Consider the following 285,656-nt stretch of genomic DNA (forward strand, 5'->3'; position numbering starts at 1 on the left):
ACCGCTGGACCACCAGGGAAATCCCGATATTTTATTATTTTTGATGATATTATAAATGGAATTGTTTTCTTTATTTCACTTTAAGTATTGTTTGTTGCTGGTATGCAGAAATACAGTCCATTTTGTATATTTATCTTGTATCTGGCAACCTTGCTAAACTTACATAGTATTTCTGGTAGTTTTCTGGGGAGTTTCCATAGGATTTTCTACATACAAAATCATGCCATCTCTGAATAAGGACAGTTGTTCTTTCTTTCCAAACTCTACACCTTTAATTTCTTTTCATTGCTTACTGCACTGGCTAGAACCTTCAATACGGTGTTGACTAGAAATAGAGTGGACATCATTGCCTTATTCCTGTTGTTAGCAGGAAAACATTCAGTCTTTCGTCGTTAAGTGTAATGTTAGCTGTATGTTTATGGTAGATATTTTTAAGAGGAAGTTCCCTTTGTTCCTAGTTTTTTGAAAGTTTTTTTTTTTTTAAATCATGATTGGGTGTGGAATTTTGTAAATGCTTTTTCTGCATCAATTGATCATGTGGTTTATTCTACATTATTGAACAAATAGTTCAATATGGTATATTACATTAATAGATTTTTTTGGATGTTAAACCATTTTTGTATTCCTGGGACCCATGGTTTATAATTCCTTTTATATATTGCTGGATTTTGTTTGCTAATATTTTCTTAATAATTTTTGTCACATAAGTGTTAGAACTACCATCCAAACAAGGTGCCCAGCTGCATTCAATCTCTATGTCTCTTAAGTCTCTCTTATGGATTCCATTTCTCTTTTTCCCCTCTTTTAATTTATTTGTTGAAGAAACTAGGTCATTTCCCCCCAAATTCTGAATTTTGTTGATTGCATTTTCATGGTGTTATTTATTTATTTATTATTTTTTAAAAAAAATTTATTTATTTTTTGGTTGTATTGGGTCTTCGTTGCTGCGTGCGGGCTTTCTCTAGTTGCGGCGAGCGGGGGCTCCTCTTTGTTGCAGTGCGCGGGCTTCTCATTGCGGTGGCTTCTCTTGTTGTGGAGCATGGGCTCTAGGCATGTGGGCTTCAGTAGTTGCAGCATGTGGGCTCAGTAGTTGTGGCTCATGGGCTCTAGAGCGCAGGCTAAGTAGTTGTGGTGCATGGGCTTAGTTGCTCCACGGCATGTGGGAGCTTCCAGGACCAGGGATCAAACCCGTGTCCCCTGCATTGGCAGGTGGATTCCTAACCACTGTGCCACCCAGGAAGTCCCTCCCATGGTGTTATTTGAAGTTCTCTAACTCCTGTATTTTCTGTAAATTGGTAGTGAGCTCTAGAGGTGTGATGAGATTCCATGTTGATTTTTTGTCCATCTTAGGTAGTGTTTGCACTTCCTATTTCATCATATTAGTTTGTCCATAATAACTGATTGTCTTTTATGGTGATATTAAAGTGTTCTTAGCCTGATTCATCCATTTAAAAATTCCTCTTCAGCTTTTCACTTAATGGTTTTAATAGCTATAGATAGATAGATAGATAGATAGATAAAGATATATTACAGGAATTGGCTCATGAGATTAAGGAGGCCAAGAAGTTCCATGATCTGCCATCTGCAAGCTAGAGAACCAGGAAGCTGGTGGTGTAATTCAGTCTGATTCTAAAGGCCTGAAAACCAGGGAGCCAGGGGTTTTAGTCCCAGTCCAAAGGCTCAAGAATCGGGGGGCCAATGATGCAAGTCCCGCTCCAAGTCCAAAGACCTGAAAACCAGGAGCGCCAATGTCTGAGGACAAGAAAAAATGGATGTCCCAGCTCAAGTTAAAAAGAAAATTTGCCCTATTTCTACCACTTTCTTCTATTCAAATCCTCAACAGACTGGACGATGCCCACCTGCACTGGTGAGGGTGATCTTTTCTCAGTCTACCTAGTCAAATGCTAATCTCTTCCAGAGACACCCTTGCAGCCACACCCAGAAATAATGTTTTACCTGCTCTCTGGGCATCCCTTAGCCCAGGCAAGTTGACACGGAAAATTAACCATCATAGTAGCCTTTGATGATGGCCTAGCTTCATTATTTCATTAGGGGCTGCTAAATGGCAATTTAAAATTCTATTGTTTCTTTAATTGGCTCAAATATTTCTATACAAATAAGCTTCCCCTTGTCAAATATTTGGTTACCCTGAAATAAACTTTGTGTGGGAAGGACACATAAACACCTAATTCTTTCCTTTTACCTATCAGTTTTCAGAATAATGAGTTAGTTCTCTAGCATCTTCCAAAGGTGATTAGGTGGTTAAAATTTCTTTTTTATCAGTGGGGAGAGGGAAGGCGGGAGAGGCAAATAAGGGTATAGGGTTAAGAGATACAAACTACTATGTATAAAATAAATAAACAAGGGTATATTGTATAGCACATGGAAATATAGCCATTATTTTGTAATAACTTTATTTTTTAAAAATTTTTATTGGAGTATATTTCATTTACAATGTTGTGTTAGTTTCAGGTGTACAGCAAGGTGAATCAGTTATACATATACATATATCCACTCTTTTTTTTTTTTTTTTTTTAGATTCTTTTCCCATATAGGCCATTACAGAGTATTGAATAGAGTTCCCTGTGCTATACAGCAGGTTCTTATTAGTTACCCGTTTTACATATAGTAGTGTGTATGTGTCAATCCCAGTCTCCCAATTTATCCTCCCCGCCATCCCTCCCCTTATCCCCTGGTAACCATAAGTTTGTTTTCTACATCCGTGACTCTACTTCTGTTTTGTAAATAAGTTCAGTTGTACCCTTTTTTTTAGATTCCACATATAAGCGATATCATGTGATATTTGTCTTTCTGTGTCTGACTTACTTCACTCAGTATGACAATCTCTAAGTCCATCCACATTGCTGCAAATGGCATTATTTTGTTCTCTTTATGACTGAGTAATATTCCACTGTATATACGTACCACATCTTCTTTATCCATTCCTCAGTTGATGGACATTTAGGTTGCTTCCATATCCTGGCTATTGTAAATAGTTCTGCAATGAACATTGGTGTGCATGTATTTTTTCGAATTATGGTTTTCTCTAGGTATATGCCCAGGAGTGGGATTGCTGGGTCATATGGTAGTTCTACTTTTAGTCTTTTAAGGAACCTCCATACTGTTCTCCATAGTGGCTGTATCAATTTACATTCCCACCAACAGTGTAGAAGGGTTCCCTTTTCTCCACACCCTCTCCAGCATTTATTGTTTGTAGATTTTTTGATGATGGCCATTGTGACTGGTGTGAGGTGATACCTCATTGCAGTTTTTATTTGCATTTCTCTAGTAATTAGTGACGTTGAGCATCTTTTCATGTGCTTTTTGCCCATCTGTCTCTCTTCTTTAGAGAAATGTCTATTTAGATCCTCTGCCAATTTTTGGATTGGGTTGTTTGTTTTTTTTTTATATTGAGCTGCATGAGCTGTTTGTATATTTTGGAAATTAATCCCTTGTCGGTCACTTCATTTGCAAATATTTTCTCCCATTCTGTGGGTTGTCTTTTTGTTTTGTTTATGGTTTCCTTTGCTGTGCAAAAGCTTTTACATTTAATTAGGTCCCATTTGTTTATTTTTATTTTCATTACTCCAGTAGGTGGATCAAAAAAGATCTTGCTGTGATTTACGTCAGAGTGTTCTGCCTTTGTTTGTAATAACTTTATTTTATTTTATTTTAATTTTTTGGCTGCACTGTGTAGCATGTGGGATTTTAGTTCCCTGACCAGGGATCGAATCCGTGCCCCCTGCAGTGGAAGCATGGAGCCGTAACCACTGGACCGCCAGGGAAGTCCTGTAACAACTTTAAATGGAGTATAATCTATAAAATATTGAATCCCTATGTTATACACCTTAAACTAACATATATTGTAAATCAACTACACTTCAATTAAAAACAAAAAAAACAAAAACAAACCAAAAAACCATACTCATTTGCAGATCAGTATTGAAATGTGAGCTCTGGTCCAGGCATGGATACAGGTGTTTCTCTTTAAAGGAGTTATTAAATCCTAAAAGTTCCTTCATTCCATTTTCAGCAACAGAGAGTGAGCATGCTGTCTTCACTGGTCACTAGCTGAGGGTGCTGGAGACTTCTGAGCCCCACATTCTCAGTATAGGTTGGCTGCTTTCACCTAAATGAGCCTCACTTAAGAGACAGCAGGACTTAACCTGGCTGATAGTGTAGGTGAGAACACCTAGTTCATGAAATGATAGGGAAACCAGTCAAATAATCATTATTTCTCTACTTTCAAACAGAAACTGAGAATCACTGACATAATTTTGGTTCATTAAAGGTTTAAAAATATGTTTCAATATGAACTCATGGATTCTAACATATATGATATATCTCCTTCTATTGAAATTATTCATTTTTATGCTCAAATTGTTCCATCTTTGGCTTGTAGGAGCCAGTTTGGCTCCTCAATCATTTTGGCATAGCCCTAGTATTCTTTGTCTGCTTCCTTGCATTTTTGTATAAGATGTCCCAGACTCACAAAAAAGCGTCTTTTGACTTAGCAAGGCAGTTTAGGGAAGCAATGTGCTCTACTTTGAATTTTAGGGTGTACGGGTTTTAGAAGAATTTTCTTTATTTTCTAGAATTGCTATTTTACAAAATATTTAAACTGTTTGAAAGAATCCTTACAATGACACTATTATCTTTAAAAAGATTTTTATAAACAGAGGATATTTAAAGAAAGGTGGGATGAGGAAGGAAAGCAAAGAGAAAAAAAAGGCACTAGTTTGAAGTACAACATCTGGCCTGAGATCTGTTCCAAGTAAACTTCAGATTCTTGGGTATCCCTTTGAGCAGACTTTAGAAGTGTGAATGAAATATGGCTAAACATATTACCTTTGTTTTCAAATTATAGTCCTCCTCTGCACACGGATGTCTTACCAATGGCCAGTTTCCTGCTCTTGTAAAGCATCCTCTAAACCTTTTTCTCTCTCCCCTTCACCCCTGCCATAGCACCCCACACAGCAGCTTCCCAATGAGAGCAGAGGTATTTGAATAAAGATTTGTTCTCTTCATGGCATTTGACAAAGTAATACTTTTGTTGCAGTTAGCTTATATGAAGTTAGATATTATTGATCTGGCGTTTGTGAAAAGTTTGAACCCTGATTTGGAATAGATATATTGACTACTGGTAAAATGTTGTTCTAGGGCACTCACTGCCTATTTCAGTAAATTATTTGTTTCATATTCCTAATTTGATATTTATAATATGTGTTACTTTTAATTTCTATGTTTATAGCAAAACACATTGGATTTAGAGATGGACCTGGATTTGAGTCCCTGCACAGCGACTCAGTAGCTTATGACCTTTCTCAGGTTGTTGCTTAATCTTTCTAAGCCTCAGAGATGGGTTTGTAGTAAGAATTAAATGAGAATACAGTAAGTCCCCTACATACGAACCTTCAAGTTGCGAACTTTCAACGAAGCAAACGTCGGTTCACATGTTGAATCACTTAATTAGTACACATGTCTGGTGTACACTGTCACACGCGTGCGTCCTCTACAAGTGGTTGTGTTTTCATATACTGTACAGTACTGTATAGAGTACAGTAGTACAGTATCTTTATTTCAAGCCCGGGATGTCCGGAAGCAAGCGTAAAAGCAGCGGTGATGTAGCTGGTACAGTACTAACCAGACATCGCTGGATCGGTTTTTCAAGAGGGTAGATAGAATTGAATCTAGCAAGGAACCAGAACCTGTGCCATCAGCGTCAGGTGTGAGTGAAATTGCAGCTGGCCCTCCGTCTCCTATTGCTGACGATCCTTCAGCTCTACCATCTCCCACCTTCTCTCCCTCTTCCAGTCAGTAACTCTTCTTGCCTGTTCCCTCGATGCCAGGCCAGGTATGCCAGCTGTTGTACTGTACTACTGTACTTGTCAAGGTACTGTACTGTAAGATTAAAAATGTTTTCTGTATTTTTTGTGTTTGTTTTTTGTGTATTATTTGTGTGAAAATTATTATAAACCTATTACAGTGCAGTACTACATAGCCGATTGTGTTAGTTGAGTACCTAGGCTAATTTGTTGGACTTAGGAACAAATTGGACTTACGAACGTGCTCTCGGAATGGAACTCCTTCATATGTAGGGGACTTGCTAATGCATTTGGGCAATTTGGCATACTGACAGAGTTTAGTTTTGGGTTCAAATTCAAGCTCTGCCATTTAACGTGGGACCTGAGGCAAATTATTTACTCTTTTATTTTCTTCATTTAAAAAAATGTATATAATGTCTATGCCAGAGATATTGCAAGAATTATATGGGATATATAACCAAACTAAAATACTTAACCCGTCACCTGACATATTTTAGTATGATAATTCTAACTTTTGCTATACATTCTAAAAGGTCTTTTAACATGAAAGTATCTTAATAAAATGAAAGCAGATGTTGAATTTTCAAATTTGTAAAACATGCCCATTGATTTGGGCATTTTGTTATCTGTATTAGCAGAACATCAGGCAATATCACAAGATATTCCTTTAACTTTCACATTATCTGAAGGTTATCTGGAGTGGGGAATGGACAAGAGAAAGAAGAGGAACATCAATTGATGCACAGTTGTTCTTTTTTTTTTCCTTTGGCTGCGACTTGCAGCTTGTGGGATCTTAGTTCCCCAACCAGTGATCGAACCCGCGCCCTCAGCAGTGAAAGCGCCGAGTCCCAACCACTGGACCACCAGGGGATTCTCTGCACAGTTATTATTATATTTTTTAATATTTATTTATTTGGCAGTGCCGGGTCTTAGTTGCGGCATGAGGGATCATTTTTAGTTGCGGCACCTGGGATCTTTTTTTTTTTTTAAATAAATTTTTTTATTTTATTTTATTTATTTCTTTTTGGCTGTGTTGGGTCTTCATTGCTGCATGCGGTCTTTCTCTAGTTGTAGTGAGTGGGGACTACTCTTCATTGTGGTGCGCGGGCTTCTTATTGCAGTGGCTTCTCTTGTTGCGGAGCACGGGCTCGAGGCACGCAGGCTCAGTAGTTGTGGCATGTGGGCTCAGTAGTTGTGGCTTGCGGGCTCTAGAGTGCAGGCTCAGTAGTTGTGGCTCATGGGCTTAGTTGCACTGCAGCATGTGGGATCTTCCCGGACCAGGGCTCGAACCCATGCCCCCTGCATTGGCAGGCGGATTCTTAACCACTGTGCCACCAGGGAAGTCTCTGGGATCTTTTTTAGTTGCGGTATGTGGGATCTTTAGTTGTGGCATGCTGGATCTTAGTTGTGGCATGTGGGATCTAATTCCCTGACCAGGGATTGAACCTGGGCCCCCTGCATTGGGAGCTCGGAGTCCTAGCCACTGGACCACCAGGGTAGTCCCTGCACAGTTATTCTTGCTTGGAAGACTTGACTGTAAGGATACTTCCAAGACTTGAATGATTTTATTTTCCTTCTTAAGAATTGCATGTACTGTTTTTTTTTGTTTACTTGTTAAAAGATTGAGCTATAGTTGATGTACAGTATTATATAAGTTACAGGTGTACAACACAGTAATTCACAATTTTTAAAGGTTATATTCCATTTATAGTTATAAAGTATTGGCTATCTTCCCTGTATTGTACAATATATCCTTGTAGCTTGTTTATTTTATACATAATATTTTGTATTATGCCCTCTTAATGCCCTACCCCTGTCGTGCCCCTCCCCCTTCCCTCTCCCCACTGATAACCACTAGTTTGTTCTCTATATCTGTGAATCTGTTTCCTTTTTGTTATATTCACTAGTTTGTATTATTTTTTAGATTCCACTTATAAGTGATATTATACAGTATTTGTCTTTCTCTGTATGACATATTTCACTTACCATAATACCCTCCAAGTCCATCCATGTTGTTGCAAATGGCAAAAATTCTTTTTTATGGCTAAGTAATATTCCATTGTACATATATACACCACATCTTCTTTATCCATTCGTCTGCTGATGGACACTTAGGTTGCTTCCATATCTTGGCAACTGTAAATAATGCTGCTGTAAACATTGAGGTGCATGTATCTTTTCAAATTAGTGTTTTTGTTTTTTTCCAGATATATACCCAGGAGTGGAAGTGCTGGGTCATATGGTAATTCTGTTTTTAGTTTTTTGGGAAACATACTGTTTTCCACAGCAGTTGCTCCAGTTTACGTTCCCACCAACAGTGTATGAGAGTTCTCTTTTCTCCATATCCTTGCCAACATTTGTTATTTGTGGTCTTTTTGATGACAGCCATCCTGTCAGGTGTGAGGTGATATCTCATTGTAGTTTTAATTTGCAATTCTTTGATGATTAATGATGTTGAGCATCTTTTCATGTGCCTGTTGGTCATCAGTATGTCTTCTCTGAAATGTCTATTCATGTCTTCTGCTCATTTTTTAATTGGGTTGTTTGTTTCTTGATGTTGAGTTCTATGAGCTGTTTATATATTTTGGATATTAATCCCTTATCAGTCATATCATACGCAAATATTTTCTCCCATTCAGTAGGTTGTTGATGATTTCCTTTGCTCTGCAAAAGCTTTTAAGTCTGATTAGCCCCACTTGTTTATTTTGCTTTTATTTCCTTTGCTTTAAGAGATAGACCCAAAAAAATATTGCTATAATTTATGTCAAAGAGTATTCTAGCATGTGCGAGAAAGCATGTGTTAGTTTTTAAGACAAAAGATAGCCTATTGTCCTTTTGGTTATTTTTGGCCATGCCGTGGGGCTTGTGGAATCTTAGTTCCCCGACCAGGGATTGAACCCCAGGCCATGGTAGTGAAAGTCCTGAGTCCTAACCCCTGGACCACCAGGGAACTCCCTGTCCTTTTTTATAGTCACCATTTTTATGTCAGTTTTAATATTTTGAAGGTGGGATTAGTGAATCAGTATCTCCAAATGCTATGTTGGGTATACTATCAAACACAGTAAGTTGAATCATAATTTATGGATTTTTTTATTGCTTGAGGATTTGGCATTTCCTAAACAGAACTTCTCAAATCTGTTGTAAGCTCAAGTACATCTCAAAAAAATCAGATTCAATGAATTGAAAAGGGGAGGAAGAACATATTAGGTAAGTAGGTAATTGACCATTAGGTAATGGCTTGGATAAGTATTTTTTATGTAATTTTCTTATTACTATAACATCATCAAGTATTAATACTATAGGTATTCACATCTTATTACTCAGTTGTGGTAAGCCAGCCTCCCATATGGCTCCTAGTGATCCTCACCTCCCGGTATTTATGTCCTTGTGTTGTCCCCTCCTACATTGTACATGGTAAAATGTATAGCCAATAGGATATTGCAGAAATGATGATGTGTGATTTCTTTTTTAAAATTTATTTTATTTATTTATTTATTTATTTTTGGCTGCATTGGGTCTTTGTTGCTGTGTGCAGGCTTTCTCTAGTTGTGGCGCACGGGCTTTTCATTGCGGTGGCTTCTCTCATTGCAGAGAACAGGCTCTAGGCGCATGGGCTTCAGTAGTTGTGGCATGCGGGCTCAGTAGTTGTGGCACACGGGATTAGTTGCTCTGTGGCATGTGGGATCTTCCTGGACCAGGGATCGAACCCATGTTCCCTGCATTGGCAGGCAGATTCTTAACCACTGCACCACCAGGGAAGTCCCGATGTGTGATTTTTGAGTCTAGGACATAATAGACTGCATTTAGCATTGCTCCCTTGGATCACTTGGTCTGGGGGAAGCCATCTGTCATATCATTAGAACATAGAAACTCTCCTATGGAGAGATCCACATGGTTAAGAACTGAGCCATCCTACCAACAGTCAGTGTCAACTTGCCATCTTGGAAGCAGATCTTCCAGCCCCAGTCAAGCCTACAAGTAACTGCAGCCCAAGCCAACATCTTGACTGCAATCGCATGAGAGATCCTGAGCTAGCACCACCCAAGTAAGACATTTCTGAATTCCTTACCCACATAAATGGTGTGAGGTAATAAATGATTATTACTATTTTAAGACAAAGTTTTGGGCAATTTGTTATGCAACACTAGATAATCAATACACTGATTGTACATGATTGTTAGGTTATACTAAGTACTCATGTACCTAAGGAATAACCAACTCATACGATTTCCCTTTCAAAATGATGTTAAGACACAACTATACCGATAAGGACATTAGCAACTATCATTATCTTCAACTAACTCCCCCCTAACCCCCGCCGCGGACTTTCCATCATGCAAGCCTGGCAAAACACTAACTCTGGGCTAATTCTGGCTCCCTTTTACTCCAGGGCTGCTAAATGCTATTGGAGAAAAATGCTTAACTGCCATTTGCCACTATAAATTCCTGCTTTGCAACCACAGCTGGATCCCCAGCACTATCTTAGCAGTATCCTTAGTCAGCTCTCATGCCATTCTTTATTTAGGTTATTTCAGGTTTCCACTCTCCACTCTCCTTAGATACTTAGATTACCACATGCTCTCTCTCAGCAGACCACCTTTCTTCTTGACAGAGAAAATAGCTTATCTGCATTCATCCTTTCCTCCTATTACAATGGAGGAAATATTCCTCTTACTGTCTCTAGTTTATCCCTCTTTGGATCCCACCGTACTTTTTCCTCAGAAATTATCCTCTCTCCTGTATCTGAAACCTCTCTCAGTAGGATCCTTCTCATTAGCTTTTAAACACAATCAATTTAGTTAAATCTAATATTTATTACACAAGCTATTATGAAGTATTGGTTAACAGTGTGATAACATTTGAAATGGGTTACTGGTTGTATATCAGTGTAAAAAGTTTTGAATTCAGATTGATTTTCTAGCTTCAGCTCTGTCAGAAACTCCCTATGTGACACTGACCCATTTTCTCTGGCTTTAGTTTCCTAATGAGTCAAATAAGAATGATATCTCTGGGAGAAAGCCATCTGAGTGAAATCATAAATGCCAAGGGCTTAATACCCAGATCAGAAATGCAGAGGTCGGGGCTTCCCTGGTGGAGCAGTGGTTAAGAATCTGCCTGCCAATGCAGGGGACAGGGGTTCGAGCCCTGGTCCAGGAAGATCCCACATGCTGCGGAGCAACTAAGCCCGTGCACCACAACTACTGAGCCTGTGCTCTAGAGGCCGTGCTCCGCAACAAGAGAAGCCACCGCAATGAGAAGCCCGTGCACCGCAATGAAGAGTAGCCCCCGCTCTCTGCAGCTAGAGAAAGCCCGCGCAAAGCAACGAAGACCCAATGCAGCCAAAAATAAATAAATAAAATAAATAAATTAAAAAAAAAAAGAAAACATTAAAAAAAAAAAAAAGAAATGCAGAGGTCTCCTTTTTTTACAGTTGAGGTTTATACTTGTGATTATGCCAGGTAGCATCTCATGTACATCAAAGTAAAGCATGGTTTTGATTAGGAATGAAACTTAGGGTATGGCCTGTGATTATTTTTTTTTTTTTAGAGTTTTCTTAACTACTATACATTGCCTGATCTACCTTGTGCTTCAGGACACAAGTCTCTTAAATATCTTGGGAGGCTACTTAATTATTGAAGGAGCTTAGTTTAATCTGCTTTTGTTATAACTACAAAGCATATCCAGTATTGATGAAATAATAATGAGTACATTGGGTCATCTTAAGTCCATCAAAATACAAAATTAAAATGATAAAGACAGGAAAGGAGCTTGGAAGAATAACTATGTGAATACATGCCCAAAGTATTGATTTATTAAATTAATTAAATAGCCTCTTCAGATTAAAGGTATTACATTACAAAATAACACAATCCAGTTATCTATTCTATTTAAAAAATCACCAAAAACTTAGTGACTTAAAGTAACAATTTTTTTTCAACATCTTTATTGGAGTATAATTGCTCTACAATGGTGCATTAGCTTCTGCTTTATAACAAAGTGAATCAGCCATCCGTATACACATATCCCCGTATCCCCTTCTCTCCTGCGTCTCCCTCCCACCCTCCCTATCCCACCCCTCTAGGTGGACACAAATCACCAAGCTGATCTCCCTGTGCTATGTGGCTGCTTCCCACTAGCTATCTGTTTTACATTTGGTAGTGTATATATAAGTCCATGCCACTCTCTCACTTCGTCCCAGCTTACCCTTCCCCCTCCCTTTGTCCTCAAGTCCATTCTCTACGTCTGCATCTTTATTCCTGTCCTGCCCCTAGGTTCTTCAGAACCATTTTTAAAATGACATTTTTAAAATTTCTGTTTCTGTAGGTCAGGGATTTGGAAAGAGCTCAAGCTGTGCATCTCTGGCTATGGTCTCTCAGGCAGTAGTAGTCCAATGGTTGCCAAAGCTGCAACAGAATGGGGCCAGGCTCAGCTGGTGATGGTGGGCATCTCTCTTCTTGAAGTGTCACGGCTTCCCTATGCAAGCTAGTTTGAACTTCCTCAGAGCATACAGCCTCAGGACAGTCCATCTACTTACTTAGTGGCTCAGGACTCCTGTGCAAACCTTCCAGCAAAAAAGGATAAAGCTGTGTAGCCTCAGAAGTCATACAGGATCATTTCATACACTGCCACATTCTCTTGGTTATATGTGAATCACAGGACCACCCAGATTCAAGGGGAGGGGAATTAGATTCTACCTATTGATGGGGCAGTGGCAAAATTACATTGCACAGCAGCATGGGGGATGGGGAATATTTTTGTGGCAAGCTTTGGAGAATACACTTTGCCACAGTGATCTAAATGAAAGTAAATACTTGTCTGTTGATGAGAGAGAGGGAGGGAGAGAGACAGAGGTCCTCATGACTCAATAGATTAAAAAAATTTAGGCAAACCTATCAAGGGGGACAAAACACCAGGAGTGCAGGTGTGTAGCTGTGAAGAGCAATTCCAATTATTATCAGATTCTTGTATGAACAATCCCCAGGCTGTATGGTGTTGGTGTATAGAGTTCATCTCAGCCAAAGGAAGAGGATGATGTCAACTTTTTTACCCCCTAGAAACGAAAGTAAAATCAAAGTTTCAAACCTGAATGCAATTTTCTCACTACAAATAAGTGCATGTGCCACCTGGTGGCGAGACAGTCAAATTCGCATTCTATCCTGTTGGCTGTATTTATTGAGTTTCCATCAGAGATTGTATATATAGTATTTATCGAAAGGCAACAAGTCTAACATCTGTAAGTGCATCTGTCCAAACAAACAACTAAAACACAGAGAGGGAAAAGGACATAACAACAAGGAAGGAGTTGTAACCACAGAGCATCCACGTTGGAGTGTCCAGATGAGTCAAATCAGCCTCCTTTTCATTAAGCCTAAACCCGCTTAATCCTCTGTCCCATTGGCTTTATCATGACCTTCAAAACCAGTATGGAGGGTATGGGAGAGAATAATTTAAAGAAGAAAATATTTGCTACTACACTTTTGGGGGAGAGGGAGGTTGTTGGCCAAAAGATGAATGTAGTGATCAAGAATGTGGGCTCTTCCACCCATGTTGTCCACTGTGTCAGATCCTCCTGGGACCACTAGAAAACTTACTATAGCAAAACTACCGCAGCCTAGCCTCGGTCGGTCTCTTATAGTAAAAATTATTCGTTGTTTATGTGAAATTCAAATTTAACTGGGCATCCTGTGTTTTATCTGGCAACCTGGTAAGGATAATATGGGTGAGGAAAGGGATCTGACCCTGGATGGGGCACTCCAGGAGGACGCTTCCAGGCCTTTCTGGCCCAGGAACGAAGCGCTGGGCGGGCGCAGGGTGTGCTGCCGGCCGCCCGGCCCCGATTGCAGGGTGAAGAAAGACAGCAACGGGCCTCTGCCGGAACCCCGCCCAGGACCTGAGGGTCAGGAAACTTCGAAAAGACCTGAGATGGCGGGCGCGTGGCTCCCAAACAGCCCCGAGCCCCACGGCACAGGCCACAGACCAGAGGCGGCCGCCCGGCTCCAAGATGGTGCCCACGGCAGCTGCCAGCTGCTAAGATGGCGGCGCGGGGCCGCGCCCGCGCTCCCGGGCTCTTCGCCCCAAGCCTTCCGCCGGCAAGGAGCGCGACTCGCGTCGCTGTGCGCCGGTTGCCCTTCGGCCTGGGTGGTGGGGTCGCTGCCCGTCGTGCACCATGCGGCTCCTTGGCTGGTGGCAGGTACTGCTGTGGGTGCTGGGGCCTCCCGCCCGCGGCCAGGAGGGTGAGTGCGGGCTGGGGCCGTGGGCGACGGCGCGGGCGGCTGTGCGTGAAATGACCGGCGAGGTGGCTGTCTCCCCGGGCGACGCTCTTCTACCTGCGCGAAGGCCCGCGCTGCGCGCCTCGCCTCTTCTTGGCGCCCCCTAGAGCGCCTCTCCCCGGGTTATCCCGACCTCCTTCCCCCGGTGGTCCCCGCTCGCGGTCCGGGGTAGGGGACGGCGGGGCGGGATGCCCGGGCCATGTTCAGGCCCCTGAGCAGGTGACTCAGTCGGGAGGAACCGTGTATTAGCGCTTACTGAGGCGTACCCCCATGTCCTGAGCACTTTATTATCAATGATAATCATCATAACGAATAGCCGACCTCTATGGTGCCCTTATTAGGAGCCAGGAACTGTGCATAGTGCTTTCTATCATTATCTTATTTAGCCCTCCCACCGACCCTATGAGATAGATTCCGTGAGTATCCGTGTTTTACAGATGAAGATGCTGAGCTCAGAGAGGCTAAGTAGTCTGCCTACGTTTGCGAGTCTGGTAATTGGCAGAGCCTGTATCTCTGACTGCAAAGCCCATGCTTTACTTTGCAGCCTGCTGGACCACTTTCCTAAGAAGGTCACTTTTGCTCAGGTGCCTGTGAAGGACAGATGAGAAAAACACAGCAGACTCCCAGGGTAACTTGCTGCTTGCCAGAGCATGCTCTCAGGGTCCCTCCGTGGGGAAGGCAGCCACCTGGAGGCATGGCTGGGCCCAGGAGTGGAGGCCTTACTCCCATTGCTTCTTTGCCCCACTCCGCAGAGCCCTATTAAAGTCCAGACCCTTTGGCCTTTTTTGTCATTCAAAACTTAACAGGAATACACAGATCTTTCCTTTCCCTGCCGTGTCCTGGAAAGAGGCAGGGGAGCCGGCTTGCTGAGTAATGAAAAGTAATGAAAACACTCATTATGTGCCAGGCAGTGTGCTTAGTGCTTTTTGAGCATCATCTTATTTAGTCTTTAAATGCTTATGAAATGTATGTTGTTATTGTCCCCATTTGATGGATGAGTAAACTGAGACTCAGCATCCCCTAAGTCTTTTACCAATGTCCAACAGCAGAAGTTGAGAAGCTACAATTCAAGCCTCTGTCTGCCTGACCTCACAGTCAAACCTCTGTACTACATTTCTCTGTCGCTACACTTAACCACCAGCCTCAGAGAGGGGACAGCATGTGCTGGATATCTTCTGTTTGTCTCTCAGATCATTCTTCAGCCTTCTCCACCCTGCTCTGTGCCCTGAGTAGCTGTCCGGTATGGAATAAACAACTGGCTCTTCTGTCTTCTGGCTTCTGTTGTGTTGGCATGAAGGGAGAGTGAGGTCAGGGTGTTGATTCTCTCAGCTCCCTCCCTTGGGGATATCACAGGTTGGCTGTGTCCCTCCACTGAAAGTTAGGGCTTCTAGAAGGCTGTCCTCTCTGTTTCAAGGCTTCTGCCTCTGGACTCTTAAGGTCTATGAGTGGTAACTGGCTCCCCCTCTGCTGTTATTGACCTTGGGATTCCTTACCATTGCTTTTGGTTTCTCTACACCCAGCTCACATGTTGGAGGTACCTTTATTAAGTTCTCCTCCAATTGTCCAAGTTGCATGTGCTGTTTCCTGGCAGAACCCTGGCTGATTCGGCAGTCAGTGAGCCTACCTGGCAGGGAGGGTCACGTCATACAGACCTGAGGATAACACCAGCCGTGGGGTGGGTCACTGGTCATCATGGCCAGGCCATGAATGGGGTGAGGACTGAGGAAGCTTCACCAGCTGGTTCCTTTTGGGGGTGGCTGAAAATCCAAGGCTTTTTTTCTGCAGAGGATACCACTGGCAAATTAGCAACTGGAGGTGGCAGTGCTGTCCAGGTGTCAAGGAATGGGTGCCAACTCCGGACTTCAACACCCCACACCTGTCTTCACTAGACAGTCAACTAGCAGATTCTGACTGAGCACCCGTCATATTCCATATGTTCTGTTAGCCACTCTGGGTGCAGTGGAGAGCAAGCAGAGAAATACGTCCACCCTCCTGTCTGATGGGGAAGGCAGGCATTAAATGACCACAAATAATTAAGTAAATTTTCCACAAGAGTGGAAAATGCTTCAAGGAGAGCCCCAGGGCATTATGGAATGCTGTAATGGGAGACCCTTCTGGTATGAGGGTCTAGGAGGGTGAAGTTCACAGAAGTGAAGTTTAGGGTGAGATCTGAAGGATGTGTCAGATTAGCCAGAAGAAGAGAGGGAGTGGAGGGAGGGCTCCTGGCAGAGAAACAGCCCTCAGGACAGTTCTGAGGTATGGGGAGGAGGGTGTGAGTGATCAGGGACCAGAAATGTCTAGTGGCACCTGTTGGGAGTATGGACAGAGGCCTTATCACCTGGGGCCTGGTAGTCATGCTACAGAGCATGGATTCATTCACAGGGTAGGGGGAAGCCATTGAAAGGATTTTAGCAGGGGAGTGACATGATCACATTTGCCTTTAACTTTCAGTTTCACTTGGATGCTGTGGGGAGAAGGGTTTGGAGAGGGGGTAGAGGGCCAACCAGGAAGACCATTTTGGTAGTTGCAGCAGTTGTCCAAGTGAGAGATGACTGTGGCCTGGGCTGAGGGGTGTGAGTGGGTTGGGAGAAGTGGGTGGATCCAGAGTGTATTTAGCAGAGGAATTAATAGGACCTGGTTGTGGTTCCCGTCCATCTCTTTGAATTGTAAACATCAGTCATAACCATTATCATCATCATCATCATCACCATCACTGTAGCCATTTATGGAGTGCTTACCATGTGCCAGGGACCATATATGTCTTTTCTCATTTAATCTGCATGGTAGCCCTATGAATGTCTGCATTTCAGTGGTATTTTCTCCATTTGTTAGATGCACACACTGAAAATTTCCTATGGAAAGTACGGGTTGCTGCCCCTCTAACCCCCAGCTGTTTTTGGTCCTCCCCAGTTGGCTCCCCTGCCACAGAAGCCATTATGGAAAAAAACCTGTGGCTGGTAGAGAGTCTTTTGAGAACAACTGGAAGGGTACGAAGGAGCTGACCCAGGCTAGGGCTCCTTGGCAGAGTTGGAGTGGTGCCCTCGCCCCTGTTCTCCAAACATATTCCTTGCTGCCAGTAGTGCAATAATTTCCACTTTATGCATGGCTCAAACTATAATCAGATTATTGACATTGCAAAGCAATCTCTTTTAAAAGGCGCATTACCATGGGAGGGTTCAATGGCTCTCACACGGTAGGTCATTTCTTAGAGTGGAATAATTCAATGTTTCCTTTCTTCCCAATGCTTAAATGAAAAAAATGGTACCTGAGGGTGTGAGAATTTTTTTTTGTTCCTAATTTGTCCTCTCTACTTAAGTATCTTCACAGGAGGGAAAAACAACACTCCTGACTCAAAATTCTAGCTCTCTGCATCACTCAGACTTCCTTTTGATTTTCTGTAAGGGACATCTATCCAGTTTTACATGAAGGTGATCAGAAGGACCAGATTCTATTTTGTGCCCTCATTTTTTTCTCTTGAGATTCTTTTAGGATATTGGCATTCTCCATTTACTTTAGAGGACCTAGAATGTTGATTAGGTTCAGAGAGAGAAGATCTCTGCAGAGCTGGTGCATTTGGGAGTAGAGTTGTTCCCAAATCTGGCACCCTTTGTTCTTCTCCAGACTTTTAGCCTCTCTGGCTTCATTTCCTGCTCTGACTTAAGGACGATCTAGTAAACATGTTTGTTTGTTTTTACTTATGATTATACAAGCAGTATATGTTTATCAACCAAAGGCTACAGAAAGACTGCCATCTGCACCCCATTGACAGAGCTCCTTGCCCAGGCACCCAGCCCCTTCTCTAGGTCATAGGCAAAGAAGTGCTTGACCCTCTTCTGTCAAGGACCTACCTTGCTTCTCAAGCCCTGTACTCTGCCCTCTCTAACCTGTATTGTCACCAACCCCTGCTTACTAACTTTCCCATGAGCTTTATGTATCCTTAAATTTCTCCCGTGTCCTAAAAACCAAAACGAAAATTTCCCTTAGTCCCCTGCCTGCCCATAACAACTACTGGGTCTTTCTTTTCCCCTTCAGAGCTAGACTTTCAGAAAGAATTGTATATATTTATTTATGTAGTTACCATTTCTGATGCTATTCATTCTTTTGTGTGGATCCACATTTCCATCTGGTATCATTTTTCTATTGCCTGAATAAGTTCATTTCAGATTCTTGTCATGTAGGTCTGCTGGTTATGAATTGTTTCAGCTTTTGTATGTCTGAAAACGTATTTATTTTGCCTTTGTTTTTGAAAGATATTTTTGCTGGGTATAGAATTCTAGGTCTATAGTTTTTTTCCTTTCAGTACTTTAAAGATGCTGCTCTTCTTGCTTGCAGTTTCCAATGAGAAATCTGCTGTCATCCTTGTCTTTGTTCCTCTATACATAGCATGTCTTTTTTCTCTGGCTGCTTTTAAGATTTTTTCTTTGTCACTGGTTTTGATCAGTTTGATTATGATGTATCTTGGTGTAGTTTGTTGAGTTTCTTGGATCTATGGATTTATAGTTTTCATCAGGTTTGTAAAGGTTTTGGTTATTGTTTCTTCAATTACTTTTTCTGTTTTCCCCCATTTACTTCTCTCTTTTGGGTACTCCAATTATCTGTACATGAGACCACTTGAAATTGTCCCACAGCTCACTGTCACTCTTAATTTGGGGGGAGATTCTTTTTTTCATTGTGTGTTTCATTTTGTATTGGTTCTATTGCTATGCCTTAAGTTAACTACTCTTTTCTTCTGTAATGTCTAATCTGCTATGAATCCCATCCAGTGCAGTTTTCATCTCAGACCTTGTAATTTTCATTGCTAGAAGTATAATTTGGGTCTTTTAAAAAATTATTATTGAGATATAGTTGATATATAACATTATAGTAGTTTCAGTTGTACAACATAATCATTCGATATATATATATATTGTAAAATGATCACCACAATAAGTCTGGTTAAAATCCACCATCACACACAGTTATACAATTTTTTTCTTTGGATGAGACCTTTTAAGGTTTACTACTCTCTTAGCAACTTTCAAATATACAGTATAGTATAATTAACTATAGTTACCATGCTGTGCATTCTATCCCCATGACTTACTTGTTTTATAACTGGAAGTTTGTACTTTTTGACCATCTTCACCCATTTTGCCTACCCCCTACCCACCACCTCTGTCAACCACCAAACTGTTTTCTGTATGAGCTTGTGGGTTTTTTGTTGTTGTTTGTTTGTTTTTAGATTCTACATTTAAGTGAGATAATACAGTATTTGTCTTTCTCTGATTTATTTCACTTAGCATAATGCCCTCAAGGTCTGTACATCTTGTCGCAAATGGCAAGATTTCTTGTTTTTAAATGGCTGAATAATATTCTTTTTATATATACATATACATATATATACACATAATACATATACATATATATATACACACACATATACATATACAAATATATGTATATATATCTCACATTTTCTTTATCTATGCATCTATCAATTGCTTCCATGTCTTGGCTTTTGTAAATAATGCTGCAGTGAACATGGGGGTGCATGTACCTTTTCAGGTGAGTGTTTTCATTTTCTTTGGATAAATGCCCAGAAGTGGAATTGCTGGATCATATGGTAGTTCTGTTTTTTATTTTTTGAGGAACTTCCATACTGTTTTCCTTAGTGGCTGCACCAATTTACGTTCTCACTGATAGTGCACAAGGGTTCCCCTTTGTCCGCATGCATACCAACATTTGTCATTTCTTGTCTTTTTGATAATAGCCATTCTAACATGTGTGAGGTGATATCTCATTGTGGTTTTGATATGCATTTTGATTTGGGTCTTTTTTTGTATGTTATGTTCTCTATATCTACTTAACTTTTTAAACATATGTAATGCAGTTATTGCTGTTTTGATAGCCTCATCTAATAATTCTGACATCTGTACAAGTTCTGGGTCAGGTTTGGTTGACTATTCTCATTATAGATAATGAGAATTTCCCTGCTTCTTTGCATGCCTGGTAATCTTTGATTGGATGCCAGAAGTAAATTTTACCTGGTTGAGTGCTAGATATTTTAGTATTCCTATAAATATTCTTGAGCTTTGTTCTGGGATACAGTTAAGTTACTTGAACACAGTTTGATTCTCACTTTTAAGGTTTGCTAGATGGAAGCAGAGCTGTATTTACTTTAGGGTTAATTGGGCCCCACTGCTGAGGCAAGTCCCTTTCGCGTACTCTCCCCAGTGCCCTGTGACTTAGGAGGTTTCCCAGGCTAGTGGGTGGGGACAGGTACTATTCCCAGCTTTCTGTGGCTGTTGGGTACTGTTACCTCTAATCCCTTTGAGTGGTTCTTTGCCTGGCTTGGGGTAGTTCACTTACAGGCATGTGTGGACCAGTATACTCAAGGCGGGGCCCCCTCCACGGATCTCCAGAGTCCTCTTTCTGCAGCTCTTCCATCCCCAGTATTCTGTCCTGCAAACTCTAGCTTCTTGGTCTTTCTGGACCCTCAGTTCCATCTCAACTCGAGAAGTCAGCTGGGCCCTCCCTGAGACAGGGCAGGAACTCTCTCAGGCAGTAAGCTAGAGCATTTGTAGGGCTCTTCTCATTTGCTTCCTGTTCACTGTCCTTCCTTGTCTCATTGCTAGTCTCCTGAAACTGTTGTTTCACATATTTGGCTGTTTTTTGGGTCGTTTCAGGAGGGAGAGTAAATCTGGTTCCTGTTATTCCACTTAGCCTGAAGCAAATTCCCAGAGAGTGTTTTTGAATTGCTGAATGAACCTGCAAACATCTATGGAGATATTCTTTGAGATGTTATACAAATGTGCATACCTTAGGAAGTTCCCAGATCCCTCCCCAGCTTTGAAGCCAGTTGGTCATTCACACTCTGCTAGACATGCTGTTTGCAGGCAGAGCTCATTATACAGCTGGTGGCTCCCCAGCCATATGGTGGGCTTGTCTGAGTGCAGCTGGGCTCATTCGTTTCCCCTGGTCAGTGCCTGGCTTGGAGTCTGGCGGCTGTCATTGAGATCATGAGAGGTGGAGGGCAGGAGTCATTGTACAGAGGTGAGTGGAGCTTGCTGGATGGATGTATGAGACTGCCCAGGACTCTCCCCTTACCTGAACCTTTGGCCCAAGCCGCATCTAGTGGCTCCAAAGTGAGAGGAAAATCCTCCTCCTCTTCTCCCTGCTGCTGCCCCTGCTCTGCTTGGTGCACCTTTAGCACTCCTGAGGGCAGTAGCCCAAGGGCAGCAGGCAGGAGAGCAGAGGTCAGCTGTAGAGGCCACCTCGGGAAGGAGCTGGCTCTAGTAGCATTCTTCGGGCAGTGTGGCCCAGCAGCCCTCCGAGGTATCATGTGGGGAGGGTAAGGCCCGCTCTGGAGTAGCAGTCAGAAGACTTCACTCTTAGACCTGGCTCTGCTGCTTACTGGCTGTGTGCCGTTGGGCATTACACTGAACCTCTCTGTACCTCATCTATTAAGTCGGGATGATAACCCTTGTGCTGCCCATCTCACAGAGCTGTTATAATGGGTGCAAAGATGCTTTGCCATGGTAGAGTCTTCCATAAAGCCATCATTATTTTCTTGGATAGTCTCATCAAAGAAACTAAATTGTTACAAGTGTTTGTATTATATTTTCCTAATTGGATGTCTGCAGTGGAATGTTTTTGCTTGTAATCCGCATGGCAAGCAGCAGGTTTTGCATGAAGCTATGTGTTTGTCCACTTCTTGGCATTCATTAATCTAGTATCTCCTTGTGATCTTCTTCATGACCTGGAGAATGATGGGTGGCTCTGTGATAGTTTAATGGGAAGGTAACTTTTTACTCTGGAGGGGAAAATTTCATATTTGAGAACTGTAATTCTTTGGGATTCATTTATTTTGAAGTTAGATGTGACTGTGAACATAGTGGCATGTTTTAGTTGCAGAGAAAAGAGGTCACTTATGGTCAGAGGAGCAGCCTGCTTACCCATTCCAGGTGGGGGCTGGGTACACGAGTGAGGAGGTGCCTTCCCGTGACCCAGTGGGCCAGGACCTGTCTGCAGAAGAGGCCGAGGCAGTGCTGGGGCTGGACGCTGATGGTGAACACATGGTAATGTTGTCTGTGATTCCTGGGGAAGCCGAGGACAAACTGAGCCCAGAGCCCAGCGGCGGCACCTGCAGGGCTGGAGGGGAGGAGGACTCGAGGTGCAACCCCCGGGAGAGCCTCTTCTCTCTGGACAGCGCTGGAGCCAGCTTCCCGGAGAGAGAAGAGGAGTACTACGCAGAGCCCGAAGTGGTGGAATCTGACCCGCCCCCGACAGAGGACGCCAACACCACCGAAAGTCTGAAATCCCCGAAGGTGAACTGCGAGGAGAGGAATGTGACAGGATTAGAAAATTTCACTCTGAAAATTTTAAATATGTCACAGGTAAGACAAAAGTATGTAGTGCTTTTCTCCTTTTCTGCACATTGATTTTACGATTTAATACTCTATCAGCTTTCAAATGGGGAGTCATAATCTTTATCATATTGTAAGTGGGATAGCATTTAATGGCTGCATCAGTGAAAATTCACCTGGCTTTCTGTGATGTTTGTAGGAAAAGGAGGAGATATAACTAGTGTCGAATATGCTTTTTAGGCGGCCTAAACCTAGTCAGCCTTGGGTTAATCTCACCACCAAGTCTCATGATAAAAATCCCAGTGGACAGATAGGTGCTTGGTATCAGAATCATAGCATTCTTCTTCTTCTAAATGAGGTATTTGTTATGGAGGCATAAAAATAAAATATCTGAATTACTAAAATTGTAATTTAGCATTGTTTAGACTAGTCATCTCCCTGAGAAGTATGTTTTATACATATATATATATATATATTTTTTTTTTTTTAACATCTTTACTGGAGTATAATTGCTTTACAATGTTGTGTTAGTTTCTGCTGTATAACAAAGTGAATCAGCTATACATATACATATATCCCCATGTCCCCTCCCTCTTGTGTCTCCCTCCCTCCCTCTTTCCCTATCCCACCCCTCTAGGTGGTCACAAAGCACCGAGCTGATCTCCCTGTGCTATGCGGCTGCTTCCCACTAGCTATCTGTTATACATTTGGTAGTGTATATATGTCAATGTTACTCTCTCACTTCGTCCCAGCTTACCCTTCCCCCTCCCGTGTCCTCAAGTCCATTCTCTGTGTCTGCATCTTTATTCCTGTCCTGCCCCTAGGTTCTTCAGAACCATTTTTTTTTTTTTTTAGATTCCATATATATGAGTTAGCATATGGTATTTGTTTTTCTCTTTCTGACTTACTTCATTCTGTATGACAGACTCTAGGTCCATCCACCTCACTACAAATAACTCACTTTCATTTCTTTTTATGGCTGAGTAATATTCCATTGTATATATGTGCCACATCTTCTTTATACATTCATCGGTCGATGGACACTTAGGTTGCGAAGTATGGTTTTTTTTTTTTTGTTTTATTTTTTTAATTTTTTTTTATACAGCAGGTTCTTATTAGTCATCAGTTTTATACACATCAGTGTATACATGTCAATCCCAATCGCCCAATTCATCACACCACCACCACCACCCCCGGCCCCCGCCACTTCCCCCCTTGGTGTCCATGCATTTGTTCTCTACATCTGTGTCTCAATTTCTGCCCTGCAAACTGGTTCATCTGTACCATTTTTCTAGGTTCCACATATATGTGTTAATATACAATATTTGTTTTTCTCTTTGTGACTCACTTCACTCTGTATGACAGTCTCTAGATCCATCCACGTCGCAACAAACGACCCAATTTCATTCCTTTTTATGGCTGAGTAATATTCCATTGTATATATGTACCACATCTTTTTTATCCATTCGTCTGTCGATGGGCATTTAGGTTGCTTCCATGACCTGGCTATTGTAAATAGTGCTGCAGTGAACATTGGGGTGCATGTGCCTTTTTGAATTATGGTTTTCTCTGGGTATATGCTCAGTAGTGGGATTGCTGGATCATATGGTAATTCTATCTTTAGTTTTTTAAGGAACCTCCATACTGTTCTCCATACTGGCTGTATCAATTTACATTCCCACCAATAGTGCAAGAGGGTTCCCTTTTCTCCACACCCTCTCCAGCATTTGTTGTTTGTAGATTTTCTGATGGTGCCCATTCTAACTGGTGTGAAGTGATACCTCACTGTAGTTTTGATTTGCATTTCTCTAATAATTAGTGATGTTGAGCAGCTTTTCATGTGCTTGTTGGCCATCTGTCTCTTTTCTTTGGAGAAATGTCTATTTAGGTCTTCTGCCCATTTTTGGATTCGGTTGTTTGTTTTTTTAATATTGAGCTGCATGAGCTGTTTATATATTTTGGAGATTAATCCTTTGTCCGTTGATTCGTTTGCAAATATTTTCCCCCATTCTGAGGGTTGTCTTTTCATCTTGTTTATGGTTTCCTTTGCTGTGCAAAAGCTTTGAAGTTTCATTAGGTCCCATTTGTTTATTTTTGTTTTTATTTCCATTACTCTAGGAGGTGGATCAAAAAAGATCTTGCTGTGATTTATGTCAAAGAGTGTTCTTCCTATGTTTTCCTCTAAGAGTTTTATAGTGTCTGGTCTTACATTTAGGTCTCAAATCCATTTTGAGTTTATTTTTGTGTATGGTGTTAGGGAGTGTTCTAATTTCATTCTTTTACATGTAGCTGTCCAGTTTTCCCAGCACCACTTATTGAAGAGACTGTCTTTTCTCCATTGTATATCCATGCCTCCTTTGTCCTAGATTAGTTGACCATAGGTGTGTGGGTTTATCTCTGGGCTTTCTATCCTGTTCCATTGATCTATATTTCTGTTTTTGTGCCAGTATCATATTGTCTTGATTACTGTAGCTTTGTAGTATAGTCTGAAGTCAGGGAGTCTGATTCCTCCAGCTTGGTTTTTTTCCCTCAAGACTGCTTTGGCTATTCGGGGTCTTTTGTGTCTCCATACAAATTTTAAGATTTTTTTGTTCTAGTTCCGTAAAAAATGCCATTGGTAATTTGATAGGGATTGCATTGAATCTGTAGATTGCTTTGGGTAGTAGAGTCATTTTCACAATATTGATTCTTCCAATCCAAGAACATGGTATATCTCTCCATCTGTAGGTATCATTAATTTCTTTCATTAGTGTCTTGTAGTTTTCTGCATACAGGTCTTTTGTCTCCCTAGGTAGGTTTATTCCTAGGTATTTTATTCTCTTTGTTGCAGTGGTAAATGGGAGTGTTTCCTTAATTTCTCTTTCAGATTTTTCATCATTAGTGTATAGGAATGCAAGAGATTTCTGTGCATTAATTTTGTATCCTGCAACTTTACCAAATTCACTGATTAGCCCTAGTAGTTTTCTGGTGGCATCTTTAGGATTCCCTATGTATAGTATCATGTCATCTGCAAACAGTGACAGTTTTACTTCTTCTTTTCCAATTTGTATTCCTTTTACTTCTTTTTCTTCTCTGATTGCCGTGGCTAGGACTTCCAAAACTATGTTGAATAATAGTGGTGAGAGTGGACATCCTTCTCTTTTCCTCATCTTAGAGGAAATGCTTTCAGTTTTTCACCACTGAGAATGATGTTTGCTGTGGGTTTGTCATATATGGCCTTTATTATGTTGAGGTAGGTTCCCTCTGTGCCCACTTTCTGGAGAGTTTTTATCATAAATGGGTGTTGAATTTTGTCAAAAGCTTTTTCTGCATCTATTGAGATGATCATATGGTTTTTCTTCAATTTGTTAAGATGGTGTATCACATTGATTGATTTGTGTATATTGAAGAATCCTTGCATCCCTGGGATAAATCCCACTTGATCATGGTGTATGATCCTTTTAATGTGTTGTTGGATTCTGTTTGCTAGTATCTTGTTGAGGATTTTTGCATCTATATTCATCAGTGATATTGGTCTGTAATTTTCTTTTTTTGTAGTATCTTTGTCTGGTTTTGGTGTCAGGGTGATGGTGGCCTCATAGAATGAGTTTGGGAGTGTTCCTTCCTCTGCAATTTTTTGGAAGAGTTTGGGAAGGATAGGTGTTAGCTTTTCTCTAAATGTTTGATAGAATTCACCTGTGAAGTCCTGGACTTTTGTTTGTTGGAAGATTTTTAATCAGTTTCAATTTCATTACTTGTGATTGGTCTCTTCATATTTTCTATTTCTTCCTAGTTCAGTCTTGGAAGGTTATACCTTTCTAAGAATTTGTCCATTTCTTCCAGGTTGTCCATTTTATTGGCATAGAGTTGCTTGTAGTAATCTCTTAGGATGCTTTGTATTTCTGCGGTGTCTGTTGTAACGTCTCCTTTTTCATTTCTAATTTTATTGATTTGACTCCTCTCCCTCTTTTTCTTGATGAGTCTGGCTAATGGTTTATCAATTTTGTTTATCTTCTCAAAGAACCAGCTTTTAGTTTTATTGATCTTTGCTATTGTTTTCTTTGTTTCTATTTCATTTATTTCTGCTCTGATCTTTATGATTTCTTTCCTTTTGCTAACTTTGGGTTTTGTTTGTTCTTCTTTCTCTAGTTCCTTTAGGTGTAAGGTTAGATTGTTTATTTGAGATTTTTCTTGTTTCTTGAGGTAGGCTTGTATAGCTATAAACTTCCCTCTTAGAACTGCTTTTGCTGCATCCCATAGGTTTTGGATCGTCATGTTTTCATTGTCATTTGTCGCTAGGTATTTTTTGATTTCCTCTTCGATTTCTTCAGTGATCTCTTGGTTATTTAGTAATGTATTGTTTAGCCTCCATGTGTTTGTGTTTTTTACTTTTTTTTCCATGTAATTCATTTCTAATCTCATAGCATTGTGGTCAGAAAAGATGCTTGATATGATTTCAATTTTCTTAAATTTACTGAGGCTTGATTTGTGACCCAAGATGTGATCTATCCTGGAGAATGTTCCATGCGCACTTGAGAAGAAAGTGTAATCTGCTGTTTTTGGATGGAATGTCCTATAAATATCAATTAAATCTATCTGGTCTATTGTGTCATTTAAAGCTTCTGTTTCCTTATTTATTTTCATTTTGTATGATTTGTCCATTGGTGTAAGTGAGGTGTTAATGTCCCCCACTATTATTGTGTTACTGTCGATTTTCTCTTTTATAGCTGTTAGCAGTTGCCTTATGTATTGGGGTGCTCCTATGTTGGGTGCATATATATTTATAATTGTTATATCTTCTTCTTGGATTGATCCCTTGACCATTATGTAGTGTCCCTCCTTGTCTCTTGTAGCATTCTTTAAAGTCTATTTTATCTGATATGAGTATTGCTACTCCAGCTTTCTTTTGATTTACATTTGCATGGAAGTATCTTTTTCCATCCCCTCACTTTCGGTCTGTATGTGTCCCTAGGTCTGAAGTGGGTCTCTTGTAGACAGCATATATATGGGTCTTGTTTTTGTATCCATTCAGCAAGCGTTTGTCTTTTGGTTGGAGCATTTAATCCATTCACGTTTAAGGTAATTATCGATATGTATGTTCCTATGACCATTTTCTTAATTGTTTTGGGTTTGTTTTTGTAGGTCCTTTTCTTCTCTTGTGTTTCCCACTTAGAGAAGTTCCTTTAGCATTTGTTGTAGAGCTGGTTTGGTGGTGCTGAATTCTCTTAGCTTTTGCTTGTCTGTAAAGCTTTTGATTTCTCCATTGAATCTGAATGAGATCCTTGCTGGGTAGAGTAATCTTGGTTGTAGTTTCTTCCCTTTCATCACTTTGAGTATATCAGGCCACTCCCTTCTGGCTTGTAGAGTTTCTGCTGAGAAATCAGCTGTTAACCTTATGGGAGTTCCCTTGTATGTTAATTTGTCATTTTTCCCTTGCTGCTTTCAGTAATTTTTCTTTGTCTTTAATTTTTGCCAAGTTGATTACTATGTGTCTCGGCATGTTTCTCCTTGGGTTTATCCTGTATGGGGGTCTCTGCGCTTCCTGGACTTGGGTGGCTATTTCCTTTCCCATGTTAGGGAAGTTTTCAACTATAATCTCTTCAAATATTTTCTCGGGTCCTTTCTCTCTCTCTTCTCCTTCTAGGACCCATGTAATGCGAATGTTGTTGCATTTAATGTTGTCCCAGAGGTCTCTTAGGCTGTCTTCATTTCTTTTCATTCTTTTTTCTTTATTCTGTTCCACAGCAGTGAATTCCACCATTCTGTCTTCCAGGTCACTTATCCGTTCTTCTGTCTCAGTTATTCTGCTATTGATTCCTTCTAGTGTAGTTTTCATTTTAGTTATTGTATTGTTCATCTCTGTTTGTTTGTTCTTTAATTCTTCTAGGTCTTTGCTAAACATTTCTTGCATCTTCTCGATCTTTGCTTCCATTCATTTTTCGAGGTCCTGGATCACCTTCACTATCATTATTCTGAATTCTTTTTCTGGAAGGTTGCCTATCTCCACTTCATTTAGTTGTTTTTCTGGGGTTTTATCTTGTTCGTTCATCTGGTACATAGCCCTCTGCCTTTTCATCTTGTCTTTCTGTGAATGTGGTTTTTGTTCCACAAGGTGCAGGATTGTAGTTCTTCTTGCTTCTGCTGTCTGCCCTCTGGTGGATGAGGCTGAGAGGCTTGAGCAAGTTTCCTGATGGGAGGGATTGGTGGTGGGTAGAGCTGGGTGTTGCTCTGCTGGGCACAGCTCAGTAAAACTTTAATCTGCTTGTCTGCTTATGTGTGGGGCTGGGTTCCCTCCCTGTTGGTTGTTTGGCCTGAGGCGACCCAACACTGGAGCCTACCCTGCTCTTTGGTGGGGCTAATGGCAGATTCTGGGAAGGCTCACGCCAAGAAGTACTTCCCAGAACTTCTGCTGCCAGTGTCCTTGTCCCCACGGTGAGCCACAGCCACCCCCCGCCTCTGCCCGAGACCCTCCAACACTAGCAGGTAGGTCTGGTTCACTGGGTCACTGCTCCTTCCCCTGGGTCCCGATGTGCACACTACTTTGTGTGTGCCCTCCAAGAGTGGAGTTTCTGTTTCCCCCAGTCCTGTCAGAGTCCTGTAGTCAAATCCCGCTAGGCTTCAAAGCCTGATTCTCTAGGAATTCCTCCTCCCACTGCTGGACCCCCAGGTTGGGAAGCCTGACGTGGGGCTCAGAGCCTTCACTCCAGGGGGTGGACTTCTGTGGTATAAGTGTTCTCCAGTTTGTGAGTCACCCACCCAGCAGTTATGGGATTTGATTTTACTGTGATTGCGCCCCTCCTACCGTCTCATTGTGGCTTCTCCTTTGTCTTTGGATGTGGGGTATCTTTTTTGGTGAGTTCCAGTGTCTTCCTGTCGATGATTGTTCAGCAGTTAGTTGTGATTCTGGTGTTCTCACAAGAAGGAGTGAGATCACGTCCTTGTACTCCACCATCTTGGTTCTATACCTCCGTGAAGTATGTTATATTGGTGAAAAGTTTTTTTTCCTCCAAAGAGTGTGAATCTAGTGTTTACTCTGGACTGAGAGCTGACCAATTTGTCCAGCCCAGCCATGCTTTTCCAGCTAGTTGGCTAAATGGTGAGTCTAAAGAGAATACTGGGATACTGACTGACATTTTCTGTAAGATTGTTAAAGCCAGAGAGCAGAATGAATTCAGGCTGCTTATGTAAGACAAGAATCCTAGCTCTGAGAGGTGTGATTCCTTATTTTAAATGAGGGTACATATGGTATGTTGAGTGCCCCTCCGAGGCAGGTGTCAGCACTGGCCTTGCACCCTCCCCTCAGTGCCTGGTGAATGCTGTGCCTCAGCTCTGTGGCCTTTTAATGGGTGTCACACACATGACCAGGAGAAAGCAGTTTGAGCAGTCTGAGTTTTGGTGGTGGCATGGATGGTGCACCCTCAAACTGAACTAACCTTTGCTCAAATACATGGATCTGACTGCTTAGTACTGACTTGGAGCTGCTGAGATGATAGTTTGGGCCTGAGACCACAGTGCTTTAATAATGTTGTTAGATTGTATGAGATGCAGAATTCCAAAGTTGGGACCGTGGCCTGTACCCTGTGAGTACTTAGTATATGAGTTGATGAATTATGAAAAATATTAAAATTGCTCTATAGTAATATTAAGAAAGCCTAGAGGAAGACCCCTCCTACACTCTTGGTGGGAATGTAAATTGGTGCAGCCACTATGGAGACAGTATGGAGGTTCCTCAAAAAACTAAAAATAGAACTACCATATGATCCAGCAATCCCACTACTGGGCATATACCCAGACAAAACTATAATTCAAAAAAATACATGCTGGGACTTCCCTGGCAGTCCAGTGGTTAAGACTCCGTGCTTCCACTGCAGGGGGTGCAGGTTCAGTTCATGGTTGGGGAACTAAGATCCTGCATGCCGCACAGTGCAGCCAAAAAAAAAAAAAGAACATACATGCACCCCTACGTTCATAGCAGCACTATTCACAATAGCCAAGACATGGAAACAGCCTAAATGTCCACTGACAGAGGAATGGATAAAGAAGATGTGGTACATATATACAATGGAATATTACTCAGCCATAAAAAAGAATGAAATAATGCCATTTGCAGCAATATAGATGGACCTAGAGATTATTAGACTAAGTGAAGTAAGTCAGAAAGAGAAAGACAAATATCATATGCTATCACTTATATGTGGAATCTAAAATACAATGTAAATGAACCTATCCACGAAACAGAAACAGACTCAGAGACATAGAGGACAGACTTGTGGTTGCCAAGGAAGAAGGGGGTGGGGGAGGGATAGACTGGGAGTTTGTGATTAGTAGACGCAAACTATCACATAGAGAGTAGATAAACAACAATGTCCTGCTGTATAGCACAGGAAACTGTATTTAATATCCTCTGATAAACCATAATGGAAAAGAAATTAACACAACATTGTAAATCAACTATATACTTCAATAAAAAAAAAAAAAAAGAAACCTTGGAGGAAAGTTTATAACATGTCATTTGATAGTACTTTTCTGCTGACCCATGGATCCCTATGGTTCCAATCCAGAAGGTTCTTCGGGAGCTGTACTTCTGTCTCCCTCCCGTCCCTGCCCCTACCTCCTCTCCCTTGACGGCAGCGGTGGTTCCTGTTTCTTGTGTATCCTTCCAGAAAAAGTGCACATCCTGTACTGCTGACTTTAACACTTTGTTTCTTTTGCCACAGGACCTTATGGATTTTCTCAACCCAAACGGTAGTGACTGCACTCTAGTCCTGTTTTACACCCCTTGGTGCCGATTTTCTGCCAGTTTGGCTCCTCATTTTAACTCTCTGCCCCGGGCGTTTCCAGCTCTTCACTTTTTGGCACTGGATGCGTCTCAGCACAGCAGGTATCTTGCCTTAGTATCTTCTCTTAGTGGGGTTTCTGCCTCATCCTGTTGGATGATGGTTGCAGTTACTTGGAGGTCGTAATCAGTTAAGTTAGGAGCAGAGGAAGTAGGTTTGAGCTTGAGCTTTGAAATGGAACCGAGGGAGGGAGAAACAAGTGTGACTAGTGAGGATTGTCACATTCCCGAGGGAGACTTTCTGGAGGCCGCTTGAGAAGAAAGACTGTTCTCTGCGTGGTGGAATTCAGTGATGGCTCTGCCTGATGGCAGGGGTGGGGGCAGAGGATGTTTTAGGGTCTGGGCCAGACTGAATTAGCAAAATTAGCATCCTAAGTAGGGTCTTCCTTTGTGACTTTCATCTGCAGCTTAGGTTCCCACCCTGGCAGCCTAACTCTCGGCACCCGTTTTATGTCTACTAAGGATTTCTTTCTTTCCTTTTTATTTTTTTCTTTCCTTCTTTCCCTCCTTCCTTTTCTTTCTTCATGCTTACATTTATTCTTGCATGCGTGTTCTTAGTAGACATTCAATAAATTTGACGAATTATTTTAGGCCTTTGAAATACATTTACCCTTGCTTTATATTCTTTCATATTGTTCAGTGGGGTTTTGTCTTTTCTGAATGTTCAGTAAGGTAAGTTACAAAGAACTTTGTGCAGATGTTGTATATTTCCCTTGTGACTGTGCCTGGGGTTATAAACTGTGTACTCCCCTCCTCCTCTAAGTCAGATGCTGCTTATTAGCAGGTCACAAGGAGGTTGTGTGTGAATAAATTTGGAAAGTCTGGAAGATAGTCAAGTTGGTGGTGAAAATGAGGCACTGATTTTCAGGGTGGGTAATGGAACTGCCAGTGTTTACCTGAAATTGTTTATGAAGAAAGAAATTGCCCAACAAATTAGTAATTCCCACAAAGCCTTCAGGGAAAGATCTCAGTGGCCAGGCCGAAGGTTACAGACTGATTGGAAGGACATTCAAGGTCATTGTCCAGCTTTGACTGGGCTCTCCACTGCCCCCAAGCCAGCAGGGCTGGCTCCAAGCACCGGCTCAGTACTGTTTGGTTATGGGTCTGATACTAACCCCCATGTCCCCCAATCCCTGCAGGCTTTTATCATCTCCTCTGTTCCTTCTTCATCTCCATGCATCCTTCTCAGTGCCTGGTATGGTGCCTCAATTATGGAGAATAGAGGATACTCGCTCTTACTGTATGGCATGGGACATGTGTTTGCCTCATATGTTAATATTTATGTTACAGCATGTTTACAAAAGAAAAAATCCTGATCATACGATATTACCATTTTACTTCTGGGGGTAACTGAGGCTTAAAAAGGTTAAATAATCTGCCCAAAGGTCACACAGCTGGTTCAGTGGCAGAACTGAGGCTTGAACCCTGAGCATTTTGACTCTGGAGCTTATACCACTACTCTGTATTCTGTAAAAGTGAAACAGTTCTGCTCAGGTCCTATTACTTCTGAATTGTCCTGCCTTAATTGTGAACTTCCTGGTGTGTTTGTTAGGTTGTAGATTCCTTTGCACCAACTCACTAACCTAAATGCTTAAGTTGAATCTTTTATGAGGGTTGGAGATGGGCATTCTGCAGAGTCTGAAATTTCTTCTGTTAGGTAAATTGACATAGTGTGCTTTGTTCATAAATTAGAATTTTCTGGTCTGATCTATTTTGGCTGTTAAAAACAGAGCTAGTGGAATAATTGTGTCATGGGCAGCTCCATGTTGTAATAGAAAGCAACTCAGAACAGAACACGAATGCCCCCAACCATGACCCACGAGGAAGGCTGTCAGGAGAAACTACAAGCCTATTGTTTCAATATCAGAAGCCTCCATAGGCCACAGGAAACTGATCCTTTCTCATTTATTTCCATCCATTCTGATATGGTAATTGTGTGAGGAAGCCCACTGTCAATTCAGGTTTTCTGACTGACTTCTCTCTCTTGTAGCCTTTCTACGAGGTTTGGCACTGTAGCTGTTCCTAACATCTTGTTATTTCAAGGGGCTAAACCAATGGCTAGATTTAATCATACAGACCGAACATTGGAAACGCTGAAAATCTTCATTTTTAACCAGACAGGTATGTAGAACACTGTAGAAGAAGACATTTTATTGCTGGAGGAATGTGCCTTCTGTGGGTTCGGATCTGCTACAGTATTATCCTTAAGTGAAGGATTCAAGATTGGCTTTGGGATATAAAACTTCTTTTCTAATGAAATGTTAAGATCCTGTTAAATGTCTCCCAGTCAGTGGCAAGCTTAACATGAATAGGTAATACTAATATGATTATAGATACCTTTAAAAAATATAACAGCTTTATTGAGATAAAATTCACATACTATATACCTCTAGATACTGTTTTACATACATTATTCATTTAAGTATAATATTTACACAAAAATATGCATCAATCACTAGTGTACGTGGCATTGAATTTTCAGAGTGAACACCCTGAGTAACCAGTACTCAGAAAGAGAACATCACCAGTCCCCTTTCAGCAGTGTCACTCCTGTCCTCCCCAAGGATAACCACCATCTTCACTCCTAACACCATAGTGTAGTGTGCCTTGTTTTTGACCTTTATATTAATGGAGACCTACAGTATGGATCCTTCCACGTCTGGCTGATTTCACTGACCATTATGTTTATGAGATTCATCTGCATTGTTGTGTATGGTTGTGTTTTATTCATGTTTATTGCTGTATAGAGTTCTATTTATTAATTCATTTGTAGATGCTGTTTTAATTCCTTAATATTTGCCAAAACATAGGGCCTTATTTTTATCCTGTAAAAATTTGAGCACTGTACATTGATGAAATTTCCTTTGTTGGAAAATTCATCCCTCAAAAGCTTTAATGCCTCAGTTATGAGCACCCCTCTTCTTCCTGAAATATATTCACTGGAAGTAAATAAAAATTATAACATACCTTCCATATATTCTTAGCTGCATGTAATGACTTATATCTAACACAGAAGAACAAAGAACTGAGTTACCTCATAGGAATAAAAGGCTTCTTACCAGGTAGTTAGTTATTCCAAGTCTTGTCCTGGACCCCTGGTTGTCGTTTAGATTGATATGGACAGGGGGAGCCGTTTTGCTCAGTGCTCTCAGAAAACTTAGAACCAAATGAAATCTAGGAGTCACAGCATCCTTGGTAATCACTGATCCCAGTGGTGGTTAGTTGTTCTAACAATTCTTCTTCTTTTTTTTTTTTTAAATGAGCTCAGCTTAACTCTTTTTTTTTTTTTTTTTTGGCCGTGCCACATGGCATGCGGGATCTTAGTTCCCCGACCAGGGAATGAACCCACATCCTGCAGTGGAAGTGTGCAGTCTTAAGCACTGGACTGCCAGGGAAGTCTCCTAACAATTCTTTCAGTAAATTATTTAAAAGCATTTTGAATTTAGCATTACTTACCCTGTGAAAACATTCTGTAGACTCCTGAGAATAGCTTTACTAGTTGTTGAACATTGGTCTTGAAAGAGAACAAAAGACAACTCATACAGTGCACTAAGACCTTTCTGGTGAGTTCACTGAAATTCTAGTGTTTTAGCTTTGAACAGCTGAATGGATTCCTGCTTCTTTGATGTGGTGGGGTGAAGGGCACTGACAGGCAAGTGAAACCCATCCCAGATATACTAGCTGTGGTGTTTATTTTAAGACTGCATATCATTTTGCATACCATGCAGAATACTTAAGAAAATTCTGTAGCGGGTATGTTCTCTATCTCATTTGAAACAACTGATTTCTCTTCCAGGTATAGAAGCCAAGAAAAATGTGGTGGTAACTCAAGCTGACCAAATAGGTCCTCTTCCCAGCACTTTGATAAAAAATGTAGACTGGTTGCTTGTATTTTCCTTATTCTTTTTAATTAGTTTTATTATGTATGCTACCGTTCGAACTGAGAGTATTCGATGGCTAATTCCAGGACAAGAGCAGGAACATGCGGAGTAGTGATAGACTCAAAGGAGAGTTGGAAAGAAGAATTTCAATCCTTCATTTCAGAAATTAACGCTGCAATTTCATACATTTTCTCCAGTGAAGCACTGACTTACAACTTCAGTCAGATTGAAAGAATCATGTGTTTGTTGAACTGTTGAATGTGTAAAAAAATTATAAACTGGTGTTTCTAACTAGTATTATAATAAGCAAATGCAAAAATATTCCATAACATTCAGTAAAAATTCTTGTTTTTACTACTTGAACATTACCCAGTACTTAAGTGAGTAATCCAGTTTGACATGTGAAGATGTATTCTGGTGGAATAGTGAGTAGAATGACAGTATGCTTACTATATAGAGGCAGAAATAGGACTTTCAGATTATAGTTTTAGAAGACTTGATTTCTTGTATATGTCTAAGAAAGTTGGTTTTCTGTTCGTTTGCCATTTCTCTCCCAGAGTCAGTAAGCAGGAAAGTGTTCTTTTATGGGAAGAATAATTAGGATCGATAAGTGTGCCCTTACAAGTAGCAACCAATGGGAAAATAAAGAGTCAAATACCTTGGTGTTCATGATCTCTGATTTCACTGAAAGCATTTGAAGTGGTTTAAGAAGTTGTTTCTGGGTAAGGCAGATATTAATCAGCATGCACTAATTAAACCTAAAAATGTTCTTGGAATTGTGCTAGGTCTAGTGAGAGTCAAAAGAAATATATAAAGTACTCTTGTTGCCCACAAGTTGATTCTAGTCTAGTTTAGGATACATGTAGAAAAGAGATAACATGTAATTTACATAAACTTTTTGAAAAGCTGTTTCTAAAAGATCCCTTAAATTCAGATATGACAGCTGACTACATAATGATAAACTACTTTTATACTGATCATTTCCAGAGCTTTAGATAGAATAGTTTATAAGGCGTCCTAAACTCTATGAAAATAGAACCTAGATGAGTCTCCTTCTCAGAGTGTAACATTGGTTGAGAGTTTACAATGTTATGTGTCATGCTGTTGACAGCTCTGGCTGGGGTAGTCACTGGCAGGAGGGGACCATAGCTCAGAACAGTACCATTATTACTTCCATTTTACAAATGAGCAAAAAGGCATATTGAGGTTAAATAACTTACCTAGGTTACATACACAGTACATTGATGAAGCTGGGATTTGAACCTTCACGTATATGTTTATCTGTACGTATAAGAAAAGAAACCTCTAGTTATTCCATCTCTTATAATAATAACCAACATTTGAATATTACTGTGTGTGCCAGCTACTGTTTGAGGTGCTTGACATACACCATTTCATTTTTCTGTACAATAGCCCTCTGAGATTGACACCACTCTAAGATGAGTAAATGAGGCCCTAAATAACTTGCTCTTGGTTATACAGCTTCCAGTGGTGGAACCCAGCTTCAAACCTAAGCATTCTGACTCCAGAGACTCTATGTGGGTTGGTACCCAGTCCTGCCTCTCTGCCATGGCTCAGGCAACCATCGTATGCCCATCACTCCAGTCTTTCTCTTATGTGTGTTTCCCATACTTGTAGTCATGATAGTGTCTTTTTTTTTCTTCTTTTGCTTAACAGATGATAAATATTTCACTGTTGGTAATAGTTTTCCTAACCGTGGCTACATAATAGGCCTTTGAATAGATTCAGCATTACTTATCTAACCTGTCCTCTTTTGCTGGATTTATGGTTGTGTATATAGTCTTATTTCCTCGGGGGCAAATTCCAAGAGTGGGAGTTATCCTATCAAGGATACAGGAATTTCCATATTGTTTGATATGTAATGGGGCCCTGTTCTAGTCTGGAGGGTGAGGAAAGGCTCCCAGGATGACCAGCAGATCCATGGCTTTGCTTCCGACACTTAGCTCGGACAAGCTACAGAGTTTCCCCTGGAGGGAAATGTGGAGCAGGGCTGCTCCCTGGAGGGGGGGTTCAAGTGTAGGGGGTCAGCCGGGAAGCACTGGTGTTGAGGGAAAGGGAAGTAGACGGGGGAAGGAAGTGGTCCAAGACCAGCTAAACCACCCCAAGCCAAGCATGTCTGTCGAGAACACCGTGTCCCAGGAACCAATGCCAGGAGGGGACTGCAAGTACATGGAGGACAGCAAGGATCACCACAATGCCAGCCACCAGGGATATAAGTCCAAACACTTCTGTCCATGACTTCTTGGTATCAGAGTTGCCAAGGAAAACCACATGGTCAAGCACTGGGTGGAAGTGTTTTTATTCACTTAGAGACAGCAAGATCAGTCACAGTAGTGTGCAGAGTGGCTCATGGGTGTCCCTCACCCCCAGCCTATGTCTAAAGAGCACCCCTCTAGTGCCATAGCATTGTGTGCCCCAAGGTCATTGACATCCATGCTTAAGCAGAACAAAGGAGCACACATTCAGTCTGAAACAGGGAAGGATACCTTCACAGGCTGATAAGCCTGGCACAGTCTGTGTGGGCTCTTTTTTGGTAAGGAAGTGTTCCAGGTCCAAGGCCTATTCTTACGTGAAAGACTGTGAGCAGGAGACTGCTTTTCTCAACAGTGTCCATTACAGAGGATGTGGCCAGTAAATCTTTGCTAAGGGACTTAAATCCTGCTAAGAGACCTACATGTGAGGGCAGGGCATTCACAGCCCCTACTGGTGGGCATCACTTCCCCTGGGCCCTAACTAGCATCCTGCTGCTGCTTTCATGACTGGAGCTGACATGCCACAGTCTCGTACAGTGGTGTTAGGGAAGGAGAATGATGAAAGCAAACTACTGAAAATGATGAGGGGTCTCCAACTTGTTACCTCACAACTACCAGTTCATTTCTCAGTTCTCACTTTAATGAGCAAGTTTCTATAGCATTTTTCATGATCCTAAAAACCCAAAGTAAATATTGGAAATACAATTTCTAATTCCAACCCTTGTCTCTGTCCACCTAAGGCATCAGGCAAAGGAAACTAGAATGTCTTAGATAAATGCCTTGAGACCAGAGATATCTGATGAAGGTCTACAGCAAGATTGCTGAGTTTTCATCAAGTGGGCAAAAGTGAAGAAGATGGGTTGGGCCTTAAGTCTGAATTTTAGACTATTTTGGGTAAAAAGGCTTTATTTTTTCCAAGTCCACATGAGAAATAAAACCAAATGCTAGCGACTGCTAAGTTGAACTTAAATGGACTCGTTTTAAAACAATATTCTTGAGTGTATTGCTATGTCCTCTGCAAAAGTGCTTATATTATTAATTTGCTTAAACTATTTAGTAAAAAAAGATACAAGTGAATATACTAAAAAGCACTGAATTGTACACTTTAAAGGGTGAATTTTATGGTATGTGAATTACACCTCAAAAAGAAAAAAAGGCAAAAAAAGGAGGAATGATGATAAGAGAATAAAATACTAATACAAATATAAAAAAGAAAGAATACTACTTTTGTCGAAAAATAAATATATAAAAAAAAATTTATCTGAATCTGTCCACATGTATCTCCGAGGTGCCTAACTGTGTACCGTGCGTGTGCTACCTTTTAGAGAGCACTATGAGCTAGGTTTTCCAAATTATTTTATCTAGGCAAAGACAGATGAGCCAGTTTGCCCAGGGCAAATAACAGAGCCGAGCTCACTTTCCAACCGGCGGCTCCCTGCCTTATAAGGCCCTTATGTGGATCAATATGGTTCACTCAACCGCGAGCAGAGGGGAGTGGTCCCCAATCACCCCCCGCCCCTCTGCAGCTCATCTGTTCCTGCCCCTGCCTGCGCAGACTGTTCGCCCCACCGCCCAGAAGGGAGCCCAGCGCGGTCAGACGGTCGGCGACAACCCGAAGCCCGGACACCGGAGAGCGAAGCTGAGGTCCATCCTCATCGCCTCGCCAGGCCGCCTACCGCTCTCGCACAGGCGGGAAACGCGGGGATGACGGGGATGGGCCGCAGAGCCGGGGATGACAGCATCTGGGCCTGCGGAGGCCTGCCGGGGGCCTGCCGCGCGTCCGCCTAGATGCCAGCAGCGTCGCCGGCCACTGAAGCACCTGGGGGCCTTCCGGGGCAGGGCCGCGTCTGGGCCTGCGCGGCGCGGGGCCGGGTTGTGCGGGAAGTCCTGGGCCGTGGCTGGGAGCTGCCCGCTCGGCCCCTGACTCCGGGCAGGGGCGGGCAGGCAGCGCGCCGGGCAGCCCTCGGCCAGAGATTATGGCTGCGGCGCTGGGGGCGCGAGGGGCGACGCGGCGTTGGTTCGCGGCGCTGCGGGGCAGGAGCCAGAGCCTCGCGGCCATGGTGAGTGCCGAGGGCTCGCGGTGCGGGAGGAGGGCGAGGCCCCGGCGTGCCGGCCGAGGGCCGGAGGGACCGGGGCAGGCCCCGAAGTGGGCCGGGCCTTCGGGCTCGGACTTTGGGTAGCCACGTTTGGGCACCTGGCACCTGCCCGACGCGCTGGTCTGAGACAAGGGTGGCCGCAGCATCTGACAGTTTTCCCTTGGCCTAGAATTTCGTCGTAGCCTACGAAATTGCCAACCGGAAAACAAACCAGGACGACTTTCGTTAAAAAAAAAAAAAAGTGAATACGAAAAGTAGTGGTGAAAATATTTCACGGTTAGGTACTCTTCATGTGATTAAGGTGGCGTTGGGTCCTCTAGATTGTGCGCTCGGTGAGAGCAGGCACCGTCTCCGTCTCGGCTCGCTTGCTGTGAACGGGGCACTGAATGTTGAATTAACTCATTTGCCTTGGTGTTAATTTTTTTGAGGAATTACCAATAAATTATTTTTTTGGTTGCACATTGATTCTTTCCTCTTCCGAGGGGCGTCCTGTCCGTTTCCCCGCTTTAGAAGTTAACATATTGGGAGGTAAGTTAACTCCAGGGAAATTTTTAACTTGCAGCACCACCTAGTGGGAAAATACTGCATTAAACTCACCATTTCATTTTCTTAGATTGCTTGCCAGAGCCCATTTGGCAGTTTACGGTGAGAACAAGATGAGTGCTTACTGTCACCTAGGCGTGTACCAAGGCATACCTGTGTCTAGGGAGCTGGTGATCAAGTAAAATTATGGGGTTTGGGTAGGGATGAATGAGCAGCCGCGATTGGAGTGGCTGCCACGTGCCAGGCTCCCTGCTGGGTGCCTTCACACTTAAGATCTCTTTAAGCCTTTAAAAAATCTGCGCAGGTGGATATTGTAACATCCCCACTGTAGAACGCTGCTACTCAGTGAGAGGCTAAGTGATTAATTCAGCACCCACAGCTGAAAGTAACCAAGCTAGGCTTCGAATCAAGGTTGCTCTCCAAATCCTATGCTTTCCCCTGTCTCTCCCCACACCTCCCACAGGAAAAAAAAAAGTCCACCACAAAGGGTTCTGCAGAGGGTATGTCCCCAAGGGGACCATTTGTGTTATGTAGGTGAAGTGACTCCATTTCACAGTCCTGAACACGGTCCCTGTTCCTAGGCAGACATCTGTGGTGAGCACACATTGACCTCACTGGGGATGTGGATGGTGGAGAGGGCGGAGGAAAACAGCTCAGCGTGTGCTCCACAGACTCCGGGTGACTGCGGCATTGCCCACAACATGGTTCATAGTTTTCTTTGCAGCTACTCAGTGATTCCAAAATAGTTTGAGTTGAGTTAAAATATTTATTTAATAAAAATGTTAGCTTATTTCCTGTAGCAGGTCTTCATGTGAAATTTTTCAGAGCTGTCATTGTAAAGCTAATCGATACATTGGTTTTTAATAGTAAATGGTTTTTGATAACAAGCCTTTAAATGTTTTTCTTTAATTAAGAGGTATTCTCACTTTCTCTTTTGTTAGTTGTAGGGAAGGGAAGCTGGCCTAGCAAGGAAGAGAAACTAGAAAATTGGCTCATTAGCATCCTTTTGTCCTCCTTGTAGAATAAGTTGTCTTTAAGGTTACTTACTTTGCCTTCTTAATTGCATTGATGTCCGTGATAAAGGGTTGTAGGATTTCTGAAGTGGGAATGAGTTGAAGTTTCATGGCAGAGGATACAGCTCAGCCCCCGGTTGCCCTTTGATAAGGAGCCCTCACATTAGTTCAGTCTTTCTGGGTGCCAGTCCCTCCCTCATCTGAGACGATAGTAACCCTGCATATAGGGAAGGCAGGAGGTACTGGTGGGCACTTAATGCCAGAGCGAGAGCATAGCTCTTCTGACTTCTCCTGGAGTGTCCTTATCTTCTGTCTGACATGCTGCTTAGAGTTCTTTCAGTTAAAAAACAAATAGCATGGAAAGTGTGGGCCTGTTAACCAATAGAATTCCGGATTTGGGAATATCATCACCAGGATGAGTAGGAACGAGGTGGACAGTTGCGCACAAGTGCTTCCGACTGGGCAGTGCTCTGGCCAGACAGTTGAGGGAGTTTGTCTTACCGGTGTTTCTGAGAAAACTCACTCCACTAAAGCAGGGACTTTTTACCTGTAGTCCAGAGGGTCTGTGGACACCCAGAAGTTATTACACAAAATCCCCTGTAAATGTGCATTTGTTTTTTCCTCTTTGAGGGTTGGTTTTCATTACAATTGAAAGGGGATGGTGAACCCAGATAGTTGAGACTCATGTGAGTAAGGACTGAAGGCTACTAAGGTGCTGTGGGACCATCCAAAGAGCAGCAGACCAGGAGTTTAGAGCCCTGGGTTCCAATCCTGGTTCTGCCGATGGACTTGCAGGGTTTCCTCGGGTGGGTGTGTTTGCCGCAGTTTCCCAAGTCCTGGAGTGCTGGCCATTGGTGATGATCTTTGGTAAGATGGACAAATGGTTGATCTCAGCTGTGTCTGTAATAAACCAGAGAAGCTGAATTGTACAGTTTGAGTCATATGTAAGGGGTGATAAACCCACATACAATGGAGACAGCTTATTCTGTACAGAGCTAGCCTTGTTTTTGTCTGTTTTTTGAGAATTTTGTATTTTGAGAACAAAGGAATCAAAGATGGTTAGAAGTTGTTGCCCTTAAGACTTTTTTTCCACATCTCTACATAAGGTAAAGAGCAGTAAATTTATTTGAATTTAACCAAACCTCTACATTTCAGGTATTAAATGTGTTCTTTTCATAGTCAGCAGATGCTCACTGGTTGACAGCAGAGGAGAGGAACCGAGTTATACTTGACCTTAAAGCAGCAGGATGGTCGGAATTAAGTGAGAGAGATGCCATCTACAAAGAGTTCTCTTTCAAAAATTTTAATCAGGTAATTATTACATATTCCTGCTTGTGCCATGGTCTATTTTTGTCACCTTAGGCTGTAACTCTTTCTAATACTACTGGTTGTCTGGTGCCCTGTGGATCCAAGATCCAAATCCTTTCTTCCTTAAGAATTCAGTGATAGTTACTCCTTCCTTGTTGACAGTTGCTACCACCCAACTGGGTGATTCTCAGCTCTAGGGGAAGAGGGTGATTTGCGTGATTTGGAAAATCAGATTCTGAAACCACTATTGCTCTGATTTGGTGTTGGTTAGGATATTTAATTTCCTTTCAAATTTTGAATAACATTAACAGAGAGTGTGAGCTTTTTATACTGATCAGAAGGGGACATGAGTAGAAACGGTTGAGAAATATACACCTGCTTGACTGATTTCCCCTACTTTTCTTGGATGGTTGTCAAGTTTTCTTTCTCCTTATAGTTGCATTTCTGTCTCTAAATCATCTCCCAAGCTGCACCCTCTTCTCAGATTGGCTCATTTTCTCCAAGCCCAATAGCCAGCCCTTGAAGCTTTTCTTTCTTTCTAATAAATAAATTTATTTATTTATTTATTTATGGCTGTGTTGGGTCTTCGTTGCTGCGCGTGGGCTTTCTCTAGTTGTGGTGAGCGGGGGCTACTCTTCGTTGCGGTGTGCGGGCTTCTCATTGCAGTGGCTTCTCTTGTTGCAGAGCATGGGCTCTAGGCACGTGGGCTTAAGTAGTTGTGGCTCGCAGGCTCTAGAGCGCAGGCTCAGTAGCTGTGGCGCACGGGCTTAGTTACTCCGCAGCCTATGGGATCTTTCCGGAACAGGGCTCGAACCCGTGTCCCCTGCATTGGCAGGCGGATTCTTAACCACTGCGCCACCAGGGAAGTCCTGAAGCTTTTCTTAAAAGCTGGTCCCTGCCTTGGATATTCAGCCTTAACAGGGGAACTGTTCCATTAGGGCCCCACCCTGTTTAGAGAGTCATCTCCCATCAGTTCTTACTCCATTGCATTTATATAAGGTCAGTGCTTTAGACTATTCCATGATTGTTCAGTTAGTTTGATAATCCTCTGGACAGATTTATTGATTTTATTTATATTAGGTGTCAGCATCTAGAAGGCAGAGATCCCGTTGGCTTAAATAACTGTCTGTTGTACATAACACAGTTCTGGGTACAAACAAGCATTTGATAAATGCAGACATTGATTACAGTGTTTGCTCATTTCTGGAAGGGTGTGTGAGGACCAGATTTCCACCAAAGAAACCTTGACATGTTTTCCTAGTAAATGCCGTTGGCTCCACTGTGCTGCATGCCCTATTCTGGTCTCCATCCATCTGGCTACCAGCCTTCTGCTGTGTCTCTAGCTCCTGAGGAAACCTGGACCAAGCCGACTCCTTGTCCCTGCTGCCCCACATGCTCAATGGCTCTTGTCAGGGGCTTAGCACTCTGTGGCTGGTGGCAGGGAATCCTATTGGTACAGTAAGCTTGTGCATAAGCTCTAGGTAGCATTTTCCAAGCTTATTAAAATTCTTTAAGCCTGGGCTAATTTATTGGGCTTGAACATGTGGCTTAAAGTACTTGAGTAGTGTTGCCTTAGACTCTGCCCATGAGCCAGTCATCCAGCCCCACTCTAACCTTGTGCTCAGGGTACTTTCGGAAATGGTGGGGGGAAGGGAAGCTGTGCAGGGTATCCTTGATTAATTGTAACGTTATTCACCAGGACATTTAATTTTCTTGGCTTCCCCCCACCTCCCCACTCACCTTTTAGGAGAAAGAGGCAGACGACAAGGAAATCAGCTGATGTCAGGGAATGTATCCAGAGAACCAGCACTGATATTATATCCTGGGGTTGGTTTTCTAGCCAGGCTCCTATGACTTCTGCATGTAATGGCCTGTAGTGGCAACTGATGTCATGACAAGTGTCAGTGCCCACCAGCCAAAGACCACCAGGAACATACCAATAGCTGAACAAGTTAGGCTTATTGCTTGTTGCGGTGAGGAAGGGTGCACACCATAGGGAACTGTGGGGCATCTCAGGAAGACGGTGTTGGAAAGACTTACTACCGGATTTGAGCTGGTGTTGGTGATTTTGGAGTCTTTAAGGATCAGAGCTTTGCTCTGGGTTGGGTGCTGTCTGCACGTGGGCTCTTCTATGATTCACTATTTTAATAAATCTTACCGAGAGGGAGAATGGACTAAAGTGGGGCCAAAGCTGAAACTGGTAAAGAAGCAACAGTCACTTATTAGCCAGGAGAGGTGGGTGTTTGGTATTTTGTGATTTGGACAATGTTCGTGTTTTGTGTTGAGATATCATTGCAGAGTGATATCTGTGATACTCCGCATTACATTATTGTCATGATTACAATAATCATTACAAGAGTGGTTTTATTTTTGTCCTAATCCTTCATGGTCACAGAGTGGCCTTGTCTGATGTTGCTGTTGCTGTTCAGCACTGAGGCCTAGGTTTGAGTACCCGGCTGGCTCCTAGCAACTTGGAGGCCTAGGTGGTAGTCCAGGCCAGCTCCCAGGTGTCAGGGCTGCTTTTCCCTTTTTCGCAACTAATGTTTAGAGTGATGACCCTCTGGCACTGATGGATCCTCACTTATCTTTCATTTATTTTTCAATACAGAAAAGGTATTTTTTAAAATTATAAAGCAGTGATATAAAACATTAAAATAGGATGGTGTAAATAAAAATTTTCCCATTGCAACTACTTCCATCTTTTTACCTATTCTCTTCTAGTCTTTCTCCATATGTATAGTTTATTCACAATGTGGCAATTGTACAAGCAGTTAAAGTTTTTTAAAGTAGTTTAATTTTTATTGTAAAAGTAATATTCATTAACAGATATTTATTAAGCACCTTCTCTGTGCCAGGCACTATTCTAAGCTCATGTAGCTCCCTTTCTAGCAGAGAAGACAGACAATAAACAAATGAACAAATAATATAACTTCACATAGTGACTAAGTCATGAGGGAGAATAAAGTAGAATATTGGGATGGAGAGTGACAGAGGGGTGAGCACACTATTTAAGATGGGGGGGGCTGGAAAGGCCTCTCTGGGGAGGGAACATCTGAGGCCTGTGTAATGTGAGGGAGCTGAGCGTGTGAAGACCGAAGGAAGAGCATTTCTGGTGGAGAGACAGCAAGTACCAAATTCCTGGAGCAGGAGTGATCTTGGTGTGATTGAGGAAGAGCCAGGGGGCCAGTTTCTGGAGTGGACAGAAAGGAGAAGAGGCCGAAGAGAGGGAGGGGCCAGAGCACTGGAGCCTTGTGCAAGGAGTTGGATTTTATTCTGTGAAGGAAAGCTCTTGGAGGATTTCAGGCAGTGAAGTGCCATTATTCAGTTTTTGTTCTAAAAAGATCACCCTGGCTGTTCTGCTGTGAACAGATGGTAGAAGGGCAAGAGTGGCAGCAGGCAGAATGTATAGGTTGCCATGTGATAGGCTAGGCAAGAGATGGTGAGAGACTATGGGGGAAGCAGTGGAATGTGGAGAGAAACGCAGGATTTCTCATTTATTTTAAAGATAGAACAGTCCAGACTTGCTGTTAGATTGGATGTGGGGGAAGGAGAGGGTCAAGGATGATCCCAAGGTTTTGGTTCAAGCTGTAGGGTAAAGGGTGGTGCCACTGGTACCATTTACTTGGCTGGGGAAAGTGGAGTGGAGAGCAGGGTAGGGAATTAAGAATTCCGTTTTGGACATGTCAGGTTTGAGATACTTACCAGTCACCCAAGTGGCAATATTGGATCGGCAGTTGGTGATATGAGGTCAGAGTTCAGGCTGGGGATAACAGTTTGAGAGCCGTCAGAGGGGATGATTGTCCTGGATCGGCAAAAGGGGGCAGGTGGAGGTGCAGGCACGGTACATCCATTGTGATAGGAAAGAGGCTGAGTGTATGTGTACAGATGCAGGTAGGTTGCCACGTTTGTCTTGGGAAGAAGAGGTAGTTTTCTCTTCTGATTGCTTCTATTTTTTTTAGTGAAGTCATCAGTTGAGAATGAGTCGGGGTGGGAGGGAGGAGTGTTGGAGATCTGGGAAAATAGGAAAAGGCATGAAATAGTCCTCTTAGAGACTAAGACAGTGAAGGAACTGTGAAATGTGGTCGGTTGCTGGGCAGTTCTCAGTGTCACTGGAGATTTATGGGCGAACATTTAAGGTGAAGATCTTGTGTGTTTTGTCCAGCCATGTTCAGCTGCTTGGGCACAGGCTTGGAGTAGGTGCAGGGTTGGGCTTAACAAGGGCTGAACTTTTTTTTGTTTTTTAATTTATTTTATTGAGGTATAGTTGATTTACAATGTTGTGTTAATATCTGCTGTATGGTGATTCAGCTGTATACACGCGTGCACGCGCACACACACACATACATATTCTTTTTCAAATTCTTTTCTATTATGGTTTATCACAGGATATCCCTGTGCTGTACAGTAGGACCTTGTTGTTTATCCACTCTCTATGTAATAGTTTGCGTCTATTAAACACAAACTCCCAGTCTATCCCTCCCCCACCCCCTTCTTCCTTGGCAACCACAAGTCTGTCCTCTATGTCTCTGAGTCTGTTTCTGTTTCGTGGATAGGTTCATTTATGTTGTATTTTAGATTCCACATATAAGTGATAGCATATGATATTTGTCTTTCTCTTTCTGACTTACTTCACTTAGTATAATAATTTCTAGGTCCATCCACGTTGTTGCAAATGGCATTATTTCATTCTTTTTTATGGCTGAGTAATATTCCATTGTAGATATGTACCACATCTTCTTTATCCATTCATCTGTCAGGGGACATTTACGTTGTTTCCATGTCTTGGCTATTGTAAATAGTGCTGCAATGAACATCGGGGGATGCATGTATCCTTTTGAATTATAGTTTTGTCCTGATATATGCTCAGGAGTGGGATTGCTGGATCATATGGCAACTCTATTTTTAGTTTTTTTGAGGAACCTCCAAACTGTTTTCCATAGTGGCTGCACCAATTTACATTCCCACTAACAGTGTAGGAAGGTTTCGTTTTCTCCACACCCTCTCCAGCATTTGTTATTTGTAGACTTTTTCATGGTGGCCATTCTTACTGGTGTGAGGTGGTACCTCATTGTAGTTTTGATTTGCATTTCTCTAATAAGTAACGATGTTGAGCATCTTTTCATGTGCCTGTTGGCCATCTGTATGTCTTCTTTGGAGAAACGTCTATTTAGGTCTTCAGCCCATTTTTCGAATGGGTTGTTTGTTTTCTTTGTTATTGAGTTGTATGAGCTGTTAACAAGGGCTGAACTTTGCCAGATGAGTACAGTGGAGGAACAGGGGGCAAGGAAACTAAGGATGTGTGCAAGGGAGGGTCAAAACATTGGACTTTGGAGTCTAAGCTGGTGAGGAGGGAAGTGCAGTCGTGATGTGGGAGATGGAGAGTGAAGAGGTCGGAGTGTCAAGTAATATAACCTTTTTGGAGAGCAATTGGGTGATGTCTATCAACTTTTAGAATACCCATTGTCCAACAATACCCATTGTACGAATCTAGAAATTTATCTTCTAGGTACCGTCCCCTGTGTATGCCAGATGGGTATGAGAAGATGTCCACTCTAGCCTGTGAACCTGTAACTTTTTATTGTGAGCAGGCATTTCCACATGCGTGTGTATGCCTTGCTAAGACCATGTCTCCCTCACTGCAGCCCTGCCCTTAGCAGGAGTTAGGGGAGGCCCACTGTGCTGCATGTGACAGCACCTCTCCTGGCCTCAGCTTTACACGCTGGAGGGAGCTGTGGTCAGAACTGATGACCCCCATCTCCTCTATGAGACTTCACACTGGGTATTAGCATGTATTTTTTTTTTAGTCTTTGCTGAATATATAGGTAAAAAATGTTCTGTTTTGTTTGCTCAATAGGGTAAGAACATTTTCCAGTTCTTTACATAGTCTTGTCTTTTTACTTACAGTAAACCTTCAGGAGTAAGATTACACTTGTTGGGTGTTACTGTTTTTTTTTTTTTTTGGCCGTGCCTTGCAGCGTGTGGGATGTTAGTTCCCCAACCAGGGATGGAACCCGCGCCCCCTGCAGTGGAAGCACGGAATCTCAACCATTGGACCACCTGGGAAGTCCGGAGTGTTACAGTTTTTAAGTGGTTTGCTTATGTAGCGTGTGTGAAATGGTATTATAAGTTTGCTTTAGAATCCATTTCTTTTATTACTATAGAAATTGAACCATACATTTTAGAAACCTTTTCATTGACCCTGGATGGAAAAGCTACTTCTCAAAGCTTTGGGTTATTCTAGGTTTTACCATAAGAAGTAGCTAGTAAAATATATTTGGACTTTTTTCCTCTTAGAGGTTTTATTCCAAGATATGGTTAGTTCCAAAGAGTCCACATGCATTTGATAGCTCAGATTGGCGCAAATACTTAGCGAATATAAATGTGAAAATTCCCGAGGGATCCTAATGGCGTAGGTGGATGAAGTGGCCCTGGGTTTTGGTTGCTGTTAGCCCACTGTCTTTCCTCGGTGGCGGTGCAAAGGTAATGGTGAGACTCCATGAGTATTCCGAGCATGGCAGTGCCAGGGCCGAGGCAGGAAGTTGCGACACTTGGAGTACTTGGACTTAGGGTGGGGTTGGCATTTGTAAAGGAGTTTTGCTTTTCTTCTGTTCATGTAGACATAAGGAGGGAGAGGTCTCTGAGTGACATGTAAACGTATTCTTAGGTGTTTGGCAACTGCAGGGTGATAGTGTTGAAAGAACAAAATGTCAGTTAGAAATGTGGGTGTGAGCCTTCCATAAAGATACATTTTGTTAGGCATTGTCATGTGGGGACAAGTGGGAAGCTTACAAAATCAGAGGAAATGGGTTTCCCTGGTGACGCAGTGGTTAAGAATCCGCCTGCCAATGCAGGGGACACGGGTTCGAGCCCTGGTCTGGGAAGATCCCACATGCCGTGGAGCAACTAAGCCCTTGTGCCACGACTGCTGAGCCTGCACTCTAGAGCCCGTGAGCCACAACTACTGAGCCTGCAAGCCACAACTACTGAAGCCCACGTGCCTAGAGCCCATGCTCTGCAACAAGAGAAGCCACTGCAGTGAGAAGCCCGCGCACCGCAACAAAGAGTAGCCCCCACTCGCTGCAACTAGAGAAAGCCTGTGGGCAGCAACGAAGACCCAAAGCAGCCAAAAATTTAAAAAAAAAAAAAAAAAAATCAGAGGAAATTTTATGCTTTGGAAGCAGGTTTAGAAGATGAGGCTTTGAACCCAGGCAACAGCTACTTCAGATGCCAGCAGGTGGAGCCCTCCAGGGCAGGAGCCCAGGTGGGCCAGGCGGCATCACAGCCCCCTGGGAAGGCTGTCCCCAGTCTCTCATTCTTGGATACTGGACCACCCCTGTTCAGCGCAGAAACAAACTTAGTATCAGGAATAGGTAAGAGTGGGGGTGGGGCAGCTGACCTAGTTTGGTACCTTCTGGGTGAATGAAGAGTTCTGGGTGGAGGAGATAAGGAGTTTCCACTTGGTAATGGAGAGCAGGTTTGATTCATGAGAGAGGGACTGAGCTTTGTGAGAAAGAACTGTAATTCTCTGCATTCCAGGAGAAGCTCCTGTACCTTGTCTGTGCTTTATTAGGGGTGCCTGCCTGCAGGGTATTCAATTTTGTTAGATGGAATCTTATGAACTGGCTGATATTCAGCCAGATTTGACCTACAAAAATGGCTCTTTTACATGGTTCAGTCTAATAGCTTGTCCAAGTTGAGTATCTCTCACAGGGCAGGGTCCAAGCTCTATTTGTGCTATGTCTTGTTCAGCACATTTTGGTTAATGTAACTGCTGCTGTTAAAAGATTTCTGGCGCTGGAGTAGGGAGAGGGCTTCTGAATGGCCTCGGCGGTGGTGACAATGGTGGAGGAGTGGGGTTCTGTGTGTCTAGGAGCAGTAACACCCACCATATGTGAGTTTGGGGTTTGTAAAATGGTTTCTATTCCTGTGCCTGGAGCTCCTGCTGTAGAGCAGTTGAAAGTTACTGTTGCTGACTTACTTTGTAAAGATGTTTTATTGAGGAATTTGATAATAGGCTTATGGTTAACATTCTGAAACACTTCGTGAAGTCAAAGGCTTGTTGATACCAGAAGACAGACAACTGTTAATGAAAATCTTAACGATCCTCGCAGGACATGGGTGGAGGTCTCAGGCACTCTCCTTGTGAACGAATTAGTTCAGTTTTTATTGTTCATTAAGTTATGAGTCAGTAATTCAGTAATATAAATGTCACATCTGAGCGCTCTTGAAAGTGGATATTCACTGCCTGGTGAGGGTAAAGAAACACTCTCAGTGAGGGTGTTCCTAAGGCTTTGGCATCATATAGGTTAGAAAGTGTCATTTTGCTTTTAAAGTTTAGGCTATTATCTGTGTGTCTGGGAGCCAGGGAAAGTGAAAACTTGTCTGATTATCACACCAGTTGCTTGCTCTTAACATGTGCCCACTGATGGGCTTTTTTAGCCAACTAGAAACCTGAGAAAGTGTTCACAGTTGTCATTGGTGTAGAGAGTAGAGATGCTACCTTTTAGTAAACTTTACCTGAAATTTGGGAAGCTAATAAGAATATCTGCGTGGTGTATTCATGTTGGTTTTCACTCTGAAGTTATTCCTGGAGTCCCGGGGAGCCCCAGGCAGGACACGCTGATGTTGTCAGGTGGTGGCTGGGACGTTGGTTTGGTATCCACCAGGGTAGGGAAATTAGAGCCTAAAATGTTATCCTTTGGAGTCTGGCTTCTGCTGTTTATGTCATAGAAGAGGTTTAGAGCTGATGTGTATTTGTAAAAACACATGTGATAGATAGATGAGGGGAAATGTAAAACAGGTGTAAAAAATGCAAATATGACACCACACCGCAATGTGAAAATGCTGTGGTCATTACACCATCCTTTAATAAAAATGGACTTTTAACTGCATCGTTTTTTCTTAGTAGTATAGTAAACCTTCTGTTTACACAACTTCGCCTGAGTATTTTGTAAAAGTCAAACAGCCAAGAAATATAATTTCCTCAAAAGTCTTTGTCTTGCCCTTTTACAGATGGCGTAAAATCAGGTGTGTAAAAAATGAAAAGCAGTTTGAGCTGACGTGAAAGGTATTTCAGATTTATGCTTTGCAGATGATATTGGTATGATTAATGCATTCATTACTTTTTTTTGTTGCTTTTCACAGATAATGTACATGATGCATGGAAAATGTTGTGGATTTAAATCTTTGCCAGGTTTAGACTGTGACTATCAACAGATGTTATCATATAAGTACTATAATTATAAAATAAAAAATTTGTCATGAAATGCATTGACATAAATTTCATTTATGTAAATTGCTTTCATTAGTATAAAACCTTAGTGTAGCTGTTAGGGTTTGTGAAGCACTTTAGATGAGATTAACTTGGTATAATGTGGTCACAAATGGGCTGCTTTAAATTTAACTGACAAGAAAATAACACTCAAAAGTTAGGAAATTACTGAGGCATTTGTTTTCAGCCTGCGTTGCTGGTACCGCTTAAATAGGCTGAATATGAATTAATAACAATGGACTGCTGGCTCGATAATTACGGAAAATAATTTAAGGAGACCTTAAGTAATCACTTAAAAGTATTTTGGTCTTGTTTTCTGTTCTGTTTCTGTTTTTCTTTGGTATGCCACTCCATTGTTTCAGTACAGCCATTATCAATAGTGTTTAGGTTTGCACAGCAAGAGTTTTGTCAATAGAGTTTTGGTGCATTAGGGCCATGACATAGAAACTTGCATTCAGCTGTTTTGAAATACGGACCTTGGTTGCCTGATGAAGAGGCTTTATCAACTCTTTATCAGCTCTTCCGAGCAGCAGCTACAACGCTGCACTCACGTTTCTGTGGCCAGGTGGTGACCAGTGGCTTTCTCACCTCAGGAGGCAGGTGGCCTACCAGAGCTCACCCTGGCTTTGAGCTCTCTGTGTGTTGCTCTTTTCTCTACATCCTTTTAAACAAAACAAAGCAATGCATCCTCTTCCCTGTTTTGCAGATAATTTACCATCATATTGCCCTTCTGATCCAGGCTGGAATGGGCCATTCTAACTAATTCACTAAAATTAGTCCTCTGAATTTTACAGAAGGACACTGAACCAGACTGTGATCATGGACTTGCTGTGGTCACACGGGGTCATGTCACAGTTAGTGGGCGCCAGACTCATCTCTGGTTCCCACAGCAACATTTTTAGATCCTACTGTGATATAGAAAGGTGTTTTTGTTTATTTTTTGATTTCTTCTGGGAGATATCTTGTTTTCCAAGGACTGCTTGTTGGATTTCTTTTCTGCCTTAGATGGGTTTGACAATACTTCCCTGAGAAAGGGGCTGTTCACCAGCTAGGACAAACAAAGCTGTGCTTGTGCGGGAGCAACCCGGGTATCACTGTTGATCAGACGTCATTTAATTGTATCGTTAAAATCAGTCTTATCAAAACAGCAAACGCCACTAATGAATCAGTTTGCTCCTGTGCTCTCAGCCAGTAAGGCAGGATTGTGGCCTTCTACCATATCATTCATCAAACTGACTTCAAATGCCCTGTCCTCGCCACTGCTGCACTGGCCATGGACATGCACCAGGTGCCTGGAGCAGACCCAGCTGGGGCTGGGCTGGGAGCCACGTGGTCTCCCCACTGAGAGCCAGAGGGCCTGGCTCTGTCAGGATCAGAGAGCGTAGTGAGGTCCTTGAGCCAGCAACCACTGAGGGGCTGGCACTGCTCTGGGCCCAAGGCGTGGAAGGAGGAAGATGCAAAAGAAGCAACTGATTCCGTTCCCGCCCAGAAGAATTCCCAGTTTTGTTGGGGAGGTGGAACATCTGCCTTGTATAAGATATTGATAGTTGATTTTTAAAAATATTTATCTATTTATTTATTTATTTCGGTTGTGCCGGGTCTTAGTTGCGGCATGCGGGATCTTTACTTGTGGCACGCGGACTTCTTAGTTGTGGCATGCATGCGGGATCTAGTTCCCTGACCAGGGATCAAACCCGGGCCCCCTGAACTGAGAGCACGGAGTCTTACCCGCTGGACCACCAGGGAAGTCCTGATAGTTGATTTTTAAAATTGTCATGCTAACTGGGCACTAAAATCTGAAATACTAAGAAGCTGAAAGGTGTAATCCAGGAAGTCTGCCTGGAGAGGGGGAGTTTTGATAGGTCTGATAGGTTTTTTTGAAGGAAGGAGCTACGGGGGAGGGGTCAGCAGGTGGCACAGGTCAGGGACAGGGAGAAAGAGGGCACATCTTATTTGTAATGTGTGGGGGAAGTGAGGGCCCTATGATTGGTTCAGTGAGCTGGGCTAAAGATTGGCATGGAGGGTCCTTGTGGTGCTCTCTCCCTCGTTCAGCATTGCCTCAGCTTTAAGGTATCTGAAAGCAAACGCTTGTCTTTCTGTCTTTCCTACAAGAAAGTTTCCTAAAAGAAACTTGTTTGTTTGTCTCAGCAGGACCACCATTCTCTCAAGCACCCAGACGTGAAACTGAAGAATTATCTTGGTGATCAGTCACCAGGAACTGGTCAGGGACTGTGCTTGGTCTGGGTGCACCTCTCCTCCCCCTAGCGCTCCGGCAGGAGCTTCCTCGTGGCTTTTTACTTCTAGGCCCTCTCTGCCTTCATTGGCCTGCATGCTGTTTTACTGTGACCAAGTTGGTCTCTGCTCAGAAAATCCCAGTTCCTTTCTGTTACGTCTTACAAGACATCATCTTCTCAGAGGTTTTCAAAGCTGCCCACAGTCTCTAACCTTACCTCTCATTACTTCTCTGTAAGAGGCCTCTTTAGTCTGTTAGAGATTAGAACTGTAAGGTACCTGAGAGGTCAGCTAGTCGTCCCTTTCACTGAAGAAGTGGGGAAGCCAAGGACAGGGGGGCAAAAACATTAGTGGCCATACTGGAACTGGAGCTAACACTTATAGTATAGTAGGGGAGGGAGAGCATAAACAAAGAAAATAATGCATATATAATTGCCAGTTATGGTAAGTGCCATGAAGAAACATCCTAATAGCTAATGCTTAATGAACACTCCAACTTTGGGCCAGGCACTATGTTGTAAGGACTTTACATGTATTTATTCATTTAATCCTCACAAAACCGTGTCTTGAAGAGGATATTTACCTCATTTTACAGATAAGGGTACCAAAGTTTAGATTAAGTGACTTTCCCAGGGCCCCACAGTGGAGTTGGGATTTGATCCAGGCAATCCCTTCCATTTGCCAGTGTGGATACTGCCTCTCCAGCAGAAGAGACAGCTGAGAGAGAGAAAATGGGAAAACCAAATTCAGTTGGAGGAGAGCTGTCAGGGAAGACCTCTCTAAGGAACTGATAAGCTGATGCATTTCTTTTTCTTTTATTTCCTTTGTCCATTGAGGCATTTCATTTGCACGTGTGTACTACATCCCTAGGAAAAGAATCCCAGGATTTTCTTTCCTGTGTTTTGTTTTGCTGCTTCTCTGTCCATGATGCCAGCTGAGGTTGTCAGTATAATGAAACCAAATGGGCAATCTGCCATTTTTTTAGATCTTTGAGTTGCACATCAAATCTGGGACTGATCACTCCACACTTGTTTAACCTGCCCATGAGGTTCACAACAGTTTTCCCAGCTCTGTGGTCATCAGTGATTTCAAATTCGCCAGTGTAACCATTCTTCGTTATTACTGTTAGAAACTGGACGATGACTTTGGAGCACAGTCTAGTAAGAAGCTGGTGTTTGCATCTCTTTGGCATCATTGATGTTCTTGAGAGCATCAGCCAGGACATTCACGTGCACCAATATGGCGGGCCAGAAAGGTGACAGGAAGAGGACAGGAGGGGTGAGGCCATGGTGTTATGGGAAGTGGGCAGGCTGTTTGAGGACTTAGAGGATGAAGTGGAGGTGGGAGGGGGCAAAAAATCACATGAGGAGAATAGTAAGGAGGCTGTTGCATTCATCCAGGTGAGACATCATCACTAGGTGGACACAGCAGGAGATTCTGGACTGGATAGTGACAGAGGGGAAGCAGAGAGGTATAGAGGTTGGAGCTGCTTTTAGTAGTTTATATGAGCAGGAACCAATGATGCCACACATAACACTTACAGGGAATAAAAATATCAAGAGAAAACCCAAGTTTCTCTACAAGGGAGGAGTGGTGATGGGTGGTGAGGAAGAAGAGCAGGGAGTGTTAAGTATGACTTCCAGGTTTAGGACCTGAGGAACTGGGTGGTTGGAAGGGACATTTACTGAGCTGGGGAGGTGTGGGAAAGGAACAGGATTGGTGTGCAGGGATCAAGGTTTCTGGTATGGATATTGTTACGTGTGCGTTGCTATGAGACATCCCAGTGTCAACCCTAAGAAGGTAGTTTTGTGTCTGGGTTGTAGATAATTGGGGAGACATAGGTGTGTATGGAACCAAGCCAATGTAATGGATGAGGTTACCCAGGCAGAAATTATAGTGTGAGAAGAGAAGAGGGCTCAGAACTCAGTCCATTTAGGGGTTGGATAGACGAGGAAGTGTTGGCAGAAGACTGAGAAAGACTTTATAGTGAAATAGGAAGAAAATCAGGCCAGTGTTGTACACAGAATCCAGAAGAAGATGATGTTTTAAAAGGGAGAGAGGGGGCTTCCCTGGTGGCGTGGCGGTTAAGAATCTGCCTCCCAATGCAGGGGACACGGGTGCGAGCCCTGGTCTGGGAAGATCCCACATGCCGCGGAACAACTAAGCCCATGTGCCACAACTACTTAGGCTGTGCTCTAGAGCCCATGAGCCACAACTACTGAGCCCGCGTGCCACAACTACTGAAGCCTGCGAGCCTAGAGCCTGTGCTCTGCAACAAGAGAAGCCACTGCAATGAGAAGCCTGCACTCTGCAACGAAAGGGTAGCCCCCGCTCGCTGCAACTAGAGAAAGCCCGTGCACAGCAATGAAAATCCAATGCAGCCAAAAATAAACAAATTAAATAAATAAATTTTTTCAAAAAAGGGAGAGAGGAATCAGTTCTGCTGACACTCCAAGTAAGATGAGTACCAAAAGGTGATCACGCATTAAGCAACATGGAGGTCATCAGTGGCCATAGGAAGGATGGTTTGTGTGGGATGGGGGTGCAGGGCAGACTGGAGAGGAAGTGGAGCTCATGTGCCTTACATAGATCTTTGTAGCCACAGACATTAGTCTCTTGTCTGTTCTGTTTGTAATTCAGCCCTTGCATTATCCTATTTGTTGGTGGTTTTCTTTCAGCCTTGTTTTGATATTAAACCTGTGAACATTAGCGCTAGGACGGATGAGGCTATTGAGGCCCAGTGGTGAAGTTGACAGTGAACCAGTGGCGGGATTAGGATGTAAGTGCAGCTTAAATCATGCAACAGAGGAATGTGACTACTTACTTTTGTCTCTCTGCATCTAACATATAAGTGCCTTGAGGGCGAAGACTTGGGTTGTGCTTGTGTACCTCTCCTACAGTGCCCTCCCAGTGTTACCTAGGTAATTTGAATACACGAAGCCCCTTGATTGGGCTCACATAGGTGATCCTAGTCAGCGCCCTTAGCCCCAGGGGAGCATAGTGCTTTTGTCTCCTACAGGTCACTACCTAAAACCCTTTCTCACCAGGGACTTCTCCTCTCTCTCGTTTCCTTACTCCTTAAACACAGATGTTTCCTAACAGTGACCAACTTACTTGGCTGCTAAGTTGTTATGTATGATGGGATGATCTTTAGGGCCGTGGCACCCTTCCCAGAAGAACAGCATTGATTGTGCCTCTGTTCTGCAGGCAGTTTTGAAGTGTCGGAGAAAGAAATGGGCCACTTGTGGCATCGCTAGTAAATCACCTCCAACAAGGAGAGGCTGAGGTTGGCACTTACTCGGTATTGTGGCTCCACAGCTTCGACCACCCACACCCAGTCTTTTGTAAATCTCGGTGTCCTGAGGGACCGCGGCGGGTTCTGCCAGGACTCCACAGAGCATCACGCTGCTGCAGGCCTTCTACCTGTTACCCATTAGGCACTCATTTTTGTTTCACGACAGTTCTTTTAATGTCAGATTCCTTTCCTTTTCTGGGACCACTGGTCCAGCCCTCTTGGCTGATTTTCTTTTCTTTTTCTGTTCTTTTCAAATCATAACTTGGTGGCGTTCCAGATAGAAAAGTTTTAAAAGTTTATTTGATACATTTTTTAAGGAATTATTTAAAAAGTTTTTGATGTAAAAATGTTGCCTTAAGGTCACTCTGTAATACAGGTTTTTAAGGTCATACCTGTAATACAGGTAACTCTTTAATGTTGCATTATTTACCAGAAATGCAGCCAAGTCAGTTTTCTTTTTGACAGTTTGGAGAGTCACAAAGTATTTTATGAACTAATGAGTGTTTTCCAGGCGTTAGTAGCTCATTGTTGGGTGACCTGGGAAATAATGTAGGTGGTTTCATTGAAGCTTTCCAGCAGCCTTGCAGGGTTGGGTATTAGGAAGCCCAGGTTACTAATGGTAAGAAGGAACCTGCTCAAACGTACAGATGAAGCAGTGAGGCGCCGTCCTTCCAAGACCAGGCTTCCCACTTACTCTAAGGCCACAGCCCTTCTCTAACCCAAGTCTATATTTTGAAGGGTTGTGGGGTAATTCAGGATATGGATTGCTGTTCTATTTAGGAATGTCCTAGACCTTTGAATGAACAACTCTGCTGTTCAAAATTGAGTCTGTTTCTTTGTTCTATTTAGGAAACAGTGTTTATTTTGGAGGGCTTAAAAGAGGCAATGTGTTCTTTGCATATTTTGAAGAAAAGGATAGCCAGCTACTGATAGGAACTTGACCTGTAAATTGCTACATGGTTCCCATGCCCTGCCCTGAAAGCATTAGTTTATAATACTTGATTGATCAGTTATTTGTCCTAAGTCAGTTACAGATTGGAGGTCAACTTCTACCTGGAGGGGGAAGTCTCTTCCAGATAAAAGGTCTGCAAAGAGCAGCTAAAAACTTAACTTGGCAAATTAGAACTCGGTGTAGAGAAGATGAACTTCTGCACTGAGAGACCCCAGCTTTCTGAGCCACTGACCATACAGTTGTGGATACAGGTGTGTAGAAGAGAGGGCCATTGTAATTCTAAATGTCTTAAACTGTGATTCTGTTGTGTAAGCTTGAGAATGAGTCTCTTCCATCTTCCTATTTGTTTAAAACTGCAAGCTTTAAATAGAAGGGTTTAACGTTTATGGATTACTCATACCCCACAGAGATCAGCCAGGCCTCTCTCTCTTACGGGAATGATAGCACCCTGTTTCGTTTGTGTGGTCTGTTTAGCTTGTTAATAAATACATTTTTTTTTCTGACTGCATAGTATGTTTTATAATTAGGAAGACACAGAAAAGTACAAAGAAGAAAAATATACCTTCTGCCCACTTAAAAAGCAGTATGTGTGAATGTGTATTTTGTGAGTATGTATGTATGTACATATGTTTGTATATATATTTGGAGTCATATTGTAGATGCTTTTTTGCTCAGTTGCTTTTTCTCACTTTATGTATGGTGACCATTTTTCCCTGTCAGTGAAGTATTTTACTTCATGATTTTTAATGGTGGGATATATAGAGTATTCCACTGAAAGGAAAGGCCATATTTAATTTAGCCAGTGCCTTTCTATCATAACTAACCACAGATGAGACTCTGTGAGCCTACCTTTTCTAAATGCTCCATATAAATGCCGTCCATTTATCACAAATGTATCAGGGAATCATACCAGGTTCTTCTTGCTAAAGACACTCAGGATCTTGATGCCCATTGAGATCAGGCATAGATCCAATTACTTGTTAAAGTAAATAGAAATCATCATCTAGATTGAATTGATCTGTTGAAGCTAAAAAATCAAGCCCTTCAAGTTACTTGAGAAGGTCAGAAGGAAAATGTTACCTTATAGGGCTTTGTAGCTACCATTCTCATAGCTTAGGGCAATGGTGTAGGGAATATTTTCATAGAAATATTTCTCTTTTAGAGATTTTTTTCAGATAACGAAGGCTTGTTTAATTTGGGAAGAGTTATTTCATAGGAAATTCAATCTTTGTAAATCTTCTATCACATTTCCACACTTGCCAGTTCTCTAGCAAATGATGGGTTTTGAGTGGTTCAGAAAGGGTTTCTTAAAAGGAAACAATCGTATATTTTATACATATTCTTCTTTTTATTTTTGAATTGGGTAGGTAAGAGAAACTTGTGTTTTTCTCTTTGTATTTGTCTGTGGTGATATTGCTGGTTCTCAGACTTAGAATGGTGACTACTTGTAATGATTTTTTAAAAATTTCACCTCATGAGAATGTTTTCTTGGGTGTGATGAATGGCTCCAAAGAACTTTAAAAACCCAACCAGTGATGTTGGCCAGGCGCTGGAGAGTTGCTGCTTAGAGATCAGTAATTGTTACATCTTGGTTTGGTATGCTTGGTGGTATCTAATCATGTTTTGTGCTTGGGAACCATGAAAGAATTTTCTTTTCAAGTCTTAGTGCATCATTTTTCCCGACATTGATCAAAGGATGGAAAACTAGTATTATATACGTAGCCAGGGTATTCATAACTGACTTACATTCTTAATCTTTTGGCTGTTTGGTTGAAGTATATCTACGCCTCTTAAATATTGAAAGCATAATATCTTTTAACCTACAACTGCAGAGTTAAAATGAATTTTATGTGAAATATTTAGTTGTGGACCACATCTTCAGCTTTTTATATGCCACAGTGGTCTTGATTTTTCCCTTCCATTGTCTGATAGTGAGGTCATTTTCAGTCCTCTGAGAAATTCTGTTCCCAGCCAGATGCGGCTCATATATTAAAAGTAGCACCTGTGGCTAATATCACAGCAGCTTACCATAAATTTACATGGTAACTAGGATTATATCTGTCAAGACTGTTAAAAAACATCTAGATTTAATTTGATTTCCAGTATTGTAGAAGCTATCCAACATTTTGCTTCATAACTATATTTTAAAAGTTAAAAATCACTCCATTGTTAAGTTTTATAGCACTCCTAGTGCCCATTAAGTTGATTTGTTCAATAGAGGTCAGAGTAAAGCAACTTGGCTACATTAAGATCGGAAACCAACCCATTTGTGACAAATTTAGTCCTTTCGTGTGAATCTTCTCGACGTCTCTGCACTGATTGGATTCAGGTGTAGCTTATGTCAGTAGCATTTAACCTCAAAAGAATGAGCAGTGTGATTGGGTTGTTGTAAATTATGGAGCATTTTGCCTTTGCTCGTTTAAATGTAACTGTCGACTCTGCTGCCCATGCCTGACTGCTCCACTGCGTCTGCCTCTAAACGAGTAGTTTGGTTTTAAAGACATCTTGGAAAGTTGCGGTACGTGCCCTCGCTCCTTTCCCTTCTTTATGTGACCCTTCCTAAACTGTTTTATTCCCCATTATCCTTTGAGTCATCTCCCACATGTTATGATTTGCACACCTGCAGTTATAAAATTATTTTGGGGTGTCATTATATCATGTTGTTCACCAGCTCTTCAGCATTTATGAATACAATAATGATTCACCGTAAATCAAAATAATTTACAGGTTACAGAGAATCTGCTCCTACAAATAAGAATTCAATGATGAATTTCTTCAGTGTCCTCCCATTAGAACATGGGTCCTTAAAAAGAAACCGGTAACAACATATTTCTTTGTATTTGTGAAAACTTAGCTCACAGTCCAGAACTGAATTAAAGTATAAGTTCAACCTTCTGGACATCTGTTTTTAAGACATGTAAACAAATATAAACCAATTAAGAAATAGCAGCATCTCTTTCGTGATCAGTAGTTGTAATTGCCTTAGCAATAATCTTGCTCCTGAGTGAGAGAATCCTAAGTGTTGGCACTGAGGGTGGGGCACATGCACCTCAGCACAGGGTCCCTAACCCTGAGTGGGCATGTCCATTTTAAGTTGGAGCTCAGTGTGGGGCACTTCCCACTCTGTCGGTAATCTTTCTGGAGGGAAGTTCGTAAGCTTCTTTGAGCCTGAGCCTCACGAAGGAAGTGGAATGGTGGCCAAGAATTATTATGCTGAAAAGGTTGTGGTGATGGAAAAAGCGATTAGGAGTGAAGCTAAAATTATATACACTTAGTGTTACCGGGTGTAATCAGTCACTTAACAGTATAAGAAAATACCTTACTGACCAATTTGGAACCTTCTAAAATATGTTTTTGGTGAATTACACATCTCTTCTTTATTCGTGTACCTAGGGTAAATTTAGCTCCTATGGGAAATTAGGTGCTCTACTGGTGAATCTGGCTTGCTATTGCATCTGTGGAAAAGAGGGGTGAAAATAGAAGATGGATGTGCCCAGCACCACTTGCTCACACAGCCTGTCTTGCTTGCTTCCTCTCTACCTCCTTTACTTCTTGCCAGGTCTTCATGGCTGATTATCTGCCCTCTCCTACCGCGCTGTAAGCTCCTTAAAGGTCAGGGGCTGTGTCCCAGGGCTTAGAGACCAGGAAGGTGGTTGGTAAATGTGTACATTCCATACTTTCAGAAGCAGACTGTTAGGGAGATTCTGAATCTTCCAAATATGCTGAAGGTTTTGTTTTCAGATCCTGTATGGAAAGCAGAAACATAAGAAATTGGTAACTTGTTTTGCCGACCTTGATTCTTTTTTCTCCTCAGCCTTCCATTGCAGTCAGTAGCACATGTGATTTTGTTTCTAAAGGTGTCAGTGGACATTCTGAAGGGGATAGGAATCATGAGATTGCTGGCAATGAGGCTACCCTTGCCATGTAGCCACCTTCAAGATTTCTGTATTTAGTCTGCAAAGGGCCCAGGAGCTGCATCTGTCCAGTGGCCAGAGATACAACCTTAGAAGGCTGATATTGAGAATAGAAGTAAAACTTATTGTAGAAGATCTGCTTATTTTCAGAGAGAAGTATTATTTCCCCTCAACTCAGAAATGAGTTAAATCCTGAAATAATAATGGAAGTGCACAGTGCCAGCTTTTATCACTCATTAATGCCATATTACCTCAAGTGGTTTAGATATGGGAGAAATGACTTATTTAAAGCCAAATGAACCAATTTTATAGCACTAAATTTGTATAAAGCACTTATGCATGCATTGGCTTATAAGGCAGTATTTAGCTTGGTTCTTTCATAAGTTTCATTGAAAAATGAAAGCTGGTATTAACTGCATTTTTATTTAGAATTTTGTTTTAAGCCATGCAAAATAGTATTGTGTAATTAGTTTTTCATATTATAATATGTGAGTAAATTATACATTTCTTGTAATGAAATTCTCATTTGGCAAATTTTGGCTTTTATAATACAGTTGCTATTGGTGAACAAATGTATTCATTTTACATGAAAAATTTTTTCATTCATTATATCAACAAACATTTTAAAAATACATGTAACTTTTCCTTCACTAAATTATTAAAAATAAGTTTTATTTCAAAAACAAGGACTTTCTTATAATGAGGCCGTGTTATAAGCCTAACATTGTAATATTCTGGAACTCTAATTAAGAATGGGTTCTGCTGGTAAATGTTGGGAAGAGGCAAGGAAGAAAGTTACAATACATTGCCTATTTACAAATTAACCATTACCTGCCAAAAGCACATCAGACCCACACAGCGGACATCCGCTAATCCAGTGGTTAGCCGTTCCGGGCTCTAATGCACACTGTTTTACACGTTAACGGTTTTGAAGTTCCAGGCCAAAGCTGACCTTTCACATGTGCTCCGTTCACAGTAGGAATCTCCACTCACTGCTTCCTGTCAAAATGGATTATGGTGACACAGCCCAGGGCTCACTTTGGCTGCAATTAAGTTTTTGATCAGAATTATTTCGTTCACAAACAATCACATTTGTTAAAATGTTACATCTGCCCTGAAAACCACTGGCAGCCTCTCAGTTTATCAGTGTGATGTGAGTGTAATTCTTCATTTGTTTTTCATAAAATGGCAAGCCATCTTATATATGTTATTTAATTTTTTTTTTTTTTTCGTTTGCTGGTTTCTGCCTTTCATTTCATTGGGTTTGGAAGGAAACTATGTCTTGAAATTAGTACGAATCTTCTCATAGACTTTGGGAATTTGAATGGAATTGGTTTTGGTGCAGAACAAAATTATCCAGTTGAGCCAAGATTCAAATATTATTTCCAAAAATTGTTAGTGGTAGTTCTCTTCCTCACATGAGGAAACGTTTTAGCTCTGTGAGTGTGGGGTTCGAGGTTTTGATTCTGGTCTGCAGTTCCTGGAGTCTTCATGCCTACGATGTTGCTACCTTTCAGTGTTGATCGTCACGCATGTTTCGGGATCCATCACTGCTGCCATAGACTCTGGGTGCCAGAAGTGAAACCAGCAGTGGCTCTGTTAGCCTTACCTCTCATGGTTCTTTGACTAGCTTTTAAAAGTCATTTCCTCACAAAGAAATGGCAGTAGAGATATACTGAAGTAGTTTTTTCGCTGACTAACCATTTTATGTCTATAGTATGGTGTGGGTATCTGTGGAATTTTTGAGTTTTATAGCTGATTTTCACTATTTGTCGAGTGTTGTCACCCTTTTACGAACTTCCCACTTTGGAGAAGACTGCATGATAGTTTTGTGTTTTGGGTGGGGTACTTTGGGAGCACAGGATTAGAGTTTGGATTAGAGTTTGACTTAGAATGGAAATTAACCTTTGACTTGCTTCTGTGTGAGAGTGGAGGCTGGGAAGTGGTGCTGAGCTGAGGTAGTGTGGGGTGGAGAGGGGGAAGGAATAGAGTTAGGAGGCTGTCAAGTTAGGAATACTTGAATTCTGTCTGAAATTCAAACATTATGTTTGGAAATTTTAATTACTTTAAAAAATATGTATTTAGAGTGCTGTAAAGGAACTTATTACGAGCTTTTAAAAAATTGCATCAAAACCCAAACCATTTCCCATTTGTTTTGATGTAACCAAAGTCATTTATTACTAACTCATAAAATTATAAGTGGCAAAAGAAAGGTGTTGCACCAAAAAGAAAAAAAACCTCTTTATTTAGCGTTAATTTTTGAAATTTTTAAAATAAAATAGAGCCTACCTCTACTTCTAAAATCAAAAAACTTTATTTAAATGGAATGATATAAATGCTGGATATAATAATTTAACCTTCATTTTCTCTATTGTCAGATTTGTGAGCAGATTTTTCTTAAATCCATTATTATAAGTATCCTTTTAGTCTTTAAAAAAAAATCTTATTTGGAATATACCTGACCATATTTGATGTTTAAAGGAAATATATTGGAAGAAAATACTGAGTAGTATTGAATTTTGAGAGAAAACACCAACCTTGAACCTTCTAAAAAAGGCATATGTGTGTCTTTTAGTTGTCATTATTCAGTATGGCCCTGCCTTCTTAGAAAGTGGTACACAATAACAAGGTGGCCAGATAGAATTTCTAACTTTATTACATGCTTATATTAATGTAGTCATGATTTTCTTATATTCAGGTTTTGGATTTTGTTTCTGTTTGTTTTTTGAGATTCTGGAATTTTTAGAACCTTGTATCCATAACCTGTTAATGCCTGTGTAATATGTAAGGGGCATCTTCTGGGTCGTAGGAACCTTCATCATTTTTGACGGGGGTTTTACCAAAATCTGAGGCAGTCAGGAGAAAGGGTGATGCAGAGTGCCCCAGTCTGTGCCAAAACGCAGAGACCACTTAAATCCTGTGCAGCATCTATCATGTGAAGACACGATCTCTAGGCCTAAAACCTCTGATGCATCTAAAGAAGGAAACAAACACATAAGAAAAACACATAAGGTGGTTCAAAAGTGCTCTCTGTGAAAGGCTGAGACAGACATTTGTGACTTGGGGTCTGCTCTCACAATATATGAAACTGAAAGATAAATTGGACACTTAACTACCTTAAAGTTCTACTGGAGCTTGTAAAAACACTTCTGAGGTCCCAAATAGGTCATTTATGCCAGACAGAGAACTCTAGGTTCTTTCCTAACTACCATGAAGAAACAAACTCTCACTTCCTAAACAATATGGTTGCTGGCTTAGGAAAACCCCAGTCCGTGCAATGAGAAGAATCCTTTTTGGTTTTTTTTATCACCAGGGAACACAGCACTTATCTCCTTATGCTGGTCGTCGTCACACAGTGGGAGGAGCCCTGCCATCACTGGTCTACCCCCTTCCTCCCACGTGAGGAGGCCAGGGCTGAGAGGGAGGAGTAACTATCCAAGGTGGGAGTTCTCACTTTCCCTTCTGGGTCTTTCTGTATCACAGGACTTTTCGGGCACTTTTCCATATCATACTGCATGAGTCCAGAGAGATTTAAAGTTAAAGCAGCACACCTTTTTTTGTAAAGAAAACAAATTCAAACTAAAAATTATAAGGCATGTTTTTCTGAGCCTTGGGGATTTGGGCTACAGTCCCTGCCAGTTCCGACCCTGTTGGTCTCGTGAAACATGGCTCTCTGGATTGTGCCTTTCTTTCAGAACCACCCCCTGTTTATTTCTGACCTCATGCCCACTCCCCATATTTACAGATCAGCATATTTTTTGTTTTATTATAACCCGGGATTTGCAACTGGCCATAACTCTCAAGGTTTCCATGAAGAATACATCTCAGAAACCAGGGTAGGCATGGCCCCAAGTTTTCACTGGGTGCTTGAGGGAGATTAGGCAAACCAAGAGGGTAATGGAGACTTTGACTTCATTATGAAACTCTACCAATATCATAATTTTGAAAACTTAAGATGCAGGTCATTTCAGAGCAGTACTCTGTTCTCTAGGCACTAAAGACGAAAACAGAGCTCTTCTGTATCCTGACTCCTGGGCCTTCTCTCTGCTCCTCAGTGAGTAGTCTTCTCCTGGGCAAATTGGGGAGCTCAGTGTGAAAGTTGGGTGGTGGGAATTTCCCACCAGCAGGTAGTGCTCCGTGCTCTCACTGCCGGGGGCCCGGGTTCGATCCCTGGTTGGGAAACTAAGATCTCATAAGCCGTGTTGCGCGGCCAAAAAAAAAAAAAAAAGGGAAAAAAAGAAAGTTGGGTGGTGTGCCCACAGTCACATGTGGCTGGGAGAAATATTTGAGGATAAGAACTCAGGTCCCAGAGAAGGCTAGTCTGGGGATCTTTCCACAGGGCACACTGCCTGCACACTGGAGGATTTGATGACCCTGCCGTTTCCAGTTTGGTGGGTGGAGTATTTGTTCTAACAGTTTCAGTTGTCATGGTTTTGGCACAGCAGACAGTTAATACCTGAACTAATTGGTTGCTTTAATAAGCGCTCAGTTAAAGAAGACTTTATTATGCAGTCTACTGTTCTCACTGGACTTTGAAAAAAAGGATTTAAAAAAAGGCTTCTCATTTGTTCCATAAACCCCCAGTTATACAGTTGTTCCTCAGTTTTACCTCTGAAATTCCACAATGTGCATTGGTAGAGAATTCAAAGAATCTTTTCAATATCTTGTAATAACCTATAATGGAAAAGAATCTGAAAACAATATATATATATACACACAACTGAATCACTTTGCTGTACACGTGAAACATAAATAAACTGTACTTCACTTAAAAAAAAAGAATCTATGTTCAGAAGGCTTGGCTTAAAAAGACGTATTTGTATACATGTCTCTCTTCTACATGATTGAACTATTTACATGAAATAGTTTCTATAAGAGAAAGTTATCCATTCTACGCAGCTTCTAAAAATAAGTAAAGAAGACCATGGAGCCACATGGAAAATGGGTAGGATGTTTTAATGTAATAAGATGGTTCAGGATCCACAGTATAAAAGAATATTATCATGACAGTTGTGGGAAAAAGGGCACAGGGAAAAAATAAAAACAAAATATATAATAGTTTTTCACTTCTTTCTCTAAACCTTCTATAATGCTTTATTTTTCTCTTGTAATTAAGTTTTTAGAATAAAAATTACAGGAAACTTAGTTTTGCTATAATTAGCTTTTAGGTAAAAGGAAGAAATGGAAAAAGTATAATCTGACATGAGAGATTTGTCCTGAACCCACACGGAGGCTTTGGAGTTGGGCATGCTTGAATTCGAATCCCAGCCTCACTTTTTGTTAGGTGGTTGACTCATCTTGGAGCCTCAGTTCTCTGCTCTGCAAAACAGGAAGGGTCAGCCTGTTTGCGGGGTTGTGTGAATGCCTGGCCTGGAGTGGTTGTTTTTTTAAACGCCCTTTGGGTTTTCCCCTTTCCTTCTTTATCCAGAATGGAACAGTGAGAATCAGTGGTATTTCGGCCCCTGCGATAGACTATGACCCATACACAGTCAGCGAGAATTAATTATGTTCAGAGGGTGCTGCTTAATCAGAAAGGAGTCTCCTCAGGTGTATCCAAGTAAATGATAAAACAGTTTATGGTTAATGCTGAAATAATCAGGAAGTAATCAGAGGTAAATTGTTCCTTGTGGCTATTAGGTGGTGCTATTATTATTATTATTGTTGTCATTTAAACATTTATTGAAGTATAGTTGTTTACATTGTTGTGTTAATTTTGGCTATACAGCAAAGTGATCCAGTTATACATATATGTGTACTCTTTTTCATATTTTTTTCCATTATGGTTTATCACAGGATATTGAATATGGTTCCCTGTGCTATACAGTAGGACCTTGTCGTGTATCCATCCTCTATATAATAGTTTGCCTCTGCTCACCCCAAACTCCCATTCCATCCTTCCCCCACCCCCCTTCCTCCTTGGTGAGCACAAGTCTGTCCTTTATGTCTGTGACTCCGTTTCTGTTTCGTAGATAAGTTCCTTTGTGACATATTTTATTTTATTATTATTTGTGTTATATTTTCGATTCCACATATAAGTGATAGCATACGGTATTTGTTTTTCTCTTTCTGACTTACTTCACTTAGTGTGATAATCTCTAGGTCCATCCATGTTGTTGCTGCGCATGGCATTATTTCATTATTTTTTATGGCTGTGTAGTTATTCCACTGTATGCTGCTGCTATTCTTATTAGCTAATATTCTTTTTCATTGAACTTGACTGTGTGTGTGAGGGCACTGTGCTATGCAGTTGGTACACATCATCTCCCTATGTCCAGATGGGAATCTCAACCTAGCCAAGACATGTAGCTTGCTCAAGGTCTGGGTCTAGAACCCAGGTTTTGGATTCTTGGACTGATAGTCTTTACATCTCATTGTATGCTTCTGTTACAGTAGATGTGTTTTGTTATTTTTAGTTTTTTAAATTTAAAAAAAATTTTTTTAAGTGTTTTTAAAATGTTCTTTTCCTCTGCAAATCAATTTAAAAATTAAATAAGTTACCCACAGTTGATCTATTTCCCTATTGATGGGTATTTGTTCTTTCTGATGTTCATTACTACAGTAAGTTTTGTAACATGCATCCTTATATTTCCTTGTGGACAGGTGTGAGAGTGTCCTTAAGGTATAGATCTAAAAATGGAATTGCTGGGATAACCTTCTGGTATACAGATTAATAAAAAATTAAGGTTCAGGATTGTGCAAAGTTCAGGGCTTGGGGACAGTCACATAGTAGCCCAGTGACAAGGCTCTTTGTCCTTAGAGAACCCCTGTCCATGCATGAAGCCAGTGACATGGTGACCTAAGCCCTTGTGACTTCAGAGCAGCATGAGCTGATTTTGAAGTGGTTCTGGAAATCTGCGAGGGTGTACATAAGGTGCAAAGATGGAGTGCACGTGGGGCCTCAGTCCAGGTAGTGAGTACTTTAGGGCAGAAAAGATCTACTTTTTACCACAATTCACTGTTGATAGCACTTACTTGGAATGTCACCCATGATACTGCAGATTTGTAATTTATTACCTTAAATTTTTATAAATGTGCAATAGTGTTCAAACCTAAGTTATTTTATGTCTATTGCCTGAAAAAGGATATTCCAAAATGGTATTTTCCCTTTAATTTTGCAAATCAAAAAAGCTCCAGATTGTGATAGAAATGTAACTACTTGCTGTCTCCTTTCCTCTGCAGATACGGGTGAGACTGAAAAATGGTGCTAGTCAAGTTGGCTTAGCTTCTGCGCATTCAGGGACTGGTGGACTTGAGTTAGGATGTTGTAGTGTGGACTTCAGTGGAGCTGGGGTTGGGATGCAGTTGCCTAGTATCTGCTAGTTCTGTCTCATCCACTTGTGTTTAAGTAATCTCATTGCTTTCAGTGGAGGAATCCTATTTTACACTGGTCTTCATGGGCAAAGATAATTAAATATATTTGCCTGGCTAAGCAAATCGATAAACTTGTAATAAAGTGTATCAGACCATTTCTTTGGCTGGACCAACCAGAACAGCTTGTGAAGCAGAGCTGTTTCCAATGGAGCATGAAAAGCTTTGAAAATTCTCAGTAATAGCAGAAAGCAATATTTGAAACCACCCTTATACAATTGTTTGTTTTCCTCTTCCCCAACCAAGTTTATAAAAATTTGGTCAGACAGGCGTTTTGTTTTGATTTAAAATATTTTCAGTGAATTGTTATCTGCTGAATGCACATGTGTTCCTGCACTTTTTCTTTCACGATTGAAACTTTAAACCTTCCCTTAAGTCCCTCTGAAAACCTCCCTCTGCCCAGTAAGGTTTGCATATGGGAGGAGGGCGAAGGGATTTGGACCCTGGAGAAACCTCACAATTTGAAATCTGCCTGTGCAGTTGTGTACCAGAAATGGCCATGGTTAGTGCCGTATATGGGTTCTTTGTCTTTCTCTTCTATCAAGATTCCTCATCCCCAAAATACGTTGGTTAATTTGGGCATTTCAGTTTGGTTAATCAGATCATGAGTGCCTGTGAGCATGGCAAGAGGCATGATTGAAGCATTTATAAACATTTGGCTCATAGTAAGCCCCATAATTTGTTTTAAAAAATTACCTCTTCAGTGACATTATTAAAAAAAAAAAAGCCCAAAGATTGTGGTTTATAACACCACACCTGGTCCAGATTGTACTGGATGAATCCATATTTGCTTCACTGTAAATGATTTTGAGGGTGGAATTCTTGGATTGTTTTCTGTCTTGTAAGCCCTTGACATTGTACTGGTACCTGTGTGCGCACAAACCTCCTGACATGGGAAAGGCCAGCTCAGCCTCCCACTGAAATGCAGGTTGGCTGCATTTATTCTGCATGTTCCTAGAATGAGGAAATGATATGACAATAAACAGAAATGCCCTTGCTGAAGAGAGAAGGGAAGCTGGTGTTTATCTGGTCAGGTGGTTTAGATTAGCCATGATGCGGCTCTGTATTATGTTACTTTAAATCATTGTGTCCCAACAGGACATAAATTATGAAGATTGTTACAGTATGTTTCATCCTATGTAAGATCAACAAATTGGAATAATTTTTTTATAGGAAAATCACAGTGCTTTTGGCAAGGCTATTGAAGCCTTTAATTTGACTTGAGTATTTCTCAAATATTATTGCCTAATATATAAAGTATGATTTGCATAGGTATGAAATAATAAACTTATAAAAGCAAAAGGGAAGAATTTCTCTTTCACAGTTGCATCAAATGGCAAAGCACTCTCACTCCATCAGGACCTGTATGCTTTCTTTGTCCTAGTGTTTTGGAGCTAGCTGTGTTCTTTTCCTCTGATGGGATTGTAAGTGAGCTGTGCAGGTCTTGGTGCGGAGATGGAGCTTTGCTGTGTGCTGCCTGCCCGTCAGCCCTCACCTGCACAGAGAAGGCAACTGCTCTGTGGTGGAACCGTATGGGAGCCTGCTCTGAGGAGGAGAAAAACTTTCCCATTTACATACGCCAAGGAAAACAAACCGTTTTTTTTTTCTTTCAGGATTTTGTGAGTTATTTTAAAAAAAGCAAAAAAACAACCCAAACCCCAAAACCCTACTTGATCAACAGCTGAAGTTAAGGTAATTTATGTAAGAATATTACAAAAAGAACTGATTTAAGTAACCATTTATTCTTTTAAATGTTTCCTCTATTCATTACTGTCTTCTCAGTTATTAGAGTTATTTGTGAATTTTAAACACAGAGAGTTTTTCGTTTGTATTCAGGATGCATCTAAATTTATTTGGCTACACAGAGCAAATTTTCTAGATTAAAAAAATGGAGTAAAATTACTTTGTGTAGGATTCAAGCAAATTGGAACCTTTTCAGTGTTCCACAGTAGCACATTTTTTGTGCAAAGCACTCTGCGTGTTCTTATGAGACCTCCGTACACTTACAGTGAACTTAAGAAGTAGTAGAGCCTCCGATTTACAAAGGCTGGGAGAAGTGAGACAGATTTAGGATTTGCTTAAGGCCATAGAATGAGGCAGAGCTGGGATTGGAACTTTTCGGGATACGATGACACCCCCCAGCAGACCTTGTGATCTTTTGATACCAAAAATAGGGTAAGTGCTAAGCTTTTTTTACTCTCTTTGTGCCTCAAGCCCTGATATTTTCCTTTTAATTCTTTAGTAATACTGTTTAGAACACAAAACCAAAAAAGTACCTAGTTTCAATCAGTAAGGGTAGGAAGAGAGCTCTCCTTAAGCCTCATCATAACAGATTGAGGATAAATTCGGAATATATTTGTGGTTTGCTTCAGCTCAGTGTCTGGAGACTGACAGGTTCAGGGACCTTTCCAAGTTCATAGCCTGTGTGTGCACTTTGAAACAAATAAATACAGACGACTTATGGGATGGTGTGTTTCCACAGCGGGCTTCTTCTGCATTGGCATCGTTTTCTGAGAAGTGGGTCTGGCAGGCTGTTTTCTTCCAGTGATGCATTGCAGCCGTCTATCACTGGATGTCCTCTGTGGAATGATCAGGATGTCTGATGGGGCTTGAATATTTGGGTGATGTATTTTTCCTACAGAAAATATTGGCAAATGTTGCTAAAACTGTACCTAAAAACTCTTACAAGGAGACTTGATTCTTGTTTAAAAATAAGTAAAAGAAAGGATAAGTGTGAATTCACCAATGTGCAGACCTTTTTATACCATCGGATATTTTGTGAAGTGGAATGAGACTGTTTTACAAAATGTGTACCACTTGTAGAAAATGTATTTACTGTACCATTAAGCCAGATCAGATACTGCTTTGTTTCTTTAAAATGCTTTTGGAGTGTCCCCACGCCCAGATGGTAGGGGAGTGGGTGTTCTTTTTGCCCTGAGCCCTTGTTTTCTTCCTCCACCCTTTTGGTTATTGTTACCGGATCTTGACTTTCAGTTTAATATAACACATCCCAGTTTGGGCAGAAAGAAACCATTTTGTCTTTTCTCTCTTTCTCTTTTTAAAATTAGGTGCATATACAACCTTATATATATAATAAGGCAAGGCAGTTTCCCGTCAGATATAAACTGGAATTATATAGTTTAAGTACTAGTTGCATCTCTTAAAAGGAACCAGTTGATTATAAAGAAGAAAAGATAGGGAGTAGACTGCCATTTTGCATATTATTCCATTTTTTTATTCCATTAAAAAAAATGTATTTGGCCAGATACTCCATATATTGTAGTGGTTTGGATGCATGAAGTTGAAGCCTAGGGATATTTTTCTATATAAATTTGAATTTTTATAAATTTTATAATGATCACAATATGAAGGAGTGTAAATTGTAATTCTTACAGGGTTGCTAAAACAAAACAAACAAAAAACCTTGGTAGTCTTTGCCATACCTCTCCCCCGTAAGACTCCTGAAAGCTAATAAATATGGATTATCAGCAGATTAGGAAAGAAAACCTCCAACAGGACTTTTCTGAGGCAACTGATTGGCAATAATGAATAGCAGCAGTGAACAGTGAGGCATCAGAAGTTATTTTGACGTTAGGGAAATCAGTGTTAATGGCTTCGCTGGTGGATTCCTCTTGGGTGATTTTGAAACCATTGTTTTGGTCTGCTTTAGGGAGAAAGGATGGATAGAAAGCTGGTGAAATGTGCTGATTCCAAGAGAGCAAAACTAAAGGATTGTGAGAAATTCTAGAAAGAGCTAATCAGATTTAGCTGTTGGTCTGCCCAGTAGCAGCTGATGATGATATGGGGAAATGTAATTTAAATATATGCGCAGAGGAATTCGGAAATGAGTGGTGTCTTTTCAGGGAAGAGGTATTCTCAGCTTGTGGTCATCTTGGTCAGAACGTCTTTTTGGCACAGAAAGCTGTGTGAAACTTATCTAGTTAGAGAAGTTTCACTGAAAATGGAACAAAAACGAAGGACTCTTAAGTAAAATTGTGTGTACAGGTGTTTATGTTGCTTGACTCTGCTGCCTTGAGAAGAGTGGATTCATAGTAGTAGACCTTTATCAAACAGTAGTCTCCCTAGGAATTCAGGAGGAGTTTACTAATGTAATTATAAATCCTGATTCTGCAAAGAAAACTGTTTTGCACCTTGCTTTTTCATTTAACAGTATACATTGAGGGTAGTACCATGTAATTAGCTAAAAGAGCTGCCTTATTTTTCAAAGTGGCCTAATTAGGATATTATGATTATTGCAAAAAAAATGGTGACTTAGGAACTTATTTTAACGGCTCTAAAATATTATGGTTCTGTGAGTACAGCTTTTGAAAGTAATGTTTAGAAGTGAGTGTGCTATCTCACAGGTGGTGTACTTATTGCCACAACTGAGGGGGCACTAATTCAGCCTAAGGCACAGAAGAGCGGGCTGCTCTTTCAGTAGCTTGTGGACATTGTCTCAAGTGCCTGGGGAAGCCAGTTTTAGCTTCAGAGTTGGGTATTCTTGGCCTGAGTTGTTGGAAATGTTGGGCTCTGCAGTAGAGCGCGTAGAAGGCAGGTAGCCTAGGGGCCCTGGATCGGCGGGGGTTGTCTGCCCAGACACACACACACCGGACTGCCTAGGGGATGGTCTGCAGGCAAGGCCTTTAGTTTGGCTTCTCAAGGAGATGTGAGTCACCTGTTTGGCTAAGAAGCTCACTGACAGATTGCCAGTTCCACTGGAAATCTTCTTCTGAGGATACATCGAGAAACCGTTCTAAATATGTTTCTGGTTTTCTCAGCCTTGCAAAGGTGGATTTCTTTGGCCTTCCTATTGTTCTTGTACTGGGTTTGGAAAGGAATTCTTCCTTTCCAGGCCATAGACACTATAATGTTAAAGTGTTGTTGATGATAATAAACACTAGCATTAACTGAGTGCCTAATAGAATGCCTGTCATACTGTAAAGTTTGTTACATGAATTATCCCCTTTAAACATATGAGGAAACTGAGACTCATTTCAAATGTTAAGCAATGTCTCTGAGGTCACATAGCTAGTGAATAGCAGAGCCAGGACTTGAACCTAGGTCTCTGACCCTAAAGCCTCTGCAATTGACCACTGTGTCAAAATACCAGTGACAGTTTGGAGGAAAAAAGCATGATCAAACACATCTTTGGTTGGATCTGCTCCTCACATTTCTCGTGTTACAAGTTGAGAATATTCGTCTGTTGCCTGCAGATTAAGATCTGATGTTCCCTGCAGATTAAGATCTGATGTTCCCTTTGCAGTGGCTAGAACAGTTGAGTGTTTTTCAGAGAAAGTCATCGTGAGACATGTAATCATATTCTGGGGGCAAAGAATGCCTTTCCTTGGTGCACCAAGCAATGTTTATGTGATTGATCAGTCACCAACACCAAGGGAAGGTCCTGTCCTGTGACATGTGCGTGCTTGGCAATGATCTTGCTGTGCATTTTGCTTAATAATTTTCATTATTTTTAATTAAAGTTGAAGAAGTGCAGACTCTAGCTGAAATTAAGGTAGGTTGTGTTGCCGGAATTTGGTAATTACTTTAATTGATCACAAGATAGTTTCCTTGATCACCAATTAGACTAAATTGCCGATCATGTTTCAAGACGTGAAGAAATGCCCAAACTGATTTATGTAATAGTGTTTTCATTTCTAATCAGACATAAATATCGTTTCCTTCCATAGCAATTGTATTTTATAAAAGAAGGGTTATAGGCCTACAAACATAAAGGTGATTCATAAACAATAGAGTTCTAATTCATTGAATTAGTAAAGGAAGTATTTAGAGGCTTAATGGAGATTGTACTGGGGAAATTACTTTGGAGTTGCTGGTGCTCATTTTCTTAGTGGGAGATATGTTCTTTTTTAGTGCATAATTAAAATAGTCTATAATCAAAATATAAAAGGCAGCTGATTTAAAGAACATATCAAAGAGAATTGCTCTGAGTAATGACAGATTCATATTGTAAATATGTGCTAGAAGTTAAGTCTTAGAACTTTAATAAATCATGTTGTTTGGACTGAAGCTGCGTTTTAAATTCAGGGTGCTGTTAAACATTTCACAGATCAATACAGGATTTTTGTTTCGGTTTTGTGCATCTGATAGTCTTTCATATTTTCAAGGAATAAACTGAAACAAAAGGAACTTTAAGAAAAATTAAACTTCCCGAAGAATACTTGATTTGGGGGTTCATGGAAAAATCTTTTAATTGCTGATGGTTTGGAGATTTCCAAATGACAAACTTCATTGGCCCAATTTACTGTGATTGTAATGCTTACATTCCATAAAATGGCAGAGTGACTTAAAAAGTCATACTTCATCATGCATTCATGGACTTGTTCATAAAACGTTTGTAATTTGCAATAGAGGAAAGACTGAAACCATTATCAGCCATTATATGCTATTTGTTGGACATATGTTTGTTTGAAATGGCCGTGGCTCAACAGAACATGGCTCATAGACAAACTATGCTATAAATTGGCACTAAAAACCCACCTAAACAGGTAGGCATATGTTAAGAAGTTAATGTGAGCCAAAATATTTTAATATGAACCAGGTTACATATATACATTGCAGGATCCCAGCTCCCTTTACAGTGAGACCTTCATTTGCATGGCTTCTTCATTTTTTCCCAAGCTGACTAACTTTTAAAGTAGATCATATATATATTGGTTCAAAAGTCAAAAGGTACCAAGGAGTATAGTAAGCTTCTTCCTGTTCCTGATTCTCAACCACCCAGTTCTCCCTCTCCACCCCCCATCATTCACTATTCCCAGATCCTTATATATCATTCCAGAGATATTAATGCAGATACTTTCTTTTCTTTTCTTTTTATACAATTTATAGACTATTGTTATGCATTTTTTCCCATTTAGTAATATATCTCGGAGGTATTTCTAGTCAGAGGATAAAGAGTTTTCTCTTTCTTCTTAATGGCTACATAGTATTCCAGTGAATAAATGTACCATAATACATTTTAATCAGCTCTCTATTGATGGACATTTGGCTCTTTCGAGACTGTCGCTGTACAGGCTGTGCTGCAGTGACCATTCTTGTAATTTACGTGTGAGTATGTCTGCAGGACAAATTCCTAGAAGTGGAATTGCTTGGCCGAAAGACGTAATCATATTTTTTCCTAAGGGCATAGGCATTTTTAATTTTGATAAATGTTGTTGTATTCTATTCCATAGTGATTATTATATCAATTTATTTTCACCAAAAATATGAGAGTGCCTTTTCTCCTGTATCTTCACTAACAGAATATTATCAAACTTTTTGATCTTTGCCAAACTGATAGGTTTAACTTAGTTCCCTCCACCCCGATTTATTGAGATAAAATTGACATATAACTTATTTTAATTTGTACTCCTCTTACGTATGAGATGGAGCAGTTTTTATGTTTAAGAACCATTTGATTTCTTTTCTCTGTTATCTATTATGTCCTTTGCCCACTTAGAAAAAATTGGGTGTTTGGTCTTTTTCTTATTAATTTGTATAAGATCTCTTGATATGCTAAGGAAATGTATACTGCAAATACAGTTTGTTGTCTTTTAATTTGTTGACTTTTATTGTCACACAGAAAAAAATTTAGTGTAGTAAGATTTATCTATTTTTAAAAAATTTATTTATTTATTTTTATTTATTTTTGGCTGTGTTAGGTCTTCGTTGCTGCGCGCGGGCTTTCTCTAGTTGTGGTGAGCGGGGGCTACCCTTCGTTGCGGTGCGCTGGCTTCTCATTGTGGTGGCTTCTTTTGTTGTGGAGCACGGGCTTCAGGCGCACGGGCTTCAGTAGTTGTGGCACGTGGGCTCAGTAGTTGTGGCTCACGGGCTCTAGAGCGCAGGCTCTAGTTGTGGCGCACAGGCTCAGTTGCTCCGTGGCATGTGGGATCTTCCTGGACCAGGGCTCAAACTCGTGTCCCCTGCAATGGCAGGCGGATTCTTAACCACCGCGCCACCACCTATTTTTTAGTAGTGGTTTAAAGTTTTTTGCATGTAGAATTTATGCATTTCTTATTAAGGTTACTCCTAGATAATTTTTGGTGCCATTTTAGATGGGAACTTTTCTTCCAGTGTATTTTCTAATTCATTGTGTTTATAAGAAGGCTGTTGACATTTTTTTGGCTCCTTTTATTCTTGACTTCAATGGGAATTCTTCCAGTGTTTCCCCATTAAGAAAGATGTTGCCTTTTGAACTGCGAATATAGTCTGTCATTTAAGGAGGAGCCCATATATTCTTATTTCATTAAGAACTTTAATACATAATAAATACTGAATTTATCAAATATCTTCTCAGAATTTATGGAAGTCATATATGATTTTTCTCTTTTGATTTATTAATATGGAAAATTATATTAATAATTCCCTAATATTGAACCATCCTTGCATTCTTAAAATATATCCTATTTGGTCATTGTGTTTGTTCTTTCAGTGTACTGCAAAGTTCTGTTTATTAGGATTTCAATTAATATGGGATCAATCTGTAGTTTCATTACTATATGCCATCTCTGTGAGAATTTGGAGACAATGTTATGATAGTTTATAAAAATAATTTGGAAATATCCTTCGTTTTCTTTGCTCTGGAACAGTTTAATCAGTATTAGAGTTAACTGTTCCATATAGGTTTGGTAGAATTCCTCTGTGAAATGATTGGGAACTGTTGCTTTTTGGTGTCACTCTTAGACACATTTCTCTTTTACAGTTATTTAATTATTTAGATTTATTTCTCTTCTAGGGTCAGTTTTGATAATTTTCATTTCTCAGAGAACTGTCTTACCTATGTTTTAAAATTTAATTGTATACACTTTGTATTTGTTCAAAATTCATTTATTGTATGTTTTAAAATTTCTCTTGTAACTGTAGTTTCTTCCCCATTCTCATTTCCTGTTTTGTCTATCTGTACTTTCTCTCCCAATCTTTCTGTTTGTTTGTTTTTATAGGAAGCAACCAATTTTCTATTATATAATTCTTCCAGATACAGCTTCTGGATTCAGTAGTTATACCATTTTTTTCTCTTTCCTAATTAATTTACATTTGCTTTTCCCTTTATTTATATTCATTCCTGCTCTCCTCCCTAAATTTATTTTCTTGTTATTTATCTACTTTCTTGATTGGATAATTAATTAATTTATTTTAATTCTTTAAAGTTCATTAATTTAAGATAATTTAAGTAGTTAAAGAAGTTTACTCTGATTATTGCTTTAGATGTATCCATATGTAATGCTTACATTACTAATTTCTATTAAATAATAGAAATAATAATTAATAATAATTATTTTCTATTTAGTATTGATTTCTTTTTTGACCCGAGTTTTTCTTTTTTTTTGTTTTGTTTTGTTTATCTGATTTTTTTCAGCAACTTTAATTAAAAAAATTATTTTTAATAGATCTTTATTGGAGTATAATTGCTTCACAATACTGTGTTAATTTCTGTTGCACAACAAAGCGAATCAGCCATATGCATACACATGCCCCATATCCCCTCCCTCTTGAGCTTCCCTCCCATCCTCCCTATCCCACCCCTCTAGGTCAACGCAAAGCACGGAGCCGATCTCCCTGTGCTATGCTGCTGCTTCCCACCAGCCAACTATTTTACGTTCGGTAGTGTATATACATCGACGCTACTCTCCCTTCGCCCTCCCACCCCATGTCCTCAAGTCCATTCTCTATGTCTGCCTCTTTTTTCTTCCTTTTTTTTTTTTTTAAATCTAAGCTGTCGAAACTTGATTTTCCTTGAGTTTTCAACAAGTATTTTATTTATTTATTTATTTATGGCTGCGTTGGGTCTTCGTTTCTGTGCGAGGGCTTTCTCCAGTTGCGGCAAGTGGGGGCCACTCTTCATCGTGGTGCGCGGGCCTCTCACCATCGCGGCCTCTCTTGTTGCGGAGCACAGGCTCCAGACGCGCAGGCTCAGCAATTGTGGCTCACGGGCCTGGTTGCTCCGCGGCATGTGGGATCTTCCCAGTATGTCTGCCTCTTTATTCCTGCCTTGCAACTAGGTTCATCAGTACCATTTTTTTTTTTTAAGATTCCATATGTATACGTTAGCATACGGTATATGTTTTTCTCTTTCTGACTTACTTCACTCTGTATGACAGACTCTAGGTCCATCCACCTCACTACAAATAACTCAGTTTTGCTTCTTTTTATGGCTGAGTAATATTCCATTGTATATATATATGTCACATCTTCTTTATCCATTCACCTGTCGATGGATGTTTAGGTTGGTTCCATGTCCTGGCTATTGTAAATAGTGCTGCAATGAGCATTGACCCAAGAGTTTTAAAAGAAGGATTTAAAATTTCTTCAGGTAGTACTTTTTGCTACATTAGTGTCCTAGTTTTGTTTTTAATTTTATTGGAGAATGGTATCAGTACTGTTTCTACTTTTTGATTATTAAGATTTTCTCTGTGGGGTAATATATATTCGGTTTCTGTGCATGTTCGAAATATATTTTAAAAGCTATAGTCTCAAGTTTTAGAGTTTAAAATACATCAATTATATTCTACCTTTTAAATTATGTTTTTAAGTAGTCCGTATCCTTACTTTTATTCACTTAATCTGCCGTGGCTTAAGAGATGTGAATTAAAGTCTCCATCTACAAATATTTCTCTTTGGCCCATGAGCCCTGTCATTTCTGTCTCATTGATTTTGATGCTATGTTATTGCAATATAGATATTCACAGTTATTCAGTCTTCATCCTCATTGTGGATATACTTTATACTTTAAATTACACTTACGATTTCTTAAAAGAAATTACATTTGCCTATGTCCTTTTATTTCTAGTGGTTGAGTTTTGCTTTGTGATCCATTGTAACGTTCTCTCTTCTTTTAACTGGTTGGATTTAGGCTCTTTACATTTATTGATTGGAAAGATGTTTGGTCTTATAAAACATGACAGAACCAATATACTCTTTTCTCCCTTATCTTAAATCATTATATGGATTGTGGGGTTTTTTTTGGTTGCATTTTAATTGTGTTTTCCTTTACTTAATTGTGAATTAAGTTGTTTTGTGCTTGTTTTCTTCTAAATTTTGTTCTTCTTGTGGATACTATTAAACGTATAGTTTTACCTAGCAAATGTAATCGTCCATTTCTTTTTTTTTTTTAAATGTTATTTTATTTATTTATTTATTCATTTGGCCTTACTGCACAGCATGTGGGATCTTAGTTCCCTGACCAGGGATCAAACCTATGCCCCTTGCATTGGAAACGCGGAGCCTTAACCACTGGACCACCAGGGAAGTCCCCCTCCATTTCTTTAGATAGCATTTAGCTAGCCTTTCTTTAGATAGTGGTCTCCCCGCTAAGCAATATCAAAATTACACTTCTACTTTTTCCTACTTTCCGTTTAGGAACTAAAATTTTAGTTCGTATTGTTTTTTAGTTCTAGTGCTTATGTTTTATACTTTTAAATATAAGTATATCTTTAACACTTGATCTTTCAGCTTTTAAAGATTTTTTTTTAACTTTCATCTACCTTCCCTATTTCTATTATCTTTAACCCTTTTAATAGTTTATAACATTTACATTTTATTCCGTAACTATAATCCCCACAGTTGTTTAAAATGCATTTCTAGAGCTGAGTGAATTTATTACTCACTGCCAGTACCTTTGGTATAGTTTACGCATTCATCTCTTAGTTACTTATATTTCATCCTTTAATAAAAATTTCCTCAAGAAGGGTGAATGGAAATTATTCCCTGAGTTACTGCATTTAAAAAACATGTCTCTTGCATTAATTTTGAACAACAGTTTAGCTGGGTATAAAATTCTTTTTTAAAAAAAATTTATTTATTTATTTTTGGCTGCATTGGGTCTTCGTTGCTATGTGCGGGCTTTCTCTAGTTGCGGCAAGCGGGGGCTACTCTTCGTTGCGGTGCGCAGGCTTCTCACTTCAGTGGCTTCTCTTGTTGCAGAGCATTGGCTCTAGGCATGCGGGCTTCAGTAGTTGTGGCACGCAGGCTCAGTAGTTGTGGCTCGCGGGCTCTAGAGCGCAGGCTCAGTAGTTGTGGCGCACGGGCTTAGTTGCTCCGCTGCATGTGGGATCTTCCCGGACCAGGGCTCGAACCCGTGTCCCCTGCATTGGCAGGCGGATTCTTAACCACTGAACCACCAGAGAAGTCTATGGGTATAAAATTCTTCACACTTTCATTTTCTAAAGTCTTTATAGGCATTGCTCTTCTAACTTGTATGTTGAATGTTGATATGTGGAAGTTTAAAGTCAGCCAGATTCTTTTCAACATTATAGGTGAGTTGATTTTATTTGACTAGGTGCCAAAAGAATTTTTTTATCTTCATAGTTCACTGACTTCACTAGAATGTGTAGACATGGCTGAATTCTTACAATCTATAGACTTAAATCTTTTGTTTCTGGAAATTTTTCTTGAGTTACATGTCCAGTTTTTTTCTTTCTTCTTCTGTTTTTTTTTTTTTAAAGTTGTTGTTCTCTTATTGACAACAATTATCTGTATGTTAGAGGTATTTCGTTTTCTGTATTTATTATTTTCTAATTATTTTAAACTCGTGTTGATTTCTACTTCATTTGTCCATTTTCTCAGTCCTGTTCTCTAAGCTTCTTACTGGGTTGCTGGTATCTATTTTGCCTTGGGCTGTTAGCAGATTTCTTTGATGGAATGGTTTAGAAAGCCTGTACTTTTAGCTAGCTCAAGGCTTTTAGATTCCAACTGGCATCCTGGTAGCAAGTAGCTAGGGCTATAAAAATAAATCTTTGAAAGAAGGGACAGATGCTTTTCACTGTCTGCCAAGTTTGCTGTTTAGTCATATTCCTTCTTTATTGTATTCCATATAATCAAAATTCCCCTTTGAGGTTTTGCTTTTTTCCTCTCCTACCTACTCATCTAACTGCCGTGCAGAAATTCTTTTACTTTAATTTGAATGTGTACTGTTACGGATGTTGTTAATTTGTGGATTTAGAAATAAATGTTTGGGGCTTCCCTGGTGGTGCAGTGGTTAAGAATTCGCCTGCCAATGCAGGGGACACAGGTTCGAGCCCTGGTCCGGGAAGATCCCACATGCTGCGGAGCAACTAAGCCTGTGCGCCACAACTACTGAGCCTGTGCTCTAGAGCATGCGAGACACAATTACCGAGCCTGTGTGCCACAACTACTGAAGCCTGCTCACCTAGCCAACTACTGAGCGCGCGTGCCACAACTACTGAAGCCTGCGCACCTAGAGCCTGTGCTCCGCAACAAGAGAAGCCACCTCAATGAGAAGCCCGCACACAACAACAAAGGGTAGCCCCCGCTCGCCGCAACTAGAGAAAGCCTGCGTGCAGCAACGAAGACACAACACAGCCAAAAAATAATAATAATAAAATAAATTAAATAAATAAATTTATTAAAAAAATTAAATGTTTGGAGGATTAATTTGTTCTGTTATATGGAAGAAGGATTTGGAATTATCTTTTTGCTCCCATAACAGATAGAGTATTCTTTCCCTAAGGAAGAATTAGGATCCTGTGTAAATGGTTTATCAGGCTTTTCGATATTTTATTAAGTGTAAATATTAGGTGACAGTTGAAGGGAAATATGCAAAACTGAGGAAAATACAAATTTGGAGGGTGTTTGGATGTACTTTTTATGTTTTAACATTGTATGTAGATAGGGTAGATGCTTTTTCTTTGATCAATGTACCTCTTAGGATATGGATGTTCTCTTTTAAGTCATATTTGTGATGGAATAGATTTTACTACTACACTGATAGCATGCTGGTGGTCAGAGATTTGAGGAGCACTTCTGATCATGTTCAGATCATCCATTCAGTAGATCCATTTGGCTCTTGGGCAATGTTAAAGGATTCTAAGCATCACTTTGGACCTTTTAGGATAGCTTGGTTCAAAGAAATTGTGGCTACAGGGCTTAAGAACTTAGACAGTGCACCTGATTTCTTGTTATTCAGCTGTTTTCCCCAATCAGTCTGCATCAAGGTGTTATTCCACAGTATATTATCTCTTTGTCTAGTATATGTGTGTCAGTCTCTGTTTATGGCACATGGGTAAAGGAGAGAGCCATTCTTCTGAGAGAAAGCAACTGGAATCTTAGATTCTCAAGTCTGTGGGAGGGCTTTTCATTTACCATTGTTTTGTGAGGTTTACGGTATGTAGTTTGGCCAGAAGCAGTAGTGGTAGCAGTATGTGCATTCTGTGCCAGGTGCTGTGCTAAGTGTCCTTATATCCCCATCTCTCTCTTTTTTTTAATAAAAATAATTACATGACCTTTTTATTATTATCACCATTTTATTGATAAGAAAATTGAGGCTCAGAGTTAAATCACATGACAGTTGAGTAGTAGAATTGGGATTTGAATCCCTGGCTCAGAAATCCATGTCCTTGGGACTTCCCTGGTGGTCCAGCGGTTAAAACTCCGCACTCCCAATGCAGGGAGCCTGGGTTCAATCTGTGGTCAGGGAACTAGATCCTGCATGCTGCAACTAAGAGCCCGCATGCTGCAACTAAAGATTCCACATGCTGCAACTAAAAGATCCCGCGTGCTGCAACTAAAGATACTGCATGCCACAACTAAAAGATCCCGCGTGCCACAACTGAAGACCCTGTGCAGCCAAATAAATAAATATTTTTTTAAAAAAAGAAAGAAATCCATGTCTTTAATGTCTCTCAGGGTGGTGATGAAATTGTAAATCTTCTAAAGCTAAACGAGAATAAGGCATTATAGGCAAACAGCGTAAAAATTCTCAAATAATTTAATACAGGTTAACTCTGTGTTTGAATAATTAAAACAAACTTTCTCATTTGACTTGTTCCTTCCCCTCACATAGAGAATCAAATTATGAAATGAGAAGGGGTGGGAGAGTGAATATTGTTTTCCTACTGATAATTCCATACATAGTTAAATGGATTTTTCTTGAACTTCCTTCCTTTTCCTAATAGGGAAGACCTTCAGGCATTAAGTGTCAAAATGGAAATCTTTATCCTGAATAAAATCGATTCTGAGATAGGAACCATTATGAATGACAGAATTGTTTGAAAATGGCATCTTCCATATTTCTGTTAACTTGGAAATGCAGTCTTATGTCATTTGGTGATCCAAAAAACATAGCCCAACTAACATCAGATTGGTTTTTCTGGATAGGGGTAAAGAAGTTAAATATTTATTTATGTGGCTGTAATGGGTAATGCCTGTGAATTCCACTGTAACTTTGTAATTAATGTACCACTTCCTTAGAGTCTTACCAAGTATTTCTGCCTTCTGGACACGAAAGAGACAAACTCTCCTACTGTTTGCAATTACCCTCATAAAAATTTGAAAGCAAGCAAAAAAAATGGTTTTTTTCCTCTCAGGACAAGTTTGCCTTCTGCTTAACAAAATTAGGTTTGCACTTTCCCTGTGGTATGAAGACAGTGCCCTACAGGCCCCCACTTATGCCTGTGGCTGGCTCTGCAGCCCTCTGCCCCGAGGCGGAGTGCTTTCTCCTCGAAATGGCAGCGCTGGGCAGTAGCAAGAAGACCCTGAGTGGGCAAGCCCATCTTTTCTGTTACACTCTGGATGTCAATGAAAACAGTCTCTCATCCCCTTCTGTCCTGCCTGGGGGATGGGAAGGTTGTTCATTTCTACCGGAGCTTTGACTTAAGACACACTCACAAGACATTTTCCCATAGTCTTTGTGGTCGATGCCTTAGTTAGCAACCCAGTCACTAAAAACAAAAGGAGCAGTGCTGCAAGAAAAGTGACTTCTAAGATTTGGGGCCAGGTAGTGAGATCCAGGACACTGAATTAAAGGGAAATTATTCCTTCTTTTGGAGAGTCTCGTCCTGAGGAAAATTAAACAGCCCAGACAGGTCACTGGGTGAGACCAATTTCCCGGTTTGTTCATTTGAGCCTGATTGTTTTTCGCCATCCAGCAGCAGGTCACAGTCTTGCTACACTGCTTCCCCAGCTCTGTGGAGAACATTCGCTTTCATATTTGATTCTCCAGGCTTCCCTAAGGATTCTAGCCATGTCTTTTCTGGTCGGGTTGCTCTGGTATCTCTCTCAGGTCCAGGGCAGGGGGCACTGTCAGTCATCACTTTCGACTTCATCTCATGCAGGCTTTTGGCTTTATGTCCCGAGTTGCCCTACAAGCAGAGAAGATGAATCATCACCCGGAGTGGTTCAATGTGTACAACAAGGTAACTGAATTGCCTGATTTTGGAATCACCATAATTCTGGAGTTCAAGAAACTTCTTTCTTCCTTTCTTGCTTGTCCTCCTGTGCAGCTAAGTGTCATTGTGCTTAGGAAAATATTCTCTTATTCTTTCTCTCAGAATCCCTGTGTATTACTGCAAATTAGTAAAAAAATGTTCAGATCTACTCAAGACAACAGTGACTAAGTTCTTTATCTTCATGCTTACCTTCCACAGACACTAGTATGGAAAAATTGGGCCAAATTAGACTCCTGAATTAAACTTGAATATCTGTCATGTAGATACATTTTTAAACCCTCTTAAGGTAAATTATTGAAAGAGATGGTAGCAAGTAAGAAAGATATGGCCTTATTTAATAAATTCGCTCAAGAACTATTTATTAAATTCTCTATTCTCAGTGGGAACTGACCTTCTTAAGAGAAAGAGCAGACTGAAAAGACTTCATCAAGTAGTTTTAAGGGGGCACAGTGAGAAGAATCACATTTGCCCAAAAAGTGTCCTTGTCTTGGTGATCATGCCATGTGGAATTTCTTATCATCTAGATTTCTGTGAGGTTTCTATTATCTCTTTGAAAGTCCTCTTTGAAAAAAGAAAATTTCACATTTTTGTGATTTAATTGGAATAGTTCAGAGCATACAGGTACCAGCATAAACTTTTATTTCCTAGTTGCCTCTCTTTGACCATAATTTTGTTTTTGCTTTTTAATTGATTTGTCAAGAGGCAACAGTCTGTTCCTCCACCCCACCCCCACTTCCCTAATTTGGAAATGGGCTTTTTTTTAACATGGTTGCTAAGATATTACATTTGATAGCTTAGTTTTTCTCAGTGGCCTGAAAATAGCTGGTGTAATTAAAGTAATGGGAGTTAAAGTGGTACCTCAGTATCTCTCTCTCTCTCTTTTTTTTTTTTCCCCCAAGAGTCAAGATTTGAGATTCTGATAGCTCATTTGCCCTTCTTATGAGAGAACCTTTTTATCCCTAGGAGGCTGCTGGAGTTTACTGGGTTTTGGAAATGCATTGCTTATTCATAATGTAGTATTTTCTAAATCATTTAATCTCCTCAATTCTCAAAGATAAATATTGAGTAATAGATTGATTTCTGAACTACCAAAGGAGAGCATCATGAATTGCAACTCAGGGTTTTTCCAAGCTGCTTCTCTCTTTCTTAGGTTCAGATAACTCTCACATCGCATGACTGCGGAGGACTGACCAAAAGAGATGTGAAACTGGCGAAGTTTATTGAAAAAGCAGCTGCTTCTGTGTGATTTCTTCCAAAACGCATGTAAAATCTTATATACACATCTAGCTCCAATGTATTTTGAAGGCAATTTATCAACACATGAACAAATTAAGCTGTAAATTTAGTTCACCTTTTGAACGATCACATTTTGTAAAATCAGTGCTTAAATAAAAATGATTTAAACTTGAGCCTGAGGTACTTTTCATTATATCTAATCACATATATAAGGTAAATCAACCCGGGTAATTCTATTAATAATATTAAAAAAGAGAAATAACATTTTTAAAGACCAGAAATGGGTATGGGGGAGCATTCACACATTTTTATAACCCAGAAATTCAAGTGATTATGGTGACTTTACAAATGCATTGTGTTGGAGAGCAGTTGTAAGGTAGAAAAAGAATGATGAACTCTATAGGTGAAGGGTTTAACTGTATGTAATGATTCTTATGATGCTGAAGTTGATTTGGATTTTAGCTGTTGTTACTACTTAAGTAGTTACTTAATTTACAGAGATCTCAAAAATTGGGTGAGCTGTCTAGTGTTTTATCCTTCCTTTTCAGACAGGGAGAAAGAAGAAGACAAGTGTCTTGTCCAAGGCTTCCAGTAAGGTGAGACAATAAAAGGATTCACTGTCACAGTGACCAACTTGCCAGGTCATTATTTGACATCCTGAGGGAAGGAGGAACCAAGGGTCATTTTTTCCCGTCATTTGCATGTTGTGACCCCTGAACTGAGGGTATGTAGCCACTGAGCTAGGAGCTACTTGGGTATTATCCAGTAATGAGCTCTGTTTACTCCATGTGTCACTGACATGAGTAAAATAGAATATAAAGTAAGCTATTATTTAAAAATTGCAGTAACTGTTCTTTGAAGGAACTCAGGAAGGTAGTTATCAATGAGATTAAAATGTAGATTAAAAGAATGTGTATGTATCTATCCAAGGAACATGCCTTATAGTAGTAGGATTTAACAAGGATCATCTTTATACCCTGCCTTACATCAGAGGCCAGAAAAATCACTCTATGTTACAACAAGCAAAGCTTCTCATCCTCCCCACTCCCCACCAACCCTGACCCCTAGTCTGAGAAGCCATATGGGAATATGATAAGGAGGCTGAGCTCTCTGAAGCCAGTTTTTGGCTGGTTCTGTTGGCCTGGCAGGTATAGTCATTTTGCCCTGCGGGTGTGGAGTGTACACGGGGGGTGGGGGAAAGAGAGAGAAGAGTCACCCCAGACTCTGTGGCTGCTGGGAGATCCAGAGCCTGGACACTAGAACTTGTACTTCTTTGAAATTTTTAAGAGGAAAAGGCAGGGACTTTCCCTGGTGGCGCAGTGGTTAAGAATCTACCTGCCAATGCAGGGGACACGGGTTCGATCCCTGGTCCTGGAAGATCCCACATGCCGTGGAGCAGCTAAGCCCGTGCACCACAACTACTGAGCCTGTGCTCTAGAGCCCGCGTGCTGCAACTACTGAGCCCACGCACTGCAGCTACTGAAGCCCACGCGACTAGAGCCTGTGCTCTGCAACGGGAAGGCCACCGCAATGAGAAGCCCTTGCATTGCAACGAAGAGTCGCCCCCGCTCACTACAACTAGAGAAAGCCCGCGCACAGCAATGAAGACCCGATGCAGCCAAAAGTAAATAAGTAAGTAAGTAAATAAATTAATTAATTAAATAACATTTTTTAAAACAAGAGGAAAAAGCAAAGCCATGTGTTTTTATAAACTTCTTCCCATATTATAGATTTGGGAGCTTTTATACATTTTATTACCAAAGATTTCTAGCTCAGTGCTTCAAATTTTTCTACATGAATTTTTAAACATGAAAAAAACGTAGACATATTTTAAAATAGAGTAAATAGGGCATTCAACCCTTATGTACTGATCACCCAGATTTAACAGTTACCAAGATCTTGCCAGTTACATCATATAATCTCCCATTTCCTTTTTCTTTGCTAAAGTATTTAAAAGCAAATCCCAGATAGCATGTCATTTTACCCCTACATCCTCCAGTAAACATCTCTAGAAAATATGGTCATTTTCTTATAGAAACCAGAATGCCATTATCACACCAAACAAAATAAACTATGATTTCTTGGTATCACCTAATACCAAATCAAATTGTTCTGAAGGTCAAGAATGTCTTTGGACAGTAATTTTGTTCTAATCAGTGATCCACATGAAGTCCACCCATCACATCTGGTTGTTGTGTCTCTTTAAGCTTTCAATCTAGAGCGAGCAAGCCTCCTGCCCTCAATTCCCTCTTTCTCTCCATATCATTGACTTACTGTAAAAACCGAGTCCTGTAGAATATTCCACCTTCTGGATTTGTTTGTTTGCTCCCTTGTGGTGTCACTTAAATTGTTTCACTGTACCTTGAATGGAAACCTTTCCCCCTATTTTGAATGTAAGTCTGAGAGGCTTAGAAACTATTAACCTGTACTGTGTATGGCACAGTGGAGAGAGCAGGGTACAGCTAATAGTTGCAGTTGTCAGGACCTGAGAATGTAGCTACTAATTAGCATCTATGTGAGGATTTGACATAAGGTCCATGTTAAGGGGTGTTGCATCTGCTGGAACTCATGAACTTTAGAGAATCAAAGATCCCACATCAGAAGTCTGTGGTAATACTCCTTGTGGTAAATTCCAACAGGATAAATCCCCAGACTTGCTCTGAGTACCTGACATTTCAACTTAAAAGAGACATTGCCAAAGTTGGAGGCCCCAACTTTTCTTCTGTTCCAAATCTTTGTGATGACAGTGGTTTCTCTGATGTGGCAAGCTTTGGGTTCCCTCCATTTTCCTTTTAAATGATCACTGGAGTAGAGGAGGTTTAAATAGATATGACCTATGACCCTTTGCATGACCTCCATAGATAATAAATCAGGGCAGCACATTTGACAGTGTCCTTTTCTAAAATGAAGTTAGTGAAAGTTCTGAAAATTGTGGTTACTCTCTGACGTTGATAGAATTTAGGAAATCTTCAGATAAATAGAATAAGCATGATTCTTTATGTTTTTGCTTGAGACAAAAAGCAGCAACATGTATGTTGCATATGGACACACACCTGACCTTTGGTAGTGTGCTGAGGTATTGGACTACTAGTGTTAATGTGGAGCAGTCTGTGTACGTTCTAATCCAGAGTTTAAAAATATACTAGTTGAACTCTATAACTTTCAGTTTTGTAAAATTTCTGCAAAACAGCAAGAGCTGTAATAGGGTTTGGATATAATATGTGAGCTTTGTGTTTCAATTCTAGTTACATGTAACTAGGAATGACTCTTGGTCAGAAGACTTGAGTCACCAAGCTGCCGTGCCTACTGACTGTGTGCGGCTGAGGTGGTGCTGCCCAAGTCAGGGAGAGTGTGAGTTGCCGCTAAAAGGGCAGAAGAGGTGGCCCTTTAGCTTCTCATCCAGGGTGCCTGTCCCGCCCACCTATCCACGAGAAGATACGGGTGATTTCAGTAGGCCTGGATAAGCTGGTTACCTCTGAGTCCACTCATCAGCTGGAGTTCCAGTCTCAGACTAGATTTCTTCATCAGTGACTTCAGAAAACACATTCAGGGGCTTCCCTGGTGGCGCAGTGGTTAAGAATCTGCCTGCCAATGCAGGGGACACGGGTTCGAGCCCTGGTCTGGGAAGATCCCACATGCCACAGAGCAGCTAAGCCCGTGCACCACAACTACTGAGGCTGTGCTCTAGAGCCTGTGAGCCACAACTACTGAGCCTATGAGCTACAACTACTGAGCCCACGTGCCACAACTACTGAACACCTAGAGCCCGTGCTCCACAACAAGAGAAGCCACCGCAATGGGAAGCCTGCGCATTGCAACGAAGAGTAGCCCCCGCTCGCCACAACTAGAGAAAGCCCGCATGCACCCATGAAGACCCAACGCAGCCAAAAATAAATACATAAATTAAGTAATTTAAAAAAAAAGAAAACATTCAGCTGTGGTTGGCTGTGCTGATACTGTACACCAAGAACAACTGGTCTCTTCTTGACTGCTTCCAGCTAGCCATCTTTCCTCACCCCTCCAAGCATCGTGAAAGAATTTTTTAACATTCTTAATCTCTTCTTCATTTCTCCCCAGAAGTGTGCTTTGGAGCTTAAGGAGCGGAAGCATAGTATTGTATCCTTGGGATTCCTGGAAATAGAATCCCACTAGGCTCAGCTACTTGAGTGAGCATAAGGATCCCTGAGGTATATTCACACAGCACACATTTACCGAGGGCCTCCTATATGGCCCGGAGGGATTAGGCACACTGATGAATTGGGGCGGGTGGAAACAGAGATGGAGAACTGATTCAGGCTCTCTCTGAGCAGCTGCTCCAGGAGGCCACTGTCAGGGTGTGGGCAGGAGCCCAGAAGGCATCAGGGGGCATATGACCAAAGGAGGCAGTAGGAGGAGCTTGATCCCTGAGGGAGAGAATATAGAATAAGACGGTGAGGCCAAGGTTTGAAGCCTGGGGACATTAATCAAAGTGTTTCTTAAAGCTTTGCTGTTGATGATTTTAAGTGGAGAGATTGATAAGATGTTATTTCCCAGTTCAGTATACCGCTTGCCTACAAGAGTATTTTTCTGTGTGAGATGGTCATATACACTTGTTTCAGAACACCTTGGGGCAGTGGAGGTGGTGAGGTGGTTACCTCCTTTTATTATGGCCCAAGGGATTAAGTTTCCAGGAATTTGACCAATTTGGCCAACTAAACATTTAATTCAACACAGGGCTACCCAGAAGTCTCTGTCTTGATTTGCCTTGGAAGTCAAAGGGGCTAGGAGAAGGAGAACGAGAGAATATATTAATCCCAAAAATTGAACAGAGCAAAAATCCCTATTGCTCTTGTACCTAAAACATCTCTACCCCAAGGCTCGTCCCTTACACTCTCTTTAGGTGGTTCATATGTGCACATTCTGTGTCCCCAATTAGCCAGTGCTGGGCATGGATAACCTCTGCTCCTCCTGTTTCTTGTGTTCTAGCCCCAAAACCATCAAAATCTTTCCTTGTCCTTCCAGGTGTCTCCAGTGCTGTGCCCTGGCTGTGTGCTCTTGCTCTTAGAAGCCCAGAGAATTTTGCTTTCCCCTCTTCCATGACCCTTAACCTGTCCTAACACATTATTAATGGCCTCTGTCTGTCAGTTGGGAGCACTTCCTGAAGGAGGGGCTTTTGTCTGGCCTGTCTCTCAGCTTTAGCCCGGAGCGTCACAATTGCAGGGTGCTCGTGACTCTTTTGCTGAACAGAGGTGCTCGGTCTCCTTGGCAAGAGAGGATCTGTGGGTAGACCAATGGGGAGCTCTCCCCTCCAGGGGCCTGCCGGCTAGTAACATACCAGAATGTCCAAGAGTGACTTCATAAAGCAACGATGCCCTCTGTGGACCCTTCTCTGAGGCCTCTTGGAATCTAGATGCTGAGGAGATTCCTAAGCAGAGATTTTCTGTTGGATGGTAAAAGCAAGGAATAAAAATTGAAAATTTGGAAAATGTCTCAACACTTTTATCACCAGAACCACACAAGAGTCATTTCTAGCTCACTGTTGGAGAACGTGTCGCTGCTGTTCTATGAGACGTTATGGAAATTTCAGTAAATACTCTTTATTCCTCTTGCTTGTTAAGTGTGCAAATGGCAGTGTTGGGTCTCGTAGCCTCTTCCCACAGGCACTCATCCACTTCCCAGACTGAGGGGCTCGTCCTGGATAATCTGATTTCTCCAACTGATGAGGCTGGTGAAGTCTCAGCCAAACAGTTGTTTCCTCTGCTTTCATATCACAATTGGCTGGTTAATCAAACATTCCGTCACACTCTTATTTGACCTGTAGACTGAATGACTAGTTTGACTCCGTTTTGTCCTTTTTTATTCGCTACTATGTTAGATAATTTGAAGCCTTATTTTGGGGTAATAGACCTGATTTCAAATCAGATAATGAAAATTATATATCTTGTTTTTAATAGGTTATAAAAGTATATAAATCTATATATTTTTTACTGCGTGAGACTGGGTTCATTTGTTACATATAATGGGGAAAAAGCAATACATACTCTCTGAGAAAAATTGGAAAGCACAGATAAATATAAATAAACAGGAAAAAGAATTACCTATATAACCTCACTATCCGTAGGCAGACACTATCAACATTTTGGCATACTTCATGCTGAATTTTTTTCTACCTATTTTGCACAGTTGAGATAATTTTGAGTAGAGAATTTTTATCTTGCTTTGTTTCTGTTTTGCTATCCAGTGGATCATAAACATTTTTCTAAATCATGAAAAATGCATAGACATGTTGTAGTGTCTGTATAATATTCCATGAAATGGATATGCCATGATGTACTTAACCTCTCTTTTTTTGGTTAGACTTTTAAATTGTTTCCAAGTTCTCACAGCAAATATTGCTGGGATAAACATGTTTGGCTAAAGTCACTGTTTGCATTTCAGATTGAGTTCTCTTGGGGTAGATTCCTTGGGTGTGAGGATACAAACAGAACTAAGGCTTTTCAGAAAAGTTGGTCAATTTACATTCCCCTGGCAGTTTATGAGACTGCTCTGTCGCACTACACTCTTGCCAGCACTAAATGTTATCACATTTAAGCCTTTGCTAATTTTATAAGCAAAATTACTGGTTTTACTTAATTTGTACCTCCCCGATTAGTAGTGCTACTGAACATTTTGGAGGGAACTTCATGCCATTATATTTCTTTAATGAGTTGACTGTGTGTTTGCCCATTTTTTCTTAGGGTGGTCAGTTTTTTTATAATTGATTTGTAAGCACTTGTATGGCTGATTATTTGATTAGCAGTTTTCCCTACTAGACTGACAATACTTAATTTTGCTTACCTGTATCCCAAGTGCCTACTGTATTGCCTGGCATGTAGTAGTCATTCAATAAAAACTTGCTGAATGAATAAATGAGTGAGTTGAACAGTAGTCACTTAATAAAAATTTGTTGAATGAGTAAATGAAGATGGTGCTTTGTTTTGCTTGAGATGGAGTGGTAACCATTCTTTTTCACAGGTCTAGAGAGGAGGAACTGAGTAACTGAGTGGGGACAGACCCACCCAGTAATCGTCATACATATTTCAGTGGTCATTTAGTCAGCATTGCATTGCAATTTTAAAGTATATGTAGACTTATATTCACAGAAGGGGGAAAGCAGACCCTAGTCCCTAAAAAAAGTGTGCATTGTGCATTACCTTACAACAGAGCTATAAGATAATCATACCTCTTATTCAAATTTTTGACAGGAGGAAAGATACTCAGTGTCAGGCATTTGTGAAGAGAGTTATAATGAGTCGTCTCTTTAAGATAATTATGATTAGCACCGTCTCAATGAATGCCTTTTTTATGGTCTTGTGGACTGATTATAAAACAAGATACAACTTGTTCAGACTTTTTGAGGTAAGCAGACAAAACGGGTCCATTTTCTTCTGTTTTACCTGTTTTATTTCTGAAAATGTTATAAGATTTTTAAGGCATTTTGTTCAAAAGTTTTTTCTGTAGAAAGATCCTAAGGACTATTAAAATATACTCTAATATCTGGGAAGATGGTGGCAGCAGTAGTAGCAGTGACATGGTTTTTTAATCTCCCTGAATCCCCTCTTAAAAAAACAGAGCAACTAGATAGCAAAACTAAAAACCCATGGACAGGATTTATGTCAAAACTAGTTAACAAGAGATCCTTACCAAGAGCCACACTGCATAGTATTAGCATCTGTAGGAGAGGAAGCAGAGGGAAGTCAGTAAGTAGTCATTGGAAAGTATGATGGGCTGATGTGAGAACAGCAGTTGATATTAGGAAGGGTGTTGCCTAATCAAATACTGGAATAGCACAAGAGGTTCCTGAAATTTATGAAGGGGCTAGAACAGTCCAGACCCTATAAACTTTTAAAACTGACTCTCCACAGCTCTTTTCAAGGACAGTGCTCCACACTTAGGAGAAGTATTGGGAGTGGAATGAAAATTGAACAGGTTAGAGACCCAAAGATGGAGGAAGAGAGGTTCAGATAAAATTGGAAGAGGGGAACAGCACCAGGAAACCTTAAAAATCAAGCTACCACATTTTAAATCAAGGGGGAATATCCGAAGTTAGAATCACATTTTCCCCTAAAAGTCCAAGAAAATTAATTTAACATAAAAAAGTGCAATAGGAAAAGATTGAGGTAAAATCCCGTACAAAATTATTATAAGGACAAAGAGAGTAAAGTGGAAAATAATATCATTGTAGATAATGAAAACCCACCACAAAGACATGTTCACAAAACAGATAAAAACTGTACCGTATTATTTCAGAACAAGGTAAATGTTTAAGAAAATGATGTTAGATAGGAAAGAAAAGAGTGACGTGACAAATCTCAGGAAAGAATTAGAAATAAAAGAAACTCATTTCAAAAATGAAGACTGAATTAGACTAAGAACAATTAGATACAGCAGATAATAGCTTAAGAGAAATATAAGATTAAGTGGGGGAAATTCTTAAAAATCAGTAAGAAATGAAGAGATAAAAAGGATTAAAGAGAAAATGATGAAAATTGAAGATTGGGGAAAAATGATCCAACTTAAGGATAATAGGAGTCCCTGAATTTGAAACAGAAACAGAAACAAAGTAAAGGAACAGAATAAACACTAAAATCTAGGGACTTCCCTGGTGGTCCAGTGGTAAAGAATCCACCTTCCAATGCAGTGGACGCGGGTTTTATCCCTGGTCAGGGAGCTAAGATCCCACATGCCACAGCGCAACTAAGCCTGTGCACCACAACTACTGAGCTCGTGCACCTCAACGAGAGAGCCTGTATGCCGCAAACTACAGAACCCATGTGCCCTGGAGCCCGCATGCCACAACTAGAGAGAAGCCCGCATGCCGCAACTAAGACCAACATAGCCAAAAAAAAAAAAAAAAAAAAAATCTAAAATCTAAGAAAAGTTACCTGAAATAAAAGAATTGAAACTATATTTTGAAAGTTGCATATTGAGAATATGGACTTATACAACAAACACCAGAACATATTCTAATAAAATTATTGGACTTTAAAGGAAAGAGGTGTGGAGGAAATTGTAAGCATCTAGTCAAAGTGGCTTATAAGGAAAAGAAAATTAATTATTATCACACTTTGCTATAGTAATGCTTTATGCTAAAAGAAAATGGAGTAAAACATTTAAGATACTTCAGGAAAGAAAATGTGAACCAAGAATTCTAGATCCAGCAAAACTGACTTTCAAGTATAAAGGACATAGACAAACTATCATCAGTGTTAAAAAGCTTGGCTAATATTGTTCCCATGAGCCCTTCCTTAGGAATCTAGTAAAGAATAATTTCAGCCAACCAAAATGACTAAAGAAGTATCAACATTAGGACTGGCAATGGACATTAAAAAATATGATTATTTATAGAACTAATCATAATTATGGGTGAACAAGGAGATAATGTAACACCTAATGAATATATCCTCTGACAATGAAGATATAGTATTGATTAAAAATGGGTAAGAATGGGGAGAGTCAATGCCAAAAAAATTTTTAACCATTTTCGGAAATCAGCTTTGTGGTGATGCTATTAGTAGTAGTATTCTGAGACTGTTGTGTGTGTAACACAAGGATAAAGCAGATGGGTAATTATGGGACAGTTTAATTCTGTTATCCTCTGTGTTATTGAGAACCAGGTTACTCATGGAAAAAAGGAGATATGGATGTAATACAGACAAAGTTAAGTGAAAGCCCTGTAGTTCTGCATTTAAATTGGAAGTATCAGTATAAACTACTAAAGTATTTTACCTTTATCCATTGAAAAACCTAGAACAATGACCAACTTAACAATTATGCATCCTTAGTGCCCATAATGTGATTGTTTTTAAAATTAATTAATTAATTAATTTTTGGCTGCGTTGGGTCTTCGTTGCTGCGTGTGGGCTTTCTGTAGTTGTGTCGAGTGGAGGCTACACTTCTTTGAGGTACGCGGGCTTCTCATTGTGGTGGCTTCTCTTACTGCAGAGCACGGGCTCTAGGGGCGTGGGCTTCAGTAGTTGCAGAGCATGGGCTCAGTAGTGGCACACGGGCTTAGTTGCTCCGTGGCATGTGGGATCTTTCCGGACCAGGGATCGAACCCGTGTCCCCTGCATTGGCAGGCGGATTCTTAACCACTGCACCACCAGGGAAGTCCCATAATGTGATGTTGAAATACCATTTCTCACTAAAAGAAACTAGGGATTCTTAGAGTAATGGCTGATTGCAGGTCTAGGGCAGAAAATATACCAGATGAGCTAGGAATATCTTGTCGTACACATAGCAAGGAAGCTATCAAAGATTACTGGGGTCATGTCAAAAGGGCTCAGGGGACAACTTGAAGAGGCTCCTACTGGCCAAAGATGGGACACTTTGAGCTCAATAAGGATAATAATTACAGTGGATTTTGAAATTCATCAAATAATCCGTAAGTTTATAATTATACTAAAAAAGCTAACAGGTCACTTTTGGATGGTGACAAGGACCTAATACTTTATCTCAAAAACTGTTAAATTAAGGGAAAAAATCAAGTATTACTGACCTTTCTTATATGAACTGTATTACTGAGTAACCACAGAGTAGGTAAGGGGAAACATGTCTTTATAGAAATATCCCAGTTAATAAATGAAAAAGAAATGATAGAATATCACAATTTTTCAACCCCCAATGAATTATAGGACTTAGGCATTTTGACCATTAGTGACTGCTTCCCTCATAAAAAGAGACAACCAGACATTATATGCCTCCTATGAAAGAACAGAACCTATAATCTTTTTTTTTTTAAATTTATTTTATTTTTGGCTGCGTTGGGTCTTCATTGGTGCACACGGGCTTTCTCTAGTTGCGGCGAGCAGGGCCTACTCTTCGTTGCGGTGCACGGGCTTCTCATTGTGGTGGCTTCTCTTGTTGCGGAGCACAGGCTCTAGGCATGCAGGCTTCAATTGTTGCAGCACATGGGCTCAGTAGTTGTGGCCTGCGGGCTCTAGAGCGCAGCCTCAGTAGTTGGCGCATGGGCTTAGTTACTCTGCGGCATGTGGGATCTTCCCAGACCAGGGCTCAAACCCATGTCCCCTGCATTGGCAGGCGGATTCTTAACCACTGTGCCACCAGGGAAGTCCCGGAACCTATAATCCTGCCAAAAAGATCAAACCTGAATCTGATCAAGGCTTTTCATCCAGCTGCCTATTTTCAGGAAATAGAGGACAGAGGAACATGAGTGTGCAGTCAGCACGATCCAGACTGGGAAATTCTGCAAGTCAAGAAAAGTATCTATTGATAGCTTTTTTTCTTGTGTAAAGACCATGCATTCTTGTTTCTCTGCATGTCTCATGATTTCTTTTTTGGGGGGTTGAAAATTGGACACTTTAAATCATATAAGACTGGAAACTCTGGAAACCAGATACTCCCCCCTCTCTAGGGTTTTATTGTTGTTGCCATTCCATTTTTTTAAAAAATTTATTTATTTTTGGCTGTGTTGGGTCTTCGTTTCTGTGCGAGGGCTTTCTCTAGTTGTGGCAAGTGGGGGCCACTCTTCATCGCGGTGCGCGGGCCTCTCACTATTGCAGCCTCTCTTGTTGCGGAGCACAGGCTCCAGACGTGCAGGCTAAGTAGTTGTGGCTCACGGGCTTAGTTGCTCCGCGGCATGTGGGATCTTCCCAGACCAGGGCTCGAACCCGTGTCCCCTGCATTAGCAGGCAGATTCTCAACCACTGCGCCACCAGGGAAGCCTCTTTTTTTTCTTTTTTAAAGTGACTTTCCTGAACTAATTCGATAAAGTGTATATTCTTTGTCATGTGTGGCCACCAAAGTCTCTGCTCAGTTAGCTTGATGGTCTGCTAATGATTGAACAGAGTATTCCTTAAATGCCTGGAACAAATAAGTCTCCCAGCCTTTGCCAAGGCACGTGTTTAATGCCTCAGCAGTTTACAAGTCTGCCTTAGCCTTCATTCACTGCTTGCAAAGAATCTTAAGATTAGTTAGAGGTGACAGATCAGGGCCTTCTCAGTACTTTCCTGGTACCTTCATTGGGATCCCTAAGAGTCTTAATAACTTCTCAGTTTTATAGTTAGCCAGGGGCTTTCATACATGTTATTTTCAATGATCTCAACAGCCACCCTGGAAGGTGTGTATTAATAACACTATTTTACAAATGTTGTAAGGAAGCCCATCTGTTGGACTTAGGATTTCAAACCAGCTGTTATAAATATGTTCAAAGAACTGAAAAAAAAAAACAAACCCCCAAATCGAAAGAACTAAAGGAAAGTATGAGAGCAGTGTCTCACCAAATAGAGAATATGAGTAAAGAGAAATTATTAAAAAGAGCCAAACAAAAATCCTATAGTTGAAAAGTACAATAATTGAAATGAAGAATTCATGAGAGGACGTCAACAGCAGATTTGAGCTAGTGGAAGAAAGAATTAAAGAACAGAAGGATAGCTCAATTGAGATTTCCAGTGTGAGGAACAGAAAGTAAAATGAATAAATAAAAATGAGCAGAGACCCATGAAACACCATCAAGCATACAAACATGCATGCAATAGGTGTCACAGAAGGAGAGGAGAGAAAGGGTAGAAAGAATATGTGAAGAAATAATGGCCAAAAACTCCCCAAGTTTTATGAAAAACATTAATCTGCACATGCAAGAAGATCAACAAACTCCTAGTAGGATAAACTCAGAGATCCACCTAGACACACTATAAACAATTTGTTGAAAGACAAAGACAAAGGGAGAATTTGAGACCATCAATAGAAAAGTGATTCATTACATAAAAGTGATTCTCAATAAAAGGAATAGCTGATTTCTCATCCGAAACCACAGGGGCCAGAAGGCAAGGGATGTCATATTCAAAGTGCTGAAAGAAAGACTGTCAAATAAGAATTCAATACCTAGAAAAAACTGTCCTTCAAAAATGGAGAGGAAAAAAAGAAAAACTGGAGAGGAGTGATGTCAGTGAAAATGCAGAGTAGGTAGCTCCAAGAGGCCATCTGTCCACAGAAACACCTAAAAAGGGGGCAAAACTGTCAGAACTCTGGAAAATAGCCAAAGGTTTATAGTAACTGAGTGAACACTGAATCAAGAAAGGGGCAACTTAAAAAAGGTAGGAAAACTTTGTATCATTTTTACTTGTCTTTGGCCCACACCCCTCCTCAGCATGGTGATGCTTCTGAAGATGGCAGCCTGTGTTCCCCATGTGGGACCAGAAACAACAGAGAAGATTTTGTTCTTAAACAACTGTTTGTCTGTTTTGACCTATCTGAGGGCTGCCTGAAGGACTGATCCAAAGCTATTCTCTTTGTTTTGGATAATCTGGAACTTTCTCAGGACAGAAAGGTGGCTATGCAGAGGGTATTTCTCAAAACCACTGAAAGGCAAATGAATGACCCACTGCCACCTGGAGCAAAAAAATAACACTCGAGGCGAACAATAGATATGCTGAAAGCCTGAGAGGAAAATCCAGGGAGAGAGATTCTTTGGAAAAAGAGGACATTGAAAAACTCCCATGTATGCCATACATTCACAGGACAAGACACGTGCTTAGGAAATAACTGAGAACATCCCAAGCTTTCACTGTGACTGATCTTTAGGCTCAGCACAAGGCCAAAGTGAATGCTAACGTACAGTTGTAAGTGGCCTGGCTCAGCACTGAAGGAGTTCCTCAACACAGAGCCCATCTGCAAAGACTAGGAGAGTGTTTCTTCTCCCTCCCTTCCTCTCTCCTTTTCTCTTCCTTCCTTCTTTCCTTCCTTACTTTCTTTCTCTCTTTCTTCTTTCTCCTTCCCTCTCTTCCCTCTTTTTGCCTGAGGCATTTAAGAAAATCTCTGTTTACTAGCTGACCAGAAACTACAGAGGAAGAGACTTCAGAGACCATGCATTACAAAGAATACAGTCTTTACAAAAATTGTTTAGACAAGTGACTAAACAAACAGCTACTATCCACAAAAAGCAACAAAAACAAACTCTGAGGAGAGGGAAGAATTTGATTTCCAGAGTTACCACATTGTACAATTTAAAATGTCCAGTTTTCAAAAAAATATTATGAAGCATGCAAAGAAACAAGAAAGGATGGCTTTTACACAGGAGAAATGAACAGAAACTGTCCCTGAGGAACCACAGACATTGGAATTACTAGACAGAGACTTAAAGTCAACTATGTAAAATATGCTCAGAGACCTAAAGGAAACCACAGGCAAAGAGCGAAAGGTAACCAGGAGAACAGTGTTTCAGGAAATAGAGTATGTCAGTAAATAGAAATTATAAAAAGGAATGAAACAAATTATGGAGCTGAAAATATAATAATTAAAAAATTCACTAGAGGGTTCAAGAGCAGATTTGAGTAGCCAGAAGAAATAATCAGTGAAATAATCAGGGAACTTGAAGACAAATCAATTGGACTTATTCAGCCTGAGGAGCAGAAAGAAAAAAGAATGATGAAAAATGAACAGAGTCTAAGAAACTTGAGGGACACCATCAAGCATATCAACATACACATGCATTCCAGAAGGAGAGGAGAGAGAGAAAGAGGAAGAACGAATATTTGATGAAATAATGGCCCAAAGCCTTGCAAATTTGATAAAGAATATATACATCCAAGAATTTCAGTGAATTCCAAGAAGGAGAAACAAAGAGATCCACACTGAGACACATTATAATCAAGCTGTCAAAAGTCAAAGACAAAGACAGAATCCTGAAAGCAGCAAGAGAGAAGCAACTTGTTACATACAAGGAATCCTCCATAAGATTAACAGCTGATTTCTCCTCAGAAACTGTGAGGACAGTCGCAGTGAAATGACATATTTAAAGTACTGAAAGAAAAATACTGTCAACCAAGAATTCTATATCCAGCAAAACTATCCTTCAAAAAATGACGAAGAAATTAAGATATTTCCAGATAAACAAAAGCTGAGGGAGTTTGCTTCTGGTAGACCTGTGCTACAAGAAATGCTAAAGATAGTCCTTTAGGTGGAAATGAAACTAGATAGTAACTTAAGCCCTATGACAAAATAAAGAACACTGATAAATGTAACTATATAGGTGAATATAAAAGCCAGTATTGTATTTTGGGTTCGTAACTCCTTTCTTTGTATGGTTTAAAATATGAATGCATAAAACAATAATTATAGATAGTTAATGGGCACTCAGTGTATTCAGATGTATTTTGTGACAACAGAAACATGAAGAGGGGGATGGAGCTGTGTAGGAACAGAATTGTTAATATACTATTGAAGCTAAGGTTGTATTAGTTAAAAATGGATTATTGTACATTTAAGAAGTTGATTGTAATCTCAAGGATAACCACCTGGAAAATAACTTAAAAAATGCAGAAATAGAAATGAGAAAAGAATCGAAGTGGTACACTACAGAAAAAAAAAAAACCCCAAACACCAAAGAAAGCAGTAATGGAGGAGCTGAGGAACAAAAAAGATGTGGCATATATTAAACAAATAGCAAAATGGCAGAAGTAGTTTCTTCCTTATCAGTAATTTCTTTAAATGTAAATGAATTAAACTGTCCAATTAAGACAGAATTGATTCTTAAACAAATCCAAATATAGTCTGTCTACAAGAGATTCACTTGAGATCCAGATACAAATAGGTTGAAAGTGAAAAATGCAAGAAGGTATTCCATGCAAATAGAAACCAAAAGAGAGCTGGGTTGGGTATACTCATATCAGACAAAATAGACATTAAAGTAAAATGTTACAAGAGACAAAGAAGGACATTATGTATTGACAATAGGGCCAGTTCATCAATAAGATATAATAGTTTTTCTCAAGTACCTATGGAGCATTCTACAGGATAGACCATATGTTAGGCAACAAAACAAGTCTCAGTAAATTAAAAAATATTGAAATCATACAGAGTATTTTTTCTGACAACTATGGAGTAAAACTAAAAATCAGCAACAGCAGGAAAACTGGAAAATTTCCAAATATATGGAAGTTAAACAACACATTCTTAAATAACCAATAGGTCAAAGAAGAAATCACAAAGGAATTTAGAAAATACTTTAAGACAAATGAGCATGAAAATACAACATAATGAAACTTATAGGTTGCAACAGAAGCAGTGCTCAGAGTGATATTTATACCTGTAAATGCCTGCATTAGAAAAGAAGAAAGATCTCAAATTAATAACCTAATTTTACACCTTAAGGAACTAGAAAAAGAGGAGCAAACTATACCCAAAACTAGCAGAAGAAAGGAAACAAAAAAGATTAGAGTGAGAAACAAAATAGAGAAATAATAGAGGAAAGTCAATAAAATAAAAATTCAGTTCTTTGAAAAGATAACAAAATTCATAAGCCTTTAGCTAGATTGACTAAGAAAAAGAAGAATTAAATTACTAATAACAGAAATGAAAGTTGGGACATTAAAAATGACCTTATAGAAAAGAAAAGTTTTATAGCAGAATACTACGAACACTTTGTACACCAACAAATTAGATAACCTAGATGAAATGGACAAAATCCTGGAAACATACCAACTACCAAACTGACTCAAGAAGAAACAGAGAACAGACATACTGAAACAGACCTATAAATAAAGAGATAGAATCACTAATCAAAAAAACCTCCCAACAAAGCAATGCACAGGGCCAGACGTCTTCACTAGTTAATTTTACCCTGCATTTAAAAAAGAATGAACGCCAATCCTTCTCAAACTCTTCCAAAAATAGAAAAGGAGGGAATATTTCTGAATTCATTCCGTGAGGCCAACATTACCCTGAGACCAAAGCCAAAGACATCACAAGAAAACTAGAGACCAACATCCCTTATGAATATAGGTGCAATAATACTTGAGATACTTACATCTGAACCCAGCAGCATGCTTAAAAAGATTATACACCATGACCAAGTGGGATTTATCCCAGGAATGCAAGGGTGGTTCAACATAGAAAAAGTCAACGAATGTAACACATCAATAGAATGAAGGAAACAATTGATATAGTTATCTCAGTAGATGCTGAAAAAGCATTTGGCAAAATCCAACACCCTTTCATGATTAAAAAACCAACCAAACAATTTGAACTAGAAATAGAAGGAAAATTTCTTGACTTGATAATGGGTAATTATGAAGAAATCCATAACTAACATCATACTCAATGGTGAAAGACTGAAAATCTTTCCCCTAAGATCAGGAACAAGACAGATGCCTGCTTTCATCATTATTCAACATTGTACTGGAAGTTCTAGCCAGGGCATTTAGGCAAGAAAAAGAGCTAAAAGTTATCCAAATTGGAAAGGAAGAACCGAAATTATCTTTATTTGTAGATGACTTGATCTTATATATAGAAAATCCTAAAGAATGCACACATATACAAACTCAACTATTAGAGCTATTAAATGAATTCAGCACAGTTGCAGGATACAAGATTAACAACAAAAATTAGTTGTATTTCTGTACACTAATATGAACAATCTGAAAAGGAAATTAAGAAAATTCCATTTATAATAGCATTCAAAATAATAAAATACCTAGGAATAAATTTAGCCAAGGAGATGAGAGATGCATATACTGAAAATTATACAACTTTGCTGAAAGAAATTAAATAAGACCTAAATAAATGGAAAGACATCCTATATTCATGGATTACAAAACTTGTTAAGAGGACTATCCAAAGTGATCTACAAATTCAATTCAATCCCTATCAAAATTTCAACAGCCTTTACAAAAAGAAATTGAAAAGCAGATCCTTAAATTCATATGAATGTGAATAGCCAAGACAACATTGAAAATGAAGAACAAAATTGGAGGACTTGCACTTTCTGACTTCAAAACTTACTACAAAGATACAATAATGAAAAGAGTGTGGTACTCACATAAGGACAGACATAGACCTATGGAATAGAATTGAGATTCTAGAAATAAATCCAAATATCTATGGCCAATTGACTTTTGACAAGGGTGCCAAGACTTTTCAGGGGGAGAAAAATAATCTTTTCATCAAATGGTGGTAGGACAACTTGATATCCACATGCAAAAGAGTAAAGTTAGACCCCTGCCTCACACCATATATAATAATTAACTTGGGGCTTCCCTGGTGGTGCAGTGGTTAAGAATCTGCCTGCCAATGCAGGGGACACAGGTTCGAGCCCTGGTCCAGGAAGATCCCACATGCTGTGGAGCAAGTAAGCCCTTGCACCACAACTACAGAGCCTGCTCTCTAGAGCCCGCAAGCCACAACTACTGAGCCCACATGCCACATCTACTGAAGCCTGCGTGCCTGGAGCCCGTGCTCCACAACAAGAGAAGCCACTGCAATGAGAAGCCCTCACATTGCAATGAAGAGTAGCCCCCACTTGCTGCAACTAGAGAAAGCCCACGTGCAGCAACGAAGACCCAATGCAGCCACACACACACACAAATTAACTGAAAATGGATCAAAATCCAAAATATATAAGCTAGAAGAAACTCTTAGAAGAAAACATAGGGGTAAATCTTTATGACCTTGGATTTGGCAATGGATTCTTAGATATGACATCAAAAGCACAGGAAACAAAAGAAAAAATAGATAAATTGGACTTCATCAAAATTAAAAACATTTGTGAATCTAAGGATACAATCAAGAGAGTGAACATACGACCCACAGAATAGGAGAAAATATTTGCAAATTATATATCTGGTAAGGGATTAATATCTAGAATATATAAAGAATTTCCACAACTCAACAACAACAACAACAAAAACCCAATTCAAAAACAGGCAAAGGACTTGAATAGGCATTTCTCCAAAGCAGATATACAAATGACCAGTAAGCACATGAAAAGATGTTCAACATCACTAGTCATTAGAATGCGAAATGCAAATCAAAACCACAATGAGATACAACTTCACACCCATTAGGACAGCTAGTCTAAAAACAAACAAGACCCCTCCCCCCATAAAATGGAAAATAACAGGTGTTGATGAGGATGTGGAGAAATTAGAACCCTTGTGCATTACTGATTGGAATGTGAAATCATGCAGCCACTATAGAAACTAGTTTGGTATTTCCTCAAAAAGTTAATCATAGAATTACCATATGATCCAGCAATTCCACTTCCAGGTGTATACCCCCAAACATTGAAAACAGGGACTCATACAGATAGTTGCACACCAACGTTCATAGCAGCATTATTCTCAATAGCCAAAAGGTGGGAGCAACCCACGTATCCATCAACCAGTGAATGGATAAAGAAGATGTGGTATATTCATAAAATGGAATATTATTCAGCCCTAAAAAGGAATGCAATTGTGATACATGCTACAATGTGGGTGAACCTTGAAAGCATCATGCTGAGTGATATATAAACCAGACACACAAAGGGCAAAAATTATATGGTTGCACTTATATGAAGTACCTAGAATAGGCAAATTCATACAGAAAGTAGAATAGAGTTTACTATGAGGTGGCTAGAGAGGAGAATGGGAATTATTGTTTATTAGATACAGAGTTTTTGTTTAGGATGGTGAAATAGTTCTTGGAGTGGATAGTGGGGATAATTGCATAATAGTGTGAAAGTACTTAATACCACTGAATTAATTGTATACCTAAAAATGCTTTAAAATGATCAATTTCATGGTATGTATATTTTACCACAATCAAAACCTAAAGATAATAAATACTCAAAATGAACCCCCTCCCCACTGAATTCTACACTTTAAAATGATGAATTTTATGGTACATGAATTATATCTCAATTTTAAAAATTATTGAGCTGACCTGTTGGAAAAGAGCAACAGAATAAAATCCAAAGGGAGAAAAAGGAAGGAAAAGTATTGGAAAAAAAAAGGAAAGTAGAAAAAAGGAAATAGGTAAGAACAAAAATTAATGAAATGGAAAACAAAGATTCAACGCAAACGGATCAACAAAGCCAAAAGTTAGACCTTAGAAAATAATTGTAAAATAACTTTATTGATGAGACGATCATGATAAGTTGTCAGTCAAGCCCTGAATCATGTTAGGGATTAAAAAGAGAAATTGCGTTTACCACTGTTTACAATAGATGTCAGAAATCTAATAATTTTATGGCAATAAATTTGAAAACCTAGCTGAAATAAGATAATTTTCTAGAAAAAAATTATAAAACTCTCAGTAAAAAAGGAAATACTTGAAAAAATATGTGTTCATATATGTCCTTTAGTGTTTATAAAGCATTGGATTAGTAGTGAAAATTTTCCATCTCCTAAAACAAAAATAAACTAACTTGAACCAGATGGTTTTACGTTCATGGAAGATATAATTCCAAACATATAAGATGCTTTTAGTGATTAGATAAATGAGCATATCTGCCCCGCCCACAGACAGTTCATTTCGTGAAGCCAGTACTGTTGGCCCTATGTATCGTGGTTTCCAAATCCGTGGATTCAACCAACCAGGGATCAAAAGTATTCTAAGAAAAAAAGTTACAGAAAATTTCAAAAAGCAAAATTTGAATTTGCCGCTTGCCTGGCAACTATTTACATAGAATTTACATTGTACTTACCACTATTTAGATAGCATTTATGTTGTATTAGTATTAGATTACTATATGTAATCTAGATCGCTTCTCGGCCTTTTGGCTAAGGTCAAGTATAGTACTATAAGTAATCTAGAGATGTTTTAAAGTACGTGGGGAGGATGTGCATAGGTTATATACAAATACTGTGCCTTTTTATATGAGGGACTTGAGCATCCTTGGATTTTGGTATCCATGGGAGGGGGGGTCCTGGAACCAATCCTCTGGGAATACCAAGGGACAACTGTATATCCGTCATGCCAAAACAAAACTAGACAATGACCATATGAAAAAGGAAAATTACACCAAGTGTCATGAGCTTGGGCATAAAAATCCCAAACAGAATATTACGAAACTGAATTTAAAAAAATATATGAGGAAAGTAATATAGCATTGCCAAGTTGGGGTTTTCCAGGAATGTGAATGTTAGAAAAATCTAGAAATTTTATTAACCAGCTTAAAATATTAAAAGAGTAAAAACCCCAATAAAATCACTTTAAGAGATGTAGAAAAAAGTTTATCATGAATATCTTTCATGATAAAAATTTAGCAAACTAGGAGTAGAAAGGATTTGTTTTAAGTGATTAAGAGTACCTATGAAAAACCTACATCAAAATTCACACTCAGGGGTGAAACTGTAACAGTATTCCCTTTAAAGGTGTAGTCCAGTTATTACTGACAAGATTTGTATTAGCGTCTTAGCCAATGTATAATACAAGGAAAAGGAATAAAAAACATTAAGGATTAGAAACAAAGTTTTAAAAGACTGTCATTATTCACAGGTGTTATGATTTCTGTATAGAAATCCCAAAAGAATCTGGAAGAATTATTAATTAATAAAGTTAATACAATTAATAAAGTTAATAAATGATTAATAAATAAAATATATTTAATATGTCAGCAACAAAAATGATAGCACTTCTAATAAAGTACAGAAAGTAGGGCTTCCCTGGTGGCGCAGTGGTTGAGAATCTGCCTGCCAATGCAGGGGACACGGGTTCGAGCCCTGGTCTGGGAAGATCCCACATGCCGCGGAGCAACTAAGCCCGTGAGCCACAACTACTGAGCCTGCGCATCTGGAGCCTGTGCTCCGCAACAAGAGAGGCCGCGACAGTGAGAGGCCCGCGCACCGCGATGAAGAGTGGCCCCCGCTCGCCGCAACTGGAGAAAGCCCTTGCACAGAAACGAAGACCCAACACAGCCAAAAATAAATAAATAAATAAATTTATTTATTTAAAAAAAAATACAGAAAGTACTTAGAGGCAAAGCTAATTAAAGTTTTGTGTGATTTTTAAGGAGGAAAAAATCTATAAAGGTCATTAAAGAAGACAAAGAAATGGAAGGGTATATCAGATCATGCATAGAAAGGCTTAGTTTCTTCAAGATGCAGTCTTCCCTAATTAAGCTATTATATCAATAAAATTCCAATAAGAAGTCTGGCAGGATTTTTTTATGGGTCGCCAAAAGCTGATGCTAAAATTTAGATAAAAGAATGAAATATAAAAAACCAAGATGGTGTTGAAAGTGAAAAGGGGAGAAGTCTTGACTTACCAGGTAATAAGACTTCCTATAATGCTGCAGTAATTAAAGCAGGGTGATGATGCGTGGATAGACAAATAGACCAATGGAACAGGATAGAGTGCTCAGAAACAGACCTGGCTTGTATGAAAACCTGGCCCCTGTCAGATGGCACTGCAAATGAGTGGTGGAAGAGAAATTCTTCATTAAACAGTACATGTGGAGAGAAAAAACACAATTGGATATTTACCTTCCAGCATACACAGCTAAAAGACCTAACTTGAAAAGTGAAACTTTAAAATTTTTAGAAGAAAATATAGATTTATATGATCTCAGGAGGGAAAGGTATCTTAAGGTACGAAATACATAAGCCATGGAGAAAAAGTTTGGTTAATTTGATTCCGTTAAAACTTTAAATTTCTATTCATCAAAAGATCATTAAAGAGGTGAAAAGATAAATCAGTGTAGGAGATGCTATTTGAAGCACATATAACAGGTAAAGGATTAGGATTCAAAGTATGTGATACATTGTCTTCCAAATCAATAAGAAAAAGACAGAACAATCTAGCAGAAAATTTGGCAACAGATTAGGAACAGGCAATTTACAATTTAAACATATAAAAAGATGCCCAACTTCATTAATAATTAGAGAAATGACAAAATGAAAAATAAGATACCATTTCATATTCATCAGATTGACAAAAATTAAGAAGTCCAACTGTAGGAAGTATTGGTAAGGATGTTAAAAAAAAAATAAAGCATTGTTCAGAAGTAAGTCAGAAAGAGAAAAACAAATATTGTATAATATCGCTTACATGTGGAATCTAGAAAAATGGTACAGATGAACTTATTTGCAAAGCAGAAATAGAGACACAGATGTAGAGAACGAACTTATGGATACCAAGGCGGGGAGGGGTGGGGGTGGGATGAATTGGGAGATTGGGATAGACATATATATATATACTACTATGTATAAAATAGATAACTAATGAGAACCTAATGTATAGCACAGGGAACTCTACTCAATGCTCTGTGGTGACCTAAATGGGAAGGAAATCTAAAAAAGAGGGGATATATGTATACGTATAACTGATTCACTTTGCTGTACAGCAGAAACTAACATAACATTGCGAAACAACTATACTCCAATAGAAATTAAAAAAAAAAAAGGAGGGGCTTTCCTGGTGGCGCAGCGGTTGAGAATCTGCCTGCCAATGCAGGGGACACGGGTTCGAGCTGTGGTCTGGGAAGATCCCACATGCCACAGAGCAACTAGGCCCGTGAGCCACAACTACTGAGCCTGCGCATCTGGAGCTTGTGCTCCGCAACAAGAGAGGCCGAGATAGTGAGAGGCCCATGCACCGCGATGAAGAGTGGCCCCTGCTTGCCGCAACTAGAGAAAGCCCTCGCACAGAAACGAAGACCCAACACAGCCAAAAATAAAATAAATATTTTTTTTAAAATGCTAAAAAAAAAAAAAAAAAAAAAGGAGCATTGTTGATATTAAAGTAAGTTAGTACAATAGCTTCAGAAAACAATTTGGCAATATCCAGTGAAGCTGAAGATGCTCATATTCTACAATCAGGTAATTCCACTCCTAGGTATGTAACAGAGAAAAACTACACATGTGTACAGTAAAACATGGGGCTACGAGTTGGTTGGGAGTGTTGTAAGGGCAGGGGGTTATTTCGATGGAGGTGTTATTTGCAGGTTTCAGAGAGAAATGAAGGGAGTTCAACTACAGCTGGCAATCTGCAGGGTTAGTGGGGCAGCTGTGTCTGCTGCCTCAAGGGGAAGGTAACGTGGGCATCATGGCCACGTAGGCACCCAGCGATTAGACGCAGTACTCCTGTGATGATTTTGGAGTGGTTTCTTCTCTCAACAAGGACAACAATTGAGGTGATCAGGTAGCGGATGACCACTATGTGGGTTTGGAAGAAATCACTCCAAGGCCAGTTGATAGCCTATGTCTCGGTGTGCAGGTAACACACATAGATGATAAAGAATATAGCAGCAAAGATCATCTCAATCAGCAATCGAGGCAGATCAGAATCACCAGGCACAATAGAATCTTAGCAAACAGGAGAATTCCATTTTGGGTGCTCCAGAAGTTGGTGCTGGCGGCCCAGCACCTGGGAGCCCAAGGGGCGCTCAGAATCTGCCGTGGCAGGGGCTGGAGTCCCTAGGGGCACAGAGGATCTGCTCATGGGTTCGAGGATGCTGCACACCCAGCCATCTTGCCCACGATCTGGCTGGGAAGAGGGCCCAGGGGCAAAGGACCTTAAGTCCGCTTTTCAAATGGCCCTGCAGCCTGACTCAAACTTTGTGTACTTTTATGCTCTTTGCAGTAGTAAAAAATTACAAAGAAGCGAAATATCACTCAGTGGGTAACTGGATAAAGAAATTATAGTATTTTCATAAGTGGAATTGCTAAATAGTGGTGAAACACTAAACTAGGTTTACATATATCAACATGGATGAATCTTATAATTTTAAATGAAAAAAAATCACCCAAAGAATACTGTAATGTATATGCAATTTATGTAGTGTATAAAAAATGCAAAACCATACTATGTACTTTTAGGGATACGTATGTGGTAAAAGTATAAAATACACTAGCAAGACATACTGAAGATTTAAAATAGGATTACTTTTGTGGGAAGGGAAGGGGATCTGATCAATGCGAGGCTCTGCCTGTAATGGTAATATTTTATTTCTTAAGCTGGGTGGTAGTCTATGGTTGTTCATTATATTATTCTTTATACCTTTTTGTGTATATTAATTGTTTCATTGTAGTTAACAAACATAAAAGTGTATGTAAATGGTTGCCATGTGGAGACCACAAATATAAGTATACAGGACAAATAACACCACCAGCTGCCCTAATGTTTTCCAAATGGACAGTTGTGGCTTTGAGTTACAATTTCCAGTGACAGCATCTGACATATTTAAAAGGTGGTGTATCTCAAAAACTTTTCTATTTCCCTCTAGAAATGGAAATAGAAACTCTCTAGCCCCCCTTCACCCCACCCCAAACTCATCTCAGTTAAAGGTATCGGCGTTTACCCAGTTGCTCTGTGTGAAGCACTAGAGTCTTCCTTGCCTTCTCTCTACCCTGTGCATCCCTGAGTCCATCAGCAAGTCCTGTCATTACTGCCCACAGAATACTTCCGGAATCTGTCCTCTTCTCTTCAGCTCCACACTGTCCCCCACTCCAATACAATCTAACCTCGTCTCTTGCCTGGATGATGATTCTTCTACTATCTATCACCTCCTCCCTAACTTGCCTCCCAGTTGCTATTCCTGCCAGTTCCCCCACGGTCTCTTTTCCACGGAGATCTCTTAAAAATGTAAATCAGTTCACATCACTCCCTTGCTCAAACTCCTCCAAGGCTGAGGTTAAAGTTCACAGCCCTCACCAAGCCTACAAGGCCCTCCCTACATGGCCCGCCCCTCCAACTGCATCTCCTGCTCTGCTCACCCCTTTCTGTTCTGCCACGCTGGCTTTGCTGTTCCTTTCTCCCCTTAGGGTCCTTGTACTCGCCATTGAGGAGTAGTCTCCCAGTTTTTATTATGGCTCCATCCCTGGCTTTAGCAAGGCCTCCACTCAGCACCTTTTCTAAAGTAGCTGCCATGCCTGCCCCTCCCCACCCTGGCCAGCCCCTCTCTCCCCTTTGGCTGTTTCACTTTCCTTCCTGTCTGATGTTATGTATGTATTTGTCTAAACATTCATTTCCGTCTCCCCTACTAGACTGTCAGCTTCCTGGGCGTGCTGTGGTGATCTATCCTGCAGACCCTCATTCTCATAGCCATTGGCGTCGGGCAGATGCGACACCCCAAGAGCTTCTTGGAAGCCAGGAAGCTGGTGTGGCCGTCCCAGGCTTCCCAGGCCATCCTTCCTCCCTGGCTGGGGAAGCAGGGGCCTCCTGGACTCATTTCTCTCTGGCAGGACGCCTGGTCCCCAGCCGTGGGTGTCTGCAGGGGAGAGGGGCCACAGCACAAGCTGAGGGCAGCAGCTTGGCTGGCTAATACTGAACAGGTGGCAGGGTAAATGCCTGCCCCTTCCCCTGGTCCCTTTGCAGTAATCTGGTGAAGCCACTGGGAGCCCTACTGACACCTCAGAATCACAGTGTTACCGATCAGGGATGTGAGCCTGTTGTCTGGGGGGACTGGGGGGAGGGAGTAGGTGGGCAAGCCAGTCTTCCTTTCCTAACTTGGGGTTTTGAGCAGGTTGGGGCGTGATTCCCTGCCACCCAGAAAACCTCACTATTCCCTCCTTGGGCCTAGACCCAGCCTGCTGATCCAGGGTGTGTGTGTCAGTTGAGGGTGGGGTAGAGGGAGTTGCAGTGTGTGCCCTGAGGTTGACCCTGGGTTCTTCACATGGTTGTTCTTTTGGGGACTAGAGAAACTGGGGTTAGGCCAAATAGATGCCTTGGTGCTGGTTGGGGATGGGGCCTGCAGAGTCTTAGTTACTGATTTCATTTTCAATAAGTTTAGGTTTGTTACATTGGTTTCCCAATAAAAAAAAAGTAACTTCTAAAAAAAAAAAAAAAATGAGACTGTCTCATTGACTGTCTCATTTCCCTGTGCTTGAAACAGTGCTTGCTTGGCATGTGGTAGATGCTTAATCAAAGCTTCCTCACTGAATGAATTCACTGATGATAAGGAAAAACTTAGATGACTCAAAAAGTACCTTTTGGTAAAATCAAAGCCACTGGAGTTGTAGATGCATGAGAAGAATTTGAATAAGATTGTTTCATAAAGTATAAAAGTGGGAAAAAAAAGCAGAATGTTCTTCAGAAGCAGATTAATTAACTGATTTTAAGTATGTGTGATAATAGAGTAAATAAAGTAGATGTGTGAGTAGTTCATCTCTTTTCCCAAAAGTCTGGGTATTCAGGTTGGCCAGAAGGCTCTTGGGACCTTCTCTTTGGAAATCCAGGTTGCCTGACATGCACCTCCCACCGGGCCTCAATAGTCATTCTGTCCATCGGTCAGTCAGTCATTCCCAAGCTATCCGAGTCAAACCCAGCCCTAAGCTCGGGACCACAGGATAGGCAAGACACAGAAAGAGAAGGGAATCAGGCACACTGTGTCCACTGTGTGCCAGGGACTCTGCCTGGGTTTCTCTGTCTTGTGGTTGGCTTAGGAGCACCCGCTCCCACCCTCGCCCCACCAACACACACACACCTGATAGGGTGGCCCAGGCAGGGGGAAGGTCTACAGCTTGGTCTGACCCTCTCACCCTTACCACCCCTATAGGTCTCAGAGCTCATCTTTGTGTCCATCTATAGCTCCGAGTTCTGCATGAAGCTCTACGTGGACCCCATCAACTACTGGAAGGATGGCTACAACCTGCTAGATGTGATCATTATCATCATCATCTTCATCCCCTACAGTCTCCGCAAGATCAAGGGCAAGCACTACCCCTACCTCAACATCGCCGATGGCGTACAGTCCCTGCGCATTCTCAAGCTTATCACCTATAGCCGCGGCATCCGGGTGAGTGACATGGGATGCCGTGGTTCTGGGAGTGCAGGTGAGAGGGCCCGTCTGCCCATCAGCCCCTGATGAAATGATAATTCTGCTACTCTCATGCAGTGACTGAGTCCTCTTGTGTGGCAGGTTGATGTTTACCTGTGTTATCTCATTTAATCTTAAAACGATTCTAGGAAAGGTACTAGCTCCATTTTACAGATGAAGAAATTGAGACCCAAGGTCACTCAGCAGCTAGATGCTGGAGCTGAGCTTCGAAAGGTGCGTCTGACTCAAGACCATCTGATCTTTTCCTCTCTCCCATGTTGCAAAGTGACTGATTTTCTTATGGTCCAGACCCTTTGGACTACATGCCCAGGAGTCTCCAGCTTTTTGGTGGCTTCGGCCACTCACTGCTTTCCCCGAACGATTGAAAAATCTGCTGCTTCTCTTGATGGGAATGGTCTCATGACTTGTTCAGGCAGCTCTGGAAGTGCTGATCCTGCTGAGGGCAGAGGGTGGCCAGTCTTTACTTGGCTCAGAGGTTTCAGAACAAACCTCAGAGGTGCCCCAAACATGCCCTCATGTATTCATCCTGGACATGGTGTGTTTGCCCTGGCTCTGGTCAGTACCCGTGCTTCTCCAGGAAGGGGCTGGTTTGGACCAATTCGACAAGTTAGGGTGTGTCAGCCTGTTCTGCTGAGAGGTTGCCCCTAGCCCAGCCTGGTGTCTGTCTGTCTAGGGCTTAGGTCCGACACTCAGGGAGCCCATGGGAGCCCAAGGGAGCCCCAGGCCTGAGTGGAGAATAGGCACATGTTAAAGAGCTCCCCCTCCTGCAGACCCCGTCCATTCAGGTCTTGTTCTCGTGTGGTCACGTACCTGTGTGCGTCCCCTCCCAAACAGCATGGTCCCATCCTCCTGCTCCTCTTCATGGCAAGGCTCCTGGAAGGGGTGTCTGTTCTCCCAGTCCCTCTTCCTTACCTGTCATTTGTGTCCGGGCTTCCTCCCTCCTCTCCCCAGTAACTAGCCCCTCTGAGGTTGCCAGCAACCTCCTGTCACCGCTTTCTCTTGGTTTCCTTCCAGCCTCTTAGGCATAACTTCTCAGGTGCGTGTTTTCTTTGCCTTGCCCATGAGTGTGGTTTTCTCAGGACTGTGTCCTGAGTTCTCTTCTCTTCTCACTCTATATTCTCTTTGGGTGACCTTTTGCACTTTTCAGGGGTCTTCACCTGCCCACGCCTCTTTCTTTGAACTTCAGACCTAACTGCTTCCTGGATAGCTCACATACTCCTCAAACTCAACGTGTCTAAACTGGAAGTCTTCACTCTCCTCCCACCCCCACCCTCAAATCCCAAGACCTGGCTCCTCCTCCTGTATTTTGTCTGTTGGTGATGGGTGCCTCCTGTCAAGTCAACTGCCAAGTCATAAATTTGAGTGTCGGCTTTGAGCTCTCTCTCTCAAAGTCCTATAGCCTGGCCTTCTAGATAGTTCTTGGCTTGTTCACATCTTTTCACTCCAACAGCCATCATTTTTTCTCCATCACCATTCACCTTTCCATGGGTTCCTGCTATGGCTTCCCACACGACTGAGAGCCCTGGAGCAGAAATGCCTCAGCAGCTGGAGGAATCTCTAAAGTGCACCTCGAATCATGGCACCACTCCTTTTACACTTGAGAGTGACTCCCCTTGTTCGTGGGCTAGAGGCAGACCCTATAATGTGTCCTAGAAGTGGAGAAGGGAGTGTTTGAGGTGCTGGGCTATGGAGTCTATGTCAGGGAGGGATGAGAGTAAAGCAGGTGGACAGGAGAGAAGACTGGAGCTCTCTGGGAGGTGAGTGCCATGTGGCGGACACCTCGGAGTGAGGGAGTAATCAGACAGTGGGGGCTGTAGCCATTTTTTCGGGTATTGGGCACCAAGGGAGCAGGGGCCTAAAGTGATTCAAGGGTCGCTGGGGATGAGGAAGTCAAGGGACCAAGAGGCCTGGGGGTTGGTGGGTGTACACAGAGATGCTGAAGGCCCCCAGGATGACAGCAGGGTAGGGTGGAGCCATTCCGAGATGCAACAGGGCGTGGGAAGGTGGAAGGTTGGCCCTGCCCAGAGGCAGGGCCTTTGCCCATGGAGGCTGGGGCTCTGAGGATAAAGTAGGGGATGACCTCCTGATTCAGGTGAGTGGGGGATGGGCAGCCTCCCTCTAGAGGGCTGCTGCGGAGCAATGTCCTCAGGCAAGAGACGCTTTACAGGGAAGGCCAGGAGAGAGATCACTGTGGAATGAAGGTGCCAGAGACCTGCGGGAGTCATGAGAGGAAGGTGGTGATGGTGGTGGGCTGAGGGAAAGGAAGTCCAGGGCTGTGCAGGGAGGAGGAAGCAGAAAGGACTGGTGGCAGGAGGGGCTTCCATCTTGGGGAGTGGGGGGAGGGACAGTGACCCAGATTGTCCCTTGTGAGGCTGAGGGCACGAGCCGCCTGCTGAGTGCATTGTGTGGTGGCAGCCTGGTCAGAGGGGAAGGCCTGTAGGTGTCTCGGTCTTGGCGCCCGGCAGGGACAGCCCAGGGATCCAGTGAAGGGCACACAGCCCTCCCCACTGGCCAAGGCCTATCCCAGAGCTCAGCCTGGCTTGCTTGGTGACCGAAGGCCTCTGCTCGGCCTTTGGTCCATGTGGTCATGCAGACACCCATGGGCACGCAGACACAGCATGTTCATACACATACAGTCCATGTTTGACCTCAAGATCTTTCTGTCATTAAGCAGAGCCTTGTATCCAAAAGTTGTTCCCTGGGGAACCATCAGACCCACTGGTTGTAGCTCTTCTATGGGTTTTGGGATGTCACTGGACCCCAAAAGTGACTCTGGATTACATGCCCTCTGTACACCAGCCTGGCCAGCTGGCCAGGGGAGCTGGAGGTGCCAACGGTGGGGCCTTGCACCTCTGTGCTGATTTATATTCATTGAGGTCTACATGAGGCTCTAACAGAGCTGCAGCTCAGTGCCCAGAGCTGGCACTCTGGCACATTCTTGACTCCTGTTCCCTGATGAATTAAAATGACATTCTGCCTTCCACCTCATGGCAATAAACCTGCACCATGAGGAAATAGTTCCTTGCTGTTTTGCACACAGAGAAGCTCTGTTAGCTGGGCAACCAAGGGCCACACTGTCCTTGTTCATCTGCATTTCAGCCTGAAGAACCACCTTCAGACACTGGGCTGCAGTGAGAGCATCAGCCTCGCCTCCCTCCCTGCCTGCTGCTCTTTGGGGTGCATCACTTGCCACCCATCAGAGCGGCAGGGCCCAAGTACCTGCCCTGACAAGAGGTCCTCTCCATGCCCAGAATGCCCCAAAGCCAGGAGGGCAGCCCTAGCTTGATTCACAGCCCAGGACAGCTGAACTGGGGGTTAGGAGTTGCTTCCCCAAAGAATTTGGGAATTCAGAATCAGGCACCTACAGGGGGCCAGGCTGTAGGCCTAGAAAGTGCAGAACTTGCTCAGGGAAGGAGCTACCAGCCTATGGGGATCTGGGTAAACATCCATGGGACTAGATTTCTTTTTTTTTTTTATACATCTTTATTAGAGTATAACTGCTTTACACTGTTGTGTTAGTTTCTGCTGCACAACAAAGTGAATCACCTATATGTATACATATACCCCCATATCCCCTCCTTCTTGAGTCTCCCTCCCACCCTCCCCATCCCACCCCTCTAGGTGGTCACAGAGCACCAAGCTGATCTCCCTGAGCTATGCAGCATCTTCCCGCTAGCTATCTATTTTACATTTGGTAGTGTATATATGTCAGTGCTACTCTCTCACTTCATCCCAGCTTCCCTTTCCCCCGCTGTGTCCTCAAGTCCATTCTCTACATCTGCGTCTTTATTCCTGCCCTGCCACTAGGTTCATCAATACAGTTTTTTAGTTCCATATATGTGCGTTAGCATACGGTATTTGTTTTTCTCTTTCTGACTTACCTCACTCTGTATGACAGACTCTAGGTCTATCCACCTCATTACAAATAACTCAATTTCATTCCTTTTTATGGCTGAGTAATATTCCATTGTATATATGTGCCACATCTTCTTTATCCATTCATCTGTCGATGGACATTTAGGTTGGTTCCATGTCCTGGCTATTGTAAATAGTGCTGCAATGAACACTGTGGTACATGTATCTTTCATTTTTATTTATTTTTTTAACATCTTTATTGGAGTATAATTGCTTTACAGTGGTGTGTTAGTTTCCGCTTTATAACAAAGTGAATCAGCTCTACATATACATATATCCCCATATCTCCTCCCTCTTGTGTCTCCCTCCCACCCTCCCTATCCCACCCCTCTAGGTGGTCACAAAGCACTGAGCTGATCTCCCTGTGCTATGTGGCTGCTTCCCACTAGCTATCTATTTTACGTTTGGTAGTGTATATATGTCCATGCCACTCCCTCAATTCGTCCCAGCTTACCCATCCCCCACCGTGTCCTCAAGTCCATTCTCTCCGTCTGCGTCTTTATTCCTGTCCTGCCCCTAGGTTCATTAGAACCTTTTTTTTTTTTTTTAGATTCCATATATATGTGTTAGCATACGGTATTTGTTTTTCTCTTTCTGACTTACTTCACTCTGTATGACAGACTCTAGGTCCATCCACCTCACTACAAATAACTCAATTTCGTTTCTTTTTATGGCTGAGTAATATTCCATTGTATATATGTGCCACATCTTTTTTATCCATTCATCTGTTGATGGACACTTAGGTTGCTTCCATGTCCTGGTTATTGTAAATAGAGCTGCAATGAACATTGTGGTACATGACTCTGTTTGAAATATGGTTTTCTCAGGGTATATGCCCAATAGTGGGATTGCTGGGTTATATGGTAGTTCTATTTTTAGTTTTTAAAAAAATTTTGCTTTATTTATTTATTTTTTATACAGCAGGCTCTTATTAGTTATCTGTTTTATACATATTAGTTTATGTATGTCAATCCCAATCTCCCGATTCATCCCACCACCACCGCCCCCCCATTTTCCCCCCTTGGTGTCCATACATTTGTTCTCTACATCTGTGTCTCTATCTGCCTTGCAAACCGGTTCATCTATACCATTTTTCTAGATTCCACATATAGGCATTAATATACAATATTTGTTTTTCTCTTTCTGACTTACTTCACTCTGTATGACAGTCTCTAGGTCCATCCACATCTCTACAAATGACCCAGTTTCGTTCCTTTCTATGACTGAGTAATATTCCATTGTATATTGTATACAATTCCATTGTATACCACATCTTCTTTATCCATTCATCTGTCGATGGGCATTTAGGTGGCTTCCATGACCTGGCTATTGTAAATAGTGCTGCAATGAACATTGGGGTGCATGTGTCTTTTTGAATTATGGTTTTCTCAGGGTATATGCCCAGTAGTGGGATTGCTGGGTCATATGGTAGTTCTATTTTTAGTTTTTTAAGGAACCTCCATACTATTCTCCATAGTGGCTGTACCAATTTACATTCCCACCAATAGTGCAAGAGGGTTCCCTTTTCTCTACAGCCTCTCCAGCATTTGTCGTTTGTAGATTTTACGATGATGCCCATTCTGACTGGTGTGAGGTGATACCTCATTGTAGTTTTGATTTGCATTTCTCTAATAAGTAGTGATGTTGAGCGGCTTTTCATGTGCCTCTTGGCCATCTGTATGTCTTCTTTGGAGAGATGTCTATTTAGGTCCTCTGCCCACTTTTTGATTGGGTTGGTTTTTTTTTAATATTGAGCTGCATGAACTGCTTGTATATTTTGGAGATTAATCTTTTGTCCGTTGATTCATTTGCAAATATTTTCTCCCATTCTGAGTGTTGTCTTTTTGTCTTGTTTATAGTTTCCTTTGCTGTGCAAAAGCTTTTAAGTTTCATTAGGTCCCATTTGTTTACTTTTGTTTTCATTTCCATTGCTCTAGAGGTGGGTCAAAAAAAGATCTTGCTGTGATTTATGTCAAAGAGAGTTCTTCCTATGTTTTCCTCTAAGAGTTTTATAATGCCCAGTCTTACATTTATGTCTTTAATCCATTTTGAGTTTATTTTTGTGCATGGTGTTAGGGAGTGTTCTAATTTCACTCTTTTACATGTAGCTGTCCAGTTTTCCCAGCACCACTTATTGAAGAGACTGTCTTTTCTCCATTGTATATCCTTTCCTCCTTGTCATAGATTAGTTGACCATAGGTATGTGGGTTTATCTCTGGGCTTTCTATCCTATTCCATTGATCTATATTTCTGTTTTTGTGCCAGTACCATATTGTCTTGATTACTGTAGCTTTGTAGTATAGTCTGAAATCAGGGAGTCTGATTCTTCCAGTTCCGTTTTTTTTTCCCCTCAAGATTGCTTTGGCTGTTCAGAATGTTTTGTGTCTCCATACAAATTTTAAGATTTTTTTTCTGGTTCTGTAAAAAATGCCATGGGTGATTTGATAGGGATTGCATTAAATCTGTAGATTGGGTATTATAGTCATTTTCACAATATTGATTCTTCCAATCTAAGAACATGGTATATCTCTCCATCTGTTTGTGTCATTTTTGATTTCTTTCATCAGTGTCTTATAGGTTTCTGAGTACAGGTCTTTTACCTCCTTAGATAGGTTTTTTCCTAGATATTTTATTCTTTTTGTTGCAATGGTGAATGGGTTGTTTCCTTAATTTCTCTTTCTGATCTTTCGTTGTCAGTGTATAACAATGCAAGAGATTTCTGTGCATTAATTTTGTATCCTGCAACTTTACCAAATTCATTGATTAGCTCTAGTAGTTTTCTGGTGTCTTCGTTAGGATTCTCTATGTATAGTATCATGTCATCTGCAAACAGTGACAGTTTTACTTCTTCTTTTCCAATTTGTATTCCTTTTACTTCTTTTTCTTCTCTGATTGCCGTGGCTAGGACTTCCAAAACTATGTTGAATAATAGTGGTGAGAGTGGACATCCTTCTCTTTTCCTGATCTTAGAGGAAATGCTTTCAGTTTTTCACCATTGAGAATGATGTTTCCTGTGGGTTTGTCGTATATGGCCTTTCTTACGTTGAGATAGGTTCCCTCTATGCTCACTTTCTGGGGAGTTTTTATCATAAATGGGTGTTGAATTTTGTCAAAAGCTTTTTCTGCATCTATTGAGATGATCATGTGATTTTTATTCTTCAGTTTGTTAATATGGTGTATCACATTGATTGACTTGCGTATATTGAAGAATCCTTGCATCTCTGGGATAAATCCCACTTGATCATGGTGTATGATCCTTTTAATGTATTGTTGGATTCTGTTTGCTAGTATTTTATTGAGGATTTTTGCATCTATATTCATCAGTGATATTGGTCTTTAATTTTCTTTTTTTGTAGTGTCTCTGTCTGGTTTTGGTATCAGGGTGATGGTGACCTCATAGAATGAGTTTGGGAGTGTTCCTCCCTCTGCTATGTTTTGGAAGAGTTTTAGAAGGATACGTGTTAGCTCGTCTCTAAATGCTTGATAGAATTCACCTGTGAAGCCATCTGGCCCTGGGCTTTTGTTTGTTGGAGGATTTTTAATCACAGTTTCAATTTCAGTGCTCATGACTGGTCTGTTCATATTTTCTGTTTCTTCCTGATTCAGTCTTGGAAGGTTGTACTTTTCTAAGAATTTGTCCATTTCTTCCAGGTTGTCCATTTTACTGGCATATAGTTGCTTATAGTAGTCTCTCATGTTCCTTTGTATTTCTGCAGTGTCAGTTGTTACTTCTTTTTCATTTCTAATTCTTTTGATTTGAGTCTTCTCTCTTTTTTTCCTGATGAGTCTGGCTAATGGTTTATCCATTTTGTTTATCTTCCAAAGAACCAGCTTTTAGTTTTATTAATCTTTACTATTGTTTCCTTCATTTCTTTTTCATTTATTTCTGATCTGATCTTTATGATTTCTTTCCTTCTGCTAGCTTTGGGTTTTTTTTTTTGTTCTTCTTTCTCTAATTGCTTTAGGTGTAAGGTTATGTTGTTTGAGATTTTTCTTGTTTCTTTTTCTTTCCTTTTTTTTTTGGCTCCGTTGGGTCTTCGTTGCTGCACGTGGGCTTTCTCTAGTTGCGGTGAGCAGGGGCTACTCTTCATTGCCGTGCACGGGCTTCTCATGGCAGTGGCTTCTCTTGTTGTGGAGCATGGGCTCTATCTAGGTACACGGGCTTCAGTAGTTGTGGCACGAGGGCTTAGTAGTTGTGGCTTCCATGGCACAGGGGCTTAGTTGCTCCGTGGCATGTGGGATCTTCCCGGACCAGGGGTTGAACTCGTGTCCCCTGCATTGGCAGGCACATTCTTAACCACTGTGCCACCAGGGAAGTCCCTCTTGTTTCTTGAGGTAGGATTGTATTGCTGTCAACTTCCCTCTTAGAACAGCTTTTGCTGCATCCCATAGGTTTTGCATCATTGTGTTTTCATTGTCATTTGTTTCTAGGTAGTTTTTGATTTCCTGTTTGATTTCTTCAGTGATCTCTTGGTTATTTAGTAGCGTGCTGTTTAACCTCCATGTGTTTGTATGTTTTACAGTTTTTTTTCCCTGTAAGTGATATCTAGTCTCATAGCGTTGTGGTTGGAAAAGATGCTTGATACAATTTCAATTTTCTTAAATTTACCGAGGCTTGATTTGTGACCCAAGATGTGATCTATCCTGGAGAACGTTCCATGTGCTCTTGAGAAGAAAGTGTATTCTATTGTTTCTGGATGGAATGTCCTATAAATATCAATTAAGTCCATCTGATCTAATGTGTCATTTAAAGCTTTTGTTTCCTTATTTATTTTCTGTTTGGATGATCTGTCTATTAGTGTAAGTGGGGTGTTGAAGTCCCCTGCTATTATTGTGTTACTGTTGATTTCCACTTTTATGGCTCTTAGCATTTGCCTTATGTATTGAGGTGCTCCTATGTTGGGTGCATAAAGATTTACAATTGTTGTATCTTCTTCTTGGATTGATCCCTTGATCATTATGTAGCGTCCTTCCTTGTCTCTTGTAATAGTGTTTTTTTTTAAAGTCTATTTTGTCTGATATGAGTATTGCTACTCCAGCTTTCTTTTGATTTCCATTTGTATGGAATATCTTTTTCCATCCCCTCACTTTCAGCCTGTATGTGTCCCTTGGTCTGAAGTGGGTCTTTTGTAGACAGCATATAAACGGGTCTCGTTTGTGTATCCGTTCAGCCAGTCTGTGTGTTTTGGTTGGAGCATTTAGTCCATTCACATTTAAGGTAATTATCGGTATGTATGTTCCTATTACCATTTTCTTAACTGTTTCAAGTTTGTTTTTATAGGTCCTTTTCTTCTCTTGTGTTTCCTGCTTAGAGAAGTTCCTTTAGCGTTTGCTGTAGAGCTGGTTTGGTGGTGCTGAATTCTCTTAGCTTTTGCTTGTCTGTAAAGGTTTTAATTTCTCCATCGAATCTGAATGAGATCCTTGCTGGGTAGAGTAATCTTGGTTGTAGGTTTCTCCCCTTCATCATTTTAAATATATCCTGCCATTCCCTTCTGGCCTGCAGAGTTTCTGCTGAAAAATCATCTGATAACCTTATGGGGATTCCCTTGTATGTTATCTGCTGCTTTTCTCTTGCTGCTTTAATATTTTTTCTTTGTATTTAATTTTTGACAGTTTGATTAATATGTGTCTCAGCGTGTTTCTCCTTGGGTTTATCCTGTAAGGGACTCTCTGCGCTTCCTGGATTTGATTGACTCTTTCCTTTCCCATGTTAGGGAAGTTTTCGACTATAATCTCTTCAAATATTTTCTCAGACCCTTTCTTTTTCTCTTCTTCTTCTTGGACCCCTATACTTCGAATGTTGGTGCATTTAATGTTGTCCCAGAGGTCTCTGAGACTGTCCTCAATTCTTTTCATTCTTTTTTCTTTATTCTGCCCCATGGCAGTTATTTCCACCATTTTATCTTCCAGCTCACTTATCCGTTCTTCTGTCTCAGTTATTCTGCTATTGATTCCTTCTAGAGTATTTTTAATTTCAGTTATTGTGTTGTTCATCACTGTTTGTTTGCTCTTTAGTTCTTCTAGCTCCTTGTTAAACGTTTATTGTATTTTCTCCATTCTATTTCCAAGACTTTGGATCATCTTTACTATCATTACTCTGAATTCTTTTTCAGATAGACTGCCTGTCTCCTCTTCATTTGTTTGGTCTTGTGGGTTTTTACCTTGCTCTTCATCTGCTGCATATTTCTCTGTCTTCTCATTTTGTTTAACTTACTGTGTTTGGAGTATCCTTTATGCAGGCTGCAGGATCATAGTTCCTCTTACTTCTGTTGTCTGCCCCCAGTGGGTGAGGTTGGTCCAGTGACTTGTGTAGGCTTCCTGGTGGGGGCGACTGGTGCCTGTGTTCTGGTGGGTGGGGCTGTATCTTGTCCCTCTGATGGGCAGTGCTGCACCTGGTGGTGTGTTTTGGGGTGTCTGTGAGCTTAGTATGACTTTAGGCAGCCTGACTGCTAATGGGTGGGGTTGTGTTCCTGTCTTGCCAGTTGTTTGGCATGAGGCGTCCAGCACTGGAGCTTGCTGGCCCTTGGATGGAGTCGGGTCTTAGTGTTGGGGTGGAGACCTCTTGGAGAGCTCTCACCGATTAATATTCCATGGGGCTGGGAGTTCTCTGGTGGTCCAACATCCTGGACTCGGCTCTCCCACCTTGGAGGCTCATTCCTGGTACTAGATTTCTGAACCTTCTAGACTGCAGAATAATGGGGCCTGTCTGGATGGTGCTTGAAGAACATGGCCAAGACCAGCAGTCAGGAGTCAGTCCCACACAGGCTTCTGGAGAGCGTGACTTTTTCTGCACAGCTGTTCCAGAGGCTGCTTGGCTTTGACCTCAGGTGGCACTGGGCCTGTGCACTAGCCTGGAAGTGGGAGACCCAGCCGGGGCCTCTCCCTCATCCTTCCAAGGTACCTCAGGTTCTTCCACGTGGCCCTGCCCCTCCCCATCCTGAAGACCTCACCTGCAGACTGCGTCCCATTGCAGCATTTTTCATGAGTTCTTACCTCTTCAGTCTCAGCAGTCTTGGGAAAGAAGTTCTGTCTCTCTTGCAGGATTGGAGGCAATTTTTTACAGCTCAGTTCTTTTGGAATTAATCCCTAAACACTGATTTTTCTTCCCCCAAGAAGGGGGGGGGGGCGTCGGGTGTGCATTCACCCCTGCAGGCAGCTGCCAAAGTGGTCCACATACAGGGCAGCCCCAGTGCTCCTGGGTTGTCTCTCTGTTTTGCACTTTACCCCAGACTGTCAAAACTTCACTGTCCTGTGTCCCAGCTCCACCAGTACCTCCTTTCCTACTGCTAAGTCAATAAATAGTATCTTGGCTTTGAAAGAGGGGCTTTTGTGGTTGACTGTGGTGGCACAAGGCAAGGGGCTGGAGAATGTGTTCCAGCTCTGCCGTTCTATCGGAGTGTGACTGTGACCAAGGCATTTTGCTTCTTTGAGCCTCTGATCCTGCATCTTGAAATGGGAACATCTTCCTACCTTGACATGGTATCTGTGACAGTATCAAGGTAGCTGAACATGTGTATACAAGACTCCAGGGCATGGAGAATGAACGATGAGGCATGGGAGATAAGGCAAACACCCATCTCATGGGGGAAGACTGAGGTCACAAGATGGAGACCTGCCTGTGAAATGGGGCCCAGAAAAATTGAGAAGTCCTATTCCTCTCAGCCTTCTTCATTCCCACTCCCAGGGTAGTTCCCGTACTCCTCCTCAGCCTGGAAGAGCATTCAGGGCTGGCCCTCAGCTGAGGAGCAGGACAGGACACCTTAGGATGACCACAAAGGCAGGCTGGGGTTCGAGTGGAGTGCTTAGTGGTGCTGATGGGGAGACTACACGAGACCTGGGGCACCATGGGCGATCCACCCATGGGTAACTGAGCGTGGAGGCCAGGCATGGGTGAACCACTGTTAGGTTGGTCCAGCCCTCAGTCTGGGCACAGTTCCCATTCATTCACTCATTCATTCATCCAACCATTTATGGAGCATCTGCCATGTGCCAGGCAAGGCACTGGATGCTGGGGCAGCTGGTGTTGGGACAGGCTGGACCTCTGTCCTCTGAGTCCAACCCAGCCTTGCAGCCTGGCCTAGCCCCAGTGCCTCTGCCTTGCAGACACTCATCACCGCTGTGGGGCAGACAGCCTACACCGTGGCCTCTGTGCTCATCCTGCTCTTCGTCCTGATGTACATCTTCGCTGTCCTGGGCTTCTGCCTATTTGGAGTTCCAGAGAGGGCTGACCTGAACAACTGGGGGAACCTGGCTCTGGCCTTCTTTACCCTCTTCAGCTTGGCCACGGTACCGTGTTTGGGAACAGTGGTAGGGGCAGGGGACTTGAGAAGGGACTGGCAGCTGGTGTGAGCGTGTGGACATGCTGGGCCTCCCTTGGAGCCTTTCCCATGTTCAGACACTTAGCTGGGCTGAGGAAGCTGGGGGCTGGCCTCCTAGGACTAAGGATAGGCCAGTGCCCTGGCCAGGAGTTCATCACTATCTCTAATCTTGTGACTCCCTAGAGCATTCTTATTTGTCCCACAGGGGTGTAAAACTTTCAAAAAGTTTTCAAAAGATAATTCATTCAGATTAAGTTTAATTTAGAAGGGAAACCCATGTCACATAGCCTTTTTGGGAACAGGCTGTCACAAATCCACCCAGAAGAAGCCTGCAAAGCCCAAGTCTCAAAGTCTAGATTCTGCTGGACTCTGGAAAGGTTGGGGTCTTTCCAAAGGAGGGCCTGGCAGAGAAGCATTGTCTTTTGGGGAAGGATGGAAGGCCTTTTGGAGGAGAGCCCTTAGGGTACCTTGATCAGAAGTGCCCCCACCCAGTGGTGCCATGCAGCTCCAGGCCAGCATGTATGCCCTGGAGTCAGAGGATTAGGGGGTGTTGCAGGGATGATGTGGAAGGAAGCCGGCCTGCTCCTCGGTGGGGCTGGGGCTCCCCACGGTAGGTGAGAGGAGGCCTGCCGCTCTGGGCCTAGGCGCTCAGCATACTCTGCCTTGCCTGAGCAGGTCGATGGCTGGACAGACCTGCAGCAGCAGCTGGATGCCCGGAATTTTATTCTGAGCCGTTCGTTCACCATCATCTTCATCTTGCTTGCCTCCTTCGTCTTCCTTAGCATGTTCGTGGGTGTGATGATCATTCACACTGAGGTGAGGTGGTGCTTGTAAGGATGGGGGAGTGGTAAGTGTGGCAGGTGGATGGGCCAAGTCTCAAGGGAGGACACTGAACTATCTCCCTCCCGAAGTGGAGGGGGGGTGACCAGGTGTGTGCCTCTCTACCCCACCCTGACTCTTTTCCCTGAGCCCTGCATTTTCCCTCCCTCATGATGGTGGCCTGCAGGATAGGTACTTGGGAAGTCACTGCAGCTGCAGTTGGCAGCTTGAGCTGGGGGCTGGCCTGTGAGGGGATCCTCCTGCTGAGGGGTCTGAGCAGCAGCGGGAGACTGGGGAAGAAGGAAGACGGGAGTGGTGCGCACTGAGAGCCCACATCTTACCTCCATCCTCCCACCCTCTAGGACTCTGTCAAAAAGTTTGAGCGGGAGCTGATGCTAGAGAGACACATGACACTCATGGAAGAGAAGCATGTGATTTTGAAGCGGCAACAGGAGGAGGTCAGCAAGCTGATGCAGACACAGGTAGGTGGTCTCCACGGGCCGGCGGACAAGCAGAGGGACAGTCAGGGCTGAAGGAATGGTCAGGAAGATGGGCCTTGGGGCCTGCGTGGAGGGCGGGTGGCCTTAGGCATCTGTGGCATTTGGTAAGTCAGCTACTCAGCCCCCCTGTACTTTTCAGAGTCAGATGTTATTCTCTGCATTTTTGTATTTCTCTGGACCTCTTCAAGTGTTGAGTGTTGTGATTATAATATTTCCCTCCTTCATGGGCAAAACTCCATTGCTGGGCCTTTTGCCTGGAGCTCTCTTGTTCCTGAGGACTCGCTGGGTGCCAGGCAGGCTTGGTCCCCGTCCGCTGAGTGGGCGAAGCCACGGAGGCCCTGACAGGTGTTACTAACCTCAGTTTTTCTAAACTGGAACAAGAATGAGCACGGTGGGCTGGAGATTTTCTGTCAAGCATGATGCAACTGTGAGGGGCTGGAGGAGAGTCCTCTCTTTCCAGCCGAAGTGCTCTGAGCTGCCGGGGTGCTCGGCCGGGTCCTGAACAGCATGCTGCCCCTTTCTCCCCCAAGTGGCCGGTGCCTCCTTCTTCAGCCTCCTCTCTGAGGTGGAGATGCCCGCCTGTCTTGGTGTGCCCCAGGTTTGTCCAGAACAGGGTGAAATGCTGAGCCACGCTCCGGCTCTCACCGATTCCATCCCGTGTCACCTATCCTCACGTCAGGGGTGGTGGCTCACCAGGTGACCTCAGTTGGGGGGCCCAGGCCCAGAAGGTGTTGGGGTGAACTGTGATTGGACTCAGGCCTCTGCCTGGGCCCCACATGGAGGGTCCCCAGGTCCCTGTGCAGCCCGGTCACCACCTCCTCATCCTTGCTCTCTTTATGCTTCCCTCTCCAGAAGAACGTTGACCACAAAAGTTTCACTGAGCTGGTGGAGAAGTTTAAGAAGACCCTGCGGCACACTGACCCCATGGTCTTGGATGATTTTGGCACGAGCCTACCCTTCATTGATGTCTACTTGTCCACTCTGGACAACCAGGATGCTACCATCTACAAGTCAGTCCCGGCCCCGCTGACCCCGGCCCCAGGCCCAGGGGGGCAATGGCTGATGTGCAGGGTGGGTAGGGCGAGGCCCTTCCTGGCGGTGTGCAGGGGCTGGGCTGCTGTGCGGACGGGCCTGTGGCTGGGGGAGACTCTGCCCACTGGCCCTCCCCAGCCCACCCTGACCTGTTTTTAAATACTGGCTCCTCTGACTCTCCAAGACCCTCCTCACCAAGCACTTTTCGGAGGGCTGAGAGAACACCTCTGGCTGGCAAGTCAGAAGCTGCAGCTCCTGGCTTGGTGCTGTGTGACTCTGGCAAAATCTTTGTCCCTTTCCTACCTGGCACAGGAGGGGCTGACTCTATGGAAGCAATGTGTGTGAAGCTCTGAGCTTGGCCTGGTCCAGGGCTGTGCTCAGTGTGAGTTAGCTGGGGTCATTCTGGCCATTACTTGCAGGAAGGGGAGGAGCATGATTAGCCTGGTTTCTCAACAAAAGCTGCCTTGAGGGCTTCGTAGACAGGAGGAACTAAAAGGAGGGCATCTAGGAATGCCCAGTGTTGGCCCAAGCGTGGATCAGGCAGCGTCTGGGCACCTCCACGTGCTCACCTCACTCCGAGCCCAGGAGTCTGTTGCCTCCCACCTGACACATGCGGTGAAATGACTTTACTCCTGGGGCCACAGGTAGGGTGGCACAGCCGGGCTTCCAGCCCAGCCCTATGTGGCTCCAAAGTCCTTGCTCTTCCCTGACCCCACACCTACCAGGAGTGGTGAACGTGCAGGTGCGAGAGTGCCGTGGGCAGGGCCAGGGCGGCATGGAACCCCTTTGTGAGCTCAGGCCTCCTCTCCGCCTCCATTTCCAGGCTTCAGGAGCTGTACTACGAGATCGTGCACGTGCTGAGCCTGATGCTTGAAGACTTGCCCCAGAAGAAGCAGTCCCAGTCCTTGGAGAAGGTCGAGAAGTAGCTGGATGTGGGCACCCAGGCACCGAGGGCCTCGCAGGCTGTGACACCCTGTCCCGCCAATTAAACACAGGTTTTCTGAGTTGGCCTCTTCACGGCTGCTGTGATCATGGCATTTCTCCACCTTTGGGAACTGGGCCTGAGTAGATGCCCATGAAGTCTGATTACCCCCTCACATGACACAGCCAGACCTTGGAAGTAGGGAGTGGGGAGAGGGAGGCTCAAGGCCCACCCTGACCAGAAGACACACCTAGGGTCCACACTGGCTCTCTCCTCCTTTGACCTCAGCATCAAGGACCCACCGGGTTCCTGGGAAGGCCACCTGAGGACCCCGGACCGAGAAGAGCTTCCAGCGGCCCCATAAGAGTGCGTGGCTCCTTTGAGCTGGTGTGGCCCTGTGATCCTGGAAGCTCTGCTGCGCTCATCTTTGTGGGCGTGCCCACACCTGGCAGAGCTACAGCTCTCTCTGTGCACCCAGAGCCCTGGAGGCCCCTCTTTGGAGTTCTACTCTGAGTCTCCCAGGCTCGCAGTGATGGTGGTGCCCCAGGGGTGCAGCCGTGACTGGAAGGATACTGTTGTGTGGCATGCAGCTCAGGGGGGCACCTCATGCAGGGGCCAGAGGAGTGACAGCATCGGGCGCTTTGGGCTGCTCCCTCCCCTTAAGTTAGTTAGAACTCTTTACTCGAAAGGTGCCATTTTCTGTGTCATCCCTGGCCAAATGACTGCCACAGTTGGCAAGGTCCTGGCATCACCCCGGTCCAGCCATCATGGAGCCATCTGAAGGCCCAGGTGGGGCAGGGTGGCTGGCACCCCTTGCTCCCGACTGGCCAGACCAGAGGCCCGGCAGTGCCCCCTCTGCTCCCATTTCTGGGGAGTGTTCTTGAGGCCTGTCACCTTGGCGGTGCCCTATTCTTAGAGGAGAAGTGAGTTCTGGGGTGGGACTCCAGCTGGGGTGGGAAACCAGCATCTGTAGCTGGGTGCCCAGGCCCACCCTGGGGAGTCAGTTCAGTAGAAAACACGTCGAATTGAGAATGGCTGGACAAGGGTCCCATGGGGGGCCCGTGGTCTCCAGGCCTGGATGATGGCACCCCTGAAGCCAGAGGACAAGGGCTGGTGGAAGCTGTTACTCATTCACCGGGTTTCATTCACCCGACTACTATTTCCTGAGCTGTGCAGCGTGCTGGGGGTTCTGTGACGAGAAAGCCACAGTCTCGTCCTGGCCCTCTTGGTGCCCACGGTTATCTAGGGGAGACAGTCATCCGGCCAGAACAGAGGAGAGAAAATTTCCCTGAGGAAGTGACAATAATTGTCTGAATGCAGAGAGCATGTGTCCTGTAAGATACTCAGATCATTTCCATTTGCAGATGATCACACTCAGGACCAAACTGAGAACTGTGTGAAACGGTGCCCAGAAGGATTGCTCTGGAGCGTGAGACCCATCGCCGTGCAGTGGGGGAGCCCTCTGAGGGCAGGGCGTCTGGCCTCGCTCCTTCCTCGGGTGGAGAGAACTTTGTGCCAGTGCCCTGGGAGGTGGCCCTGAAGTAAGCGGGGTGTACACCCAGTAGCTAACTGTGAAGGGGGTGACTCTTGGCTGGGGGCTTCCGGGGGGGCTCTGGTGGGTGCAGCCCAGTCAGCCCAGGATGCAGGCCTCAGGCAGTGGCTCCGATTCAGGGCTGGGATAAAGCAGACGATGCCAACTGCCCACACTGGATGTGCCAGTGTTGCATGGGGGAATGCGGAAACACCTCCGCCTGCTGTCACTAGGAATTGTGGGAATTGCCCTAGGCCTCTGGGAGTGAACAAAAGATTTTAAAATTTCTGCAGGGAGGCAGGTTAGTGAGTACCATGGTTTTAGAGTCAGGAGACTTGGATTCCTTAGTCAGGTGACCACGGGCAAGGTGTCTGGTCTTTTGAAACCTCAGCTATTTCGTCTGAGAAATGGGCTGATAAAACTGATAAAACTGTTCAACTATAAAGATCAAATAAAATACATGTGACAGTGTAAAAAAAAGAAAGACATAGTCAACTATGGTTCGTGCTTTCTGGCTGTCAGCTCTGCCTCTGCTGTGAGGCCAGCTGCAGTGGGCTGTCCTGATCAGGGGCTGAGAGGGTCTGGGCCAGTGACAAGATGGCCGGGGCGGGGGGGCGGGAGAGGTGCAAGCATGGAGCTGAGAGCAGGAAGCAGAGATCAGGAACCTGTGGGTGGGGGGAATGCGTGTCCAGGTGGAGCTGGTACGGGATGGCCGGTTGCACCTGCAGGGCCTGGTCCCAGCAGGGAAGCCCAGGCACGGGCTGTGGGGCTGTGGTGTGGGAGGGCAAGCTTCCTTTAAGGGCACAAGCAGAAGGCTTTCACAGAGCAGGGAGCTGGGAGAGGGTGATGTGCAGAGGGCTGGCTCAGCGCTGCTGGCAGAACAAGCCACTGGATATTTGGTGTAAAGTCCCAGAGCAGCATTTCTGTTTGGCTCTCTTTGCCTGCAGAGCAAACACTGGCAGATTGGAATTCCCACTTGGGCTCTCACCAACTCAAACAGGCTTGGCCAAGGCTTTCAATTGATTTGCTTGGGGCAGAAGTGGCTCTGCTTGCCCAGGCCTGGCTGTGGAAAGCAGGACCCTCCTCCTCCTCCCCCCAGCGCCAGGATCCAGCAGAGCTGTCCCCAAATGGCTCGCCCATCTCCGTCCTGCCAGCTGGGTGGTTTGGGGCGGCAGTGGGATACCCAGGACCTGGGTCTGAGTCTTCTGGTCACACCCAGCCTCTCCCCCAGCTCTTGTAAGAAGGATATGGAATCCAAGGCTAGGGGTGTTTGGAAGGTGGCTGGATTTTTTTTTTTTTTAAACTGCTTGTTGATTCCACCAGCAGGAAGCAGTCTCTATAATATGGAAATCCAGGCAGGACTGAGAATATAAGTGCTCCTCTTCAGTCCAACAGTCCCTAAAAATCCAATACTGAGACGCTGGAAACTGCACATCTTGATGTTTTCCCCAAATGTGGGTGAGACAGGACACCTTGTAAAACGAACCGCCCTTCACCAGGTCAGGAGAAGACGGGTCTGAATTCCTAACTAGGCTACTCAGAAAGGAGAGGTAATTGTTGCTGATTCTAGTCACAGGGGTTGGGAAATTAGGAGAAAGGAGCTCAGTGTGATGGGGTGAGAGTTACCAACACACGAGCACCCCACTCTTCCCCACGCTCTGCACCAAGAATTTCGTCTGTGCTTGGTCAGCCACATGCCTGCCGCACCTTCCCCGAGTTCTAGCTCTGATTTCACTTGAGGCTTGGTGTGATGCAGCCCTAGGGGGATGGGGGAGGCAGGGCTGGAGAGCTGGAAGAAAAGGGGAGCATCTGTGCTTTCTCGGTTGGCTCCTGGCTCCTCCTTCACTGTGGAGAAGCAGGGTAATGGGCAAGGCTCATTGGACCTACACGATAGGAGCCGGGACATGGAGGAGGAAGGAAGTAAAAGCCAAGGCTGGGAGTCAGAGACTTTGGACAGAGGCTCCGACCCAGCTGGAGGGTGAGAATGGAAAGGGGACAAATGGAGACAGCAAGTATCCTTGTAGGGTGACAACTGGATATTCCTTGAGAGAGGCAAATAATGATGGGAATTATTTAGGGATGATTTTTGGTTGCTGAACTGTGTCTTTTATTTATTTGTTTTTATTTTTAAAAATTAATTAATTAATTTATTTTTGGCTGTGTTGGGTCTTTGTTGCTGCGCAAGGGCTCTCTCTAGTTGCAGTGAGCGGGGGCTAATCTTCATTGCGGTGTGCGGGCTTCTCATTGCGGTGGCTTCTCGTTGCGGTGGCTTCTCTTGTTGCCGAGCACAGGCTCTAGGCACGCGGGCTTCAGTTGTTGTGGCACGCGGGCTCAGTAGTTGTGGCACACGGGCTTAGTTGCTCCACGGCATGTGGGATCTTCCCGGACCAGGGCTCGAACCCGTGTCCCCTGCATTGGCAGACGGATTCTTAACCACTGCACCACCAGGGAAGGCCTGAACTGTGTCTTTTAAAAATGGAGCCCTATGAAGAGATTCAACCATGTGGGGTCTGCATCATGTTTGGGTGACGTAAAGATGGCTGTGTGTAATAAGGACCTCTTAGGCTAAAATTGGGATATGTTTAGAGGGCTTTACGAACCACTGACTGAGCCTCCAGCTGTGATCTGAGGCATCTAGGTGAAGTACCCCTGAGGGTGGTGGCACCAAATGTGACTGGCATTTTACAAAATGAAACTGAGGTCTCAAAAGGAAGTGTGGAAGAGGCCAGAAGGGGATGAAGAGTCTGCTCTAAAACTCTGAGGAAACTGGAGGTTGACCCCAACTTTTGTAAACTGGTGATGGGGCAATGACCTTTCACAGCAGAGGCACCCCACTGCCCAGAGCTCAGTGTCCTGAGAGCACAGCTGCTCCTTGACTCCCTCCTTACCCACTGGGGTCTTGATGCCTGGGATTGGGGCATGAGATGAAAAGACTCTTCAAAACATGCTGCTGGGCCAGCGCAGGAGGAGTCCAAGCAGAGGTCAGGCTGAGGCTCCAAAGGTATGGCCTGTTCTCTTTGGCTGTGGAAAATACCACCTTCTGTTTTATCAGTAGTTCTGTTTAAGACACTTTGACATATATGATTTGAATCTCATAACAACACTTAGGTACTTCCATTATCCCCATTAAACAGGTGGCAAAACTGAGGTTCGAAGAGGCAATGTAACCTACCCAAGGCTGTATAACTAAGGGGGAAGAACCAAGCGTGTCTGGCTCTAACTGCCCTGCTATAATACGGTGCAACGTCCTCTAGGGAACTGTTATCCTCATCTTATAGGTGGGCAAGTGGCGCTCAGAGGGATTGTTACTTGGCAAGATCATCACTGGAGGGCAGTTAGTATTTGAACGCAGACCACACATGTCCCCCTCTGCTCTACTGTCTCACAGCAACCTTGTTCCTTCTTATCAAAGCTAGTTTTTGAACCTTAAAAATCAAGCCCTAATTCCCTCCTGAGCAGGGCCTGCCTCTGGGAGGAGGGAAGGTGGTCCCTCAGACGGGTCTCATTTAGCCAGTTTCCTGGCACTTTCTTGCTGCCTGGTGGAAGCTCTGAAGTCTGCTGGTCCAGCGGCTCCTGGCTCAGGAGCCCTGGGAGCCCCGGAGATGGAAAGGGCAGCAGGAAGCAATCAGTGTGTGGCACTTAATCAGGAAATTATAGCCTGGGCAGAAGAGGGGTTTGGCTTAGAAGTCACCCTTCCCTGGGTTTCAGTCAAGCAGGCCCACAGGGAGGCTTGGCCGGCCGATGGGATGTGCTGAGCAGGCGTGAGCTCAGCAGGCAGGATAAGCCAGCCTCGTCATTGCTGCCCAGGAGGCTGGCTTCCTAGGTGGGGATGCTGTATTCCATCCTTTTTGGCCCCCTGCCTGCTCCTGTACCCACTGATACCTCAGCAGCAAGAGGAGAAGCTGTGGGCATCAGAGGGGGTACTTTGGGAGGTTCTTGACCTGAGTCGGTGACTTTTTACCTGATTCTTGAATAAGCAAGTGGAAAAGGTGTGAAAGAAGTGTCAGGTGGAAAAAGCCAGGTGCAGAACTGTACATACGTGACACCATTTGTATTTTAAAAAAAAGAAAGTGAGAAATAAATAAAACCACACACACAGTGGCAGTGAGATATTCTCTTTCAGGTGGCAAGGACGATAGACGAAACCTAGTATTGGCCAGGGTATGGAGATGGCACCACCGTTCACTTTGGCAGTGCAAATAGGTGTGGCTTTTTCAGAAAGCAATATGGATTAGATTTTATGCATGTGTTCCTATGGCCCAACAGTTCTGCTTATGAAATTATCCTGAAGAGCCAAATGACAAATGCACAGAGATGCAGGGATAAGGATGTTTACTGTGGCCTGTTGTGATAGAAACACAGCAAAAGAAATCAAGGAATTACCTAATGCCCACTGGTGAGGCGACTGGTTGAATTAGTATGAGTCCATACATGTGGCCCCTAAAATAGTGATTTGTTGATACGAATAGATGTTCTTGATATTATATGATTGAAAAAGTGGCTTCTAAAGCAACATGTGATCTGACGTCCTTTATGTAACACTGAGTGAGTGTATGTAGCATATGTGTACATGCACGTGTGTGTGCTGAGCGATGTCTGGAAGGATAATCATATTAGTAGTGGCTTGGTGGTCTTGACTTTGTCCTCACACTTTTCTGAACTTTTTGAATTTTAAGAATCAATATGTATTTTATAATCAGGAGAAACAACACAATTTTCATCTTGAAAAAAATGCTGGGAATTCCCTGGTGGGTCAGTGGTTAGGACTCCGCACTTTCACTACCGGGGCCCGCATTCGATCCCTGGTCGGGAACTAAGATCCTGCATGCTGCACGGTGTGGCCAAAAAAAAAAAAAAAAAAAGTTAAGCAGTGTGCGTGGGTGTGTGCGCGTGTGCGTGTGTGTGCATGCATGTGCATGCACAGCTGTGCCAGTGGTAGGTGGAAGGGCATTCCAGGCAGAAGGAACCACAGGCACAAAAGAAAGAGGGTGGGAGCTGCGAAGCTGGTGTGGCCACAGCCTGCAGTATGGGCGAGGTGGGGGGGAGATTGGGGAAGTACATTGAGCATGATGCTGAGTACCGCAGCTTGGCAATTTTGAAGCAGGGCAGTGACCTGGCCAGATTTGATTCTTGCTTCCTCTCTGAGAATGGCCTGCTCCCCCTCACCTGGCATTTAAGGCTTCTCTATTCTGTCTCCCCCTTCCTCTCCCCATGTCTTCCAGGGCTCCCCTTTGCCCAGCTCATTCTCACCTCCACTCCTGCACACCCATTCCCATCTACCTGTCCTTCAAGACTCAGCATTAGGCTCCCTCTAACAGGAAGCCTTCCCAGATTGCTCTGGTTAGCCTTGATATCTCCTTTTTCATACTCTCACCCTTGAACTTTCATACCTGACCTTAAATCAGATCATAATTCCTCTAGAACCAGGAGGAGGGCCGTGGACTGAGAGGCTATGTTGTAACACCTGGATGCCAGTGATGGATGGGCTGACATCTGCCAGCATTAGAGTCCTGATGGGGGAGGAAGAAAGCAGGCAGCAGAGACCCAGGAGTTATTTTGAGCCTATCATGTCACAGGCACAGTGCCAAACATTGCACATAGCTTTTCACATTTATCCCCATTGTACAGATGAGGAAACTGAGGCTTAGAGAGGTTATGTGGCAATAAGTGGTACGGCTCTGAGTAGAACCCAGGCTCTGTCTAACTCCAAAGCCCACACTCTTAACCTCTGTGACCTACTTGTCTCTGGTTCTCATCCCCCCAGAGGTTGGCAGGGCTGGGCCTGTCATGGGGCCTTCTTGTGCCTTGCTGCCCCAGACCCAGTGGAAGTGGATTTCAGGGTGGGAGGGTGACTCCATCTCACTCAAGTGGTAGCTCCTGACCCAGTGGAGGATCTGGGGCAGTGCAGCATCCCTGCTGAGGCCTTGGGAGTGCCACTGTCCCCAGTGACATAAAGCGAGATATTTCCCTGTGGGCCAGCTGGCAGGGGCACTGTGGGGGAATCTGGAGGGGAGGAGGCTGGGCATGTTGACCAAGGAAGAGCTTTCCCACTCAGAGATTCTCTAGCAGCAGGAGGTCAGTGAGATGATAAAGGACAATTTTGTGCCTCTGAAGCAACAGCACACCTGAAAGCCTTACATACTGTTCACGTCCATGGTCTCTTCAAAGCCTGACAGCAAACCCCAAGAGGCAAGCAGGCAGACCCAGTGCCCACTGACAGAAGAGGAAACTCGGGCTCCGGGAAGGGACAGCCAGACCCCAGGGAGGAGCCCAGCCCAGGGGCTAGAATCCAGAGGGGCCCTGGCCTCTCCCGGGCACCTCCCCCAGCCTAGGCTCAGTGGGTATCCTTGCCTTGATGGGCTGGGCCAGTCTCTGTGAGCCTGGGGGGCTGCCCGGGGGTGGCCTCAGCAGAGACTGAGGAAGAAGCAAGAAGCTTTAGAGGCGTGGGCACCAAGCTCAGGAGAAGCCATGAACTGTGTGTGCCTGTACTCAGGACCAGCTTCCGAGACTCAGCAGGAGTGCTAGTTTGGGAGATGGAGGGGGGGGGGTCCTTGGCCACACCGTCTTGTGTGTGTGTGTGTGTGTGTGTGTGTGTTTTGTCCAAATATAGCCTTTATTAGATCATGTCTACCCAGAGGAAGAGAGAGGTGTGTGCATGAAAAGGCTGCAGTAAGGGTGGGGATCAGCATCCATTCTAGTGTGTCCTGGAAAGTTCCCAGCGAGGCCACAGCGGGAACGGTTTGGGGAAACCCTTGCTGGCCCCGCCACCGCCTGGCAAGCGGCAAAGTGGCCGGCTGCTTTGTGGCTGCAGTGTCTTAGAGGGTTTTCCAAGCACTTTCCGTGAAGTCACTGGGGTGTTAAGCTCTTTGTTCAATTAAATGGGTTAATGTGCTTTGTCTGATTCTGATGAATACTAATAATATAATGTGATAATGGCGGTAATGGTGCTCTCAGCTCTGATTATCACATGTGCCGCACTGTCCCAGGCACAGAGGGAGGTGAAGCTCACATTCCCGCACACTCAGGCCTCATTTTCCACTCATAAAACCCCATTCTTCAAAGCTTTTCCAGCCCAACTCCCTATATCCATTTTCGGGACAAATTACCAACACTTAAAAAAATTGGTCCATTTTGCGTAAAAGCCAAGTCCAAATTACTGTTACTTTCCCCTCTATGTTTTGAAATTTCAAAAAGAGAAGGGTGGGGAGCTGAGGGGGACACAGGGGATGGAGAGAGGAGGCAGAAGGGGAAAGAGGGAGAAGAGTGTATGAACAGGGAAGGAAAAATCAAGCTTTCTTGTTTCAGTAAAAACTTATTTCTGGAATGATGTTTCAGTTTACTCAGGCAGAAAAATCAGAAATGGTGTGCTTATTAAACAGGCTAAGTAAGCATGACTATTTTTAGTAGTGCAGTAAAACCTTGGTAATTTGGACCTCTTTAATAAAGATTCCACGATCATGCTGGCTGGCAGGCACACACAGTGTGTGCCGTGCATGCGTGTGGGTGCACGTGTGTGTGTGAAAGCAAGGTAAGAGTGTAAATAGGTTGCTGAGTTGGAGGATTAGGAGGGCGGGGCTGGGGGATGCAGCGAGGGGACAAATGGGACAGGGATGGGCGCCCTTACGGCTTAGGAGAGCCGTTTTTAAACTGAGCTCTCTCTGCTTTGCAATATACAAGATCATTACAAATTCTTCTTCTCTCTGAACACTCCTCTTGGCACCTACTAATTTGGCATCTGTTTAAAGAAGAAAGTATTTGAAAACAAAAATTTCACTTCTATAAAAATCTGTAAAGGTTTACTTGACAACACCTGTCACACTGGCCTGCCCCCAGCGTGAGGCTGAATCCTGGGGGTTGACACATTATCCCAGGGAGGTGATGACTGACCCCTCTGGGGTGAGGACAGGGACCTGTAGGCAGAAGGCCACTCCCTGTCCTACAGATCACAGTTCTTTGCATTTTTAAGATAATATTTGATGTTTCATTCCATCATGACAAAAGTAATACATGCTTAGTGCAAAAAACATGGAAAGGAAAAATGAAAAAAAAAAATCCCTTATTTCCCACCACCCAAAGGTAGCTGGTGTTAACACTTTGTTAACACATCCAGTAATTTCTCTGTACATGTGTAAAAATAAAAATGGTACCGTGCTTATATAATGTTCTGTAGCTTGCCTTGTTTAGTGTTTTGACAAAGAAGCTCAGTTTTTAAAAAGAGGCAATGGCAAACCTATTATTTAATTTTATGCTAAACTTATAGAGGAGTCACCGGCCCCATTTACTTTCTCTTGGCCATATAGTAGACACTTAGTAGGGGACGTGTCCTTAATGGGGTCCCACTGCTATGCTGCACAGAGGGATGGAGGATGGGTGAGGGCCACAAGGGGGTTCAGCTGTAACTGGGGCCTCAAAGGGTACCAGTTGAAGAGGGCGGCAAGGAAAGGTTTTCCAGCAAGCACCACACCAGCTCTGGTAGTGGGTTCAGCCCCCAGGAGTCCTGGGCACCAGTCTCTGAATGCCTCTCTGGATAAGGTAGAGGCATAGACACAGATATACTTTTTTTTTTTTAAAGTGTGATAAAATGCACATAACATGAAATTTACCATTTTAACCTTTTTTAAAGTGCACAGTTCAGTGACATTAAGCACATTCATATTGTTGTGCAACCATCACCACCATCCATCTCCAGAACCTTTTCATCATCCCAAAATGAAGCTCTATACCCATTAAACACTAACTCCCCATTCCCCTCTCCTCCCTGCCCCTGGCAACCACTATCCTACTTTCTGTCTGTATGAGTTTGCCTATTCCAGGTACCTCATATAAGTGCAATCATACAATGTTTGTCCTTTTGTGTCTGGCCTATTTCACTTAGCATAATGTCTTCAAGGTTCATCCATGTAGTAGGGTCTGTCAGAATTTCCTTCTGTTTCAAGGCTGAATAGTACTCCATTGTATGTACATACCACATTTTGTTTATTCATCTGTTGATGGGCATGGGTTGCTCCTACCTTTAGGCTATTGTCAATAATTCTGCTATGAACATGGGTGTACAAATATTGTTTGAGTCCCTGCTTTTGTTTCTTTTCGGTATGTACCCCGAAGTGGAATTTCTGGATCATATACTAATTCTATGTTTATTTTTTTTAGGGAATCACCATACTGTTTTCCACAGTGGCACCATTTTGCATTCCTACCAGCAATGCACAAGGGTTCTAATTTCTCCACATCCTTACCAACACTTGTTATTTTCTGCTTTTTTGGTAAGAGCCGTCGTAATGGACGTGTAGTGGTATCTCATTGTGGTTTTGATTTGCATTTCCCTAACGACTAGTGATGTTGAGCATCTTTTCGTGTGTTTATTGGCCATTTGTCCTCTTTGGGGAAATGTCTGTTCAAAGTCCTTTGCCCATTTTTGAATTTTTGTTGTTGTTATTGTTCAGATACACTTTTAAAAGCAGCGCCAGGAGCTGCCTGTGCTGAGAGGGGGGGAGGGAGGGAGTGAGAGGAGGAGGGAAAGAAGCAAGAGAAGAGAGAAAGGAGTGGGGAGAGGGAGGAAGGCCAGGATATGTCTTGTGGAGTGAGGTATAAAGGAAGGCAGCCCTTCACTTCTTTTATTCAGCAGATCGTTACTGAGCACCGACTATGTGCAGACACTCTCCACACATTGCTGTCCACACCTGTTTGCCGCTACATCCTGGCTCTCGGGGGCTGCAGCAACCCTGCCTGCGGGAGGCCGTGCCCACAGAAGTTAAGCCACAGGCTCTGCCTGCAGTCAGACAGGGTGAGATCCAAGGCTCTAAAGCTGCGTGCCTTTGGACAGGTCACATGACACCCCGAGCCTTAGCTTCCTCATCTAGAAAACGAGGCTCACAAGATAAATAAAACACGTACAGCGCACAGCAGGGGACGGCGCATAGTGAGGTGTGCGACCACGTGACCTATCACCCAGCGAAGCTTTCATGTGCCACGAAGGCCATCCTGCCCTCTGCCTCCACCCTGCTCCAAATGCAGCTTCCTGCACCCTGACCTGCTCCTGGGCAGTGTCCTGATTCACGGGATCGCAGGCTCCCCAACCTGGCTGAGCGCTGGCACTGTGTCTCCTGGGTGCCCTGCAGCCTCTCGATCAGTGGGCACCGGCTCTGGGTTACACAGCCAGTTGGGAGGCAAGGCCCAGGGCCCTGCGAAGGCAACACAGGAGTGTGAAGACTGGGGTTCCTGTGGGGAGAGGGGCAAGGAGGCAGACCGTCAAGGGCTGAGAGGAAGCCTGGGAGGCAGACTGGAAGCGCCCATCTAGGAAACGAGAAGCTCGTAACACTGAACGAGACAGGAGTTTGGATTTCATGGTTGATATTCCAGGGCCCTGCCTTCACCAGGAAGCTTCTCTGTGTCCCCGCCTGCCCACCTCATTCTGCTGCCCACACCGAGGGCTTCCTCAGTCCCAGCTGTCACCTGTGCCCTCCGTTCCTCTCCCACCTAGCCGAATGAGCTTGGCAAAGGCAAATCCTGGGGCCTGCGGCCCTTTTTCTCTCTCCCAGAGCACAGCTGAGTCCAGCCTGGACACGAATTATAATTTTCTCCCTCGCCACCCCCACTCCCTAGCCCAACACCAATGTGATTCCCATCAGGAGAGTTACAGAGGGCCCAAGTCTGGGTTACTGGGGGCCCAAGTCTAGGATGGTTCCAGGGGTGGAATGAAGTGGGGAAGGTAAGGCAGGTGGGGAAATCAGCAGGACTGTCAATCATGACTCACATTCATGGCACCCAGCAAAGCTGGAGGGAAATCCAAGTTGGGCCCCAAATGACATTTTCAGAAATGACCTGTTGAGAATCTTAAGAGATGCCCTATTAATGTGGAAAGTGGGGTACAGGGCCCTCAGGAGGAGAGGCAAGACATCTCACTTTAATAATAATAACATCAACAATAACAATTCCAACATCAATAACAATTTACTGAGCACTTACTATATGCCAGCACTTTATGTGCATTATCTCATTTAATCCTTTAGACAGCTGTGTGAAGTGATTGTCGTTATTCCCTTTTACTGAAGAGGAAACAGGCTCAGAGACCTTAATTAAGCCTCTTGTCCAGGGCAACTCAGAGGTAGCGCCAGAACTCAAACTCTCGCTCTCAAAGACCACAGCAAAAGTTCCTGTGGATGCCCGAGCCAAGTGACTGGCCCAGGAAATGGGGAGGTCCCTGGGCAGAAAACCACCCTCACTCTCATTTCCCAGACTGGCCCTCTTGGCGACTGAGGTCCCACTGCTATTTCATGGGGCAGCAGCAGGCTGAGGCATGTGGAGCTGAAGGGCCACCCAGAGCCACCTCTAGGGCTTGGACTCCCCAGGCAATGCCCCTCTGCAAGGCAGCTTTTCCAGCTGTGATTTCCCCCTCCCCCTCCAGGTGACTCTGGTGGCCCAGAGGGAGGGCCATAAAGCTAGGGGAGGTGACTCGGCTCCTCTCCCTCAATGACCAGGCACTACAGGGGTTGCACACAGTGGCTCACCCCATTCTCCTTTGGTGCCCACAGTGCCTTCAAACCCGTGCTGGGCACCAGCCTCTTGCCCTCTTGTCCCTAATTTATGGCCCCTCTAAATCTGCAGCAGCCCTTTAGGGGTCACTTTGTCAGTACCAAGTAAGAACAAATCTGCTTTTCTATTTCCTGTGGGCCAGTCCTGTGTGGCCAGCAGAAATTATGATCTCTTCAAGGTCAGACACCCTCCCCTGCCATGTTGCCCATGGTGCTTGGCATGGGGCAGCCCAGTGCGGAAGGTAGAGAGTGGGGAGTGACTGGGTTTGAATCCATTCCATCACTTCCTGCTGTGTGGCTTCTTTAAGCCTCAGGGGCCTCATCAGGGAAAGGGGATAATGAGAATCGTTCTCATAGGGCTGCGGTGCAGGTAAAAGGGGCTCATCTATGAGAAGCGTGCCCTTAGCAGAGGGCCCTGGACCCCGAATGGGCTCAGTATATGATACTGCTTGCCACTGAAGACGGAGATGGCGCCACCTCCCCCTGAACAGCCTTGCCTGACTATCCTGTTTGAAGCAGGACTTTCATTTTTTCTTACTCACAACACCATGTTCTTTTTCTTCAAAAGCACTCAGCCCAGTTTGTAATTATATGTGTTTGTTTACTTGTCCATGAGAGCAGGGACTGTGTCTGTTTCCCACTTCTCCATCCCCAGCACCAAGGGCAGGAGCACAGTATATTAAGCCTCCCCAGTCTTCTTTGGGCAGAGCAGGACTAGGACTTTCTGCCTTTTTTCAGAGGACGTGACTTTCAGAACCCCGTGTGTTCCTCATCCCCCCCTCCAGAGATGACCCTGCAGTTGGTGTAGCTAGGGAGGGCTGGGTACTATCTGCAGGCACAGAATAGATGGGGGGGGCCCAAGGCTGGGTCCTACACTCACCTTGTTGGCTGTGGTCCTTGATGGATGATGGGGTCATTCTGCACTGCTTCTGCCTTTCCTCCTGGCTGCACCTGTTTGGCCTGTGGCCCCACCTCCACACTAAGTCTCTACCAGAGCTCCTCTTCGGCCCTCCTCTCACCTGAGACCGGGCCTGACTTTCAGAGAGGCCTCTCTGCCTCCCACTTCTCTCCAGTCCCACCTCCTTCTAGGTCTCCCCTGCCTCCTGCTCTCAGCTGAGACCAGGGCCCCCTGGCCTTGGCAGATGTGTGAGGCTGGGGGAGGCACTCTGAGTCCAGATGTGATTGTGTTTATGTTTCCAGAGAGTGAGGGGTCGGAGCTCTGGACTGCAGCCGTTGGGGGAGGGGTGGTCTGGCTCCAGCCCCCTGCCCCAACCTTCCCTCCCCGCTCCTCCCTCCTCCAGCCTGTGTATCTGGCCCTGTCCTTCTCAGAACCCTTCACTCCAAGTCCTACAGCATCAGGCTGAGCCATCCTCCAGCAAGGACCCCTCACTCCTCATCTGAAGGTGAGAAGACCAGTGGAAAGATGCCTGGTTTTGGAATCCGTGTGACCTTGGCCCAGTGCATGGTGTGATGCAGCCTTGGTTCCATCATCTGTATAATAGGGACAACACTCCTGACCTCAGAGGCAGTGTTGACCCAGTTTAGGAATGTGTGCATAGGGTTCTCCAGCTATTAGCTCATGACTAAGCCCATGGCTGTGCCCCACTCCCATCTAGGGCTTGCCTGGGTCCAGCTCCGGGGCAGTGACAATCACAAGGTGATTCTAAAGCAGAATACCAACCCCTCCTTCCTCCCCCGCTACAGCTGCAGACATTTTGTTTTGCCATTAGAAGTGACTTACTTAAGGGAAGCAGAATTTACAGGCAGTTTACAGGCTGGTCTTGTTCAGTAGTTTCCAAAAGTCGGGGGAGGGTGGCGGCGGCGGCGGCGGAAGCAACCGATAAGTTGGCATGGAAAGTAAGTGAGAAGTGAGTTCTGTGTGATGGACACTTCCACCGGAACAGTCATATGCCTCTGGGTGGGATTTCGATGTGGAGGCCCTGGCTCGACTCTGGCGGATCCAGCACCCTTAGTCCTCCTGGAACAGCCAGAGCAGGGCTCAAGGTGGGGGCACCGGGCCTATAGGAGAACAGGCAACCCCAGGTCTAAAGAGGCTCTCAGCGGCTCCCACCGCCAAGCTCCCAGCAGACAAAGGCCGCGAAGCACCCTAAAAGCCTGGAGGGTCACTGCAGACCCAGTCTGGGAAGAGCCTGCAGAATCCGGCGGTCGGGTAGGGCGGGTAGTCCAGGCTAGAGCGGCCCGCGCGCGGCGCCGGGGGGCTGAGCCGCACCGCCGATGAGTATCGGGCGCGCGCCTGCGCGCGCGCGCGCAAAGGGAGCTCGGAGCGCCGGGCTGCGCCCTCAAGGGAGCCGGGTTGAACTGGTCTGGAATGGTGGTGGGCAAGTGGGGGTAGGGTCCTCTGGCGGGGTCGGCCTCGGCTCTTCTCTCCTACTTGCAGGGCCCACGGGGGTGCAGTTCCCTTTCTACCCGCCTTCCCTCCAAGACCGAATGAAGCAGTCAGGGCTCGGCAGTGGTTAGCACGCTCGTACTATGGTTTTAATAGATGTACATGGACAAGTCGATATAGACAGATTTATAATTCTATACAGTCAGTCCGACATACACAAGGACGCTGTAAACAGGGGCGCGGGCCGGAGAGCGGGTGTGCAAAGTGGGCACGGCGTGGGGCCCTGGCCGCTCCCCGAGCTCTCCCGGCTCGACTCTTGCACGGCGGACGGTGAGGAGGCGGCTCCTCGCCGGACAGGCGGGCCACCTTCTAGCCGGGAGCTGAGGAGAGGGCCTGGGCTTGCGGCGAAGCTTGGGGGCTGGGATGCTCCGAGACGAGCACTCCGCATGCTCCCGCCTCGTCCGCACCGCCAGCTGCGGCTCCTTGGCCTTAAAGTAAGCCTCCGGGGCGCGGGGCAGGCAAGGGCTCTTCGAGGCGCGCCGGGGCCATTAGTACGGCTCCACGGCGAGATCCCGACCCTGGACTGGGTACCGTCATCCCTGGCCCAACGCCCGCTCCAACTTGGATCCGAATCGAGCTAAGGTATGCTCGGCCGGGCCCAGCTCGGAGGGGGCGTCTTGGTTTGCACCTGGCCGGGGCCCAGGCTTGCCGGGGTTCCGCGCTCCAGTTCGCAGGCGGGAACGCGGGCTACGGGGCGTCTCCTCCGGGCCGCCGGCCTCGGCGCTCGCCTCCCGTGCCGCGTCCCCTCCGGAGAGTGGCCCACCGGGCCCCGAGCGAGCGAGCGGGCGAGCGAGCACGCACCACCCGCGTCATCCCGAGGAAAATTGCAACTCATCCGTTTTTTCGTGGCACTTTTCTCCGACGTCTTTTTGCTTTGTCTCGTTTTGGAGGGCAGAGTGGGGTCCAGGAAAGCAAACACAAAACCAAGCCGGAGGTGGGGAGGCGGGGAGCAAGGGGCCGCGCAGGCGCCAGGTCCTCCGCGCCCGCACCCGACCCGGTCCCGGCCCCGGCGCTGTGCCGGCCGCCGGCCCGCGTGGCCCGGCTGGGCGGTCAGCTGTTGTACTGGCACGCATTGAGGCCCGAGGCCGGGCCCTGCAGGCCGCCGTAGCCGAACGACGAGTGCTGCTTTGACTTGAGCCGCAGGCTGGCTAGGCTCGAGTTGCACGTGTCCCGGTAGACGCTGTAGGGCGAGGCGGGTGTGCCGTACGGGCAGGCGCCCGGTGACATGGCCGAGTTAAGCGAGGAGCCGGTGAGGTTGTTGATGTTGTTGAGGCCCGAGTTGGGCATGCCGGGCACAGCGCCCGGGCCCATGCTCGACGGCATGGTCATGGAGGAGATGGAGCTGGGGGCCGAGAACATGGACTGCGACGACAGCGGGCTCATGGAGTTGAAGAAGGTGAAGCTCTTGGTGGAGAGCGGCGCTGGTGCCAGGCTCTTAGCGGCCCAGTTGTTGTAGGAGTAGCCAGCGGCGTACACGTCCTCGTAGGGCTGCACCAAGCCGCTGAACTGCGGCACGTAGCCGCCCTTGCACAGGTCCAGCTGCTGGTTACGCTCGCGCTTCCGCCACTTGGCTCTCCGGTTCTTGAACCAGACCTAGGGGAGGGGGACAGGAGAAGGGTCAGGGCTGCCGAGGGCGGGAAGACGCCTCCACCTCCCCCGCCCCACCCCGAGGCCTCCGCCCGCTTCCTTCTCTTCGAATACCGTTTCTTTTCTTCGATATTTCCACCCCTGCCTTCTCTCCATAATGGTTCCGTTTCTGTCTCCAGAAAATATTAGTCTTTTCCTTTTTCTGATCTTTATCCTCTTCCCCCAATTAAATCCGGTTTCTTCTCCTAATACGGATCCTCTTTTTTATTTTTTTTAACAAATATTTGTTTTCTTTCTTCCTCTCTCAACCAGTTCATCTTCTGCCTTCTCCCGCAAACGGTTCCCCATCTATCTCCTAAATACTCCATCCATTTTCTTCTTCCTCGAATACAAAAGGTAGTTTTCTTTCCTGAAAAATAGGACCTTGCGACTCCTCTCATTCTTCAGTCTATTTTTCATTCCTCAGATAGTCTGTTTCCATCTTTATTGGTAATATTTAATATTATCATTTCTGCCTCAAATGTTTATTTTCGTTCCGTCCACCCCACTATCTGAACCACTTTCTTCTCCCTCAAACAGTCCATTTTTCTTCATTATCCCTTTTTGATCCTTTTGATTCTTCTGCAAATATTTAGTTTTTTTTCTTCTTTCCAGATATCTGACCTTCACTGTTTCTCTTAAATGGTTGATTCTTTAGTTTTCTCAAATACTTGATCCTTTTGCTTCTCCCTTAAATATTTAATTTCTTTCCTGCTACCTAAATATATGCCAAATATGTTTTTCTGCAAATATTTAATTTCCTTTCACTTCTTACTAGTCTCTCTCTACTCTCCTCCTTCACTTTTCCTCACAAAATTCAGTGAGAACCTCTTCTTTCCCAACTTCCAGTGCTTGCTGATCCTCATCTAGTCCCAATCCTTTGCCCTCTGCAGCCCTCCACCAGCCCCGGGCTGTATCCCGACCTCTCTTGCTGGACCCCTGCATCTCAGCCTTCTCCATCCCCAGCACTAACATTGCCTGATTGCACCCCCACCCCACCCGTACCACCGTAAACCCCAGGCAGGATTAGTGAGTTCAGGATTACTGAGTGCTGTCTTCACTCTCTATCCCACTGGGCTGGCCAGCCTGACTGGGGAGGGGTGAGAGCTGGGGTTATAGCAGGGAGTCTGTGGCCCAGGTGGGACTTTGGTTTAGCTTGGAACGTGCTCCCAATATCTGATTAAATATTTGCAGTACCCAGAGAAGAAGTGATTCTCTTGCTGCTCTGGCAGGAAAGCCATGTTTTCACTGGGAACCAAGGGGTGAGAAGAGGGAGGGTGCAGTCCTGTCTTGAGTTGGAGACCTTACATCTCCAAAGGGATTCGGCCTGAGGCTCACTCATCCACCAGAGCTGCCCCCCTCCTCACCTGAACCCAGCCCTACGGGAAAGGGCATTAGGGAAAGGGTTCAGCTACAGACTGGCCGAATGGCTGAGAAAGAGTCAGGTGGAGAATATCCTGAGATTTTGGAGAAGCAGCGTGCGGGTGGGACCACTGCCCTAGGAAGTTTTGAGACCCCCCCCAAGCCTACGCTCTTAAAAGGCCTCTCTCAGGCTGCCAGGCAGGATCTGCCTTTCCCTTTCGTTTTCGCGGGAAGGCGCCAGCCGCTCGGAGGTCCCCAGCGGCGGGGAATCCTCTGCTCAGTTTAGGGGGTAACAGCGGAGCGGGTTCTGGGCTCTGCAGGGCAGGGGAACGTCCCTTGGGGACACAGGTCTTTGGGCGGGGGCTGCGGTAGAGCCCGAGGGTCAGGTAGGATGCGGGTCAGAGGCATCCGAGGCGGCAGCAGCCGAAGGGTGCTAGCACCGAACGGCTCTGCAGCAGCTGGGTAGACCGAGGCCTAAGGTGGAATCGCCTCCGGTGGAGGGAGGGAGCAGGTCTGAGTGTGGGAAAGAGTGATAGTCTGAGCGCAGGTCTAAGCTTTCAAGGGCTGCGCTGGGCCGGCTGGCAGCCTTCTGTGCGGGTCCCCTTAGGCGCGCACCCCGCGCTCACCCTCACGCGTGGCTCGGTGAGGTTGGTCCACACGGCGATCTCCTCCCGCATGCTCATGTCCGGGTAGCGGTTCCTCTGGAACGTGGCCTCCAGCTCTTGCAATTGCTGGCTTGTGAAGTGCGTGCGTTGCCGCCGCTGCTTCTTCTTCTTGGCGGGGTCCTCAACACCGCCGCAGCCTGCGCCGCCCGCACTGCTGTCCTCGGGCCCCTTGGGTTCCCCGCTGCGCTCCTTCTCTGAAGCAGGCAGGACGGGGCGCCGGTCACCTCGGGCTTATGCCCTTTTGCACCCCATCCCGGCTCCACCGAAGCGCCCGTGGTCAGCCCTGGTGGGGCCCGCCCTCCCGCCAGGGGCCCTGGAATTGTACCCATTGGAAAAAGCCCGCCTGTGCCGGGTAGGGTAGGCAGTAGTCACCTCTGAACAGGCTCGTCTGGGAGAAGAGCCCAGGAGTCGGAAACGTGGGCCTAGGTTCCTAGCTGCACAGGGCCTGCTCTCACAGCTCGGCTCATGCTGGAGCTCTGCTGTTGATGTCACCCGAAAATGTACATTTTTTAGGGCTCTTGGGGTTCTAAATCAGAGGGGATCTCTGCTTTTCTGAACTAGGATCAAATCTTTCTAGCCTGAAGCTGGGGGGTGGGTGGAGCAAGAGCCAGGCAGTGGCCTGCAGCCCCTCCAATTTCTTCTCCCCAGGGCCGTGTGGGAGCCCCACCGGGCAGGCACAGCACAGCCGGGTTCTCGGCCTTAGCTCCAGGCCTCAAGTCCCAAGGCACAGAAAATCCCTCTGGCGGCAGCCAGGCAGCCCAGACCCACAGACTCTGTCTAGGTGACCTGGGGGCTCTAGCCTCTCTCTCTTTGAAGCTACACAAACAACATGCAGTTATAGAAACATTGAAACATAAAGAAAAAGAATTTAAAAACAAAACACAGAAGCCCAGAAAAGCTCACAGCTCTATGCCTAAAAACATAGAAAGGGTCACAAATTCTTAAAAATAGGCAGGTAGAAACACAGCAAATGCAAATTAAGAAGCCAGAAACCTCCGTGCAAACACACCCCTAACTAAATACAGTGCTGTTAAGTGTATAAACTCCAGGCAGACACAGGCATTTATTTATCTGGGATTCAAAAAAAATCAATATACTGTTGTAGATAGATTTTTTTTAACCCCTTCCCGATAATGCCCTTCTAGAGATAATTTTTAAATCCCAGGGAAATACAACACTATAGTTAGATAACTTAAATTCCCCAAATAACATCACTGTAAATGGATTTTGAGAAAATCCCGGAGAAAAGCGCCATTTTGGATTGACTTTTTAAAATCTCCCGAAGAATAATGTTGCATGTAGATATTTTAAATTAGAGAGAAATATATCTAGTATAGCAATTCTTTCTATAACGAAAAATACAGTTAATTTAAAAAATTTATTCTCATAGACTTGGGTTTTTAAAGCAATCTATGACTATGTATTTCTCTGGGTTTAAAAAATAAAAAACAACCAAAGGCCACGGTTAAAACTTTTGAAAACAGAAGTACCGTCCAGCGTTGATTGTTTTTTTTAACCAAGCAAACAGAACCTCTCAGAGAAAGTCACTTAGGGATGCAAAACAGAAATAAATAGAGATTAAAAACTCGTAGAGAAACACTCAGCGGTGGATTAAGAAATGAACGCAGAAGAGGCGCCCACGGCCGTGGGAGTGGGGAGCTCGGCGGCGGCGGCGCCGAACTAGGACCGCGAGCGCGGGAGCCGTTCGGAGACTCCGGACCCCGGGCAGGGCCGGGTACTGGCCTCATCACTGCCCGCGCCGCCCACCCGCCGGCCCAGTAGCTGGCGCAGGGAAAAAAGCTTGAGCTCGGGCAAAAAGGCAGCGCGGAAGGAGACTTGGCCGAGCAGAGTCGGAGCCCTGGACCCGCGGCCTGGCGGCTCCGGGCTCCGGCGGAGCACGTGGGGCAGGGATCCTTCTTTTAGGGGGTCCTAACCGGAGCCGGGTCGCCCCTCTTGGCCCACTCGCCCTCGCTGTCCTCTCTTTTCCCTTTACTTAAGGTTGTTTTTCTTCCCCCCAGTTTGCTTTTCCGACTTTTCCCGCCACCTTCTTAGGTCTCTCCCTCTCAGTCAGTCGCCCACAGTCTGTCGGGGTGTCTGTACTCCCTCTCTCTGGGCACTTTCTCTCGCCCGCCGCCCATTCCTTTCTGATCTGCTCCTCTCCTTCGGTCCAAGCGGCCCTTCGACAACCATTTGCCCAAGCCTAACTTTTCTCCCCGTTCTATTTGCTCCCGATCAAGAGGGGCTGTCATTCCGACCCTCCGGTTGTAGGTTCGTGCATCTGCAGGTCACTTGGCGCGTGGGCACCGCGTGGAAGTGCCTTCGAAAAGCACTAAATTTCCGCTTCATAAAGCGCCTACTTGTCCGCGTTCACCGTCAGGTGGAGAATGGGAAAAGGAAAGGTCCTGAGGCTTCCTGGGGCGTAGAGCGAGCGTGACTGTGCGGCGCGGGCGCCAGGCCCTGCTCCCGGCTCCCCGCGCCCTGCACCCGGGTAGGCTCCGTGCGCGCCTCGCGGGGAGCCGCGCTTACCTGGCAGCTCCGTGTCGGACGACTCGCTGGCGGAGTTCTCGAGCGGCTCGCGGGGGTCGGCGGCGCGGGCTAGGTGGAAGGCGGGCCCCATGTCGTGCGGCGGCGGCGGCGGCGGCCGGAGCCCCTCCGGCAGCCGCTCCAGGCTCATGCCCCCCTTGAAGGCGTCCATGGAGGCGGGGACCGCGGCGGGCGCTCCGGCGGCCGGAGCTGGGCGCGCCCGGCTGCCCTGGCTGCGACCTGCGAGGACAAGAGCGCAGCGCCTAAGCGGCCGCCCCCCAGGGCTGCCCGCGCCCGCAACGACGCCGCGCCCGCCCCATGGACCGCCCGGGGCTGCGGGGCCAGGCGGGCGGCAGCGGCAGCGGTTTCCCGCGACCGGGAGCCCGGCTTCGCGCTCCGCGCTGCCCTCCCGCCGCTCGGGCCTCAGCCGCCCGCCCGGCCCCGGTTCCGGCTCCCGATCCGGGGCCGGTTTCTAAGGCTCCGGACGGCGCCGGCAGAGTCTGTCTTAAAGCGACAGCGCGCACGCCAGGTTCCAGCAGTCCCTGCGCCAGGGGTGGTGGGTGGGGTGGGCCTGGGTGGGAGGGGGCTGGGAGGGAAGGAGGGAGCGAACAAGCGAGCGAGGGAGCGCGGGCGGAATCCAGCCCCGAGCCGCCCGCGCCGCCGCGCCCTCTCTGCCGCCCTCCCTCCCTCCCTCCCTCCCTCACTGCCTCGCCCGCGCCCTCCCCCTCTGCAGCCACCTTCCCGCCGCCTCCCCCCTCCCGCGGCCTCGCCGCGCCTCACCCTCCTTCCCCGGTGACACACTGAGTTCTCCCGCGGCCGCACAAAAGAAACGCATCTGGCCTGCAAGTCCCGCGCGGCTCATGCCCACCTCAAGCCCCAAATGACTTGTTTCGCTCAGAATCAACTCCTGTCTGGGCCGCCTCGAAGTCCCGAGCCCCCGGCGAGAACAGCCCAGGATGAGTGAATGTTCACCAAGGAGGATCGCACCGACCGGGCGCCTGCGAGCCAGCGCCAGGGTGGGGGCAGAGCCCGGGGCTCGTTCTGGCAGCTCCCAGCAGCGTCCTCGTCGAGGGGCCGTGGCCCCTCCTTACCCGGCCTCTTCTCCCGGGACCTGAGCCAGGCTGAGTGACAGCAGCCTGCGCTCTAATGGGCCCCCGGATGCTGCCTCCTAATTAGCTTGGACCCTCTCCCCCAAGGCTGCTTCTCAGGCCTCCCCCTCTGCACCGCAGTCAATTTTCTGGGATTGGGATAGAACTGATGGCTTCTAATCAGATGAAGCGTTTCTGTTGGCTCCAGGCCGCTGGCGAGTGCAGCAGGAGACCCCAAGAGCCCTGCCAGGCCCCAGAGCCTCTTCAGTAGGGCTGTCTCCCCTTGTCTTGCACCTTCAATGGTCTGGCCAAATCCGCCAGGCCCGGCCTTGGCTGCCACAGGATGGGGCTCTGCCCCCTTCAGGACACGTTCGCAGGGCCTGGGGCCTCACTTTGGCTTCCCAGAGCTTCAGGCACAGGCCTGGCAGGCCAGGTGACTGCAGTTTTCAAGCCTAGGCCAGCAGCCCAGGAAGCCTAGGATGGTCTTTGAGCTTCTCTCCTACACAGTGGTAGCTAAGCTGCGGCACCAGTGGGCACTCTATGAGCACAGGCAAAGACATTCCCCTTCCCACCCCTAAGAATGAGTCCCTCGTTGAATCCTCCTACTTCAGTAAAGTTTGCTGAAGGATTTTGCTTAACAATTGTTAACTGGTCTTGAGACATCAGAGTCCTGAGCAAATAGGTGACAGCTCGGGTGGTAGGGTGCGACCCTGACCTGTTCCTCTAGCCACAGCTGGACCCCAGGCTGCCCTCTGCCCCTCATCTGTCTGCTCCACCAGACAGAAGCAACACTGGGCAGGACAGCGGCCTGCGGGTGAAGCACTGTAGTAATCTCCAGGCCCAGTACCTCACCTTAGGGCCTAGTGCATTCTCATGTCCTCCTGGGGTCTCTGTTTGGGACTGACTGTGCAGGCTGTCAGGGTCTGGGACCCTCTTCAGTCCCTGCCCTCACCTGGCTCCCTATCAGAGGAAGGCACCCCCGCCCCAGGCTGAGCTCCTTGGTAAGGATTATGAGGGCAGGGGCGTGGGCAGGGTGGAACCAGGCCTGCCTCTTTCTCCCTTGGCCTCAGCCCAAGGCCCCCAGCTCTGGACCCTGGGGAAAAAGCACAGTTCCTTAGGGTTGGCCCACTCTCACTGGGTGCCTGAGGCCACAGGGGCCAAGGTCTGAGGCTGGGGCCAGAGGGAGGATGCATCCCAGGAGTTTGGGTTGGGGGAGGGCCTCAGTAACTCCAGCCTTTTCCTCCGAAAGGGAAGTTTCTCCAAGTTGAGACCCCCAGGGTGAAAACAGACTTGGTGTGTAGGGGGATGGTGGGAGGGGTACATGGGGGGTATGGTTGCCTAGCATGTGCCCTCAGCCCCATCTTTTACCACATTTTTTAGCTGAATCTCCTGAAGCAGCAGATACCGCCTTTCAAGGAGGTATTCAGGTGCTGCAGCGTGCCAGGGAGTGCCCCTTCACACTCCGTCTTCCGTTTAGCCACCTTACCCCGACTGGACAGTGTGCCCCCCAGGCTGCCTGGATATAGACAGGTCACAAAAGCATGCATGTACTCATACATACTGCATACCCATACAGGTGTGCTGTGCACACACAGACACACACATACTGCGCCCACACAGGGGACTGCCGAGTACAGTCACATATGTGTACACACAGCCAGGCCTCTGGGTCCCAGAACACTGATGCTATTTGGCGCAAAATCTGGCTGACAGGGGTGTGTTCTAAGCCCATCAAGTGTCGGGCCAAGGTGGGAAACACGGTGCCCCTCTGGAGGGGGACATGGAATGAATGGTCTGCCTACGGGCATCCAGAGGCTGAGGGTCACAGGCCCCCACTCCCCAAAGGGGCTAAAGAGGCCTTCCATGGATGGGGACTGTTTTGTGACTCTGCAGCTCTAGCTATTCAGTCTGAGGGGCTTGTATCTCACTGTTAATGCATTTAATGCAGTGATTGAGCACCTGCTGTGTGCCCCTCTGGATCCAAGCCTCTGGCAGTGCTCCAGGCAGTCACAATAATCCCTATGTTTGGAAATCTTAATGCCTGCTGTGTGGATGGAAAGGTGCTCAGACTATTGCCGGTGAAGCTCAATATCCCAGGGGCCCTGAGCCCTAGAGAGGGGCTGAGACTAGTGGGGGCTGCCCAGGGGAGTCTTTTCTGCTAGACCTGGGCAGTGCTGAATGAGCAGGGGTGAGGAAGTGATTGATCTAGAGGAGGCCCTGGCCTGATTCTGGGTGTTGGCTGGAGAAGGGACCTGGGCTCTCTCTTTTCTTCCTCAGCCACTCGCTCCGCTGGGGCTGCTATCCCAGGCAGAGTAGGGGCTTCTTGCACACTCATATCTCATGCCACACACACACACACACACACACACACACACGAGACAGGAGGCAGCTGTCTTTCAGGAATAAGAGCAGGGGTTCAATGTTCCCCTGGCTTTGCTGTCTGACCTTCGACAAGGCTTGACCTGCACTGTGTGCCAGTTCCCATGTCTGACATGGGACACAGCGATCCCTGACTGCTGCTTCAGCCTCCACCTCACCTGATGATGTGACATGAGGAGAGAAGGGAAGGGGGCTTACTGGAGCTGGAGCCATGTGCCCCATCCCTCCAGGCCACACAGAGCTAGCAATGATTCTGTGACTTTCAGGAAATTTGGGGCTTAGAGTCCTGGCTGGGCTCAGCAGAGAAGCCTGGGCTGTTGTCGGGTTGAAATAATCACCACAGGGACTCTTCCTGAGACTGGGCTTACAGAAAACAGACTCTGTGCCCAAGAATGGCTTAGTAATTTTATTTGGGAAGGGTGGTTGGAGGGTCCTCATGGAGGGCATCCTTCCACCCACTCACAGGGGTACCTTGTCCTAATCTTTGCACCAGAATCAAGGGATTTTAGAAGGAAAGGAATGTGCCATGGCTTGCCCCAGGGGCCATCCATGACTCTCTGGGACATTCCAGCCCTAAGCCTCTTAGGCTGTGGAGAAGTTCAAACTAGAAAACCCAGTTTTGGGAGTGCAGCCCGGACCACCTACCTCCTCTGCCAGATCTAACACCCCCTCCCCAATAAAAACTCTTGTTTCTTTGACTGCAAGCAATCTCTGAGTGGTGGGAAAAGGGGTGCTCAGGTAGGGGCTGGGAATGATCTCACTGGATCCTTTAGGCTTTTAGGTACCCAGCCTGTGACTTCCTTTCAGTCGGGGTTCCCCAGCCTGTCCTGGTGGGAAGAGCTGAGATGTATTCAGGCAGTATGGCTGAGTGGGGTGCTGATGGGAGCATGAAACTCAGAACTCTCCGTAAGCAGCTGGTAGGGCCCATCGCTCTCCAGGCTCATGGCTCACCGGAGCCTACTGGTCGCTGTATAGTTCCTGAGAATGGCTGAGCCAGGGGAAGAGAAGGCTAGGAAAGTGGCAATGGCTGGTCACACAATTGGGAAGCAGAGGGTCAGCTTCTGCTGTACACAGCCTCCTCTTTCCAGCAGCTGCTTTCCTGATAGAAGGGCACCCTGAACCTGGCCTGAAGGTCAACAAAAGCCACCTCTACATCCTAGCGTCCAGGCAGCCGGGTCTGTATGCCCCAGTCCACTTCTTTTCCTTTTCTGAGCAAAGGTGAGGAGTTCCAAAGCAGTCTGAGGAAAAGGCAGGAGGCCAGCAAGACCCCTCCTGTGCTGCCCCTGCTGCCTGTAGCTTTTGTCATTACCCTAGACCTGTAGCCTCTGCCGAGTGGACAGCAACCTGCGGTTGCCTCCCTCTGGCCCTGGTGGCTGTCAGAGGCCACTGGGCTGCCAAGAGAATGCCTGAGCCTTAGTTTCTCAGAAAAGTGGATTCAAATATTTTGATTAAGGGAATTCCTAAATCGGAAAACCTTGGAACCAGGATTCCGGCCTGGGGTTCCCATTTCTGCGATCCCGGCCACCAGGCCCTCGCTTAACCACGGTGGAATCGGCTGAGATTTAGGAGGCTGGTCAATTTCAGAATTCCGAGACCCGGTTCTAGAGAAGCGGCTGTGTGCTCCGGAACCCAGAGTCAACAACCAAACCCTGGAGAAGCTGCGGGAATGTCTTTATTGGATTTTGCAAAGAGCATTTGGGGTTTCTCTCAGGGTAAGGAAAAGCCTGACCGGTGGCGGCTCCGGCAGGCCGCTTTGGGCTGGGGGCGCCTCCAAGCACTGCGGCGGGACGTCGGGGTGCGCGGCGAAGACAGCCGGGGCTCCGGCCGACGTCTGTTGCTTTGCTGCGGCACAGCTGCCCGAATGAACGAACGAACGAACGAATGAAGCGGTTTCGTTTAGGAAAAATACCCTCTTGACGCGAAGCTAAGGCCGAAGTCCCCGCGCGTGCAGAGGGGCCAGCGCTTCCGCTCGTTCTGGGGCCCCCATTCCTGGGTGCTGCGGGGAGCGGCGGGCGGCCCTCTCGCTTGCCCTTTCTCCCAGAGGTCCCCAGCGGTCCGCGCCACCACGAGGGGCTGCGAAGGGCGTCCAGGGCTGTGCCCTTCGCAGGGCTGGGGCCCGCACCCCCGAAACTCTTGCCCTCTTAGGGTGCCCAGGGCTAAAGCGTGGCGTGGGTCCACCGGTTAGGTGAGGTAGCGCCCGACGATGGCAGTTGTGATTGTGCGCTGGGCGCAGGAACGAACTCCTGGAGCTGCCTTGATGGCGCCTGGCCTTCGCGATGTGCTCAGTCCCGCGCCACCGGCTGGACCCCACCTACTCCCGGAGCAAGAAGCGCGCAACTCGACCACCACCTCCTTGCGCCCCAACACTGCGGGGACCCAGCGCTCCTAGCCCAAAGACTCTTACCTGACCCGGGCTGCGCGGCGCGTGCGGCTCCTCGGCTCCGGGCTCGCTCGCCACGGACTCTGGCTTAGGTTTCGACTCTGGCTAGGGCCCCGGATCCAACTGCGTCTCCGGCTCTGCGCGCAGCTTCGGCCCCTTCTGGTTCGCTACATCCCAGCGTGCAAGGACGCGGCTGCCGCTGCTCGGCCCGCTCCTCCCGCTGCCCAGCCGCCGCCGCCCGTCGCCCGCGGGGAAGGCGGGGACACTAGCTGGGGAGGCGGGAAGGGGGGAGGGGAAGCGAGGCTCTCGCCGGGACCAGCGCGGAGGGGACGGCGCGCAGTCCCGCCGGCTAGGGGTCCCGGCCTCCCTCGGGGCGCAGGCAGGGGTCTGCGCGGCTCGTGGCCCGGGCCCTAGGCCGTTGAGCGCGCCCCGGGACTGCGCACGCCGAGGCGGGGCCTGGCCGCTTGCGGACGAAGTCTCTGCGAGTCCCGGCCTGGCCCCCGTAGGCTTTCTCTCCCCGGGCTCAGTTTCCCACCTGACACGTGAGGGGCTGAGCCCGATCTCGGTTTAGTCGGGGTCTGGTCGGAGTTTCCCCACGTCCCGCTAGGTGACGGTTGAGCCGGGGTTGTGAGAGTCGACCTTTCCTCCTTTCTGCTCAGCCTGCGGGAGGGAGCTGCTCTTGCATATTGACAGGGGGAGTCCGCTGCGCAGAGCTTGGCAGCCAAGGGAGGTTGAGGACAGACTCTAGAGTTTCTCTGTGTATGGGGGGGGTGGTTACTAGGGAGGGACAACCTCCGATCTGCTCTGCTTGGAGGATTCTCCCCCCACCCCTTCCTCCTCAGGGGTTGGGCTGTTGAGGAAAGGAGAGACCGACCCCACGAGGACAGACTTCTGAGGCCCCTTGTCCAGCCCCTTGCCTGCACACCCTCCAGCAGTCGTCCTGCTTGGCCTTTCCACAGGGGAGGACTCAACCTATGTGGCCTGGTTGGTGGCTATCCCTGGCTGGTGGCTACTGGGAGATGGGCCGGACTGAGGGGAGCTGGGTTCCATCCGCAGACGACTGGCTTCTTCACCCATGGCCAGATATCCCGCGTGAAGCCTTGTGCCGGAAACCAATTGGACAAACAGGCTCCTGCTTCCCCCAAGTGCCCAGTCTGAGCCTGCTGCTGCTGGGGCCATGGGATGGGACACAGGGTCTGGCAGGCAGTCAGTCTGGGACTACCCCCGGGGACAGGAGCACCTGAGCCTGCCCCCGACGGCCAAGGGACTCAGGGCTGCCGCTTTGGCTCAAGGTGCCGGGAGATGGCAGTGCAGCGGCCGGGCATCGATGTTTCATAAGGTGCCGTCACCGGCGGTGCCTCCCTGCCTGGTTCTCTCCGACAGCTGCTGCGGGAGAGGCCACGGCCCCCTGCGCCTGCCCTGGCGCCCTCTGGTCCTCGCTTCCAAGGCTACCCGGCCGGCAACGCGGAGACCCCGGACGCCCTCCTAACACCCAAAGCTGGAAGCCTGCTGGACCAAGGCTCGCAGAGGCCGCGGCACTCGGGCCCTCAAGGCGACCCCTGCACCCTGTCCTGCTGTTGCGGGAATCCACAGCCTCCCCTCGACCCTCAACAGCGGGAACACCTCTTTGGTGGGTGTGTGGGGCTTGGTGCACACAGGATCGTAAAGGGTGAAGAGCTGAGTTCCTGACACCCCCGATTTCAGACTTGGAACGCAATCTCGCGGCTTGGACCCTGCCCTTCAGGAATTCTAACCTCTGCTTCTCCCGCTGCCACGAGTTTGGCTGTTTTATGTGTGAAACTGGTTTGTTGGCCAGTCTGGGCCCGTGGGCTGCTAACCTGAGATGCTACCGACCTTGTCTCAGGCAGCCTCCTCCCACACCCTGGGCACCTGGGCATCTTTGGGCATAAATGTAACCGCTGGGCCCTTACTACGTATGGAGGGCCAGACGTTTGTCTAGCTGCGGTGGCATTCACTCTGGTGCTTGCGCTGGGAAATCAAACCTTTCTCCTCCTGCACAACAGCGATTTTCTGCGTTTTGTTCTCAGTGGTGATTGGGCCCATGAATGTGATTCTCTGTAAGTCCTTGTTCCCAGGCGGAGCCTGTGGTGTCAAAAAGCTGCCTCTGAGACCCGATGGTCAGAGTTGGAGTCTTGTCTGTCTTTTACTAACTGTGTGGCCTTGGGCAAATCACGTAACATCTCCCAGCTTCGGCTTCCCTACCTGTGAAATGGGAGAATAATAAGAGTTTTCACTTCATTGATAAATCTAGGAGATGGTGGAGGTGAGGGGTGTGGCCTGGTGTAGGGGTGGGCAGCAGGCTCAAAGTGGTGATACCTGCCGGGTAGCTTTGCTCTTTAAAAGAGTTTGCTCTCATTTTTGTTTCCTTCTTTCCCCAGGGTGGTCACGTTGGTTGAATCAGGCAAGAGGAGGCTCATTCTCTGATTTAGTAGACCTGCTACTCATCCCCTGCTTAGCTGCTTGGAAGTTTTGGATCAGGGAAGCTGAGCAGGCAGGTCGGGTGGGGTGGTGTGGGATCAGGGCCTGAAAGCCTAGAAATTCTTGGTGAACTGGAGTAGGTCAAAAATGCTTTTTATGATCATATTTTCACTTCTTCCAAAAAGAATTTTTCACATTTTCCCTTTAGATTTTGACATCTTGGGGGCATACACATTTCTACTTTAAAGGCAGAGGAAATCAGGCATCAGAGAGAGGAAGGTTAGAGTTGGATCTACCAGGAACAGAAGTGACACAGTCCTTGTACCTTAGTATCAGTTTAGCTTTGAGCTTCCGGGCACCTAACCAAAAAAGGTCAGCAGAATTGTCTGATGCATTTGCTTTGTCTTTCCTTCCAAACTGACATGCTTCTTCTAGTCCGGAGTTTTTCTCCGTAGTACAAAACTCTGAGCTGAATTTGTCACATGAATTCATACTAAACATAATGGGCAAATGTCTTCTGCCACAGTTATGCAGAAAGGCATATCGATTCTTCAAGTGGTATTTCTTATTTCAATATCTAGTAAAAGCAGGGAGCATGTCCTTTCCCTTCATAGCTCTTATTTCAATAGTATTGAAATCAGTATTTATGTAATGATTGATTAAAACCTATTGCCCCTACCACCTGTAAGCTCCTTGAGAGCAGGGCTGAGCCTCTCTTGCCAACCACAGGACCCTCCCTGGGGGGGGGGGGCAAAGGAATTTGGCTGTGCTGATTGGCTGGGTGCAGCTTGCATGCTCACTGCTGAACCAATCAATTTGTGGGGAAGAGTGGCTCAGGGCTGTGGCTGGCCAGGCTAGGGTCACAGGCTCCACCCCAGAAGGATGGGACAGGGAGCACCACCATGTTAGGGACTCCTCATTGTACTCCCTCCAAAATACTGGCTGCTGTCCTGCAACAAGTCCTCTGTGGTGCAAGTGGAAGGGAATGGGTTAGTTCCCAAAGAAGTCCCTGCCCTGTGAAGGTTCTCAGAGGGCTGCTGATGGTGTTGGTAAGAAGTTCACTCCAATGTAGTGGGGAGGCACTGGCTTTGTTGAGAGTCTGAAGTCCATCAGGATTGTTCCTGCATTCATCTATGGGAAGAGGTAGAGGACTACCAGAAAGTCTGAGGGCAGGCTCAGAGTCTACTGACTCACATATAGGGATGGATCATTAGATCAAGGAAGGGCATCTATTTGTACTCCCTTTTTCATCTGTGAGGAGGGAATTAGAGGCTCTAAAGGTAGAGAGGAACTCCTAGGATCAGGTAAGATATTAATTACTTTGAACATTATTATATTGCACTTTGAGCTTCCTGGCAGCCAAAGCAAAAATAGAAACCATTTGGGCATCTCAAGTATTTTTTTCATTGCAGACCTATCAGCATTTATATGGAATAATGGAAAGAGCCCTGGTCTGGAAACTTCCTGGACAGGCCTCTGTCAAGTCAGCAGAAGTTTAGAGAGCACATATTCTGTACCTGTGATTGCAGACACACAAAGGCTGATAGCTCCTGCTCATTTGGGTTGAGCCAAGGAGGCAGACACAGCCACCCATAACCATATTTGGAGCACAGTGCTGGAGAGGAAATTTGCCTGGTGTTGAAGGGCCCTGAATGACATACAGGCTTTGAGTTTGCCTGGAACAGTTCTCCCCCTCTCCCCTCCCACTGTGGGATAGCACTGGAACAGGTGGTAAGGCATAGAATGGGGGAAGAGGAAGTTGGAGAATTAAGTGGGAAGCAGATACCACAGGGCTTCACAATCCTTGTTAGGAGGATGGGATGTTCTCCTGAAGGCAAACAGGAGCAGGTGAAGGGTTTAAACAGTGAGAGATCTGGTCAGATTTATATTAGAAAGATCACTCCCTCTGGGTAGTGGAGGATGGATCTGAGGAGGTGATATAGGAGCAGAATACTGCAATAGCATTCACTCGGCCACTTCATCCATCTCTTTCTTGGTCCATCAGTCTATCCATCTGCCTGGAGCACAGGAGGCTACAGCTTGGCTTGGGAAATATGAAGGTGAGAAGTTGAGGCCCCTGCTTTCTGGAGCTGCCCTTTAGAGGGCCTCAGTTTACCCTTCTGTAGGCCTGGTCTGTGTCTCTCATCCTCACAGGCTCTGTGGCTTGTGCTTCAGGAGCCTTCCAGGTGTCTGCTGCTGCTGGGGAGACAGGGCATTCAGGGCCCGAAGGGGCACAGCCACTGCAGCAAACAGACAATCTGGGGAACCAGCGCAGTGAGCAGCCCTGTCGGAAGCTTTTAAAATAATTACCCCTGCCTCCTCTGGCTGACTGGCTGAGGGCAACCTATTAGCCCTGAGTTGGAAATTCTGAATTGTTTCATGACAATTGAAAACACGATTGGAGGCCAGGAGGGAGCTGCCCATGAAATATTGATGCTTCCTCAGTGTTGCGGGGCTGCCCCCCTCAGATGGGAACCTTGGATGCATAGAGCTGGTGGCTGCAAAGTGACTGCCGTTTTCCCTGGGCTCCTCAGGCTGACTGCCCTGCGGGGAGATGGGAGTGTGTTTTGGTGCAGAGTTGTGATGGTTGTTTGGGGACCTGCACCTCTAATTCTTCTCTCTAAGCTATGCCCCCCAGCACTCCAGCCCCACTTCCAGGACTGAGTGGGTTAGAACCTGGGGACTTGAGGTATCCTGTGTGTTCACTTTTGGCCCAGGTCCTCCTCGGCACTCAAGGCTCATCTGGAGGCAGAGTGGGTGGGAATCGCAGTTCTGGCCCCTTATCATTGTGAGCCTCACTTTCTCAGCCGTTCAATGGGAGATGCCATGAGTTACTGCCTAGCAGGGCTGGGATGCGTAGGGATGGCCACATGTGCAGGGCCTGGCCTCAGCCACAGGCTCATGAGCTCATCAGGAGCAGCCCTTGGTAGGTTCTGGAGTCAGCTCAGGGCTGGCTACAGGGGCCCCTGCTGGATCCCCAGGGCTTTGTGGTCCCTTCTCCCCTGTGGAGTGCTTTGAAGCATTTTGTGTTTCCCCCCTCTGCAAATCCTATGTAAATATTAGTGCTGAGAAGGTGGGTGCTGGCCTGGCAGGCACCTCTGATGGGTGACGTGCCCTGAGGTCTTGGTAAGGGACCCAGCATGGCCAGCCCAGGCCTCTGCTCATTGAGGTGAACCTCTGCCATGGCAGAGGAACCTGGTGATAATGCCTGGCTGCCTGCCCTCAGAACCGCCCAGGGCAGCAGGAGAAAGACTTCTGCTGTTTGAGACCTTGACTTGCCAGTCATTATTCTCATTGTGGGAGGTGGTATTCACCCATTTTACAGATTAGGACAGTGGAGGCTGTACGCCATTCCGTTTGTCAACAGGCAATTCATCAGGCAATTTCAATAGCACCCACTCCATGTGCTGGCACTGTTTGGGGTGCTGGGGACTCAGGGGTCATAGACAATCTTGGTGCAATCCTTCATGAGGGATTGGATCTAAAGATGAATGCATCTTTAGAAGTGGGGCAGGTTAGGGGCTGTGGGAGACAGAACAGGGGCAGCAAACCTAACCTAGGGGTCAGGGCAGGCTTCCTGGAGAAAGTGAACTTCCCACTGAGGTGTGGGTGTAGCAGGAGTTTGCCCTGGAGCTGGGGTAGGGGCAGGGCCATGACAAAGCTAGCGAAGGGCAGGCTCAGCCTGGATGTTCTTATCCACCTGAGGAAGGGGCACAGCCCCCTGTATCCCTCTTGCCCCACCTGCCACGAGGAGCAGCATAAAGAGCTACCAAAAAGGGCCTCCACAGCTGCAGGGTGCTGGGTTCCTGGCCCCTTGGGACTCTCTGGGCTTTATTTTCTTCATGTGAAAAACAAGAAGTTGAATTACTTCTAGCAGAAAGGTACATTTTTCAGATGAAACTTTACCAGGACTCCTAAATAGATGAATGCAGTGCTGCTCTGATTGAGGGTAGGTGTAGAAGTGGGCTCATCTGCCCTCCCCCCACATTCCTTTCTGGCCCTACAGGCACCCCGAGGAGCCCCAGGGCTCCCTGGGCCACAGTTTGCAAGCCGCAGAGTAAGGAGCCTCTCCACGAGGCTGTCCAGCCCGTCTCCAAGGGTCCTGGACCCTGGGGGTGCCGAGGTGTGGCCTTCCATCCTGATGGAAGAACCTCCATGGGTCAGCTGTTCCTCGCTCCTTTAAAATTTCCTGTTCGCTGTTTGTGATTCAAGTCAGCAAGCACCAATTAAATACCTACTGGATTCGCGTAGAGGGCCTGCTGCTTTTTTAACACCAGCTGGATGCTAGGCCTGTGTGGGGCACTTTGTATCAGGGCGTTTCCTCATCACAACCAGCTGTCAGCCCGCTTTATAGATGAGGGAGAGGAGAACTTGGAAGAGGCTCAGCGACTTGCCCAAGATGGCGAGTGATAGTAACAATAACACCAGCTCCTGTGGATTAAGGCCCAGGTGTGTGCCGGGCCTTTGCCAACATCTTTCTGTGCATGAGCTCCTTTTGTTCTCAGAGCAAATCTGTAAAGCAGGCACTGTTTCCATCCCCAGGAATCAAACAAGTGCAGGCCTAGAGAGGTGAAGGATGTGGGCCTGGGCCCTGGACTCTCTGTCCCCCGGGCCTCCCCCTCTGTCCTGCCCTGCACTGTGGGGTCTGAGGCAGCTTCCTGTGTGGCTCCAGGCTGATGAGCTCTCTCCCTTGGGGTTCGCACTGTGCATATAGGGAAACTGAGGCCTAGAGACTCAGTCCGCTCAGAACATCTCTGCCCTCTGGGCCCTCCATCCGGCACAGGCCTCCATCTGTCTGCTCCCTGGCATTGACTATGAAATCTGAGGCTGGCATCTCTGCAGAGTACCTGCCTTTTTGGAGGCTGCCTGCCCAGCTGGCGGCTTTGATCAGGGCACACTGACCTCGGCTGGCTGGGTGGCACCATCCTGAGTTCAGGACACATGGAGGTGGTAAGCCGGTGGCAGCAGCTGCTGCCTCTCCTTCCCTCTCCTTGTGTTGGGTTCTGGCTCACACTCAGCCCCCTCAACACAAACCTTGAGTCCGCACAGGCTCCCCCTCCTCCCCTCTCCCAGACACCTCAAACTCACTGCCACTAGGTGTGACTGTCTGACTGACAGGGCCCGTGTGGGGTTCTTGTCCTGGGGGGCACGCATGAGACTGAGGATAGGGTGACATTTCAGGCAGGGTGGCACGAGGCTGGACTTCCGGTGGATGGAGAGACTCCATCCCGCTATGCCTGCAGCTGGGGCCTCGGGGCTGCAGAACGTGGGGACCCCCGCCGAGCCCCAGGGGTGACGCTTGTCTGCGCACAGAGCCCAGATCCCTGCCGCGGAGACAAACACAAAGTGAGGGATGAGTCTTGACAAATGTTTGCCAAGTCCCTGGCTGACTTGGAAGTCAGGAGTGAGCTTGTTTGGCAGAAGAAAGGGGAAAGCAGCCTCCAGAGGGCCATAAATAGTGAGGAAGGAGGAGCAGTCCAGCCTGAAGGCTCCATGGGACCTTGTCCCGGCTGTGTTCTCTGCCGAAGGAGACCTCCATTCTCTCACGCTTTGGACCGGTTGGCCAGGGCCTGGACCATGCTGGTGGCAGCCTTCTTGCCCCATGAGCTGTATCTCCCTGGGAACCCCTAGGTGCTGGGTCATCTGAGAGGGCCTGGGTAGGCTGGGAGGTCAGTGTGACTGGCACATCTCAAGGTCCCTCTTCCTCTAGGAACCAGGAAGTTTGGCTATAGTCAACAGTGGTAAGGCTTCCAAGGAGGCAGAGCTGGTCTGGCACTAGACTCTGGGAGCTTGTGATACTTGGATATACCCAGGCTGGAGGGGGTCCAGCCCCCTCCCCCCTTCCAGGAGCGTGCAAGGTGACCTCCCTCTCTCTGCTCACAGTCTTCAAAGGAGGAGGGCAGAAGCAAAGAGGTACAGGGCGGCCAGGCAAGACACTTCCCCTACTTGGGCCTCAGGTTCCTCACCTTACTATGGGATCTTTATACTTGGCCAGCCCCGCACCCCTGGGTCACTGTGGCCGACAGGTGAAGTAGAGCGGGCCTGCAGATCGGAGAAGGCTCTCTAGAGGAGCTAAGTTTTGTACTGGCTCTTGAGACATGGGCAAGATTTCCTCCAGAGCAGATGGGGAAGCTGTATGGGCAAGTGGACAGGATAGGTGAACACACGCAGGCAGGGGATGTGGGGAGCGTTTGGGAAGCTGTTAAGTTCAGTTTAGTTGAGGGTGGCCGAGCCTGAGTGCTTACGGGGCTGTGATGGGAACTGGGCTGCAGAGGCCAGCTGGGCTCTGAATGTCAGCACAGGGGATCCCCCAGGGGAAGGGGGAGCCCCTGAGGGTGATTGAGCTGGGAAGAGGCCAGAGCAGGGCTCTGCTCTAGGATGGTGGGCAGGGGGCAAGAGACAGTTGAGGCAGGTCTGGGTGAGGGGTGGGAGGTGGACTACAGAGGGCCCTGGCTTTCTCCTCTGGGCTGGGGAAGGAGGTGCTGGAATTGCGGTGGGGGGGAGGCCAAATCCCTGCCTTCACTCCAGTGATCTGGCTGACTTCGCAGGGCTGAGCTCCTTTCTGAGTGGATGCAGCTCTGGATCCCTGGGCTCTGGATCCCTGGGCCCTCAATCCCTGGGCTCTGGATCCCTGGGCTCTGGATCCCCAGGCCCTCGATCCCCAGGCCTTGGATCCCTGGGCTCTGGATCCCCGGGCCCTGGATCCCTGGACCCTGGATCCCTGGACCCTGGAACCCTAGGCCCTCGATCCCTGCGCCCTGTATCCCTGGGATCTGGATCCCTGGGCCCTGGATCCCTGGGCTCTGGATCCCCGGGCCCTGGATCCCTGGACCCTGGATCCCTGGACCCTGGAACCCTAGGCCCTCGATCCCTGCGCCCTGTATCCCTGGGATCTGGATCCCTGGGCCCTGGATCCCTGGGCTCTGGATCCCTGGGCCCTTGATCCCTGGGCCCCACACCAGAGGGCTGGCCTGAGCTCCCAGTGCCTCCCTCTGTCTCTCCACGCCCATTGAGTCTGTAGCCCCTGTACCCAACATTCTCCAAGGAGTCCGCTCCAGGGGCCCTCAGGAAGGGGAGAGGTGGCCGGGAGGCCTGGTGGATGAAATCTAGACGCTGACCCCCTTCCTGGGTCCTTTCACAGGCCCATCCAGAGTTATCATCCAAACTTCCCTGGCTGTGCTTCTACCTTACTTTGGGGTTGGGGCCGGGGGCCTCAGGGCCTAAGAGGGGAAGGGACTCACCAGGGTCATATATGCTCCTTCATTCAGCAAACTGTGGGGCCCCCACCTGGCCAGGGGTCCCTCTGTGGCAATGGTGAGGCAATGGAGAAGCCCCCTTCAGCCTTCAAGGAGGGGAAGAAGGGACTTGGGTGGTAGCTGGGCTGCAGGTGGTAGGGGAGCTGCCTTGGTTCACTGAAGGCTGGTGGCTCACCCTGTTGGGGGCATGGAGAAATGCAGGGCCCTGGCCTTTCTGGAGTGGGGTTCTGGGTCCATGTGTCTGGGTTCCTCGCTGCCCTTTCACGCTTCTGTTTCTCCCTCCACTCTCTGGCGACCCTGGGGCAGGGCCGTGCGGCAGGAGAGTGGGAAGAGGGAAACAAGGTTCCTTTTACCCCACCTGCCTCTTTGCTCCAGTGTGGACTGTTTGACTAGTGCGTCTGATACTAAATCTCTTGACTTCAGTCTCCATTCCCCACCCTGATTTGGTTTTTTAAAAAAGTTTTATCGTATGTACTTTAAATTTAAAAAAAAAGCTGTCTCAAAGATTGGGCTGATGGAACTGTTCAGTATCTTGATTTTGGTGGTGATTTCATGAATCTACACATGTGAGAAAATGAGAACTACACATGCTTTATAGCAGTGTTAGTTTCCTAGTGTTGGTCTTGTACTATAGTAATGTAAGATGCAACCATGGGGGAAACGGGGAGGGGCTCACAGGCCTGTCTGTATTATCTGGGCAACTTCCTGTGAATCTGTATTATTCCAAAATATAATGTTTTAAAAAAAGAAGCCAGGTTGGGGTTCTGCTTGGGGGTGGATGGAGGGTATGTCCCCGCAGAGCACATAGCTGTTGGGGGACCCTTGGAAAGGATGGAGGGCGAGGGTCCAGGGCGTTGGACGGGGAGATGAGTTGCTGGGCCAGGGAACTAGGAGTGCGCTCTGAACCATGCTGGAGCCCAGCCAGGGCTGTGGCTGATGGACCCACAGGCCTCCGGTGGCTGCATGCACAGTCTTAGGGGAGCCTGGTGCAGCTGGGCTGAGCTGGGAGCAGGGAGGAAAAAGCATGTAGTTTTGCCTCCAAAGTACCTCGGAAGCGAGGGCCTGGGTGTCGTCTGAGAAGAGGAGAGGCACATGTTGGGTGTCTGTGCCGTGAGGTGCCTGGGTTGCCCAGCAGCGGGTGACTGCCTCCAGGCCTGTGGTGGCTGTGGCACCAGCGGGGCTCTGGAGATGCCAGGGCTGCATTTGGGCACCTGGCTCTGATCTCTTGGACGCCTTTGAGAAGCAGGTCTGAGGTGGGCGCAGTGGTCAGGCCACGTGGCTCTACAGGAGGGAAGGCTCTCTGGTTCCACGGGGGCAGCTCTGAGTGAGCCAGATTCCTGGGCATTCCCCCTGCTGTGCCCTCGTCACCTGCTTTCTTGTTCATTCTCCTCCAAGACCCTATTCTCCCTGTCGTCCTCGGCTGTGGCCCAAGAGTGGTTCCCCCAAAGCAGTCTAAACTGATGTTGTTACCTGGCCCACACCCTTTACCTGCCCTGGGCCGCAGCTTTGGCACCTTTAGCACTAGGCTGGGGCTGCCCAGCTGCCATTCAAGGCTCTTCTAAGTGGAGGCTGGTCCACTGTTTCCTCTTACCCTCTGCTGCCTGGGCCTGCTGCCTCCCCTCCATGGGGCTCACCTGCTACGAATTACCAGCCATTAATTGACTAGGGAATGGTTTCCTTCTTCTCTTTCTCTTGGCAAACTCCTACTCACTCCTTCAGGCCCAGCCCAGAGACCCATCTTCTGAGTAGCTCCTCCAGGCGCCCTCCCCGACCATGCTTGTATCTACTGTCCTGCTCCCTTGGCACCATCTCCGAGTTTTGCTCTTTGCATATCCTGAATCTTAGGCTTATTTTTGGCCACAGACTGTGGACTCCCTGGGCATCAGGACTATATCTTTCTCCATTTCTGTAACACTGTCCCCTACCCCCAAGCACAGTGGCTCATGTTAGGAGCCCAGTAAGGTTTGCCATACGTGTGGGGCCGGGGCTGGGGCCACCATCATTCAGGTGAGGCTGACAGGAAGGTTTCAGGCTTCCAGAGCATGGCCAGTCTAGGAAGATGAGCCGTGAACACTGGCATCTTGACTACTTTTGCTGCTGGGACGTCCAGGCACCCAATTTGAAGACTGTTCCTATCTGCTGAGCTCCTTCTGTGTGTCCCGTTCTGCAAGGTTAGGGACTGATTGCACCAACCATTTAACAGATGAGAAAACCAAGGCCCAGAGGGAGTTACCGCCCCAGGTAGCAAGGGGAGGAGCTGGGATTCAGAACTGGTTGCTTGACGGAAGAGTCCTTCTCTACCCCATATTGTTAACCATTACATAATGCTGGAAAGTTCAGGGGGGTGAGAATGGTAGATCCCCAGCCTCAACCTGGGTGTGAGTCTGGGAAGCTGTCCTAGCCCCAGGCCCAGCAGGAAGCACCAGGTTATGCTGGGGGAGGAACCCCAAGACACCCCTCCTGATGTCAGTGGGTTTTGGGATAAGGGATCCAGAGTGTCCTGATGGGGCTACCTAGTGATCTCAGGAGGACCCTAGTCCCAGCACTGTTGTCGTGTGGCTGCAGCACAGTCAGGGCTGCCCAAGGGCCTGGCTCTGCAAATGTACTGCCGTGCTCAGGAATTCCTTGTCCACCCCAGATCTGGGCGTCTGGGGCACAGCTGCCTGGATTGGGAGGCACACTGGGGTTATCTCGATCTCCAGAGGAGGTGGGATCTGCTCGTGGAGTTGCCAGGGAAGGCTTTTTGTCTTGGATCTTGCTCGCTCTCTCCTTCCGGCCCCTGATAAAGGGTCCCAAACACAGGGCCGTAAAGGTAGCCATAAAAGCAGAAGAAATGCTGGCGCAGCTGTCTTATCAAAGCTCATCTCAGACACCAACCAGGTTTCCCTACTTCAAGTTTATTTCTCCTCCTCTGCTTTCTCTCAGAAGGTGTCTCGTAAACATCTAAGAGGGTCATTTATAAATGTCTCCTGCCTTGCCCGCTCCGCACAGACGCTGCCGCTTTGCTCTTTCTATTCCTCCAGGTGGTAAAGGGATGGTCCCGGCACTCCCTTCTCCCAGGGGCCGGCAGAGATGAGACGTGGAAGCCCGAGGGGTCCCCGCATCCCCGGATAGGGGTGAGGCTCCCAAAGGTGAGTGATGGTGACGTCTTTGACCCTGGTTCTGCCAACACCTCCTCTGTGACTCCCATCAAATTGATGGGGGAGGGGTCGAGCTGACCTCTGGGAAGGGGCACCTTGCCTTGGGCTGGCCTCGGTAGTCGACCCCCATCACAGAATCCGTCCTATGGCATCAGAGCTGAAGGGACTTTAGAGACTGCCTTGTATAAGTCCCTCCCGATTCCAGTGAGGCCCAGGGAAGGGTGGCACTTCCCTGGGGTCTCAGAGCAGTTAGAGGTGGAGCCAGGAGCGGGATGTGGGTCTCTGCCTCCTCGTTGATGTAGGGGAAGCACAGCCTTCTAACCACAGCAGCCATCATCCCTTCTGCTTATGGACGTGTTTCAAGACGCGGAAGGCTTCGATGGCCCCCACCTTGTCTGATCTTGGCAGTGACTCTTTGGGCAGAGAGCATAATTCCCATTTTACAGATCGGTGCTGGGTGACTGGCTTGCCTGGAGCTCTGTTAACCACAACACAGCTGTGTTCTCTCTTTGCCTCTTCCATTTCGCACAGGGGTTTCCTTGTTGAGTTTTTCTCATTCATTTTCCAGAGAGGTTCATGGTCATTAAAACAGAGCCCTTAACACCCCAGTCCTCCCGTCCTAACCTCCTGTCAAGCCCCCAGCTTCATAGCCCTGAGACGAAGCAGAGGTAGTCTCCTAAGCCTTTTCCCCTTCCTCACTGGGGGTGTTTGGGTTCCTGCCGCTGGGGGGCTTGCGAGTAGGCTTGGGTGAAGCCCCCCAGATGGTGAAAGGCAGTGAAGACCCTGGGTCATGGCTGAGAGGCCCCCAGCTGTTGAAGGTAGGTAGGTGGGTGGGTGGGTAGGTGGGTGGGTGGGTAGGTAGGTGGGGGTGGTCCTAGGGGGTGTGAGAGGAGCCTTGGCGGTGGCAGCACGAATCTCGTCTGAGTTCCTGTCTCCCTGGCGGCAGCCCAGGGCTTGGCATGCAGCAGGCTAATTGCACAAATTAGCCCAGCCTCAGGTGGCCAGGGTAACTGCCCCCGCCTTGGCCAGAGCTGGGCTGTCTCTGTGCTGTATCCCTTTCTGTGAAAAGGTAGCTGTGTATTATGTCATATCTGTTTGGAACCCACCCCTGCCCAAGTCAGTTCAGGGTGTCTCCACGTTGTTGCTCCTCAACACAGCAGCACTTGGAGGGTTTTGCTCTCTGCTCGTCCATCTCTTGTACGGCACTGGGAGCTGATTCTGCATTTCTGCTCTTCCTGGGTTATCACTGTCCAGAGCGGATTCCTTCATGTGGCCTGATTTGATACATGAGCAGTCCTCTGAAAATAGGGACTCCATGTTTCAGGAGACTAGGTACTCCCCTCGTTCAGGAGAAAACAGAGGCTTCCCGTGCTTGGGTCACTTTGCTGGGGTGACACAGAGGGCTGGCGGCAGTGCCAGGGTTCTAATCCTGGCCTCAGTGTCTCTTCTTTCCCCTTGTTTCTTGTTCTTTCCTGGTAAGACTTGCTGAGTGTTTAGGGGAATGGGCAGCATGCAGGCTGCCGCGGTGGAGACCCTTGTGAGGCCTGGGGGAGTTCCGGGAGCAGGGGTAGGGGCCCTTGTGTCTGCCTGGTGCCTGTAATATATTTGAATTATCTCCACAGATGAGCCTGATTTAGCAAACAGTCTAGAGTAAACCTCAGCTGGAAGACAAATACAATTGACACTGGGCTTGAGTGGTTCAAAGGTTATTGACACAAAACTGTCGGCTTTGTTTAACCAAGGGACTGTATTTATGACGGGTGATACGGCAGTGCCATCCATAACTTGCCAGCAGTGAGGCTGACGTCGGACCAGAGACAGCCTATTTACACTGAGCCTGGAGTTTAGTTTCTCTGCTGGGAAATGCAAAGGCAATTTGATTCTTGGCCAAGTTGCTTTATGGGTTGCTGTCTTAGGTCTGGTGTCATACTTTGGGTCATCAGTTAACCTTGTTGGGGATGGACAGCATCACTGAAGAGAATTGTTTCCTGGGTGTGTGCAGCAGGGTGAGCTGGGGTAGGAGAGGTCGCTGGGGCTGTTTGGAAGGACCAGATCAACGGGTTTCACTTTGACCCCTAATTTAAGGCCCACATACACAGGAGTAGCTACTCTGAGTCCCTGGGTTCTTGATTACTTCCTGTGTCTCCTGGATGCTGTGGTTAGTTTAGGAAAAAGGAACTGCCGCTAAGTGTTGCACTGAACAGATGCTTTTGTCTGCAGTGTTAGACAAGCAAGCGTTACAGACACAAACTTGCTTGGAGAGAAATGATCCCAGGAATGAGCAAACTGTGGATGGAAGGAGCTGTGGCCAGAGCTGGCAGAGGAATGTGTGGGGAGGCGTTTTGGAAAGGAGCAGGCAGTCTGTATCAAGAGCCTGAACATATGCTTCTCTTGTGACCCATTCATTCCACTGCTGGCAATCCACCCTGAGGAGATCAGCATAGATGTGGACAAAGATTCATGTGCCTAGGTGTTTACTGCAGTGTTTTTTTATAATAGCGCAAAAGGGGAAATAACTTCAACGATAGGGGATTTCTTTGGCATATTAATAAAATGGAATACTGTACATTGATTCAAATTGATGCATGTAAAGAATTTTTAATGATTTGTCAGAATGATTCTAGGTAGAGGAAGGGAACATTTTATAAGCTGTAAAGTGTGTTTTCTGTTGTGTAAAACAGTCTGCAAAGAAGGAGGGAGATATATTAGAATAAGTGGAAGTTAGCTCAGGTGATGGGATTGTGGTTTTCAAATTCTCATCTCTTCATGGAATATATTTTACATTTCTACTAGGGGTATGTATTACTTTTCATCCTCAAGGACAATTCCTAAAGGAATAAACAAAAATCCAAGTTCTCACCCTTTCAGTGATTCCTGCTCTTCTCCAGGCCTCAGTTTCCCTGGGTGTAAAAGGACACGGGGCTGCCCTTGTTCTGCCCTGCCTCGGGTCCTGAGCTGGGAGGAGTGACCCTCTGGGCAGCTTTGGCAGCCTGCCCGTGATCACCATGTCCTGGGTCTGACGGGTCACCTAATTTTAGTGCCTGCTGGGGCAGCTGCCTAAGTGTGGCCCAGCCTCCGGGCAGATGGTCAGGATGGTGTCGGCAGTGCTGGCAGCACCTCTGCCAGGCTGGTGAGGTAGGAGCACAGCTTGATCTGTGGAGGGTTCTCAAGTGTCCGTGACGCAGAACATCACAACCTGCATTTAGGAAGAAATGTACTAGCCAGGATAAGCTGGGCTGAGTGGAAAGGAAGGGGGCACCTAGGAGGGGGGAGGGAGAAGTAAGAGCCACAGTCCTTAAGTGCTGAAAAGTCAGTTCTCTGGAATTCCAGAAGCCAGCCTGCCATAGGTTTTTCCAATGTATGGCTAAAACTTGTCTCTCAGCCAGTTCCATCTGTCAGCTGGGGACTTGCATGGAGACGTGAACATTTCCCCAAAAGGTCTTGGCTGAGGGCCCCTTCTGATAGCAGGCAGCTGTGGGCGCCGTGTCCTTAACCAGAATAGCTGGGAGTGTGGGGTCTCTGGGGGTGTGAACTTGAGAACATCTCTACCAGGAAGAAAGTTCAAGGGCAAATGGAGAGCAGGGCTCAGTTGAGGAGTGAAGACAGGGCTTCCATGACCTCCTCCCTGGTCTGCTGTCTTCAGTCTTGTGTCACCTGCTTTGCAAATCAAGCCATTTTTCTAAACCCAGCTCTGATTTGTCACTTCTCCTCTGACATGGCCCTGTAGAGCCTGGAATAAAGCCAAGACCTCTGAGTATGGCATTCAAGACCTTTCCCCAACTTGGCCTCAACTTATTTTTCTGCTTGTAAACTTCCTGCTCTGGCTAAACTATGTCCTGTCACTTCTCTATCCTTGAACACACTGTAAATCCTCAGTTCCCTTGGGCTGGAATGCCCTTCACCTACTCTGCCTCATTTAAGCGCTAGCTATTTATGGAACACCTGCTTCAGACAGGGTAAGATCCAACTGATAAACTCCTATTCAACCCTCAAAGCCCAAACGGCTTATCGTCTGATATACCTGTACCAGCATGATTTCCCAGGTCACTCTTTCTCCACTGATGATGATGTCTTGTGTTTCATATTCTTAGAGTGTTGTATCTGCTTTTCCCACTGGACCTTGGTAACTTTCCTTTGTATTCCTGGCACAAGGCTTAGTTCTCTGTAAATAGCTGTTGAGTATTGTCATACAGAGAAAAGCCATTAGTGAATGCCAACAAAGCAAGTGGGAGGATCTATTCCCTGGAGTTGTAAGGATATGGAATAATGAAAGCAAATAGTGTCAGCTTATACTTACCAAGCATGCACCATGTACCAGGCACTGTACTGAGTGCTTACCATGTATTAGCCCATTGAATCCTCCCACAGTCTAAGAGATAGGTGTGGTTACCCCTTCATCTTACAGATGAGGAAACTGAGGCATGGGAAAGGTAAATCACTCGTTCAGGGTCATACAGCCAGTAAGCAGCCAAGCTAGGATTTGAACCTATGCAGACAGGCTCTCAAGCTCTACATGCTTGCTTCCTGCGTGGCCTCACAACCCTGAGAAGGCCTTGGGAGAGGCAATATGATCAAAGATGACTGAGGGGGTGGGAAGCTTTTCCTCTTAGAATTGTAAATGGCATCTGTGGAGGAATCCTTTTAAGGGATGAAAGCAGTTTTTAAAAAGACATTAATCTCCTCACTCACTTCCTTCTGATGGCTGGAGATGAGTGACAAGCCTCGTAATTGAAGATGGTGGTGCTGATAATTCAGCGGTAGCCTGGGGAGGGATGTCTCCGGCTGTGAATCACTGCACACTACACAGATCCGAGTGTCTCTCTGATGATATCGCCCAGGACCTTGGAGCCTCTTGCTGCCGCATAAAGACACACATGCATGTGAAGGCTTGAGTTGAGCTGGTTGTCAGGATGCCCAGATGCAGCTTCCTGGACCAGGGAAGTTTTCTGGGGAGCAACTGCTGCAGCAGGCAGTAGAATTGAGTGCCTACTGTGCATGGGTACTGTGCCAGGGGCTGGACAGAGAATGCCTGGTGCATAGTAGGTGTTTGATAGATGTCTGTTGAATGGGAGCGTGGAAAGATGAGGGTAGGAGCCTCGGACACTTAGACCAAACCCACACGAGCCCCCCACCTCTGCCCAGTGCTTTCCTCAGTGCCCCTCACAGTGGCTTAGAGGGTGCAAGCAGCTCTGAGCTCTTTGGGGATCCTTTGTCCAGGATGGTGCTGGGTGGGTGTGGGGACCTAGGGGAGACCTTTCTGTTGTAAATGCCTGTGGCCCCATGCTTGTGCTACTGTATTTGGATCCCTTACCCTGAGCTGAACCTGTGGGCTGAAAGAGAATGCTTTGACAGCAGTCAGATAGGCAGGCAGCAGAGAACAGAGAGGAAGCTGAGGAAGGGCTTACAGACACACAGACACTGGGGAGCCCCTGACCTGCACCCCACCCCATTCATTGGCTTTGGTGGCCGACGGCTGGTAGGTGTTGCTAGTACCTCGGACAGGTCCAGCCCTGAGCTGGGCAGGATCTGAGGAGAGGAGATGAGTGAGAGCCTCTTCACTCCACTCCTGCCCCCGAACACTTCCAGTGTGGGTGTCGAGGGGCCCTAGAAAGTGTGGATCTCAGAGGTGTGCTATGGGCAGTGTGCTGAGAGGCTAATGAGGTGATCTGGGGCTACTGTGTGTGTGTGTGTGTGTGTGTGTGTGTGTAGGTAGGTAGGAAGTATTCAGTCATTCAATTATCCATTCAAAAGTGCCGGTCACCATGTTTGATTCTGGGGTTCCGAGGTGGGAACAAAACTGACCTTGTCCCCGCTGTCATGGAGCTCACAGTCTATAGAGGGGGACAGATGTGATTCCCACAATCACACCTATAGATGCAAAAGTACTGATGCTGCTGGGGGAGGTGAGGTGTGAGGGGAGGGGACTCTGTGCTGAGGTTTGTCACTGGTTTGTGACTTTTTCCTGCATGCCACCATATTTACACTTCTTCTCTATATGAAGACCCCTTTGTTAAAGTGAACTCTTGCTTGTACGCGACTGTAGAACAGCTGGGGGCATTTCTGATCCCCATTCACCTGCCCTTCAGGCCGTCCCCCTCCCCCTCCCCAGGGACCTCAGGGTTCTGGGAAACACAGTTTGCATGTCACTGCTGTAGGCCTTGGGGAGCTAGAGAAAGTCTTGCAGCAGGGCAGTGAGGTGTTGAAAAATTGCTGTTTCAGGAAGATGCACGTGGCAGGATGATGTGAGATTAACTGTGCCCACGATGAGAGGCTGGGTGGTCCAGACCCCTGTGGAAGGATGACTGGGCCCGGGCCCATGCCAGATACGAGGAGACTGAGCTGGCTGATGGGAGAAGGTTCTGCTGTGGAGCACGGGCCTGTCGGGGCCCCTGGGGAAGGGGTGGGAGGCCGGGGCTACCTGTGGGCTTGGACTGCTCAAAGCATAGACTTAGGTGCTTACTCAGAGAGCAGAGGCTGCAGCAGCCACAGAGCTGAGCTCTTTCAGCAGCTTCCCATGGGGAGGCCCTTCTGTCGAGAAGCATGAGGAGGCGGAAGGGCAGGGCGGCTGAGGGCTCTGGGGCAGTATTAGTTTTCTATTGTTGCTGTAATACATTACAAGAGATTCAGGGGCTTAAAGCAACACAAATTTATCATCTTACAGTTCTGTAAGTCAGAGGCTGACAGGGTCTCACTGTGTTAAGATCAAGGTGTTGGCAGGGCTGTGCTCCATCTGGAGGCTCTAGGGGACAGTCTGTTTTCCTGCCTTTTCCAGCTTCTGGAGGCTGCTTGCATTTCTTGGCTCATGGCCCCTTCCTCCACCTTCAAAGCCAGCAACATTGCATTTCTCTGACAGTCCTTTCATCAACACTCTTCTCTCTCACCACAGCAGGGAGATGTTCTCCACTTTTAAGGAGTGGTGTCATTAGATTGGGTCCCATCAGGCAATCCAGGCTAATTTCCCCGTTTCAAGACTGTTGAACTTAATCACATTTGCAGAAACCCCCCTTTGCCATGTAACTTACATAATGGAAAGTTCTGGGGATTAGGATATGGGCATCTTTGGGGCAGGTGGCAGGGTGGGAGGGGTTCATCACTGTGCCCACCACAGAGTCCCAGGGATCTCCATAGCCAGAAACAAAGGAGCGTGGGTTTCTCTTTGGCTTCCAAGGTGGAGGTCCCCACAAGACTTGCAACCATGGAAACTCTGCTAACCAGAAACGGGTGTGGAGAAACCTCTTCTCAGGTGGCCACCTTACTATGCCTCACCTGCCTCCCCCGTGCCTGGACCCTGGTACCTGCAGTTCCCTAAACGTGCCAGGCTCCCTCTTGCTTCTGGAACCCCCTCTCCCTTCCATCCTACCCTCACCCCAAACTGGTGAAAACCTGCTTGTCCCCGGTTAACCTCCTGGAGGGCCTCCCTGCCCCGTTGCCTGCCCTCCGCTGCTTCTGGCTGGGTTAGGTGGCTCCCATGCCCCCCTCGCTGTGGCCTCAAGGCCTGAGCTTGTCTTCGCCTCCTGCATCTGACTGTGAGCTTCTGAAGGTGGAGCAGGACTGCTCCATCTCTGAGGCCAGCCTGGGGTCTGGCCCTGAGACTGTGAACATGACCCTTGTGAAAGAAATGAGTAAAAGAATGATTCAGCTGAGGGGAAAGAAAGGCCTGGAATGAGGCCAGGGTGTCCGGAATAACGATGGGGGAATGTGGGTGGGTCCCCCCAGCTGCCCAGGGCAGGGCCAATGGCTGGTTCACGCGTGGTCCTTCCAGATGCATGAGGCTGGGCACCCATATCTGAGTGGGAGAGAAGCATAGGTGCTCCAAGGTACATCTTCTCCTTATCCCACCCCTAGATACCGATAGGCTGCATTGACCTCTGGATACTTCTTTCTCCAGGAAGGCCCTCAGGGACGGACGGTGACCTTCTCTGTGAGTCCTCACTCGGGGAGACATTGCTAAGGGGTGACGGAGATTCCTCCAGTGCAGAGGATGGGCTGGGGGAGCCACCTCCCACCCCCCCAACAACCCCAGTCCAAGTGGCCTTCTTAGCAATGCCATGTTGAGCCATATTGGAACCTAAGGCAAAGGAAAAATCAGCAGTACTGATCTTGTATTTACTTAGAATATTGGTATTATATTCATCATGGATTTTGGCCTTAATTATTTTTTTCTTGACCTTAATTTTGATTTTTAAAAACATTGCATGGAGGAGATTGGTTCAAGATGGTGGAGTAGAAGGACGTGTGCTCACTCCCTCTTGTGAGAGCACCGGAATCACAACTAACTGAACAATCATTGACAGGAAGACACTGGAACTCACCAAAAAAGATACCCCACATCCAAAGACAAAGGAGAAGCCACAGTGAGACGGTAGGATGGGCGCAATCACAATGAAATCAAATCCCATAACTGCTGGGTGGGTGACTCACAAACTGGAGAACACTTACACCACAGAATTCCATCCACTGGAGTGAAGGTTCTGAGCCCCACGTCAGGCTTCCCAACCTGGGGGTCCAGCAATGAAAGGAGGAATTCCCAGAGAATCAGACTTTGAAGACTAGCAGGATTTGATTGCAGGACTTTGACAAGAAGTAGTGTACAAAGTAGTGTACACATCAGGACCCAGGGGGAAGGAGCAGTGACTCCATAGGAGACTGAACCAGACCTTCCTGCTAGTGTTGGAGGGTCTCCTGCAGAGGCAGGGGGGCAGCTGTGGCTCACCGGGAGGACAAGGACACTGGCAGCAGAAGTTCTGGGGAGTACTCCTTGGTGTGAGCCCTCCCGGAATCCGCCATTAGCCCCACCAAAGACCCAGGTAGGCTCCAGTGCTGGGTCGCCTGAGGCCAAACAACCAACAGGGAGGGAACCCAGCCCCACCCATTATCAGACAAGTGGTTTAAAGTGTTACCGAGCTCTGCCCACCAGCAACACCCAGCTCTACCCACCACCAGTCCCTCCCATCAGGAAGCTTGCACAAGCCTCTTAGATAGCCTCATCCACCAGAGGGCAGACAGCAGAAGCAAGAACTACAGTTCTGCAGCCTGTGGAACGAAGACCACGTTCACAGAAAGAGAGACAAAATGAAAAGGCAGAGGACTATGTACCAGATGAAGGAACAAGATAAAAACCCCAGAAAAACAACTAAATGAAAAATATTGCATGGAAACATTGTTAATCTTGATTGCTGAGTTTTTTGGGACCCGCTTACATTTTGTGCCCCTAAAAGTTTGGGCCTCACTCACCTCCCCCTAGTCCTGGCCCTGCTTCTAGGACAGGGCCCTGGGGTTCTCCCTGTCCCCGGGAGCTCACTCTGGCCTCTAGTCCTCTCTTCTGAGGAAGAAGGTGAGAGTGAGCTGGGCGCTCAGGAGAGAAGGGGCTGGTGCCATGGCCATCTTGCGTTTTTAGGATCTGCCACAGCTACCAGCAGGTGTGAGTACGGGCTGAGCCCAGGAGGCCCTGCCGGCAGGGCTTTCTCCTGGGTCTGCCCCAGCCCAGCCCTGAGCAAATCCTCCCCCAACCTCGTGGGGTTGGAGGCCCAGCCCCTGGAATGTCTGGCTGCCCAGACTAAAGATGTCGTCCTCCTGGGATGTGTGAGAGGCCCAGGGGCATGGGCTGCTGCGGCTGAGGACAGGAGAGGAGGGTCTCGGAGGCTGGGTCCCCAGCAGCCAGCCCCGGCAGCTGGGTGTGTATCTTGGTGGCCGAGGAACCGTGTCATGCAGGCTGTCTGACTGTAAGCCGTGTTGGCAGGGCCTGGGCTCCCAGGCCTGAGGCTCAGCACGCTGTCAGCACTCAGCAAATAATAAATAATAATAATATCTCCAGCATGTGGGGAGAGCCCAAGGAGAGAAGGAACACAGGAAACATGTGTTCTCTCTCATGGCGGGGGCTGGGAAGCCAAAGTCTGTTCAGTGCCTCTCTTTGAGCGGGATGTGGGGGGAGCCATCCTCACGCCCCCCACGGCTTAGCACGGGTGGAGGGTGAGCAAGCAGCTGGGGCCTGCACTGGGACCTGGGAGCTCAGGGAGACTTCTCTGGGGGGGGTCTCCCTGAATTGCCCTTTGTAAAGAGCCCAGACTGTCTTTAGATGTCCTCTGGGATTTAGAGATGATCAGACTTGGGTTTAAATCCTGGATCTACCACTTCAGACAAGTCACTTAACCTCTCAGGGCCTCCTTGGTTTTCTCACTTGTAAAATGGGACGGTTACAGCAACTGTTAGGTGGGGATCACGAGAGCGAGAGTGGCTACAAAGTGCTTACATGGGGACGGCAACGGATCAGTGGGGAGCGTTGTCGGTGTTCCAGCTCAGTCGGCCGTGTCTCTGGTCCTCAGTGTGAGGCCTGAGTTTGGTCCCATGGGGGGAGACCTGGGGACCATGGGAATTGCGGGGCTGAGTGGCTGGTGGGGAGAACGCCGCAGACCCTGTGTCTGCGGCAGGGTGCTCCAGTGCGCGAGCGCAACAAATTACTGTTTGTTGGCGGATTGCGAGCTTTCGCGGGGCAGGGGCTGGAGGTCGAGTGCTTGGTGTTGAAGCCTGCTGGGGACTGGGTGGCAGGGATGAAGTCCCCGCGGCAGCCCTTGCATGTGGGGCTCAATGCCGACGTCTTGAGTTGCAGCTCCCCGGGGTCTGGGAAAGCTGAGTTGGGCTGAGACGGTGGGGCTGGAGAAGGCCCTGGGCACCGACCCCCATGACCCCCATTGTCTCCGTGGCCTGCTTCCTCAGGAGGTGGGGAGGCGCTGGAGGCTCGCCGTAGGAGCGGGAGGAAGCGGGCTGCTGCGTTTCTCCACCTGCTCAGGCCTCTCCCAGAGGGTGCCTCGCTGCGCCCTGCATCTGCCGTCCGGCTGCTGCACCGGATGAGGGAGTCTCAGGGAGCAGACATCCAACGGCCTGCCCAGCCTCCCCCCGTCCAGGGCCCTTGTGGGACCTCTTCTCGCAAACAGGTCGTTGTCCTCCTTACCGCAGACTCCTGCCTCCTGCCCTGAGTGAGGGCTCCTTCCAGGTGGCCCCGCGAGGCCCAGCCACGTCCCCCTTGGCCTGGCTCAGTGTGGTGCCGCAGGGGACGGGCCACTCGTCAAATGCTCTTGTTTAATTTTTCTCGCTCAGAGTCTGCTTGTTCCAACACCCTGCAATGACACGGGTGTTAACCGAACACCAGGGACTATAATTATAGGGGTTGAGAGACAAGAATCTCCTGTTGGTGTAGCCGCTGCAGACGGGAGCACCGCCTGACCTGTCCCCGGGGAGGAGCCGCTGCAACCTGACTTGTGTCTGAGGAGCTACTGGGTGCGTGCCCTTCGCCCTCCAGCTTGTCTGTCGGTGGCCCCGCGGGGATTCCTCCCCCGTAGGTCCCCACGGCCTCGTGGTGGGGCCGACGCGTGGATGTTATTGGGTCGAGTGTGGCTGGGAGTGTCTGAGCGGGGCCGGGCAGCTTGTGTGGCCTTGTTGATGGGCCGGTGAGGCTGCTGGGCTGGGAAGGGGCAGCGCTCGACCACATGGGTGCTGAGGAGGCCGGGTGGGCACCCTGGGGCCACAGCTAGCGAGCAGGACTTTACCTGGGAGAAGTGTGAAGTGCTGTGTTTAGGTTCAGGAGATCAGTTTTTGAATTCTGTCCACCGTGGGACAGAGTAGACTCAGCAGCAGAGATTCTGGCTACAAAGCTGGTGTCAACTTGTGTCACATTTTATGGTTGCTTAATCAACATCTCTGAAGGCCACCTCTAAACGCATGGATAGACGTTCAGTGTCCTGATTGGTTGAGGGGACAGCGGGTCCTCCTGGGGGTGGTGCCTCATTGTAAGAGGCCTGGGCAGCCTGGTGCCGTGAGGAGATGGGCACCTCGCCGTATGGGAATGCTCTGGGATCTGGGGAAAGGATGCTTACCTGTGTTCAGGTGTGTGAAGGGCACACGTGAGGAGGAAGCAGCAGGTCGCAGGGCTTGGCTCTGGAGAGGAAGGTTTGGGCTCAGCATTCATTGTGGTGACCCAGGATGGAGAGGGTTGGGTTGTCAGGGCTGGAGTCCCCATTCATCGGGGTCCCTGGTAGGCAGAGGTAGGGTGGCTGCTGTTGACGTGTGGAGAGAACAGCTCCTGCCTGGGGAGGGCAGAGCCTCAGGCTGAGTCTCATTCCCTGACCATGGGGTCTCTAGCCCTGAGGCTAAGCTTGGCTCTGCCACTAACTGGTACCCACTCTCTGGGTTTGTTTCTTCCCTTCTCTGTGCCTCTGTGCTCCTGCCTGGGACAGAAGTAAGGTCCTGCTTCCCCTTGGCTTTGTCCTGTGCATGGTGTCAGGGGGATGTGGGCAGTGGGGTGCTGACAGGGGCACTGGGAGCTTTCGTGGGCACACTGGGCCAGGGTGCCGCAGAGCCATGGAGGTCAGGGTTTGTGGATGGAACACTTTCTCCTAAGACTTGTGGTTCCCCAGTGAGACTTCGGGATGCTGTGGCCTTGGGAACACGATGGTCCATCATGAGTCTGTACCGTCGGGGCTGGCGTCGGGACCCAGGACTGGGAGAGCTGTCAGAGGCTGCGGGGTGGGGGAGGAGGAAGCCCTCATCAAATCTTCTCTTGGCCGAGATCCCATGAGCGCTGGCGTTGGCCGAGTGCATAATAGGCCCTTTCTCGCTTAGCATGTTCAGTGGGTTCTACCAGTGGCATAGCCCTCCCTGCTGACAGGTGAACCTAACTTCTGGGAGCCAAAGATGGGCTTGCTGAGCGTCCCCGGGCTTCTGGGCTTGCTCCGGAGCCAGAGGATGGGGTCTGGGGAGGAAGGAGAAACTGGAGCTCCCAGGGAGCATCAAAGGGCTGTTGCGAGGTTTATTGGGACCTTTACTGTCCTAGTTTTCATTATTTACACCCTGTTGATTCTAGGAGTTCCCATTAAACATGTAATAAATATAAAAATATTTTACAGGCCAGTGAAAATTCCACAGCAAAAATAACTCTATAAAGGGGGATCTTGCCCTGCTCTGCCCACTGCCAAATTCTGTGTGGCATTCCTCTGAGCCTGTTGGCTGGCAGCAGGGCGATGAGGTGGCTGGGTTTCCTGGTCCTGGGGGCTGGGGGCGTGGGCCGGGTGTTTAATTACCCCCTTTACCAGCCTGTGAATGAAGTCGCTCCTCCCTGGGCTGAGCCTGCCAACTCTCCCAGGTGGTGGTGGGTGAGAGTGGGCTGGAGTGGAGCCTGGGTCCTAGGTTGGGCTGTGGCAGTCTGAGCAGCTGAGGGGAGGAGGAAGGGAGCCAGTTAAAGCTGTTCTCCTGGCACCTCCCTGCCCTCCTAGACAGTTTGAGATGTAGCCAAAGGGATAGGTGGAAAGGGTGGGGCTGAGAAGGCAGTGTAGAGCAGCGATTAGGAGCAAGGGCTCTGGGTTCAGACTGCCTGGGTTCCAATCCCATTTCTACCACCTAGTAGCTGTGTGAGCTTGGGCAGATGACTTGCCCTCTCTGTGCCTCAGTTTTCTCCTTTGTAAAATCCTATCTCACATGATTATTGTGAGGCATTTGCCTGGTCATAGGAAGGACCCAATAAAAGACCATAATTAGTATCCTTATGCTCGATAATTATAATTATTTTTAATAAAGAGCAAGGCATTCACAGTTTTAAACTTGGAAAATTAGGTGTAAGGAGGAGGATGCCTGCTGCTTCTGTCAGACCAGCACTATCCAGTTCAGTAGCCACTAGCCACATGATGGCCACTGAGCACTTGAGATGTAGCTGGTCCAGGTTGAGATGTACAGTGAGACATACCCAGACTTCCAAATACTTGGTGTGAAAAAAATGCTCTAAAATATCTCATTAATAATTTAAAAATATTGATTATATGTTGACTTGGTATGCTCTGTATCTTGGGTTAAATGAGATATATTATTAAATTTAATTTCACATGTTTCTTTTTACTTTTTTTTTTAAAACGTGGCTAGTAGGAAATGTAAAATTATATATGTGGCTTGTACTGGTGGCCTGTGTTGTATTTCAGTTGGACAGCTCTGCCTTTCTCTGCGCTGGGCAGGCCTGAAGCCCTTGGACTCTCATGTCCTATCCCAGCCCAGCCACCCTTGTTCTAGAAAGGGAGCCACAAGCTACAGAGGGCAGTGACGTCCCTGAAGTCACCACTGTTTGGGGTCAAAGCTGCTCCACAACTCAAGACGCTTTGGAAGGCAGCTATGCTCGGAGCTGTGCTCGCCGCTGTGCTACCAACGCGCACAAGTCAAGACACCTTGGATCTCGGAGAGATGGTGATTGTTTGCCTTGCTCCTTCCCTCTTCTGGTTGTTGGGAAAATTAGATCCAGGGAGTTCTGACAAATGTGTGTTTGCAGCTTTGTTAAATGACGTCTGTGGTGTTTGGTGAATTCCGGGCATGTTTAGGGGCACACAGCTGCACGATGGGGACTGAGAGAAAGACAGGTGGCTCATTGGCCTGATGGAGCACAGATGGACTGGTGCTGCCTCTCGGAGGTGCCCCGCCTCCCTGAGAGCCCACTGCTGCTTGGGTACGAGGCAGGGTAGTCGGAGAGAGGTTTCTGAGTAGTGGTGAGACCCCGCATTTACTGCACACTGACACATGCTAGGCCTGTAAGCTGTTCTAAACCACACAACAGCCCCACAAGAGCTTGGGACGAGAGCATCTCCACTTTAGAGAGGAGGAAATGGAGAGCTAGTAGGTGGCGGACTTAAAATTTAGATCTCAATCTGTTTCGTTTTAAGGCTTGTGCTTGGATCTCAGCTCATGCTAACCTACCGTCTGTCTCGCCCACTCACCTGCTGAGGGCCCCTTGCCCTTCTGGTCCTCATGGCTACAGTGAGGGAAGGGCTGGCCTAAGTGGTCCAGGTGGCCTTGGTGGCCTTGGTACAGACTCTGGAGTCAGGGCGTTGCCACTTCTTGGCTGTGTGACTCAGGGTAATTCACTTCACCTCTCTGAGCCTTGTCTTCTTTCTTTGTAAAATGAGGGTAATACTAATACCTGCCTTCTAGTGCTAGCTAAATGAAATGATGTGCTCCTGGCACATAGCGAGCACTCAATAAATAGTTGTGGCACAGTGAAGATGCTCATGTCAGCAATTTGGTGAGGACCATATAGCAGGGACGTCCTCTTAAAAAATGGTCTTCAGAGTGGAAACAGATTAGAATTTTCTTTGAATTCACTTTAGAAGTGTGTCTCATGTTTGCTCTTGTCCCATCAGGTGGAGGGACCACATGGTCCAGGGTCATCCTCAAGAGGCTGGCCAGTGGGGCCTGAGGGTTGTTTCTGAGCATGGCTGTGGCCTCACCATCACTCCCAGTGCTTGCTGAGCCTTGGCTCTGAATGCTCTGGGTGGCTGGTCACTCTCCTTCTCTCCCCAGTTTCTCTGCTGGGCTCCTGCGTCCATTCTGCGCTGCTTGAAGAGCTGGGGCAGGACTGGAGCCTTCACTCCTGCAGCTCTGCTCAGGGGCCCTGGTCTCAGTTGGTGCCCAGGCCACCAGTGGCTGCAGAGAAATGGCCCTGTAGTCGGGATGCTGACCGGGTGGGTCTCAAGGTCTTTGCTACTTGTCACCTCCTTTGATGTGATCTACTGCCCTGGGGGAGGGGATAAAGAGTGGCTGTTGCCCCATTTTGTAGATGAGGAAACTGAGGCCTGGGGTATGACTGTTTCTGGGGTCTGTTTAGGGTAGAGTCTTCTGCTGGGAAACTGAGGACCTTTCCTTTAGGACAGCTGCTTCCTGGCTGGGAAGAGGGACTCAGGGACGTGCTTGGATGCTGCTCTAACTCAGAACAACCCCACCTTGGGACTGTGGATTCTTTTCCCACCGGCCTTGGCCCCTTCTGTTGAGGTCCTCCAGAACCCTGGACCTGCTACCATTTGGACAGGGACAATTCTAGGACTCTCACTTGTGACTGGGTTTCGTCCCTGTTTTCCCTGACTTCCCTGTCTCTGCCTGTCCTAACCCTCAAAAGAGCCCTGTGCGGGGATTGGTTAGGATTGGGAGTGGGGTAGTGAAGAGTGGAGACAGCACCTTCAACCCCACCTGACAGTGGGGCTACGCCCCTAGGCCCAGGGGTGGGGTGGAAAGAGGACTGCAGAGCGCCAGCCTCCCTGTGGCCGCCCCGTGAAGGCTGGCTGTCCCAGCACAGGCCCTTCTGTGGGTAGAGTGGGGATGGTGGGATGGGGATGCTTTGTGACAGCCAGCATGCACTGGGCTGGGCATGAGCCAGGCTCTATGCCACAGCCTTTACACACTCTCCCTTTACACACATGCAACTCGGAGAGGCAGGTGCTATTGTGATTCCCATTTTAGAGATGTGAACACTGAGGCAGGGAGGTTTGGTAACTTGTAGCAGGGAAGGCCGTGGGACTGAAATTTGAAGCCAGGTGCTCTGAGCCTAGACCAGACTCCTTATCACAGGGCTGCTTGCCTGTTTGCCGGTGAGGTGGAGGCTGCCCCACTCCAGGAAGTGCAGCTTCAGGGCTATTTTCCCCGGTGCTCCGCCCTTCCCAGGCGTGGCCAAGCCTCCCACCATCCCTACTCCTTTGATGCTCTACCTTTTCCTTGGCACCCAGGAAAGCAAATTGGAAAGCCAGTGATGAAAGGGATGTTATAGGAACTTCCTTAACTCTGCTCTAAATCTACAGAAACAGTAAGTTGTTCCCAAATTTGGGTACTTAATCTTAGCCACAGGCTGGACACACATCCATGAGAATCAGAGCCTACTAATAAGAAGGAGCCCCAGAGGGAGAGCCGCACGTGTATTCTGAGCGGTGTGCTGTCACTTCCCCGCACTGTCTCTTCCTTTACCTTTGAGGTGGGGCTTACAGCTGTGACCATTTCACAGGTGAGGAAACTGAGGCCCTGAGGACGTTATTTTATTGCTGTTGTTACAACAGGTGGAATGATGCTTTGCCATGCTCTCCAACGGATGGAGCTAATTTGGTGTTTCCGGTGTTTCCTTGGCTCTCAGCGTGGCCTGGACCCCAGGCAACAGGTTGCCAGCCCAGAGCTCCCCTCCCTGCTGTGGTGTCCACCAGCAGGGCTAGCTGTGTAGACACTGGGGCAGTGAGGAGTGCTGGCTGTGTAGTCCTGGCGAGTATCTGCCCCTTGGGCTTGGTGTGCCCATCACAGCCTGAGGGGGTCTGGCTGGGGGCACCCACCAGGCACTGACCACCGGGACAGACGGTACAGGTGCAGTGCCGGGACCTCAGCAGGGCCAGGAATGCAGAGGGTCTCAGGGCTGCTGGGTTGGCGGCCACATCAAAGGTGGCATGGCGAGGGCCTCAAGTAGGGCTTAGGGGCTGAGGGGTCTAGGCCTCCTCCACATGGGGGTGCTCCCCTGCCACTGGTCCAGAGGCCCCTTGCTCAGGTCTGCAGTCCAGGTTGTGCTGCTGTCCATCCTTGAGGCCGGTGGGTGTGCAGGACCCCAGGTTTGTAGGGGCTGCAGGACAGGGTGGATGGGACGTGTGTCAGACCCTGCATCTTCCCGGCCTAATCTGCTTCTTCATGGCAGGGCAGGGGCAAAGCTGGGAGACCCTTCCCCTTGGCAGACCCTTCCTTGACTCGTCTGTCCTGTTTTGCTCCCTCCCCTCTGCTAGCCCACGCCTTTGGAACCACCCATTTCAGTCGGAGAAATTGTGCTTCTAGTATTGTGTCTTGGCCATGAATCTTAACTCCCAAACTAGGCCAGATCCTGGGAAGCTGGGATCCCTGTCTTTCCCTCTACGCACATGGGATGGGATTGGGGGGGCCATTCTAGAGCATTGGGGTGAAATTGCCCAAACAGAATACCTGGTCCATAGTAACAATAGCCTTTGCCAGCTGCCCTTCCCCGGGGCCGGCGCACACCTTAGCAGAAGCAGTGCTGGGGCTTGCCCTGGGATTCTCTGAGGCTCGCTGCCCGGTATCTTTAGGAGGTGATCATGGGTTTTTCCAGTTGTGGTTTGGGAGGGCCATGACAGGGGCGGGGGTGGGGATGATTGGCTTTAGGGTGAGAGGCACCGCCATCAGGTTGTGGTCTCAGGCAGAGGCCCAGACGAGACCCCTTTGGTTCACCACGCCTGGCTCTGCCTCTGCCATCTCAGCCAGGTGGCTTACTCTGCCCAGGTGAGCGGGCCTTTGTTGCAGAGAAGGTGGTAACGTGAGGTGTGTGACTGCCTTCTGGGACGGTGGCCACCGTGTAAGAAGGTTTGAGTAGGCAAGAGGATGGCAGGTGCTGGGGCCGTCTGGAGGTCCGGCTTCTTCTTGGTACTAGACGGCCTTCCTCGTTGCGAGGCGTTGTGCAGTAGACTCAGAATTTCTCGCAGGTCCTGGCTGCCGAGTGCCTGGCCACCTCTTCTCGTGGGGGCCTCTGGAGGGGCGCTCCTCCCGGCCCTGGGTGTGGCTTGTGGCGGCCTCCACTTTCAGGACGCAGACTTGGCCTCGCTGGCCTGTGTCAGGCAGTCTTTAATCCTTCTTTTGTGTCGTCACAGGCTGACATGAGAGTTCACAAGAGAAGAGAGTACCTGGCCTATGTAATTAAGTCGCACACTTGGCACGGAGAGCCGGTTTTAACGCACGTATCCCATTTGCTGGCTTTTCCAGTCCTTTGTCCCTGGCCCAGGCCCACGGACTAATTACAAGGTGTGGGCTCTGGGGTGGTTCAGTGGCCTGGCCGGCCGTGCTGAGTCGTGCCTGCTCCCGGGTGCTGCGCTGGCTGTGCTGAGAGGGGCCGTGGCCCACCTGCTGGGGGCGACCTCCGTGATGGACGTGTGGATCTGCCCTGGGGAGGGGGGTGTGGGAGCCCAGGTTGGGGGGGTCATCGCTGGGGGAGATGTATGAATTCTCCCATGCACGAGCTGGTTGGGCTGGCCTGTGGGGTGGGCTGCAGCGGTCCAAGGGGAAGAAGGAAGGCAGAGCAGGGGCAGAGCTCCTGCCAGGGCGCTGGGGATGTGAGGAAGTGCATCCTGGGGAGGCGGGCTCTCTGGTGACCATGGGGTGGTTCCCAGAAGTGACCCTGCCCTGGCTGAGCCTCTCTGTTTGGGGCTTTGTGGAGGGGACTCCTTTCTTCCCAGAGGCAGGCGCAGAGGGAGTAGAGCATTGGACTCACGATCACAGCATATCACGGGGGAAGAGCTCATCAAGCCCCTGTCGTGGTGAATCCCAGGGGTCGATCGTACACAGGGAGCCTGGGTACTGTGCGTGTGCACGGGGCACCAAGAACAGCTCCCCCGGCTCCTGGACTTGGTTCTGAATGAATATTAGTTGTCACGTGCATTACACTCCACATTCCCTACTGTCTTACTTGCCTTAGATTTTAGAATAGATTTGAGGGATGGTCTGCCTGGCTCAAGTCTCTTAAATAAAGTGTCCATAAAATTTGAATGAAATGTTTTCCTCCCAGAGCTACCCCACCAATAAGCGAGACACGTTCATGGTTGTTTCTATTGGTTCCTGAGTTTGCCTGGAGTGGTGGCAGATAAGCAGTGCTGCTTGGGGGGCCCATGACATTCTCCACTGGCATTTCGCCCCCTGAGGAGTACTGGAGTAATGACAGCTAACACTACTGAGAGCCAGACTGTGCCAGGACCTCCTGGGCTCTCGACGTTCCTTATTTTAATCCTCAGACAACATCTTGAGGTAGGGGCTATCAGGCGAGGCGGCTGAGGCACAGAGAGGGTAAGTGACATGCCTCAGATCACATAGTAAGGAAACAGTGGTCCAGGATTGGGAGGTGGGCTGTCAGTTGCCAGACGGTCTCCACAAGGCAGGGCTGAGCAACATCCTTACCTGGCTTATCCTGGTTCCCCGAGCTCCACCGAGCCGAGCTCCAGGATGGCTGTCGGCGGCCCCACGGACAAAGGCCCAAGCAGAGACCCTTGCACGGTCTCTACACCTCTGTGCCCTGAGATCCTCGAGTAACCAGGCCCAGCTCTCCTGTCCTGTCCCCTGGCTGCCTGCCTCTTACAAAACCAGGTGCAGGAGGACAGTTCACCTATTCTGAGAAAGGCTTTAGACTAGAAACTAACTGTGCTTTAAAAGTATGAACGCGAACCTCAGTCCCACAGAGAGCAGCTGGACCCTTACAGGTGCAGCTGGTGCTCCTGCTTATGGCGCAGCCGGCCCCTGTGCCAGGCGACACAGCCACAGTGGGCAGCTGTGTGTGTGGCAGGGAAGAGCTGTCCAGGCAGAGGGCTGGCCTCGCCAGGGAGCCCCCTGAGCTCTGGGCCCGCAGCCGTGAACACCTTGGCTGAAGCAGGCAGGCTCTGCTGGAGTCCCATTGTCTGGGTGGGGACTCTGGGATTCCTGAGCCAGGCGGAGGGTCTAATTCAGTTTGTGTGCCCCACGGGACCCAGCCCAGAGCTGCCTTGGGCCTCAGTAAGCACTTGTTCCTAGATGTTTATTTTGGGGTTTAATGAAAAGCAAACGAGATAATCCCTGCACTTGTATAGGGGCCAAGTTCTCAGTGCCCTTTGGTGGGCAGACTGTCCTCATCCTCACAGGGGTCCGGCGAGAGTGCCTCAACTTACACGCCCCTCACCAGCTCCTCAGACCTCTGCACCTTTGCACACGCCATTCCCTCTGCCTGGACTGCCTTCCCATCTCCGGTCCTTGACCTGGGCTGGTTATCACCTACCTGGCCTTCAGGTCTCAACTGGGGTGTCTCTTCCTCCCAGGGCTTTCTCTGATCCCCACTAAGTCTGGATCGGGCCCCTCCCCTGGGCTCTCAAGGACCCAGTGCAAAGCCTAAGTGGGCGGTTCCCCCCTCTAGGTGACAAGGACTGTCTCGTCTTCACTGTTGGATCCCGAGTTTGTCGTGTGATTGTAAGAACAAGTGACAGTTGCAACAATAACGATCATAAGCACTCCATAAACGTCAGCTCTGTGCCAGGCACTGTTCTCAGCGTTTGACAGATGTTTACTTCTCACATCACCCCCGGGAGGCAGGTACTCTTCTTATCTCCATTTGGCACATAAGGAAACAGGCGTGAGGTCTCTAACTTGCCCACAGTGGTACAGCTAGTAAGGACTGGAGCTGGGATCTAAACCCATGACTACTGTCCTCTTAACCACATGCCAGGCTGCCTCCCATGGGTGGCATCTGGAGACATTTGATCAATATCTCATCATTCAACAGAATAGTTCTGTCCACCTCTCCAGATAAGGGCTGAGGCTCAGGGTGAAGGGGCTTGGCTAAGATCATGTTACTGGCAGTGAGTAGCAGGGTAACTCCAGCCCACCCTGGACCACAAGCTCCTGAGGGCAGGAACTCAGACCACTTTCTCCTTCTATGTGTCACCAGCTTCTGGCTTGGAGTCTGGGGCATAGAAGGGGCTCATCTCTAGGGATGACAACCTGTCAGTTACATCTGTACTCCCAGCGCTGGGAAGTGGGCCTCCTGATTGGGAGCCCCTGCAAAGAGGTGTTTTGGGTCGAAGGCTGTCGGATGAATGGCCTTGGCCTTGGCAGGCAGGCAGGGGCCATGGTGCAGGGGTTTGAGCTGGAGGGAAGACCCACGCTTCTGCTTCCGGCCTTGTGTGGGGCTTTCCTTCTGGTGGGACCCGAGTTCACCTTTGTCTGAGAGCATCGCTATCTGGGAATGCCCGCAGGGATCTGGGGCTGGAGACTTTCTTAGCAGCCCCCAGCAGGCAAGGAGGTGCCTGTCTCAGAAGGTAAGGTTTTGTTTTCCGGGTAGCCTGGAGTGAAGAGACATTTGTGAACTCCCCATAGGCCTGGAGGCCCCTCCCCCTGGCGGTGAGCAAACACGGGCGCTGCAGGTAGATGCGCGGTGGTGTGGTCTTTTGTTGGGCACACCTGGCTCAAACATCTCACAGGATGGGAGTGACTCTGTCAGTCCCTCTGCCCTGCATAGCAGCACGGAGTCATTTCAGACATTCTCGTCTGGGCTCTGACAGCTGTGTCAGCTTCTGGCCTCACTCAGAGGTGAAAGGCACGTCGAAAACGAGGTTTCAACCTGCAGCCTGCAGCCTTCCTGCCTGTCCGAGTCCTGCTGCCCCGGCCCCTGCCGCATGTCTGTCCTCTCTGCTTGCCTTAGCACCAGTGTCCAAGGCCCAGCCCATCACACGTTCCTTGATAGGCCCCAGACAAAGAATAACCTCGTGTGTCATGCACTCTTTTCTCCAGAGAAGTCCAGAGCCCTCTTTAAACAGGAATTGAAAAGTTAGTGTCACCAGGTTAAATCATTATACCAAATGCCCTGCAAGGGACACTGACCACAGTCAGGGTGGATTTCCTCATCACGCACGCCGAGGTCAGCAGCAAGCCAGAAAAAGGGCAGATCAAATGTTGTTCTCGCCGGCCCTTGAGCCGAGAATTGAGAAATCTGTAATTAAGCTGTTCAATAAAATCATTTTTGATAATTCTCTTTTGTACTAATAAGTCACGTCACCTGCTGAAAACTCAAGCTTTGCTCACCTTAGGCTTATTATTATAATAATAACTGGAGGGATCACCTCCTCTTTGTAAACTAGCTGCACAACGGCTGTTAAATCAAAAAGAGAGCTGTAATTTACTTTAAGATTCAGGGATTTTGTATGTGCAAGTAGGCTGCAATTATGAAACAAATACTATAATTATAACCGCTCTAGAAAAGTGAATGAGGCAGTAACTAGCTGAGATGTGTTTTTTGGTTAGAAAATACATTATCTCAGTTCTGAGCAAACTCTGCTGGGCCTCCTGTCCCTGGGTTCTTGGGAGCTGAACCCAAGAACGATTAAAAGTCTGAAAAGCCCCATCTCCACCTGGTTTTCTGAGGGAGCAAGAGGCTGACACTTTCATAGATGAGCACGGATGTCTCCCGGAAGTCAGGCAGGTGAGGGGCTGAAAGACTGGGAGCCAAAGCCAGCAGGGAGGCAGTTACCTGCTCTGCCCTCCAATTGCCTCTCCTCCACCTGCGCCCCACAGGAGGGCCAGGTGTGTAGCCTGCCCCCATCCCTGCTGAACTGGTTGAGTTTTGTCCTTGAGTGTCAGAGCTGCCCTGCATTTGGAGCCTCCACTGGGCTCTGCCAGATCAGATCTCCTGCTGGTGACACATGCCCAGGAGAGCATGGCACTCCTTTCTTGTTTCCCCTTTTGGAATATACTCTAGAACCCACAATTAGAGCCCACAAAATGAGTTCTCTTTATCCAGGGATGTGTTTTCCTAAGAGACAGTTTTAACTCCTGGTACAACTTTTTTGAGGGCATCACCGAAACATCTCAGGACTTGCTAGATGTCTTGAGACCTCTCTGGATTCTTGGTGGGTGGTCTGACACTCAAAGTTTTCCCACGGCTGCATGGTAGGAATTCAGAAATGTTGAACATAGACTGACATCTGACCTGCCTGGGGTAACACAGAGACAGAAGATAGGACCTGGTGTTAGAATTCATGGGTCATTTTTCTCATTATAGAACCAAATTCAGGGTCATGTGCCTTTTTTAATAGGTACATTGATTGGAACCAAGGTTTAAGTATTTGAGAAAAATCAAACTCTTGACAAAAGTGTGAAGTTAAAAGGACTTTGCCACCTTGATTAAGAAACACATCAGCAAAAGCAAAATTCCTTTTTAGAATGTGAGCTCTGTGAGGTTAAGCACCTGCCTGTTCTGTCTGTTCACTGCTGCTTCTCCAGCCCTTGGAACAGTATTTAGATCGTATAAATGCTTAATAAATAAGAATGAACATCCTTAAGAATAATTGGGCTTACTTTAGGTCTTCCCTGTCAGAATGAGACGTGCAGCATGGATACGCATTTGTGGTTAGGGTCCAAGGTCCCGTGGAAAATACTTCATCTGGAGGGAAAGAGAAAGGACCGAAGTGCCTGTGTTCACCAAGTGGACCTTCCAGGTCTTGTTGCCCAGGAATCGCAGAAGCAACAGCTGTTGATTTTTAAGGGTGCTGCTCTAGTGAGAACCATGCTGCAGATTTTTGTTTAACACTTCCCAGCCTCTTTGGGTAGTGTTAGTATCAGTTGTCTAACGTAAACCTCAGCCAGAGTTTGTACTGTAGTCATGTATGTCTAAATATGTCTGTATTTGTTTATGTACATAGATAGCAAAGATCAATATAGGCTGAGAATTTAAAGCATTAATTTTATAAGTATCATAGTAGATTGTGTTGTACCGTCTGCTCATCTGAGCTCATGTTAGATATGTAACTGAGTAAATATAACTCATTTTCAGGGATGCAAATGGGGCTTGCCTGTTGTTTGTTGCTCTGTAGGTCCAAGGCATCAGATCACACAGCTGTAAATCATACCCTTGAATCCTGGCTACGGTGTGAGTGTGCAGTTGCACCCTTCTTGCCCCATGGGACTTGTGCTCTGAGGCTGCAAATGAATATGTGTGTATTTTTCTTTTTTAAATGGACTTCTAGAGAAGAATTTCTGTTTGAGGGTTCAGTAAATGACTTGGCATTGATCGGGACAGACTAGGTCTTCTGTGGGTGTGGTTGACCCTAGGTGTGGACATGGGAGTCTCTGAGAGGTTTTGAGCCAGCCTCCCTGAGCCTCACATTCACCAGGGGGGCAGCTTGAAGCTAGCTGGGAGCTGCTGACCCTGGGTTCTTAGGGTCTCACTACCCCATGTACCCACGGAGCAGAGTTAAGGCCCCCAGCCTTCTCCCACTTTGAGGTTCTTGCTCTGGACTGGCATGGGTGCTTCCTGCAAGGATATCTCAAGACCCTTGGCTCTCTTCTCTCCAGGGCAGACATGCTGGCGGAGGATTGGTTTCTGAACCACCAGGCTTTGGTTGGGCCGATTGATCAGAATAAACACCCAACACATCCTATCAGTCAGTGGGGCCCTTTTCCTCTCGCTCTGAATGCTAAGGGTTTCATCTGCATTAATACAGCTATTGTGGGCCTGATAAATGGGAAAGAGGCACCAGCAGTCTGAAAGGTCTCGTGGTGACAGAAGCTGCCTGCAGGATGCACAGCTCGGGTGGAGTGTACACAGTGAGGGTTCGGGCCCAGGTGAATCAGCGCCAGCCCGGGCAATGCAGCGGCGTTGATGGATGGCCAGGGTTCTCGGATGCACCCCTGACACTATTTGCGCAAACAGGGAACTCAGATGAATGGGGTTTTCACGAGCTTATATAAGTCAGTTGGCAACGCACAGTGCCCCAGCTGTGTGGCGTGACAGGACAGGGCCTTGCGTTCCTGTTTAGAGACAGGTGACTTTAAGAACCAGTTTGCCTGTGTCAGGACTTGAAATGGTTTGCTCTGCCCTTCTGTTGTCATAACCCCCCTTTTCTCTTTGCCTTTCTCTTTGTCAAAACTTTCTTTGCAAAGGGATTCTTATAACTGGGACAGTAAGGCTACTGTTGCTTCCAGCAGCTACCCAAGAGGTTTGCTTTTCTCTGGGACACTGACTTCCTTGAAAGACGTGTCAGGGAGGGGACAGCAGGTGTGTGTGGCTGCATGCTCTGAGAGGTGGTGGTGGGGGGATGGGTGCAGGGTGGGGCTGGGCTGGAAACCCACCTCGGTGCATTCCTGGGATCATCTCCAGCTGTCTGTCTTGGCTCCGTGAGTTGGGCGTGGAATCCACAGGGAATAAACTCACGCTCACACAACACTCCCCCAGTGCCTGGCACGTAGTAGGCCTCTCATATGCTCCTTCCATCCGCCTATTGTAAGGTAGGCAGGGCAGGAGTTATTGTCACGTGTAAAGGTAACAGAGTTGGAGAGGGGATGCGACCCTTGCAAGTTCCCCCGGCCTGCCAGAGCAGGACTGGCCTGGAATCCTGGTCCAGGGCATTTCAGGGCCATGCCCCTGCTGCCACCTTGCTGGCCTGGCACGTGGCCCTCTGCCCTACTGGCCTTCTGGAGACCCAGGGGCAGAGAGAGAGGGACTCCTGAGATGCGGAACCTGTTATTTTGAGAACACATCCATGTGTGGGCAAGCCCTTTTGTCAAAGCTAGGGCATCATCCCGTCCCTTGGTGCTTTGGAACATGCTTATAGTAATTCAAATCTGACTGCATTCCACAACTGAGTCTTTTTTTTTTTAATAAATCCATGATATATTATTGCTTTATTTTACCTTGTTCAGGAAATTCCTTAAGCTGTCTTAGTTCAGAAGCAGACTGAGTGATTTATACAGCCTCAGGTTTTTGTTAGATAACAATAAGCATCTTACAGACAGGCAAATTCAGTATTATTTATTTATTTTTATTTTTTTATTTTTGGCTGTGTCGGGTCTTAGTTGCGGCACGTGGGATCTTTCGTTGCAGTGTGTGGGCTTCTCTCTAGTTTTGGCGTGTGGGTTTTCTCTTCTCTAGTTGTGGCGCGGGCTCCAGAGCGCGTGGGCTCTGTAGTTTGCGGCACGTGGGCTCTAGTTGAGGCGCGAGCTCAGTAGTTGTGGAGCACAGGCTTAGTTGCCCCGCAGCATGTGGGATCTTAGTTCCCTGACCAGGGATCGAACCCACATCCCCTGCATTGGAAGGCTGATTCTTAACCACTGGACCACCAGGGAAGTCCCATGACTGAGTCTTTTTATCGCTACTGAGATTATGGAAACCATTAGTTTTATACGGAGGCAAGCATCTCATCCAAGCCTTTGTACTAAATTTATCATTTATGTGTAAGAAAAAACTGATTTTTTCCTTATTAAAAAGCAGCATATGATTATTGTGGAAAGTTAGAAAATTCAGAGAGAGAAAAATTTTTAGTGATCGCACCATCTTGGTATATAAGATGAGATCGTGCTAACTACATGACATTTTGTAACCTGGATTTTCCTCTTATTTAATTGTGAATGTTTGTGACTGCCATTGGATATTCCTGAACATCTTCTCTAGGGCTGCAGACCATCCTCTTGTTGGTTGGAACCGTATTTTGTGGATGGATATGTATAGGCTGCTTTTACGTTTGTGTTCTCAACATGAGTGAACATCCTTATGGCTAAGGATGGTTAAGACTCTGCTTACATTTATTATTCAACAAATATTTGTTGAGCGCAAGGCACATTTTTTTTGTTGTTGAGATAAATTCTTAGAAGTGGGTTTTCTGAGTTAAATCATATGAGTGCTTTTATTTATTTTTATTTATTTATATTTATTTTTTTATGAATGAAAAGTTTAAAGAGTGCAAGAAGGAATAGAGTGAAAACTTGAAGACCCTCAACCTCTGCTCTCTAAAAATAACCACTGTTAACAGTTTCTAGGTATCCTTGTGTGTGTATGTGGTATCCTTTTTAATATAGATTGATTAATTACTTTTATAACAGCATGAACAGTGATTGTTCTACTTAATAATGTGTCCTGGGCAACTTCACAGCATGACATCAGCACGGCAGCTTCATGGCATAGCTGTATCAGTCTCTTATCAATGGACTTTTTTTTTTTATTACAGAGCATGCCTCAGTGAACATCCTTATGTCTTGGTTTAGTTGTGCAAGTATAACTGTAGGAGAAATACTAGAAGTAGAATTGCTGCGTTGGAGAGCTATGCCCATTTATAATTTTTACAGCTGTTGCTAAATCAATGCGCATGTTTGAAATTGTCACATGTATTGCTAATCATTTTCCGGAAAGGCTCTATCTGTTTACACTCTTATCAGCAGAGTCTAAGAATGTCTGTTTCCCAACATCTTTCACTAACTGTGGATTATCAATTTAAAAAATGTCTATTTATTAGGTAAAAAAGAAGGCATTTAATATTAGTACATTGATTTGTATTCCTCCGTTATTAGCATGATGTCCTCCTTATAGCTGAGATAGTGCTTCAGAGCAAACTTTTTTTTTTTTTTTTTAAAGGCTAAATTCATTTGCTAACTGGGTAGCTTGGGGCAAATTACATTGAACGTCAGTTTCCTTATCGGCAAAATGGGGATAATGATATCTACCTCTCAGGGTTGCGGAGCAAACATCTTGTGAATGCTTCGTCCTGCCTTCCTGACAGGAAGGGTCACCTTGTGCAGTCCAAGGAATGGTCCCCACTTCTACATGTAAGCCTGTGGTTTGCCTCTGCCTTTGGAAGGTCATCCTGGTAAGAGCCCTGTGCCTTTCTGGCGAGGTGCCTTCTGGTGTTGTGTTTTTACCCAACGTTGTCATTCTTTCCAGTTGTCAGCTCCTCCAATTACCTCCCCGGCCTCCCCCCTCCCCTGGTGCCTGAGGCCCCAGGATCACTTTAGCTTTGGCTCGTTTTGAAGGGGGGTGGGGACATGAGCTATCTTGTGGTGGGCAAGTCTTAGGACCCCTTTCTGAAAACAGGATAGGGCTTTGCTGAGCGCCTACCAGGCAACGGGCACTGTGCTGGCTACTTAACATGGCTTATTCCAATGACTCCTTCTGGAAGGCCTGCCATGAGGACGTTATTATCTTCGTTCACAGAGGTTTAGAGTGGTCACGGACTTTCCCAGAGTCACACAGCTAGTTGGCAGCGGAGCCCAGAGCCTGTGCTCCTTCGGTCACTGCACGCTGCTGAGGACTGGTGGGTCCCCAGCTTATGCCTATTAGGAGTCTGGAACCCCACCACCAGGGGAGCTCTGTTAGTCAAGACCGGAAGGGTGCTTGGGCCTCATGCAGGCTGCAAAGGACAGGTCCCAGGCAAGGGACAGAACTCCCCCACTTAACTGCAATGGTGACCATCACCCCAGCCTCACTAGGTCCAGGCCAGCTAGGTCCCTCTCCAGGTCCCAGCCAAGTGTTCCAAAGTGGGCCTCTGGGGTGCAGTCACGTGGTGCCAGGGAGATAGAGTCCTGCTCCCAACGGGACAGACACTTCAGGGCTAGCACAGCCTGCCAGCGACTGTGGCCAAGGCTCCCAGCTCAGGAAGCAGGGAGAGGGATCCACTCACAGGCTCCCAGTTTTCTGGAGTGGTCCCTCCCTAGCCCGTGTTGACTGGGCCACACACTCTCCTATATTCTCTGGATGATATTTTATTTCTAAAAATGAAAACAAGTTTGAATTATTTTAGTATTTATTTTTTCGTATTTCTAAATCTTTGTTTTTTTCTGCTGATACTCAGTATAAAAAGTCCAAACAATAGAGTACATAACATATTTAGGTGTTCAATAAATACCTGAAGAACAAATGAATGTAATATAGAAAGTGTAAGTTGCCTTGGTCTCTCTCCCAGAAACAACCATTGTCAGTAGCTGGTTGAATAAAGTTCAACATTTTTTCTAGGATATATTATATATACTTGTTATTTACACGAATGGACTCATATGACACATATTGTTCCGCATTCATTTGGTAACACCTTGGGCATCTTTCTACATCATCTGCACACAAAGCTCCACCTCCTTGCAGATACCTGTTTTGTGTTTCGCTGTATGGATGGCTTACAATTTATTTAAGTCCTTTATTGATGAACACTGGGATGTTTCCAACTTTTCATTTTTTCAAACAATGTTGCAAATGGTGTAATATTTTGAATGGTCTCCGAAATGAATAGAAAAATTCTGGAGCATGTTAACTCTCTACTAGAAATGATTGATCACCTGCTTTTCAGAAGCCTTTGCTGATCCAGCCACTCGGAATTCAGTCCCTGTCTCCTGGGTCCTACTGCCCATGACTTGCTTCTTTACTCTCTACTTGTTCCACAGCCTGGCGTGGCTAGGCGTCTGAGCTGTCAACAGTGGCAAGCTCGCTGCTTTCTCTATCCTTCTTTTCCTTTTTTGGTGGTGGTGGTGGAATTTGTTTTTGCTTTTTAAATTTAGTTTTCATTTGTTACTGAAGTTCAACATGAATTAAATACTTACACAACACTTGTTATGAAAAAGAAGCTCCCCTTACCCTACATACTCATCTATCCTCATTTCCACTTCCTAGGGACAGCCAATTTCAACCTTTTATCTGATTTTTTTGGGTATTGACTTCTGTAACTCTACCAAACATGTTTGTATTGCTACTTTAACTTTTTTCAGTTTTAAGCTTTGTCTATTGACTTCTCACCGTGGAAGGCGAGCATTTATACTTCTTGTTCACGTGTTACACACGTGTCCTCTTATAGTGCCCCACATGCTCCCGGGAGAGTTACATTGTATGTTTGATAGATCAGCATTCAGTGTTTACACTATTTGGCCTATGTCATATGAAACTATGAGTATTTTCCTTTGGCTACACAATGTTTTGTGTTTCACCACAATTAATAATTGTTGTTTTTACTTGTGTAATTTTCTATGCATTCATCACTATTTTGTCTGTACACTATACCCTAGTTATGTAAATCTCCTTAGTATATTCAGACACATGAGTATTTTACGAGGTTCATCTCCCTGAGAAAGTCTCCCCTGGAGCCTTCTGACTTGCCGTGGTCTGGACTGGCTCTCCTCTGTGTTTGATATACATCCTGAGCTTTTCCTTCACCATCACCATGGGAATTGGTTGCACTTCTCTTCTAAGTAGGATTTCCTGTCTCTCGTATCCCATGCCTTTGGCAGAGCACAGTCTCTGTGGCTTCCCGATAAAGTGTGTGGTGGAGGTAAGGTTTTTTAAACCTTGTACATGTTACAAACTCTTTATTTTCCCTTCACACTTAGCTTGATAGTTTGGCTGGGTATAGAACTCTAATTTGGAAATAATTTTCCTTAAGAATTCTGAAGGCTTTGCCCATTGCCTTTTAGCTTCTGAAGTTGCTGTTGAAAATTCTGATGCCATTTTGGTGCTCCACATCTTTCGTGTGAAACCTGTTGCTATTTCCTCTCTAGAAGCTTCTAGGAACTTTTTTTTTTTTTAAATAAATTTATTTATTTATTTATGGCTGCATTGGGTCTTTGTTGCTGTGCACGGGCTTTCTCTAGTTGCAGCGAGTGGGGGCTACTCTTTGTTGCAGTGCACGGGCTTCTCATTGTGGTGGCTTCTCTTGTTGCAGAGCACGGGCTCTAGGCGCGTGGGCTTCAGTAGTTGTGGCATGTGGGCTCAGTAGTTGTGGCTCGCGGACTCTAGAGTGCAGGCTCAGTAGTTGTGGCTCACGGGCTTAGTTGCTCTGCGGCATGTGGGATCTTCCTGGACCAGGGCTCGAACCGGTGTCCCCTGCATTGGCAGGCGGATTCTTAACCACTGCACTACCAGGGAAGTCCTGGAACTTCTTTTTTTAAAAAAAAAGTTATTTATTTATTTATTTGGTGTTGGGTCTTTGTTGCGGCACGTGGGATCTTCGTTGCTGTGTGCGGGATCTGCATTGCGGCATGTGGGATCTTTAGTTGCGGCATGTGGGATCTTTTTTTTTTAGTTGTGGCATGCAGGATCTTTAGTTGAGACATGCAGGGTCTTTAGTTGCGGCATGTGGGATCTAGTTCCCTGACCAGGGATTGAACCCGGGCCCCCTGCATTGGGAGTGTGGAGTCTTAGCCATTGGACCACCAGGGGAGTCCCTAGGAACTTTTGGTTCCCAGTGATTTGGAATTGATATTTGTTGTGATTTTTGGTATGCTTCTATTTCCTTTCATCTGCTGGATGCTTAGTGGGCTATTCAATCTAGAAACTTTTGTCCTTTACTTTTAGGAAATCTATGAGAATTATTTATTTTATGATATCTTCCTATCCTTTCTGATTCTTTTTTTTTTTTTTATCTCTTATGCGGTCAGTTGCAGAAATAGCTTCTTCCTTGTATCCATGTTCCTTGCCATGTAACTTTGTGGTTCTTCCTTCTCTGATTCTGGGCTGAGACATATGGCTCACTTTGGGCCAGTGGGATGATGGTAATTATGATACAGGCAAAGGACTGAAAGCCATTTGTGGGATTGAGATTGCTTGCTTTTGCTTGCTGCCATCACCATGAGAAGAACACACCCAGGTTAGCCACTGGTTCCAGGAGGAGGATGAGAGACATGTGGAGCAGAGCCAACCCTCAGCCAACATCAGCAACCATCCCAGGTGCATGAGCAATAAATGCTTACTCTTGTGTGCTACTGAGGTATCAGTTGTTTATTATTGAGCGTTGTTGTGGTAATAACTGATACATCTGATTATTTAGATGCTGAACCTCTTAGCGTAGCCCTTTACTTTTCTTTTTACTGTTCTTTCTGGGAGATTCTCTCAACAATATCTCTCATCCCTTCTACTGAGCTTTTCATTTCTGCTGTCATATTTTTAATTTCCAAGAACTCTTTGGTTCTCTGCATGCTGTTGCTTTGTTGCATCCTATTCTGGTTTCATGGAAGCATCATTTCTTATTGCATTAACTATTATTCTTTAAAGTTTTACTCTCCTTGCATTGTGTCTTTCCTCCAAGTTGCCTTTTTATTCTGTTTATTTTGTCCTCTATCTTTTCTTTTAAAATAAATCTATTTATTTATGTATTTATTTTTGGCTGCATTGGGTCTTCGTTGCTGTGCGTGGGCTTTCTCTAGTTGCGGCGAGCGGGAGCTACTCTTCGTTGTGGTGCACGGGCTTCTCATTGCAGTGGCTTCTCTTGTTGTGGAGCACAGGCTCTAGGTGCGTGGGCTTCAGTAGTTGTGGTGTGTGGGCTCAATAGTTGTGGCTCGTGGGCTCTAGAGCACAGGCTCAGTAGTTGTGGTGCATGGGCTTAGTTGCTCCGTGGCGTGTGGGATCTTCCCGGACCAGGGCTCGAACCCATGTCCCCTGCATTGGCAGGCGGATTCTTAACCACTGCACCACCAGGGAAGTCCCTGTCCTCTATCTTTGATAGCAGAGAATTTCCTCTCATGTCTCATAATCCTTGCCTGTCCACTCATACTCACTAAAAAGCGAGTTGGAAGCTGTGTACATGTGTTGTTCACAGAACAGCAGTCCTTTTGTAGGACTTCTGACTCTTTTCTCTAGAGCTAGAGGGATGACCCAGGGAAGCCACCTCCATTCTGCAGCTTTGAGGATGTCTGCCAGGCTCCCAGCATTCTGGGAATCTGATGGGGGAAGAAGGGAAGGGGTCTCAGCATTCAGAGTGTAAACTGTCACTTAATTCCTCGGTTTTTGGTATGGTATTCCTGCTCTCACCCGTGGTTGGTGTCCCTAAGCCAGAGTCCCTGTGCTAAACCCTTCACAGAAAAGAATCCCCCCATCTTCTGCCAGCAAGGAGAGTGCAGTAACCTGGCTGCAGGGAGTTGGAGAGGGGATCTGTACACCCAAAAGCGGGTTATAAGGGCTTTCAGCCAGCCGTCCTGCTCTCAGCCTTACCTTTCACAGGCCCCTGGTGCCTCTAATTCCTAAGGCTTTGTATAATTCTAGAGTGAACATCAGTTAGCTTTTTGGCTTTCTTCACTGCTGACGTAGGATTTAGTTTACTTAGGTCTGTGAAGTCAGTTCCTCTCATCCATCTGCTTTCTAGTTTCCAGAATTTTGTTGCTGTCGTTTCTTCTCTTGTTATTCCTGTCCACGGGGGTGTAGGCCTGTTTTTTTCTTACATAGTGCTTTATTGGAATGGGATATCGTTATTACCTCTTTGATAATGCATAATTGTTATAAAAATTTAAAGCAATCCAAAGTCACCGAAACTCCCTCATAGTCTGCCTTCTCCATCCATAGCTGCTCAAGTATTTATCCTTCCAATAGTTTTGCCTTTGTGAATTATGCGCGTGTGTATGCCAAAATACTCACATGTATAAACACACACACACACTTCACATATACGTGAAACCATGCTATACTGTACTATTCTGTAACCCGTCCTTCCACCCCCCTTTACTAGATCTTGGACATCTTTCACTCATAAATTAGGAGCTACTGCTTTCTCTTTACCAAGCTGCATCGTGTTCTGTTATACTATAACTTATAAATCCAGGCCGTTATTAATGGACAGTTAGAATGTTTCCAATTTTTTGTTACTGTAAAGAGAGCTGCTCTGATTATCAGTGTACCCAAATCTTTGCATGCCTGTGTTTTTGTCTCCTTAGGTACTTCCTTGAAATGAATTGCCAAATGGACATGCACTGATAAGATACTGGCAGATAGTGCCAGATTGCCCTCCAGAGGCATGTGCAATTTATACTCTGCTCCTAGGTAAGTGAGGGACTTTTTTCCTTGCCTCTTTACCTGCTCCTGTCTTATCACCCTTTAACTGTTGCCAGTAGGTTGGGTGAAAAGGGTATCTTATTGCTGCTTTGATTTGCATTTCTTTGAAGAGTGAGGCTGAGCCTTTCTGTGTGTCGTGGCCATTGTGTGAACTGCTTGCTTTCTGTGTGGTGTTTTGTTTTCTCTTCTGAAGGAAGTCCTCAGATCCCCGTTCATCCCCAGTTTTGCTACCTGGACGTCGTGGGTTCCCGGAATCCAGAGACCGGCAGGCTGTGTGGTGGTGGGAAGAGGCACAGTGCTGGTGGGTGGGTGGGTGGGGGGGTGGTCCAGAGAGCAGTGTGCCCTCCCCAGGTTCTCCCCTCTCCCCCCCACAAAAGCACTTAATTGGAGATGGGCACAGCCTTGTCCCCCATCAGCACAGGCCTGCCGCTGACAGGTCCCAGGGGCAGCGTGACCCTCTGGGCTGCTTGACTCATGGGGCTGCTCTGCACAGGGCCCGGTGAGCAGCCAAGTCCTGGGTGGTGATTCTGGCACCAGTCTGAGGTTTGGCATTTGCCAGGGTTTACATTCCACAAAGACGGTTACCTTTTCTTTTCTTTTTTTAACCTTTAAGAAATTGTGAAATGCAACACATATAGAAAATGTTCAGTTCAACAAATTATTATAAAGCAAACAGCCGTGTAACCACCTCCCTGGGAGACAGTTGACTTTTAACGACACTGTGGTAACTGGAGCTGGCACCTTGCCCCTCGACTGTTGGGCTGTCCGTTCCCCTCCAGCCCACCCCAGGTCTCGGGGCCAGGGCGGGTCTGCCCCTGGTCGTCGGAGGACCCCTCAGGTGTGGCAGCTCTGGAGTAGGGCGCTGGAGTCTGGCTGGTGGGGGGAGGATGGGTCTGTGACTTGTGTTTCCTCTCTCAGCTCCCCATCACTGACCTGTGTCCTGACAGACTCAGGGAACATTCAGACCTCAGGAATTTGGGTGGAACCCAGGGAGCAAGGGGAGTCCAGAGATCCGGAGTGTGAAGCCCTGGGCAGGCCTGAAGGCCAGGTCTGGCTGGCTTGGGGTTGGGGGTCTAGCCACGAAGCATTGACCCTCCACGGCAGAGCCTGGCCCTCCTGCCTAGCCTGACAGGGAGAAAGGCCGGGTAGTGTGGGTGTAGCCTCCCTCTCACTGGGAGGGTTTGGAGGGGATTGCCCTCCATGTGAGAGATTGCCCTCCTGGATTGGACTGGGAGGGAAGACGGGCACTGTGTGCTTGGTACTCTGGGGTGGGCCAGCTGAAGAGCATTCCTGTCCCTTGTGGCTGCCTTCCCTTTGCTGTACCAGCCCTGTGGTTCTTCTCTAGATGGGATGTCTTCCCCTGATGGCCAGCCCCCAAGTGGAAGGCCCTCGTCCATTAAAGCGCAGCCCTTACACACGGGAGATGGGCCTCGGCCCACTTGCCTGCCTCTGCTTCTTTCCCTCTCGGCCGCCCCCTCACCTGTTCAGCCCACATGGAGCTTCCCACTGTCTTCCAGGCACTGGGTGGCAGTGAGGGGCAGGGCAGACTCCGTCCCTGCCCTTGTGGGGCTAATGGTCCAGGGCAGCGCTGTCCAGTAGACTTGTCTGTGATGGAGTGTTCCCTCTGGCGCTGGGTGGTGCAGGGAGGAGATGGAGAGAAGGAAGTGGGAACCTCAGGGCTGTTGGGGGCACAGGGCTTGGCATGAAGCAGTGCTGGCCGGGGAAGGCTTCCTGCACAAACTAGTCCTCATGGCAAGCCCAGCAGAGGGGACAGGAAGTGAGATCAAGGTGGCGGGAACGGCACGTGCAAAGGTGTGGTGAGCAGGGGCGGTCCGCACTGCTGAATGGATGGAAGGGCAGCACCGCCGGGGGTGGGGGGGGCTGCGAGGGAGGGCCCAGGAGAGGGGTGGCGGTGGGCGCTGGGAGAGGTGGGAGGGGGGAGAACCGGTGAGTCACACAGAGGGCTTTACCTGCACGGGCATTTGGTTATGGACCTGACAGGGGCAGATCTGCATTTTAAGAAGAGCGCCCTGGCCGCTGTGGGGAAGGAGAAGGGTCTGGAGGGAGGGACCAGGTAGGAAGCTGCTGTGGTCATCCTGGCGGGAGGCAGTGGCAGCAGGTGGGAGGGACAGAACTGGAGGCGGAATCGGCAGGACTTGCTGATGGAGTGGATACTGAGGGGGAGGGAAAAGGAGGGGATGTGAGCTTGACTCCCTCAAGCTTCTTGCTTGACAACACGGGTGAGGAGGAGCCACCCCTGGAGCTGGGCAGTCCTGCTGGAGGAGCAGGTGTGCAGGGGAAAATGTGGAGTTCCATTCGGGTGAGCTGGGCTTGAGGTTCCTCAGGGCCACCCAGTAGGTCTTTGGATGGAGGAGTCTGGGGCTACTGGAGACTTCTGGGCTGGGGACAGAACTGAGAGTGTCACCGGCCTGGGGTCCACCATCATGGGTCTGCTCACCTCTGGTTCTGCCCCCTAAGCTGTCGCTCTCAAGGTGCCCTGGACCAGCCCAGCCTGGGGAAAGCGTGGTCCTGACCAGGGTGTGGCCATAGGTCACTGATGTCTACTTGGGATGCGTCTGTGTGGGCGCCTGTGTGTAGTGGGGGCTTTTGCATACAAATTAGGGTGAAGGGGGCTGGGGGTAGAGGAGGGAGGAGCAAGAAGGTGCAAAGTGCAACTTTTCCCGGAAAGATGAATTTTGCTGTGCGGGGTTGCGCTCTCCTCATGGATGCCCGCTGATCCTGGAGGCTCTGGGCATTGGCTGATGGGAGAAGAGTTGTGTCAGCCCCTACACTCTGTCTCCTGACCGGATTGTGTGACAGACTCATTTTCTTGGGGATTATGCTCTGACCACCAGCCCGTGGGTTGCCTAATTATACCAGTGTCCCTGGGGGACCAGAACCTTGGCATACAAACTGAAATTCAGTACATGCCAAACCCAATTTGAGCTATTTAGGTATGGATGGTGTTCTTGGGCCCTACAGGGTATGTTCCAACTTAGCTATCCCCCACTGCCAGCCCCTCGTCCTTGCCAATCTGTGGGCAGTCTGGACTTGGCTCCTGCTTTTGGTAGGGAATGCATGCATTTGGTATTCAGAGGTACAGAAACTGGCCATGTGATACCAGGCTAGCATGTTCTATTGAGTCTCTTGGATGGGACTCTGGGCTAAGATTTTAGACTCATTTTGTCCTGATCTTCAGCAGTGACAGCTGGAGAGTCCACATTGATGGTGAGGACCCAGCCCACAGGGGGAGCTGTAGGGGGATCAATAATCTTGGTCTGTGGCCTTATCCTGGGCAACCAGCCAGGGCCCCTGACTTGGCCAGGTACATAGTGGAGTCAGATGCATGAGCACAGCTGTCTCAGGAAATCTAGCCCCAGGGTCAGGTTTGCTTAGGATGCTTGTGGTTTCCTCTCTCTGCATGCATAACCCAGGTCTATAGACTCTGCCTCTATACTTTCTCCCAAATGTGTCTACTTCTCTCCCCCTGAGCCACTGCCACTGCTCTAGTTCAAGCCTTCATCATCTCTCACAAATCTCCACTTTCTCTGATCCGGCTGCACCTCCTTGGCAGCTGGACCTGATCCTGTGACTCTTATCTTTGACCTCTTTGGAGATTCTGTTTCTTTTACCGAGAATGTTCCCATCCCTCTACCTCACTCCTCTCTGCATGGCCAATTTCTGGGCATTTAATACCTGGCATGTATTGGTTATTCGTATGTTTCTCAAATGAATAAATAAAATTAATGTGAATTGAATCCTTTTGCCCTTGACTGTCATTTCATAAGGCAGTCTTCTCTTACTCCCCTTCTTATTTTATGGTGCACCCACACTGTGTGTTAGTAAGTGTAAATGTGTGTTCATTTGGCCAGACTCTGTATCCCGGGGTTGTGGGGAACAGCATCTGTCACATGCTGCATGTCGGCAAATATTGTTGAATTAAGTTGAGTAATGTTATCTTTCCATACTGAGAAAAACCAGTGAACCTCTATTAGAGCCTTCTTATCGGACACTTTTCCTGATATTTGGATTCTTCTGATGGTGAGATTTTGTGTTTTGATTTTCAGTCTCTGGTTTCATGGAGAAGGTGGCTTGTGAACCTAGAGGATGGGCAGGTTTGATCCTGAGAAGATAAAGTAGAGAAGGTCATTTCAGGCAGAGAGAAAGTCTTGAGCTAATGTGAGAAGGTGAGATGTATTCTTTTCCAACTCAACCCGTAAGTCATCACCCCAGTATCCAATTTGATGGCTCTAAACTGTCAGTAGTCTGACTTCAAACTTCTTTCTTGAGCTTAGTTCCCTCTGAATGTGACCTGGCTCCCCACCTTCATTTTCTGCTACTTCTTGCCTCCGACTTTGCTTGGATTGCTGCCCTTGCCCAGGATGCTGTTTCTCAGGGCACATGTCTTGAAAGCCTGAACCTTTCCACCTTCCGTTGGAATCGTGATTTTTAGCACCTGCACATTTTGCATCTTTCGTACTGTTCCTCAGCTGCATGTATCTTGCAAATCAAGTGACTTCATGCTCCATCCGTCCACACAATGTCCTTTAGTTCTTTGTTTATTTGTGAGTCTAACAGACAACTAAAGTCCTTGTTGCTGCCAGGGTCTATGGAGGAGTCAAGGGCATAAGACCTGGTCTCTGACCCCGTGAGGTTCATGGTCTACCTGAGGAGTGGAGACATGGGAGGAATGGCTCCTCATGGTATTATACAGGTCAGAAAGGGAGCAATTGACCATGGATTCTAGCTGGGAGCATCGGGCAGGGCTTCATGGAGGAAGGAGCCTATGGGTTGAGTCATGGCATATGAGGAAGGGGTTTGGTCCCATGAAGTTGGGGTAGAGAAGACTTCCAGGTGGGACAGCCTTGAGCAAATTTAAGAAGACAGGAGAGTAGGGGCGTGTAGAGGGCGTGTGGGTGTTCAGCTGATGCATGGAAGTGAGATAGGAGACTATGTCTGGAAAAGTAGTCAGGGTCTGGATCTTGAGGTAATGGAAGAACTCCCTCTGGGGATGGAGAACACTTGCTGGTATTGAGCAGTGAGGTGTGTTGCTAATTTTGATAAGTCAACATAAAAAAGTTAAAGAAAGGTGATCAGGCACCATAAGGAAGATAGTTTGGAGTGGAGAGAAGTGACAGTGGGGGGCCAGGCAGAGATGTTTTGGTGTTGAGGAGAATGAGGGCCCCCAGCACCTGGTGACCCCTGCCTGGGTCTCAGGAATCACAGGTGGAGTGAAATTGTGGGAGCTGTACCCAGTGACTTCAAAGGAGCCAGCAGAGTGTTGCAGACTATGGGGTCTCCCGAGAAGAGGAGAGGGTGTCACCCCATCTACCCAGGCTGGGATCAGGCTTCCCTGTTTTACTTTAGACACTTTTGTATCATTTGAAATTTTTACAAAAAATACATACCTACCAATTAAAATGATGAACACTTTGTTCTAACTCAAAACAAGAAAGGACAGGATGCCTGAAGTAATCTGAGTGGTGATGGGATCCAGGGAGCTGACCTCTATGAAAGAGTTTTGAACTGTAGTGGGTCAAGGGTATCTGGTTGCAGGGTGAGATGAGGTGTCTTTAGAAAGCCACTGCACCCGGTCAGTGCCTGGTTGGAAAAAGGATGTCAGGTTATGATACAAGACAAACTGTCGTCATGGATTAAAACACTTCTGCAAGGGGCTTCCCTGGTGGCGCAGTGGTTGAGAGTCTGCCTGCCAATGCAGGGGACACGGGTTCGAGCCCTGGTCTGGAAAGATCCCACATGCCGCGGAGCAGCTAGGCCCGTGAGCCACAATTACTGAGCCTGCGCATCTGGAGCCTGTGCTCCGCAACAAAAGAGGCCGTGATAGTGAGAGGCCCGCGCACTGCGATGAAGAGTGGCCCCCGCTTGCCACAACTAGAGAAAGCCCTAGCACAGAAACGAAGACCCAACATAGCAATCACTCACTCAATCAATCAATCAATAAATCTTTAAAAAAAAAAACAAAGCAAAACACTTCTGCAATCCAAGAGTAACAGTCATTTCTTAGAACATTTGCTAATCTTTAAAAAATTTTACCAATGTGAAACAGATCAACTGCTTGAGACTGGCTTCTTAAAGGTTAGGTATTCATTCGTATATTCACTTAACTGATATTTAATTGATTCATTGAGCTGATCCACTGATAGTAACCCCTGCAGAACCAGAAAGCAAGGTAAAGAAGGTGGGTCCTCAAGAAAGTGGGAGCTAAAAAGTTTCACTTTTTAACCCATGTGGATTAAGATGCTGTAGTTCCTGGGAGTTTGAAAAGCATCTTGAAGTGCAGGTTTATTCTTATGTTTATTATTGTCAGATTAATGTGAAAAACACTAAAAAAATGCCACTTATAAAGGAAAAGTCACAGTTGTGTGGCGTTTTATGGGGACCCCCACATTTTACGGGGGCTGCATGTCTTGGGCTCACGTATACAGGGGAGGAAGAGGCGGGAAGTGGGACCAAAGATGTGAGGTAGGAGGGGTAGGGGAGAAACCAGCAGGCATTGTCCTCTGACAGTGATGCCATCGTAAAATCCGGGGTGCTGGTGAAGCATGCAGGTTGGATGCCCACCCCCAGAGATTCACATCTGGAAACCTGGTCTGGAGCCCCGCAGCCCACAGGTTTAACCAGTTGTCCACCCAGGAGGTTCTGAGGAGGAGCCGTGACCCAGAGAAGGCAGCCCCAATCTTGCACTTTCCAAAGATGCCTAGTGGGGCATGAGTCCCTTCTGTTTCAGGGCCACACTGGATTCGTCCACTTGGGAGGATGGAGCTTTCAGACCCCACCATCCAATCCCACAGTCATTCCTTCAGCTTTGTATGTTCTAGGTGTCCAATTCCAGAGGCCTGGGAGTCAAAGGCAGGCTTGTGAGGGCCAGACAGCAGGCCGTGGACATGCTATGGGCTCTGCAGGGCAGAATGGCTCCTGGAGGGGGAGGCCTTGAAGGGCTGGGAAAATCCTGGGAACCAAGAGGCACTGAGCAGGGAGGAGTGAGACTGTCCTCAGTTCCAGATGGGCGGCGGAGGTCCCATGCTGCTCTACACTGCTGCCTCAGGACTCTGCAGGGGGCTGTGGCTCCACACACCCGTTACTCTTCGTCTATTCCGGACCCTGACCAAAGGGTACGTTGGAAGGTTCTGATACCCTGTAACAGAACAAGTGCTGATGTGAGAGTTGGAGGGGGTTAAGAAATCACTTTATCAGCCATCTCAGGTACAGAGAGGTAAACCAAAGCCTAGAGAGGAGAGATGACCCACGGGGAACTGAAAGGAAAATGGGCTATGAAATCAGACAGAAATGGGTCCTTCTCCACCTCTGCCATCCCAGCTGGATGACCTTGAACAGATCATATGGCCTCTCTATGCCTCACTCCGCTCCTCTGTATGATGGAATAATAATACTCACACCTTAGGCTTTGTTATCAGGATTCAGCATCACTTTTTTCAGAGCTTGGCACCCAGTAGGCATTACTGCTGTTGATACCCAGAGCCTGGGTCAGTGGTGGCTAGACTGGGACCGGCTCCCCGACCCCCAGTCCAGTGTTCTGGTCTGTGGCCTGCTGCTGCTGGGGCCCCCTGATGCTCTCAGCCTGGTCAGGCCCTTGCTCCAGTGATGACAGTTGGGATTGGGATGTGGGGCAGTGAGCGGGCTCTGTTTGCTAACTTTGTATATTGCTTAATAAGGAAAACATGGCTTGTCCTGGCAATCAGTGGATCCGGCCATATATGGGGAAAAGGAGTAACTTGGATGTGGTCAAGGACGCAATTCTGAGTTCTTATTTAAAACAAAATCAAAGACAATATGGAATTGCCACTCTTCTTTGTCCAGTTCGGTTAGGGAGTGATTTCTGGTTATAAATAGGCAACATTTTTCAGGGTGAGCTTTAGAAATAGCTACGAACTGTTTGGGGAGCAAATCCTTTCCATACTTGAAAGAACTTGGCATAGAGCAAGAGTCCCCATGCACGGAGAGAAAGCACTGTTTTTCAGGCATGCAGAGCAGATTGAGGCCTTCTGTGGCCCAGCCATCCCCAGACTGAACACCAAGCCCTGTGGGCTGGGACAGGCTGTGGTGACAGCTTCTCATCAATTTTAAATCTGGGGCCCTTCTGGCCTCTCTGCGGCGGGGCACCCACTCTCTTCCCTGCAACTGTCTGCTTCTTGGTGTCTGCATCACCTCCATTCCTTAGCCATCACTTACTCATTCGTTCATTGACTCACTCGAGCACCTACTGAGCGCTCACCCTGCCAGGCAGTGCTCCTGACTTCCTCCTGCTCCTTTTTCCTCCTCGCTGGTGGCTTTGCTCTTCTGGCTGCTCCTGGTTCATGGCTATTGCCCTGGGCTCTGTCCTTGGTCCTTTTCTTTTCTCCCTCTGTGCAGTCTCCTGTCTCCTCTTGGCCTATTTTCACAGCATTGTGGTTAAGAGGGACCAGTCTGCCTGGGGCCAGTCCTGGCTCTAAAATTTCCAAGCTGTGTGACCTTTAACAAGTCACTCAACTTCTCTGAGACATAGTTTCCTCACCTGTAAACTGGGGATGATAATGGTGCTTTCTTCTAGGGTGGTTATGAGGACCGACTGAGTTAATCTCTATAAAGCTCCTTGAACACTGCCCAACAGCAGGTCAGTGCTCAGAAAGCTTAGGCACTGCCGTTGTTTGCTGATGACACCCAGTTCTCTCACTAGATGCCATCTTTGCCCTGACCACCACTCCTGACAGGAACGAGTCAGGCTGAGCTCCTACCGTGTGCCATCACGTGCTTGGCACTCAGCAGGGGATGTGGCATTGAGGAAGACGTAGTCCAGGACATGACCAGCCACTGCAGTGTGTGTCCTGCCAGGTAGCTGGTGCCCCCCAACCCCACACTCAGGCTGACGGTCTTTGTCCACACCCTCTTTCCAGCTCTGCTGCCTCTTCCACGGACGGTACCCTCATGGGGGTTAATTAGGCCAAGGGCATGAGAAAGAGACAAGAAATGTCCAGGTTTCCAGCCTGGGTGGAGGTTGCTGCCACCCATTCTGCTTCTGAAGTATTTCTTGATTCTTTATCTCCTCTCCATGGCCACGGCCCCCGCCTGGGTCTGGCCTCACCACGGCTCCTCTACCCCTGTGATCTCTCTGTAAAGCCTCTTCCACTTCCTCTAACTCATCCTCTGGCCTCACCTGGTCAACGTCAGGCCAGGCCTGGGTAAAGCTCTTCAGAGGTTTCCCATCATCTGCGGCCAGGTCTTACGGTGCTCCTGCAGCCTCAGCCTCCTCTGCCTGGGGACGGCCCCAAGCGCGAGCCCTGTGACTGTTGACCTCCTTTCCTCCTGTTTGCCGAGAGCCCAGCCCCACAGGATCCTACCTGGTGCTGCCTCCTGGGGAGGGAAGGCTGGAGGGTGCAGAGGCTGCCACGGGAGCGTGGGCTGAGTGACCCACCGTGTTCCAGCCCTGGCTTTCACCAGGCAGAGCAAAATTACTAAATGATTATCTCCTTGAGTTCTTGGCGGCTCCCCAGTTCTGTCCCTGCTCCCTTTCACACACTCTCTCCCAACACCGCTCATGTTCTGGCCAGAACAGACTCAGACACCTCTTGGCAGGGACCTCTTTTTGGGCTTGTCCTATGGGTGTTTCTTCCCTGGATTCCAAGGTTGACTTTACCTGTTTCCCAGATTGGACCTTCAGACCTTCCTGAACTGTCTGTAGCCCCTGTCCCAGGAGCCACTCTGACCCTCAGCTGGCCGATGTGAGTGCCTGCCCCTCTGACCTGCCTCTGTGGAGTCCCTTCTCCCCACCTGGCCGTGTGCTTCTGGAGGGCAGGACTCTCTCCTCCTCATCTCCTCTCAGAGAGGAGCAAGCACAGAGCTGGCACACAGCCCTCGGCCCCTGAGCCTTCCTGCCCATGCAGCTGCCTCCTTGGGGGTGGGCATGGGTCTCTTCTACCTGGGGTTCCATTTTAACCTTTGTTTGAGCAGAGATTTCTATGCTAAGACCTTCTTCAGGGAAGACCTGAGAACCTCTGGGCTAGTTGATCTGATCTCTCAAATTGCCTTATCAGATTCTCCTATGCCCTGGGTACTTCTTGCCTGCCTTCTTGCCTGCCTTCTCCCTGACCTGCATGGGGCCCTTAGTTCTGATGCCTCGTGACCCATGTCCATGTGCACATAGGGGGTGGATTCTGAACCGAAGCCTGGGCCGAGGAGGCCTCTAGATCTTAGGCGTGGCCAATCTAGCAGGTGGACCCTGCATGTGTTGGGACCAGCGTGTGGGTCCTGGACGGAAAACTCTGCCCAGGGGTTGGCCTGGCTCCTGAGCTATCATATCTCCACCCAGATGCTGGGGCCTCCGTGCCCACCTGTTAACATGGGGGGCCTTCCTGCCCGAGATGTTGGAGGAAATCACAGTATAGCCACCCTCTCCCCTCCCCACCCTGGGGAGGGGAGGTGGCCAGGGTGTGATTCACAAGGCCCCTGCCCTCCATCCCAGAGCATGAAGGTCATCTCCTCTGGGTGTGTGCAGCCTCTTCTCTGGATTGGTCCTCAGAACCCCAGCCATATCACCCCGTCCCTCACACAGTGGGCAAGGTGGAGCCATTCCATTGTTTTCCAAGGGCCGTGCTCAACCGCATCCGCACCTCCCAGATGGCATCTTGCTGCCACTCTTGTGACATTTGCTGATGGAGCCTTGAGCTTTCCAGCTCTCTGGCTGGTTTACATAGTTACAGAGTGTTCTGTGACTATCACAACTTAACGTGGCTAGTCTTCCCTTCATGTATATTTAGGTTGCTGTTTCCAATTTTTCTTTATTATAAACAAACTTCAAGGAACATCTTTGTAGGTCTATGTCTTTGTAGGGCCAAAGGGTATGTACATTTATTATGTTGTTGCATGATGCCAAATTGTCCCTCTCAAAGGACACTCATACTGCAAGAGAAGGTGTTTCCCGACACCCCAGACAACCTCAGTTTTGTTCGTGTTTTCATTTTTTGCCTATATGGAAGTAGAAAAATTATACATTGTGCCTATTTGCATTTATTTGATTCTTAGTGGCTGTTTTGAATTTCTTTTTTTTTTAAATTTAGCTATAGTTGATTTACAATATTGTGTTAGTTCACGTGTACAGCTTCAGATTCTTTTCCATTATAGGTTATTACAAGATATTGAATATAGTTCCCTGTGCTATATAGTAAATCCTTACTGGTTATCTATTTTATAGAATGAGCTCGTGGATTATTACATACGCATATGGGAGTCCATGGATTTTTTTTTAAAATTTAATTAATTAATTTATTTATTTATGGCTGTGTTGGGTCTCCGTTTCTGTGCGGGGACTTTCTCTAGTTGTGGCAAGCGGGGGCCACTCTTCATCACGGTGTGCGGGCCTCTCACTATTGCGGCCTCTCTTGTTGCGGAGCACAGGCTCCAGACACGCAGGCTCAGTAATTGTGACTCACGGGCCTAGTTGCTCCGCGGCATGTGGGATCTTCCCAGACCAGGGCTCGAACCCTTGTCCCCTGCTTTTGCAGGCAGACTCTCAACCACTGCGCCACCAGGGAAGCCCCTATTTTATATATAGTAGTGTGTATCTGCGAATCTCACACTCTTAATTTATCCCTCCCCCTCCCCTTTCCCCTTTGGTAACCATAAGTTTGTTTTCTCTGTCTGTGAGTCTGTTTCTGTTTTGTAAATAACTTGGTTTGTATTATATTTTTAGATTCCACACATAAGTGACATCATATACTATTTGTCTGACTTACTTCACTTAGTATGATAATCTCTAGGTCCATCCATGTTGCTGCAGATGGCAATATTTCATTCTCTTTTATGGCTTCTTTTACAAATTGCTTATTCATGTCCTTTGCTCATATTTCTACTGGAGGCTCATTTTAAAGAACTGAATGGTGAGAGCTCTTTGAATGTTAGAAATGCAGCAACTGGTACTCAGTAGACCAGTTCATAAAAGTTTGTTGACAAGTAACTCTTTGTTGTATATCTTGAAAACATCTTATTTAACCATACATTTTTTTTAAATTAGAAGTTTTAGGTTTTTATGTGGTTGAACTTTTCTCCTTTATGACTTTTAGTTTTTCACATAACATGCTTAGAAGGCATCCCTCCCCCTTGCAAGATTTAAAAACTATTCACCCATATTTTCTTCTAGAACTTATAAGATTTTATTATTTACATCTGAATCTCTGTTTCATCTAGAATTTGTTATAGTTCAGGGAGAAAGGTATGGATTTGACTATGCCTTCCCTTGCCACCAACAAAAATTAGCAATCAGTTGTCCTGACACCATTTACTAAATAATCCATTTCAACTCCACTGAGTGGAAATACTACCTGTATCATATACTAAATTTCCATATGTGCTTGTGTCTGTTTATGGAGTTTCCTCCTGTTCCATTGGTCTGCTTGTATTCCTGGTTTTAAAAGTGCTTTTGATAATAACTACCAATCATTGAGTTCCTGCTATGTTTCAGGCACTTGACATACTTAATCTCCAAGCTTTCCCAACACCCTGCAGGGTGTATGTACGATGTTCCTAGTGTAGCCAAGGCTTGCAGGATCAATGAGCCACACAAGGTCAAAAAGGTAGTAAGTGGATCAGCTAGGAATCAGACTGAGGAATGCTTGCCTCTAAGCCTGGCCCTTCCCACCACTCTGTCCTGCCCCGGGTGACCCTACTCCCCACCCTTAGGGGCATGTGGGAGAGGCAGCTTAGAGAATAGCAGCTGGAAGGTCACTGCCCTCACTTCATATCACTGAAAATGGAGGCCATGGGGAGTGGAGGCTTGTCCCAAACCCAGGCCTGGTTAGAGGGAGCCGGGTCTGGGACTCTCAGCTCACTGACCTTGTATCCCAAAACCAGTGTCATAACAGAGCTGACCTGTTGGCATGGTCATGGGATTCTCTGTGCCCGTGCCCCACGCCCCTGCAAGCTGTTAAACACAAGATTCCACTGCAGACACAGCTGGCGGGCGGTCTCCCTTGTAGAAGTAAGTGGGTCAAGTGGTGCCCACGGGAACTCCGGCGCAATGCTGAACAGAGGGGAATTACATGATTCCTTTGCATCTTAGAGTTGTAGACTAGAGGGGTCCTAAGAAGTCACACAGTCCACCCCTGCCATGTTTAGGTCAAGAAGCTGATGCCCAGAGAAGGGACAGAACTTGCCCAAAGTCCCCCTGCATGGGCATCTTGGGCACATTCTGAAATCCACACCCTGTGATGAGGCCTGGTGAGTAAGAACTGCAGCTGGAACAGCTCTTGGCTCTCAGGTACAGTGGTAGGAAGCTGTCAAGTCAAACCCCAGCCTCACCTCCTGGAACCCTGGGATGGCCCTGAAGATAGGCCTTGGTAAACCCTGTAGAAGTGCTGTAGGGTGGTGTGCGGGGGCCCCAGTCAGGCCTTCCCTGATCCTATGGTCTTCATGGCTGACGCCAGGGGAGTTGTACAAGAGCCTGGTAAGCATCGCTGTTGAGATTGGCACCTCCTGGTAGTGCTTTCCATGCCCTAAGTATTGCCTGCTGGCTGCTTCCCATGGGAGAAGTGGCTCAGCTTCAGATCTGCATAATCACCTTGGCCAGAGATGCAGTGTGTGCATGGGCACACACACACACATATACAAACATGTACACAGAGATGTTAGTCTTTGGAATGATTGTGTCCCCACAGTGCTGTCTGGGCCAAATCACAGTGTCCCTTGTCCAGGGTCTGTGGGTGCAATTCTCCATCAGAGTCCTGGGCAGTCCTCTCTTTAGTGCTTTTGCCTTGGCCCCTCTGCCCGGCTGTACTGATGTCTCCTTTTCATCCACGTATCAAAACTCTGGTTGGGCTTTAAGGCTCAGCTCAAATCTTTCTCTGGCTCTTCTGTGAAGTCTTCCCTCCCCAGCCTCATCCAGAGTTCTGGCACTCTCCCTCTTCTGAATGCTGATAGCGTTCTTCTGTGTCACTCACATGGTACTGGAGCACTAATTGCCCTGGGACACCGTTTCTCTAGAACTTTTCCTTACAGCTTGTGTTGTTATAAGTTTTCATGAGATGAAATCTTGTTGATCCAATGAGGCAGTAATCTTGTATTTCACACCATTTTGTATTCTCATCAGTGTCTGGCACATAGTAGGCCCTCAGGAAATGTTGGTTGCCTGGTGGATTGGGAATGAGCCAATATGTAAACACAAACGGAGATGCTTTCAGGCCTCAGTGGGTGTTAGGTACTTACCCGCACTTGCTGGCTGCCAGTCGAAGGTGTGAAACGGGCTTGTTCAGTCCTGAGGGAGGTTGTAATCCAACAGAGAGCTGTGGTGACGATGGACCAAAGAGACGTGCTGAGGTCTACTGGTTAGGGTGATAACGCAGATCTGGTGTTAAAAGTCTGGCAGTGCTTTAGTCTCCTGTGAAGTGGGAAAAGGGCATTTGGGCAGCAGGTGAGAGGGGAGGGTGTGGGAGTGCACCTCAAACGAAGCATAGTCAGGAGAACCTAACTGCTCTCTACCTGGTAGCTTCCTAGCACAGGGGGGTGAGGAGTTTGGAATGCGGTGGTGGGATGTAGTTCATTCTCAAACACTCTCTCTGGACCCAAATCTTCCTCCTAGCCAGTCCTGGGGGCTCTCAGAAGACTGTCCTGAGCGCAGGAGAAAATTTCCCCTCAGATCCTAAAGGGATACTAACTGCTAATTGAGAGCACGTTTTTTGAGAGAGAAGTATAATGTATTTGCCATTCATTCATTCATTCATTCATGTATTATTGAATGAACATATTATTCATTCAATAATACATTCATTAGTGTATTGTAACAAAAACGGTAATGTATTTGTTTATTCATTTTGTGCTGGGCCTGATGATGTGATGCTGATCTGATAAAAGGTCTGAATGGGGCTCCCCTGCTTACAACGCTGAATCAGCTGGTGACTGTCTCCTGCGTGGGGGAGAAGTTCAGGTCATGCTCTCTGTCATCCAGGATAACACCCAGGCTCCTCAGGCTGGCATGTCGTGGCCTCCTTACCCAGCTCTGCAGACTGCTCTGGCTCTTGGTTCTATGCTCTCTAGAACTTCCTTCAGCCCTGCTGCCCTCTCCCAATTCCCAGACACACTGGCTGCCTCACGCCACCGTGCCTCTGCTCATGCTGATTCCTCTGCTTGGACCCTCCAGGCCTCCTCCACCGTCAGTATGAATGAGCCCCGGGCACCCTAAACAGAGCCCTGAGTAGAAGCCTGTAGGGGAAAGAGCATGGGCTTTGGAGTCAGCTAGAGGTGGATTCAAATCCTGCCTTCACCTTCCTGGCTCTGCATGTTACTTCCCTGGGCCTGTTTACTACACGCTTAATAGCACTGACCTCACAGCATTGCTGGGAGGGCTAAATCAAGGGAGCATGTGCCTGCCCTTTCTTCTCTCCCTGCTTCTCCCACCATTCTCAGTGCTAGGCCTGTAGATGCCTCGTCCCCCTGCTTGTTGGTCTCAGTATAGTCCTTTTATTCAACAAATAGCTACTGAACACCACTGTGGGCCAAGTGCGGGGCACTGGGAGTAATTTTTGTTTGGTCATCTGCTACCAAGGAGTTGTGAGAGCCCATACTGAGTTCCTGGGGGAAACGACACTTGATCTGAACGCTGGAGGCTAAGGGAGAGGTAACTTGGAGGAGACAGGAGGGAAAAGAGTTCTAGGCAGAGGGAGGCAACAGGGTGAGTGGGACCCAATTAGTCATGAGCTGTGTGAGGTATTTATCCTAAGAGTAGTAGGAAGGATTCTATGCCAAACTGGGACTTGGTCACTTTTGCATCCCCCAAAGCAAAAAATGGACAGAGAAGGACCAGAGAGGAAGCTGGGAGACCAGTGAGGATGGGCAAGGGAGAGACGTGGCTGGTGGGGTGGAGGCTGTGGCCATGGAGATATTCTGGAGGTCAGGTTAGTAGGTGTGGCATTGGGTAGGACATGGGCAGCGAGGGAGGGGAGGAAACAGTGACTCCCACGTTTCTGGCTCTTCTGACCGATGTGTGTATGTATGGAGAGTAGGTTGGTGGCCAAGGGAAGATCAGCCCTCAGCTTGTTTCCCCCCAGATGTGTAAGCTCCCTGCAGCAGGGATGGGCCCTCGGACTCTAGGTCTCTCCCATGGCACCTTAGTGCCCCAGAAGATTTCAGAAGACTTGTTCCTGGTTGGGGTTAGAAAATTAGCCCCTAACCACCATCGGTCAGCAGACTTGACCATGGACACATCCCCTTGGACTCCAAGGCTCTCTATGTTGGGGAGTCGACCCTGGCCTCATCTCCTGGAGGAGGCCCAGCTCCTCCTGGGGGCTCCATGCTGGGGCTGGTGTGCCTGGCCTCCTTACTCTCAGCAGGGCCAGCTGGGGTGGGTCTCCCATCGCCTCACTGAGGCAGGCCTGGGTTTGGCCGCCCTCCTGGTTGTGTTGTATCCAGTGGGAAACATTTAGAATATGTGAATGTAAGTGGCTGCTGGAGAGAAATCTACAATTTCTCCTATTATTGGGAAAGAGCTAGGCTACCAGAGGCTACCAGATGTTCTGTGTCATATAATGTATGTCTTATGGCCAATGAAGATATATATAAAATCTGTACCCAGAGAGTTCCCTACTTGCCGAAAGGGGGCTGGATCCTTCTTTTTACTCTTACCCTTTTCAAATTTTAGGCAAGAATTCCCTTCCGGGCAATGAACTTATCTGCCAAGTTGGGGCCCAGAGGGAACCCTTATGGGGGACTCGTAAACCCCGTCTTTTGAGGAAATCTTAGGGCTGAGGCCACATTCAGCCCCACGTGTTTACACAATACTCTCAGCTCTGAGGGGCCATTAGAGTTAATTGGGTGAATAACCTGTGTTTAAAAAGTCCCCTAATACGTATTTACATAATCCACTTTTTGCCCAAGCCTGATCAAGCCTATTTGTGGGATCTGGAGTGAATCTGGGCTGAGGATCTTCCTCCTGTGCTTCTAGAGCAGCTTCTCCTGTTGGTGACCATCCTTTAGTGAGGACGGGGACAGGCAGGCTTCCCTTCTGCCTGATGTCATGGCGGGGCCTGTTAGCATGGGGTCTTCCTGAGCCTTTGCCAAACACGTGTTGTGGATTGCTGGTCCTGAGAGGTACTATATGGGGAAGAGTTTCCAGGGTCTAATAAGTTTGGGAAGCACTGCCTCTTTTCTCTTGGAGATGCCCTATGCTCATTATTCCACCGAGACTCCAAGAAGTCCTACAGTAAAGAGACGGATTTAGCTTTGTCTAATCCAGCTTCCTTCAGATGTATCTGATCTAAGCATCTCCGTCCCTAATCCTGATGGATAGCCCAAAGAACTAGCATTCTGTAGAAGCACGTTGGGAAACAGCAATTCCACTCCCTTTTTTTTTTTTTCAGGGGGCAGTTCGGGTTTTGGCCACCCACCTAGACATTGTGTGTGCTGCTTTTGGTCAAGGCCCCTGTGTACAGTCATGTTGGCTGTGCACACACAACCCCCAAGAATGCTTTTCACATGACCACAGCCTTGCTGGTTCTTGGAGCAGGAAAGAGTCCAGGCATTAGAGGCAGGCATGGGGGGCACTGCATGGAGACACGGCATTCCGGGTCAGGGAGCCCTTACAGCCTGCCCAGTCCTGTGCCCCATTTGTTGCTGGAATCCCTTCTGTAACATGGTCTCTGTGGGTCACTCCAACCACAGGAATTCTCTGGGCCGGGAACTTCCGGCATCAGGAAGGATGCATTCAAATGTGCTCTGAGGCCAAGCCTGCTTGGAACAAAAGCTGAGCACTCACACTTGGTGCTCAGCTGCTACTTTGAGTAGCCCTGCTTATCAGTCTTCACGTGGTTCTCAGTCTTGCCTGCACACGAGAATCACCTGGAGAGATTTAAAAAAATTCTGATGCTGAGTCAGCACCCTGAATTTGTTAAATCAGAATCTTGGGTGGATAAGAGACCTGGCTTCAATAGGTGGTCGAGCTCCGCAGGTGATTCCAATGTGCCGCCACCACGTAGGTGGAGGGCAGCCACGCTGGAACCTCGTCAGGAGAGCTGGTGGGGTAGGAAGAGAGGTAGGGGTTCACGGCGCTACTCTGGGCTCAACCACGACTGCACCAAGAACCAGACGACCGCCCAGTCCTGCGCAGGCAGCCCTGAGCAGCGTGGCCAGTCCCTGGGTGAGGAAGAGGAAGCATCCCGTTGTGTTTACATCAGAGACGCCTTTGTCCGGTGGGCGATGGGGAGGAGGATCGCCAGCATTACGGAGCCTCTGCTGTGGGCCAGGTACTGTACCGCGCGTTGCCTCAGTTAACCGTCACGTTCCCCGTGAGCTACAATTCCTATTTATAGATGTGGAAACGAAGGCACAGAGTGGTTATGAAAGGCGCCCCAATCACACAGGTGTTCTGACGCGATGGAGCAGTGATTTGAATCATCCGAGGTGAAGAGTCCTTGGTGCGGCGCTGGTGAAAAGCCTTCTTGTTGTTCGCTCAGGCAGGAGCAGTGAGAGGGGTGGCATGACTGGAGCTGGGGGAAGAGGCTGTGTGTGTGTGTGTGTGTGTGTGTGTGTGTGTGTGTGTGTGTGTGTGTGTGTGTGTGTGTGTGTGCGCGCGCGCGTGTTCACCGAATTCAGGGTTGGAAGTGTTTTCCTTGGGCTGAGGGGAAAGGGCTGAGCCTGGGGGGCAGCCGCGTCAGCGGGGTGCTGGAGCCAGCTCGCACAAGCCTCACAGCCGGCTGGGCCTGTTTCTGCCCAACTGAGTTCAGTGACATCCCGCTGGAAGCTTAACATCAGCCAGTGTGAGTATTTACACCATAGAAATTGACAGACACTACAAATCAGGTTTTTATTTACTTATTTTCTGGGAGAGCTGGCTGTTATACATTGGCCAGCTCCTCACTGGATAGAACCCAACTTCTTAAACCCAGCGCCATTGGATTAAGGCTAGGGGGAGAAGCTAGAGGCTTGGATTAAGGCTGGGGGAGAAGCTAGAGGCCAGGGAGGGAGAAGTGGAGGCGAAGCTGTTTGTGCAATGGAGTAAGTAGTTCCATCAAGGGAAATGAAACGAAAGAGGCAAACGTGCTTCCCTGACTTAGGGCAATACGGTGGAGAAACATGGTGAGTGCTGAGTAAATGTTAATTTCTCTTTAAATTAGGATTCTTATTTTTTTTTTTTGGCTGAGCCACGGGGCATGCAGGATCTTAGTTCCCTGACCAGGGATTGAACCCACGCTCCCTGCAGTGGAAGTGCGGAGTCTTAACCACTAAACCACCAGGGAAGTCCCCTAAAATTGGGATTATTGAAAAAAAAAATAGCACAGACTGGGATGGAGATGAGGGAAGGGCAGGGACCATTCTTGAAAGATCTGCAGACTGATTGGGAAGTTTTGACCCACGATGCTGGTGATGAGCTCAGAGAACCAAGCTGCAGCTTGCAGTCCTGGGCCAGACCGTGTAGTTTCCTGAGTCTGCCTTTGGGAGAGGGCAGACGGGGGCTCCAGCAGTGAGACGGTTAAATCAGAATAACAAGGGGTGATTTCTCTCACAGCCCCAACATTCCCTTGCTCACTGCTCCTGCTGGCCCTGCTAATGCTCCTGAGTTGCAAATCTACCTATTTGTCAAGTCCCTCTCCACAGCCTGGCTCTCTTTGGCCGCTTGCTTGCGTGCTTTATTAAAGAGGCGTTTGCTACCTGTCATCTCAAACGGCCTCCTTTATCCAAAAGAGAATAATAGAGATATCTCCCTCCAGGGACGCGGGATGCAAATGCCTGAGGACAGGTTGCCAATTTGCTGCGTGTATTAGGGGAAAGAGGCTGTCAAGGGAAACGGCCGGGATCCAGGCTCTTCTAACAAGCTCATTTCTGGGTTGAGGGGAGACCTGGGCCGCTCGAGTTTAGATTACTTGGGCACGTGCCTCCGCTTTCCTATGGACAGCTGTCAGCAGCAATCGGTTCTCCCCGGGAAACAAAATTGGCTTTTCTTCCTGCTTCCCCTCCCCCAGCTCGTCCTCCGGTAGCGCGGGCCCTGCCAATAACTGTCAAGAAGCCGTCCAGCTGCGGAGCTGTGCCCACACGAGTGGAGCTGCGGGCAGCGCGCCTGCTCTGGGGCAGGTCGGCCCCGCTTTGCAGGCTGGGGAAGTCGGTCCCCCCCGCACTGGCTGGTGCAGCTGTGTTTGCTGTGACCCAGGGGCGAGGGGTCATTGCCTCCCCAAAGGGAATTTAGTCAAAGTGGGAACCTGTCTTGGGGGCACAGGGTAGAGATGCTTCCCCACCCCACCCCAGCCCTCATCCTAGAGGGAGCCATGGGTCTCCTTCCTGCCCAGGAATCTCACCACACTTGGCTCCCACCGTTAGGGATCCCATAAGGGTCTTTGGTTTGACTCTTGTTTACCCTACAAAGGGGAACTGCCCTCGCTCTGGGACCATTCGGTGTGACACTCGGTGTCCTGGGGATTTCTGCCCCCAGGAAGTCTCTAGGCGGTAAGAGGACTCGAGTGCAGAAGGGACCCCACCAGAAGCTCCCTTCAGCTCCTCACTCCCCTGAGCACCCCTCCCTCCAATTTCACAGGTGAGGAAGCTGTGGCCCAGGGCTTCCCCGACAGCTGGCAAGTGCCGGACTTTGAACTTGAACCTGGGACAGGACTGTGGCATTTCCTGCATGGCTCAGCTCGGGACCATGCCGGGTAGAGGATTCACAGGCAGGGAGAAGTAACTTTCATCTCCTCTGGGTTGTTCCCCAGTGTCACACCCCTGTGGACCCAGGCTGTCGAGCCACCTCGAGGGGCCTGCCCTGACTCCTGACCGGGGTATGGGAGTCTTACTTGGGTGTGTATGTTGAGGATCCCATGTCCCCAAGAGTTCTCGTGATCAGTGGGATCCCTGTTCCCCACCGTGTCCTCACCTCCACTCCACCCCCCATGCTGCCTCAAGACTGTGGGACCCCAGAGCAGGGCCTGGAGTGCACAGAAGTGTCCCACGAGGGTGGCGGCAGGAGTTTGTCCCTGAGCTGGGCAGAGGTGACTCCCGTACATGGAGACACCTGCTGGACCTGTGCTATGGCCTGGAGGCCAGAACTGGCCAAGGAGGGCAGAGGTCAAGGGCCTTCCTTGACTGGGAGCCAGATCATGCCTTGGGGTTTTGGAAATAAACCTCAGGGTAGGAGTCAAGGCCCTGAGGGGACAGGTTGGGCAACTGTCTGCGGCAGGGAGGCCCCACTGAGCTGGGGGTGCCACAGGGCTGGACGTTGCTCTTTGCATGTTTGGTGGCTCCCCTGTCCTCTCACATGTTTTGGGTGGGTGCTCAAATCAAGCTTGCTGGTAGCCTGCCCCATACCTTTCTGTTCCCTGGCCTCATCCTCACCCCTTTGGGACCTCTCTTAGACACCTACCAATGCTGATGGGGCACCGAGTGTGTGCCAATACCATGCCTCGTTGGCAGGTCCAACCCTCCACGTGCTTAGCCCCTATTTCCTTCCTCGCCTGTTGCAGTCAGCTCCTCTCTGAGTCTGTTTGGCTGACTCAGCCCTACCTGCCCCATTAGTATCCTCATTTTACAAGTGAGGAAACTGACTCTCAGAGAGGTTAAGGTCAGAGCAGGATTTGCACCCAGGCGTTCTGACTCCAAAGTCAGCGTTTTTACTCTTGGAAGGGCTGCGTGTTGGTGGTGGCAGAAGTTTGGGCTTAGAGGTCTTGCCAAACTTGGGAGTCCACATCACTCGGCTGTTCTGGGTGTTGACTCTTCTGTGAAGAGGGTCTAAGATGCCTCATCTGGCCACGGCTCAGAGCTGCCTGGGGATAGGGTGAGAGGATAGACAGGAGGAGGAGGAGGAGGGCCTTCAGAGCAGGGGGTGTGGCGGCTCCCATTTTTGAAGGGGCGGGGCTTGCTGCTCTTGCCTCAGCCTGTAGGGATGCTGGGCTGGGGCTGGGTTTGCCCGCTGACAGGGCCCCAGGCTGTGGCTATGAGCCGGCCTATGGAGCCGCCAGTGCCTAATATGCAATGCCCTGCAGGGGCTGTGCCACCATTTCTGGCCCAGCTGCACATCAGGGAGACCTGCTGTGGATCCCTCCGCGCTGCGTGGCAGGATAGCATCCCCACTGCCGGCCCAGACGCAGCTGGCCGCGGAGGCCAGCTGAGGCCAGACAGCTGGATTTCCTTGTACGTAATCCGTGCTTCCTAGAATACGCCATCAAAAAGGCAGCCTCGGGCTTCCCTGGTGGTGCAGTGGTTGAGAGTCCGCCTGCTAATGCAGGGGACACGGGTTCGAGCCCTGGTCTGGGAAGATCCCACATGCCGCGGAGCAACTAGGCCCGTGAGCCACAACTACTGAGCCTGCGCGTCTGGAGCCTGTGCTCCGCAACAAGAGAGGCCGCAATAGTGAGAGGCCCGCACACCGCGATGAAGAGTGGCCCCCGCTTGCCGCAACTGGAGAAAGCCCTCGCACAGAAACGAAGACCCAACACAGCCAAAAATAAATTAATTAATTAATAAATTAAAAAATGACCAGGTTTAAAAAAAAAAAAAAAAAAAGGCAGCCTCTGCGGTGAGGCATGCCAAGGCCAGAAAGAAAAAGTGGAATATTTGTGGGGTTCTTCCCACAAATGCCATTGGTATGTGAGGTTGTTCTCCATCTTGAAGCGGGACCTTGGACACCTCACCGATTCTCTCTGAGCCCCAGCTGTCTCATCCAGTGCCCGACACATGGTGAGCAATCATAGTTGTCAAATGAGTCTGTCAAATGGGAATGATAATAGTTCCTATCTCAGAGGCTCGTAGGGGGTGGAATGAGATGAAGCATGGAAAGCACATGGTATGCAGTAGGCACTAACTAAGTGCTCGAAGCTCTTCTTTTTGTAGGTGGGGTTGGGGGAGCTTGGCACCTGGCCGCTCTCATGGTGCCTCTTGTTTGTTCTAGCTTCCTCTCTCTCTCATCTGCTTTTCCTCTGCTCTGGAACTCCGAGGCCTTGCTCTAGAACACAAGACATTGTAATCTCTCTAGGGGAGATTCCTCAGGAGCGAACATCACGGGAGTCTTTGAGTAGCTGTCTGAATGCCAGAGCTGGATAGGTCCCTAGAGGCATCATGGAACCGCAGGATGGCACAGATGGAGAGCTCTACTGCCTACCAGCTGTGTGGCCTGCGGCAGCCCACCTCCTCCTCTCTCCGGCTTCCACAACAACTCCTGTCTTTGCGGGCTCTTGCAAGGCCAGAATGAAGGGTCTTTGCAGAGAAGCTGTATGTGTATTTATTATTAACGTGGGAATGGTGTTAGGAAAAGCTGTGTCACTCATGATCTTGTCCAGTCTTCTTATTCTGCTGAGGGGGCACCTGGGGCTCAGAAAGGGACGGGGCTCACGTGTTGTCCCACAGCGAGGGGGAGGGAGCTGGGCCTTGGGCTGAGAGGCAGGCCCCGGGTGCCCTCTTGCCTCCATGCTCGGGAAGCACCACGTGGTAGAAGGCAAAGGTGTGGCCACAGCTGTCGGTCAGCATCCTTGGCTTCCGACATCCTGTCCCTGCCAGTGGTGAATAGGTCCTCTTGGTCTGCGGGAGCTGGTCTGCCAGAGCCGGGGCCTACATGGAGGTCCTCTCTGGAGCAGACACCCCAGAGGGGAATGAACCCTCCCTGCCAGGCTGCTGCCTTCCTCAGGGCCTGGAAAGCCCAGGCCGGCTGACGTCCTCTGTCAGGGCCTAGGGAGCCAGGCCTGGCTTAGGGAGAAGGCATTGTGGCAGGGTTTGTGCATTAGGGGAAAATCAGCCCAAATAACTCCCAGATTCAGGCCCAAGCTGCACAGGTGAAGAAGGCAGGTAGGAAATTACAGCCACTTGAGGCTTTCTCTCCCAGGGACTTGATTAAAGCTGAGGAGTGTTGGAGCCAAAATAGCTGGGAAAAGTGCCCTTTGATATGTTCATTTGGTTTTAATTTGGGGGGACACAGGGCAGCCCCAGCTTGTTTTATTTCTGCTTCCTTTTAGCGGCTTTCACTTGGCTCCTCTCCCCCACTGCCACCCCCTCCCCTGCTGGAGTTTGTGCATTTCAAGGTCAGCTGAAAGTCAAGCTTTACCATGTTGGTGATGAAATGCAAGCAGATGTGGCTGGTTTGGCTGATGGCGGCCACACCCTGAGAGCCGTGCTCAGTCCCGTGGGTGATGCCTGGCAAAATTAACAAAGTCTGATCGCTTGCAACCCTGGGTTTCCATCTCGGAGATTCAGATTTCAAAGTGAGGGCCAATCAGGCGTGTGTTTACCTGGGGGAGTTGAGAGAAGTGATGCCGGCTGAGGAGGGTGCGGCTGCCTCATCCCCTATGCCAGTGACTGACAGCCGGTGGATGGGTGCCCGGTGTGCGGTTGGCCTTTGTCACGTGGTGCTGGCTTTGCTGGGGACCTTGTCCGCTGGCCCTCCTTGCTGGAGGAAGGGATTGGTGCTGGTCACATCACGTGCCCATCCGGTTGCCCTTGCCCCCTTTGAAGTGGGTTAAGCCACTGGCAAATCCTTGCCATGTGACCATCACTGTGTAGGCAGTGACCTCAGGGAGAAGGTCAGTTTTCGGCTTGGCTTCCTGGCATCACCCACACCCCTGTGACTCAGAAAGCGGCCTAGCCGGCTGCCTCCTGCTCCAGATCGGATGGTACAGAGAGGGGCGAGTTTCTGATGTCCCAGCTGCTTCCCAGACACTGCCCCTCAGGCTCCACGGGAGGTCTTGCGTTGCTCCCCGACATGGGTTCTGTTGACAGACTGTGGCAGCTTTGTCCCTGGCACACTTGGGAATCCACCCTCCCAGGAACATGCTGGGACCGGCTTACCAGGAAAGTGGGGAGACCCAGCAGACTTGGGTTTCTTTCTCTGTGCTCACCAGTTCTTCCCAGCCCTGCTCTCTGCACTACTGCCTCCCAAAGCCCAGGCATGGGACAGATGGAAGTACAGCCTGTGAGGCAGGAGGGCAGAAGGATAGGCGTTTGGGAGCCAGCACTGTGTTGGAAACCCGGCTCCATCAGGGGTCAGCCGTGACACCTCGACCACTTTCTAGTCCTTCAAGTCTCCGTTTCTTTGTAAGAGGGGATAAAGGTGCCCTCCTCAGAGTTGCTGTGAGAATGAAATGGTGCATGTAAAGTGCCTGGCACAGTGCCTGGTGCTCAGTAATGTTTGCTATTATAGCTATTGTCCAAATCCGGCGAGAACCATTGGAGAAAGCATCGTAGGGAGGAACCTGCCTGTCCTGAGGGCTGCTGTGGGCTCTCCCCTGTGGGCTGCTGGCTTTTCGTAGCTGCAGAGCCCAATTACCCAGCCTTCCCCTCAGCCGAGGACACAGCCTCTTCCCCAGGGTCCTCACCCCAGCTCAGCGAGGAGCAGAGGCAGATGTGGATGGGGAGTTAGCCTGAAATCACCCTCTCCGCCCTGCCTCTTTGAGTGGCAGCACACTGCAGAGAAGTGACGCGTAAAGAAATGTCCCTTCGATTCAGGAGTTGTCCAGAATGGGGTTGGTTTTCACGGCACAGTCATTTTTGGATAAGAAAGCCTGGAATAAGAGAATTCTGAATGCAGAACGAAGCAGAAGAGACTGACACAACAGCCCGTGTGAGTCAACCCACAGCGCCTCGCAAACAGCCTGCCTTGTTAAAATCAGTCCCTTGGTGCGGGGCGGATTAGCGCTCTGCAAACTTCCCATCCCAGGCCTGTCTGCATCTTTACTTTCCTTGCTGCACATCTCTTGCTGATCTTCCTCCCTTTGTTCTCCGGGGGGATTTCCCGCACATAATGGAGGCCACTTCCATTGCTACAGTGATGGAGACGTTTTTCTTTGCTTTGTGCAGAAAAATAGTTACTTGGAACTATTAAAAAATAGGAACACAGAGAGGCAGAGACACTCTCTGGAACAACTCCCCCTGCCTGGTGCCCTGCCCTGCGTGGCGTGGGAAGGTGCCCTGGCGAAGGACCCTCTCGAGATAACTGTGTGGGAGTCCCATGGGGAATTCCTTTCCTCCTCCTCCTCCTCCAGGAAGTCCTGCCTGGTTTACTTACTCTGCAGAGTTGGGGCCTCCACTCTGGGGCTCCCAGTAACAGACACAACTATTCACACATGGCACCCCAGGGGTTGTGTCACGTGCGGACCTACTGACTGCCCACCGTCCAGGTCACTACCTGCCAGTGTGGCTTGTGGTCTATGAGAAGCTTGTCCAGGATGGAGCAGCGAGGCCACACCCAGGAGAAGGTTCCGTTCATCCCTGCCCCACGGCTTCCGGCCACTGTGGCTTAGCTGGAGCAAGACTGGCCGGCTGGCCTGGGTTCCGGAGCAAAGCCCTTTCCCTCACCCTGTTTGCTGAGCCTCCCCGTGCTTTGGCTGCTCATTATCTCTCCACTGGCGGGCAAGTGGGAGAGGTCGCACCAAGGGGAGGGCCAATTACCGTGGCCTCACCGCCATGCACCGCCTTGGATGTGTTTTCTCAAGTGGTGAAGCCCTCTTCGGGGAGAGGCAATTTGTGGGGAGCTCAGGGCAGCATAATTCATGGGCCCCCTCTAGCCCGGGTAAGAGTGAGGTGGCTGTGGCTTAATTTAATTAGCTGGGTGTAAGCCGAGCACATCCCCAGAATGGACCCGGAATCCTGGTCACCGAGGCTCATTTCTCTTCTGCGTGAAGCACCGCCAAAGAGGAAGAGGTCTAAAGTTACTTCATTCATTGGATCCCTTGGTTAGAGATGTCTTCCAGTTTGAAATATAAACCCACTTTCTTTTCTTACCAAGAATCCAGCCCACCAGCTACAGTGTTCTGCTCATGCATTTAATAGAAATAATTGAATGGCGTTCAAATTATCATAACCTAATGCTCTCTGAGGCAGATCCAACCGCGTCATATTTTTCCTACCAGGAAGCAAGTATGTGAGGCAGGGCTGGGGGGAGGCTGCCAGCCTCAAGGGCTGCACGTTCGCAGCTCTGCTCTGCAGTGCCTCGTTGGTTGAGTTTCTGGGGGTGACGGTTACTGAGCTGGGACCTTGAGGAGCTTTGAGGGGAAGGGCACCGGGGTAGTAGGTGCTCCCTAGGTGATGCGCAGCTCTCAGCTGGGCATGGCTCTCTGAATAATTTTAAAGGATGATCAGGGTAAGAAAGCTAGAGCTGGAAGAGCCCATGGAGTGCTAATACTTTTGGTGGTAGCAGCAATCCTAATGATGATTGTGGACATAATTAAACATAATGATGATTATGGATAGATAAGTGTGCCCCCTTATTGTACGGTTGAGGGAACTGAGGTCCTGAGGTTATAAGGACCTGATACTGATGACAGACCCTCGAACCAGTTTTTCAGAGCTCCTAGAGCACAGAGGAAAGTTCCAACGATGCGATTCATAGACACAGATCCCTTGAACAGATATGATGCACAGACTCTGGAGGGTGCATGAGGAGCTATCCCTTACCAGCTACCTGATCTTGGGTAAGCCTCTCTCAGCCTCAGTTTCCACATCTGTAAAACGGGACTCTTACCACCTGCCATGATTCCCTCATAGCATTGGTGTATGACACCTGTGAGAAATAGTCCCGGGGAGGGGGCTCAGCAAAGTGCTGCCAGATTCTTTGAATTGTCACCCCCAGAGTGCCCTCACCTGCAGAGGGAGAAGCTTCCTGACCCAGCCCAGGCATCATTTTGAGCTTGAAATGACCAGAATGACTGGAATTGCCAGAACCAGGGGTGGGCTGCTGACTGTGGGTGGCCTGGATTTGAGCCCTGTGGCTTTCCCCAGATATGGCCCTTGTGAAGATCGTGTGTGGCAGAGAGGAGTGCACTGCATTTCTGAGCTGCCCCCTTGCTTTCGTCAACCCACAGAGGCAGGCCTCTCAGGTGAGCCACCTGTGGAGGAGCAGGGGCGCATGAACAGAGGGCCAGTGCTTTTCCAGCCAATGTGGCCCCCTTAGGAATCGGAGAGGGGTCTGATTCCCAGGGTCGTGTGTGAGCCCTCCCTTGCCTCCCTCCCTTTCCTCCGTCCTCTTTCTTGCTTTTTCTTTCTAGGGCTCCATGTAAGGTCATCAGGAAACCTGGGCTGGGTGTGGCGATGGTGCTGGGGCTTCACCTGTACCTCGGTGCTAGTAGTGGCAGGTGCCGGGCACACCACGAACACAATCATCCTCCCAGGGCCAGGTTCAGAGGCTCAGGGGATTTGCCCAATGCCAACAGAGAAGCTGTGCCAGTCTATTGTCAGCAGATAAAAGAGTCACAAAGGCAGTGAGAAGGTTCTAGGAGGCCATTGTGATCCCTTTCCCTCCAAGAGCCTTGCTTGTTAGCCTTTTGTTACTTAACAAAGCAAACGGGGCCTTCGCTCTTCAATCACGAATTGTGATGTTGACTACTTCAAAAAAGCAGAGCGAATATGATTCCAATATTTATCTTAGCACAAAACTAACATTTCAGGGCCTGTGCCCATAATTCAAATGTTGATGGGGAACACATTGTGTGAATGTGGTGCAAATATATACAAGGGGGAAATTGCTTATATTTAATAGGGAAACATGAAGTAAACATTTTTGAATAAAATGGCAAAGACTTGGGTTCTAGTTGCAGTTTCTCAGTTGAACATATTTAACTGGCACGTCTGAGGGCTCAGCAGGGTTAAGGTCAAGTTCTTGTTACCAGGAATGCCTCTCAGAACCCTAGCCCACGAGTCCATGTTTCTGGCATTGCTGGGCGCTCCCTGATCTAGATGCTGGTCTGTGGCTCTGGGAAGTTCAGTGCAGCTCCTTTTTCTCTCTCTCCATCTTTGCTTCTACTCCAATGCTCATTAGCGGCAGGAGCCGTTATAAAGGCACGTGGGAAGGGGAGCGCGGCTCCTTGTTAAGGGCAGTTGCCTTCTGGCTGCTTTACAAGAGTCTCACTCAGTCTAAAGGCTCACCCTCCCCGTAGCATCCCCTGTGTGGAAAAGAGAGGCACAGGCCCTGTGTTTTCACTCTAGGAATTCTTAGGCAATGGAAACCCCGGGTGCTGCTGGCATCTGACATCAAGCAAGAAGGGCTTGCAGGCCTTATGTAAACACCCAGGTGCCTGTCTGTGCAAATGTGGGGCCTTGACACGGGCAGGCTCCATTTCTGTTACCACTGCAGGGTGTGGACATGTGGGCACTCGCCGTTCCTTCTGGAATTCTCCAGCCTGTGTGTCTGGTTGGGGAAGCAGTTCTGGGGGTGACGCCTGCACAGCCCCAGCCCTAGCCCCATGCCCCTGGGATGACTCGTCAGGTCTGTAGAGGTGGAGGGGCTTTGTGATGCTGTATATGCTGCTTCCTGGGGCTTTAGTTTCCCTTCTGTGTATGTCTTTCCTGTCATCTATATAGGAGACAGCCATGGGGCTTCTACAGGTGAAGAAAGGACACTTTGGACTTGTCCCCCTGGCTCTGTTCATGGTCACCATCCCGTTTCCCAAAGTTTCATTTTCTTACTGGCTGCGCTTTGTATTTGTATGGGCCTCCTGAAAAGGCAGGACCATATAAGCCTTTGTGCTCCACTTTCCAGGGGACAGAGATTAGTGACACCCAGAAGAAGTTCATGGGGAGGGGGCTTAGGGGGAGACCTGGAATCTCATTGGTTCAATTCAGCAGACGCTGACCAGGCACCGGCTGTGTGCCGGGAGCTGTGTTATGTGCTGGGCGGGGGTAGCAGGGCAGAGAGGGAGGCAAAGCTAGGTCATCTGTGATTCCTAAGGTGCCACATGAGTAGGACAGAAGTTGGGACTTTACTTCGGAAATTCGGAGGCCATTTGTTTCAGGGGCTCTGCGAGCTACTTGCAGTGATAATTAAATTGAAAATTAAAAATGATAGTGCTGATAAAAGTGCTTGTACGTATGCCAAAAACTGTTTTAGGTGCCTTATGGCTGTTAATTCATTTAACCCTCACGACCAGTCTCTGAGATGGATATTATTAACCACGTTTTACAACTGTGGGTAATAACACCTTGTCCAGGGTTAAACAGCCAGAGTGGCAGTGCTGGGTTCTGGCCCCAGGCCATCCAGCTCCGGGGCGTGTGCCTTTAGCCATGTGCAAGTGTGGAAAGAAGCAGGCACTGGTGCTGAGCGTACTTCTGCTGTAGCCTTTTCCCTGGGGACTTGGTGTTTGGCTGACGACCCTGACCCGGACGTTTTCTCTCTGTGCCCAGGGATGGGCAGGATGGGGCCTGGTGCTGAGAGGAGCGAGCGGGTCAGCACGTGGCTGCCCACTGTCCAAACCCAGGGCTTCACAGCCTTCTCTCTCTCGTGGAGTCTGGGACTCCGAGCTTTGCTGCTGTTCAGTTCCGCTTGCCAGCTGAGGAGAGGGTGGCGCCCACTCTGCCCTCCGAAGCTGAGAGCCTCATCCCAAGGTGACTGAGCTGAGGCTGCGCCGGGCCTCCCCTCCTGGCTGTTTCCAGGGGCTACTTCCCAGGAAGGAAACACCATAGGACATTCCTCCCCAGCCTGCTGACTCCGCTGTCAAACACGGCAAGGTTCTCACGTGTCAGGCTCTTACCTGGCACCCCTGCCACTACCATTATTATCTGCTCCCGCCTTGAAAGCAGACAACACTATTGCTGATTTGGGTCTGAGAAGCAATGGGTTGAAAACCCTTTGCACACACTGGCTGCATGAGTGGTGTGAGATCCCCGTGAGCAAGACACAGAATGGATCCCCAGGCCCGGCCGGGGTAGGGGAGGGGGACGGATGTCTGCAGAGGTGTGTGATGGAGGAAGAAGTGGCGCTGGTGCTGTTCAGGCGAGACACCTGTTTGGATCATCTTCTACTTCAAGGCATCGCCCAGGAAACTTGTAGGTCTTTAGAAGGTGTGTGGTTTGGGAACCATTTGGCCAAAGTGGACTGATTGATTCCTCCATAGTCTGGGAACATTCGGCCCGGGGGGCCGGGGCTGCAGGAAGAGATGTTGGGGAAACCGAGTCCTTGGGAGAACTGGTGCGTGGAGGGCTTCGGGAACAAGGCTTTCCCTGGGCATGTTGAGTGAGAACAGTGGTCGAAGCTGAAGACTACAGCATCACACAAGGCCCTTGGAGTGTCCGGGGATGATGAAAACGGTAGAGCTTTATGCAAAATGTTATCCACCTCTGGTACATTCTCCTACTTCTTGATGGGGTTTTGGTCTCTAGGAGCAGCCCAATATGTGTCATGTGTCTGGTAGCTCTCTGCCACCTAAGGAATGACTGGAGGGACCACCCAGTGCCGTTTCTGAGCTGGGAAACGGTGGGGGAGGAAGAAAAAGCAGGCGCATTGGCTGAAGTGTCTCGTATCTTGTTTCCCTGAAATGGACCCATTGGTGTTGCCATGTTGGAGCTGGGGAAGGACATAGGCGGTGTCTTTCATGGTGTGAAGTGACACCATGTCTCAGCTATGGGAGTGGAGAGGTCTACTTGGTTGATGTGGTCACCGGCCTTCAAGGCTTGAACAATACCTGGATAAACGACAGGCAGGGAGTGTCCTATTGTAGGTGACATTTGAGAGAAAGAAAAGTAGTTTTTTGTTTACCAAGAGAATCATCTTCTGTTGCTATGGAAAGAGCTAGAAGGAAGGGGTGAGTTGGCTGGAGAGGAGGGTGTGTGGAGGGTGTGTGGTGACGGGACTTCCTCTGGGGGAGGTGCCAAGGGAGGAGCTGAAGGGTGGCCCTGTCATCTCTGATCCCTCTGTACTCTTTCCGGGACTTGACCTCTGCAGGGCCAGTCCCCCTCGGGCCCCCATGGGGCAGAACACACCGGGCGTGGAGTGTGAGTGCTTTGATGACCTGCTTTCCTTCTGAGCTATTGGTCCGAGCTCCATCATCTCTGCCTCCTCTGGGTGGCCCTGGATCCCCAAGCCTCAGGCCATTGTCCACCCAGAGTCAGAGGGATGGGGGCGCTGGGACAGCTGCGGACCTTTCAGGTCCCTGTTCTCTTACCTGGGCCCTCTCCTCCCCAAGACAAGGTTTCCTGGAGTGTGGTCTGTACACAACCAGTGGTACTCACAATGACTCTAGAAGGCCCCTTGGGGTACTTTTTTTGAAGTTGATAGTTATGGTTGTGTTTGATGTCTATTAGAAAATGTTCACCAACATATGTGATTTCAGATACCGGATTTCTCAGGTATTAGAACCAAGGATGAGACCAGAAGTCTGTGGGTGGCAGCAGAGTACACTGGTAAGAGCGGGGCTTTGGGGCCAGACTGCCTGGTTCAAATCCTGGCTCTGCCCCATACGGACTGTGAGACCTTGGACTTTTGCTCAGTCTTCCTGTCTAATTGGGGTATCATAATAGACCCTCCCTCTAGGGTTGTTACGAGAATTAAGTGAGTTAATGCATGTGAAGCATTTAGAAAGTGCTCAACAGATAATACATACGCTGTTGGTGTTAATATTATTTAAAGAAATAATATTGAACAAATAATAGTGAAGGTGGTATGCAAATAGCCAACCCCAAAGTCAACGTTCTTTCTGTGTAGACAATCCTGGATTCCTATTTCAGCTCTGCGCTTGCTCTCTATGTGTCCTGGGGAAGATACTGTAACTCTCCAACTCCTCAGTTGATTCATCAGTACAATGGGGAATGAAATGCTTACCTTGCAGAGTTGTGAGGTTAAAAATAGGAGACCTCTCTGGCATAGTGACTGGCACACAGGGGCAGCTATTGTGATGCCATTGGCATTGTTTGTGCTGCTACAACTACCCCATGAGCCCCTGAGGGAAGGGACCGTACTTGGTCATCATGGGTGCTAGATGTGCCCAGCATGGGGAAGATGCTAAACAGACTCAACAGGGAGCTGTTCTGAGCTGAGGAACAGGCACCTAACGGTGAGTGCAAGGCAGCGGGGAGCTGCTGCCTGAGGAGCTCAGGTTGCTTCAGGGAGAGACACCCAAGGGTGGACCAGGAGAAGGATGACGTTGGGATTTCAGGCTGCATGGAGCCTGAGGCTGCCTGTTCGGGGGGAAAGCGAGGAAAGAGACAAGGCAAGGAGGGTGTTTAACATGACTGAGGCCCCTCCTTACCCCTACTGGGCCACGAAGTTTGCGGCCTGCCCTCCCGGGGCCTGGTGACATGTGATCTGTGAATCTCCGCAGGGCCTGCCCTCCCACCCTGCCCAGGGCCTCACAGCTGAGTTCTTTGTTCCCAGTGGGACCAGGGTGGCTTTGGTCTGTCCTCCTCCAGCCGCTGGAGTCACCTGGGCTGTGACGGCCCTCAGTAGGAGTCTCCAGGAGGCTGGCACCATGGCCAGCCGGCATGAGTTCTAGAAGGCTGACAGGAGAAAGAGGAGGCTCCTGAAGGCCTGATGGGGAAAAAACTACCAGGTCTCCTGACCCTTGGCCTGAGGGAATGTGGGCTGTAGGGTTGGGGGCAACTGAGGGGACAGTTACACTCTGGTGTCCTAGAGCTGGTGGCCTTGGGACTCTAGTGACCTGAGCATGTTGAGAGGCTGCTTTTGAGTGGTCGAGTCCCCCTCACAGGCAGAGAAAGTGAGGGTTCTGACCCCTGGCCTTGAGACTGCTGATGGCAGAGGTCCCCATACGGCTGTGCAGGAAAACTCAAGAAGGGGCCAGGCCACACTGTTGTAGCCATCACTCTGGGGCTCTGTGGGGTCCATGGGCTGTGCTTGTGAAATTATACTTTTTGCCCTCACAGTGTGCTTTGTGGGAGGGGATTATTCTAGACCCTGATGCTTTCTTGTTTTCATTTAGTGTGTCCCCAGTTTTATCCCAGTATATTCTCTCAAGTGGATGGAGAGTGGCCATCTCTATGTGGGAATAGTAATAATAATCAAAGGATGGTATTGCTAGTTGTATTACTACTACTACTGTTAATTCAGCATTTACTAAACTCCCCTCTGTGCTTTACCTGTGCTACCTGTGAGCCATGGCAGGTAGGTGCCAGCTCCATTTTACAGATGAGGAAACTGAGTTGCAGAAGCCCTAACTGACTTTTTTATTAGTTGTTAATATTATTTAAAGGAACCATAATATACAGCTTAGTAAATGGACTCAAACTCAGGACTTTCTGATTCCAAAGTCCATCTCTTAATCTCTTTTAATAGCTTTTCTTTTGGTCTTCATCATATCGTGGTGAAACAAAGGCAGGGAGGATTAAATTTCATTTTTATTCTGGACCTGATTGTCCTCAGTGCGAGGACTGTGTGTTGGGATGATTCTGGCACTTACCCCTTCCCCTCGGGTCAGTGGCCACAAGCCCGTTGCCATCCTCGTAGGCCAGGTCAAATGCAGCGGCTGGTCAGGGCTCTGCTGAAGCTTTTCCTCTGCCGACGGGACCCCCGTGATGATAAAGCCCTGCCCGGAACCTGGCCAGGGTCTGTGATGAGGTGTCTAGAAAGGCTGCTGTCGTGGCAGCGGGCACGCAGGGCTGTCTCCCTGGCCAGCAGCGTGGCCTAATGTGATTCCCTGTGGCACCTTCCTGAGAGACCCCAGACAACCTCTGGGGGCATATGGCTGGTCTTTGTCCCTTTGATACCAACTCTGGAGTCCTGTACAGTCATCAAGTCAGAGAGGATGTTGTGACGTATGTGATAGAGTGAGGTTTGGTTCTCCTCTCTGATGAGCGCCCAACTTCCTGTGTGAGGCTGAACCGGTCATTCCTACCCCCTCATTTCTTGGGTGTCTGCCTCTTTCTCTGTAAAGTGGGGATGGAGATCCCTGTCCAGCCATGGACACAGGGTCACTTTGAGGACTGCTGAGGTTAGTTAGTGAAGGGTTTGTCTGCTCTAAGTCTAAGAGGGTATGTGGTTGCCTTTAGATACCCCCTGGGAAGCCTTCCTTGACCCACCCATTGGGTTAGAGGCTGTGTGTCCCCAGCCCCCATATGTCCTCTGTTAGAATTGTCACCACACTGCAGCAAAACTGCCAATCTGTGGGGTTGTGTCCCCCCAGTCTGAGAGTTCTTGAGGGAAGGGACTGTGCCTTGATCACCATCGATGGCACAGAGCTGGCACTCAGTAAATATTTGTAGAATCAATAGATGATTGAATGAATCCATTTCCAACTGGGGGAACTGGCTGGATATGCTTGTGAGCCCGTTCTGTTCTCTCAGTTGGCAAAGAACTTCTTCAAAGAAAGATTAGGAAAGTGAGGAATCAATCAGATGTGATGTTTCCTTAATATTCTCTGAGCAGTCTATGGGTAGATCATGTGTGGCTTGATCCAGCACCCAGACTGTCTCCATGCCAGGGGTTCTTCCTCCCCATTCCTTGGTTCCTTTCAGTGAAGCTAGTCCTATTCTCAGGCCCCACATGGTGAAAAGATGACTGCAGCAGCTCTTTGCTCACATCCTCTCTTACTTGGTCCAGTGGGAGAGATGGGGAATCTTTGTCCCAGCACTCCTAGGAGGTCCTGGGGCTCAGAACTCTGATCGGACTGGCTTCGGTCACGTGCCCTCTCCTGAACCAGTTGCTGGCCAGGGGAAGGCCATGCGCTGATTAGCTTAGATGGGACTTTTGCTCCACCCTAGGTGGAATGAGCGTGTGGGAAGCATGGATCCTCCAATAAAATTAAGGCTGTTGCTGGCAGAAGGGGAAATGGATGTGGGAGAAATAGAAGGTATTTTCATCATAGGTAGCATCTTATGTTTAAAAAAAAGATCTGTGCATTAGTGCGCCAATTTTGGGCCCCTTCAAGCTGAAAAGATGTTTTCCTCTTCAGTTATCTGCATCAGCCCCTGCAGTCCTGTGTGTACATATTTAGCAAGGGCCCAGTTGCCCCATAGACGCCGGCCCCCCGGCTTAGCTGGGGACTGGCTGTCGGCACTGGGCTCTTGTGTGCTTTCTGACTTAAATGTCTCTCAATCTGCATGTCTCGCTCATGGGATGTCGACTGGGTGGGACCCTAGAAGTCTTTGTTCCAAACTGCCAGATGAGAAGACCAAAGCCCAGAGAGGTGAAGGCATAGCTTAGCCAGTGTCAAAGCCAGGATCAGAACCAGCTGTCTTGGCCCCACCTGAGCTTTCTTCCTTACACTCTCCTTCCATTCCCCCAGATACCGTTTCTACTTTGAGATGAGATTTTAGAGCCATAGATGCAGGAGAGACTCAGGCAGGAGTCTAGACGACTCATTATAGGAGGTTGAGTGCCAGAACAATGCCTTGTAGAACAACCCTGTCTCCAGATGCAGCCCTGAGCCTGCCTGCCCTCGGGTCCCCAACCCCGGGTCTGCAGCTGGCCTCCAGTCTCCAGAAAGTCAGCAGTTATGTTGGCAGCCGTTGCGTTTGTCATCTCTGAGCTGAGTGATTAGGGTCTCTAAGAGTAACCATTATCTGTGTGCCTTGGGAATGCATGTTTTTCACACATGCAGCCCTTCCAGAAAGCTTTAGCCTGGGGAAGAAGCAGACAGGCTCTACACTGAGGGCAGATACCAGTCATTTTTACAATTGTTTGCAACAGGAGAGGAAACATGAGCTTAACAGTTCTGTTGTGGATGGATTTGGGGGAGAAAGACGAATGAATTGTCAACAGGATGGCTTCTGCTTTTATCCTGGGATTTGCTGCCGTTCCCTGTGCTCCGGCTGCCCTGTGCAGAGCCCCAGGATTTACAGACATTCCTCTCAGGTGTGGGCCTCATTGTGCGGTGAGGTCCCAGGGGCTGGGCCGGCATCTGTGGAAGAGAATCTGTCAGGTGTGTCAGGGAGGGAGCACAGTCCTCAGAGGGGAATTTGGAGCAGCTCCCACACTTCCTCATTTGGGGGAGGATCCCCAGCCAGGGGCTCAGACCTGAGCGAGCATCCACCAACCTTCTGAGTTGTTTTGAGCCCCTGTAATGTTTTCAAAAGTCCTAGATAGCAGCAACCAAGAGGAACAGCCTTTTCAGCCTCCCGCCAGGAAAAAAAAAAAAAAAAAAAAAAAAGATCCTGCTCAGAAATGCATTTGCGGGAAGTTTGAAGTTTGAAGCCCTCCAGCTGCAGCCTGGCGGCCTGGGTGGTCGAGCGGGTGGGACGGGTGTCCTCGAGTGGAAGGAGAGTGGAGCATGGCCAGGAAGGTAGCAGTTGCATTTAACAGCAGTGGTGGATTTGCCATCTGGCAGACCTGGGTTCAAGTCTTGCCTCTCGTTCTGAGCCAGCTGCAAGAACTTGGGCAAGTTACTTAGCCTCTCTAAACCTCGGTTTACTTATCTGTAAAATGGACATAATACCTAATTGGATATTAAGAGAATTAAGTGAGAAGTCGTATGTAAAGCTCTTGGCACAGTGCTTTGCTAGCATCAACGGAAGTGTTTTTTGTTGTTACTATTAACAACAGTGCTGGTGTCAAGGGTGCCCTGCCCCCCGCCTCCATCAGCACCTCCCCAAAGACCCCAAATAAACACAAAATCTATGTAAAAATACTGTGTTTCTAGACAAGTTCCTAGCCCCCCTCCCCCTTCTACGCAGATGACCCCCTTTAAGCTCCTGTTTGGTAGAAATTCTGACTAATATCGATACAGGTAATAGTTTAAAAAGATTCGCCACTTTCCAAATATTAGGCAGCTCTGGGTGTGAAAGGACCCCGGACCCAGGTGCATGATCCCTGGTTCAGAGAGGAGGCATGCACACCTGGGATGGTAAAATGTGGGACAGGTGGAAAGACGGGTAGAGAGAAGCAGAAATTGGGGCCCAGGCTGGTTTCCCATACCATACCCCAATAATGATCAGAAAAGGAAGACAGGGTGCTGGAAGTCACCACTGGTCAGCCTCAGGGGTCTGTGTGCCTGTCTTTTCGTCTGTGTGACGTGGTGGCAGGGCCTCTGCTGACAGTTTGACTCCATCTTACAGAAAATGTAGCTTGGTCATTCATCCCGCATCTCACAGCCAGGAGAAGCAGAGCTGAGACTCAAATGCAGGCCTGTGCCCCACCCTCCCCAAATATGCTCTTTTAGAAGCATGCCCTTGTCAGTTCCCAGGAGCACAAGGTAAATGGGGAGGAGGATGCTACCCCTTGACATTCAGGCCCTGAGAATGGTGGTCTGGGTCTTCTGCGAATGTCACCATGACCTGTCTCTGAAGCAAAGTGCCTGGGGAATTGGGGGTCCCACATGGTCTCAGGGTCCCGTGTGTCTGTTCATGCTTGTTACCGCCACTGCAGCAGGCAGTGCCCTGGAGGCACAATTTCTCCAGGAAATCCTCCCAGCCAACACCCTACCCCACCTGCTGGCTGGTGAGACCACTGAGTGGGTGGTCTTCTGTGGTGGAAGGGTGGTGCCAGTGCCCACGTTGGGGAAGCTCAGGGAGAGTGGGGCTGGGAGAAGTCGCCCCAGACCCCTCCTCACTCTAGTGTCTGGGTCCCTGACCTCCCAGTTGGGGACATGTTCCACTCTTATCTTTCCCTTGCCTCTGCGGGCCTCTTCATGGCACTTACTGTGATTGCAGTATTGCTTCTAATTGTTTATTTGGTTGACAGCGATCCTGGCACCAGGACCTGCATTTGTTCAGTACTGTATCCTAAGAACCTAGCACCATACTTAGTATTCAGTATTTCATTTCGTTCTTGTTTTATGCCAGGCACTGTGCTAGGACTGGGGTGCATCAGGGAGTACTACAGATGAGTCTCCAACCCCCCGAAGCCTACAGTCCAGTAATGAATGCTGGGAGCTCAACACATGCTGGCTGGACAAGTGATTGAGTGAATGGTCCAGGAGGCCTCCTGGCCAGGAGAAGGTCGTGGGCTCTGTTGGCTTCTCTGGACACTGGGTGGCAGGACTCCAGGGCTCCCCATCCCGAAGGTGGTCAGGACCAGAGCTCTGATCTCTTTTGATGAAAGGGGCTGGCGGGGAGCCCAGGACTCGCTTGCCCAACCTGTTGGGGTTTCAGATTTGTTCCATCTGAGCAGTCAATTAATTAGTAATTGGAGCTACCCATCACCCCGGGCTCTTGCGAGAGTTGCTGGGTGCCCCTCCTTCCCCCTTTCCATTCGCTCAAATTGAGCAGCCCAGTCCTGTGATATCATTTGAAACCCTGCCAAGAAGCAATTATCATGCTGTTTGCTGACAAGGATTCGCTGCTGCTCCAGGAGCAGGGGCTGGAGATGGGAAGGCCAGCGCAGGGGAGCCGAGATGTGAGAGCAAACAAAGGTACGGATGGAGGTGCTGCTACTGGTCTTTGCAAAGCACCAAGGCCAGGCGGGAGTGGCCTTCCTCTCCTTAGACCTCCTCTTGGCCCTCCCTGCCCAGACCTACATGCTGCAGGGAAGGCCCTGAGAGGTAGAACAGAATGGATTTCCTGGGAATTCTGATGGCAGTGGCCAGTTACTGAGCTCTTACCATGTGCTAAGTACACTGGGCTTAAGAGCCCATTCAGTCCTCATAACAACCCTGAGGGGGGGGGGGGTGTCAGGAGCCCATTTGACAGGTAAGGAAACTGAGGCACCAGAAACAAAAGGGCTGGCCCCAGATGACCCAGGCAGTGAGCGGTGTGGTAGAATCGGAGTGTCTGGAAAAGCCTGCCTGTTCAGGCGGGTACCCAGTGGGGTAAGAAGGGTCAGCCCCTCGGCCCACTGCCAGGTCACTGTGACTTGCTGCGGGACACGGGCTTGATAAATGGTGGTGTTGCATAATCAGTGGCTGCCTCTGCAGGGTGGTTAGGTGGAATCTGGTGGAGTGGGCTGGCCCAGCCCAGCTGATGGATCAGAGGCCCACTGCAGTGAGGGGCCTGTCTGGGTGCTGCTGAGGGGCAGGGCCCCTTCCCCATCCTGGGCAGTCGACCCTGTGGCAGGGCCTGGGGGACCCTCACGGAAGCAAGGTCCGTACCTGCAGGTGGAGGTATCCTGATCTGAGGGGACTGGGGGGGGCCTCTCTCAGTGTCTGGACTCCCCATGCTCTGCCTTCCCACCTTCTCAACAGGTTTGGGGCCGGCCTGTGGAGACTCCTGTCTGCCCTGTTGTTGACTCACCCTGGGTGGAATTATGTACAGAAATTAGTCAACAGAGGCCATTCCCCGGACCACAGGCAGCTCGCTGTGGGCGCTCTGCTGGCGCCTTGCCCGCCTCAAGTGTCCTTCCAGGATACGGAGCACTGGCTTCATGGATGTGTTTTTGGGGGAGCAATACCGTTGGAGGCTGATGGCCCGGTCCACTGCCCAACGGCCTCCCCCCATCCTCCTGACGGAGGAGAGCAAGCGCTGGCCTCTGCTGGCTTCCAGGAAGAGATGGAGACCCTGGAACTGGAGGGGCCGGCGCTCAACCCCTTTGCTGAGCACCTGTGTGCTGGGCATAGTGTCAGGCACTGGGGATTTGGCGAAAACAGCACATGGGTACAGTTGTGTGAGATCTCCTGGGGTAGGGGCGGGAAATCTAACATAGATGGGTGCAGGCATGAGGAATGCTATCCCATAAGAGAGTTCCTTGTTGATTTCCTTAAGGTAATATGGACACTGGGTGATACTCGTATAGGGTATACGGTGCAAAAGGGTAGACAGTGATATCTGCGTCCCTCTGCCTGTTTCCAGCCATCAGTTCCCTTCCCCAGAGGCAACCAGTGTTTCCAGGGCATCCTTTATGCCCTCCCAGAGGTAGGCTCAGTCAAGCATACGGGGGTCAGTGCTTGTGCATGTATCTGATACCTCCAAACTTTTTCTTTCTGTGACTAGCAGTGTACTCCGTACGCCAAGCTGCCTGATTGTTTTTTTTTTTCCTTTTGATACTTGGCATATCTCAACACTCATCCTGTATCAGCTCACACAGAGCTGCCTCATTCTTTTTACTGGCTGCATATTATTCCGTTATGTAGCCAGACCATACATTCTTGGACCAGTGCCCCGTGGATGGGCTTTGTGGCTGCTTCCTGTCTTAAGCCAATGTCTCAGTTAACGTGTGCACCTACAGGAGAAATCCCTACAGGGGACGTGCTGATCGAAGCAGATATGCATTTTTAACTTTGCTTGATTCTGCCACGTTGCCCCGTTCCACTCGCCTGTCTTGCCAACGAGGTGTGAGCGGCTTGCATCCCCACGTCTCCACCTACGTGGAGCAGTATCAGTTGTGCTGATCTTTGCCAATCCGACTGATGAAAAGTGGTATCTCATTGCAGTTTTGGTCTGTGTTGATATGGTTGTGGATGACCGAGCTCCTTTACAGGTGTTGAAAGCCACGCGTAGCTCCCGGGCAGGTTTAAGCAGAGGGCCGTGTGAGTGGTGGCGTGTCTGTCCCTTCACTGGCAGGTCGGCTCTCTCCAGAGCCCATTAACGAATGCTCACTCAGTGACACACGCCGGTCGGGAAGGGGCAAAGGGGACCTGGGACGGGGTTGGCAGGGCCACTCTGCCGAGGGTCGGGTGAGGAGGGGGCTGCCTGTCTGGAGTACTGGGGGGACAGGGCATTGATTTCATTTCTCTCTGGCGATGGAGAAGAGAACTTGGACTCTTCAGGCCAAGGGAAGAGTCGGGGGCAGCCCTCTCCCTATCTGGCCTGGTGGCCAGTCCCATCCATCAGGAGGCAGGGAGGCAGATGCTATGTTGTGTCGAGAGCTTTCCCACCCTTGGGATTTAGAGCCAGGGCAGCTGCTGTGGGACACCCTGCTCCTCGCCGAGCTGTCAGGCTCCAGGCCAGGGCATCCTCGCTGCCCGGAGCTTTCTGTACTGCAGGGCCTACATGGTGGGTGAGCCCTGCACGTGTCCGTCTAGCGTGTGGACCTGCCCCCGCCCCCTGCCCTTGTGAGCTCTCGGTTTTTAAGGCCTGCTCTCCACGCTCTGCCTTCTCCCCTCCGTGCCTCGGGCCCCGGCGCAAGGGTGGCCCCTCCGCGCTTCTCGCCTGGTTCTCGCCTGACTCCGGTCTCTCCCCAGCTCTCTGTCTTGACCACTGTGGCTCCTTAGCAAACTTTCTCCCCTTCATGGCAGTTCTGGGTGTGGCACTGCTCGCCTAGGAGCCTCCATGGATAAGAACAAAGTCCCCCTCCGACCGGCCCCGGCCTCCAGCTCTCCTCTCCAAACTCCATCTCCATCCAGATCTGCCAACCCACCCTCCCCAGACACACGCTGTGCCTTTTGGCCTCTGTCAGATCTACTCCTTGGGCCTGGGATCGTCTTGTTTCTTTACTCCACGCTCACATCCCCTGAGACTGAGGTCAAAGGCGCCGCCCAGGAGTCATTCTCCGGCCACGGCGACTGGCTCTCTCTGCCCAGGGGCCACTTCGGGGTCAGTCTCCAGGGTCCGAGGGACTAGAGTGGCAGTGGTAGTTGTGGTAATAATCACAGCCCACATGCACAGTGGGTAGCAGGCGTGAGACTTGAGGTTGTGGGTCTGAGCGCAGAGCTCGTGCCCTTGGACGCTGGAGGTCTAGCCTTGCCCTGGAGAGCACGAGCTGCCCCCTCAGCTAGGACACAAGCATTGTCGTCTTGCCTGTCGCTGCAGCCCCGGCTCCCGGCACAGTGCCCAGCAGGTGGTGGGCGCTCCGTACCTGGTGAGTGAGTGGGTGAGGGGATGAGAACCGCTGAAGGTTCTCCAGCGAGCAGGAGAGTGACAGTCAGAGCCGCCTGGTCATGTGTCAATGGACTGAAAAGAGGAGACGATTCCAAAGGCCGTTCGGGAGTCTGAGGTGATGAGAGCCTGGGTCAGGGAGGACAGGGGGTGGGAAGGGGCCCCCACTCTGTCGGAAGCCTTCTGGCGCTCTCTCTGGGAGCCGGGCACAGGTCTGCCCACCAGGCTGGGCCCTCTGGAGAGCAGGGACGGCTGCTTCCTCCTTGCACGTCTCTGGCATGGCCCTCGCACGTGGCTAGCACGCAGTAGGTGCCCACTGGGGAGGCGCTGGCTGAGGTTGGACCTGGGCCCCTGAATCCTGGTGGAATCTAGGTGGAGAGGCATTCTCAGTGGGCTCTCTGTCACCCTTTCTTCTTTACAACCAGGGATGAGGGCCAGACAGAGCAAGACGTAGATGATGGCTTCGGCTTCTGCGGCTTCTTGCATGGTGACCAAGGCAAGCTGTTTAACTGGTCTAATGTGATGAGGAGGAGGGTTGCCACGAGGCTCACCGTCTGGAAAGAGCCTAGCGCAGGGTCCGGGTACGGCAGGTGCTTAGCCAGGGGAGCCATTGTGATGGTGGTGACGGTGGTGATAGAAGCCAGGCTGAGAGAGGGCTTGGGTCTCGGAACCCTGCGGGAGGCAGATCAGAATGAGGGCGACACGCTGGGTCAGCCCCCCTGGGGACTGCTGTGTGGCCTGCAACACCCAGCTGTGGTAGCAGAAGGCTGGCCCTGCCGCCACTGTCTGCGGCCTCTCAGGTGACGGGCTCGGCAGGACTCGGTAAGGATGATTATTCCTGTGCCCTCCTGGCCTGTCCAAACAGATGACTGTGTGGTCCTGCCCTCGAGACTGTCCTGATCCCTTGCGGCCCTGGCTCTTGGTGGACGGGTTGGCTCAAGGCTGGCATGGGGAGTGGAGGGAAACCGCTGACAATCCGGGGACCTGGTGCTTGGCCAGGACCTGCACTCAGCCCCGTGCAAGGCTGACGTCACCGAGTGTGAGTCCCGTCACCAGGCACAGGGGTGATGAGGGGGAAGGAAGGTCTTGGGAGTCCAGGCAGCCGTTCTTGGCTGGCTTACCTGGATTAGGCTTTTCATGTGAAGGGAAGAAAGGAATCTGCTTTGTCGCAACTGGGGCATCAGGCTGGAAACACAGTTGGTGTTCCTGGCAATCCCTGGCACTCTCCAAAGCTTATCTGTTGCTTTTCCAAGACACTTCCAGGTGCTCTCTGTTATGATAACAAGTGATGACACAGAGTTAGCTTGAAATGAGATAAACAAACAGACTAAAAATAAATGGATTTGGGGCGGCTTGGCACGGAATCCAGTGTGCAGGCTGTCACTGCTCAGCCAAGGGGTGAAGGTAGGCACCATCAAGGGCACCCCGACCCCCGGAGCCATGGGGGAGCTGGGGTTGGGTGTGGCCGAGTCTCTCTCCCATCCCCACTTCCGCCACCATGGAGCTGCGGGCTGCTGGAGGGTGGATGTGCCAGATGGTGCCTGAGGCCCAGAGGAGGGGCGTGGTGGGCCCGGATGCGAGCGAGGCGGTTTATGCCTGTTTGGAGGAAGCTGGGCCAATGTTTGGACATCTTTATGGTTTTGGGAGTTTCTTGGCCTCACCCAGAGGAGGCACGGCTGCATCAGAGCTGGAGGTCCTCTGCTCGGTGGCCCATGCAGTGGGAGAGAAGAGCAAAGGGAGCGAATCTGGAGTCTGAGGAAGGATGGGGGAAATAAGACCCCTTTCTAATCCCAGGCTGCTGCTTCGGACCACCTTCTGCCCCATGAAGGGATTTACATGATGTGTCTGGGCGCTGCTCTGGGCGAGGAGGAGGAGGGGCAGGAGGACGTGAGGCTCACCTGTGCGGGGCTGCGTAGGTGGGTACTCATGATGGGTGTACACCTAACAGGAGACCTGGTCAGAGGAAAGGCCCACTGCAGGGCACAGAGAGGAGAAGAGATGCCTGGTGTAGGACCCACTTCCTCTGCCGTTGCCAAAATGAGTCTTTGCTTTCAGGAGCGACATTGCCACCTGTCCGTCAGTGATGATGCTGTTGGAGATCACAGGCCTGTTTCAGCGCTGACCCCAGGATTCCAAACCAGTGAACAAGCATTTGCCCTGGTAGTCCTAGGTCCTGCCTCCCACGTTTCTGTTTCTCCTCCTGGCCACGGGGTAGGACTGGCCTTCCCTGTCCCTAATGTTCAGGGTGACCACGTAAAAACCTGGCGTGTGATTAGTCTTACTTTCTCCTTCCCTCTGGCACAGAATTCCAGAGAGTAGCTGGTCTGTCTGCTCAGGCCCCAGAGTGAAGACAAGGCAGGGCAGAAACCCCAGCTGACCAGCAGTGGGTGTGTGGTGTAAAGGAAGAAGTTACTGCAGCACAACCTAGCCCATCCCGATGGTACTAAAGGGGGAAAGTGAAGGGAAAAACCCCGGGCCTAACCTAGAATCAAAACCTAAGAGCTTATAAAGGTAGTAAATGGCTTTTCAGAGCTCCTCTTTGCTCACTAAGCACCAACAGTGCTGGCCTTTCTGTTACTGGAACAGTCACCTCAGGGCCTTTGCACTTCCTGTTTCCTCTGATGGAAGCACTCTTTCCCCAGATTTTTTGCTTGGAAAAGCTCCTCGTCATTCAGGTCTCAGCTCAGACATCACCTCTCAGAGAGATTTTGCCTGACGTCCAATCTAAAGCACTCCCCACCCCCACTCTCACTTTATTACATCACCGTGTTTATCTTCATAACACTTATCCTGTCTGTTTACTTGTTTATTATCTGTCTCCCCTCTAGGGAGTCAGCTTGGTGAAGGCCAGGACCCCAACCCTCAGGTTTATGTCTGTGTAGCCAGTGTGTACAGTGGTGCTGGTCCAGGATGGCAGGCCCACACGTATTCGATGAGTCCATGGATTGGGAGGTCTGAGGGGTGCCGGGATTCATGGTGGTGACCTAATGGTGGAAACTTTTAAATATACTTGTTCCCTGTTGACAGAGGAATAGGAGCTTGATGAATATTTGCTGAGTGAATGAGCTCTGGTAGGGAGGGGGTGGGGGGTTGCCGTTTCAGAATCTGGGAGAAGACTCTGAGCTCTCCGCCTTGGGTCACCCCCTGCCACCCATCTCAGTTCACCTGGTACCAGTCCAGTGAGCTGAGGGAGGAGTGTGAGTGGCTGGACAAGCCTCCCAGGCTGCAAAGCTGAGCCTTGTGACGGTTCTAGCAGGTGAGAGAGATTGAGTGTGTACGTGTGTGGGAGAGAGAGTATGAATGAGTGAATGAATGAATGCCGGGCATCACCAGGGCCACCTTTGCAAACTCTCTACCCTAGAGGATCCTCTGCTGCCCAGGAGGCTGGGAGAAGCCAGGAGCCCTGGAGAAAGGGCCAGGAACTTGGAGCAGGTGACTTGGTGGGGGTGACAGTAGGGGAGCGGCTCCCAGGCCTGTCCTAGTCTGGCCTCTGGCCTTTGTGTTTCTCAGAACCCACCAGTCCTGGGCCTTGCTGGGTACCTGCTCTTCTCTGTACCTGGGAAGTTCTTTTCCACGTGGTGACCGGAGGTCCACTCAGAGCATGGCCTCCTCTGTGAAGCCTTCTTTGACTGCTGAGAGGTGGCGGCACCCCATGTGCTTGCACAGTTCTTGGCTCACCTCTGTGAGAGCTTCCTCCCCCACCAGATGGCAGGGCAGGGCTCTTATCTTACTTCTCTGTCTCCTCGCTCGCCGCCTGGCACGTGGCCACCACCCTGTCAGTGATTATTAATGATGAGGGACGTGGCATCTTTAGGTAGCTGACGGGCTGTCTGATGGCATGCCCTCGGTGGGCAGGTCTGAGGCTGGGCCGCAGAAGTAACAGACAGGTGTCAGCTCACTAGGAGGAGGAACTTCCTATCAGAGTGGTCATTTAGGGGCCCAGCCACCTTGAGGCCACGTCCCAGCTCTGGAGGTATGTGAGCAGAGGTAGCATGACCCTCACCCCTTTCCATTCCAGAAAAGAAGTGGAAACGTTAGATTTTCCAGCTCCCTGTCAGAGATCTTACTGGCCCTGCAGTTTGGGGTCTGGAGCAGATGTGTCATCAGGCAGCTGCCAAGAGGCTGAGTTGAAGTGTTTTGGCCCCAGGTGTTTCCCAGGTGACAAGGGTGTGGTCTAAGGGTCCCAGCCCTGCTGGATGCTCATTCCCTGACCTCACTGAAAGGTGGGGCTGAGCAGCTTTGTCAAACTGCCCGGAGCACTGGAGAGGGAAGAGGAAGGGTGCCCGGCTCACGCTGTGTGTGACAACCCTTGTTCCATGGCCTCTGCAGCAGGTCGGGTAACCTGGGTGGGGCTGCGCCATCCCTGACCCCACGCCCTTTGGAGACTTCACTCTCCTGTGTCCTGGTGGGGTTTCCTGAGGGAAGCACCACCCTGTTCTCCTCGAAGAGCTCAGGGTCCCCCCTGGCAGAAAGATGACCCCTTGGCAGTTGGATGATCTTACACCTGGCCCTGGGTTTCCAAGTGGTCCCTAGGGCAGCAGGAGGAAGAGGCATCTGCAGATGGCAGGTTTCTGGTATATAATGGGGAGCCTTTGGCTAAGTGTCTCCATGAGCCACATGCCTCCAGCTTTACGGGAAGGCTGCTCTTCTTGGTCCTGGGGGCTCTCCTGACTATGGCTTCAGGAAAGGGCGCTCCCCTCTCACTGTGTTGTCCCTGACTGTTCGCTCTGGCTACTGCTGGATGCAGGTGTCCTGACCCACCATGCCCAGCTCAGCCCTCGTCAGTATCATTAAGCCTCGGCCCCAGGACCTCCGTCTCCTGCCTCAACCCTTCCTGGCTTCTGTTCCTCCTCCCCCGCAGCCTGGCCGCCTCAGCCCCCTAACGATGGCCCTCTTTTCGCCCGTGAGATTTTGCTCAGTCAGGGTGCTTGCAACAGACCCTTGCTGCGCACGACTGCTCCTCGCAGAGGGGACCCTGTGATAGCGACCTAGGGCGTGTGCGGCGGATGTTTGCAGAAGGCACGTGTCGCCCTCGCCCCTATGATGACAGGGCCAGTGCTGCTCTGACCCCATGCCAGCTGATCGGCTCAGCCTCAGGCCAAGCACGCAGTACAAGGCCTGTCACACACCCTGGGCTCGACAGACCTGTCTGGCCCTGCAGGTGGTGAGCCATGGATGGGTCATGGTGTCTCCCTTGGGACAGGATGTACACCAGTGCGACCTCTGGGTGACCTCACTGCCCCTCTGTGGGCTTGGCTGCTGGATGGGGTCAGTGGGTCTGGCCCGGCACCCCGGTTGCTGAGGCGTGGTGAGCTGAAGGGCTCTCTGGACCGGTTATTGAGGTGAGCGCAAGTCCCAGCAGAGCAGGAAATGGAGAGGCGCTGGAGGAGTCCCTTGCCCTATCTGAGCGTTACAGTCAATCTGGGCAAATGGGGCGCCTCCCCTCTGGCTCTGGGGCTGGGGGCGTGGGGAGGTGGGTCTGTTCTGGGGGCTGGGCAGCACTTGCAGCATCTCCTGAGTCCTGCTTAGTTCCTTCGGCCTTTCAGAGCACCTGCTGGGTGCTGCTCCCTGTGCAGGACAGATGAGGTCCCGGCCCTCTTGGGGGGTCGTGCAGACTCGGTCTGAGGAGGGGCAGGGGGACTTGGGTGGCAGGGGTAGGGACGGGAGAGGTATAATTATCTGTGGGGTGAGCCTAGAAGTCATCCCTGATAGTGAAGCGGCAGCAGCAAAGCCCCGGAGATCCTGGCCACTCCCGTGAGGCTGCCTAGGCTTTTGGCTTTGGCAGGTACCTCACAGTTCAGGGAGCCCAGCTGCGCTGTGCTGCAGGGTAATACTGCATCATACATATAATTATACATTATAGTGTGTAATTCTTAATGTGTTAATATGGTATACTATTACAGTAGACACATTTTCTAGCTATGTGGTGCTTCTGTGTGTGTGAGCTGGTCTCTCCCTAACCCTCAGTCTGGACTAGCCGCCCCCCAGCACTCCTAGAGCGCCCTGTCTCCTTGCGCTCATGGCACTCTGCATTATCTGAAATTTAAGTTCATTCATTACTTGCTGCTAGAATGGAACCACCATGAGGGTGTGGATGATTCTGGTCAGTGTTGTGTCTCCTGTGCTCAGGGCAGGCCCGGCACAGGGTAGGGGACTTGCTATTTGATCAGTGATTGAATGAATGAATAAACTGCAAATTGGATTTCACACAAGTCAGGTGAATTAGGCACTGTTGCTCACCCATGTTCCAGAGGAAGGAGATAAGCCTCGATGAGATGAAGTGATGGGCCCATATTACTCAGCTGGTGGGTGCCAGGGGTGGGATTTGGACCCCCATGCCTTCCCAGGTCAGGTGGGTGTGGGCGTGCCCTGGTTGCAGCGTGTGTGGGTAGACCCTGACACGCACAAGGGCTGTGTGTGAGCAGCAGTCATTTTATAGCATGTGGCATGTCGAGATGGAAAGGCTTTGCAGGAATTTTGCTTTATGGGTAATAAAGGCCTTTATGTGCCTATGATGTGGACGTGGGTCCAAAGAAGATTCTACTTTGCTTTCTGCCAAGGGGTTTGGCGGAGACCCCTGTGGAGGCTGGAGCTGCTGGCCGTGCTTTGAGCAGGCTGGACCCCAGGGAGGAGGAGATGCTGGCTCTGGGCGCAGCCTGGGGCTCGCCTGGCGCAGGCTGGTGTCCATGGGGCAGGATGGAGTGGCAGCACCCCTGGGGTGAAATGCAGGTTTAAGCTGCCTCAGTGGGAAATGTGATGTTGGGTAGCTCATTAAATCCTACAGGGGCACCGAGGAGAGCTGCTTCCAATTCTCAGGATGAAAATTAATGGAATAAAACCTCTAGCCAGGCTGCCCAATGGTGGGCCAGGGAAAGCTTTTGCTGCATGGCCAGGATTGGCCAGGAAGTGTTGGGGCAGTCACACGGCAAGCCAAGGGGGGAAGCACGGGCTGTCTGCAAATGATTGGGCTGGGAGTGGGGGTCCTTGCTAATGCTCACAGCTTGTTCCCCTTAGCCCGGACCAGGAAGGGAAATGGGGCTGAGCAGGAAGCTGGGCAAGGCTGGGTTTGCAGAGCCCTGATACAGGAGGAGGCCCCTTGGTGCCCTGGTCAGCCTCCAGGGCTGAAGGGGATGTTGGATTTGGAGAGGTGCAGAGGTGACGTGGAGCTGTGCGCTGCCCCTGAGCTTCAGACCTGGGGCAAAGCTGGGATGGAACTTGGGCTCACTTTTGAGCATTTCCCTGAAAACCTTGTCCTCGGGTGACTTGGCAAAGCTCAGGCACTGTGACTGCGAAGGGGGGCCCCGCATGGACTTGACTCCTTTCTCCCGTGGGTCCTGAGGATAGGTGCAGGCCCTAGTGATGATTACACCAACCATCCCTGCTGCTCCGAGGGGGTGGTGTTGGCTCGAGCTGAGAGCCATGGATGAGTCTGGCCCTTCGGGTGGGTCAGAGCCCATTTGTGCCAGGGAGCAGGTCTGGCTCGTGGCAGCATTCCACCCAGCCATTCTCTGCAGGTCTCTCCTGTTGGGACTCCTTTTCACAAATGCTGCCTGAGTACCGTCTGCCATCATCCAGCCAGTGTGCACTCAAGGGAATGACCCATTCAGCCAGGTCCACAATCCACTCTCAGGTGATCTCACCTGGCTGCCCTTTGGCTTAGGCTAGTAAATACTCAATCCGTGTTAATGATCAGTAACAGCCTAGGAGATTGATACTATATCATCTCCATCTTACTGGAAAAGAAGCTGAGGCTCAGAGAGGTGAAGTGACTTCCCCAAGGACACACAGCCAGGAGCTGGTGGACTGAAACTGGACAGTGTGACTCACGTCAGAGCCAGTGCTCTGAGGTGCAGCATTATGCTGCCTTCTTGGATAGGTGAAGCAGCCTTCCTTCGAGGACTCTCAAGCCTTCCCCTGCAGCATTTCAGGACTTCTCACATCAGTCTTTGCAGGTGGGGAGGGTCAGACATTCTCAGCTTCACTTTGCCAGTGAGGAAACTGCTGGTGGCTGGTAGGGCTAACACTTACTTGATGCCCTTTTATGGAACGCGCCAGGATGATGGGTGTGTTTGGTTGAACTCGTGAAAGTCCTTGGATGCCAGTAGTGTATCATGGGGCCTCTTGCCTGGAGTTCCCTTGGTCTTGGGGAGCTGGTGGTTCTGTGTCTACAACCCAAAGAGACATTAGTGGTTCCCTAGGCTCATGGCTTTCTTTATGGGGCTTCTCTTTGCTGGGGACTGCCCTTGCTGATGGACCACCCAGAGTTTTGGCTGGCAGGGTCTCATGGGTTAGTGCATGCAGCCCTGGACAGAGCGGGCAGTGGGCTGCTTGGGGCTCGGTCGGCCAAACTGGACCGTTTCCTTGGATTGTTGTGTTATATTTATTCCCACTAATCTACTTCTCTTGCCTGTTTATACAATGAAAAGATGTAATAAAATGTATTTGAGGCTACAGCAAACGAAGAACATTTTGGAAAGAAGTATAAAAGGAACACTGTCTTGGAATACCTAGCTAATCTGAGTTGCTCTCTCGGCTCTGAGGTCCTGCCTTTGAAAACTCCGTTTCTCCTCCCATTCCCTGTAAAAGCGAGAGTGAGACTTCTCAACACTAAGCAAACGCTGGTGTACTGCCTCTGGCGTGGGGTTTGCACACGTGCGGATTGAGAGCAGGAAGCTCTTCCCAGTTGGAGGATGCTGGCATTGTAGCTCTTCCATCTAAGGATCCCTGTGGAAAAGCGGGCTGATTTCACCACTTACGTGCCAGGACCCCGGATGCCGAGGCAGGGGAATGCTGCAATCTAAACATTTACATTCTGAAAAATGGGAAATCATCCACTTAGATATAAATTAGCCAGGGCTTGACGGGTTTATTACATCCTGGAATGCTTTCATGAGGCTTTCAGAGGGGTCCATGTTGCAGGCCCGGGTCTCCAGCTGGGCTTGCCTGTGGCATGCTCCTAGGGGGACCCCGCTGGAATACACAGGCTGGGCTGACTTGTCCTTAAATTCCCATGGGCCCTGATTCATATGCGACGTGGGAACAGGGAAACACAGTGCTGCACCCTGGACAGTGAGCCGCCCTGAGCCGCAGCCTCTCTGAAAGGTGACGGGGCGAGGTTAGTCAGGGAAAAGGAGAGGGAGGAGCCAGATGAGGAGGCCCAATTAGCGGCGCTGGATGATAGGGAGGCAGGAGAAATGTGCTGAAATGTGTACATTTCATAACGTATGTGATATGACTCTCGAGCAGGAGGAGGGCAAGGAAGGAAGCAAGAAATGTGCAGGAAGGAAGGACTGCGTGTCCTTAGGAGTTTTCAGACAAGTCTTGGACCGTAAGTCCCGGAGGCTGGGCTGGGTGTGAACTCTCAGCCGATGGTGGCTGGCTTAGCTCCCGGCTCACCGAGAGGGGTCTGAACAACCCTGAGGGCAAAATCCAGGGAGAGCTGAGTCCCATGCTCAGCAAGTTGGAGGATCTTAGGGAGAAGGTGGGAAAAACACACAAACATAAGCACACACACACACATAATTGTAATAAGTTATATGAGATATATTTCCCCCTTTTCTTCTATAATTATATACACTTACATATCTGTGAAGGTATCTTAGATATATGTAGAACAGATGCTGAATAAATGATTTTGGAGGAGTTGGATGTTAATCATGAGTGATCGATGACATCAGCTATCTTTTTCTCATTCAGGGGAAGAAGCCTGCTTTGTATAGGGATTTTAATTGGGGGGATTTTATCCCAAGCAGTGGTTCTCAAACTAGCTTGTGTCAGAATCACCTGCATAGCTTGATACAAGAGATTTCTGGGTCCCACCGACCTTTAGAGTTTGATTCATTAGGTCTGGGGTGGGTCCTAGAAATTGGCATTTTTAACAAGTGCCCCTGTGCTGCTGCTGCTGTTAACTGGGGGACCACACTTTGAGGAGCACTGGTCTAGAGAGAGAAGGGTATGGGCTTTGGTGGGAGATGACGGATTCTTTATAGGACTTCCTCGGGTCTGAGAACTTAACATGTATGCCTTTTGAAGGAATGAAAGAAGACTCGTGGGTATCCATGGAACTATTTCCTTGTTTTTAGAAAGAGGCCAGAACCTCCTATATTGTGGGTGGTGCCAGCTTGCTGCCACACAGAGCAGCGACTGGCTTTGTGGGTTTACAGATTCTTTCAGCAGGGATTCACCAGTGTCCACTCTACGCCCAGCCCTGTGTGTGACCTGTCATCAGTATCAGGAAAGACTCGGGCAGGATGTTGCCAGCACAGTTCAATCTAACAAATGCCGGGGGTAGAACACTTCCTTGTGCCCAGCTGGGCTGCCCTGTTGGGAGCTGGAGGAGAGATGATGTAGTAATTGCCGTGGGGATGCTGATCATCCTCTATGCCCTCCCCATGCCCTTGGCTCCATTTTGGTCCCCAGTAACAGCTCTGGACCCCTCTGGGAAGCCAAGTGTTTTCCTTAAAGGCTGTGGGTCACTTTGACATCCAGGTGTGTCTCTATCCTCTTGGGCTTCCCAGCAGACACCCAGACCTGAATGTCTTGGCACCTGGACCTCAGCCCTGTCACCCCCACCCCTCCAGCCAAGCCCCACTGTGTTCTGACCTCTTCTCTTGAGAACACACCAGGTGTCATTGTGTCTGTTTTGCATCCACTTGCGACCATTTTCACTGAAGAGTAAACCCAAAGCTGGACTGAGGAAACCCATGAATAGTTCTTCCTCCTTACAAATAGGCCAACTCCAAAGCTTGAATGAGGACAAGGAAGGGGCCTACTGGCAGTATAGCTGAAGGGGTACCATAAGGTGAGTCAGGCCACCTGGGCTCCTATCGTGACTTCGGGACGGCCCCTTCTTCTCCCTGGTCTCAGTTTCCTCCTCTATCAGATGAGGTGTGATAATGCCTGTCCTGCCACCTCTCCTCTCATAGTGATATCGCCACTTTCTCCAAACATGTGCAAATTATTGAGCGTATCAGGGGTGATAGGCCGACCTGTAAAACTGTCCTGAGGGGAGCAGGTGACCCTCTTGAGGTTTGGGGTGGGGGGCGGTGCGGAAGCCTCACCGGCGAGGGGCGAAGGTTAGCTTGGAAGTACAGCATGGGTTTGAGAGACAAACTGAGCACCTAGATTCACATCCCCCTCGGCAATTTACTAACCCTAGGGAGTAGGCCCTGCCTCTTAGGCTGTTTGAGCTTCAGTCTCACCTGGAAAAAAGGAGATAAATAACAGTGTGTAGCTTCCTGGGTGATGTTATGCTCTGTACTAAGGTCCAGTGAATGGTGATGACCATGACAGGGCTTATTGGGGTGGCTTCAGTGTCAGCCACAGGAGTGAGGGAACATCTTTGGATTTCCTGTACCCCCAAATCATGCCATGCTTGCTACTCACAACTGGCTGGACTGTGGTTATGGGGTAAAGGCAAGTAAAAGTTCAAGGAATGTTTATGAATGAGACTATGAAGAGGGGAGTTTGGCTCTTCTGGTGCCTGGGTAATTTTTTAATTTGACTTTTATTTTTATCAAAGGAATACATATTCATAGCCAAGCAGTAATAAGCTTATAATGAAAAGCAGCCCACTGCCCCCTACCTCTGGTTTCTGCTTTCTAGAAGTAACTGTTTTTAGTTCTTTTGGTTGTTTCTTTTGGTAGTTACCATATTTCTAGATAATGCGCTTATGTTACCTTTTTCTTGATTTTTTTTTTTTTAGTTATTATTTTTGATTTTCAATTATGGAAGATGGGGGTTAAGATTTCCTATATCAGTTCTCCTCTGATCAAATAGATGCACATTAACTTCCCTTTCCCCAGTCTTTATGGAACATGGCAGCACCCAGGTTATGATGGTGTTAATACGCACCGTGGTGTAAACATCCATGTAATGTACTGTGCTCACTTTTCTCCTGACAGACTTTCTGTTTTCCTTGAAATTAGGTACATAGTAACCAACATGCTTTTTCATTTGCTTGGTTTTCTATTACCATTTATCCTCCAATTCTCTGATTAATCTCTAAGTATTTTCTGAATATGTTCAAATGCATCAGTTAATCTGTGTTTTGTTTTTTTCCTTCAGTCTGGATAGTGGCTCTGTAGGCACCACTGCTAATCTGAGTTCACCCTTTACCCTCATGCAGGGCCTCCTGCTGGATCGCTTGTCTCCTGAGTTCCATGCCTTTCTCTTTCTCCATTTACTCTCTCACTTTCAAGGAGCATACCTTCCAGTATCTTCCTGAGAAAGGGCACATGGGAGGCAGAAACTTGGAGGCTTTGCATGTCTGAAAGTATCTTTGTTTGACTTTTATAGTTGATGAGTAGTTTGGCTGAATATAAAATTCTAGGTTGAAATTGCTTTTCCTTAGAGACTTGGAGGTAGTGTTCCATTGTCTTCTAGCTTCCCATTTCTCCTGAGAAGTCACGTGCTGTTCTGTGTCCCCATCCTTAGAAGGTGACCGTTTCTCACCACTCCTTCCTTCTCCTCCCCTTTCCTCCACCCAGAAGCTTTGAGACTCATCCCTTTATCACCAGGGTCCAGAAATGTCGCATTTCCATCACTTCATATGAATTTTTAAAAATACATTGTTTTGGGCGCTTGCTGGATACTTTTAAATCTAGAAACTTTAGCTGTAGGGATTTGCCTTATATGATTTATTTGATAAAAATTTCCACCCTCCATTCATTTTCTCCTTTCTGGAATTTTTTTTTTTTTTTAAAATGTTGAATCTCCTGAACTGATCCACTGATTAACCTTTTCTCCTAATTTCCATTTTTTAATTGTTTTACATTCTAGAGCAGTAGTTCTCAAATCTTTTGGCCTCAGATTCCTTTTTTAGTCTCAGGATCTATTTACAGTTGTAAAGATCATTGAGAATCACAAAGACCTTTTATTTATGTAGATTATACCTATTGATATTCACCATATTAGAACTTAAAACAGAAATTAAAAAAATATTAATTCATATAAATAAACCATTTACATGTTAACATAAATAGCATAATTTATGAAAATATAAATACATTTTTCAAAGCAAAAAATTTAGGGAAAAGAGTGACATTGTTTCATATTTTTGCTATTCTTTCAACTATATGGCTTAATAGCAATAGCTATATTCTCACCTGTTTCTTCATTGGATCTGTTGTGATATGTTTTTTGATTGAAGTATATGAAGAAAGTATATGAGGAAAGTCTGGTTTCATTCAGATGTGTACTGGAAAAGAGAAGAGTATTTCTAATTGCCCTTTCGGATAAATGCGGATATATTCTTTGATATTACAACAAAACTCTACCATGGTGAGTTCTCAAAGGTTAGTGTCAGTGTGGAATCTGAAACCTTATTAGTAAACTTCTTGTTCTCTGTTACATTAAAATCCATTGGTCTATCTCGTATGTGGAGTGGATTTTCCCCATGCCTGATTTTGTAACCTTATTCATTGATCATTTGGCAAATACTGGTGCACTGAATTATAGATTTTTGAAATGTTGACACATTGCTTTATACAATATCAAACATTTCGATTTGTAAATGTCACTGATCACAACAGAAAAGTATGCTCTCAAGCTTATGGTATTAGATGAGCTTCCTAAGATTCTAATTTTGCTTGAAAGCTCAAATTTTATTGTTAGTAACAAAGATTACCAGTTGTTTTCCTTGAATTGAAAGACTTACTTTGTTAATTTTTGAGAAAATATTTCTTGACATTAAGTTTTTACTTTGAGTGTGTGGCAGTGAAGAATAGTGACTACTAGTACAGTTTGCTGCCACCCCCTTGATTTCTGTTAAGGCCCCAGGAGTTTTACCCACAATTGCTCTTGTACCATCAAACGCCAACTCAGTGGAAAAGGTGACTAATGGCTGAGTATTATTATAAAAATAATTTTGGTTTCATGGGCCCCTTGAAAGGGCTGCAGGAACCCTTAGGTATCTGAGGACCACTCTTTGAGAGCTGCTGCTCTAAACTGTATGTTTTCAACTTTATCTTACAAACATCTACTGGATTTTTTGCTCTTGTTTTCCTTTTTTAAATTTCTTAGAGCTCTTGCTTTGTACGTCTTTACAGCTTTCAATTTTTACTTTATATGTGCTTTATGTTCTCTTCTTTCACTGCGGGTATTGTATTTTTCTCTGGAGTTTTCCTTTGCTGTTTATATTGTATTTTTTCTCTGGGTTACTTTTGTTTCCTTTTGGTTGTCCTGTCTTTTTGGTGGATGCTGGTGATTCTTGCCTCATATTTAAGATGAGGCACGAACATGCTGGTTGGAAGTCCTCTGGGCATGGAGACCCTCAAATAGTGGTATCTTTGGGAGTTTTTTTCATGGGCTGGTTAGTTTCAAGGGGGGAATTTTCCAGCCTGATACATGTAACTCTTGGAGCCAAAAGGAGAAAGGGCACTGGGGGATTTTGCTATTTAGTACATTAATTTTCATAGAATCCCCATTTTCAGAATGGCACCTCACCACTTTCCTCAGTTTTGCTTTGTGTCCCTGGATTCAGAGGATAGACCTACTGTGTTCTGAAAGTTTGGAAGAGAAATGTTTACGTGGATGATGAGGATCGAGGAGGGCATATCTGTTTGCCGCTTTTAAAGACTTTAACCAGTCTGTTTGCTTTCAGAGGCACCTATCGCCTCTAAGTCGCTTGCATTTCTGAGGTTCTGTCCGCAGCAGCTTGCTTCTGAAGGCTGGCCCAGATTGCCTTAGCTTAGCAGACTGTGGAATGCTGCAGCCTTTGTCCGCATCACTCATCCATTTATTTGCTGGCTTCCAAAATAGCGTTGACATCGCTCTTCTGTTGTTTCCTTTTCTTTTCTCTTGGTCCTCTTGGACTGATGCAATAAAAAAATACTTTGCTTTGTGTTAGGCAGTGTGTGGGACACTATATAATGGTCCTATTTATCTCCTCCTCCTGGTACTCATGTCTTATTCCATCCCCCCAGCCTTGAGTGTGGTCGGGACCTGTGACTTCCTTCTAACTAACAGAATGTGGCAAAGGTGATGGGATGTCATGTCCGTATCTTACATAAGATTGTAACATCAGTCTTGCTTGAAGGCTCTCTCCCTAGCTGGCTTTGATGAAGCGATGTGGGAAGCCCACATGGCAGGGAGCTGAGGGCAGTCTCCAGCCAACAACCAGCTAGGAACTGAGGGTGGTCTCTGGCTGCAAGCCAGCAAGAAACCCCTAGTCCAGCAGGCTGCAAGGAACTGAATTATGCCAGCAACCGCATAAGACTGGAAGAGCTCAGTCCTTCCCCATTTGAGACTTGAGATGAAATTGCAGTCCCAGTGGACACCTTTTTTGTAGCTTTGTGATGTTGTTATGCCCACAGTAACTAATGCAGGCAGTCTTCGAGCTGCTATGTTGAACTGGAAGTTTAGCTCCTGTGCTTTGGCCTCATGGTCTGGTAGCCGTGAGGAGCTGAGTATTCAGCCTCTGGCGGCTGGAGCTCCAGGTCAGGATGCCGTTGCCTAAAGGCTCCATGTACATTTCCTACTAGTGGTTCCAGAAGACTGGACAAGAAGAGGGTCTCATAGATTCAGGGGGGTCTCCTTCCTCCTCATGTGGGCCCATTCTTCCTGCATTGTGGGGTTGCTGAGGCCTTTGCACCCAACTCATGGACTATGTCAAGCTTGGAAGGGGTCTGCAGCCCAGCTGTCTATGATCTTCTGGGTCCATGGTTGTGGAATGCTTTGCAAAATTTAACTTGAAACACTGGAATTTAAATTCCACCGGTGGATAATAAGCCCTGTGAAATCCAGGATGGGCTATTTTTGTGAATGTTGTAGAGTGGGGCTGAGGACAGCAACATGAGCTGTGGCAGGAACTTAGCCAGGAGCCTGAGCCTGGCTGCTCATCTTTGCTTGGTCCTCGCCAGCTGGGTCACCTTGTACAGGTGACTTAACCTTTCTGCCCTCGGCTTCTTCACCATTAAGTCACCGACTCCTTTACCCAGCATTTAATGAGCGCTGATTGTGTGCCAGCCTCTGTGCTGGCTGCTGGGTCTCCAGAGAACGTGATGTGGTTCTTGTTCTCAAGGAGCTTCATTTGAGGTGGGATAGAGGGGCCCCCGAACAGACAAATCCAGGACAGCAGAGCTTGCAAACGGACGCATTTGCTTGGTTCATCCAGTGTTTTAAATTGTTGGCATTAGTTGCTGATATTTGAAAATTGAGGGCTTTTACCTAAAAATTTGGATTTCAGACTTCTCTAGAGAAACAGGAATATGTGGCAGTAGTTACCAGGAGCTTCGCTTTTTAAATGAGCAAGGACCCCTGTCTCTGTTTAGAGAGAAAGAGAGAGGGCTGGGAGGACTGTCTTTTCAGAAAAATAAGAGAGAGCGCAGGTAGGACCTGTCTTCTCCTGTTGAGGTACAGCCTGGGGGCTCCTGAGTTTGTGACCCCTGCCACTCAGGATGCAAATGCTGAATGGGGCCATGGGATCCAGAGGATGAAGGGCATGCTATATATATCCAGGGTCCTAGGAGCCCCCTCTACTTCTTAGGGTTGTTATAAAGAGCGGAGGGGCTGGCCGACACCTGTGGAAGCCTCTTAGTCCTTTGTAGCAGACAGGTCATTCATGCATCAGTGTTGAGGGCCAGCCATTCTATTGGTGAGTTGCTTTGTACCACAATCTCCATCCTGTGCATGGCTCCTGGAGTGCAGGAATTATGTCTGAACATGACCAGAATATGGTTATGGAAATGGCTGTGGGGTCCATGTGGCATGAATCTCCTCGCTCAAACCTCCTGGCCAAACACCAGGTCCCTCCAGGACCTGGAATCCTCCTCCTCCTCCTCCACTGCCACGCTGCCGCCATCTTGTAGCCCCAAGGACCTCATCGTCCTGGGGGGGCCTTGGGGACTACCTCTTCGTGGAGGGTCCTGTCAAAGGAGACTCTTAGGAATGGCATCCTGGTGGGCTTGAGCTGACTGAGTGCCCGCACTCTAGACCCGCCTGAGGCAGCTCTGGGGAGGGCCGGGGTGTCTGGCCACTTACCTCACACCATTAGGCTTACGGCAGTGCCGCTCGAAGACAAAGGCTCGAAGGGGATTAGGGGCAATTACCTGGCCAGCTCTTTATTCCCAAGGTTTAATGGACCCAGCCACTGTAATTGTACCTGCTGGTGTCAGGCTGCTCCCTCCCATCCAAAGGCCAGGCCTTGGGCTGGGGTGTGGATACCAGAGGGCAGGCCCTGTTGCTTGCCCACCTGCCCACCTAGCGCTGGGTGGTAATTGGAGTGTTCAGTGGCTATAGGTAAACTCAGTGCAGTGTGGCAGCCTGGCAGCTCATCATGGAGAAAGCGGGGAGCCCGTTGTGTGCTAGGACCTTCTGATGGGGGCCGTGAGGGCCTCCCTACCTTATCAGGACCTGAGCAGCCCCAGAAATGTCTATCCTTCTTGTGGAGGTTCTCTGTGGCCTGTGGGTGCTGCGAGCGTCTCCAGAAAGCCTGGACATTACGGAAGACAGGGCAGTTGAGGATCTTAGTCTTGTAAGGTAGGACCTGCCTTAGGGATGAGGGAGGGATGGGGCTTTGGCTCTGGGTGGATTTTTATGAATGGGGGAGCACAAGCCTTTGCACCCTGGGTGCTCTAGGGGATGTGGGCGCTCAGAGAGTCCTGGCTGTGGCTGAGGGCACAGGGAGGAGGGCCCTCGGATTCTAGCTGATAGAGCTCACACCAAAGCCACAGGGGAACCACTCTCCTGTCCAGGGATCCCTGCACGGTCCCTCTCCCCCTAGGGAGCCTTTGCAAGGAGAGTTCAGCAGAGGGCATTTGAAAATTCAAACTATGCATCCTTTTAATCTTTTCAGGGAGCCAGTAAGGTGATATTGATGGCAATGTTTTTATTTCTTAGAATTATTTTTCCAGTCATTCACGTGAACTCAGAGCGTCATATCGGTTTTCCACCTTAAGTAAGAGGATTAAAAGCATTGCATAACGCAGGACCCGAGTTAAATGCTAAGGTCCCAGCGCCTTGTCACATCGTGTAATTGGGAGTAATTGCCAGCGTGGGGTTGGAGAAAGGTACTCATTTGGGCGGTGGGGGGGTGGGGCTGGGGGCCTGGTTTGAACCGTTGTTACTAGGAGGCAGAGCAGGCTGAGCCGGGGGGCTCCTTCATGCGGACAGGAGGGGTGTGTCCTGAGCATCTTTACCTGGGCATCATGTGAGGGGGAACGTGGGCTTGCTTTGAAGGTGCTGCAGGTGTTGAGGGAGATGGGGGCAAAGCTGACTCTCTGGGGACAGCAAGGCTCGGCGTCACAGACCTCTTGGCTCCTTCTACTCCCTGGCTGCCGCTGCTTCACTTTCGGGGCGGGGGGTCCGACCACGCCCCTCAGTCCCCCTGAGCTTCCTGCTGCGACAGCTTTGGTCAGGTGAGACTGAAGTTCTCTGCTGGGCAGGCTGGAGAGTAGTTGGTGTAGGAGGGCTCACCTTCCATGGGGTGTAGCTCTTCCAACCAGCACTCCTTGATTTCAAACCAAACCACGCTCCGGATCTTGTGCGTTCCAGCTGCCACTGCACAAACGCCCTTCAGACCACACTCGCACTCATCAGTGGGGACCCGGGGTACAGGGAGGGAGACCCTCAGCCCCGCAGGAGGTGAAGGGTCACGTGGCACTGGAGGCATCTTGGGAACACTGTGTTGTGGCCACTGGGCAAGCTGCTCCCACGTCTTCTTCCTGCTCAATCACTGGCCACAGACGTTGCCTGCTTTCCTGGGTTTGGATGCCTCCTTCCTGGGGTGGGTGGTTTGAGGTGGGAAAGCAAGAAGGAACTTGGCTCTTCTTCAAGAGGTCATGGCTGAGTGGTTTGTGGAGGCTCGCTGGGGGAATAGGAAGAGCAGGAGAGAGAAGGGGGATGGGGCCCAGTTGGGAACAGTGGAAAGTCTCCCAGGATTTTGTTCTCAGTGCTCCCGGATTCTCTGTGCTCCCAGCAGTGGGCTGAGAAGGGAGAGGTGGTCTGGACTCCCTCTCCCTAGACCCCTCTCAGCCCTTCCTTGTCTTCATGATCATCCCTATCCCCAGGAAGGGAGAAGAGATTCGGCCCCATCACAGCCATGGTGCTGTGTCTACCCAGGCTCATTGTCAGTTGAGGGTCCTGTAGGGAGGCAGAAACAGCTGTCCACGCGGATGGCCAGAAAGCAGAGACTGAGGACGTTGTCCACCTGCTGCGCTTCACTGCCCCAGCTCACCTGGTGCTAAGCCCCGTGTGGGCCCCTGCTCCCAGATCAGCTGCTGCGGGAGGCTGTCTGTAGCCCCGCCGCACACATTGGTCCAGCGGATGTTGCAATCGAGGCCGCATGCTCCTCCCCAGGGCGTCAGAGAGTGGCCCCTGCTCCTCAGGAGCTTGCTGGTCAGTGGGGAGAGGGCACACATACCTGAGCCCCTTCCTGAGGCGGAGCGGGCTGGGGCCTGCAGGACAGCTCCAGCCCACTGCAAGCACTTCCTTTACAGATGGGGCCCCTGCAGCACAGAGGACAGGTGGAGAGCCACAGGCCACACAGTCACTGAGTCAGAGCCTGGCTCACGGCTCCCAGGTGGAGGCCCCAGGATGGACGCTGTGAGGGTGTGGCTGACCAGACACCAAAGACCTCTCAGGGATCATGCATCTGGCTCCATTGCTGAGGACAGGCTAAAATGGAGTGTGTGGGGGAGGGAGAGGGGGAGGGAGGGGCAGGGGGAGAGAGAGAGTCCGGGGGAGGGGCGGAGAGAGAGGGAGAGAGAGAGATAGACAGACAGAATGTGTGTGAATGTGTGTGGTTGTGTACCCTGACCCATTTGCTGGTACCATTTACATTTCTGGACCTGTGATCATGTGTTTTCTGGGCCCAAGATGGTTAGGGAGGAAGAAGGGACCCTTGGTTTCTAAGACTCCAAGTTAGACGGTTCTCGGCCGGATTCTGAAGTTTCCAAGTTCTTCTTGACCTCTTCCCTTGTATCTCCTCCCCTAGATCAGAGGGCCCCATGGGAATGAAGCTCCCTAAAGTATAAGCTGGGAATTCCCTAAAGAAGAAAATTTTAGAACTGTTTTTGGTGGTGTGATCCGTTTTACAAGTGAAATTAGATTGTCTCTTTAAAATTGAGATTCTGCTTAAGGAAGCTGCATTGATTAAAATGGGGGAGGGGACAAGCACCTTATCCTTCTACTTGCTTTGGTGGCTCCCCAGGTAACACTGTGCAACTCTAGGGCTCTTTGAAAAATGCTTTATAAGCCACTTTCCCAAGCAAGTTCCCCTCTAGGTGGTGTGAAGATGAATGTAATGGGCTCTAAAATCAGGCTGCCTGGGTTCATTCTTGCATCTGCCACTTGCTAGCTATTGTGACCTTGGGCATGTTTCTTAATCTCTCTAAGAGTCCTTTCCTCATCCGTAAAATGGTCATACTAACTCACAGGTTTGTAATACAGATTAAATTAGTTAATCCATGTAGAGTGTTTAAAACAATGACCAGCACATGTACTAAAACAATTAACAGTTATTAAATGGGACTTCTTGAGCTCCAGCATCCAAAAAAATTCACTCTAATGGTGAGAACTGGAGCTATGAAAAATGTTGGGAGAGAGATTTTTCAGGTGGAGAGAGGGCCTGCCTTCAAACCCTCAGGGTCACCTCCAGGTCAGACCAGCCCTGGTCTTGTGGATAGTGACCTTGTTTGCAGGTGAGTCACGGCAGAGACCTGCCTCTTTGCCCCAACTCTGCTCGCACAGAAGTTGAGCAGGACTAATCAGGGTGTTGAGTTGTGTCATTCTCCTGCCTCCTGCTGGGGTGGGAGGGGTGACTTGCTCTCAGCTCGGGCTGTGGCACACCTCTGGTGAGAGGAGGCGGTGGTGGCCCAGCTGGGAAACCTCCGTAGAGCAGCTTTGGATTGACGTGATGACAGATTTGAGAAGCCTTCCTAAGGAAGGGACCTTTGCCCCTTGCTCCCCCTCCTTCCTTTGTAGGAGGAACTGAACAATCGTAATAAGGGGATCGCTTTTGTTAGGTCCTCCTCTTACTCGCTCTTGGAAATATCCAGGGCAGCTCCTTGTATCCCCATCCTACACATGGGATGCCTGAAGCCTAGAGAGGTGAAGCTGCTTGCATGGCTGACTCAGGGTCAGAGCCCATGGTCTCCTGACTGTGCTGAGGTCTCACAGATCTTCCTCAGGTTGGCCTTAGCGGGGGTCATGGCCATGATGGGGAGCAGCGCCAGAGGGCTGGAGGCGGCACAGCCTGAGAGTGTCCCATTTCCAGCGGAAAGGCCTCTGCCTGCCCCCACTGGGCTGGGAGCTCCTCTGGTTCCATGCTCAGCGAGCACTCAGGAGAAGTTCACTGAACAAGGGGACAGTGCTGGGAGGTATTTCTCAAACGTGATGGAACTGCTCAATGGACGTGGAACTTGGGTCATGACTGAGCTGCACAACCGGTAGAGCCGTGTGTTCTGCCATAGTGTGAAAATGGTTAAATGTCCATCCAGTTAGAAAATAAAGACGAGTACTGTCAACTGAGGCATCTAACGATGGGACCTACCGCGGCTACCCCCAAGTAATCTACGCCAACCCTGGAAGATCTCACCCTACCTTTCCTCTGTAGATCGTTATCTTTGAATTTCTTGTCTCTCTGTCCCAGGGAAGAAATCCTGACTTAGAAAATATCTGGCCTTCCAGAATGTTCTTCACTGCAACTGCAGAGCAGACTACTACCGCTGTCCTCCTCTGGGCACTGTTCTTGGTGTCAGCCAGGTATTCAGAGTACCATGGGCTGGGGGGATGTGCCCTCTGAAGGACCTTCTGGATCAAAGGGTCAGTGGCCACAGTTCTGTAGCTTTCCGCATGCTCTTCCACAATTTGCTGTGGGAGCTGCCGGAGCACCTGCTCCTTGCAGTGAAAAAGAAAGCTGCTTAAGTGTCTCTGGGCCTGTGCCTCTCATAGACTTGTTTTACATGTGTAGACCTGGTCATGGGTCAAAGCTGTGTAGTCTGTGGAGCTCAGAGGTCTTCCTTAGCAATACTTTCGTTCAACTGGTAAAGCTTCTCAGAGGGAGGAAACCATGGGCTGACTTCACTTGAGAGGTAAACTGAGGCACTAGGCACCTGAAGGGCTTTTAGAATTACAGTGTCAGGATGGCAAGAGCATCACATATTCATTCTTTGGATACCGCCATGTGCCAGACACCGTGCCAGACACAGGACTCTGGGACATGAGCAGCCTTGTCTGCTACCCAGTGTGAGCTGCCTTCTGCCAGCAGAGTTCTCCCTGGGCAGAGCCCCACACTGTGCCAGCCTGTTTTTCTGACAGGCCACACGGTAGGGCCCGTGGAGCCAGCCCCCAGGGTCACGAGAACAGGGGAGACTGGTTGGCACATCCTGTGCCCGTGTTCAAGGTGTCAACTCATCCGAATCAGATTTGGTTTTATCTTGAGGAAATTTCAAAATTGAATGAGATTTCAAAATACTTCTTTCACTGATGTTTCAAAATTAGAAGACCCAAAACCTGTACTGTCAACCTCTCCTGGCTTGGGCTAGGCCAGGACACCGCTCGGCTCTTCACTCCTGCCCCTCTCCCCAGCCTCTTGCTACAGCTCTGTGGGATTGGGCTCCAGGGATGAAATCTTGCCTGATCTTGGGAAGGCATCACTGGCTGCACAGAATAGTGTGTCATGAGAGAGAGCCCAGGGTGTATTGGTGCAGTGTCCTTTGGTGGTGGCAGGGACACGCCTTGGAGCCAACCGAGCCTTGGACACTGGTTCCCACTTGGCTGACTGCTCTTGGAGAAGTGCCTTTCCCCACAGGCCTCGGTCTCTGAGCAGTAGTGGTGGCTGGTGGCTTATGCCAGGAGGTCTCCACTGGTCTGTGGGTCCAGGCTGAATGTCCTCACACGGCACTGTGCTCCTCCCATCCAGTTTATTAAGGCGTTATTCTTCCTGGATGGCACCTGGCTAAATTGGAACAAACCTAGCTTCCCTGGTGAGCCTACCTGCCTTGTCCACTTCAGCACACTGGGCTCTCCCTTCCCCAGGGCCCCCGCTGACCCATTCACTGGGGACATACCTTACCTGTGCTACAATCTGTGTGTGTGTGTGTGTGCCCATCTAGACTAGGAGCTCACTAGGAATGGACCTCAACTCTTTCCCTTCTTGTATCTTTCCCATGGCCTTGGCCATGGTTTGTGGATTTTTTTTGAGACCACAAACAAGACAAATAACTCAGCAGAATCACTGTGACCTATGGAGTGAAATTTCCCATGGATCATATATTTTCTAACAGCTTTCCTTGGGACCCAGCATTAAGTGAGTTTCAGGAATCTTTGTCATGTTCTGGCAATTGTATGGTCTTGTCCATCCATGGATTGTCATGGGGTAGCTGTCCTCTATCCTGAGGTCCACTGGGACTAGTGAAGGGCAGGAATGGGGATGGAGGCCAGTGGGGGCTCACTGCATAGTTTCCCATGGTGCCCATTGTTTCTCAGTCTTTCCCAAAAACAGGTTTGGGGTGAGTCTGAAGGGGATGGGGGCAGCTCAGCCAGTGCTATGGTTCCAGGCTGCTGGCTGGGCCCACGGATGCACAGATTATGGGGACGTGGCCCTTTTCTTCCCATGCTGGAAATGGGCTCCAGAAAGCTACCACTGGCCTCTTCTGTTGGGAGGGCAGGAGGAAGCATGCACCGCAGATACTGTGAAGTCTGCAGGTTTCACTCAGTTGGGATTTGTCATCTGGCAAACAGTCAAGTATCTGCCATACCTGTCCGTGTCAGCTGCAGCCTCCACGGCCCATCCGCATGATGAAGTATCCAGTCAAGTTTTGGCAATTTTGAAGGTGTGGCAATCTTGGTTCTTGCAAGGGGCCAGTGGGGAGCATTGCGACAGAGGCCCTTGTGCCGGGCCTGCAGGATGCCGCAGGAGGGAGGCGGAGGGCACCCTTGACAGTTGACATCTGTGTCAACAGTGCCCGGTGACACAGCGGGGGGAGGACAAGCCTGCACTTGGCAGGCCAACAATGGCTGATTGATGAAATTAACTTTTCCCTCAAAGGCCCCACCACTACCAGGGCTGCCCGGGCTGACAGTGGTCTGCCTGCTGCACCTTGGGGGCTCCCCTGGAAGGCTCAGAGCAGGGGACAGGAGTGCGTATTGGTCCCTGATGAGGTCGCGACTTGTCCCTGAGCCTCTGGGGGCTTGCTGTGGGGGGGAGGGGCAGGCTGGTGGCTCCTTGGCACGCAGGAACAAAGGCCTGGTGGCCTGGGGGTGATGAATGCTGTATGGGGGGAGTGGCTGGGCTCTGGGTGTGTGATGTATCCACCGTGCCTCCCACCTGGCGTGAGGAGGGAGGAGCTTCATGAGCTGCTGGGGAGATTTGTTTGTCCTCCCAGAAAATGTGGCTCACCTTGTGGGAGTTGCAAATGCTCCCCTGAAACCTCAGCCACACTGCACTTCTGTGCTCAGTTCAGCATGGAGGGTGAAAATCTTGGCCCTTCTTCTTCCCCTTGCCCCATCCCCTTCTCCTACACACACACACACACACACACACTGCCTTGCCTGCTGACGATGCATGACTCATGTCAGCTGGGAGCTCAGACGGCCCAAGGCCATGGTGCTGGGAGACTCTTCCTACAGATGTGGACGTTGAGGCCTAGGTGATGAGACCCCAGTTGACTTTGCCAACAGGGACTACCCCACCTACTTTGTGTGCGTGTGTGTGTTGTATCCTCAGATGAAATGAACCCAAACAGACTGAGGTGACTCAATAGGCCCCTCAAGACAGGCCATTGCCCCGCAAAGGGCCTCAGTGTTACCATGTTCTCACGAGGGCGGTAGTGCTGGCTCAGTGTGGATCTCAGGATTGTTGTGTGCTCTCAGACAGCAAAGGGAGAAAGGATCCTTTTGGAGCTGAGCAGGAAAATAGAAAGATCTTCCAAATCCCAAGTTTGTCCATTTCACTTTCTATTTGAAACATCTCAAGTCTCCTTCAATGGTAAATTTCAGTTGTTGTTCTCAGGATAGAGACCACAATGCTTATCAGAATCCAGCCTCCACCCATCTTGGTTCTTCAGCATCATACTCTGCCCTTACTGCTCATTTTCTTCCTCTTCCCACGGTATCTAATATACAGAGGCCTTATGGTTGGATAAAGCATGGAGCCCACTGGCCCTTTTGCTGGGAATGCCTTTCCTCTCATATCCCCTCTCTTCTGCCCTTTCCACCTAGTTAATTCCTATCAGTCCTTCAGTTCTTTGAGCATTTGTCCTTGTAGATATCTTCCATCCTTTTTTTTATTTCTTTACTGTTTACCTTGTGACCATAATTGTTATAGATATAGATTGTGAGAGGATTCTACTATCTGAAGTGTTTTTGTGAATCTGTTTCAGTTCTCTGGTTCATGGTGTCTTATGTCCTTATGTGCCTGATTATTTTTGACTGTGTGCTGATCGTTAATTTTGAAAATATATTTTAGGGACAGTTCTTTCAGGATTTTCATTTGCTTCTGCTGGGCTTTGAGGGTACTACCAGTTAATTCAAACTTGAGATTCCTTGAACTCTCAGGTTGTTTGAAACATAAGCTGCAGAGCCACAAGAGGGCTAGTTTATTTCTGTTTTATCCTCTGAGTGAAGCTCTTTAGAGACTCAGCTTACTGTAAGTGGGGAGTTAAATAACCCACCATGGGTGGGAACTAGGCTTTGACTTTTGTCCCTCTCACCCTAGGAGGTCACCACAGCTATAGTTCAACTTTGCATCTGTTTCTTCTAGATCAGAAATTGACTTCAGGGCAAAAGTAGCTTTGAATGTTTGCCTTGTCTTTCTATGTCCTTTCCTTTTTGTAGATTTTGGCCTGGTGGTTCTTCACTATTTTTTTGAGAAGATTAAAAAATATTTTATTCAGGGTTTTTATTTTGTTTTATTAATTCTTAATGAGGTATAGTTGACATACAACATTATATTAGTTTCAGGTGTACAACATATGATTTGATATTTGTATATATTGTGAAATGAGCACCGTAATAAGTCCACTTAACATGCATCACCATGCATAGTTACAAAAACTCTTTTCTTATGATGAGAACTTTTAAGATCTACTCTCTTAGCAACTTTCAAATATGCGATATAGTATTGGGTTGGCCAAAATTTCATTTGGTTTTTTCCATAAGATGGCTCCAGTAGTACTTAGTTGTCTTTAACTTCATTAAAAATAATTTTATTAGATTGTATTGTGACAGCTGTCATATCAGTGTGCATTTTACAAGAAAAACTTAGCAAAATTGGTAAATTTTTGCGTAGCCATTTTAATACTGAAGGAAGAAAAAAGGCAACATTTTCCGCATGTTATGCTTTATTATTTCAAGAAAGGTAAAAACGCAACTGAAGCACAAAAAAAGATTTGTGCAGTATATGGAGAAGGTGCTGTGACTGATCGAATGTGTCAAAAGTGGTTTGTGAAGTTTCGTGCTGGAAGTTTCTTGCTGGATAACACTCCAGGGTCAGGTAGACCAGTTGAAGTTGACAGAGATCAAATCGAGACGTTAATTGAGAGTAATCAACGTTATACCACGCAGGAGATAGGCAACATACTCAGAATACCCAAATCAAACGTTGAAAATCATTTGCACTGGCTTGGTTATGGTCTTCGCTCTGGTGTTCAGGTTCCTCATAAGTTAAGTGAAAAAAACCTTCTTGACCATATTTCCACATGTGATTCTCTACTTAAACTAAGGAAAACGTTCTGTTTTTAAAACAAATTGTGACGGGCAATGAAAAGCGGATACTGTACAATAATGTGGAACAGAAGAGATCGTGGGGCAAGCTAAATGAACCACCACCAACCACACCAAAGGCCGGTCTTCATCCAAAGAAGGTGATGTTGTGTATTTGGTGGGATTGGAAGGGAGTCCTATATTATAAGCTTTTTCCGGAAAACCAAATGATTAATTCCAACAAGTACTGCTCCCATTTAGACCAACTGAAAGCAGCACTGAAAGAAAATCGTCTGGAATTAATCAACAGAAAACGCATAATCTTCCATTCGGGTAATTCAAGACTGCATGTTTCTTTGATGACCAGGCAAAAACTGTTACAGCTTGGCTTGGGAGTTCCGATTCATCCGCCATATTCACCAGACACTGCACCTTAGGATTTCCATTTATTTCGGCCTTTACCAAATTCTCTTAATGGAAAAAATTTCAATTCCCTGGAAGACTGTAAAAGGTACCTGGAAGAGTTCTTTGCTCAAAAAAGGTAAAAAGTTTTGGGAAGATGGAATTATGAAGCTGCCTGAAAAATGGCAGAAGGTAGGGGAACAAAACGATGGATATGTTGTTCAATAAATTTCTTGGTGAAAATGAAAAATGTGTCTTTTATTTTTACTTTAAAAACCGAAGGAACCTTTTGGCCAATCCAATATTATTATAGTCACCACACTGTACATTACATCCCCATGACTTATCATTAGGGTTTTTAAGGTGTCCTCTGTGAGAAGTCAGTTAAAATTCAGTAGCTCCGCTTATGAGGACAGAAGTGTCCTGGTATAATTGTCATTTCTCCAAGGCAGCCTTCTCTGACTTTCAGCATGGGCCTGGGTCCCCCATATTGTACCCTCTACTAGTACAATGAGCCTCTCTCCTCCCTAGTTCTCAAAATGGTTGTACATAGGAGTTCATTGTGTGGTTATTTGACTAACACCTCTCTCACCTCCAGACTGTAAATCTATTCAGTCAGGAGCAGGAGACATGTCTGTTTTGGTTACCACTGTATCCCCACTACCTAGAACAGTGCCTGATATGTCACATGTTCTTAAGGACTATTTATGTTTGTAATGACTTATGACTTCTACTTCCTTCACTTGGTCCATCATGTTTGTTTTTGTGCAACTTTTTGCTGTTACTTTGAATATGCAACTCCATTATGTCCTACCGTACATTTTGGATCCTTCAAAGACCAGGTTGACCCTGACATGCATGTGATGATTAAGAACATAAACTTTAAATTCAGAGAATCCTGGGTTTTATCCATGTTCCTTCCTAGCTGTATGGTCTTACGTGAGTCTGTTAACTTCTCTGAGCTTCAATTTCTTCATTTGTAAATTGAGAATAACATTTGTGTCTATTTTGTTGGGTTGCCTTAATGATTAAATGAAACGATACTTAGCATAATGGTTGACTTTGGTGGGTGAAGTAGATTGGCACTAGGCATCCATCCAACTTCCTTCTAGTGTACCTTCCTATATACAAATGTTGATAAAGCAAAAACTGTATGTCTCAGATTCTCTTACAGCTAAAGTCTGGATGCAAGTAGGTACATTTGTACAAGATTTGGAAGGCAGAGATGAAGTGGAGGTTATCTTCTTGCTGCCTTGGCAGCAAGCCTGGCAACAGCAAACATGGCCATGTTGCTGTTGATTCTTCCATGTCAGAATTCCAGTGTCTGTTCACCAGTTTTTTGGGGTGCTAAGAGGCACTTGTGGCAGTGACAGCACTTTTACATCCCTGGATTGCAGCTATGGAAGTGTGTTTTTGAAGTCACTAGTTCCAGTGGCAGTTTCCTGATACCCTACTAAATCAAATATGAGTGAGGCTCTGGCCATAATCCATCCTGAGGCACAGTTCCATTTCACCTATGAACCTGTGAAATTCAATTAACAAGTTTTCTGCTCCAAACACAGTGGTGGTACAGGCATATGATAACAGTCATAGAAATTTCTGTTAAGCAAGGGAGAAAATTTAAAGAAAAAAAAAAAGGTCACTGGTCCCAAGCAATTTTGAAATTGAGCTGGGCAAACTCCCTTTGGTTTCAAAGCCTCTTCTGTGATTCTTGGCTCCAACCTCTTGGCTCAAGCCTCTACCCTCTGAGTCATCCTTTCTTTTTCATTAAAGGTAGCATCTGAGGAACATTTGCCTCTGAGGAGTTTGATCAGCCTGTTTCTTGTGTGGAGAGTTTTGGAGTTCATACAGCCTTCTTTCATTTTGTCTGCTCTCTTTCCCCTTCATTGCAAACTGGCAGTGTTTCTGCTGGTATAACATTCTCAAGAACTTTGTAGGTCTCCTCCTCCACAGGTCTTTGCTAGACAATCTCATCTCTATTTTGGCTTCTGCTGAGACGGCTGAGGGGATCTATAAGTCACACACTTAATCTTTTCAAAGAGCCTTTTGTGTGACTGAATACTCTGACCTTTTGACCTTTCTGAGGTACTAGCAAAAGATCGTCCAGCCACACCCTCAGTTTTTACCCTAGAACCTGCTTTCCTGACATTGAATCTCTTAATTTTAGTGTCTTGGAATCTAGATAGGCCGAGAATTTCTCAAATCATCAAGTCCTGGTTCCTTCTCGTTTACCAGTTCTTCCTTCAGTTTACCTCTTTCCTTTTGCATTTTACCACAAGCAGCAAGCAAAAAGAAACCTGGTCACACCTTAGACATTTTTCTTGGAATTCTCCTCAGCCAAATATCCAAGTTCGTCACTTGCAAGTTCTGCTTTCCACATAACTGCAGGGCATAATTCCACTAAGTTTCCTGCCACTCTATAACAAAGGACCCTCTTTCTTCCAGTTGCCACTAACATTTCCTCAATTTCCTTCTGAGCCCTCACTTGCAGCACTTTTAACATCCATATTTCTACTAACAGTCTGTTCACAACAATTTAAGTATTCTCTAAGGTGAATTAGGTTTTCCTACCCTGTTTCTCATCCCTTGTGAGTCCTTTCTAGTAGAGCTGTTAATGTCCATATTTCTACGAATAGTCTAGTAAAGTCAAGGCAAGCTAGGCTTTCTGTCATACTCCTCAAAATTATTCCAGTCTCTGCAACTGCCCAATTCCAAAGTCACTTCCACTTTTTTAAGTATTTGTTAGAGACACCCCCCTCCCCACTTTTGGTACCAAAATATGTATTAGTTTCCCATGGCTGCTGTAACAAATTATCACACCACCGATTTATTATTTTATAGTTCTGGAGGTCAGCAATCTGAAGTGTCCCACTGGGCTAAAATCAAGGTTGTCATCAGGGCTTCATTCCTTTCTGGAGGCTCTAGGTGAGAATCCATTTTCTTGCCTTTTCCAGCTTCTGGAGGCTGACCCCATGCCTCGGCTCACGGACCCTTCCATCTTCAAAGCCAGCAATAGCTGGTCATGACTTTCTCATACTGCATCATTCTGACACTGACTATTTTGCCTCCATCTACCACATTTAAGGGCCCTTGTGATCACATTGGGCCCATCCAGATAATCCAGGATACTCTCCCTATCTTAAAGTCAGCCAATTTGCAACCATAATTTCATCTACTACCTTAATTCCCCTTTGCCATGGAAGGTAAGACATTCACAGGTTCTCAGGGTTTAAGACGTGGATATCCTTGGGAGGCCGTTACTCTGACAGCCACACCTCCCTTCAGATTGGCAGATAGGCTCAGTGGGGTTGGGGAGTCTTCCTGGAGGCCCATCTACCGCTAATTTTTCTAGCCCTTTCAATGAGTTTGTTAGCATCCAATTTCCTAACTATAAGTAAATTCCTTACCCTCTGAGGGCTTCCATTTAGGGTGACAGCATCACAGCTGCTAAGTGGCAGTGCAGAGCAAAGAGGATGGTGATCCATCTCTCAGCCCTGAGGGAGGCATGCTGTGAGGACTGGGCAGCTGCTACCCAAGAGGGCTTCAAGGAGGCAGCATGAGCAGTGATAGGTCGCAGGAGTGACTGGAGTTTATGGGAAGGGTGAAGGGTATTAAACATCTACTGTCTGCTAGGCACTGCACTGGGCTTTTTTTCCACAGCAATTACATTATTTAAGTTCATCTGCGATGAAGGAAGTACTCTATTCTGGGCTGTCCAATATGGTAGCCACTAGCCACATGTGACTACTAAGCATTTGAAATGTGGTTAGTATGACTGAAGAACTAAACTTTGATTTTATTTAATTTTAATTAACGTTCATTTACATAGCTACACGTGACTAGCAGCTACCGTATCAGACCGCACAGCTCTGATAGGTTAAGATGTCTGAGGTCTTACTGTGGCAGAATTAGGACAGTAATGAGAGAGGGGTTTGGAGGTGGGCAGTCCTGTCTCATCACACTTCCTGTGACTTGCCTTTGTGTGGCTGCTTCTCCCTGACCCTAGCCCCAGCCTTGAACAATTCAGCTCCCTCTGCTGTCTGGCCATTGGCTGACACCAACCCTCTAAGCCTTGTCTATAACTCCTCCACGGTTGTCCCCCTGGAGTTGGGAACTTCTATAGTCAGTTCATGGTTTTAAGGGAGCCAGTAAGAGAGGGGGGTATGTCTGGGGTAGCAGAAGCCAGAGTCACCCAGGCTGGTACCCTGTCGGACAGAGCCTCTGGATGGTGGCACCTGAGATGTCATCGCAGCGCCATCACCCCACATGGGCTTGGCACGGTCCTGGAGCCTGCTTCCCCAGGTGCTGCCGTATGTCACTTGTCAGTTGCGAGCGACTGGTGTTTGCCTTCTTGGGGTCTCCTTTTCTGCTGTGCCCGCATAACAGCCTTTCTTGGCACAAGTAAGAGCAGGTGGCGTCACAGGGGTGGAGGTTGGCAGGGCTGTGCCGTGGGGGCTCGTGGCTCTGGGGACACCAGGGCCTCCTGGAGGCTGCTCCTCTCTGAGCCCCTGCCTGTGGCCCCGTGGCTGGCTTGGCAGAGCTGCAGAGCCATGGATGATGGGACCGGCCTGTGGTTGGTGAAGGTGGGATCCGGGCAGAGGCCGGCTATAAACGTTTGCCGAGGCAGAGGTTTCAAGTATATGGTTTAGGGGATGTGCCTGAACTAAACATGTTATTAGCCGGATTATCTCTTCCAACTGAGAACCAGCTTCTGTGGGTCCCCTGTGAAATGCTCAGTCAGGAGTCAGGGTGACTGGCCCCACCCGGGGTGTGTGCCTGGCGTCAGTGAGCCTGCTGCCTGCATGGCAGCCAGGCGGCTTCTGCTCCTGGTTCATCCACTAGTTTATTCACTCGTTCATGCATCCATCACTCAGTCCCTGGGCACTAGCTGGGCACCAGGCCCAGAGCTGGATGCTGGGGACCCGAAGGGGAACCGAACCAGATGGGGTCTCACAGAGACAGAGACCAATGGAAGACTGCAAAATGGTAAAACAAAGGTAGGTACGGAGAGCTGGGGTGTTCAGGATAAAAGGCTGAGATGAGGCTGGAGAGGTGGGCAGGGACCAACACATGTGGAGGGCCTTGGGAGTTTTGGTAGGAAGTCAGCCTCTGTTCCAGCTGTGACGGAGGCTCCTGATGAGTCTTAGGAGAGGAGTGATGGGATCAGATGTGAGAGGGATGGATTAGAGGATACTGGCTAGTGCAGAGTGAGACCACTGAGGAGGCCGTTCATTCATTCATTCATTCATTCATTCATATTTTATCCAGCACATATTTGGGTTCCTATTATCTGCCAGGCCCTATTCTAGGAACTAGGGGTGAATCACCAAACAAAATAGACAAAAACCTCTATCTTCAAGGAGCTTACATTTCTAGGAGAGAGAAGAGAGAGGTGGAGAGGGAAGGGGGAGGAAGAGAGAAGGAGAGGAGGGAATAGGATACATAACAGCTATAATAAATGAGTGAACAATGTAGCATGTTAGAAGGTAAAAAATGCTACAGAAAACAGAAAAAACAGAGCAGGACTCAAGGTTTGGGAAATGCTGAGGGCGGAGAGAGTACCTCTCATGAGAGGGTAAGATTTGAGCAGTGCCTTGGAGACGAAGAAGTTATCAGAAGTTATCCCTGTATTGATAGATAAGGGCAACCCTAAGGCAAGAATGTATCTGATGTGTTTAAGGAACAGCTGGAGGACAGGGTGCCTGGAGTGGAATGGCCACAGCGGAGAGGAGCCCTGGGGTAGAGAGAAGGTGAGGTGGTGCAGATCATGTGGAGAGAGGTTTTATCCTAGTATGCTTGGACCCCGGAAGAGCTCATGGATAGAGTTCATGGGGTCTTTGAGCTTAAATGGCAAAAAAATTGGACACCTTTGTTTTCCTTAACCTTTAACTAAAATTTAGCATACCTTTCGATTATGATTGCAGGCAAAAAACCCACCTGTGACTTTCTCAACAATGCAAAATACAGATATTTTTATTCTACATGAAAACTGTTTCAGATACCTTGAAACATTTCTTCTCACCCCTAGTTCAAACTTACAGTAGCCACAGATCCTATGATTTAATGCATACATATCACAGTATCACACATTTTAGAAATGAACTATTTCAATGGAATTGGTTTCATTTGTAATGCTCTGTACTTTTTTTTTTTTTTAAAGGAATTCCTTTATTTTTATTATTTATTTATTTATTTATTTATTTATTTATTTATTTATTTTTGGCTGTGTTGGGTCTTCGTTTCTGTGCGAGGGCTTTCTCTAGTTGCGGCAAGCGGGGGCCACTCTTCATCACGGTGCGCGGGCCTCTCACTATCGCGGCCTCTCTTGTTGCGGAGCACAGGCTCCAGACGCGCAGGCTCAGTAGTTGTGGCTCAGGGGCCCAGTTGCTCCGCGGCATGTGGGATCTTCCCAGACCAGGTCTCGAACCCGTGTCCCCTGCATTGGCAGGCAGATTCGCAACCACTGCGCCACCAGGGAAGCCCAATGCTCTGTACTTTTTATGCATGCAAAACCTTTCCCAAAGATGAGTCCTCTGGCATCACCGGCCTGCTAGGGGTCATGGCACAGAGACCGCAGAGAAGCTCTGGTGCGGGGTCTGAACGCACCTTAAGAACTTCGAGTGGAATGAGAAGCCATTGCAGGTTGTTGAACACAGAATCATCCTTTTAAAATGTAAACCGAGATTCTGGCTGCTCTGTTGCACCAAGACTGGCGGGATCGGGGCGAAGTGGCTACAGTGATCCTGGCTGGAGACGGTGAAGGCTCAGGCCAGCGGGGAGGCAGTGGAGGTCATGAAAAGGGGGTAAACCTGGATGCACTGTGAAGGGAAGGCCAAGAGGAATTGCAGCTGGATAGGATGTGGGGAGCGTGAGAGAGGCATCAGGGATGCCTGGCTGCAGTGGTCTAGCTGCTCAGGACAGTTTCAGAGGAGGTGACATTTGAGCTGGGTTAGAAGGTGGTGTTGGCTGTGTTGTTGTGAGTCCTGCAGGGCCTGTGTACTGTCGTCTCCCACCCTGGCAGCCCTGGCAGCTTGCCTAGGACCCATTGGAGGTCCTCACGATGTATCAGTCCAAAGGTGGGGTGCAGGTGGCAGGAAGATCCACGGGCACGCTCAGCCTTCTGGCTGTGGTGCTAGGAGGGATGACTTCGGCGCGACAGAGGTCCTGCCACCCCCAGGAGAACAATGGGCAGAAGGCATTTGGTGATATTTAAACTCCCAGGCCAGGGAGGCATTAGCCTGTGCTGAGAGGGGGAAGGAAGCTCGCTGTAGCTCCCTCAGTTCTCTGTTTAGCGGGGGTGACTGATTGATGGCCACGGATTTAATAACTCGGTCAACCAGGGCTACTCCATGCAGGATGAATTTGGTTGCGATGTAAATATTTTATATCAGAGTATTAACTGCTTATTAAGTGTATTGAGATTTACATGTTATGTGGCTATAATTATAGACATCACAGAGAGGTCATTTGCTTGCTGGAAACATCTCTAACAGAGCTGTTAATCCGGAAATGTGTGTCCTGCAGTCAGTGGGCTTTTAGGTAGGGCATTTTGCTTGTCTTATTAAGCAGAAATTAAACACAGGTATAAATGCTGCTGCACACGCGGCTCCATTTTCTGGACCCACCACATGCAGGTCACGTGGCATCGCCAAGCCCTGACTCCACTCCTCTGAGATAAAAGAGGGAGTGTTCTGTGCTGCTGGGCCTTCTTGGCTTGTGGTGACAGGGGGCACCCAGGGGAGAGCTGAGGCTGCTTCTCTCTTGCACCCATGTCCAGAGTCTGCTGGACTGCCCAGGTCTGGGGGACAAAGGGGACCTGCTGCAGACAGGCACACACCTCTGCTCATGGCTGGTGCATGCTTGCTGTGTTGACTCCTTCTTCTTGTGGCCTGGAGAGGGACGTACCACACTCTCTGGAGATAGATTGGAGCCTGTGGTGGGTAAGTGATTATAGGTTTTTTTGAACTGAACATCTAGAACCTTCTCTGTATGAAAAAAATGTGATCAGTGCAAAACTTGGGGCAGGTGACCCTTGGGAAAAGAAATATTTCTTGAATGACCAAAGGGTGTTGAGTTTAGGGGGCAGCTTGGAGTCCGTCCTTCCATCCATCCATCCATCCATCCATCCATCCATCCATCCATCCATCCATCCATCCAGTGTACTGAGTGCCAGGTGCTGGGAACACAACAGCGAGCAAAATAGAAACTCTTGCCTGCATGGAGCTTATATTTCCCTGGGGAAGTCAAGTATCAGACAAATAAACATACAATGGATCCAAATGGATAAACAACAAGGTCCTACCGTGTAGCACAGAGAACTATATTCAGTATCCTATGATAAACCATAATGGAAAGGAACATAAAAAAAGAATATACATATGTATAACTGAATCACTTTGCTGTACAGCAGAAATTAACACAACATTGTAAATCAACTGTATACCTTTTTTTTTTTCTTTTTTTTAACTTTTGGCTGTGTTGGGTCTTTATTGCTGTGCGCGGGCTTTCTCTAGTTGTGGCGAGCGGGGGCTACTCTTCTTTGAGGTGCGCAGGCTTCTCATTGCGGTGGCTTCTCTTGTTGTGGAGCACGGGCTCTAGGCGTGCAGGCTTCAGCAGTTGTGGCATGCGGGTTCAGTACTTGTGGCTCATGGGCTCTAGAGCACAGGCTCAGTAGTTGTGGAGCTTGGGCTTAGTTGCTCCGTGGCATGTGGGATCTTCCCAGACCAGGGCTTGAACCTGTTTCTCCTGCATTGGCAGGCGGATTCTTAACCACTGCGCCACCAGGGAAGCCTGTAAATCAACTATATGCCTTAATTTAAAAACTTGCTTTAAAAAAAGATTTTTTAAATGAGATTAAGAAAAAACATATAATGGATCCAGAGATCAGGCTGCATATAAGGGTAATTTTATTAACCAAATTTAAATGATTTTTGTAACCTTTTTTTCTGTGGTTTTGTTTTTATTTTTATTTTTTTTAAAAAAAATTTGTTTATTTACGTATGCATTTTTGGCTGCATTGGGTCTTCTTTGCTGCGTGTGGGCTTTCTCCAGTTGTGGCGAGCGTGGGCTACTCTTTGTTGAAGTGCCTGGGCTTCTCACTGCAGTGGCTTCTCTTGTTGCAGAGCACAGGCTCTAGGCGTGCGGGCTTCAGTAGTTGTGGCATGCGGGCTCAGTAGTTGTGGCTCGCGGGCTCAGTAGTTGTGGCTCACGGGCTCAGTAGTTGTGGCTCGCAGGCTCTAGAGCGCAGGCTCAGTAGTTGTAGCGCACGGGCTTAGTTGCTCCGCGGCATGTGGGATCTTCCCGGACCAGGGCTTGAACCCGCGTCCCCTGCACTGGCAGACAGATTCTAACCACTGCACCACCAGGGAAGTCCCTTTATTTCTTTTAAAAATTGCTACACTTGTAGACACACAACTCAGTGTGTCCAAAACAGTCATATCTTGGCTTTCTGGGAAATGGGCAACTCCTGGCTATCTGGGTTTCTCACAGCTTCCTTTTACTATTCTTCATGGAAGTCCTTCCATAACGTTTTCTTGTGTTCCCTATTCCCTGACTCAGAAGGCAAGAGTGTATGAGATACACTGTCGTGGTAACTCCGGGCTGTTGTCATGCCTGTTCTGGGCTGTGATCCGGGGATGCCCTCTGAGGGTGGGGCACACTGTTTGCCCTGCACTAAGTGGTTCCAGGGCTCTACTTTTTGAGTCTTGGGGTCTTCTCTTTTTGTAGTTCCCCTGTCCTCCCTGCTGGCAGGCTGCTCCTCCTCTTTCTGTGCTCTATCCTTCTCTCTCCGTCTCCAGAGCCTCCTGGCATGCACATAGACACAATACAAAATTGGCTTATGTCTTCCAAGAGGCGGCTCGTTAGCAAATTGGTAAGCACATTCATCATTTTTGCCTTGAGGTTCCAAGAATTGTTTGTGAGCAAAGTCTTAGGCTGTGAAGAGAGGCACATCCATGGGAAGAGTTGAGGGGCCTCTCCTGACCAGAGCAGCTGTGAAATGGGCACATTTTCTGAAAGGGAGCTGAGGGAACAGGAGGTTCAGTGGGAGTAGAGGGTCTTCACAGAACCCTCAGGGCATTACCTGCCTCAGGTGTTACTATAGTCCCAGCCCTGTAGAAGGGGCCCATTTCTGCTGTGATGGGGCCGCTGAGTGAATGGTCCTCCCAATTAGGGGTCTCGTTTTCCTGGAGCACCTAAACCTGCACTGTCCAAAGCAGTAGCCATTAGCCATGTGAGGCTTTAGAACACTTCACATGTGACTAGTGGGGCTGAAGAGCTGAATTTTCAATATTTAAACATTTTAATTAATTTAAATTTAAAAACAAGTACGGCCTACCAGCAGGGAGGAGAGAGAAGACTATAAAAAGCAGACCCAAGGACGCAAAAAGTTATTAGAAAACTTTTAGGTATGTTTGGAATAATTTGGGTATGTGAATTTACATTTATAACTGTAAATTTTATGAGACCTAAGTACTGATTAAGAATTTCTGAGGAAAATCAAGCATCTGAAATAACGCCTGCTGTACATGTAAAATACACACTGGAGTTCAAAGACATAGGATAAAAAAAAAAGTTAAATATCCCATTAGTAATTTTTTATATTCAATTGCACATTGAAATGATAATATTTGGGGTGTATTGGGTTTAAGAAAATACATTATTAAAATTAATTTCACCTGCTTCTATTTACTTTAAAAGTAGCTTCTCTAAAACCAAAAATGACTGGCATTATATTTCTGTTGGACAGCGCTGCTCTAGACCCTTCTCTGCGCTTGCTCAGATCTGAGGCTATTACATAATTTGATGGGGTTCAGCCTACCATTTATTGGACACTTACATGTGCTAGACTCTGTGCCAAGAACTTAACACAGTCCTCCCAAGAGTCCTACGAGGTAGATACTATGATCCCCATTTAAAATGTAAGGACACTGAATCTCAGAGTGGTGAAGGAACTTGCTTAAGGTCACACAGCTAATATGGAGCAGAGCTGGGTTCCTGGAATCAGACAGGCCTGGGTTAAAGGCACCCTCATGACCACTACACCACATTGCCCCACACCCACCCCATGAGTTCAATGTCCATCTTGGGGGCCGTATATCCTGGAACAGGGTCAGCGAATGACCACAAGGATTATAAGAATCCATGAGGGGTCATGCCCTTGGGGGGCTCTCACTGGAGAGGAGGTGAGCCCTGTGTGTACCTGGGGAGTACCACCACCCTGCTTTGAGGGGTGAGAGGTATCTGAAGGCACAGTCTGCAATTCCAGCAGCTTAACTGAAGCCCACATCCCAGCCACAGCCTTGTCCCATTTTGTGGCAGAGTGTTTTCACCAACATCATGAGCTGGCGGGGCCAACAGAATCGTCATCTGCATTTTGCAGGTGAGCAAACTGAGCTTCACTTGGGCGAAATGACTTCCCCGAGATCACCATCAGAGCTGGGCCTAGAACCGAGGGCTCTGGTTCCAAATTTAGAGGTTTTTCCACTAAGAAAGTAGGTGAGACAGGGCTGCTTAGGGTGGGAGAGGTTGTAGGAGGTGAGTGGGCCACCTGCAGACCCAGGTTTGGCTTTCATTGTGCCATCCCTGAAGCTAGAGACCTCTTTCCTGGAGGTCCCTGATTTTCTCTGGATGCCTGAGAACAGACGGCCATTGGGTAGGACTTCCTGCGAGAAAGCAAGTCCTAGCCTGGATTTTGTCTCTAGGCTCACTTAGCTTTTGGAGCCCTGGGCTGTGTCCTCACATTCCTATTTACTACCTATGTGATTCGGGGCACATTGCTTCATCCCGCTGAACTTCTGTTTCCTTATCTGTAAACTGGGACTTTACCTTGCAGGGAAACGATTAGCACAGAGCATGGGAAATGCCCGGCACCTGGTGGTGCAGAAAGTAGTGGGGCTCAGTCACTTGTTGTTCTCTGGGACCCTCCCCGTCTCTCCATGGGAAGGTAGAAAACAGGACTGTGTAATTCTCTCCGACTACAAATTGCATGTCTGGTCTAAGTGCTTTAGTTTTCTCACCATAAAATCTGTAGCACTGCCAGTAAGCTTTGAAGGGATTGGCAGAACTCAAAAATCCAGCGGATTCAGAGATTGCTGCTGATGAGTTGGAGGGAAGAGGACCCCCAAGGGAAAAAATATGTGTGGTGTCGTCTTCACACAAAATTAGTTTCTCAAGGACCTGGCTTGCTGTACCAGACAATTTTCTTGAAAGTATTGGTCAGGCAGGGGCCGTAGTGGGATTGCTTTTTTTTTTTTTTTCTCCCCTCAAGGCAACCTAGTTTCCCAGAAGAGATTACA

At 47.3% G+C, this 285,656-nt stretch overlaps 4 protein-coding genes and 1 pseudogene across 7 annotated transcripts; 3 read left to right on the forward strand and 2 right to left on the reverse strand.

The window, feature by feature from the left end:
- The first annotated feature begins 13,733 nt into the window (after positions 1-13,733).
- Positions 13,734-35,795, forward strand: TXNDC15 (thioredoxin domain containing 15). 2 transcript variants are annotated; one of them, XM_068535922.1, is made up of 5 exons: positions 13,734-14,016; positions 21,983-22,470; positions 31,137-31,300; positions 33,246-33,376; positions 35,052-35,795. In XM_068535922.1, exons 1-5 carry the CDS (start codon positions 13,749-13,751, stop codon positions 35,246-35,248), a joined length of 1,248 nt encoding a protein of 415 aa, XP_068392023.1. In that variant the 5' UTR covers positions 13,734-13,748; the 3' UTR covers positions 35,249-35,795. The 2 variants fall into 2 exon arrangements, with proteins under 2 accessions (XP_068392023.1, XP_068392022.1); XM_068535921.1 differs by having other exon boundaries at positions 13,899-14,059.
- A 3,457-nt stretch (positions 35,796-39,252) lies between these two features.
- On the forward strand, positions 39,253-86,991 carry PCBD2 (pterin-4 alpha-carbinolamine dehydratase 2). 3 transcript variants are annotated; one of them, XM_068534429.1, is made up of 4 exons: positions 39,253-39,469; positions 42,241-42,372; positions 85,469-85,549; positions 86,733-86,991. In XM_068534429.1, the coding sequence occupies exons 1-4, from the start codon at positions 39,386-39,388 to the stop codon at positions 86,826-86,828; spliced, it is 393 nt and encodes a 130-aa protein (XP_068390530.1). In that variant the 5' UTR covers positions 39,253-39,385; the 3' UTR covers positions 86,829-86,991. The 3 variants fall into 3 exon arrangements, with proteins under 3 accessions (XP_068390530.1, XP_068390532.1, XP_068390531.1); XM_068534431.1 differs by lacking the exon at positions 39,253-39,469 and adding an exon at positions 51,382-51,436 and having other exon boundaries at positions 42,240-42,372; XM_068534430.1 differs by lacking the exon at positions 39,253-39,469 and adding an exon at positions 51,382-51,396.
- LOC137755279 (small ribosomal subunit protein uS8-like) lies at positions 54,739-55,110 on the reverse strand (annotated as a pseudogene).
- A 4,160-nt stretch (positions 86,992-91,151) lies between the features above and the next one.
- Positions 91,152-129,914, forward strand: CATSPER3 (cation channel sperm associated 3). The gene is made up of 8 exons (XM_068534437.1): positions 91,152-92,383; positions 94,042-94,195; positions 114,051-114,290; positions 126,351-126,533; positions 127,241-127,381; positions 127,747-127,866; positions 128,737-128,894; positions 129,740-129,914. The coding sequence occupies exons 1-8, from the start codon at positions 92,283-92,285 to the stop codon at positions 129,840-129,842; spliced, it is 1,200 nt and encodes a 399-aa protein (XP_068390538.1). The 5' UTR covers positions 91,152-92,282; the 3' UTR covers positions 129,843-129,914.
- A 16,443-nt stretch (positions 129,915-146,357) lies between these two features.
- PITX1 (paired like homeodomain 1) lies at positions 146,358-151,655 on the reverse strand. Its single transcript, XM_068534439.1, has 3 exons — positions 151,487-151,655; positions 148,922-149,154; positions 146,358-146,900 (listed from the first exon to the last, which is right to left on the reverse strand). The coding sequence occupies exons 1-3, from the start codon at positions 151,653-151,655 to the stop codon at positions 146,358-146,360; spliced, it is 945 nt and encodes a 314-aa protein (XP_068390540.1).
- Positions 151,656-285,656: the final 134,001 nt, after the last annotated feature.

Source organism: Eschrichtius robustus, chromosome 2, assembly GCF_028021215.1.
Source record: "Eschrichtius robustus isolate mEscRob2 chromosome 2, mEscRob2.pri, whole genome shotgun sequence".
NCBI classification, from domain to species: domain Eukaryota; kingdom Metazoa; phylum Chordata; class Mammalia; order Artiodactyla; family Eschrichtiidae; genus Eschrichtius; species Eschrichtius robustus.

Bases quoted from the DNA above. Each gene is read 5' to 3' on its own strand.
- TXNDC15 (XM_068535922.1), top strand. From the start codon at position 13,749: ATGGCGGGCGCGTGGCTCCCAAACAGCCCCGAGCCCCACGGCACAGGC. The intron at 14,017-21,982 runs GTACTGCTGTGG...GGCATGTTTTAG, and splicing joins GGCTCCTTGGCTGGTGGCAG to TTGCAGAGAAAAGAGGTCAC. The intron at 31,301-33,245 runs GTATCTTGCCTT...TCTCTCTTGTAG, and splicing joins GATGCGTCTCAGCACAGCAG to CCTTTCTACGAGGTTTGGCA.
- PCBD2 (XM_068534429.1), top strand. From the start codon at position 39,386: ATGGCTGCGGCGCTGGGGGCGCGAGGGGCGACGCGGCGTTGGTTCGCG. The intron at 39,470-42,240 runs GTGAGTGCCGAG...TTCTTTTCATAG, and splicing joins GCCAGAGCCTCGCGGCCATG to TCAGCAGATGCTCACTGGTT. The intron at 42,373-85,468 runs GTAATTATTACA...CATCTCATGCAG, and splicing joins CTTTCAAAAATTTTAATCAG to GCTTTTGGCTTTATGTCCCG.
- CATSPER3 (XM_068534437.1), top strand. From the start codon at position 92,283: ATGTCTCAACACTTTTATCACCAGAACCACACAAGAGTCATTTCTAGC. The intron at 92,384-94,041 runs GTAAATACTCTT...AATTTTTGACAG, and splicing joins GAGACGTTATGGAAATTTCA to GAGGAAAGATACTCAGTGTC. The intron at 126,534-127,240 runs GTACCGTGTTTG...TTGCCTGAGCAG, and splicing joins CCCTCTTCAGCTTGGCCACG to GTCGATGGCTGGACAGACCT.
- PITX1 (XM_068534439.1), bottom strand. From the start codon at position 151,655: ATGGACGCCTTCAAGGGGGGCATGAGCCTGGAGCGGCTGCCGGAGGGG. The intron at 149,155-151,486 runs GTAAGCGCGGCT...TGCCTGCTTCAG, and splicing joins GTCCGACACGGAGCTGCCAG to AGAAGGAGCGCAGCGGGGAA. The intron at 146,901-148,921 runs GTGAGCGCGGGG...CCCCTCCCCTAG, and splicing joins TCACCGAGCCACGCGTGAGG to GTCTGGTTCAAGAACCGGAG.